Source organism: Ranitomeya imitator, chromosome 4 (genome assembly GCF_032444005.1).
Source record: "Ranitomeya imitator isolate aRanImi1 chromosome 4, aRanImi1.pri, whole genome shotgun sequence".
NCBI classification, from domain to species: Eukaryota; Metazoa; Chordata; class Amphibia; order Anura; family Dendrobatidae; genus Ranitomeya; species Ranitomeya imitator.
Window position 1 is genome coordinate 385619434 of NC_091285.1, and position 288358 is coordinate 385907791.

General features: G+C 44.7%; 2 protein-coding genes across 5 annotated transcripts; one reads left to right on the plus strand and one right to left on the minus strand.

The window, feature by feature from the left end:
* Positions 1–17388: 17388 nt before the first annotated feature.
* On the minus strand, positions 17389–77352 carry DHTKD1 (dehydrogenase E1 and transketolase domain containing 1). Its single transcript, XM_069765217.1, has 17 exons — positions 77096–77352; positions 69080–69235; positions 57798–58009; positions 49887–50081; positions 47638–47907; positions 39304–39475; positions 38729–38927; positions 35298–35610; positions 35109–35193; positions 34861–35000; positions 34311–34461; positions 32278–32384; positions 29704–29868; positions 25632–25714; positions 24441–24610; positions 22642–22727; positions 17389–19101 (listed from the first exon to the last, which is right to left on the minus strand). The coding sequence occupies exons 1-17, from the start codon at positions 77250–77252 to the stop codon at positions 19000–19002; spliced, it is 2763 nt and encodes a 920-aa protein (XP_069621318.1). The 5' UTR covers positions 77253–77352; the 3' UTR covers positions 17389–18999.
* Positions 77353–85003: 7651 nt separating this feature from the next.
* UPF2 (UPF2 regulator of nonsense mediated mRNA decay) lies at positions 85004–241582 on the plus strand. 4 transcript variants are annotated; one of them, XM_069765218.1, is made up of 22 exons: positions 85004–85127; positions 90855–91201; positions 91612–92391; positions 101747–101907; positions 108499–108696; positions 110081–110227; positions 147991–148094; positions 150432–150517; positions 154883–154991; positions 155085–155198; positions 156174–156290; positions 176503–176688; positions 178420–178623; positions 178773–179048; positions 192906–193089; positions 196470–196615; positions 202096–202200; positions 221229–221327; positions 227848–228015; positions 230164–230305; positions 234285–234405; positions 240440–241582. In XM_069765218.1, the coding sequence occupies exons 2-22, from the start codon at positions 90873–90875 to the stop codon at positions 240447–240449; spliced, it is 3786 nt and encodes a 1261-aa protein (XP_069621319.1). In that variant the 5' UTR covers positions 85004–85127; positions 90855–90872; the 3' UTR covers positions 240450–241582. The 4 variants fall into 4 exon arrangements, with proteins under 4 accessions (XP_069621319.1, XP_069621321.1, XP_069621322.1 ...); XM_069765220.1 differs by having other exon boundaries at positions 227851–228015; positions 240440–240969; XM_069765219.1 differs by having other exon boundaries at positions 85087–85746.
* Positions 241583–288358: the final 46776 nt, after the last annotated feature.

A 288358-nucleotide genomic window follows, 5' to 3' on the forward strand; every position in this document is an offset into this window, starting at 1 on the left:
ACAGTCAATATTTGTGGGGGGCTATCTATCCTTTGGGGATTTTCTCTGAGGCAAGATAGGTTTCCTGTTTCTGTCTTTAGGGGTAGTTAGATCTTAGGCTGTGCCGAGGGGTCTAGGGAGTGTTAGGTACCCCCCACGGCTACTTCTAGTTGCACTGCTAGGTTCAGGGTTTGCGGTCACTACAGGGACCACCTTCTCCAGAGTCCGTCTCATGCTGCTCCTAGGCCACCAGATCATAACATTATCGTTGAATTTTATTGTATATATTTCTGGTATGTCATCATTGTATTTATGTATATAATTTTTCTTTTGTTTTTTCATGATTGTTCTTATCTGTTTGTTCACATTCTATGTTGTAGGACCTTACATGTCATGTGATTTTTCACTATGTATTGATTGGTCTGGTTTGCATTTAAATATTTGCCATTTTGAGCATATAGCAGCTTTGATAAAGATCGCTGTTGCGATCGAAACGCGTCTTGCTGTTTCTGTGTGCATGTCTGGTGCGGTCTCGGAGCATGTCCTGTGATTTTTAATTCGTGAAATAAAATTGAAGATTGTACTAAAGGAGCTGGAACAAAGACCCCTTTTTTTCCCATCATGCCAAATATACTCACCCTGCGGGCTTGATTTTGACATATGTGGTTTAGTGAATACTGCATTGAGCAGGGGGGGTGGATACCATGACCTTGGATAATCCTTCCAACGCTAACATTCTATGATTGCTCCATATGTTGGCAGTTTATATTCCAGCAGTTATCAATGTTCTAACAGACAGGTTAAACAAAGACTTAAAAGTTCTGAGAGAATGGTTGCTGGATCCAGAGATATTTTCTTACATATTAAGGCTGCCGTCACACGAACAGTATTTGGTCAGTATTTTACATCAGTATTTGTAAGCCAAAACCAGGAGTGGAATAAATAAAGGAAAAGTATAATAGAAACATATGCACCACTTCTGCATTTATCACCCACTCCTGGTTTTGGCTTACAGCTACTGATGTAAAATACTGACCAAATACTGCTAGTGTGACGGCAGCCTAAGAGTCCTGGGCCAGCCAGTTGTGGACCAATTGGCATTTGAAAATGATTCAACTGTCCAGTATTTTGCTCCATTGAAAGAAGACAATACTGGCAGTGGATGGCATATCTAGATTTTAGAACTTCAGCCTAACTTATGTACTACCTCCAATCTCAGTAACTCAGAGGGTGTTTTATAAGATCTCACAGGGCCAGACATCGGCCATAGTGATGATATTGTACTGGTCCAAGAAGTTTCAGTTTTCACAACTCATGAAGGCCAGTTTTGGATACATTCATTATAAGGGCCCATAGTAGATACGAGTTGACCTCTGTTGCAGAAAGTAGTTCTGCATCTATTGAGCAGATATGTAGTGCAGAACCTGCTCCTCTACTACTGCCTTCATTACAGGCAGATATTCAGAAGAGATTTAGACGGTTAGTTTGGATGTCATGTATTTTCTCTTAGTCCTGTCAGCAGCACAAGTCTCCCCCTTATTCCTTTTTTTTTTTTTTTTTAATCAAACTACGTGAAAAATTATACAATGAGGGTGTTATATTAGGGTCCCTTTTTACAATATCTTTTTATTTGGTTTTAAGAAAATAACAAATATTGTATACAATACTTTAGATATGGAGTAAACCTACAGGAAATAAAATACAACATAACATACAGGGCTTGACAACAAGAAAAAGAAAGTCACTATAAGGTATGCACACCAACCAGGGATATCTATTTATATAAAACAGGATACTTTATTGGTAACAAGGTTTAAAAACAATTAAAAACAATGTAGTACAACACTCCACCACATAAAGTCTCACTCTGTGTAAGAAAAAGACAATAATACAAATAACACCAGATATAAAGTACTTAAACCGCCCACCAGCAAGTACAAAATGGTACGCAGCCCCCAATCAAAGAAAAAAAAAAAATAGCATCTGTATCACATAGACCTACTAGTATGTATAAGGTCAAAGAGGTGCTATGCGATGAACGCAAGGTCCAGTCTATCAAGTGGTACCAACCCTGTTAGACCGGAGCACATAACCTGAAAGGAGCTGAAGCTGGCGGCTGAACACAAGAGCGGATAGTGGCGGAGTGGACTCCCAACGCGTATCGCTGTTACCAGGACAGCTTCGTCAGGGGAAGTGAGCCACTGCTACCAATAGGTTCTATAAATACCTGTATCCTAATGAGTAAACCTCGCCCGGTGTATGCAGCCAAAGAACCGGAAGAAGGGGGCGGCGGTGAGGTGATGCAGACGTTTCTGCTGTGGTATGCCCAGTGCGCACGCGCTGTTCAGAAGATCAGCGTGCCGCACTGAACTGAAAGTAAGCGCATGCGCAGCTCCTGGGAGTCAGGATAATGAGGGTGCCAGTGTGCAGGGGGAACCCATACAAGCAAAGCTTATGCAGGAACAGCGTAAATGAGCATGCATGATGCCAGATGGTAACAATATAAATGAGGGCAGAAAAAAAAACAAAAAGGGAAAGAACTAATAAACAAAAGACCGGAGAAGTCCATAAAAAATATGTGTATATATATATATATATACACACACACACACACTAAACATGTACAGTGATAGAGTATACATGTCCATATTTGGTCATAAAATCTATAACCCCTTAATAGTAGGCAATAAGGCAAAAATAAATAAATTAAATTAATGTGCCCATAGGTAGGGCCCCACAAGGTAAAAAAAAACACTATATGATATACACACATATATATATATATATATATATATATATATATATATATATATATGTAATGGGGCCAAAAAGGAGATATATAAACAATCCCAAAGGCCATATAAGCTATAGGGAATATAGATACATAACACCCGGACATGTATGAAAACATCATGCCCAAAGATCATGTCTCTATATAGAGCACAGACAGGGCAAACGAATGGACATAGCCAATATAACAACATGCTCCAGAGTAAGGAGGGAAAAAAAAAAAAGGGGAAGGGGGGAATCTGTATTAAGGCCGGTTTCACACGTCAGTGGCTCCGGTACGTGAGGTGACAGTTTCCTCACGTACCGGAGACACTGACTCACGTAGACACATTAAAATCAATGTGTCTCTGCACATGTCAGCGTGTTTTCACGGACCGTGTGTCCGTTTGGAAAACACGGAGACATGTCAGTGTTCGTGGGAGCGCACGTATTACACGGACCCATTAAAGTCAATGGGTCCGTGTAAAACACGTACCGCACACGGATGTTGTCCATGTGCAGTCCGTGTGCCGTTCAGGAGACAGCGCTACTGTAAGCGCTGTCCCCCCTGCGTGGTGCTGAAGCCGCTAATCATTTCTTCTCTCCAGCATCGTTCGCTGAAGAGAAGATATGAAAACTCCTTGTGCAAGCATGTACTACGGAGGACATAGAATGAACTTCAATCCAATATTGCGGCCAGCATGCAGCCAGCGGGTAAGGAAAGGGTGAATCAAACATCCAAAAACTCCGCCCATATGACCGAAAACCGATCCCGCCAAATTCAGGTGACAGGTTCCCTTTAAATGTGAGATGGTCCCTAAAATAATGGTTTTGTACATTTTGTTGTAATTGCTGGTCAACTTTTAACCCTTATAACTTCCTAACAAAAAAAATCATTTCCAAAATTGTGCTGATGTAAAGTAGACGTGGGAAATGTTATTTATTAACTATTGTGTGACATATCTCTCTGATTTAAGGGCATAAAAATTCAAAGTTAGAAAACTGCAAAATTTTAAACATTTGTCATATTTCCATTTTTTTCATAAATAAACGCAAGTAATATCGAAGAAATGTTACCACTAACATGAAGTACAATATGTCACGAAAAAACAAAGTCAGAATCAGTGGGATCCGTTAAAGCTTTCCAGAGTTATAACCTCAAAGTGACAGTGGTCAGAATTGTATAAATTGGCCTGGTCATTAAGCTGCAAATTGGCTCCGTCACTAAGGGGTTAAAGAAACTTTTTGACAACAATTGTGCCAGCAGAGTTGAGTAGAAGAGGTGTACAGAGAACAGAGCCACACCGGGGTGTAATACCATCCTAAAACTGTTTTCATATAGGACTCAACATAAAAGGCACATTTGAAGGTGTGAGCGCAAAAACTAGTGAGCTTCTCCATTCACTGCTCGAGAATGTTTTATTCAATTCTTTTTCCCACGATAAAAAGGGAGTCGACATTTTTCATGTCTATTAAATTATATATAGAGGTTTTGGGCTCACTTTATTGGATGAAACATTTGAAAGAGTCAATATTAATCCTGAGTTAACCATTCCCTCTGATCCCATATAATGTAAGTCCGCAAGGACAGGGTCCTCTCCCCTCTGTACCAGTCTGTCACTGTAAATTAGTTTACTGTACACGATATCTATAACCCTGTATGTAACCCCTTTCTCATGTACAGCACCATGGAATTAATGGTGCTATATAAATAATAATAATATTGGAAAATATTGGAAAATATTGTAATGCGTGCAGAATTTGGAGATATATAGAACTCTTTATTGGGAATTTTGAAATGATTATGTAAAGAATCAAAAGAGGTGGTTAGAACCTTCATACAAATCTTTCACTAGTACAATGCCTCGTTTTGTCCAATCTTTAATATTAAGATCTGGCATTAAGATTTCTAAGGTTTCCAATGGAGTTAAGGACATAACAGGGGCTGAGGCGTTAGAACCTTTTTTTGTGGAATGCTTTCCAGCTGGAGATGGATGACACTGTCAGAGGAAGAGCATCTATGATTTAAGTAGGAGCAATCAAAGATGAACTAAATAGAGCTTTTAGGCCATACATTGTGATTCAATATGAACCCAATTACATGTTTTATTTCCATTCCACCATGCTCTAACTTGATCTAATTGGGTAGCTAGATAGTAATCATAGATATTAGGGAGTTTGAGCCCTCCAAATTTCTTAGGTCTTTTCATAAGGTGATTAGATAAGCAATGTTTTTTGTTCCTCTACACAAAATTGTTTAAGATTCTGTTTATCTGCCACAAAACAGATTTTGGGATGGAGATTGGAACAATGCGAAACAAGTATAATAATTTGGGCAATGAGAACATCGGAAAGGCTGCAACACGTCCCACCCATGAAATCTCGTATTGGCCTATTTTATTTAGCTCACATTCTAGAGTATGCAGTAAAGGAAGATAATTTGATTTATATAAGGTTGATGTAGATTTATAATTGACTTTCCTAAATATGTAAACCTCATCTGGGGTGTTTAAAGGCAGAATCTGGGATTTCTTTTCATTTATTTTATAGCATGACATGTTTCAAAAATGTTTGCTTGTCTCTAGGGCTTCCACAAGTGAATTCTCAGACTTCACTAAGGTTAAAATCACATCATCAGCATATAATGAAATGCCAAGTGAACGTCCAGAAATCTCCACCCCCTTTATTCTTTCATTTTGCCTAATGGCCTGTGCCAAAAGGTTCAATAGTGAGCACAAACATTAGGGAGTCACGGGCCATCCCTGTCTTGTTCCGTTTATTATTAAAAATTCTTTCAATAAGGTTCCATTAGCATAAAGTTTTGCTGAGGGTGTGGAGTAAAGGGTTTTAATGGCATTTAGTATTGAGCTCCCGAACCCCGTTCAGTCCAACACCGAGAAGGCAAACGACCAGTTAACCCGGTCGAACGCCTTCTCGGCATCCAAAGCCACCAGTACCGCTGGAGCCGGCCTTTTGTTCATGAAATCAAACAAGTCTATGACCCTCCTTGTGTTATCTGCCGCCTGTCTCCCTTTTATAAAGCCAGATTGATCTAATGATTTTACTGATGGGAGAATGGGGGCTAGGCGTGCCACTAGGCATTTAGCATAGCTCTTAAGGTCGATATTTAATAAGGATATGGGTATACAATTTTGCAGGAGGTCTGGCTGGTTGCCAGGTTTTGGTAATATTATTGTGGCTGATAACATCTTTTTGAGAAATGAACCCTGAAAAACCACATACTGAAGGGTCTCTGTCAGATATGGAGTTAACTAATCTATAAAGACTTTATAATACATGTTTGAAAAATCATCAGGGCCCGATGCTTTATGTGATGGTAGAGGTAAGATGGTTTTCTTTATTTCTGCATTAGTAAGAGGAAGACTCAACTATTCCAACTGATCCTTAGAAAGAGAAAGAAGACTAAGATTAAACAGGAAGGATTCAATGTTCAACAAATTGGGAGGAATATGGTCAGGAGCAGAGGATAAGTTATACAATGATGAATAATATTCCTTAAAATTTTTTACAATATATTTAAGGCTGTATAATTTCTGTTGTGAGGGCCATTTTTGAGATAGGAGATTTTTGCTTTAAATTTCTCTGGATTTTAGTCCATTCGCTAATAATGTTCCAGCTTTATTGTCTTGAGAATAATAATGTGCTTTTCTCTTTTTACAAGATTTCTCTCATATTTATACAATAAACATTATCTTAATGGAATTCAAATATTACATAGTTTACCAGTTCTTTCTCTATTGAAGGAACATTTGTTTAAGATTTCTAGATTTCAGAGAAAATTTCATTGAATTTTTTATCCCTTTCTCATTTAATTTTATGGACTAGTTTAATAAGAATCCCTCGCATGTATGTCTTGTGTGAGTTCCAAAAGGGCATTAATTTGAAAAAATTCTTGTAGAGTCTTTTGGAGGTACTCTACGTTTTGTGGAGAAGATAAAAGATACAAATTAGCTTTCCAAAGATAAGTGGGAGGGGACGAGTGTCTCTCCTCCCCATGTAACATTAACGGGGCATGGTCCGACCATGTACTGAGGCCTATGGACGAGAGTACAATATCATCTAGAAGCGATCTGCTCACCAAGAATAAATCTATGTGTGAGTATGTGTTATGGACACATGAGAAGAAGGAATAATCCCTTTCAGTCATATGATGTATTCTCCAAATATCATATAGATCTTCTTTGTTAATTAAAGATGCTAACTAGGGGGAGTGTCTTTTGGAAATTGATGAAGAGTCTAAGTCATGATCATGTGTTAAATTGAAATCTACACAGTAGATGCCATGGCCTTGTTTTACTTTGTTTACATTTTTAATTAACTTATGCAGAAAGTTTAACTGAGAAATATTAGGAGCATAAACTACTACAATGGTATATATTCCAGTATTAATGGAACATACTTGAATTACACTGGTCTACAAAAAAAATTTCTAGCATGGACTTTAACAACAGTTTTAGACTAATTTGAGGGTGCTGAATTCAAATCTGATGTTATAATTTCTCTATCACATCACGTTTTTGCGCTACAGGTATATAGCCAATTTTCAAGAATTCCGTGATAAATATAAGTAGTGTATGAAAAGTGCCTGTTTATACGGTTCACTAAGGTAAATTTAGTTTTCATTTAGTCTCCCAATAAATGTGAGAATATCTTTGTTTTCTTCGAAAATGCATAATTCCCATTTGTTATTATATCACCCTTGTTTTCTGTGCTACTGGGACAGTAGAGCTACAGCAGAGCATTGGGTGAAAACTGAATGGCCTCAGCGACAGAGTTTGGCATCTGGCGATAAGAATGTCATCCATGATCCTCTAGGAAGGGCATGGTCTTTCCTCCCTTACACATAAAACTTGGATTGATGAAGCAGTTCGTCAAAGCTCTCAATCACAGTGGAGAATGCTTTAACTATATATGTTCAACTTTTCCTGGTCTTAGTGAAGAGAAGAAAAAAGCTGGAATATTTGATGGACCTCAAATAAGAACACTTATGAGAGACCCAAATTTTATAACATCAATGAATGAGACAGAAGAAAGAGCTTGGAATGCATTTTGTAATGTGGTGCAGAATTTTCTAGGGAATAAGAAAGCAGACAACTATGAAGAGATTGTGGAAGAGCTACTAATGAGTCTGCGAAATCTTGGATGTAGAATGAGTATCAAGATTCACTATTTATCATTCAGCCATTTGGACTTTTTTCCAGAGAACCTTGGGGATGTGAGCAAGGAACAAGGGGAGCGTTTTCATCAGGACATTAAAACAATGGAAGAACGGTACCAAGGCCGGTGGGACTCACATATGATGGCTGACTATTGCTGGAGCTTGATGAGAGACACCCCAGAACCTGTACATCACAGATCAGCCAAGAAAAGAATGTTCAAATAACTGCCATTTGTCATTTATCTGTGTGCCATATATATGTGTTTTTATATTTTGTAGTTTAATTCTGTAAGTATATTTGATTTGCTGTACATAGACTTTGTAATCTTTGTTATTCCTTGATTAAAAATATACAAAATGTAGTACCGAAAATCATGTGCTTTTATCATAAAACATTAGATATGAGTAATTTTTATCAAAAATTGAAAATATCTCGAGATCCTGATGTGATAGTCAAAAACAGAGTTCATATTTGTAATCAGAAGCCAAAATTGACTTAAAATATGTTTTAAAACCTTTTGCCAGAAAAATTGCGTTGACCAGTGTTATATATCTCCCTCGTGAGTCAGAATCCAAGCATATTGGGGAGAAAGCCACAGAGTTGCTCACAGCTAGCATTACACCTCTCTGTTTTTTCTTATAATTGGCCTGTAACACATATGGAAAAAGGGGATGTCGCAGTCTACCAGCATCTTTATGGATAATAGGAGTTTCCTGGACACAAAACATGTCGAATTTAGAGGAAAACATCTCTTTCCACATAAAGGTATTTCTGTGGACTGTTAAGACCATGAACATTAATTGAACATATCTTAATCAACATTTGTATACTTAGGTAAATGTGGAAGCCACATAAAATCTGTGCCCAACCATATACAGATGTGCAACATCAACTCCATCTTTACCAAAATCCAACAAACTTTCAGAATTAGCCTGTATGTAAAAGAGAACATAAAAATACAAAACATTAATTTGACCAATATTAACAATTAAGTAGGAGATCAACTAAAAGATCTATTTATTCTGTGCGACTAACTAGTCAGTAACCCAGAAGAGGGGGAATAGTTCTGCTGAAAAAGGTACACAATTCCCTTTCTACACAGATGAAGATTCTATCATTCAGCGCTTAGACTTTTTTTTAGTTTAAAAAAGTTGCCAGCCGACTTCCACGAATTGTGTGTGGGGTCTGTGAGGGCGAGTGGGTTCTATTAGTGTAATGTTCCAATTAAGAAAGTAACCGTGTGCCACTCTCCTTCGTAATTTATTAGAAGCTTTAGCAGGAAACCACATCTACATGCTACTTCCTTTTCTCTCAGAGTGAAAGTGATGGGATTCAATAATTTGCGGAAAAGGAGAGTCGCTGCCAAAACATCTGCGAAGATTTTAATTTGTTGATAAGGGTGTGGGAATTCTCCCTTTTTTTCTAGAAAAGAGTAGTAGGTCTTTTATATTTTATATTATATTCTTTTATATGAAAGAAATGGATACGAGCCAAGACATCTCTGGGCATTGATTCAGGTATAAGCTTTGGGCGTTGTACCCTGTGGATTCTGTCAATGATAGTCTAATGGGGAGCAGTTAGGGATAGCTGCTTTAATCAAATCTTGAAGGAATCCCCTCAGTTCTTGAGGAGGCACATCTTCGGGTATCCCTCGCAATTTTACATTGTTTCGCCTAGAATGTTTTAGAGTTTATTTTGTATGGCTTCCAAATCATCTGAGAGTTCATTATGTGCATCTATCAGATTGCCATGTTATTTAGAAAAGTCTCCCATTTTATTTTCCATGTGAGATACACTCTTAGCTAGTTCCTTAGTTAGAGTTTGTATAGGCAATAATAACCCCTGGAGCTTTTTTCGGTATTGCTTTTTCATTTTTCGCTCCCCTTCTTCCCAGAGCCGTAACTTTTTTTTATTTTTCTGTCAATATGGCCATGTGAGGGCTTGTTTCTTGCGGGATGAGTTGTACTTTTGAACAACACCATTGGTTTTACCATGTCGGGTACTAGAAAACGGGAAAAAAATTCCAAGTGCGGTGAAATTGCAAAAACTAATCCCACACTTGTTTTTTGTTTGTCTTTTTTACTAGGTTCTCTAAATGCTAAACCTGACCTGCCATTATGATTCTCCAGGTCATCTTTAGCTCATAGACACCAAACATGTCTAGGTTCTTTTTTATCTAAGTGGTGACAAAAAATTCCAAACTTTGTAAAAGGAAAAAAAAAATTGCACCATTTTCCGATACCCATAGCATCTCCGTTTTTTCTGATCTCAGGTTGGGTGAGGGCTTATTTTTTGCATGCTGAGCTAACGTTTTTAATGATACCATTTTGGTGCAGATACAATCTTTTGACTGCCCGATATTGCATTTTAATGCAATGTCGCGACGACCAAAAAAATGTAATTCTGGCATTTTGACTTTTTCTCTCACTACGCCGTCTAGCGATCAGGTTAATCCTTTTTTTTTTATTGATAGAATGGGCGATTCTGAACTCGGCGATTCCAGATATGTGTAAGTTTGATTTTTTTTTATTGTTTTAATTTTGAATGGGGCGAAAGGGGGGTTGATTTGAACGTTTATATTTTTAAAAACATTTTTTTTTTTACTTTTTGCATGCTTCAATAGTCTCCATGGGTGACCAGAAGCTGCTACAACCCGATCGGCTCTGCTCCATAGAGGCGATAATAAGATCGCCTCTACAGTATATAGCAGAATTACTCACTTGCTATGAACGCTGACCACAGGGTGGCGCTCACAGCAAGCCGGCAATGACAACCATAGAGGTCTCCAGACCTCCGGTTATCATGCCAATACACCGATGATCTGTGATCACTTGATGCGGGTCACTGGCGGGTGGATTTCCAGCGCGATTGCTGGAAGCGCTTGTTAAATGCCCGTCATCATTTAACAGCGGCATTTAATGGGTTAATAGCTGCGGGTGGATCACGATTCCACCTGCAGCTATTCCGGTCACATGTCAGCTGTTTAAAACAGCTGAAAATGTGCCAGAAAAGATGTGGGCTCACCGCCAGAGCCCACATCAAAGGGAGGGAGTCCGACATTGGCGTACCATTACGCCCAATGTTGGAAAGCAGTTAAAGTGGCAAAGTCTTTTTGCATAGAACTGCTGAAAGCTACCAGCATGTCTCTAAGTAAGTTGCCTGATGTTGGTTCATCTGATGTGGTGAACTGTGCCAATGCTATTGAAGTGCTTGATGTAGCAGAGCTGGCTGATTCTCCTGCTGACATTTGCAGCTTCTCCCCCAGTCTCTGGCTGTGTGCAGCTGGGTTAACTGTGGGAGAGAAAATATCCCTCCGCTTCCCCGGTGGGACTATATCCTCCTCCATGTCTGCCAGGGAACTATATCTTGAACCCGGTGAGCAATTTTGCTGCAGGGAGGGACCCAGGGATCCTGTACTCACTGCGGGTGGGGGGCGCAACTCCAGAGGAGGTGTTCGGGTCACAGGAGGTAACACGCAGTCAGTGGAGACCAGGCTGTTAATGGAGGTCTCATTACCCTCTCTGCTCAGGTCATCTGTGAAACAAAACTCCAGCTTTCCTTGGTTCTTCTGATTTCTTCTACCTCCGGTTATCATGCTAGGTGTTAGATGAGAGGGATGAGACATAAAAAGTAGAATGAACGCTGCATACGTTGCTGAACTGGCTCTGGGTAAGGAGCTCAGTACTCACACAGCCATTTTAGTCAGCTGCCAGGCCACGTTCCATTTTAGGGTCCTTTTACAGACTGACAATCAAAAATCCCACCTGTCCTATGAGCTCACGAGGAGGAGTTTTCCCACAAATGTGCTGTTGCTGGGACTAGGGGAAAATAATTACTGTACATTCTAAAGTACTTCTAGAAACAGAGGTCAAGTGGGTCCTCCTAATAAATGACTGACAGCCTTCCTGATATGACCATGAGTACATAGCTTGCAGTCATTAAATGTAAAGTACAAGTTATATTTAATCTTTTGCCACAAAACTATATATCCATTGGGTCCACTCCTCTTGTACTGGAACATTTTGTTAATAGTTCAAACTGTTCGTTTCCATGTGAAATGCTCCCTTGCAAAAGACTGGAGGCACAGCTCTACTTAAGTACTCTAGGTACAGATTGTGTAGTATTAAGGTGCACCTAGCCAAATCAGTTCTCATGCTTCGCACTGACGAGGGCCAACATCCCGAAACACAGTGTCTGCGAATTGAGATTCTGATTTGGCATTTATCCGAAGTCATATTGCACGACTCGTTAAAGGATTGATTGTGACTTGTAGGATCGCTACTTCCAACAGGTGGCGCTATAGAGTTTAAGTCCTCTTTTTCTCAGAAGAGGCAATTTGCATATTTAATTTCCTAGAGGAGCATTGCACGGCGAATAAGCCTCCTTACCTTGACAAGCCAGAGATGGTATGTCACACTCCATAAGGAGAAACGTTACTCCTTAGACCCCAGTCCAGAGCCTCTCACCTAGCCAAATCAGTTCTCATGCTTCGCACTGACGAGGGCCAACAGCCCGAAACACCATGCCTGCGAATTGAGATTCTGATTTGGCTTTTATCCTAAGTCATATTGCACGACTCGTTAAAGGGTTAATTGTGACTTGTAGCATCGCTACTTCCAACAGGTGGCGCTATAGAGTTTAAGTCCTCTTTTTCTCAGAAGAGGCAATTTGCATATAAATTAAAGACATTATCAACTACTGGACGTCTTCTTAATGAACCTATGGAGGTGATCATATAAAATTGATATATCCCAGATCAGTGCAACTCCTCTGTAGTCAGTGCTTTCCCTCCTATGCTACTTCCGATACAGCCAAAATGAAAACAACTCAGCCATTAAGCAGTAGCTGACTGGCTGCAGAGATTCCTCTAGCAGATGTTAATCTCACCGGACTGACGTGGGATGCAGCAATGACTATGGAGTTGTGGTGCAAGTCTGGGAGGTGAATATCAATAGTTTTCTTTTTCATTTTTCCCACCTCACTGGGCCCATTAACAAGAGATTGCTCAGTAGGGAACAACCTCTAAGGAAATACAGCTGACTTTGCCAATGTTGGTAGGATTGGCAGACCAACCTGTGTGCACTTGGGTCACTCCACTATTTCCTATTGACAGGCCAGGACCGGGCATATTTAATTACAACATGCTCAATTTTCTTGCCTCAGTGAGAAACTGGCTGCAGATGGTCTTCCTTTCCCCATCTAGAAAGCTTGCTTAGAATTCGATTGAGCAGAGCATGCACGTTTATAAGAAAGTAGGGATTAACCCCTTCACCCCCGGAGCTTTTTCCGCTTTTTCATTTTCGTTTTTTGCTCCCCTCCTTCCCAGAGCCATAACTTTTTTGTTTTTCCGTCAATATGGCCATGTGAGGGCTTATTTTTTGCGGGACGAGATGTACTTTTGAACGATACCATTGATTTTACCATGCCATGTAACAGAAAACGGGAATAAAATTCCAAGTGTGATGAAATTGCAAAAAAAGTGCAATCTCACACTTGTTTTTTGTTTGGCTTTTTTGCTAGGTTCACTAAATGCTAAATCTAACCTGCCATTATGATTCTCCAGGTCATTACGAGTTCATAGACACCAAACATGTCTAGGTTATTTTTTATCTAAGTGGTGAAAAAAAATTCCAAATTTTGCTAAAATAAAAAAAAAAAAAAAAAAAAAAAAAAATGCGCGATTTTCCAATACCCGTAGCGTCTCCAATTTTCGTGATCTGGGGTCAGGTGAGGGCTTATTTTTTGCGTGCCGAGCTGGCGTTTTTAATGATACCATTTTGGTGTAGATACGTTCTTTTGATCGCCCGTTATTGCATTTTAATGCAATGTTGCGGCGACCAAAAAACCGTAATTTTGGAGTTTTGATTTTTTTTTCGCTACGTCATTTAGCGGTCAGGTTAATTCTTTGTTTTTATTGATAGATCGGGCGATTCTGAACGCGGCGATACCAAATATGTGTATGTTTGATTTTTTTTTAATTGTTTTATTTTGATTGGGGCGAAAGGGGGGTGATTTGAACTTTTATATATTTTTTTTTATATTTTTAATCACTTTTTTTTTTTTATTTTGGCATGCTTCAATTGCCTCCGTGGGAGGCTAGAAGCATGCATAACTCGATTGGCTCTGCTACATAGAGGTGAACTACAGATCACCTCTATGTAACAGAAATGCAGGGTTGCTTTGAACGCCGACCACAGGGTGGCGCTCAAAGCAATCGGCCATCAACAACCATAGAGGTCTCAAGGAGACCTCTGGTTGTTATGGCGATGCACTGCTGACCCCCGATCATGTGACGGGGGCCGCAGTGCGAGCACTTCTGGCCGCGCGGCCGGGAGCGCTAGTTAAATGCCGCTGTCAGCGCTTGACGGCGGCATTTAACTAGTTAATTGGCGCGGGCGGATCGCGATTCCGCTCGCGCTCATTGCGCGCACATGTCAGCTGTACAAAACAGCTGACATGTCGCGGCTTTGAGGTGGGCTCACCGCCGGAGCCCACCTCAAAGCAGGGGATCTGCCAGCTGACGTACTATTCAGTCAGCTGGCAGAAAGGGGTTAATAGCTGCCATCTGACTTCTATGTTAAATGATACGGACACTGTTGGGGGACATTTTGTTTTGCTTACAAGTGCTTCTCCCTAAATTAGAATACAATCAAAATGTTAATTTATTTCAGTTAATCAATACAAAAAGTGGAACTCACTATATAGATTTATTACAAACAGAGTGATCTATTTCAAGTGTTTACTTCTGTTAATGTTGATGATTATGGCTTACAGCCAATGAAAACCCAAAACTCATTATTTCAGTCAATTAGAATAACAAAAAAACACCTGCAAAGGCTTCCTAAGCGTTTAAAAAGATCCCTTAGTCCGCTTCAGTAGGCTCCACAATCATGGGGAAGACTGCTGACTTGACAGATGTCCAGAAGGCAGTCATTGACACTCCACAAGGAGGGTAAGCCACAAAAAGTGTGGAAGAAAAAGGTGCACAAGCAACCGGGATAACCGCAGCCTTGAAATATCGTTAAGAAAAGGCCATTCAAAGTTCTGAGGGAGATTCACAAGGAGTGGACTGCTGATGGAGTCATTGCCTCAAGAGCCACCACACAAACACGTATCTAGGACATGGGTTACAAGTTTTGCATTCCTTGTGTCAAGCCACTCATGACCAATAGACAATGCCAGAAGCGTCTTACCTGGGCCAAGGAGAAAATGAACTGGACTATTGCTCAATGGTCCAAGGTGTTTTCAGATGAAAGTAAATTTTGTAGTTTATTTGGAAATCAAGGTCCCAGAGTCTGGAGGAAGAGTGGAGAGGAACACAATCCAAGCTGCTTGAGGTCTAGTGTGAAGTTTCCTCAATCAGTGATGGTTTAGGAAGCCATGTCATCTGCTGGTGTAGGTCCACTGTGTTTTATCAAGACCAAAGTCAGCGCAGCCATCTACCAGGCCATTTTAGAGCACTGCATGCTTCCCTCTGAAGAAAAGTTTTTTGGAGATGGAAATTTTGCCATATATACTTGAGTATAAGCCGACCCGAGTATAAGCCTACACCCTTAATTTTGCCACAAAAAAACTGGGAAAACTTATTGACTCGAGTATAAGCCTAGGGTGGAAAATGCAGCAGCTACCGGTGAATTTCAAAAATAAAAATAGATGCTCCATACCGTTCATTATGGCCCCATAGCTGTGCCATATAGTGCTCTGCACCGTTCATTATTGCCCCATAGCTGTGCCATATAGTGCTCTGCACCGTTCATTATTGCCCCATAGCTGTGCCATATAGTGCTCTGCACCGTTCATTATTGCCCCATAGCTGTGCCATATAGTGCTCTGCACCGTTCATTATTGCCCCATAGCTGTGCCATATAGTGCTCTTCACCGTTCATTATTGCCCCATAGCTGTGCCATATAGTGCTCTGCACCGTTCATTATTGCTCCATAGCTGTGCCATATAGTGCTCTGCACCGTTCATTATTGCTCCATAGCTGTGCCATATAGTGCTCTGCACCGTTCATTGTTGCCCCATAGATGTACCATAGAAAGCTGTGCCATTGCTGCTGCTGCAGTAAAAAATGCCATACTCACCTCTCTTGCTTGCAGCTCCTCAGCGTCCCGTCTCGGCGTCTCTCCGCACTGACTGATCAGGCAGAGGGCGGCGCGCACACTATACGTCATCGCGCCCTCTGACCTGAACAGTCACTGCAAGAGGACGCGAAGACAGAGCGGCGCCCGGCGGGTGGAACGTGGACAGGTAAATATGTAATACTTACCTGCTCCAGGCGTCCCGCTCCTTCCTCCGGACAGCTGGTCTTCGGTGCCGCAGCCTCTTCCTCTATCAGCAGTCACCGTTACCGCTCATTAGAGAAATGAATATGCGGCTCCACCGCTATGGGTCTCACGTGACCGCTGAACAGGGGAAGAGCTGCGGCACTAAAGACCGTGGGACGGGCAGGGGGAGCGCCAGGAGCCCCGGAAGCAGGTAAGTATGCCTCAGCGCCCTCTCCCCCTCCGACCCTGCCGCCGACCGTGACTCGAGTATAAGCCGAGAGGGGCACTTTCAGCCCAAAAATTTGGGCTGAAAATCTCGGCTTATACTCGATTATATACGGTAATTCTCCAGCATGACTTGGAACCTGGTAACCAATATCTGGTTTAAAACAGTATCACTGTGCTTGATTGGCCAGCAAACTCACCAGACCTTAACCCCATAGAGAATCTATGGAGTATTGTCAAGAGGAAGATGAGACACACCAGACCCAACAATGCAGACGAGCTGAAGGCCGCTACCAAAGCAACCTGGGCTTCCATAACACCTCTGCTGTGCCACAGGCTGATCGCCTCCATGCCATGCCGCACTGATGCAGCAATTGATGCAAAAGGAGCCCTGAGCAAGTATTGAATGCATTTACAGAACATACATTTCAGTGGGGCCATCATTTTGGATTTTAAAATAATTTTTCAAGCTGGTGTTATAAAGGATTCTAGTTTACTGAGATAATGACTTTTGGGTTTTCATTGGCTGTAAGCCATAATCATCAACATTAACAAATACTTTAAATAGGTCACTCTGTTTGTAATGACTCTATATAATATATGAGTTTCACTTTTTGTATTGAAGAACTGAAATATATTAACTTTTTGATGATATTTTAATTTAGTGAGAAGCACTTGTAGATCCACAGATCTATCGCAGTAATGAGAAAGTCTGTGTTCCCTTAAAATATATTTTACCTCAGAATTGAGAATTGAGATAATGATTGATCAATTCTGGCAGAGAAAGAAGCAAATTTCTCTGATGAGATACATTACAAAGCTGCTTATTTTTATGTATACTATTGATTTATGAAATAAAAATTAAAACAACGGTTACACTAACCTTTCAGCTATGCATGACAGTATAAGGCTTAATGGCTTATTTTTCTCTTCTGAACTCACCGGTCAAATCAAAAACGAGCTGAACTTATATTTTTGAGACATTTATATTAGAATGTTTTTTTGTCCTACAGTCATGTATAATAAATAATAGAGGTAAAATTAGAAAACAGCACACTTAATAACACATTATGGTGGGGAAATTAACACATACATAATAATCAAGTTTAATTATATTCCAACTGCTTTGTAGAGACATCATATACAAAAAAGTAAGAATTTTTAATTCAAAACATATACTGTGAATTCTGAACAACAAAGTTTTACTATTATGTATTTAGCCCTCATAATTGTCGTTCTTCAGAAATTTTGCCAAAATCAACATAAAAGGAAAAAGAATAGTCCTTAATTTTGGTTACCACCATAAGGGGTCCAGTCATGTTCTGATTAAAAAAAATAAGTAAAACAAGGAGGATAATATGGAGTTAAAGGCTTTATTCTATCCTCTAACTAAATTCCAACTCTGTCCACTCGGGAATAATAAAAAAACAAAAAAGACATAAAAATGTGCTCATTTAAAGGAGCCCTTAATTACAGACATCACTGTCTAACATTCGGGTTGACTGCTGTGGTATAGTGCAAGAATCAGCTAAAACTGTATTTCCATTTTATTTTATGCTACTGTTAAAGAGATATCTGGGACTTTAAAAAAAAGAAAAGGCCTAATCTCCAACAGGCATGTAGTTGCTAACAGAGGCAACTATCTGCCTGATGTCCCTGAAGCCGGTCATTAACCGCTCCTGCTGGAGATTCAGCTGATCCCTGTCAATAGAGCAGCGGTTTCCCTTCCTGTTGGCATGGTGGGACTACTGGGAGTCATGCTGATTTACATGCCGGAAGCCTCCGGGTATGCTCACACGTAGCTTTTTTTCATGTTTTTTCTTCTATATGAAAAACACAAAACTATGGACAGAAAACCGGAATGGAAATTGTGTGAATTTTTGGAGCATTCTTTAATATGTTCTGGCATGTTGGTTTACAGCTAACCCATTTTGATTTCAATTTTGAAAATTGAACATTGAAAAACAAAAAAATTTGAACATGCTGTTTTTTTTTGTTTTGCTTTTTTAAACTGTCCTACAGATCACACAATGCTAGTAAAATAAATGTACTTAAATTTCATTTTAGGGTACTTTAAAATGAGTTTTTACTGTACAAAAAACATGCATCAAAAATGCATGTGAACAAGCAGTTTAAAAGTATTTGCACATACCACAATGACTGTGAAGCAGAAATCTGTACCAAACTGCACAAAAATAAATAGATTTTTTTCACCAGTTGCATTATTTAAATAAGGTATGGCTATTCAGCATCTTTAAAATTGGCATTATTTGTAAATGCCATATAATTCCTTCACCTAAAAAGATTGACCTTTTTTTGTAACCCTCAATAAAACGAGACAACCCTTTAATATATTGCAGTCATTGCAATCTTCTGACTGTCTTCATAAAATATAAAAGTTCCACCAACACTAGCAGGGGAAACAGTAGATTAGTACTTTGATCTCTGTCCCGAGAGGAATGAAGGTTTACAGGGCAGAATTGGCTTGTGTCATCCAATTGCCAAAATGTTCTTGAAAAGAGAAGTACAAAAACAATACAGTCCAAAACTAATGCAAGTAAAAAGTACTGTATCCTAGTTATATAAATGTTTTTCTAATGATATCTTCTTGTTGCTGGTGGTGTAGAGTCCCAATTCCCACTGCAGGCGCAGGAAGTGCAGGTCTGCTTACGAGCTGTAGCTAGAATGACAAAAAGTACCCATAATAACATTTTGTGTTGTTTCAGAAATCAGAACTAGCGCCAAAAATGAGATGTGTAGGTGATGGACACAACGCCCCTCCTGCCTCACCCTGCACAAATGTTTAGGTATTATGCGCACATCGTCTTTTGCAGGTGGATTCAGCCTGGATCCTGCCTGAAAAAGCGCTAAAAATGCCAAAAAGAGTCAACATATCCTCAGCAATGTAAAAATGACTTGCTGTGAATATGTTCAGTCTTTTTTAATTTATTTTAATCGTGAAGCGGGTGAAAGAAGTGAGCTGACCATTCTTCAGTAACTTCTGCTTGGAAGCAGCCACTAATGAAAAAATATTCATCAGAATCTCTATTTAGCTAGTAAAGAAAAGATTTATAGGCGATACATTCCTTAAAACAGCCATAAAAACAGACTGGACAGATTGTGAAAAGTAAACCAGACCTCTCAAATTCTGAGAGAAATTCATTAGAAAAGCTTATTAATTTTGCTTTTCTAACAATTAGTAGTTCCTATACAACAAGAGCAAACACCATTCCATTCAATATAAAAACTATTTCCTTTATTCACATACAAATACAGTGCAGACAACAATAGAGTGGATACATACACAGATTTTATTCTATTATTGTCTGTATTCTAAGCGTACAAATTAAGACATTTTTTTGTAGAACTTATGAAGAGGTGATTGCTCTTATTGTATAAAAATTGCTGGTAGTTTCGGGAGAGTCACACCCAATGATTACTAACTAGGCTGTATTGCAGGAAAGTTTGTTTAAAAATGTTTGGGAATATTTAAAAAAAAAAAAAAAAAAAAAAAATTCTCACCACATTACATATGACTCATTAAAAGCACCCTAGAGTCCTTTGTTTTAATTTAGTTACATTTTCTTAGGGATAGCTTGTAGCCTGCTTTGTTTTCATGTCACACTTCGGGTCAGAAGCATCTTCTAATCTTCACTGCCTACATATGTCACTTTGTCTAGGGCTGGCTTCGTAGCCAGTATCAGCAACTACTGTATATGACTTTGCTAGTCCCCACAGAGGCATCAAGTAAAATGGCAAAATCCATGCAATTCAACAGCAAGACAAATCAAAATGAACTGTTCAACTACTAATCACTTTTTTTTTGTGAGATTCTATTTATAAAGAACTATACACAGATGTGTCCTTCTTTAACTAGTTTCTAAGTCTGATATACAGTGATACGAATGCCATGAGATGTTAAAAGACAAAAAAAAAAGACAACAAAATGTATACATGAAACAGAATCTGTCAACAGGATCAGCCCTCTTAAGCACCATCTATATAGGCATGCAGATATCTGCTATATAATTGTCTAAGGGTCACTTCCGTCTTTCTGTCCTTCTGTCTGTCACGGATATTCATTGGTCACGGCCTCTGTCTGTCATAGAATCCAAGTCGCTGATTGGTCTCGCCAGCTGCCTGTCATCGCTGCCGCGACCAATGAGCGATGGGCACAGTCCGGCGGAAAAATGGCCGCTCCTTCCTCCCCGCAGTCAGTGCCCGCTCCGTACTCCCCTCCGGTCAGCGCTCACACTGGGTTAATGGAAGCGTTGACCGCGGTGTAACGCACTCGGTTAACCCTGCTATTAACCCTGTGTGACCAACTTTTTACTATTCATGCTGCCTATGCAGCATGAATAGTAAAAAGATCTAATGTTAAAAATAATAAAAAAAAAATTGTTACATACTTACCTTCCGGAGCCCCCGGATCGAAGAGTCCGGTTACCGATGCTCCTCGCGACGCCCCGGTGACCGCTCCATGCATTGCAGTCTCGCGAGATGATGACGTGCGGTTTCGCGAGACCGCTACGTCATCATCTCGCGAGACCGCAATGCACTCTTCTGACCGGAGCGCGTGATGAGCATTGGTAACCGGCCGCTTCGATCCGGAAGGGGAGTATGTAACTATTTTTTTATTTTAATTCTTTTTTTTTTTTTTAACAGGGATATAGTGCATACCACGTGACTGGCCAATATACTACGTGGCTCTGTGCTTCATACGTGGCTGGGCAATATACTACGTGGCTGGGCAATATACTACGTGGCTGGGCAATATACTACGTGGCTGGGCAATATACTACGTGGCTGGGCAATATACTATGTGGCTGGGCAATATACTACGTGACTGGGCAATATACTACGTGGCTGGGCAATATACTACGTGGGCTGTGCAATATACTACGTGGACATGCATATTCTAGAATACCCGATGCGTTAGAATCGGGCCACCATCTAGTATAGATATATATAGACTGTCTGTCAGGTGTAAGCTAAGAGAGATACTCTATATGTAACTAACAGCTTTAATTTGTTAGTTATATATGGAGTGGCTCTGTTCACTTGCACCTGTTCACATTTGCCTGTCTTTCTGTTTGGAATTGATGGTCAGTTTTTTTTTTATATTTGTAATACACACCTTCTGACTGAGCACTCCACCCATCAGCCTATGGTGGTTTTAAATAGAGCTCGATCCTACTTGCCGATATAATTGTAGGCTTTTCGCTTCAGAGAGGTATCATGTTTGGTCAGGGTTCCAAAAAAGGGGTACATCTTTACGCTAGATGTTGGACTCACATGAATTGGCCAATTTTTGCACTCAGTATCCTCATTTTTTACTTATCTTATTTAGTAGTAATGCAATTCCAATTTCATACATTCAATGTTTACACCCTATAGCGTTTCAGAGTGCAGCTTTAATTTGTTAATTATATATATATGGCCATGTAGGTCACAGAAAGTGGAACAAAACGATACCTCGATATTTGCTATCCTACATCTCATTCCAGACAAAGCCACATTTTTCTTATATGTAAATGAGCTGTTAAGATCTATGGGCCGGACACTGACCTGCATGAAAATCTGCCTCCTGAGTTTATATTGCATGAAAGAGGGCATTACCAGAGTGAGACCTGTAATGACTGACTCTTTGCCCTCATAATCACACACAGCGCTGCAGTGAGATCAGAGCTAACACAGTACAGCTACAGTACACTGTACTGTGTTAGTTCTGATAATCACACACAGCTCTGCAGTGAGATCAGAGCTAACACAGTACACCTACAGTACACTGTACTGTGTTCGTTTTGATCTCACTGCAGAGCTGTGTGTGATTATGAGGGCAAAGTGTCAGTCATTACAGGTCTCACTCTGGTAATGCCCCCTTTTTTCTCAGGGAGATCAGTGTCCGGCTCGTAGATATTAATAATTTAATTGCATATAAGAAAAATAGATTACTCTGGAATAAGACATTGGATAGTAGATATCAAGGTATCATCTTATTCAATTCTCTAGGATCTGAATGCCCATACAAACAGTTTAGGATTGTTGAGCCTATTGACAGATTACCTTTTACTGGATGGCGTGATAGTACTGAATTATCACAACCAATTGTGCATCTCAAGGCAATTCAAGAAATGTTAAGGGTGGACACATATGTTATAAGATATAGCCGTATGTAAGTTTAATAGTAAACTACATAAACATTATATAGAAACCTTACCTTTCGCCCCAACTGTTTCTCACACCTAGGTGCAACAAAAGACCAAGCACCCATATTTTGTGGCTCTTCTTGGCTCCAAATGAAATCTTTAAAAAGAAGAGTACAAGTAACTAACCTTGAATATAACTTTCTATTTATTGTAGCTAAAACACATCATTGACTGTGGTAAAAATCAATTAATAAAAATTGTAGACACATTGTGGATTCCAATAATCACTTTCCTTTAAAAAAAAAAAAAAAAAAGGACAGTATTCCATTTGAAATATCCATCCATTTGAATACATTAATCGTAAATCATGAAATGCTACTGAAAATTTAGCATGGTGAGATTTGGCTGTGGGTATACAAAACATCCCACAATATGTAAACACTAGATGGTGGCCCAATTCTAACGCATCGGGTATTCTAGAATATGTATGTATATAGCAGCCACATAGTATATAGCACAGGCCTTGACATATTCTTGAATACCCGATGCGTTAATACAGGCCACGCAGTATATAACACAGGCCAAACCGTATATAACACAGCCCACGCAGTATATAACATTGCCCACATAGTATATAACACTGGTCACGTAGTATATAGCAGCCATGCAGTATATAACGCAGCCCACGCAGTATATAACATTGCCCACATAGTATATAACACTGGTCACGTGGTATATAGCAGCCATGCAGTATATAACGCAGCCCACGCAGTATATAACATTGCCCACATAGTATATTACACTGCCCACGTAGTACATAGCAGCCATGTAGTATACAACGCAGCCCACGCAGTATGTAACAGAGCCCACGTAGTATATAGCAATGTGGGTACTATATGCGTGGTTAAAAAAGACTTAAAATGAAAAATAAACATATACTTAGCTTCCGAAGGACAATTGAAGTCCTGGCGCCTGTGTGCGGTGCACGCAGCAGATTCTGGTCCCAGGGTTGGTATGAGCGCAGGACCTGTGATGACATCACGGTCACATGACCGTGACGTCATGGAAGGTCCTTCTCGCATAGCATTCTTGGCACCGGAACCTGCCGCTTGCACTGCCAAGGACAGCGCGCCACGTCGGAGGGTGAGACTAACCTTTTTTTTTTATTATTATTATTTGTAACATTAGATCTTTTTACTATCGATGCTGCATACGCATCATCAATAATAAAAAGTTGGTCACACACGCGGCATAACGCGGTCCATTAACGCTGCCATTAACCCTGTGTGAGGGCTGACTGGAGGGGAGTATGGAGCGAGCACTGACTGCGGGGAGGAAGGAGCGGCCATTTTGCCGCCGGACTCTGCCCGTCGCTGATTGGTCGTGGCAATGGTCGTGGGTGTTTTACCACGACCAATCAGCGACTTGGATTTCCATGACAGACAGAGGCCGCGACCAAAGAATATCCGAGACAGACAGACAGACAGAAAGACAGAGACGGAAGTGACCCTTAGCCAATTATGTAGTAGATAAGGGTTAATAATTTGCCCTACATTCATATTAACAACTTAACCACAATTGTCTACAGGGGGCAAAACTTAAAATGTCACATTACTAAGTTTTGTATGTGTAAGTAATTGTGGTTTTAGATGCATTCAAATACAAAATTGTATTTTTTTAATCAAAAATTATTATAATGCCAAAATTTCTAGATATTAATAATTATACTTTTCACTTGTTTTAAGCAAAGTCCTCCTTCAGAACAAAAAAAGCAGATCCTTATTGTAGCATATATGATATAGGGTCCTAAAGGAAGCTTTATTAGATGCATTAACCACAGATAAGAACTTTTACAGAAACTTGAACCCACCTTTAGCCTTTGGATATTTGGCCATTTCATGCTGGAGGGATTCTAATGGAAATGGGCATAGTTCTTCTATCCTAATAATGGCATATTTGTGTCTTTGTTCTCCCAGTGTTTCTTTATGTTTAGCTAAAGCATAGTAGTGTTTCCCAGAACAGAAAATGACCGTGGTAACACTGAAGGGAAAAAAAAAACAAGTAGCAGCGATGTATTTGTGAAACTTTATAGAAGTCAAGATTTCATTTTATAAATGTAATTTTTAGTTAGGTCAAAGAAGTTTTATCTTCGCAACATTTGGCCCATTGTCTGGATATAGTAGATAGTAATACAATAATGTATCACTATGCTTTCAAGGCCTTTCAGATTCGTCTGATAGGTGAGAACTTGTACTGTTATAATATATACTAATTATCTGTGGACGTGAACCTGGGCAGTGAATCCTGCCCCCACTCCATTATCCTTGATCTTGAGTCACTTCTGAAGTCTTCTCATACAAGGTGACATCCTTGACAATGACAACATAAGGATGTGGCACATTCCATTGTGCATACAAAAGACTTCAGCAAATTAATCCCTTCACTACATGGCGGATTTCCATTTTTGCCGTTTGTGTTTTAGTTTTTTCCTCATCTCCTTCCAGAGTCATAATTTTTTTACTTTCTGTCCACATAGACTTCTGACTAGAGTTGAGTGAATTTGATCGGGCCAGGGCTTATTCGGCAAGCTATAGCACTTACCGAATAAGCTGCAGAGGGCACCTGGCTTGCTCAGGCTGATCAGCTGTTCGGCTCCGCAGCTGCATGTGTTACGGCTGTGTGACAAACGCTACACATGCATGGAGAGCCCAACAATTGTAGTGCATTCCCATGGCACACGTATGTTATACTACCAACAATGTGCTGCATGCTAGACTAGGATATCACAGAGTCCCTCAGGTCAAAATAAGACATACCAATATGCATTTTTCCTTTGAACCATGGTCTTAAATATTGCATGCTTATTTTTAGTCACAGACTCTCATGTAATGTACAGAAAAATGATCCCAAACATCTACGTCTCTGTGCAATATCAAAAGAACAGCGGAAACACAATATGAGTGCAAAATTAAGGCTCTGAACAGACCGTTCAGATGGATAGGTGAGTGAACCTTTTTGGAACTCTTTTTATATAATAAAGGGGTGTAATTAATCAATCTACCTTTTGGGGTCTGCAGCAAGGTCGCCTAGAACAGGTTTAAATGTACTTCCTGGTGCCATATCTTCAAAACTGGAAATTGCAGCCTGCAAAAGAAAAAGAAAAAAAAAGTGAAAGAAATAGAAGAAATTAAAACAGTCTAAACTCATACACATGGTCAAAATTCTTGGAACCCCTCGTTTAATGACTGAAAAACCCACAATGGTCACGGAAATAACTTGAATCTGACAAAAGTATTAATAAATAAAAGATCTGTGAAAATGAGCAAATGAAAGTCAGACATTGCTTTTCAGCCATGCTTCCACAGAAAGTAAAAAAAAATAAAACTCATGAAATAGGTCTGGACAGAAATGATGGTATCGTTAACTTAAAATTTTGTTGAACAACCTTGTGCGGCAATCACTGCAATCAAACGATTCCTGTAACTGTCAATGAGACTTCTGCACCTCTCGACATGTATTTTGACCCACTCATCAAGAGCAAACTGCTCCAGTTGAGTCGTGTTTGAAGGTTGCCTTTTCCAGATGGCATGATTAAGCTCTTTCCAAAGATGCTCAATAGGATTTAGGTCAGGGCTTAAAGAAGACCACTGCAGAATAGTCCAATGTTTTCCACTTTGCCTTTCTTGAGTATTTTTAGCTGTGAGTTTTGGGTAATTATCGTGCGCAGGACCCATGACCTGCGACTGAAACCAAGCTTTCCAACACTGAGCAGAACATTTCTCTCTAGAATCCCTTGATAGTCTTGAGATTTCATTGAACTCTGCACAGACTCTAGACACCCTGTGCCAGATGCAGTAAAGCAGCCCCAGAACATACTAGAGCCTCCTCCATGTTTTACAGTAGGGACAGTGTTCTTTTCTTGATATGCTTCATTTTTCCATCTATGAACATAGAGCTGATGTGCCTTGCCAAAAAGTTCCATTTTCGTCTCACTGTCCATACGACATTCTCCCAGAAACTTTGTGGCTTGTCAACATGTAGTTTGGCAAATTCAAGTCTGTCTTTTTTATGATTTTTTTTCTCAACAATGGTGTCCTCCTTGGATATCTCCCATGAAGTTCATTTTGGCTCATACAACGATGGATAGTGCGATCTGACACTTATGTTCCTTGAGCTTGAAGTTCACCTTTAATCTGTTTAGAAGTTTTTCTGGGCTCTTTTGTTACCATTCATATTATCCGTCTCTTTGATTTGTCATCAATTTTCCTCCTGCGGCCACGTCCAGGGAGGTTGGCTAAAGTCCCATGGATCTTAAATTTCTGAATAATATGTGCAGCTGTAGTCACAGCAACATCAAGCTGCTTAGAGATGGTTTTATAACTTTTACCTTTAACATGTTTGTCTATAATTTTCTTCCCATTCTCCAGAGACAACTCTTTCCTTCGCTTCCTCTGCTCCATGTTGAGTGTGATACATACCATGTGACCAAACAGCACAGTGAGTCTCTGTAGCCCTATATACAGGCCCACTCACTGAATCCAAGATTGTAGACAACTGTGATGTTAGTGGACACACCTCGATTTAACATGTCTCTTGTCACATTTTTAGGGGTACCATCATTTCTGTCCAGGCCTATTTCAAGAGTTTTTTTTTTTTTAAATTCTGTAGAAACATGGTTGAAAAGCAATGTCTGACTTTCATTTGTTCATTTTCACAGATCTTTTATTTATTATTATTTTTTTGTCAGATTCAAGTTATTTCTGTGATCATTGTGGGTTTTTCTGTCACTAAACAAAAGGTACCAACAATTTTGACCACATGTGTATATGGTAAATAACTTAAAAAATAAATAAATGATATACGATATATTATATGTGCCTATGTACATATGTAATGTTTTCTTTTTTGGAATTCAGACATTTCTTTTTTTAACTTTAGTGATATTCATAGAGAATATTGAATTGATGGAGAATAGTAAACCTCAGTTGTTATTATTATTACGCATTGCTTATAGTTCGCTATCATATTCCACAGCGCTTTACATACATCATCATCACTGTCCCCATTGAGGTTTACAATCTAAATTCCCTATCAGTGTGTCTTTGGCGCGTGGGAGGAAACCGGAGAACTCTGAGTGAGAAAACCCATGCAAACACAGGGAGAAGATACAAACTCCTTGCAGATGTTGTCCTTGGTGGGATTTGAACCCAGGACCACTGAGCCACCGTGCTGCCCAGTCATTGTGTCATGTCTTTCCTTGTTCAAGCAGCAGACAAATCTTTACATAAACTGTTCAGCAAAGATCTTGTATGGGAGAAATACTTTATTTTTTTTAATGGTGTAGAAGTACTTTGTTGGTGACAAGTCACAGTTTACACAGAATTTCATTCGCAAATTACCAGCATGGCTACCACAACCACAGCGACCTTTTATTTTATTTGAATAAATATTAGTTCAGCCATCACTTGTTTTTGGCTATAACCAAAACCAAACCTTGTAGCTGTGTAGCAGATGAGTGGAATATACGAAGATGGTTGCACTCAATTGTGTTAAAGCATGTCAATGTGAAATATATGTAATGTGAATAGCAAAAATGGCTTTTGAATATTAGGAAAAATACATGAAAAATACATGAGACGCTCTGCACAAAATTTGGACAAATAATGTCTGCCCATCAACCAACGTCAAGGTGGCCTCCTGAGTCTGATGGGTCCCTGACCAGTGTGAACACCTCCCTAATACTAATGTCTGAATGCATGGGTGAATGTGGACACCTCTCTCAGTAAAGCCTACATTTATGGGTTGGCAGGAACCAGCTGTGATTAAAATCATATGTTGAAGGGCAGCGTGCTCAGTCAGAAAGCTAGCATACAAATAATAGAAAAAGGACTTGCACATCAAAAACTAGTCTGAACAGGTTCATACCAAAAAACAGCTACTTACATGTACAATATACAAAGATGGTTGCACTCAATTGTGTTAAAGTATGTCAATGTGAAATATATGAAATGTGAATAGCAAAAATGGCTTTTGAATATTAGGAAAAATACATGAACGATACATGAGACGCTTTGCACAAAATTTGGCCAAAGTTCACACTGGTCAGGGACCCATCAGACTCATGAGGCCACCTTGTTGTTGGTTGATGGGCAGACATTATTTGGCCAAATTTTGTGCAAATTTTGTGGCTAAAACATGAAGTTGGTTAAGAATTTGTTAACAATGCCCCAAACTGTGATTATGGCAAAGAGGGCAAGTAAATAATCTAAAAGATAATATAGTTTTACATTTTATAATCCTTTTGGTGACTGTATAGCTCTACTTTTTACTATTTAATTTCCATTTCACGGTTTACTAATATTTTAAATTATGGGTTAAAAAACAAAAAAACAACAACAATACTTTGTGAAGTGGCATCCAAAACTTACTGGTACGCAATAACACTTTGCACAATATATAATGTCCCAGATTCATTAAAACTGATGTTTTGTACACCGGTCTTAATGAAGGCCATGCAAGAATAAGATGCACAGAATTCCTTTAGAGGTGAACAGCACTTAATGAGTTTGGTGCATCCTACTAGCGGCACATATTTCGCCAAAAATATTACTCTATTTAAAAATTCAAGTAACATTTCTGGTGTACAAAACGCAGGCACTTTGGCTGAATTTGAAGATCGGCGTAGCCACCCCCCATCCAGGCTCCTTCCCAGCCTTACCCATTTTGGAAGAGTTGTTTCAATGTAGCATGAAAAGTTCTAACACCAAAATGTCTATAGCTGTGCAGAACTCTGTGTTGTGCAAAAAATTTGCTAGACTTCAAAGTGTTTTACGCCAGTTTGTTGGCAAAAAACACTTTGACGAATCGCCTGTAATGTGTTTACTTATCAAAAAATGACCACAATCAAACTTGTTTGCCATGGTCTACAATTCTTCGTTGTGGACAGCAGTTTGTGTGATTGACATAAATGTGGAGGACGCAATTTAAAAACACTGGTTAAAATATGCTACCACATTCATCCAGCATCCCGAAATCCAAAATGTAAATGACTAGGCTAGTAGACAGTACTATGGTTTTGTTTTTATTCTTGGCATTATAGAATTACAAAAAGAGAAAGAAAAATAAATAGTTACCGGATATCTGAGTAACATTTTTGGAGAGGCAACAATTAGGGGTTTTCTAAAATTTCTTATCATTTGCCGGCGTAACAAATGAAAATATTGTGCTGGTGTTGTGGGATGAGCAACGCACATATTTACAGTATCACAGTCTACGCCTTCTTCTCTACTGTCACACATCTATGAACAAAAAGGAATAACACTGTTTCAAGTTAACGTGTTCCGGAACACTAAATAAAAAAACAATTGGAAAGAAATGTCCAGGGGAAATTTAAAATGAATATACATTTCTCCCATATAGTCACCCCACATGCTGCCCTCTGTTTGCCTGTTGCTGCTTCCTCTGCTGGCGTTCTTGACTTCCTACATTCAAGTTGCTATGGCAGTGACCTAAGGGGCACAGCGGTAAAACTAAACCTCACCTTCTCATCACAGGAAAGGTAGTGGAGGTGTAAGTCAACCTTAACACTGTGCTGCCATCATTTTATGCTGTAGGACTAGAAATGTAGACTCAGCAGAAAAGGCAGCAGTAGGCAAATGGAGGCAGCAGATATTGTGACTATACATGACAAATGTATTGTAACTTTTATGCAACAGGTTAAAAGGTTGAGATGTTCTATACACAAATCCATATCCCTTGCGAATATGCTTCAGTTTGCAGGGTTTTACCAATGCCTCCCCTTCGTAGTTGGTCCCAGGAATTTGACTTGAGGCTTGTGCCCAGCGATCAGAGAGGTGCGTGAACACAAAAACATTTTAGTGGTAAACATTTAATTATTCTCTTTTCAAATCCCAATGGTAGAAAATTATGTTAGGCACTATGGGGTCAACATCCTCACTGCATACCTAGATGAATTAAATGGGTGTAGCTTGTAAAATGGGGTCACGTATAAAGGGTTCTGCTATTTTGGCACCACAAGAGCTTTGCCAATGTGACACAACACACTCAAATCATTCTAGCAAAATCTGAACACCAACATGATGCTTCTTCCCTTCTGAACTTTGCGTTGTGGCTCAAAAGTAGTAGCTTTCAACCACATATAGAGTACTGGCGTAATCAGGAGAAATTGCACAAAAAAATTGTACCATTCATTTTCTCCTATTATCTGTATGGCTGTATGGTATGGCTGTTTACTCTAATAGCTAAGCCAGCCCCCTCCTCTGTTAGGGCCAATGAATAGTCAAGGAAAGGGGCTAACTTGGCTATTAAAGAGCAGCCAGCCCTCCCCCTTACACACAACACTGGTAAGGTGCTGGCACTGAAAAGGTTTCTCCTATGTTGAGCACAGGAACGAAAGTGGGGCTGGAGATGGTTAACGAAAAGCAATGATATACCGTACCTTTCAGACCACAAGACGCACTTTTTTCTCCAAAAAGTTTTTGGGGAAAATGAGGGTGCGCCTTAGGGCTCATTTCCATTTGCGAGACACACGTCCGTGTCTCGCATGTGAAAACCAAGCTGAGGCGCCGGCACTCCAGAGCGGAGCGTGCAGCCGCATAACAACACATGGAGCTGCACGCTCCGCTCCCAAGTGACGGCGCCAGAGCTAGGTTTTCACATGCGGACACGGACGTGTTTCTCACAAGTGGAAAGGAGCCCTTATGGTCGCAATACACTTACAAATCCTGCGGCTGTGGAGGTGCGGCGGGGCTCTGTGGTGTGGTGGTGGCGGACTGTGCTCTGGGACAGCGGCTCTCTGTGCTCTGTCGGGAATTCTGTCAAAGCCTGGAGGCCCCTGCAACTGCTGCCATGTTGCGTTGGTAGCCTCCGGGAAAATGGCCACTGGGAAGATGGCCACCGGGCCGGGGGCGGCGCATGCTCAGATTCAGATCTCGTGCCAAGGTCTCGGGAGACAAGATCTCGGGACGAGATCTCATTGCCGAGATTTGAATCTGAGCATGCGCCGTCCCTGGCCCGGGGCTTTGACGAAATGCCAGCGGAACCCCCCACGGAGCACAGAGAGCCGCTGCCACCACACCAGAGCTCGGCTCGGCGGCCATGTTCTCAGAGGCCACCACAATATGGCAGCAACGGATGTGCGAGGGCCTCCGGGCTTTGACAAAATGCCGGCGTTGCCCCCCACGGAGCATAGAGAGCCGCTGCCACTGCACCGGGGCACAGCACCGGCGCCGAAGCACAGCCCCCCTGCCCCAGCACAGCCCCCCTGCCCAGAGCCCCAGCACAGAGTCGCCACCCCTGCCCCTGTACAGAGCCGCCACCACCGCACCAGACTGGGATGGGATTTCCCGGAGGCCATTGCACCAGCCTGGACCACCGAACGACCCCTGTGACCACTCCTCCACCTGTGCCGATCCCTTCCCTGGTAAGCTGTATTCGGATTGTAAGACGGACCCCCAATTGACACTTTTTTTTCCTCCCTATTTTCCTTCTGAAAATTTGGGGTGCATCTTATGGTCCGATGCGTCTTATTGTCTGAAAAATACGGTAAGTGCGTTTACAGAAATACCAAATCTATCTCTCTAATTTATCAAGTGGACAACCAATATGAGTGGCTAATCTTTTATTTGCTTTGGAAGTTAGTGTTACATAGCAGAATAATAAAATCTGGCTTTTATATTTGCGACTACCTGTAAAAAGCGTTCAATGCGGCAGGAAGAATGTTCTGGACCAGCACCATCATAACCGTGTGGCAGAAGGATCACAATTCCACTCTGTAAAAGCCACTTTGCCTCACCTATTTGGGCAAAAAGAAATTTAGCCATGTAGTATGAAACTGATATATTTTGCAGAATTTGGCCACTGTCACAAATATATTTCCATAAAATCCCGAGTACAAGGGGGTAGATGCTAATGCATACTTACATCAGTTCCGGTCCAAAAAAGGACAATGAGATGACAGATCGCCGCAGGAGACAGATATGAAATCAGAATTTTCTATCCTTCCATTGGAAACTGACATTTTGCATTGCTGTGTCTTATTTTTACAATAACTAACTCAGTGATTGAAAATCTGACTAGCTGTCTAATATAGTATTAAAGAAAAAAAGATTTGTGATAAATTGCAGGTTTGGCATTTTACAATTTCAAAATTAAAATCCTTTTTTTTGAGTTTGAAGTGATATATTTCTTTTTAACTATGACCGCACAAAGCGTTTGACAAAACTGTACAATTACAACATATTTTATTGCAGTGTTTGCTGCAGTGATCCAAAAGTCAGAACTCAATGCAAATCTATGAGAGCCAGATCGAGGCCAGAACAAGGCTCTTATAAACTTACACAGAGCTTGTGACCGTTTCCTTTTGACCTCTGCTCACTCAAAAGTTGCGGTGACAATAAGGGAAGAGCTGAAGATGGTGGCTGGTAACCATAAGGCTATGTGCACACGTTCAGGATTTCTCGCAGAAAATTCCTGAGAATTCCGGACATTTTCTGCAAGAAATACGCAAGAAAATCACATGCGTTTTTGCCGCAATTTTGACGCGTTTTTGCCACGGTTTTTTCCGGACACTTCCCAATGCATTTTGGAGTGGGAAATCCGCAAAAAAAAACGGAAAATTAATGAACATGCTGCGTTTTTTTGCCGCAATGCATTTTTTTCGCGGAAAAAAACGCATCATGTGCACAAAACATGCGGAATTCATTCTAAATGATGGGATGCTTATTGTATGCGGTTTTTTTGCGGTTTTATAGCGTTTTTATTGGGAAAAAACGCGAAAAAACCGCAACGTGTGCACACAGCCTAAGGCAAAGGTCAGGGAACTTCGTTTAGTAGCACCACTCCAGCGCTGAACTAAAAAGTACACTGGACTGGTGCTTTGAATAGCAATTTCATAACACATTTGCCAAAAAAGTGTTATGTTTGGTAATCCTGAGCTTCTGTCTACTGACCATTAATTATCACCAAAGCTATTCTGATAAGAAATGGTCGGGGAGAGGGGCTGCTCACAGACCGGTACACATGTGATCTACTGGCAGGTAACAAGCACAAAACCCCCATTAATATATCATCTGCAGATACGTGAAAAACTGAGATTCATGACATTTTATCTTACCGATATCCACACTACAGTGTTAATAAAGGTCAAATCAAATGGTTGATGAGTAGTGGATGAGCAAACGTGCTCAGAAGTCTTTTCAGAGCATGCTCGGGTGTTATCTGAGAATCTAGGCGTGCTCGCATATTATGGTCGAGCCTCTGTGGCTGCAGGATTTGCAGGTGTTAGACAGCCTCAACACATGTGGGGATTGTGTAACAAACAAGCAATCCCCAAATGTGTTAGGCTGTCTAATAGCTGCAAACCATGCAGCCGCAGAGACTCAAACATAATATATGAGCACACCCAAGATGCTCTGATAATACCTCAGCGTGCTAGGATAAGATGATATTCAAGCACCTTCGCTCATCACTGCTGATGAGGCATTCATTCCATGCAAAACAACCTGGTAAAATACAGTGACTAAAGACAATGAAAAGTTATTACATTCAGTTTTCAATTTACTTTGGTAACAGCATTAAACTTTTTAAAAAGAAACAGCAAATACATCTGATTTAGGGTAAGAAAAAAAACATTACATAACTTTATTTATGTAGTCACTTTGATTGGTTTATTCTCAAATGCAGTCTTTTTTACTTTAAAAGTTATTTAATACTATCCTACCTCCAGAAATGAAGGTGTCAAATATTATCTGTGCTCCATTGAAAAAATCTCCAAACTGTGCCTCCCAAATTGGCAGCAACTTGGGACTTTCAATACTCATGCCGTATTCGAATCCAAGGACAGCTTCCTCTGATAACGCACTATTGCTTACCTGTAGTTAGAGGGGAAAAAAGGATAGCTATAGTAAATAGTGGAATGATAGCATGCAGCCTTTTCTTGTTAAAATAGAGCGTTGCTAGTGAGCAGCAATTGTATGATCAAAAGCAATTCCAGGATGAAGTAAACGACAAAATGATTTACATGTTGGAATTCGTATTAGCAGGTGTTTGTTGCTCTCCAATTGCTGGAAATGTTTAGTCTTTTCTCAAAATAAATCTGAAACTTGATCCATTATAATTGGATTTTTTTTACAATTGGATTTTTCTGGATCTATTACACAATGGAACTGCCAAGGTTTATGTTCTAATGGTCAGAAATAAAAGTCATGATGCCAATGTAAATACAATATGCAATATAGTAGTGCATTATTCATGGTTTTAGGGAAACAAACCTCCAAAAAGTCTTTTTGGTCCGATATTATATTGTTCAGCGGAATATAAGTGTCATTAGTCTCTTGACAAACCACCATGGCATGTCTTTGACTGAAGGTTCCTCGTCCTACATCTTGTCCACTTAGTCGAACATGAAACCCTTTAAATGGAAAGAAAAGTGTCATATATATATCCATCAAAAATTCACATACACATTATGAAAAAAAGTTTATTTATGAAAAGTATTAGTTTAGAAATGATACCTTACCTTGACAAAGCAAAGAGCCAAAAGCCAAAGCTTCAGCAGTAGCCCAATCTAACTTTGTACCTTCCTGGAGCTTCTGTATTCTAGACTAAATATAAATATACATAAAATTACATTCACTCATTTACTAAAACTGATAAATAGGTTGGATCCCACAAATGTATAAATGAGGGAACGGTCTTTAGACTCAACCTGTGCATGCATCTTTAGAAGATGGCTGTGCATCTGAATTTCCTCAGGAACTTCTACAGATTTGGCCCCGATAAATTGGAGTAAATTAACAGGAACGCCGGTGTCCCATGTTGTTAACCGATTACTTGGTTCAATCATCTCGCTCCAATTAGCCTGAAGGTTAGTTGGTGGCGGTGTGTATAAAGTCATGTTGTTGAGATGGTCACTTAATTTGGTGTAGTAAGTGGTCTTTATATCTCCAACTTCTTCTGTAGTTAACAGTCCAACAGATACTAAATTCTCAGCGTATACATCTGGGATACTTTTTCGCGACCTGCAAAAAAAATACTATAACTGTAATGTAATTGACATAATGAACTTTCTATCTATCTATCTATATATATTATATATAGTACATTGAACCAGGTATGGACTGGGACTGAAATTCAGCCCTGGCATCACACAGGCCCATACTATCCCAATCTCCAAGCACCCGATGGGATATATTACTAATCCATATAATGAGAAGAAAAATGATGCAGCACTCACCCTTGCGCTTCTTCCAAGTGTGCTCTTTATTCAGCAAAACATACTATACATAGTATGAACCGGCATACGCAGTGATCTATGAGGGAGCGGGAGTGAGGAGAGACCGGACGACAGCCGTTTCGCGCTACGGCGCTTCTACGGGTCCAAAGTACTGCAGTGCGCAGGCGCCGGGCCTCTGACCTTTCCGGCGCCTGCGCACTGCAGTACTATCCTCTGCCCTCAACAGGGCAGAGCAAAGTACGCCTGCGCCGGAGCCGTGGCTGTAGATCAGAAGAGGACGTCTTGTAATGAAGATGGGAGGCGCCGGAGCGGACCGGAGATGCCCGTTTGACCTGACCAGCAGCGGGACCGTCCATGGGTGAGTATAATATAACGTCTTTTTCTCCTCTTTCAGGTAACATCGGGGGCTTATCTACAGCATTACAGAATGCTGTAGATAAGCCCCTGATGCCGGTGGGCTTACCTCACCCGCGATTCTCGGGGTGACAGGTTCCCTTTAACCTGCATGGAGGAAAACAAGATTTACTACAAGACCAATATTTCTTATGATGCTTCTGTCACAACTCTTAACAGTATGGGAGTCTTGAGAACCCAACATATCAGACAAGGAGGCCCACAACAAGACAGGCCCTTCTGGCATTTGCCAGATGGTCGGTCCGGCCCTGCATTGAACTCTAAGACCCCTAGCCATTTGAGGGCTTGTTTTTTGTGGGATAAATTGTATTTTTGAATGGCATCATTCATCTTACCATAAAACTTACTGAAGATTGGGATGAAATGTTGAAAAATGAAAATGGAATTCCACCATCGTTTTTTTTACATTTTTTTTATTGTTATAGGATTTATTGTGTGGTAAAAATTACCTGGAAACTTGATTTTCCAGATAAGTACGATTACAGCAAAATCAAAGATGAACAGATTTTTTTTTTTTTTTTTTTTTTAAGCACCACTCCAGTGTTTTTTTTTCAGGGCTGGAGTGGCACTTTAAATGTAAGCCCCATGCTCCCGTACATGTACTCCCTTTCAGGCAGCTTCACCTTTTACTGACACCGCTCCAGTCCTGCGGCGTCATCATGTGCCCATAATTTCTGACTGTCCAAAAGTCAGAAGTTACGTCCCAAGAGCTCAATGCAACTCTATAAGAGTCAGAACGAGGCCCTCACAGACTTGTACTGAAAAGTGATTTCTGGCGCGCTCCATGAAACACTGGAGCTGCCGACAGGTCACTTTCACTGGAGACCGACGGGATCGACACTGGAAAAGGAAGAAGGTGGTGACAGTTGATTGTAAGACAGGGGAATTACATTTAAAGCATCACTCCAGCGGTGCAATAAAAAAAATAAAAACTATGGAGTGGTGCTTTAAGTGGTGAAAAAAAATTCATAAGTTATGTATTAAAAAAATAAAATAAAATTAGCCACTGTCCAAGACCCATAATGTTTGTTTCCTTTTACCATAAATGGAGCTGTGTGAGGGATTGTTTTTTGCATGCTGAGCTGAGGTTGACCAAAAATACAAAATGCGAAAATTTCAAGTTTTTTATCACTTTAGGTACAGTGGGTAAAATAAGTGATAACTGTTTATTTTACAACTTTTCCCACCTACAAAGAATGAAGAGGTTTGTTTTATCGTAGGGACACTTAGTGGGCTAAAATCCCTGCTGCAGTGTGTGCAAACTTAGTCAAGAACTACAAGAAAAGTCTGACCTCTGTAATTGGAAGCAAAGGTTTCTGTGCCAAATATTAAGTTCTGTTTTTCTATTGTATTAAATACTTATTTCCTGCAATAAAATGCAAATTAATTATGTAAAAATCATACAATGTGATTTTATGTTTTAAGATTCTGACTCTCACAGTTGAAGTGTACCTACGATAAAAACTACAGACCTTTCCATTATTTGTAGGTGGGAAAACTTGCAAAATGAAATACTTATTTTCCCCACTGCATTTACCATTTGGGATAATTGATAATTTTATACTTTGATAGATCTAGCTTAATTTTTAAAGGGAAAAAGAGAGGCACTTTAAGTTATCATTTTATAAAAATATATTTTTTATATTTTTAAAAACATTTATTTTTTTGGTCTGCCTGTAGAACTTGAAACGGTGATCGTTTGATATACTATATACTGCAATGCCTTACTATTGCAGTGTATATCATAAATCTCTATCTCCTATAGAGCTCAACCATGCTTTACAGAGTACCCATATGGCAGTGATGGAAGCCTTTAGCAGACCCCTGGCTGGTGTCCAACCATCACGTTGCAACAACGTACCGTAAATTAAAGTTTTGCTGTCAGAGACGGACAGTGGCATTTAATTGGCTCTAGATCCCACTGTTATAATGGCGGCTTTGTAACACAATCGGCATGTGCCGTAAAAGGACCCCAGGGTGAACAGACACCTACGCCCATATGCAAAGTATATACTAAAGTAGTTTTTCAGCTTCTTCAGGCTTTTTGCTTAAAAATTAAACACTACTTGCTCAGCCTCGCTGAGAATGCTCCCAGTGTCTGTTATTGTATGTAAAGCTGACGTCACATCGATAGCACAGTAGCAGTTCGCGCTGACTTCTTGGGCAGAGCTGCTGATCTCACCGATTGGCTGCAGTGCTGTCGATGTCACTTTTGAGCTGCAGACAATAACATGCACTGAGAGCAACAGCAGCAGCAGCAGCAGAGACTCAGCACTGGACTTGTTTTGTATTTTTTTTTAACAAATTGTGGACAGTTTTTAGTAACACAATTAATCCCTACAATGTTCTATCACTATAGATTCAACTAAATATACCAAAGGCTCAAGAGTGTTCCTGTGACAGGTTTACACCTGCATACAGCTGTCTGGACACAGACCCTTACCATTTGTCTAGATTGGTATGGCAAGTATAATAAAATGTGAACTCACCGGATAATTTTGTACATTCCAGGATTAGTAAAGAAGGGCTCATCGAGCTCATTGTGACCCCACTGTCGATAGCACAATAAATCCACAATCACGTCCTTTCTAAAAAGTCTTTGATATTCCACTGCTAATCGTGTTGCTCGCACAACTTCTTCAGGACAATCTCCATTCACATGAATTATTGCACAACCAACAATTTTACCTACATTCCAAGAAATCAGGAAATTATAATTATTACTGTAAACCATATTCTGTAACCATGCTCCGAGAAAGGACTCTGGAAGCGTACAGAATACATATGCTTCTTCATGTCCTGGTGAAATATGGTTTTACTGACACTGTGCATGGACCTCTTTGTTGCAAGATTTGGGTGTGGAATAAACATTGCCGAGTCACGTGGGGTGGTGTCAGTGGATTTGACAGCCATGTTCAATAACACCAGAAGCAAAGGTTGCACCAGTCCACTGACATGGACCAGCAAATCTCACTAACATCCATTCAACATTTTTATTTAGAAAGTTTTAAACAAAAGGCAAAATCAATACATTTTACACTATCTTAAAGGGTTGGACACTTACCAACATCACTGCTATACAATGATGATCTACCAAGGTCCGAAGGAGTGGTAAATCCTAATTGATTGTTAACAATTAAATGAATGCTTCCTCCTATTCGGTAATGAGGAAGGTTTGAAAGTGTAAACGTCTCAGGTACAATGCCTTGACCAGAAAAAGAAGCATCACCATGAACCTAATAAAGAAGAAAATGAATAGACAGTGTATCCACTGTACAAACAAACACTGAAGAAAAATGTATAACATATCATGAAGATAGAAATGTGCTGTTATTAACATGCAGTTGCCAACTACCTGCCTGAGCTGCCCTACGATAATCGCTCGCAGCACAACTGCTTCTGCCAGCGACTCTCCCTTCTCACGACGTCATGGCGACAGAGCAGTGCCTTTCTGTTCCATTCTGCTCTACTTACGAGGCGTCACTGACAAGTTAGTGAAATTAGTGATAACAGCCGTGCAGGCTGTCATTGAACATGATGTAGGCAGTGTTACCCTGTCAATAGAGCAGAAAAGAAAGAACTGCTCGGTCAACATGATGTCACAAAAAGCAGGAGATACAATGACAGCAGTGGTCTATGACCGCCCTGGACCAGGAGATATCATTGCAAGGCAGCATAGGCAGGTACTTAGCAACTACCTGCCAATAAGAACTTAGCCGCATTGGAAAAAAAAAATGTCCAAGATAACTCCTTTAACTACAGGTACTGGAAAAAACAGGATTTTTGGTTGCTTACCGTAAAATCTGTTTCTTGGAGCCTCCATTGGGGGACACAGGAACCATGGGGTGTATGCTGCTGCCACTAGGAGGCTGACACTATGCAAATAAAAAAGATAGCTCCTCCTCTGCAGTGTACACCCCACCGACTGGCATTATACTCTTCAGTTAGTGAGAAAGCAGTAGGAGATAAATAACAAGGTTGAAAACCATAACCACAAACTTGAGAACTGTAAATGTGAGAACAGTCATAGAACATAAAACAGAAACATTGGGAGGGTGCTGTGTCCCCCAATGGAGGCTCCAAGAAACAGATTTTAAGGTAAGCAACCAAAAATCCTGTTTTCTCTATCGCCTCTCATTGGGGGACACAGGAACCATGGGACGTCCCAAAGCAGTCCCTAGCGGCTGAAGCGTAGGTATGGACCTTGTAAAATTTGGCGAACGTGTGGATGGAAGACCAAGTTGCCGCTTTGCAAAGCTGTAAGGCGGAAGCCCTGTGGTGCACCGCCCAGGAGGCGCCGACTGCCCGGGTAGAGTGAGCCTTGATCCCAGGAGGGGGCACTCTGTTCTTGACCCGGTAAGCCTCCAGAATTGCCGTTCTGATCCAGCGAGCAATAGTTGCCTTAGAAGCCGGTTGGCCTCTGCGCGAGCCATCAGGAATGACGAAAAGATAATCCGTCTTCCGGAAGGTAGACGTTCTATCCAGGTAAATCCTCACTGCCCTGACGAGGCCCAGCTTGTTCAGCGATCGCCCCAGAGGATGAGTCGGAGTCAGACAAAAGGAAGGTAGAACGATGTCCTCGTTGAGGTGGAAACCACCTTAGGGAGAAAGGAAGGCGGAGGCCTGAGGATCACCTTGTCCTGGTGAATGACCAAGAACGGAGGGCGGCAAGACAGGGCCGCCAACTCGGAAACGCGGCGGATAGAAGTGATGGCCACAAGAAAGGCCACCTTCCAAGATAGAACTGACAGGGGGATCTCCCAGAGAGGCTCAAAGGGGGAAACCCTCAGAACGTCCAGTACCAGGTTTAAATCCCATGAGTCCATAGGGGCCCTGTACGGAGGGACAGCATGGGCTACTCCTTGAAGGAAGGTCTTAACCTGTGGTCGGGAAGCTAAAGTCTTCTGAAAAAGGATGGAAAGCGCAGAGACCTGGCCCTTCAGGGAACTAAGAGCCAGGCCCGAATCCAGTCCTGCCTGAAGAATGGCCAAAATGGAAGGCAGAAAAGGACATAGATGAAACGCGGTTGGACTAGCACCAACGGAAGTAAGCATTCCAGGTACGATAGCAGATCCTGGAAGACGAAGGCTTCCGAGCCTGGATCATGGTGTGAATCACCCGGTCCAAAAGGCTGGACGCTCTTAGAACTGCGGTCTCAACAGCCACTCTGTTAAACTGAGTGACCGAGAATTCGGGTGGCAGATCGGACCCTGAGACAGCAGATCGGGCCTGTCTGGAAGGCGCCAGGGAGCATCCGCGAGAAGATTGACAAGCTCCGCGAACCAAGCTCTCCTGGGCTAATTCGGGGCGATCAGAATGACCGGCACCCCTTCCGCTTTGATTTTTTTCAACAGTTTGGGAAGTAATGGAAGGGGTGGAAACAGGTAGGGCAGCACGAACTATGACCAAGGAATGGCCAGAGCGTAGACGCCCACTGCAAGAGGGTCGCGAGACCTGGAGACGAACTGTGGAACCTTTCTGTTAATTCGAGACGCCGTGAGATCCACGTCCGGAGTCCCCCATAGAAGACAAATCTGATGGAAGACCTCCGGATGCAAGGACCGTTCCCCTGCCGCGAGGCCCTCGCGGCTGAGGAAGCCGGCGGCCCAATTGTCCACGCCGGGGATATGCACTGCAACCGTTACCTCTGCCCAGAGAATAATCTTGGATACCTCGGCCAAGGAGCTCCGAGTCCCCCCTTGATGGTTGACATATGCCACCGCCGTGGCATTTTCCATCTGGATTCGGATTGGATGGCCCCTGAGAATCCTTTCCCAGTGACGAAGGGACAGAAAAATGGCCCGGATCTCAAGGACATTGATCGGCAACGTTGACTCCTGTGCCGACCAGCGGCCTGAAGAAAATGCCAGCGGATTAGGGGACAGTGGGGCAGAGGGAGGTGTCAGTCTGCAGTGCAGAGCTACTCACGGCAGACGAGAAAACGGATACCAGGTTGCTGCAGGCCTGGAGGAGATGTCCCGCTTGCGCTGGAGCTCCTGCCCTGTGGCCTCTGGTGCTGCAATCCGCGCAAATGAAGCTCCTGCCCTGTGTGCTGTGCCCCCAGAAATGAGCGCTCTGCGGAGTTCTATTGGTAAAAGTGCGGGCACAAAGTGTGAGCTCTGACAAGCAGCGGCATGGAGGAAGGGGCGGAGTCAGCCAAGATGGCGCCGGTGGGCGGAGAGAGAAGGACACAGCTTGTTGGGTGGGAGAAAGCCCGCCCGAAGAAAGCGGAAGTGGAGGAGCGCGGTACCGGAAGTACACCCCGGCAGAAGCCGTTGTCTAAATTAGAAGCCGGCGGCCGAGGAAAGGGCCGCAGCGCCGGAGTAGTGCGCCGCAGAAGAAAAGCGGTGCAGCAGCCTGCCAAGGCTGCCGCTGTAGAGCTTCGCAGACAAAAAACCCTTGGCACCAGAGCAGTGCGCCGCAAGGAGGAGTGGCGCGGCAGCCTGACAGGGCTGTCGCGCTGGGGAAAAAAAGTGCCCCATAAAACCGCGGCGCCGGAGCAGTGCGCCGCAGGGGGAGCGTAACGGCAGCCTGTCAGGGCTCTCGCGCTGGAGAAAAGTGCTCCATAAAACCGCGGCGCTGTGAGAGCGGCCCCCCCGTGAGCCACAGGGAGGAGCGGCACGGCAGCCTGTCTACAGCACAGGCGCCAGACTGGAGGTGACAGAAGGGCCGCAGCAAAAAGAAACGTGCCCCTGCTGCGCAATAAATAGAAAACCCGGGTCGTGCTGCTGCAGTCTGGGCGCAAGCGACGACCAGGTAATCTGGGAGCCCCTCATAAGACCCCCCCACCTCCTTGAGATATCTGGGATGGGGAAATACTTACCTCAAACCTCCCACGCCGATACTAACCTGAGAAGGGAATGAGACGTCCAGGGAGCTGATGGACGTCCTCGTCTCCGCAACCGACAGGCTCTGGTAGGCGAGTGGGTAGAGGACGGAGCCAGGACCGGACTTCTAAGCATGCTTGTGTGCTAGGCTCTTGGTCCTGGAGAGGGATCTATGAGGATACGGGGTGGCAGTACACGCCGTACTCATAGTCCGTATTGTGGGACTACAGGTGTGACTGTTCACCCTGTATCCCTCCGGAAAACCTGAAAGAAAACGACGCACATTGAGGTAGATAAGGGTCTAATGAAAGACCCATGTCCACCTCCTACTGAACCTAAGCTAAACTGAAGAGTATAATGCCAGTCGGTGGGGTGTACACTGTAGAGGAGTAGCTAACTTTTTTATTTGAATAGTGGCAGGAGCATATACCCCATGGTTCCTGTGTCCCCCAATGAGAGGCGATAAAGAAAGAACATTTCAAGAGCTTTTTGTGTGAGCTTTTTCTTATCAAATCATGTGTCAAATATTACAGCCAGCTGTTCGTTTTTTGTCAAACAGAACTCTGCTGCCCCTTATTGTCAATTATACAATTGACCCAAGGGCAGTTTCCACGAAGGCCGGTTACCACGAAGGCCGGTTACTGAAGAACTCACAGTGGGCATATAGTGCATACACCTCCAATTCCAAAGCATGGAACATGTATACCCCAGTACGGTCACTGCTAACTCCACAAAAATCCAAGATAGATTATTAGCTACCACCAATCGTTCATAGGCCGATATACGCCTGGTTTCAGGAAGTGTATGGCTTTCAGGATTGTGGCTTACAGAACAAAAGGAACAGGACTATTACATTCTAGATTTTATCCAGTGAACTACATCCAGTGTTTTTTTTTTTATTTTTTTACAGGACCTAAGTTACACCTATACATCTTCCCTAAACAACTCATAACAGGGCTGGTCATGGGATGTGACTTCAGTTTCAGAAAATTATGATATTCCCAACATTCACAATATCTTCACTCCTGGCGATCGCGGGCATTTGATATTCCCATCGTATTTTTTTATCAGGATTTTACCATTAATAGGAATCATGGCATGGATGATGTCATCAATTTGGCGACTATTGATTTGGGGCTTATAGGCATGCCTCATAGTGATGAAAAAATGTGCATATTCTTCCTCTAGTAATCCTGAAGTTGACAATGTACAGTAAAGACCAAAAGTTTGGACACACCTTCTCATTTATACCACAATATCCAGATTCATGGTGTGACCCTAACTAAATGTCTAGTCACTGCGTACACCTCCATAGACATCTACATGAATACATGAGAAACAAAAAAGGAGTTTGTTTAAAAAGTTCAAAACAGTCTTTATTAAATAACAATACAAACAATAAACAATCCCAAAACATAAAAACATATACAGACAAAGTAGACCGATGTGAACAATAGAGACACCAAAAATATGGTTAGTGCTGCAGGAAAAATATCGTAATATCCCTGCCGTATGGATAACTAGTGGTGAGGAAATACATGTCTCCCTCCTAGAATAAACAGGAGCCTCCCTCCAGCTGTAGCATGAGTCCCATAACATAAATAAGACATTGCCCTCTAAAGACACTGCGAATCCATGTGTGCAAGTGCACTAATAACCCATAAGGATGTGTCAGGTGGGCAATGTAAAGGGTGGTAAAGGAGATGACAATGAAAGTTATCCTCACCACAAGCAGCACCACACTCCGTACGTCCCCGACGCGCATTTCGCCGCTTCCCAGCTTAGCTTTATAAATAAACATATAGATGTGGAAAATCCACAGCAAAAAGTGCAGGTGTCTTTAGTGCATTTCCATCGCAGATACACTTTAAAAATGCATGTAATCCACACATAAGTGTAGTAGTAGAGTTTTTTAAAGTATCAAAAACATAGCAGCTTTATTTAAAGCATGACATACCAAAAAGACAAAAACTGTAGTGTCAAAAATGTGATAAAGATGTACAGTGGAGAAAATAAATATTTTGATACACTGACGAGTTTGCAAGTTTTCCCACCTAAAAAGAATGGAGAGGTCTGTCGTTTTTATCGTAGGTACACTTCAACTAAATCTAAAAATAAAAACAAGAAAATCACATTGTCTGATTTTCACATAATTGAATTGCATTTTATTGCATGAAATAAGTATTTGATCACCTACCAACCAGCAAGAATTCTGACTCTCACAGACCTGTTAGATTTACTTTAAGAAGCCCTCCTACTCTGCATTCATTACCTGCATTAATAGCATGTTTGAACTGGTTACCTGAATAAAAGACACCTGTCCACACACTCAATTGGGCATGCTCCAACCTCTCCACCATGGCCAAGACCAAAGAGCTGTCCAAGTACACCAAGGACAAAATTGTAGACCTGCACAAGGCTGGGATGGGCTACAGGACAATAGGCAAGCAGCTTGGTGAGGAGGCAACAACTGTTGGCTCAATTAATAGAAAATGGAAGAAACACAATGATAGTCAATCTTCGTCTGGGGTCCCATGCAAGTTCTCGCCTCATGGGGTAAGGATGGTTTTGAGAAAGTTCAGGAATCAGCCCAGAACCAGACTGGAAGGGCTTGCTCAATGGCCTGAAGAGAACTGGGATCACAGTCTCAAACATTACAGTTAGTAACACACTACGTAGTCATGGATTAAAATCCTGCAGGGCACGCATGTATCGCAAAATTTTGGCCAACAACTCCTTCCCTCAGTAAGAGCATTGAAGATGGGTCATGGCTGGGTCTTACAACATGACAATGACCCGAAACACAGCCAGGGCAACTAAGGAGTGGCTCCGTACGAAGGTCCTGGGAGTGGACTAGCCAGTCTCCAGACCTGAACCCAGAGGAAAATTAAAATTCAATGCTGCACAGCCCACAGTCCCTAAACCTGAAAAGATCTGGAGTAGATCTGTATGGAGATATAAGTCAAAATCCCTGCTGCAGTATGTGCAAACTTGGTCAAGAACTACAGGAAAAGTCTGACCCTTTGTAGGGTAATTGCAAAGGTTTCTGTACCAAATATTAAGTTCTGCTTTTCTACAGTATCAAATGCTTATTTCATGCAATGAAATGCAAATTATGTAAAAATCATACAATGTGATTTTCTGGATTTTTTTTTTTAAAGATTCAGTCTCTCACAGTTGAAGCGCAAAATCGGCACTGTATCAAACACTTATTTTCCTCACTGAAAGTTAAAAAACGCTCACAAAAACGTAGTGAAAAACCCAAGTGATCTAGTTTAAATAATAGGTGCAGAAATTCTGCAGCATCAAAAGCTTATTGTGGGAATGTAGCCTTATTGCCTGTGGGACTGCTGGAAATTGTGCAGTAAAGAGTGAAGGTCGAGTATGCGCGGTTAAACTCCATTCAAGAAGAGACCATGCAAAGCCCATTTCATGGGTTACAGGAACAACCATTTAATCCTAATTTTGTCCTTTTACTACAAAAATAAACTGAACCAGTTACTTATCCTAAGAGTAATTAACAAAAAAAATATTTTACAAAATAATTTATGTAAAAAAGGAATCGACATGATTATTGCATAATGTAGTTACCGTATTTTCCAGCGTATAAGACGACTTTTTGACCCCTAAAAAATGTCCCAAGAGTCGGGGGTCGTCTTATACGCCGGGTACGTCGTGTGCAGCGAGTGATCCTGCATTTCGGCGTGTGGTTCCCAGGGTCTGGAGGAGAGGAGACTCTCCTTCAGGCCCTGGGATCCATATTCATGTAAAAAATAAAAAATGTGACCGCGACGTCATCGAAGGTCCTTCACTCACCGCATTCTCAGGAACGGAGGGAGACGCTAGCAGCGCTGTGAGCCAGGGCCCGTCCGAGGGTGAGTATATCCATGTTTTTTATTTTTATTCTTTATTTTTTACATGAATATGGATCCCAGGGCCTGAAGGAGAGTCTCCTCTCCTCCAGACCCTGGGAACCACACGCCGTATAAGATCACTGGGCGTATAAGATGACCCCCGTCTTATACGGCGGGCATATCCCAAATTCCATATTTTACATGGAAAAGTTGGGGGTCGTCTTATACGCCAGAAAATACGGTATATCAAGTAACATGTAAATCAGAAACACTCCGTTATATGGGTATTTTGCAGTTTTGTGAATAAACACCAAAGAAACAGTGTGAACATGCAACTATGCACTGCACGTATAATCAAGGTGTGTTCGGGCTCATTTCTTTGGTGTTGCTTTAGTTTTTTGTACAAACAGGGGTGTAGCTCCCCCTTTTTGAGCTGGGCATTTTGTCTATGAAGCTTTCCATGGGCAGGTGTCTGAACAGTCAGGTCTGGGTCCTGCCCTATCTATTTTGAGGCTTGCTAACACAGAGAGCTTTAATACTAGAGATAGGACAGTCCCAATTGTCTAGATCTTGTCGAGTTGGGATGGCCTATGTTATGCACTTTTACCATTACTCTTAATTTATTTATTTACTACAGGGTACTTGCTTATTTTATTTTTATCATAGGTTTTCTAGATTTAGGAGTCAAACAAATACATTTTAAATGCAACTATTTACCTGAAGACACACAACTTTGTCACCAGGTTGTGCAGATCCATCTGAAGAATAGTCCCCATCTGACAAAGACTGTTGCCTTGCACGAGCTTTGCCGACAGCAACCGGGTTAATTGCTTCCAAGTGAGAAGGATTGGGCAACATTGTGACATGAAGAGCCTTATCTGATCCAAAATCCAAATCGACAGATGAAGTCAAATGGGAAAGGACATCACCTATTGCTGGAGAGTTTTCAGGGAACTCGCTTAAGCCTCGCATTTTACGAAACATCAACTAGAAATAGAAGGTAACAAAATATAATGTGGAAAGAAATAACAGGGATATGTATCAAAACTGTTGCAAAGGATAGGAAGAAGCGCTGTCAATAGCAACCAATCAAATCAATGAATATGAGAGATGGAAGCGGCTTCACTCCACCATTTTTGCTTTGCACCAGTAGTAAATGGGTAGTTCAAGTTACCGTAATTAAAAATCTTACCACAGGCAATAACGCTGCTAGAATAATGAAATTATTAATACTCTGTTCCAGCACAGGGTCTCTAATCCTCCCCCGCTGATATGTTTACATAGGCTGCAGACATCACAGCATGTATACCAACTGCTGTTCTCTGCAAAGTTGAGCCAAGTCGCCTATTACCAGAAAGTGGTCCAAATAAGGGACTATCAAAATGTCCTGTTCTCTCATGTGCGCCATTGCCTCCACCATTAAATTGGTAAATACCTGATCCACCCATATCATAAGGGATCAAGAGGTACAGGTAGCTGCTATAGCGGGCCTAAGGTTACCCCCAATTTTTCCCATGCCCCTTTAAGCAGAGCATCAGAATTTTTAACTTTCAAGGTTCCCATGTCTTCAAAGTGGAGGGTAGATTTTTTAGAGGCCTTAACAGAAACATCTAATTTGGGGGCTTTATCCCATGATGTTGATGCTGCATCCTTGAAGGAGTATTTTCTTTTAAGTGAAGACAATTATGAATTCTTCCTATTAGGTTTTTCCCACTCTTTTTTGATCAGAGCCTGAATGTTTTCATTCAAGGGAAATGCTTTTCGCTTCCTCTGGCCTAATACCGCAAACATTACATCCTGTACTGTTTTGTGGAGGCGAGGGCCCATCTATAACTAATGTGCTGCATGTCAATTCTCTGTGTGTTTTTCACCACTGACTTCACTCAAATCATGAAAAACGCGCGTTTTTCCTGCCAAGAGCTGCAGAAATTTTACTCAATGTGTGCACATAGCCTAAGACTGGGGTCACACTTGCGAACGCAATGCAAAAAACTCACACGAGTCTCTCGCATCAATACCCGGCACTGCCACCGGCACTCGGGACCGGAAGGGTTCAGCTGCATAGAAATACTAAACATAAGGTTCATAGCTTACCATTCTGATCAGACTATATGAAGTCCATTACTACATCATGTTGAAACTCTCAGTGGGTCCCTAATTCCTAACCTAAAAGCTACGATGCCTTGCACAGTCCACCACCTAAGCCACAGAACATTAGCAGGGAGAGCAACCTGACAGCCCACATGCCCATGGTGCAAGGCAAAGCCCCAGCTGCAGGCCACTCCACCACACAGGCACATCATCACAGCAGCAATGACCGGTGTCCTACTTGCAACTGCAATGTGAGAAACTCGCCTCAACACCCGGCACTGCCGCTGGCGGTTCGAACCAGAGCATTCAGTTGCATAGAAATACATGCAGCTGCACACTCCGGTCCCGAGTGCCGATGGCAGTGCCGGGTATTGAGGAGAGTTTCTCGCATTGCAGTTGCAAGTGGGACACCGGCCTAAATCGGTATTCTGGTTTCACAAGACCCCTGTTCCCAGGCGGTTTGTTTTAAAAATGAGACAAAAAACAAACAAACTGCTTTACTCCCCCTCCAAGGGTCGAACGCTTAGTCTTTGCCACTGCTCTTGATGACTACTGTCTGCAACACTGACGTCACATCAACAGCACTGCAGACAATCAGTGATCACAGCTGCTTTAAGCATCTCGCACTGTCAACTCGGGCAGAGCCGCCGAGCTCCCTTTTTGGCTGCAGCACTGATGATGTATCATCACCACTGCAGATACCTGGAGCAATGGTGGAAACTCATAGCTGGACCCAAGGAGGGGGAGTAATAAAAGGTTAATATTTTTTTTTTTAGAATAAAATTACAGCCGACAGGACAGGGTTTTTCTGAAAGCAGAAAACCCCATTAAAGTGTATTGCTTTGCATTATGGATTATTTTTGCTTAAATATTACCTCTGGTGGAAACTGGAGAAGTCCAGTGAGAAGGTTAAGTCGCCCTCTGTGCGGCATTCCTATAATCACATCTGTGACACCACTGAAGGAACACATTTTAAACATCTCAAGGAAGAAAGCCATCATGCTTTCTGCTCCCTCTCCTCCATATCGTTTTACAGTTGAAAATTTGGTAGCCAAAAAATGATCAAATTCCTATGTACAAGAAAAAGAGATAAGTAAACATTCTGACAAAGGACACTGGAGGACATTTATCAAAGTGTTTGCATCCAAAATGTTGTGCAAATTGAGACCCTTCCTGGTAAATGCCTAGACCAAATTTATGAATGTTTTACGTCATTTAAAGGGAACCTGTCACCTCCCCCAGGTGTTTTTAACTAAAAGAGCCACCTTGTGCTGCATTCTGTCAAGGTGGCTCTTTTAGTTCGGGTCCCTGCCAACGCTGAAAATAGAATTAGACTTACCGGTAATTCGGTTTCTAGGAACCTTCCACGACAGTCATCTTGGAGGATGTCTCCCCGCCCTAATGGGGGACAGGAACACAAAGAGGTTAAATAACCCTCCCCTTCCTGCTATGTCCAGTGTTTTTTCTGGCCATACTAGCGTGAATAGTTACCACTAAAGTGCAGGAATCATCCAGTGAACATCACATCAGGGAGGGAAATTAGTGCTGTCGTGGAAGGTTCCTAGAAACCGAATTACCGGTAAGTCTAATTCTATTTTCTCTAGTCACCTTACACGACAGTCACCTTGGAGTTATACCAACGTTAATTTTTTTAGGGAGGGACTACGGCCTGTACAACACGTCTGCCGAAAGTCAGATCCCTGTCGAAATTTAGCCTGTAGTGTCTGATGATAGTATGAACAGAAGACCAGGTGGCGGCTCTGCATATCTGCTCTGATGAGGTGTTCCCTTTTGCTGCCCATGACGTGGAAACCGACCGGGTAGGATGGGCCTTCAGCGAGATCAGCGGAGGGAGATCTTTTGCCGAATATGCAAGGCAGATGGCTCATTTTATCTAGCTTGCAATCGTGCTCTTAGCCGCTTTCTTCCCTTTATTCTGTCCCAAGAACTGGATAGATTCTGGTCGACCCTCCAAGCCTTGGACAGCTCTACGTAATGGAGGACTACCCTGCGGACATCCAGGGTATGGAAGTTTTCCTCCTTGTTGCAAGGGTTTGGACAAAATGAGGGCAAAACCACATCCTGACCCCTATGAAAATCCAAAACGACTTTGGGCATAAAGGCGGGGTCTAGTCGTAGGACTATGCTATCAGAGTTTATGGATAGGAAGGGCTCTTGTAATGACAAGGCTTGCAACTCCCCTATGCGCCTAGCTGTGGTGATTGCGACCAGGAACACTGTTTGAAGTGTTAGGATTTTAAGGGGCACAGAAGACAAGGGTTCAAAGGGTGGATGAGTTAAACTATTGAGTATTAAATTTAGGTCCGGGGGGGGGACCCAACTAGGGGGACTAGGACATAGTCTACTTGCTGAAGTTATGAATCTTTTGATCCAGCGATGGCCAGCTAGACCCTGGTCAAAAAAGGAACTAAGGGCCGATACCTGAACTTTTAGAGTACTCAGGGAGAGCCTAAGATCTAAACCCTTCTGGAGGAAGTCTACAATTTGAGAAATGTTGGGGTGGAAGGGATCAGGGACACTGGGAAGACACCAGGAAGAGAACTTCTTCCATACTTTGTTATAGATGGCATTGGTCACTGGTTTCCTACTCTTTTGGAGAGTTTGGATAACCCTGTCGGAGAGACCTCTGGCTTTTAGTATGTTGGTTTCAGTAGCCAGGCAGCTAGGTTCAACTTTTTGAGATCCGGATAAAGGAGGGGACTTTGAACAAGGAGGTCGGTTCCTTGAGGAAGAGGAATGGGACCTTCTTCGGTCATTCCCCTCAAGGCGCTGTACCAGCTCCGACCTGGCCACAATTGGGCAATCAGGATTGTTGTGACTTTGTCTGACCGGATTTTCTGCAGCGTCTTTGACAGCATCGGAATTGGTGGGAAGGCGTAAGCCAAGTTGAAGGTCCATGGATGAATGAAAGCATCTATTCCCAGAGGCCCATGCACAGGGCTGAGGGAGAAATATGTTTTTGACTTTGCATTTTCGGCATTCGCAAATAAGTTGACCTCCGGGGTCCCCCATCTCGAGGTTAAGGCCAAACATTTCATCCTGCACGGAATGTTTTTCCTCCACTTCCTCAACCCTCATGGTGCTTCTTACTATGGAGACCAGCTCATCCATATCCTCGGAGGAAAAGTAATGTTTCTTTCCATCAGCTTTAGGGGTGGATGTGGAGCCCTCATTCTCCCAATTATCGTCTGACTCAGAGGAATGGACCTCACCCGAGTCAGAATCATTATCAACTGGGGCAATTTTCCTCTTTTTAGGAGGAGGAGGATTCAACACTTGGGGTTGCGAGAAGGCCGCCATGGAGGATTGTACCTCCTGTTTAATCAAGGTTTTTATGCTGTCCAGGAGGGAGGGCTGTTACAGCACATAATATGTCATCTGTACAGGGTTGACACGGGGTCTTCTTGTAGACAGAAGTTAGCCGGGAGCCACAAAAACCACACTTGTGGCTAGGTTTATTCTTTGGGACAGAGACCTTTTCTCCCTAGAAGAGAGAGAGAGGTATACTAAGTGACCCATTTACACATGCTGAACAGAAAGGGGACCAGCCCAGCTATTCACGGCAGGAGGGTGAATGCTGGGATCTGCAGATGAAGCAGAGGGTTTGTCCATGGTCAAGCTGTATACAGTCACACAGAGACAGGGAGACAGCGTCTTACCTGGAGGCCCAGACAAGGATATGAAGGTATCGAGGTCCCCAGCGTTAATTACGTGCTCCTCCCCTTTTGGTCCCATAGGGTGGCCTGAGACGACCCTATTCTGCCAGCGATTCCTCCCGGTGGCCACCGACCTCATTGAACGCAAGAGACTGTGTGCGTTCCAGCGTGGAGCCCCAGGCCGTGAACAGGAAGTGCGCTGACGTCACATCCGGCGCGCGCGCGAACTTGGAACTCCACACGAACGCCAGAAAAGGAGGACGCCGGGGAGCTCAGCGAGGACCCTGGCAGCACGTCACTGCCCCACTTTGCCCCTGACAGAGGCACGGGAGGGGCGAGAAGGAGGGCCCGAGGCCACCGTTAGAGATGGAGACGGAGCGCAGCACGTGGAGGAGGAGAGGATCACCGCTTGACCTCGGCTGCCCGGCGGTACGAAAATTCAGGTGCTCCATTCACCGGCCACGACAGCACCTGCAGGACCTCTTCATGCCCCACTGGGGGACAGGAAAAACACTGGAGATAGCAGGAAGGGGAGGGTTATTTAGCCTCTTTGTGTTCCTGTCCCCAATTATGGCAGGGAGACATCCTCCAAGGTTACTGTCGAGGAAGGTGACTAGAGAAATAATCCCTTTCAGAATTTGCCCCTCATACCTGCAGTTTGTCAGGGGAACATGTCTTTTCCCCCCTGACACAAACGCCTCCCAGCCGTCACTCACGGCCTCTGTGCGCCGCCTCCATTTCCTTCCTGAACGTCTCCGGCGCTGTAAGTTTTTTTTTCTGGCATGTGCAGTTCGTGCTGCCCTTCGACTCCCATCACATGATGGGAACTTACAGCGCAGGCGCCAGGGAGGGATGTCCAGGAAGGAAATGGAGGCAACGCAAGGAGGCCGCGAGTGACGGCTGGGAGGCGTTTGCAGTTTGTTAGGGGGGGCATGTCTTTTTCCTCCCTGACACAGGTATGAGGGGCAAATTCTAAAAACGATTTTTAGCGTTGACAGGGACCCGAACTAAAAGCCACCTTGACAGAATGTAGGATTAGTGTGCACAAGATGGATCTTTTAGTTAAAACCGCTTGGGGGAGGGTGACATGTTCCCTTTAATGCACCATTTTTGTATGCATATCCAAACTTAAGTGACAAGAAAAGGGGGAATGACACCTTTTAGCATGAAGTACTTTATGTACTGTATGTATTTAGGATTACATTTCTAAGCAACAGTCTCCAAAAATTGCATATTCTAGACAGGTCCTAGCGGTTAAAAAAAAAAAAACGGTGTGGAATTAATACATTTGTTGTAATCAAGTCTAAAAAAAAACGTCTATTTGGGCACAATTCAGCATTAGCAAGCAAAATTGGACAAATTCGTCTCCAGCTCTCTTCTAATAGGCGGTCGGTGTCAAAGGTGCACCAAACACCTGCACTTGGCTTGACCCAGGGCTGTGTAGTCGGTAAGCCAAGCCTCCGACTCCTCAATTTCCATGATACCGACTCAGAGTCCACCAAAATGGGCTCCGACTCCACAGCCCTGGTTTGAACAGTCATTCTGTACTGAGACTCCCCCCTTAACGAAATGTCCCTGTCGTGTCCCTGCCTTTGATGTGGGCTCGATTTAATCACCTACCAAGTGCCTTTAACCTGCCGTGGGTGAAGCAGAGCTCCACCAGCAAATGTTAAAAATGTTATATACCGCACTCAAAACTCTGACAGAGGCATATAACATGCGCCGGTAGGGGGCCACATCATTTCACGAGCCCATGATGTGATCGCGGGTCAACTCCCTTTTACCTCATTGAATATAAAATTAAAAACATATACATATTTAGTATTGATGAATTCATAAAAGTCTGATCAAAATCTAAAATAAATTAATCCAATAGATAAAATGCGTAAATAAATAAAAAGGCCAGAATTGTGATTTCTGGGCCGCCACAATGTTGCAATAAAATGCAGTAATAGGCGATCAAAACATTGCATCTACCTCAAAATGGTATCAGTAAAAAATGTTAGCTCCTGGCATAAAAAAATAAGCCCTTACACAGCCCCATATCCCGAAAATTTAAAGCGTTCCGAATCTCAGAAAATGGAGAAAAAAGGTTTGTTTTTTTCTGAATTTCCAAATTCTTTTCCATCCCATAAATATAATTTTAAAAAAATTATATACAGACCAAAAGTTTGGACACACCTCATTTAAAGATTTTTCTGTATTTTCATGACTAAGAAAATGGTATGTTCACACTGGAGCCATCAAAACTATGAATTAACATGTGGAATTATATACTTAACAAAAAAGTGTGAAACAACTGAAAATATGTCTTATATGGTGCCCACATTGCTATATACTGCGTGGGCTGTGTTATATATTGCGCGGGCTGTGCAATGTACTGCGCGGGCTGTGCAATGTACTGCGCGGGCTGTGCAATATAGTATGCAGGCTGTGCAATGTACTACGCGGGCTGTGCAATGTATTACGTGGCCTGTGCTATACACTACGTGGCCTGTGCTATACACTACATGCGTGGTACTGCGCGGGCTGTGCAATATACTACGCGGGCTGTGCAATATACTACGCGGGCTGTGCAATATACTGTGTGGGCTGTGCTGTATACTACGTGGCTGTGCTATATACTACGTGGCTGTGCTATATACTACGTGGCTGTGCTATATACTACGTGGGCTGTTATATACTACGTGGCTGTGTTATATACGTGGCTGTGCTATATACTACGTGGCTGTGCTATATACTAAGTGGCCGGCCGCAAACAATCAGCGACAGGCGCAGTCCAGCCGCGAATTGGCACGGGATTTGAACCACACTTCGCTAAGTGGTCGCGGACGGCCGAATCCTGCGTATTCAATGTATTATTCTAAAATCTTCATAAATAAACTACATGCATATTCTAGAATACCCGTTGTGTTAGAATCGGGCTACCATCTAGTATAAAATATATAAATATCATATACACACACACTATTTTTGGGGGTATTTGAGTAAGCATACTGACCTGGAGAAATACATTGCCAAGTCAGTTTTAACGTATCGTGAACCTGGTTAATAATCACCCCACTCAAAAAAAGAAAGTTGCACTTTTTTTGCAATTTCAACGCACTTGGAATTTTTTCCCCCCACTTTCCAATGCATACCACGATAGAATAAATGAGGTCATTCAAAAGTACAACTTGACCCGCAAAAAAACAGCCTTTGTATATTGACAGAAATATTAAAAAAAACTTTTATGGCCCTAGGAAGAGGGGGAGAAAAAAAACAATAAAAAAGAAAATTGCACAGAGGTGAAAGAACTAAACAAAAGGGCAGCCCTAGACTGGTAACTATTATTTAACCCCTTCACGACCTTGCCCTTTTCAGTTTTTGCGTTCTCATTTTTCGCTTCCCTCCTTCCCAGAGCCATAACTTTTTTATTTTTCTGTCAATATGGCCATGTGAGGGCTTGTTTTTTGCGGGACAAGTTGCACTTTTCAACGACATCATTGGTTTTAGCATGTCGTGTACTAGAAAACGGGAAAAAAATTCCAAGTGCGGTGAAATTGCAAAAAATGCGCAATCCCACACTTGTTTTTTGATTGGCTTTTTTACTAGGTTCACTAAATGCTATAACTGACCTGTCATTATGATTCTCCAGGTCATTACGAGTTCATAGACACCAAACATGTCTAGGTTACGTTTTATCTAAGTGGTACAAAAAAAATTCCAAACTTTGCTAAAAAAAAAAAAAAAATGCGCAATTTTCCGTTACCCGTGGCGTCTTCATTTTTCGTGATCTGGGTCGGGTGAGGACTTATTTTTTGCGTGCCGAGCTGGCGTTTTTAATGATACCATTTTGGTGCAGATATGTTCTTTTGATCGCCCGTTATTACATTTTAATGCAATGTCACGGCGACCAAAAAAATGTAATTCTGGCGTCTCAAATTTTTTTCTCGCTATGCCGTTTAGCGATCAGGTTAATACTTTTTTTTTATTGATAGATCGGGCGATTCTGAACGCGGCGATACCAAATATGTGTAGGTTTGATTTTTTATTGTTTTATTTTGAATGGGGCGAAAGGGGGTGATTTAAACTTTTATTTTTTCATAATTTTTAAAACTTTTTTTTTGTACTTTTGCCATACTTCAATAGCCTCCATGGGAGGCTAGAAGCTAGCACCACTCGATCGGCTCAGCTACAAATCAGCGATCATCAGATCGCTGCCATGTAGCTGAAATGCAGGCTTGCTATGAGCGCCGACCACAGGGGGGCGCTCACAGCAGGCCTGCATCAGTAACCATAGAGGTCTCAAGGACCTCTATGGTTACCATCCTGACGCATCGCCGACCCCCGATCATGTGACGGGTGTCGGCGATGAGATCATTTCCGGCCGCGCGGCCGGAAGCGACGGTTAAATGCCGCTGTCCGCGTTTGACAGGGGCATTTAACTTGTTAATAGCGGCGGGTGAATTGCGATTTCACCCGCCGCTATTGCGGGCACGTCAGCTGTTCAAAACTGCTGACATGTCCCGACTTTGAGGTGGGCTCAGCGCCGGAGCCCACATCAAAGCAGGGGACCCGACCTCCGCAGTAATAGCATGGCGGAGGTCGGGAAGGAGTTAAGGTCAAAATCTACTTCAACATTGCCTATAAGTGAGATCACTGATAAATACTATGCATATGTTCTCGTATATGAGAGAATCGGGCCAATTATGCAAATGACACTGGGCTCAAACCCTGTCAGAGTGTCAGTGCAGTGTGCTCCGATCCTCTTGCATGAGAGAATCACGGAACAGGTGTGGACAAGTCGGAGATAGAAATTTCTATATCTATTCCATTGCCTGTGTCCGCAGTAATCTGACTGCACTGGGATGACATCCGAGTGCAGTCCGATGTTTCACACGCACCCACAGACTTCTATGGGTGGGTGCGATCTAATTCTCAGATGCAGGATTGCTTTCTCCTCCCAAATGGACAGGAGAAAAAAAAAAAAAAGATTGCAGATCTGCCCTACCCCATAGGATAATACTGAGCTCAGTGCTATCTGATAAAACATCATATAGCACTCGGCCATATAATACGTGTGAGCGCGCCCCTTAGTGTGTCTTCTTAAGGTGTACATGGAGTTACCTGGCATTCAAGCATCAGCTTAGCCAAATGTTTTTTCTCTTCTGTAGAAAAGGTCTCCCGATTTAACTCTTCAAATCTTCTGGAAAACCATTCCCGTTCGTCTAAGTTTTGCAACTGGCTTGTTTCAACAGAAACCTGTCCACAGTACGTGTGATCAAGGTACGCCAAAACCTCTTCAAGAGTTGCCTCCTCTTTTCCTATATTTATTAAGCCTGTTTGCAGGAAGAGATTAAAAAAGCTTAAGTATACTGAAATTATTTTAGCAGAGCATTAAACACCACTGCCAGCGTAGTGCGCTGGAACACAACAGGGGTAAGTAGAGAGGATTTTGTTCTCTGTACGTGGAGCAAACCAATGGAATACAGAAAATTAAACCTCAAAAAACCTTTAGCCTCAGACATCTGTGTTGAACCTATGTGTTCAGTTTTTTTTTTTGTTTTTTTTTTACAGAACATGTAACCATTAATATCTATGGTGCTATTCACACGTCACAGTTTTTTTTTCATGGACCGTGTGTATGTAAACCTCACGGAAACATTTCCGATTTTCTCTATTATCATGTATGAAAAGTGCTAATAGTCTATTGGTCAGTGAAAAACACATACAGCACACGGATGGCAACCATGCTTGTCTATCTAATATATAATTGCCTAGAATACTACTTCCTGCAATTTGTGCCAACTTCCTGTCCGGAGCTAATGTCCGGAGCTAATGTCCGGAGCTAATGTCCGGAGATAAGTGACGTCAACAGTGTCCAGTGTCTGATTGGTTGCCGCCTGCTGCGAGCGACCAATCAGAAACGTGCCGTACTGTGACACACTCCGCCCGCCATTTTGGTGTGATTTTTGAATTTTTACCTCACAGCAAGTTTCTACTGCGTGGAGGCGGGCCCAGTGACGTTGCTCTTCAAGCTCCTGCCGAATTTCGTCAAAAAAATGATAATACCATTTACCAAAACTATATATATTTAGTTGTGAAGTGGTTCAGTGACATTTTCACACCAATTTTGAACTTTTGTTTGGTGTTTTCTCCATATACTGCCTATTATTCACTGACTGTTATACTGAGAGACTGCCGTTTATTAACCTCTTCTTTGCCACATTGGGTATATTGCTCTATTATTTGCCACATAAGGACATTGTCCATTATTGCCCAGCAATTTCTTAAATAACAAGAATTGTCAAGAGCTGGTAAGTGCAGCCATTTTTTGTTCTTTCTTACTATTATTTATTAATTGTATTATTCTTACATTTGAATAAATAAAGTATATATGGATTCTAGACTCCCGATTCTTTAGAATCGGGCTGCCATCTAGTTCTCTTTATAATCTCTCCTTATCTGTCTTTTGCTTATGTGTAGTGTGCTACACACCATGATACTAAACAGCACAGTGACTACTTTTCATCCTCTTAGACTGATTACAACTTTGTAGACCTATGATGCTAACTGCAGGACACACTTTTGTTTAACAAGCCCCTATGTTTAAATTATTTTCAATCTTTTCTAGGGGTACCATCATTTTTGTCCAGGCCATTGTCATTTTTAACCACAATTAAAAAGAGAAGTGTGATTTTCATTAGTTGATGTTCAGAAAATATAGATTGAAAATGACTTTTGTTTGTTTAAAGTTGTTTCGTTGGCGATTGAAGGTTATTCTTCATTTAACCAAGAAGTACCAACAATTTTGAGAACATCTGTAGGTGCAGAAATGCTGCAGAAAATATGGCATATCAAACACTCACCAAGTTGTCACCATGGGAATGTATCCTAAACCAACAGAAAATAAATACTATATACAGGGCAGCGATCTGAAGCATCTCTTGTGGCGGTACAATCTTCCTTCATTCTGCAGCATGTTGAATACTGTCCCCACCTTTTGTGCTTTTTGCTTGGACCAGCATTTCTACCAAATGTTTTTAAATTAGCAGGAGACTGCAAGAGGGGATCCTCCTATTTTTGTTCTCAGCTAATAGTTTAAGAACCTGTGGAAGGGGAGTTTTTAGCTATTTTCACAAGTATTGTTGCTGTGTGGCGGCCATTGCTGCTGTGATGATGTGCCTGTGTGGTGGAGTGGCCTGCAGCTGGGGCTTTACCTTGCACCATGGGCATGTGGGCTGTCAGGTTGCTCTCCCTGCTAGTGTTCTGTGGCTTAGGTGGTGGACTGAGCAAGGCCTCGTAGCTTTTAGGTTAGGAATTAGGGATCCACTGAGAGTTTCAACATGATGTAGTAATGGGCTTCATATAGTCTGATCAGAATGGTAAACTAAGAACCTTATGTTCAGTTTTGTAAATTTTCACCTAGTGGTATTAGATCAATCTATGATTTTTGAATGTGTTTTTCTATAGCTATGGCAAACGGAGTTAATGGGGTTGTCCAATTCATGGTCTCCGGCAGCTTCTTCCTCTGTTCAGCGGTCACTGGTACCGCTCATTACAGTAATGAATATGCAGCTCCACCCCTATGGGAGTGGAGTCCATATTCATTACTTTAATGAGCGGTACCAGTGACCACTGAACAGGGGAAGAAGCTGCCGGCGCCGGAGACCGTGGGACATGCAGGGACCGCGCCAGGAGCAGGTGAGTATGTGACCGTCGTCGCTCCCACTCACACGATGACCCCCCCCCCCGCTGACCATGACTTGAGTATAAGCCGAGAGGGGCACTTGCAGCCCATTTTTGGGGGCTGAAAATCTAGGCTTATACTAGAGTAAATACAGTAATTTCCTCACGGCAGCGGTGCTCTCGGTGCAGGCGCCTTCAAAATGCTACAGGTTAACCTCATATCTGCATCATAATAGAGTATTTTATGACAGGTTCCCTTTAAGGGAGTGCATTATAATGCAACCACATTACTTTATTTTTCTTTTTACATGTGAAAAGATTTCAGTTTGTTTTTCAATGGATTTCTTCAGATTATTGATGGCATTAACCCCATTACCCCCAAGCCTGTTTTCTCCTTCATGACCAGGCCAAATTTCGCAGTGCAAATGATCTGATTAACTCGCTAGAGCCTGGTAACCCAGATGTCGTCATGACGACATCGGGTCACCATTGCAACGATCGGCCAGTCAGAATGACGCCACAGGGGCGCCGATTGGCACTAAGTGCCGGGTGTCAGCTGTCATATCAGCTGAACATTTGGCGGTGATCGCACATGAACAGCTCAGGTGTGTGCAAAATCGCCTGGACGTGTCCATACGTCCAAGGTTGCTAGGCGATTACCAACCTGGACGTGTGAATATATGTCCAAGGTCGTAAGGGGTTGAAGGTGGAAAAGGTTCTGGAATGATAGTTCCTGCTCTGATGTGTTTAAATGATAAAAACCTGGCATTTAATAGGGGTATGTAGACTTTTTAGATCTACTGTATACATAAGGGTATGTGTAAGGAAAGAACCCTGGGATTTTCTTATTTAATGTAGCATTTACTCTAGGCACTAAGGTTTGTCAAGCTTGGTTGAATGCATTTAGTGGCATGAACTATATAGACGGACGACGTATGTGTCAGTAAAATTATGGGAGGTCCATGAATTTTGTCCCAGTTGTCAGCTAAACGAAGTTGGCAACCTTGCCACTTGGTGCTAGGTAGCAGGATCACAGTGATAGATGCAGGGGTCCACGTTACCTTGCATGCTGGGCATGCCATACCCTGTCTGTGAGGCTAGTGTATGCACATTGCTGCCTGAGGACGCATCGCCACCATTACAGATGAATGGGGGTGATTACTGTCTGCAAATCAGACAAGCAGAGCTATAGGTTTCATGATAAGATTAATGCGAGGAATGGAAAATAATGTATCCAAGAAAAACAAAAAAGCACCTCAGCACAGCTGCAACAACTTAGACCGCCATGTCAGATAACCAGAAAAACAAGATTTTTGGTTGCTTACCGTAAAATCTGTTTCTTGAAGCCTCCATTGGGGGACACAGGAACCATGGGTGTATGCTGCTGCCACTAGGAGGCTGACACTATGCAAATAAAAAAGTTAGCTCCTCCTCTGCAGTGTACACCCCACCGACTGGCATTATACTCTTCAGTTAGTGAGAAAGCAGTAGGAGATAATGAAACAAGGTTGGAAAACCATAACCACAAACTTGAGAACTGTAACGTGAGAACAGTCATAGAACAGATAACAACAGAAAACATTGGGAGGGAGCTGTGTCCCCCAATGGAGGCTTCAAGAAACAGATTTTACGGTAAGCAACCAAAAATCATGTTTTCTTTATCGCCTCTCATTGGGGGACACAGGAACCATGGGACGTCCCAAAGCAGTCCCAAGGGCGGGAAAAAACAGACTTCCATCAGGTCAGAGGACTCACCACTGCCGCCTGCAGGATCCTTCTGCCTAGGCTGGCGTCCGCCGATGCATAGGTATGGACCTTGTAAAATTTGGCGAACGTGTGGATGGAAGACCAAGTTGCCGCTTTGCAAAGCTGTAGGGCGGAAGCCCTGTGGTGCACCGCCCAGGAGGCGCCGACTGCCCGGGTAGAGTGAGCCTTAATCCCAGGAGGGGGCACTCTGTTCTTGACCCAGTAAGCCTCCAAAATTGCCATTCTGATCCATCGAGCAATAGTCGCTTTAGAAGCCAACTGGCCTCTGCGCGTGCCATCAGGAATGACGAAAAACGAATCCGTCTTCCGGAAAGAGGATGTTCTATACAGATAAATCCTCGCTGCCCTGACGAGGTCCAGCTTGTTCAACGATCGCTCCAGAGGATGAGTCGGAGCTGGACAAAAGGAAGGTAGAACGATGTCCTCGTTGAGGTGGAAGGTGGAAACCACCTTAGGAAGAAAAGAAGGTGGGGGTCGGAAAACCACCTTGTCCTGGTGAATGACCAAAAACGGAGGGCGGCAAGACAGTGCCGCCAGCTCGGAAACGCGGCGAATGGACGTGATGGCCACCAGAAAGGCCACCTTCCAAGATAACACTGATAGAGGAATCTCCCTAAGAGGCTCAAAGGGAGAAACCTTCAAAACGTCCAGTACTAGGTTTAGGTCCCATGCCTCCACAGGGGCCCTGTACGGCGGGACGGCGTGGGCTACCCCCTGAAAGAAGGTCTTAACCTGTGGCCGAGAGGCCAAGGACTTCTGAAAGAGGATGGAAAGCGCAGAGACCTGGCCCTTCAGGGAACTAAGAGCCAGGCCCGAATCCAGCCCTGCCTGAAGGAAGGCCAAAAGAGAAGGCAGGGAAAAAACCATAGGCGGAACGCGGTTGGACTCGCACCAACGGAAGTAGGCCTTCCAGGTGCGGTAGTAGATCCTGGAAGACGAAGGCTTCCGAGCCTGAATCATGGTGTGAATCACCCGGTCCGAAAGGCCGGACGCTCTTAGAACCGCGGTCTCAACAGCCACGCCGTTAAACTGAGCGACCGAGAATTCGGGTGGCAGATCGGACCCTGGGACAGCAGATCGGGCCTGTCTGGAAGGCGCCAGGGAGCGTCCGCGAGAAGGTTGACGAGCTCCGCGAACCAAGCTCTCCTGGGCCAATCCGGGACGATCAGGATGACCGGCACCCCTTCCGCTTTGATCTTCTTCAACAGCTTGGGCAGTAATGGAAGAGGTGGGAACAGGTAGGGCAGCTCGAACTGTGACCAAGGAATGGCCAGAGCATCGACGCCCACTGCGAGAGGATCGCGTGACCTGGAGACGAATTGCGGAACCTTCCTGTTGATTCGAGATGCCGTGAGATCCACATCCGGAGTTCCCCATCGAAGACAAATCTGATGGAAGACCTCCGGATGCAGGGACCATTCCCCTGCCGCGAGACCCTCGCGGCTGAGGAAGTCGGCGGCCCAGTTTTCCACGCCGGGGATATGCACCGCGGATATCACCGGAACCGTTGCCTCTGCCCAAAGGAGGATCTTGGATACCTCGGCAAGGGCCAGGGAGCTCCGAGTCCCCCCCTGATGGTTGACATATGCCACAGCCGTGGCGTTGTCCGTCTGGATCCGGACTGGAAGGCCCCTGAGGATCCTTTCCCAATGACGGAGGGACAGAAAGATGGCCCGAATTTCGAGGACGTTGATCGGCAGAGCAGACTCCTGCGGCGACCAACGGCCCTGAACCGTCAGGTGGCGAAAAACCGCACCCCAGCCGATCAAGCTGGCATCCGTTGTCACCACCTGCCAGTGAACCGGAAGGAAGGACCTGCCCTGGGAGATGAGAGGAGACGTCAGCCACCAGTTGAGAGACCGCTTGACCCGAAAGGAGAGTCTGATCGGCCGATCCAGGGAGAAGACCGACCTGTCCCACTGAGACAGAATGGCTTGCTGAAGGGGTCGAGAATGGAATTGGGCGAAGGGAATCGCTTCCAAGGTAGCTACCATCCTCCCCAGAACCTTCATGGCCGATCGGAGGGAGGGAGGCCGAGGACCCTGGAGCAAGAGTATGTCCCGACAAAGGGTGGATCTCTTGTCCTTGGGAAGGAAGACTCTGGACTGACGAGTGTCGAAGAGCATGCCCAGAAAGATGATGCGCTGAGAAGGAATAAGGCAGGACTTCTTCCGGTTGACCAGCCATCCGAAACGGGAAAAGGTGTCGAGGACAATGGACAAGCTTTCGCGGGCCTGAGCAAAGGACGGAGCCTTGATGAGGATGTCGTCGAGGTATGGAAACAGGACCAAGCCTCTGACTCTCAAAATGGCCATCAGCGCCGCCATGATTTTCGTGAACACCCTTGGCGCGGTTGCGAGACCGAACAGCAGGGCGACGAACTGAAAATGATCTTGTTGCACTGCGAAGCGCAGGAAACGGTGATGTCCGGGAAATATTGGAACATGTAGGTAGGCGTCCTGGATATCTATAGAGCATAGAAATTCCTGAGCCTCCATGGAAGCAATTACTGAACGAAGGGATTCCATCCTGAAGTGTCTCAGGCGGACCCTCCTGTTCAGCAATTTGAGGTCCAGAATGGGACGAACCTTGCCGTCTTTTTTCGGTACCACAAAGAGGTTCGAGTAGAAACCAGTGTACCGTTCCTTTTCTGGGACGGGAACAATTACCCCGGATTTGAGCAGAGAAGCGATGGCTGCGAAGAAGCCCGGAACCAGAGCGGGATCTTTTGGAGGACGAGATTGGAAGAAACGATCTCTGGGTCGGGAGGCGAACTCTATTTTGTATCCCGAGGATACAACTTCCCTGACCCATGCATCCTCTACTGCGGAAATCCAGACGTCCCTGAAACGGAGAAGACGGCCCCCCAACCTGGGAGTTGGGCTGGAGTCTTGCCGAGAGTCATGCGGAAGTGGATCTTCCAGTCCTGGGCCTGGACGATCTACCCTGGGAATAGCGAGGACGCCAGGACGGAGTGGGCCTGAAGGACACCGCCTTCTTCTCTTGACGTGTCTGTGGCCTCTGTTGCTGCTGGGAAAAAGAGTTTGATGCAGCGAAGCGACGAAAAGGCCGAAACGAGCGAAACTGCCGTCTAGGAGGAGGGCGACGAGGCTTAGCCTGGGGGAGAAGGGAACTTGTGCCCCCAGTGGCGTCCTTAATGATCTGGTCCAGCTGGGAACCAAAGAGACGAGAGCCCTGGAAGGGCAGACTAGTGAGGGACTTTTTGGAGGACAAGTCCGCCTGCCAGGCCTTGAGCCAAACGGTCCGGCGGATGGCAACGGCATTGCTGGAAGCCTGAGCCGCACAGGACGCGACATCCAGGGAGGCAGAAACCAGGTATTCGCCAGCGTGGGAAATCTGGTTGGCAAGTTCCGCTAATTGCGCGGGAGGAGCCCCGTCCAGGATACCTCGCCGTAGATCCTTGGCCCATTTTGAGATGGATTTTGAAGCCCAAGTGGAAGCAAAGGCTGGGCATAGCGCTGCTGAGGCCGCTTCAAAGGCAGATTTCGCGAAGGATTCTATAACTCTGTCGTTAGAATCCTTCAGAGACGCTCTGCCGGACAGTGGAAGCACCGTGTTGGTGGACAGCCTGGAAACAGGGGGATCCACCGAGGGAGAGACCGTCCAATTGGCGGTAAGATCTGGTGAAAAAGGATATAACACCCCCAGGCGTTTTCTCCTCTGAAAACGTCTGGTCGGATTCTCTCTCTCTCTGGCCAGGATTTCCTCGAATTCAGGATGAGGAGCGAAAAATTTTGAAGGTGGTTTGGCACGTCTAAACGAAACCGCCTGATCTGCGGGTTCCGTAGAGGGATCCTTAATGCCACAGGTTTGGTTTATAGCCCGAATGAGGTTCTGGACCGACTCACTCATGGTGGCGATTTGGCTAGGATCCAGCTCCGAAATCTCCTCTGAGGGCGCATCAGATAAAGCCTCGCCTGACTCAGGGGAGGAGGATCGGTGCGACACCAACCGCGGGGGGGGGGGGGGGGGGCCGGGCGGCGAGATGGAACACGAAGAGGACTCAGACCGACGTTCCTGTCTGGACCTTTTGTAGCTTGGCAAGGAGGTCTCGGGTGGCGGTTCCTGCGACCCGCTGGCCACGGCAGGGGTCTGCAGGGGTAACCGATCCAGCTCGGACACCAAGGTTAGCTACTCACGGACCCGGTCCTGGAAGATGTCCCACTTGTCCTCGGTGGAGAAATCCCCTGAGGTGCTGTATACTGCAATGCTGAGCCCACAGAGGATGCGGGCGAAGGAGCGTGGCGCGCTGCGTGAGGCACATCAAGGGCTGCTGCTGCTGCTGTGGTGTGAAGCGATGCTCACACCAGACAAGTGTCCCACGAGGAAGGGGGCGGAGCCAGACGCAGAGGCGCCGGTGGGCAGGACACAGTATGTCGGGCGGGAAAAAAAGCCCGCCCGCAGAAGCGGAAGTGAGGGATCCGACGACCGGAAGTAGGCCCCGGCCGAAGCCGGGGTCTAAATTAGGGACCGGCGGCCGGGAAAACGAGTCGCGGCGCCGGTACAGAGTGCCGGAGCAATGCGCCGCGCCGGGAGGCTGGTGGCACAGGCGCCGCAGCCTGTCAGGCTGCGTCGCTGAAGGGCACCGCAGATAAGCACCTCCTGCGGCGCCGGAGCAATGCACCGCAGCGATAAGCGGCGCGATAAGCGGCGCGATAGACTGCAGGGCTGCCGCGCTGAGGACTGTGCCCAGTGAAAAACCGCAGCGCTGGTAGTGCGCCGCGGAATGGAGCGTACGGCAGCCAAGGGCTGTCTAGAAAGAAGGTGCTGGTCACGGGAAAAGAGCGCTGCGGCCAGAAGGGGCCCTGCGCTGGAGCAGAAAGGCCCTTGTATTATAGGGAAAAATGCTGGAACTCCAGGATCACTGATAAAATATCGGCCGCGCCGCAAAGGATACGGGCGATGACCGGGTAAGAGAGGGTCATCGTCTGGGAGCCCTTAACAAGAACCCCCCCCCCCAATAAGGATCTGGGACGGGATAGGGGAAATACTCACCTAAACGTCCCACGCCGGTACTAACCTTAAAAGGGGGTGAGACGTCCAGGGAGCTGATGGACGTCCTCGTCTCCTCCAACCGACAGGCTCTGGTGGGCGAGTGGGTGGGGGACGGAGCCAGGACCGGACTTCTGAGCACGCTTGTGTGCCAGGATCTTGGTTCTGGAGAGGGATCTATGAGGATACGGGGTGGCAGTACACACCGTACTCATAGTCCGCTTGTGGGAATACAGGTGTGACTGCTCACCCTGTATCCCTTCCGGAAAAACCTGAAAGAAAACGACGCACATTGAGGTAGATAAGGGTCTATTGAAAGACCCGTGTCCACCTCCTACTGACACTAAGCTAAACTGAAGAGTATAATGCCAGTCGGTGGGGTGTACACTGCAGAGGAGGAGCTAACTTTTTTATTTGCATAGTGTCAGCCTCCTAGTGGCAGCAGCATACACCCATGGTTCCTGTGTCCCCCAATGAGAGGCGATAAAGAAATACTGAAGGTCCCTTCCGACAAACTCGGTGGTGCAGTGTCCAAAGAAAACAAGACGATAAATATCCAAATGCAGAAGAAGAGAGCGGAACGCACTCACCGATCAGGTAAAATCCAATCCTTTATTCAAGCATGGACAGACTTAGCAGGGAGGGGAGTGGAGGATGACGGACGACGGCCGTTTCGCGCTGACGAGCGCTTCTACGGGTCCTGGTGGACCCGTAGAAGCGCTCGTCAGCGCGAAACGGCCGTCGTCCGTCATCCTCCACTCCCCTCCCTGCTAAGTCTGTCCATGCTTGAATAAAGGATTGGATTTTACCTGATCGGTGAGTGCGTTCCTCTCTCTTCTTCTGCATTTGAATGGCAAATAATGGATGACTACTGTCTGAAAATCATAATTACTGCCATAATAAAAGATGCGGCGTTTGATTGCGGATTACTAAAAATCATGTATATTCTCATAATAAATAAGGGGGTGGAGTGGAAATGGCATATGTTGAATGATACCCTAATAAAAAAAAAAGGAGGGACTGGCTTGAGGTAGGGGAAAACAGCTAATGTTTCACTACTGGAATCAGAAGAAAGAACAGCTCATAGGAATGTCTGATTTAAAGGGAAGCTGTCACATTGTATATGCAAACCAACCTATGGACAGCATAGTATAGAGAAGGAGAAGGTGAACAGAATGTCATTCAGTTTGCTGGAGAAGATTCACTATAACTATTCTATTAACTGAAATCCCTGGTGTGTGTATGCATAGGAGTCCAGTGGGTGGTCCTAATAGTGATTGCCAGCTATCTCTACACACAGTCATACACGGAGCACTGTCACTCACTAGTACTGCTTTATAACATCATGCCTCCAGATCAGATACCATTTTCAACATAAGTTACCTTTAAGCTATAAGAAAAGCAATGTACAAAATTCACCAGCTCCCGTAGGTTGGCTGTGAAGATCATCAGCAGGTAAAGTAAAATATAAAACTTCACAAGTTATTAGTACAGCTTAAAAGGACCCAGGTACTTTAGAAATATTGCATCAAGAAAAAAACTGGCATGTTTCAGGCATAAAGCTGACCTTAGTCATGGTATGATACTATGATACTCTCTCTTTAGGCTATGGGCACACTGGTTTTTTTAAGCGATTTAGGAAGAAAAACGTAAGCGAAAACTTTCCAAATCCTTTTTAAAAATGCACAACACCTCAAAAGCTTGGGAGGTTCTGCTCAGTTACTGCTACAAAACTCTGCAAAAAAAGAATCAGTGCGTACATAGCTCTAAGTTAGAGAAGGAAGTTCTTATATTTTATTTTTGTTTTGCTTTTTAATATTTTTTTCTAGGAGAGGGAGATGCAATTCAAGCAGCAGGGAAGCTACAATTATCCCCGTCCACATACTAGCAAATTCTAACATAAGGTCACAATTTAATCCATGAAATCATCTTAGCTTTACCTGCTGCACGAAAAGGTCCATGGAGAATCTCGGAAAGTACCTGTATTTCTGGCACCATATCCATCACTGCTTGACCAGTAAACAATGGATTAATTTTTGCAGCTTTGTGACCATGCTCACGGTAAGCTGTAATTAGTCTTGCAAGGCCATGATCCACTACAAAAAAAGCATACAAAAAGAGTAAATCATAAAAACTTTTGATTTGTTTGTATGCTTAATTTTAATGCACAATGCTTACTTAAAGAGGCTGTACACTACTAGAACCACCTTTTCTCAATCTAAATGTTTGCCCCGTTACAATAAAAACACCTATACTCCCCTCCTGCGGTGGCGCCATTCCAGTGGTGTAACCACTCGTCTTTAAAGAGTAACTGCTTTTAGATGTTATTGCTGGTGGGAGCGTATTTCTTTTATTGGTTGTCTGCTGAAAATGTTGACTTCCCTATTAAACTCAATGGGGCAAAATGCACAACATAAAATGACAGATTTAAATATCCACACTGCAGGTCAAGCTCAGTGCAGAAAATTCCAACAGTGAGGATGAGAATTTTTCATGACTGTAAACTATCCTGCACATTGCAGCCACAGGATCGTTTCCCAGTGCCAACCGATAAATTGCACTTGCAATTACTGGGAAATGTAGTACTACATGGTTGCCATTCAGACAACTGTCCGTCTAGTCAATACATAGACAGCTCGAGTCCACACTGGCTCATATAGGGGGAACGGTTACATTATCAATAACATCTAAATACCCCTATAGGAATATGGACAAAGGTTATCATTACAGAGGTAAAGCACAAATGCCAAAAGTGCAGCTTCGGCCCAACAACATACATACAGAGCGTATTAGAGAGGCTACTGTTTAGCTGTGTAAAGTCCAAATTCCACTAAATACTGCTGGTCATATATCATGAAGGCTACAGCCTGAACCTTGAAAGGAAAACTGATCTCATGTGACATGTCACAAAATCCACTCTATGGCAAGAGGACAAAATGGCCACAGCTGTCACAAGCTTCAAGTACAGCTGTCAAAAAAAATTATATTCCTCGTGTTATTTTTACTTACTGCGCTACTACTGGGTTCTAAGGGGTAATATTTCTCCTTGTGGAGAGTGACATGCCTAGCTTGGCATGTCAATATCTACTATATAATTGTCTAAGGGTCACTTCCGTCTGTCTGTCTGTCACGGATATTCATTGGTCGCGGCCTCTGTCATGGAAATCCAAGTCACTGATTGGTCGTGGCAAAACGCCCACGACCATTGCCACGACCAATCAGCGATGGGCACAGTCCGGCGGCAAAATGGCCGCTCCTTCCTCCCCACAGTCAGTGCCCGCTCCATACTCCCCTCCAGTCAGCCCTCCCTCACACAGGGTTAATGGCAGCGTTAATGGACCGCGTTATGCCGCGGTGTAACGCACTCCATTAACGCAGCTATTAATCCTGTGTGACCAACTTTTTACTATTGATGCTGCGTATGCAGCATCAATAGTAAAACGATCTAATGTTAAAAATAATAATATATAAAAAAAGTTATTCTCACCCTCCGACGTGGCGCTGTCCTCGGCAGTGCAAGCGGCAGGTTCCAGTGCCAAGGATGCTATGCGAGAAGGACCTTCCATGACATCACGGTCATGTGACCGCGACGTCATCACAGGTCCTGCGCTCATACCAACCCTGGGACCGGAAGCTGTCACGTGCACCGCACACAGGCGCCAGGACTACAAGGGGCCCTCGGAAGGTGAGTATATGTTTATTTTTTATTTTAATTAAGTAAACAGGGCAGCACACTGCAGCGCCAAAACATGCAAACTTGAAAACACGAAATTTGAACTGCATTACTGCACTAGAAATATGAAAAATGAGAGCTTTTAGCGCATAAAAATGGCCAATTTTATGTGTACCTCGTAGCCACTTTACGGCATCTCTCTTATACGAGGTCCTACGCTTGACCTACCTCGCTGAGAATAAACGTCTCCATCTAGAGAATCTAGCCTTCTGATCGTGCACTCCCCGCCTCCTAGCTTCAGGTGTTTTAATTATAGTAGGTCCAATACCCCTCCACAGTGAGAGAGAATTTGAGTCCAAGAAGAGGTTTCACATGTACCCATTCAGATGGAGACGTTTATTCTCAGCGAGGTAGGTCAAGCGTAGGACCTCGTATAAGAGAGATGCCGTAAAGTGGCTACGAGGTACACATAAAATTGGCCATTTTTATGCGCTAAAAGCTCTCATTTTTCATATTTCTAGTGCAGTAATGCAGTTCAAATTTCGTGTTTTCAAGTTTGCATGTTTTGGCGCTGCAGTGTGCTGCCCTGTTTACTTAACTATATACGAGTTGGCGACTCTGGGTTCAGCACCTGTTCACACTCAGTCTATGTTTGGATGTGCAGGTCAGGTTTTTGAAAAATATTTTTTATTTTAAGTCTTTTTTAACCACGTATATAGTACACACATTGCTATATACTACGTGGACTGTGTTACATACTGCGTGGGCTGCGTTATATACTACATGGCTGCTATATACTACATGAGCAGTGTTATATACTTTGTGGGCTGCGTTATATACTGCATAGCTGCTATATACTACGTGGCCAGTGTTATATACTAGGTGGGCAATGTTTTATACTGCGTGGGCTGTGTTATATACGGTTTGGGCTGTGTTATATACTGCGTGGCCACTGTTATATACTGCGTGGCCTGTATTAACGCATTGGGTATTCAAGAATATGTCGTGGCCTGTGCTATATACTATGTGGCTGCTATATACATACATATTCTAGAATACCCAATACGTTAGAATCGGGCCACCATCTAGTCTACTATATAATTGTCTAAGGGTCACTTCCATCTGTCTGTCTGTCACGGATATTCATTGGTCGCGGCCTCTGTCTGTCATGGAAATCCAAGTCGCTGATTGGTCATGGCAAAACGCCCACGACCATTCAGCGACGGCCAGAGTCTGGCAGCGAAATGGCCGCTGCTTTACTGCCCTGCAGTAAACGTTGAGCGCTCACACAGGGTTAATGCCAGTGTTAACGGACCGCGGTGTAACGCACTCCATTAACCCTGTGTGACCAACTTTTTACTACTGATGCTGCATATGCAGCATCAATAGTAAAACAATCCAATGTTAAAAATAATAATAATAAAAGAAATAAAAAAGAGGTTATTCGCACCCTCCGAAGTCGCGCGCTGTCCTCGGCAGTGCAAGCGGTAGGTTCCGGTGCCAAGGATGCTATGCGAGAAGGACCTGCCATGATGCCACGGTCATGTGACCGCGACATCATCACAGGTCCTGCGGTCATACCAACCCTGGGATCGGAAGCTACCGCGTGCACTGCACACAGGCGCCAGGACTACAAGAGGCCTTCGGAAGGTGAGTATATGTTTATTTTTTATTTTAAGTCTTTTTTAACCACGCATATAGTGCCCACTTTGCTATATACTACGTGGGTTGTGTTACATACTGCGTGGGCTATGTTATATACTACATCTCTGTGCTATACACTATGTAGCTGGGCAATATACAATGTGACTGTGCAATATACGTGTCTCTGCTATATACTACGTGGCTGACCAATATACTACATACCTGTGCAATATACTACGTGGCCTGTGTTATATACTACGTGGCTGTGTTATATACTACGTAGCTCTGCTATATACTATGTACGCTGTGCTATATATGCTGCTCTATATAACACCACAATAGCTGTAGCTCTGGAATCTGCTGCCCCACTTACACATACCAAAGCTCGCAAAATCAACAGACAGCCCTGGCACACCAGCCTGACTAAAGAACTGAGGCGAGCTTCCAGGGCTGCTGAGCGCAGATGGAAAAGATCCCACTCCAACGAGCACTTCAACGCATTCAAACAGTCCCTCACTACTTTCAAGACCACACTCGCCACAGCTAAACAAACCTACTTCTCATCTCTCATATCCGCTCTCTCACAACCCTAAACAGTTATTCAACACCTTAAATTCTCTCCTCCGTCCCCCAGCACCTCCTCCCTCCCCACTTATCTCCACTGAAGACTTTGCCTCATTTTTCAAGCAGAAGATTGATAGCATTAGAGACAGTTTTGATCAACAACCCCCAGAGCCCTTCCTCCCGATTTCCCAGCCCTCCACCTCCAAAACCAACTTCTCCACCATTACAGAAGATCAACTCTCCACTCTACTCTCAAGATCGCATCTCACCACCTGTGCACTTGACCCACTCCCATCCCACCTCATCCCAAACCTCACCACAATCTTCATCCCAACCCTAACCCATCTCTTCAACCTATCACTAACAACTGGTGTCTTCCCCTCAAGCTTTAAACATGCCTCCATCACACCTATCCTCAAAAAGCCCTCTCTTGACCCATCCTCTGTATCTAGCTATCGCCCTATATCACTTCTCCCCTATGCCTCCAAACTACTGGAACAACACGTCTACCTTGAACTGTCCTCCCATCTCTCTTCTTGCTCCCTCTTTGACCGCCTACAATCTGGCTTCCGGTCACACCATTCCACCGAAACTGCCCTAACTAAAGTCACCAATGACCTCTTAACCGTCAAGAGCAAGCGACACTACTCTGTCCTCCTCCTCCTTGACCTGTCGGCTGCCTTTGACACAGTGGACCATTCCCTATTATTACAAACCCTCTCATCCCTTGGCATCGCAGACTTGGCCTTATCCTGGATCTCATCATACCTAACAGACCGGACATTCAGCGTCTCCCACTCACACACCACCTCCTCACCTCGCCCCCTATCTGTCGGAGTCCCACAAGGTTCAGTCCTTGGGCCCTTGCTCTTCTCCATTTACACCTTTGGCCTGGGACAGCTCATAGAATCTCATGGCTTTCAGTATCACCTCTATGCTCACGACACACAGATCTACATCTCTGGACCAGATATCACCTCCCTTCTAACCAGAATCCCTCAATGTCTGTCCACTATTTCATCCTTCTTCTCCGCTAGATTTCTGAAACTTAACATGGACAAAACAGAATTCATCATCTTTCCCCCATCTCACGCGACCCCCCCAATGAACCTATCCATTACAGTAAATGGCTGCCCACTCTCCCCAGTCCCACAAGCTCGCTGCCTCGGGGTAATCCTTGACGCTGATCTCTCCTTCAAACCCCATATCCAAGCCCTTTCCACTTCCTGCCGACTTCAACTCAAAAATATTTCACGAATCCGTTCATTCCTCAACCATAAATCTGCAAAAACCCTAGTCCATGCCCTCATCATCTCTCGCCTTGACTACTGCAACCTCCTGCTCTGTGGCCTCCCCTCTAACACTCTCGCACCCCTCCAATCTATTCTAAACTCTGCTGCCCGACTAATCCACCTGTCCCCCCGCTATTCCCCGGCCTCTCCCCTCTGTCAATCCCTTCACTGGCTCCCCATCGCCCAGAGACTCCACTACAAAACCCTAACCATGACGTACAAAGCCATCCACAACCTGTCTCCTCCATATATCTGCGACCTCGTCTCCCGGTACTTACCTACCCGCAACCTCCGATCCTCACAAGATCTCCTACTCTACTCCCCCCTTATCTCCTCTTCCCACAATCGTATACAAGATTTCTCTCGCGTATCACCCCTACTCTGGAACCCTCTACCACAACACATCAGACTCTCGCCTACCATCGAAACCTTCAAAAAGAACCTGAAGACCCACCTCTTCAGACAAGCCTACAACCTGCAGTTACCACCGATCGACCAAACCGCTGCATGACCAGCTCTACCCTCACCTACTGTATTCTCACCCATCCCTTGTAGATTGTGAGCCTTCGCGGGCAGGGTCCTCATTCCTCCTGTACCAGTTATGACTTGTATTGTTTAAGATTATTGTACTTGTTTTTATTATGTATACCCCTCCTCACATGTAAAGCGCCATGGAATAAATGGCGCTATAACAATAAATAATAATAATAATAATATACTACGTTGGTTGTTATATACTACGTCACTGTGCAATATAGTACGTAGCCTGTGCTATATACTACCTACATATTCTAGAATACCCGATACGTTAGAATCGGGCCACCATCATAACCCTTGCAATGCTCCTCTGGGAAATTAGAAATGCAAACTGGCTCTTCAAAGCAGAAGAGAACTTGAACTATAGCGCCACCTACTGGAAGTAGCAATCCTTAAAGGGTCAATAATGACTTTTAGGATCGCTATTTCCAATGGGTGGCACGAGGGTTCAAGTAGACTTCCTCTCTGAAGAGGCAACTTGCAAAGTTACTGGGTCTGACATTTTTCTGCATTGCCAAGTGGCTGGGGACTTTTCCCAAACCTGAAAGAAAGCGAAGTGATGTGCCTCTTAGGCAGGGTTCATATTGTGTTAGTGCAGTCCGTTCAACGCATGCGTTAAACAGACTGTGTTAACGCTAGTGCCGAAAAAGATTGCGTTATGCGATCGCGCAGATGCTCTATCTGCGCTAGCGGTGACGGACCCCGAAACTCTGCAGACCACGTCCGAGGGTCCGTCACAGAATGACGGCAGATCGCTAATGCATGCCGATTATGACATGCCTTAGCGATGCGCTACATAATTGCAGTCAATGGGTGCGCTAACGCATCCGTTACATAGTGTTAGTGCCGCTATGTAACGGATGCCGTTAGCGCATTGCCATAAACGCAGTGTGAACCTAGCCTTACAATGCTTTTCTCTGCATAGTGGTATCCTCAGGATCAGTGGAGATTCCAGAGGTCAGATCACCTCTAAGATGCAGCCATACTATGACACGGTAAGCTAGATTTCATTGGTATAACCTATTTAAAACTGTGCATGCTACAGCAATACACGGAGTCCCGATGCCAGCTGCACAGTGCAGGGGTGTCACCCTCCAGACTGCCCGGCCCCTGCTATACGCATGAGACCTCAAACCGTAAATTTGGCATATTACGGTCTTCACGCCATGCCACGGAATAAATGAGCGCTTCACAGCTTTCACATCGTGAAAAAACTCTACCTGGTTCTAAAAACCTGTGTGGCCGAGAATCTTTATGCCACTGCCAATATTTTATTATATACCAGACTTCTTATTATTTTGTGACACATCCTGTAAACACTGTGATAATAGTGGGTGAATTTGGCTGTGATCAAAGGGTGTGGGCCCCAAGGGGCAGCCGTTTGCCAGGCGTCCATGAACAGTGCAGCGCATCTCCGCGTCATTTATCGCAAAGGTTCACATTTGCGTTGTGCAGTCCGTCTAGCGCATACGCTAACGGACTGCGTTAACGCAATGTCTAAAAAGGGATCGCGTTTAGCGATTGCGCTAGCGCAGATACCCGATCTGCGCTAGCGAGAACGGACCCAAAAACGCTGCAGACAGCGTTCGAGGTCCGCCACAAATTAACGGAACATCGCTAACGCATGCCAAAAATGGCATGCGTTAGTTACATTGCGGTCAATGGGTGCGCTAACGGGTCCGTTACATTGCGTTAGTGGCGCTGTGTAACGGATTCCGTTAGCGGATACCCACTAACGCAATATGAACCTAAACTGCTGCAGATGAGAAGCAAATACAGATACCGCACTTCACATGTAACTAGGTCCCAGTTTTGCTCCTGTTTTACGCTTCTCCACGCTGTATTCCGCCATACGCTGCAGAGATCTAGGACTTTTTATCATCTTACAAGAGGCGTTGAGGGTCCCCATGAGGCGAGTCTTTAGGCTGATCTGAAAAATGACCGTGAGCCAGGCCCCATAGCAAAAGCCATACAAATTAGCACGAAGCGGGCCCATATCTGTGGAAAAGTATGGCAGATTAAAAGGAGATCATTACACAGCGGAGCAGGGGTAAGAAAATAAGAGCAAACACCGTCCATGGATCATCTGGAGACAGGTTCTCTATCATGGCCACCACTGCAGGGCCTGGGCACATCCTCCTGCATGGCCAGCAGTCCTGCCCAGCACTGAGGAGGCTTCTGCGGCCATTCTTCATCCTGGCACCAGCGGTGCCCAGTCCTCCCCTGCACCGGCACCACATACACACCTGCACGGACCCCCGCCGCCTCCTTCACACGGCTGCCTGCAGCCTCACTCTTCTTCGGTCGGTAGCCGTACACCCCGCGTTCAGTGCGGTAGAACCTGGGCAGCGCTGGTCGCCACAGGCCGCCACCCCGTGCACAGACACTAAGCCAGGCCGACATACTATAGTCAGTGATGGGGGCACCAGTAGCCGGCACTGCAGCAACCAAACAGTTAAAAAAAATTACAGCCTTGTGCGCAATCTCAATACAAGAAAACGTGGTAATCGCTGACCGGAGACTCCCCCTGCTGGGGATTGGTTGGCTCTGGGGGCGCGATACTACGGAGCACGGGTTCATCCATTAGGTCCGTGCAGGGGGAGGTGCTATACTATAGTATAGTTTGTTGTGGATAGCATAAGTTTCTCACTTTGGGTTGTGGGATTCCTACTGCGCCTGAGGCCAGTGCGGGGCTCCCATGGGCCTGCTAAGGCCGGCCGTCACACTTGGCGTAAGACAATACGGTCCGTATATTACGGCCGTAATACGCTGAAAAGTCTCCAAAATAGTGGTCCGTAGCTCCTCCGTAGGCAGGGTGTGTCAGCGTATTTTGCGCATGGCATCCTCCGTATGTAATCCGTATGTCATCCGTACTGCGTGTTTTTCTCGCAGGCTTGCAAAACCACCACACGGCTATACAAGGGATCCATGTGTAAAAAAAAAAAATTATATATATAAATACTGTCTATATATATATATATATATATATATATATATATATATATATATATATATGTGTCATTAGACACATAAAATAAATAAAATAATACATATATGTATATATATTATTTCTTCATACAGCGCTAGATAGCTTGATAGCCGGTAATTCAATTACCGGCTTTTGCTTTCTCCTTCCTAAACCCGACATGATATGAGACCTGGTTTACATACAGTAAACCATCTCATATCACCTTTTTTTTTGCAGATTCCACACTACTAATGTTAGTAGTGTGTATGTGCAAAATTTGGGCGTTCTATCTACTAAATTAAAGGGTTAAATGGCGGAAACAATTGGCGTGGGCTCCCGCGCAATTTTCTCCGCCAGAGTAGTAAAGCCAGTGACTGAGGGCAGATATTAATAGCCTGGAGAGGGTCCATGGTTATTGGCCCCCCCTGGCTAAAAACACCTGCCCCCAGCCACCCCAGAAAAGGCACATCTGGAAGATGCGCCTATTCTGGCACTTGGCCACTCTCTTCCCATTCCCGTGTAGCGGTGGGATATGGGGTAATGAAGGGTTAATGCCACCTTGCTATTGTAAGGTGACATTAAGCCAAATTAATAATGGAGAGGCGTCAATTATGACACCTATCCATTATTAATCCAATAGTAATAAAGGGTTAAAAAAACACACACACATTATTAAAAATTATTTTAATGAAAAAATAACAAAGGTTGTTGTAATAATTTATTCTACGCTCAATCCACTCACTGAAGACCCTCGATCTGTAACAAAGTCAAAATAATAAACCAACAATATCCATACCTTCCGAAGATCTGTAATGTCCAACGATGTAAATCCATCTGAAGGGGTTAAAATATTTTGCAGCCACGAGCTTTGATAATGCAACGTTGTTCGTGGCTGCAAAACCCCGGGGAATGAAGGTAAAGTAGGTCAATGACCTATATTTACCTGCATTTGCGGTGAGGCGCCCTCTGCTGGTTGTCCCTAGATCATGGGAACTTTCCTAGAAAGCTCCCAGGCTCGAGTTCATAAGAGGCGCCCTCTGCTGGTTGTCCTCATATGAACTCGAGCCTGGGAGCTTTCTAGGAAAGTTCCCACGCTCCAGGAACAGCCAGCAGAGGGCGCCTCGCCGCAAATGAAGGTAAATATAGGTCATTGACCTACTTTACCTTCATTCCCCGGGGTTTTGCAGCCACAAACAATGTTGCATTAGCAAAGCTCGTGGCTGCAAAATATTTTAACCCCTTCAGATGGATTTACATCGTTGGACATTACAGATCTTCGGAAGGTATGGATATTGTTGGTTTATTATTTTGACTTTGTTACAGATCGAGGGTCTTCAGTGAGTGGATTGAGCGTAGAATAAATTATTACAACATCCTTTGTGATTTTTTCATTAAAGTAATTTTTAATAACGTGTGTGTGTTTTTTTTAATCCTTTACTACTATTGGATTAATAATGGATAGGTGTCATAATTGACGCCTCTCCATTATTAATTTGGCTTAATGTCACCTTACAATAGCAAGGTGGCATTAACCCTTCATTACCCCATATCCCACCGCTACACGGGAATGGGAAGAGAGTGGCCAAGTGCCAGAATAGGCGCATCTTCCAGATGTGCCTTTTCTGGGGTGGCTGGGGGCAGGTGTTTTTAGCCAGGGGGGGGGGGGGGCAATAACCATGGACCCTCTCCAGGCTATTAATATCTGCCCTCAGTCACTGGCTTTACTACTCTGGTGGAGAAAATTGCGCGGGAGCCCACGCAAATTTTTTCCGCCATTTAACCCTTTAATTTAGTAGATAGAACGGCCAAATTTTGCAGATACACACCACTAATATTAGTAGTGTGGAATATGCAAAAAAAAGGGGATATGACATGGTTTACTGTATGTAAACCATGTCTCAAATCATGTCGGGTTTAGGAAGGAGATAGCAAAAGCCGGTAATTGAATTACCGGCTTTAAAGCTGTCTAGCGCTGTATGAAGTAATAATATAAATACATATATGTGTCTCACTGACATATATATATATACCTATACTATGTGTACACATTTATTCCACCTATTCTATTGTAAGCTCTCAGTGTGATTTTACTGTACACCGCACTGAATTACCGGCTTTTCTCTCTAACAGCGCTGCGTATTTCTCGCAAGTCACACTGCTGGTCCGTGTGTGATCCGTATTTTTCTGGCTTCCATAGACTTTCATTGGCGTTTTTTTTGCGCAATACGGTGACAAACGCAGCATGCTGTGATTTTCTACGGCCGTAGAAAGCCGTATAATACGGATCAGTAAAATACGGCAGATAGGAGCAGGGGCATAGAGAATAATTGTGCCGTTTGTTTTGCGAGTTTTACGGACGTATTTGCTGCGCTCTTACGTCAGTAAAACTCGCAAGTGTGACGGCGGCCTAAGGCCGGCCTCACACTCAGCGTATAAAAATACAGTCCGTAATTTACGGCCGTAATACGCATAAGGCTGCCATCACACTCGCAGTATTTGGTCAGTATTTTACATCAGTACTTGTAAGCCAAAACCAGGAGTGGGTGATAAATGCAGAAGTGGTGCATATGTTTCTATTATACTTTTCCTCTAATTGTTCCACTCCTGGTTTTGGCTTACAAATACTGATGTAAAATACTGACCAAATACTGCTAGTGTGACGGCAGCCTAAAAGTCCCCAAAATAGTGGTCCGTATCTCATCCGTAGGCAGGGTGTGTCAGCGTATTTTGTGCATGGCATCCTCCGTATGGGATCCGTACTACGAGATTTTCTCGCAGGCTTGCAAAACCGACATACGGACATAGGCCGGCGTCACACTAGCGTGTTTTACGGACGTAAGAGCGGTGCTGAAAATACGGATTGCATACGGTACAATGCTTCTCTATGGCCCAGCTCCTATCAGCCGTATTTTACTGATCCGTATTATACGGTCTTCTACGGCCGTAGAAAATCGCAGCATGCTGCGTTTGTCACCGTATTGCGCAAAAAATACGCCAATGAAAGTCTATGGAGGCGAGAAAAATACGGATTACACATGGACCAACAGTGTGACTTGCGAGAAATACGCAGCGGTGTTCTATAGAAAAGCCGGCAATTCAGCGCGGTGTACAGTAAAATCACACTGACAGGTTAGAATAGAACAGCTAAAATAAATGTGTACACATAGAATAGGTATATATATATATATATATATATATATGTTAGTGAGACACATATATGTATATATTAATATTTCATACAGCGCTAGATAGCTTAAAAGCCGGTAATTCAATTACTGGCTTTTGCTATCTCCTTCACAAACCCGACATGATATGAGACCTGGTTTACATACAGTAAACCATCTCATATCCCTTTTTTTTGCATATTCCACACTACTAATGTTAGTAGTGTGTATGTGCAAAATTTGGGCGCTCTAGCTATTAATTTAAAGGGTTAAATCGCGGAAACAATTGGCGCTCCCTTTCTGTCATGTGCGGATCCTGTGCACACGCTACATGATTCCTTTCCGCCGCCATTTTCTTGGTCCTCCTGCTGCCAGAATCGGGGCCTGCGCAGTCCGCGCTTTCCAGCGCCATTTTTTTGAAGACACACTGCAGCAGGAGGACCAAGAAAATGGCGGTGGAAAGAAATCAGGTGGCGTAAGTAACAAATTGCTGTGGCATGAACTGCCACAGCATCATCAGGGCGCAATCATGTCCACAGTGTCCCCACGTCCGGGTTACGGATCATAAATGTCCCCCTGCTCCTGGCAGTCCGCACTTTCCGGCGCCATTTTTTTTTCCTGACACTGGCTATAATGTAACGCTAGGAGCGTCGCGCCTGCGCAGTCTATACAGGCTTCGGACATAGTGATGCTCCCAGCGTTATATTATAGATATTCACTGGTTTGGGGAACCTATCTTGTGCACAACACAGCTGTGCCACGCTATACTTCATTACGGGCTCTACATTATAAACTTCTGTGAAGCAGTTGGGGGTTCATAGTGCTCACCACACATCTAGATATGCTCTTTGGGGGGTCTACTTTCCAAAATGGGGTCACTTGTGGGGGGTTTCTACTGTTTAGGTACATCAGGAGCTCTGCAAATGCAACATGACGCCCGCAGACCATCCCATCAAAGTCTGCATTCCAAACGGCGCTCCATCCCTTCCGAGCCCCGATGGGTGCCCAAACAGTGCCCCCCCACATATGGGGTATCAGCATAATCAAGACAAACTGGTCAACAGATTTTGGTGTCCAATGTCTCCTGTTACCCTTGAGAAAATAAAAAATTGCAGGCTAAAAAAATCATTTTTGAGGAAAAAAAAAAGGATTTTTTTTATTTTCACGGCTCTACTTTATAAATTTCTGTGAAGCACTTGGGGGTTTAAAGTTTTCACCACACATCTAGATAAGTTCCTTATGGGGTCTAGTTTCCAAAATGGTGTCACTTGTGGGGGATTTCTACTGTTTAGGCACATCAGGGGCTCTCCAAACGCAACGTGACGTCCGATCTCAATTCCAGCCAATCCTACATTGAAAAAGTAAAACGGCACTCCTTCTCTTCCAAGCTCTGCGGTGCCCAAAAAGTGGTTTATCCCCACATATTGGGTATCGACCACTGGCGGACACAGTCAGAAACGGGCCCCTGTGCAAGAACAATATATGGGCCCTTTGCAGCTCGAGAACTCCTAAAAATGCAAAATTGCACTTGCTTTGGAGCAAGAAATGGGCCCCCTTACCTCTTGGGCCCCTGTGCGGCTGCACAGGTTGCACCAATGGTATGTCCGCCCCTGGTATCGACGTACTCAGGAGAAATTGCACAACTTTTGTGGTCTAATTTCTCCTGTTACCCTTTTGAAAATAAGAATTTGTGGGCAAAAAGATCATTTTTGTGTAAACAAATGCGATTTTTTATTTTCACGGCTCTACGTTATAAACTTCTGTGAAGCTCTTGGGGGTTCAAAGTGCTCACTACACATCTAGATAAGTTCCTTAAGGGGTCTAGTTTCCAAAATGGTGTCACTTGTGGGGGGTTTCCACTGTTTAGGCACATCAGGGGCTCTCTAAGGGTATGTGCACACGTCAGGATTTCTGGCAGAAATTTTCCTGACAAAAAACGGACATTTCTGCCAGAAATCCGTATGCGTTTTTTCGGGGTTTTTTTCGCGTTTTTGATGCGTTTTTTGCATCTTTTTGCGTTTTTTCCAAATGCATTGAATAGCGGGAAAACGTGAAAAAAATGCAAAATTAATGAACATGCTGCTTTTTTTACCGCGATATGTTTTTTTCATGGAAAAAACGCATCACGTGCACAAAAATTGCAGAATGCATTCTAAATGATAGGATGCATAATGCGTGCATTTTTAATGAGTTTTTATCGCGAAAAAATGCGAAAAAACCTGAACGTGTGCACATTAGCTAAACGTGACATGGCGTCCGATCTCAATTCCAGCCAATTCTGCATTGAAAAAGTCAAATGGCGCTCGTTCTATTCCAAGCTCTGCGGTGCGCCCAAACAGTGGTTTTCCCCCACATATGGGGTATCGGCGTATTCAGGAGAAATTGCACAACAACATTTATGGTTAAATTTCTGTTTTTACACTTGTGAAAATAAAAAAAATGGTTCTGAATTAAAATGTTTGCAAAAAAAAGTTAAATGTTCATTTTTTCCTTCCACATTGTTTCAGTTCCTGTGAAGCACGTAAAGGGTTAATAAACTTCTTGAATGTGGTTTTGAGCACCTTGAGGGGTGCAGTTTTTAGAATGGTGTCACACTTGGTTATTTTCTATCATATAGACCCCTCAAAATGACTTCAAATGTGATGTGGTCCCTAAAAAAAAATGGTGTTGTAAAAATGAGAAATTGCTGGTCAACTTTTAACCCTTATAACTCCCTAACCAAAAAAAATGTGTTTCCAAAATTGTGCTGATGTAAAGTAGACATGTGGGAAATGTTATTTATTAACTATTTTTCATGACATATCTCTCTGATTTAAAGGGAACCTGTCACCCCGTTTTTTGAGATTGAGCTATAAATACTGTTAAATAGGGCCTGCGCTGTGCGTTACTATAGTGTATGTAGTGTACCCTGATTCCCCATGTATGCTGAGAAATACATTACCAAAGTCGCCTTTTTCGCCTGTCAATCAGGCTGGTCTGGTCAGGTGGGCGTGTTCACAGCGCTCTTTTCTTCCCCAGCTTTCCGTTGGTGGCGTAGTGGTGTGCGCATGTCCAGAGTTCCGACTTCCCTGCGCCCACGTGAAGACACAGCGGGCGATCTGCGCTGTAATCCCTTGCATCGGTGGGGGCGGCCATCTTCCTGGGGCCGCGCGTGCGCAGATGGAGTGCTCTGCTGCACGGGGCTTCAGGAAAATGGCCGCTGGATGCCGCGCGTGGGCAGATGGAGATCGCGGCGGCCATTTTCCTGAAGCCGAGATGCAAATTCTGCTTTGGGAAAATGGCCGCCGCGATCTCCATCTGCGCACGCGTGGCATCCCGCGGCCATTTTCCTGAAGCCCCGTGCAGCAGAGGACTCCATCTGCGCACGCGCGGCCCCAGGAAGATGGCCGCCCCCACCGATGACAGGAGTAATAGCGCAGATCGCGCGCTGTTTCTTCACGTGCGCGCAGTGGATTCGGCACTTGGACATGCACACACCACTACGCCACCAACGGAAAGCTGGGGAAGAAAAGAGCGATGTCACCACGCCCACCCGACCTGACCAGCCTGATTGACAGGCGAAAACGGCGACTTTGGTAATGTATTTCGCAGCATAGGTGGGGAATCAGGGTACACTACATACACTATAGTAACGCACAGCGCAGGCCCTATTTAACAGTATTTATATCTCAATCTGAAAAAACGAGGTGACAGGTTCCCTTTAAATCTGTAAACCAGCTCATTAGTAGCAGGACTGTAGTAGGAGAGATGAAGATGCTTCACTTTAGAGCTGACGAGCTAGTCCTGCAGCCAGTGTCTCCCCCTGGAGGAGCAGCCTGGCACAGCACACAGCGCCACACTCGGTGACTTCCGCGTCCTTCACATTGCGGCCACCCACAAGCACATACAGTGCAGGGGTCCTTCAGATAGCCGGCTGCGTCACTGCCTGTCCACAAGCAGGCACCTGATAAATGTAGCTGCTTCTACGTGCAGCTCGGTAAGCATTGTACTGCAACCCGTTCAGGCGGCAGAAGAGTGCCGCCGGGTTATGGTGCTCAGGAGCGCCGTGCTGTGTGCGGGCTGCTGGCCGGCGCCCCTGCAGACAGCTGTGTGGCGGGGTCCTAGTGCTGGAGTCGTGCTAGGAGCGGAGTGTTTACAAATTCAAAGGTAAACGGCTCGGTGGCCGCTCCGGTGCTCCCGTTACCGCCCGCCGCGGTGCCTCCTCGCCCAGTACGAGGCGTTACTAGTGGGAGTGTCTGTGGTTCTCGCGTAGTGTCTTCCTTGTCACAGCCTGGGCCGCACATGGGCTACTGCGACGTGCCCGGGGGTGTGACAGGTGTGTGACCGCTGCGTGTCGGTAGTGCTTGCCAGCACCCAGCACTGGTGGCCCCTGCTGTGCACGGGCCCTAGGTGAGGGGCCTCCTGCGCCATTGTTAGAGATGGCCTGTGTACAGACCTGTAAGCAGTCGGCATTTCTCCTCCATCACTAGAGTGCTGGTATTCAGAGGTACAGACCCTATTGACCAACCGCTAACCCTCTGATCGGACCGCCCAACATTGCACAAGATGGTGGCCTAGTAGGGTGGTGGTGCAGTCCAAGGGAATGGCCAGTGTGTATAATATATGGCCAACCCTGCGTTGTGGTCTGGATGACGGGACGGTCTTTTGGACTTTTCACAGTAAAATGGTCGTTTTGTGGTCAAGATTTCTGTTAAATGGGACCTGTCGCTGGATCTGTGCTGCCTGACCCACGGGCAATGTGAATCGGAACCCCGATATCAAACAGGTATGTCTATGGATAACCTAGTTTGAGAATCTGGTCAGTGACTATAGGGAGAGATCCGACTCCTGTGGTGCAGCCCCGGCCGGCTCCCCTGCCCCGCTCCAGGTGACTGACCGGTCTCTCCCTGTGTGCACACATGAGAAACACCTGTTGATCAATCATAGCCGGGCAGGGAGAAGCCGGCCGGGGCTGCGTCAGACTAGTCGGATCTCACTATAGTCCTCAGTTGGCAAGTCGCACTGCTTTCCCGGAGATGCCATGTTTCAGAGTAAAACATACTTGGCTGCAGTCTCTGATGCATACTGTCCATAGCAGCATGATTCCAGTGACTGGTTCCCTTTGATAGACGCACTCCCATTACCGTAGATTTTTTTCATTTAGTGTGTGTATATGCAAGTAGCGTGCGAGTGTTAAAGGGAACCTGTCACCTCCAAAATGAAAGGTGAGCTAAGCCAACCAGCATCAGGGGCTTATCTACAGCATTCTGTAATGTTGTAGATAAGCCGCCGATGTTAAGGTACCTTCACACTGAACGATATCGCTAGCGATCCGTGACGTTGCAGCGTCCTGGCTAGCGATATCGTTCAGTTTGACACGCAGCAGCGATCAGGATCCTGCTGTGATGTCGTTGGTCGCTGCAGAAAGGCCAGGACTTTATTTAGTCGCTGGACTCCCTGCAGACATCGCTGAATCGGCGTGTGTGACGCCGATTCAGCGATGTCTTCACTGGTAACAAGGGTAAACATCGGGTTACTAAGCGCAGGGCCGTGCTTAGTAACCTGATGTTTACCCTGGTTACCAGCGTAAAAGTAAAAAAAAACAAACACTACATACTTACCTTCCGCTGTCTGTCCCCGGTGCTGTGCTTCTGTGTACTGGTTGTGAGCGCCGGCCAGCCGGAAAGCACAGCGGTGACGTCACCGCTCTGCTTTCCGGCCGCTGTGCTCACAGTCAGTGCAGGAAAGCACAGTGCCGGGGACAGACAGCGGAAGGTAAGTATGTAGTGTTTGTTTTTTTTAACTTTTACGCTGGTAACCAGGGTAAACATCGGGTTACTAAGCGCGGCCCTGCGCTTAGTAACCCGATGTTTACCCTGGTTACCGGCATCGTTGGTCGCTGGAGAGCTGTCTGTGTGACAGCTCTCCAGCGACCAAACAGCGACGCTGCAGCGATCGACATCATTGTCGGTATCGCTGCAGCGTCGCTGAGTGTGAAGGTACCTTAACCTGAAAGATGAGAACAAGAGGTTAGATTATACTCACCCAGGGGCGGTCACGCTGCGGTCCGGTCCGGTCAAAAACAATGTCTTAGGCTGGCTTCACACTAGCGTTTGGCAGGGCTGCGGACGAAAGCCTTCCTCCATGAAGCCCCGCCCACTGATGCGCCTCTTCCTTCAGCTCCGCCTACGTTTGCATGTGTCCTGTATAACCTATCTTTAACATTGGGTACGCAGGCCATGCGGATGTATGCTGATGCCTCCGCATGCGTCGTTTTGAAGCTGCGCCGACCGCAACAAAATGCAACATGTTGCGTTTGACGCAGGTCAGCGCAGCGTCAAGACGACGCATGCGGAGGCATCCGCATACATCCGTATGGCCTGCGTACCCAATGTTAAAGATAGGGTATGCAGGACGCATGCAGACGTAGGCGGAGCTGAAGGAAGAGGCGAGGCTTCACGGAGGAAGAAGGCTTTCGTCCACAGCCCTGCCGAACGCAAGTCTGAAACCAGCCTTACGGTTCCTAAAAAAAGGATGGGATTTATAGTAATCGTATTCCCAATGTAATTCTATAATGCAGTGTAATTGGGGCTGTGGAGTCAGAGTCCTGGGGTCGGGGTCCATTTTGGTGGTGTTGGTATAAAATAGACCACCTCTGATTCCTAAAATATATACTACATTGGGTACAGTAGTACATTGCAGCAGGATGTGCTGTAAATATTTTCATAATTATGTAAAGTTATGAAATGTCTGCTCTGTTTCTGATCTCAGGATCTCTGCTTTTAGCTGAGATGAATCTGTGCTGCACTTTATGTACATGCTCAGTAGTGACTAGTGCTGGGGAGTCGGAGTCAGGCAAAGTGAGGAGTCAAAGGTTTGGCTTAGGCTACTTTCATATTTGCGTCGGTACTCACACGTCACAAAGCGTCGGTGCAATGTACCGACGGTAGTTTGTCCTTTCACATTTCCGTCTGTAGTCCCGTGGAGGAAAGAGAGTGAGTGCGAGATTTCCTGCTGGGCATGCGCAGTCAGAAACACTGGATACAACGTACAGAAAAACGTTCCCTTGAATGTTTTTTGCAAAAGGCGGGCCGTCACGTTTCGCAGGATCCAGTGCCCGGCAGACAAAACCTGAGTGCATACGTCGCTAATGCAAGTCTATGGGAAAATGCAGGATTTCATGCTAGATTTCATGGAGTGATCATTACTATGATATTGATGACATATCTGTCTGATGGGTCATGAATATCAGATTGGTTGGGTCTTATCCCAGGTACCCACGCCTATAGGCTGTTCTCCACTCTTCATACAGTTGGTGTAAATTGTTGTGCAGCTGATCACCTTAGTATTGTGAACTGTTTAGTGGCCGCTGCTAGGTGCTACAGACCGGCATTTATTCACCCGAACATGCGCTCTCTGCAGTGCCCGACAGCGGCCACTTATCCGACGATGAATGGTGCTGTGTTCCACAACTATTTATTGCCGGTTGCTGCCAGAGCTGATGGGGTACCAGATGTCAGACCTCCACCGATCTGATATTGATGACTCATCAGGCGGATAGGTCATCATGATCATAGTAATGAAACACTCCATTAAATCCAGTATACAAAGTTCCCTTTTCCCAGCAGATCTCAAGGCACGCCACCAAGAACATTAAAGATATACCCTTCAGTTCTCCTTCAATTAAACATCGAGTTAAACTACAAAATCATATTGAGATGGTATAAAACCGCAGGTATTCTCAACAAAGTCAATAATTCCTACTCGCCTAACTGCTGGAGATGCAATCTGACAGGGTGGATAAAAATCAATGTTTTTTTTAAAAAAAAAATCAAAAAATTGGATTTTTTTTTATTTAAATTGGATTTTTTTGATTTAAATCGGATTTTTTTCAATAAACTGCTTTTTGAGGAAAATTTTACCATCCAAAGGTTCTTCCATCATGAGATAAAGCTGAGTTGTTTAACTCAGTAGAATAAAGGCTGTATATGTGTAACATTCACAATGCCATGCTCTTCCAGAGGTTTCTGTAGGATTAGTGGGCAGTTTCTCTCCTATATTATCACAGACACTCGCTTTACTTACGCAGTTCTCAAAACTGAATTTGACTCCGCAGAGGTCCCAGCCTCTTCTTCACGGCAAAAATGTTACAACATGAACAGAGTTGAGAAAAATACCTTAATCCTATTGTTCTACAAACCTATGAATACAGAATCAACCCCTTCAGTGCCAAGTCCAAGAAGTTAGACAATGTTTCTGATTGTTTGGAGTGGAATAGATCTGCACAACACAAGAAGAATGTGAATCTAAGTGTGAGGAGGAGGAAGGGCAAGCAGACAAGAAAATGAAAGGGAAACTTTGAGCACAATACTGCAGCATAGCCACAGACAGACAAGTCTGGATCTGTTTGTGTGTACGATCTGAGGTTTATTACATTCTTTCCTTATAATGGCAGCAGGCCGTAAAAGAGACCCAGTTTGGGAATATTTTAATGAAGCTCCTTCGCCTGTCGGTAAGGCAGGCATGCGTGCAAAATGCAAACGATGCAACAAAGAGATGCAAGGCCTGGTGGCGCGAATGACGCAACATCATGAGAAGTGCGGTGATGAAGATGACTCATCTCATGATGTTGCCTCATTCGCGCCACCAGGCCTTGCATCTCTTTGTTGCATCGTTTGCATTTTGCACGCATGCCTGCCTTACCGACAGGCGAAGGAGCTTCATTAAAATATTCCCAAACTGGGTCTCTTTTACGGCCTGCTGCCATTATAAGGAAAGAATGTAATAAACCTCAGATCGTACACACAAACAGATCCAGACTTGTCTGTCTGTGGCTATGCTGCAGTATTGTGCTCAAAGTTTCCCTTTCATTTTCTTGTCTGCTTGCCCTTCCTCCTCCTCACACTTAGATTCACATTCTTCTTGTGTTGTGCAGATCTATTCCACTCCAAACAATCAGAAACATATTGTCTAACTTCTTGGACTTGGCACTGAAGGGGTTGATTCTGTATTCATAGGTTTGTAGAACAATAGGATTAAGGTCTTTTTCTCAACTCTGTTCATGTTGTAACATTTTTGCCGTGAAGAAGAGGCTGAGACCTCTGCGGAGTCAAATTCAGTTAGGTAGAAACTTTGATTTAAATCACTGATTTAAATCAAGCCTTACTGACTAGTGATTTAAATCGTGATTTAAATCAGTTAGAGTTAAATCAAATCCACCCTGCAATCTGATATCTGGAACACCCTCCCATATTTGGTTAAATTGTTGTTCTAAAATTGCATCTTTTGGGGAAACTATACATAAACATATAGAGAAACCTCTGAAAATATTATTCTCTTTAACACCCCCAATTAATCCTTCTTAGCATTAATTCTCAACATCAACATAATAGTACCTGTATTATAATAGCCCATCTCCTTAATGCAACTAAAAGTCTCATAACAAGACATTGGAAAGACACTGACCCTCCCTCCCGTTCAGAATGGATCAACAATTCCATGGTCTGTAGGAGCCAGAACTCTTGATGGTTGGTAGGGGATCAAATACTGTTATTTCTCACTGCAAAATTCAAATACATTTACGGTATATAATTTATACAATCTGATTTTCTGGATTTTATCTTTGATATTCTATCTCTCAATGTTAAAATTAACCTACCGTACTCTTAAAATTATAGACTTCATGTCTTTGTCAGTGGGCAAACTTACAAAAGCAGCAAGGGATCAAATACTTTTATGTTGTACACACTTTTTTGGGAGGAATACAGTAAATCACTCGTTTATTTGGGTAAACATTATATTGTCTTTATGCCGCAGCGTGAAATTTACAGGATTTTTGTTATTTTTCCAAATCGATTTTATTTCAGAAATGTGTCTTTCACTTTTTCTTCAAAGGTTTGCATTGTTCAGATAATGCCAGCAGAACGTAAGAATCCATCAAACATGGAAGAGAAAGATTCTGCAGGTGTTTCCAAAGACTCTTCTGATAAGCGGGCAGCAGGTGTTAGAGAGAGGGCGAAAGATGAGCTAAAGGTGGGAAGCAAGAAAGACTCATCAAGGGTCACAGAAGAGAAGAAGAAAAAAACGGAAGATGACAAACGCAAGAAGGAGGACAAGGATGGTAGGAAGAAGGAGGAGGATTCAGGAAAAGCTGTGGAGGAGGAAAAACGTGATCAAGAGGAGGAAAGAAAAAAGCGGGAAGAAGAACTGAGTCATCAAGAAGAAGCTGCTGCTCTAGTAAAGTAAGTAGATAGGGGTCAAATATTCTAGATTGGGGTTTCCTCCTATGCCTTTTCTTAATGTGCTAAATTCAGTTTAATAGGTACGACTCGGTGCACTGTATACATCTGGTCGCCGCCAGAGCTGATAGCAGCTGTCTAGTGTGGGACTGCCCCGCCAATCAGATATTGATGTCCTCTGGAAAGGTCATCCATATCAAAGTAGCAGACAAATCCTTTAAATATAGTCATGTATTTTTTTTAATTTTTTATAGGGAATGTATTTATTTAGAAAGGTTCACCCTCGTTTTTGTGAAGTTTCAGGGTGCAGGCCAGCGAGCAGCTAAATTATTTTTTCATTAATGGAGTAGTATTATAGTTTTTATCACTTTAACATAGAATAAAATGTGATATATAAATCTTTTTTGATGCAGGGAGAAAGAAGAAGCACATCAATTGCACCAGGAAGCCTGGGAAAGACATCAGGCCAGAAAAGAGCTGCGGAGCAAAAATCAAAATGCTTCTGAGCATCGTCCTGAAGAACACTTTTTCAGCCGTCTGGATTCCAGTCTCAAGAAAAACACTGCCTTTGTGAAGAAACTAAGAACCATAACTGAGCAGCAGAGAGATTCTTTGTCCCATGATTTCAATGGCCTTAACCTAAGCAAGTACATTGCAGAAGCCGCAGCTTCAATAGTCGAAGCAAAGCTAAAAATCTCTGATGTTAACTGCGCAGTGCACTTGTGTTCTCTCTTCCACCAGCGATATGCCGATTTCGCCCAGTCTCTACTTCAGGTTTGGAAGAAGCACTTTGAAGCTCGCAAAGAAGATAAAACCCCAAACATTACTAAACTGAGAACAGATTTGCGCTTCATTGCAGAACTAACCATAATTGGTATTTTCACTGATAAAGAAGGTCTCTCATTGATCTATGAACAACTGAAGAACATCATAAATGCTGATCGGGAGTCCCACACTCATGTTTCTGTGGTCATAAGCTTCTGTCGTCACTGTGGTGATGACATTGCTGGCTTGGTTCCAAGAAAAGTCAAGTGTGCATCTGATAAATTTAATCTAAACTTCCCACCTAGTGAGATTATCAGTCCAGAGAAGCAGCAGCCTTTTCAGAACTTGCTGAAGGAGTACTTCACTTCCTTAACAAAGCATCTGAAGAGGGACCACCGGGAGCTGCAGAACATAGAACGGCAGAACAGGTATGGCTTGGGTACATCTGTGAAGCCAAGGGCCAAAGCTGGTTTCACATGTGCAACATTTACACTCCAAGGAAAGGACCACGATGTCTGGACCCTCCATGGTTCTCCTCACCAGAATTTAACAGCTTAAGTATGCCTACGCTTGGGTCAGGAGAACTGTGGCCGGTGGCAAGTTGATGCCAGGATTAACCCCTTAAAGACCAGGCATATTTCTGTTTTTGCATTTCCGTTGTTTTGCTCCCTTTTTTCCCAATTCCAAGTGCGATGAAATTGCAATAAAAGTGGAATTCCACAATTTTTTAATTTTTTTACCATGTTCACTAAATGCTAGAACTGACCTGCCATTATGATTCCTTCGGCTCTTTATGAGTTCTTAGATACCAAACATATATAGGTTCTTTTTTATTTAAAGGGAACCTGTCACCCCCAAAATCGAAGGTGAGCTAAGCCCACCAGCATCAGTGGCTTATCTACAGCATTCTGGAATGCTGTAGATAAGCCCCGATGTATCCTAAAAGATGAGAAAGAGGTTAGATTATACTCACCTACGCGGGCGGTCCGATCGGCGTCGCGGTCCGCGGCCTCCCATCTTCTTACGATGACGTTCTCTTGTCTTCACACTGCGGCTCCAGCGCAGGCGTACTACGCTGCCCTCAACAGGGCAGACTAAGTACGCCAGCACCGGAGCCACAGCGTGAAGACAAGAAGAGGACGTCATCTGATGAAGATAGGAGGCGCAGGACCCGCGACACCCATCAGACCGTACCAGGACCGCCCCTGGGTGAGTATAATCTAACCTCTTTTTCTCATCTTTTAGGATACATCGGGGGCTTATCTACAGCATTCCAGAATGCTGTAGATAAGCCCCTGATGCCGGTGGGCTTAGCTCACCTTCGATTTTGGGGGTGACAGGTTCCCTTTAAGTGCTGGAAAAAGAAAATCCAAAGTTTGTAAAAAAAAAAAAAAAAAACTATTTTCTGAGACCCGTAGCATCTCCATTTTTTGGGATCTGGGTCTGAGTGAGGACTTATTTTTTGCGTTCCAAGCTGACGTTTTTTACAATACCATATTGGGGTAGATCCCATCTTTTGATCGCCTGTCATCTGCATTTTATTGCAATTCGTAGCGACCACAAAAAACATAATTCTAACATTTTAATTTTTTTTTCTCATTTCGACGTTTACTGATCGGATTAATTGTTTTTATATCTTGATAGATCGGGTGTTTGTGAATACAGCGATACCAAATATATGTATTTATTTAAATTGTTTTAATTTGAATGGGGCGAAAAGGGGGTGATCTGAACGTTTATATTTCTCCTTCGCCTCATTGGGGGACACAGGACCATGGGTTATGCTGCTGTCACTAGGAGGCTGACACTAAGCTGAGACAAAAAAGGGTTAGCTCCTCCCCTGCAGTATACACCCTCATGCTGGCATGCAGAGACCCAGTTTAAGCTTAGTGTCCGTAGGAGGCACACTGATTTTTTTCTCTCTTTTTTCATCTATTCCGGACGAAGGGGGCGACGGATTCTTCTAAGGTCCGATCTCCCCCGAACCAACAACAGGCAAGCACGGGAGTTTCACCTCACCGTATCCTCTCCTGCGACGTGGGAGCCACTGCCTGAGCTGTCCTTTTTTTTGGGCGACGGTTTCTCCCCTAATGGGCCCCGATCTCCCCTTATACAGACGAGCACTGGTGTTCCTACCTCCAGTATCCTCCTCTGCAGCCAGGCCTTTTTATTGCCGGACATCTGCCCTGTCCACCAGGTTCTACCCTCGGCTGTACAGTGGCTTTATCCCAGTGGCGTCCGTGCAGACCACACTGCATCACCAATGTGACTTGTGACTCAGGTGGTGGACGGTTCCTCTCCACCCCCCATGTGGGGTAGGTGGATAGAAGGCTTCCCAACCCCTGCACCGTTCCTATATATGGCACCATGGTTCCCTCTCACCTCCATCTTCAGGGTAAGTGCCCGGTGGGGGGACTGGAGGGGTGTCGCCGGCGGTCAGGAGGGCTCCTCATCCCTGGGCTCCATCTGCAGGCTTTTTGGGCGGTCCCTGTCCCTTTCCGGCGCTCGCGACCGCGCGCCGGGCCGAGGACGCAAATTTAGTCCCCGGCTTCGGCCTAGCCGCTGGTCGCCGCCGCTAAGCTCCGCCCACTCCAGCCAGTGTCTGTGGCGCCGCCCCCCGCTCCTGGCGCTTCTCACAGCCGCCGAGATTTCTCTTCCTGATCTCGGCGGCCATCTTGGTCCCTCTCCTCAGCGCCGCAGCTCCTGCCTGTCGCATCTCTGGCGCGTCAGTGGCCCACGTGCAGCCGGCTTCCTCCTCTCAGAGTGAACACCCCAGCAGTTCGTCTCTCCTGGATAGCGGGACACAGGACCGGGGTAAGGAGACATCGTTAGCTCCCCTCTGCAGCGCCCTCTCAGTCACTGGTCACCTCTATATAGACCCTGTAATTTTGTCTGCATTAGCATCATGTCGCAGTCAAGGTCTAAAAAATCTTCTAAGGTGCATACAACCTTCTTTTCTGCGTGTACCACCTGCCAGGCCCCTCTTCCCAGGCCTCAAAGCTCTCCCCTCTGCTCTGCCTGCGATGCCCCGTGTGCCCAGGAGCCCTCCACCGCCGCCGACCCTGGAGTACCTAGCCCCCCCCCGTGGGTCGCCTCGCTTTCTCAGTCCGTGGATTTTTTAGCTAACGCCATCAAGTCCATTCAAAATCCTCCCGGGGAACGGGGCAATCCGCTACAGGTGCTAAGGGATCCCTCCATAGCAGGGGAATCGTCGGCCAGCAGGGGCCGCTCGCCTCTTAAAGAGGCACGGTCGTCCAGAAAACGGACCCGTACTACCTCTCCGGAGCGTTCTCCTCGTCACTCAGACTCTGGCAGCTCCACCTCTCGCTCACCCTCTTTGGGGGCTCGAAGCGTTCAGGACTCTGAACATGAGTCTGAAATTTCTTTGGATCCGGAGGCTCCGGAGTTCAGAGCCACGGTTGACTCCCTCATCGTAGCAGTCAATCACGCACTAAAGGTGGATGACGATTCTAATTCCGCTCCGGAACATGCGGTCTCCTTTTCCAGAACCAAGCGTTCTCACAACGCTTTTGCCTCTCATCCAGCCTTCCTGGACATAGTCAGGCGTCACAGGGAACACCCAGACAAGCGCTTCACGGGTAAGAAGGTCTTGGTTTCCAAGTATCCCTTCTCAGCTGATCTTGTGAAAGACTGGACGGATCCCCCCACGGTAGATCCGCCGGTCTCGCGCCTGGCTTCTAAGACTCTTCTCTCAGTCCCGGAGGGCGCTTCAATTAAGAGTCCCACCGAACGCCAGATAGACTCTCTAGCTCGCTCGGTGTACGAAGCCTCTGGCTCGTCCCTGTCTCCCTCCTTCGCCGCGGCCTGGGTGTCCAAGGCTATGGTTTCCTGGGCGGATGCCCTAGCGAAATCCATTAATGAGCAGGACCTCCCCTCGGAGATGGCGGACCTGGCTAAGCAGCTAGCCATGGCCAGCGATTATGTTATGTTCGCATCTCTCGACGCGGCAAATTGCGCTGCTTCGGCGGCTTCCAACGCCATCGCTATTAGAAGGGCCCTTTGGCTCAGAGATTGGCGCGCAGACTCTTCCTCTAAAAAATCCCTGATTTCTCTCCCTTTTCAAAGCGGGCGTCTTTTCGGCAAAAAGCTTGACCAGCTTATTTCCGACGCCACAGGGGGAAAGAGCAAGTTTCTTCCCCAACAGAGGCCCAAGGCGGCTTTCCAGCGCCAGCCTTACTTTCGTTTTCGGCCTTTTCGTACCAACTCTGCCTGGTCCAATCCCTCTGGCCTTCCCAGATCGGACCGCTCCGCCCGCGCAGACAGAGACGTTCGTCCATCCTTCAGACCTAATCCCTCCTGGCGCGGGAAACCGAGGCAGCCCCGAACCAGAGGTTCCAGACCTCCCAGATTCCCTTCTCAATGACTCGGGAACAGCGCCAGTCGATCCCAGAAGAGTAGGCGGTCGTCTACTCCTTTTTCAACAAGCCTGGCTCTCCGTCGTTCACGACGAATGGGTCAGAGATCTGGTATCGTCTGGCTACAAGATAGAGTTCTCCTCTCCCCCTCCCACTCGGTTCTTCCCCTCTCGTCTTCCCAGTTCGGGAGCTCAGTCTCGCGCCCTTCTTTGCGCCATCCACTCCCTCCGCCAGAGCGGGGTCATCGTGCCGGTCCCGGAACACGAGAGGTTCAGAGGCTTCTACTCAAACCTCTTCGTCGTGCCAAAGAAGGACGGGACCGTTCGTCCCATTTTGGATCTGAAGCTTCTGAACAGGTGCGTGAGAGTCCGGCACTTCAGGATGGAATCGCTCAGATCAGTCATCTCCTCCATGGAAAGAGGGGAATTTTTGGCCTCGATAGACATCAAGGATGCCTATCTTCACATCCCGATCTTCCCGCCTCATCAGAGGTTCCTTCGCTTTGCCATTCGAGAGGACCATTTTCAGTTCACAGCCTTGCCCTTCGGTCTCGCCACGGCGCCCAGGGTGTTCACCAAGGTCATGGCGGCTGTCATGGCCATTCTTCACTCTCGAGGAGTCGTCGTATTACCTTACTTAGACGATCTCCTCATAAAGGGCCCGTCGTTTCAGGCCTGCGAGTCAAGCGTCCACATTACCCTGGATTCGCTTTCTCGCCTGGGCTGGCTGATCAACTTAGACAAGTCATCTCCCGTTCCTTCCCGTCGGATCTCCTTTCTGGGAATGATCCTGGACACTTCAAGGGGGCTGGTTTTGCTTCCTCGGTCCAAGGTCCAAGCGCTCCAGCAGGGAGTCCGTACACTCTGCCATCCTCGCCCGCGAACCATTCGGTTCGCCATGAAGATCCTGGGAAAGATGGTTGCGGCAATCGAAGCTGTTCCCTTCGCTCAACTCCATCTCCGCCCCTTACAACAGGCTCTGCTGGACAACTGGGACAGGAGTCTCTTTTCTCTCGACCTCCCTTGTCCCCTGTCTCCTCGGGTCAGACATTCTCTCATTTGGTGGACCCTGGGACCATCTCTTCTCCAGGGGAAGTCCTTCCTCCCGTTCCGCTGGTTAGTGGTAACCACCGACGCCAGTCTTCTTGGCTGGGGGGCGGTGTTTCTTCACCACTCGGCCCAGGGTCGTTGGACTGCTCGGGAATCCAGCCTCCCCATCAACATTCTGGAGATTCGTGCTATCAGACTTGCTCTGATTCACTTCCACGCTCTGCTTGCGGGTCACCCAATAAGAGTCCAATCGGACAACGTCACGGCGGTGGCTTACATCAACCACCAGGGGGGTACCCGCAGCAGGGCGGCGATGAGGGAAGTCTCTCTCATCCTTCGTTGGGCCGAGACCAACCACTCCATCATCTCGGCGGTGCACATTCCGGGAGTCGAGAACTGGGCAGCGGACTTCCTGAGCCGCCAGGGCCTTGCCTCGGGGGAATGGGAACTTCACCCAGAAGTTTTTCTCCAGATCTGTCTTCGCTGGGGGACCCCGGACGTGGATCTGATGGCATCCAGATGGAACGCCAAGGTCCACAACTTCATCGCTCGATCTCGGGATCCCCAGGCCATTGGAGTGGACGCGCTAATTTCTCCGTGGCATCATTTTCAACTCCCATACGTGTTTCCTCCTCTTCCCTTACTGCCGAAGGTCATCCGAAAGATCAGGACGGAGGGAGGACCGGTCATTCTGGTCGCCCCAGACTGGCCTCGTCGCGCTTGGTACGCGGAGCTCGTTCAGCTCGTAGCCGACGTCCCCTTGCGGTTGCCAGACCGCCCAGACCTACTTCGCCAAAGACCGATCTACCATCAGAGCTCAGGGGCCCTACGTTTGACGGCGTGGCTGTTGAAACCTGGATTCTAGCTCGTGCTGGTTTCTCTCAGCAGGTCATTCCTACCATGCTAAGTGCTCGCAAGGCGTCCTCTGCCTCTATCTACCACCGCGTCTGGAAGACCTTCTTTTCTTGGTGCAGGCTCCGAGGGCTCCCTCCGCTCAGCTTCTCCATCCCTTGTATCCTGAATTTCCTTCAGTCCGGTCTGGATTCCGGTTTGGCCCTGAGCTCTCTTAAAGGTCAGATCTCAGCCTTATCCGTGCTGTTCCAGCGTAGGATCGCCACCAACCTTCAGGTCAAGACTTTCATTCAGGGAGTCTTCCATGTTGTTCCTCCTTACAGGATGCCTTTGGAGACCTGGGATCTCAATTTGGTCCTGGGGGCTCTCCAGGAACCGCCGTTCGAACCCCTTCAAGACGTTCCGCTCTCTGTTCTCTCTTGGAAGGTTGCCTTCCTGGTAGCGGTGACGTCCATCAGAAGGGTTTCAGAGCTCGCCGCTCTATCCTGTCGGGCACCTTTCCTTGCCTTTCATCAGGACAAGGTAGTCCTACGTCCTTCTCCCGCGTTTCTTCCAAAGGTGGTCTCATCTTTCCACCTTAACGAGGACATCATCCTTCCCTCCTTTTGTCCGCAGCCTAAACATAGGGTCGAGAAGGCTCTCCATACTCTGGACGTGGTACGGGCTCTCAGGAGGTACATTTCCAGAACGGCACACTTCAGAAAATCGGACGCCCTTTTCGTGCTCCCGGAGGGTCACAGAAAGGGTTTGGCGGCGTCTAAATCCACGATAGCTAGATGGATCCGATCTGCTATCCAGGAATCCTATCGGGTCAGGGGCAGTCCTATCCCGGCGGGGATTAGAGCTCACTCCACTCGGTCGATGGGTGCTTCCTGGGCCATCCGGCACCAGGCATCAGCGGAGCAGGTTTGCAAGGCCGCAACGTGGTCCAGCCTGCATACCTTCACAAAGCATTACAATGTGCATATCCAATCCTCTGCGGACGCGGCCCTTGGCAGGCGTATCCTGCAGGCGGCCGTTGCGCATTGGTAGTCAGATGGTACATGAAGTTACGTGGTTGTATTGTTTCCCTCCCAGGGACTGCTTTGGGACGTCCCATGGTCCTGTGTCCCCCAATGAGGCGAAGGAGAAATAGGGATTTTTGTGTGTACTCACCGTAAAATCCTTTTCTCCGAGCCACTCATTGGGGGACACAGCACCCACCCTGGTAGCCTTACGGCTAGTTATCTTTTTTAGTCTTTGACTGTTGTTTGACATGTTATGTTCCAATGTTTTTTGATATATTGTTCTCATTATCCTACTGCTTTTGCACTTAACTGGGTCTCTGCATGCCAGCATGAGGGTGTATACTGCAGGGGAGGAGCTAACCCTTTTTTGTCTCAGCTTAGTGTCAGCCTCCTAGTGGCAGCAGCATAACCCATGGTCCTGTGTCCCCCAATGAGTGGCTCGGAGAAAAGGATTTTACGGTGAGTACACACAAAAATCCCTATTTTTACATTTTTTTTTTTTTTTTTTTTTTAATACTCTTAATCCCTTTCTGACCTCGGACGGGAAAGTATGTCCGAGGTCCGATCCCCTGCTTTGATGCGGGCTCCAACGGCGAGCCCACATTAAAGCCGCGACATGTCCGCTGTTTTGAACAGCTGACATGTGAGTGGAATCACGATCCACCCGCCACTATTAACTAGTTAAATGCTGCTGTCAAACGCTGACAGCGGCATTTAACTACCGCTTCCGGCCGCGTGGCTGGAAATGCGCTCATCGTCGACCCCTGATCGGGGTCAGCGATGCGTCTGCATAGTAACCAGAGGTCTCCTTGAGACCTCTATGGTTGCTGATGCCGGCTTGTTGTAAGCGCCACCCTGTGGTCAGCATTCATAGCCAGCCTGTAATTCAGCTACATAGGAGCGATCTGATGATCACTCCTATGTAGCAGAGCCGATCCAGTTGTGCCAGCTTCTAGCCTCCCATGAAGGCTATTGAAGCATGGCAAAAGTAAAAAAATAAATAAATAAATATATATATATATATATATATATATATATATATATATATATATATATATATATATATATATATATATATATATATATATATATAATGAATAAAAAAATAAAAGTTAAATCACCCCTCTTTCGCCCCATTCAAAATACAACAATAAAAATAAAATCAAACCTACACATATTTGGTATCGCCATGTTCAGAATCGACCGATCTATGAATAAAGAAAAGTATTAACCTGATCGCTAAATGGCGTAGCGAGAAAAAAAATTGAAACGCCAAATTAAGTTTTTTTTTGGTCGTCGCGATATTGCATTTTAATGCAATAACGGGCGATCAAAAGAACGTATCTGCACCAAAATGGTATCACTAAAAACGTCAGCTCGGCACGCAAATAAGCCCTCACCCAAACCCAGGTCACGAAAAATGGAGACGCTACAGGTATCGGAAAATGGCGCAATTTTTTTTTTTTTTAGCAAAGTTTGGAATTTTTTTTCACCACTTAGATAAAAAATAACCTAGTCATGTTAGGTGTCTATGAACTGGTACTGACCTGGAGAATCATAATGTCAGGTCAGTTTTTGCATTTAGTGAAACTAGCAAAAAAGCCAAACAAAAGACACGCATGGGATTGCACTTTTTTTGCAATTTCACCGCACTTGGAATTTTTTTCCCATTCTCTAGTACACGACATGGTAAAACCAATGATGTCGTTCAAAGTACAGCTCGTCCCGCAAAAAATAAGCCCTCACATGGCCATATTGACGGAAAAATAAAAAAGTTATGGCTCTGGGAAGGAGGGGAGCAAAAAACGAACACGGAAAATCCCAAGGTAATGAAGGGGTTAAAACTTTTTTTTTTTTTTTTTTACTTGTTTCAATAGTTTCCATGGGAGACTTGAAGCTGCGATCTTCTGATAGCTTGTGTTACACATAGCATGACTGTAGTGGGCGACGCTCTTAGCAGTTTGGCAATGACAACCACAGGGGTCCTGCAGACCTGGTTGTCATGCCAACCCATCAGCACCCAGCGATCATGTAACTGGGGTGCCAATGAGCAGAGCTAAGACGCGCATCCGGTTTGCTAGAGTTAAATACCACTGTCAGAGATTGACAGCAGCATTTAACTAGTTAACAGCTGTGGGTAGATCGCGATTCCACCCACGGCTGTTAGGGGCACATATCATCTGTCATGTGCCACAAAAGGTGCAGGCTCAGCGTCGGAGCCCGCACCAAAGAGCAGGAGGCAACCTATGACAGATATACATGTTATATAAACGTCATAGGTCATTAAGGGGTTAAGGTTGCTTGGATCTGAAAGTTGTTGTTTTTTCTACTTTTTTTTTTTTTTTTTTTTACTTGTATTGTGAAGTTTTAATTATATCAATAAAGAGCATTATTTTAAGTTTTTATGGATTAACAGTGCATTATTTTTATTTTTTTTTTGCTTCAGTATCTAGTTAAGTTTATAAATAATGCAGGCTTTTTTTTTTTTTCCTTTGGCAGACGTATACTTCACACAAAGGGGGAATTGAGTGAAGACCGACACAAGCAATATGAGGAGTTTGCTACATCTTATCAGAAATTATTGGCAAACTCGCAATCCCTTGCTGATCTTCTAGATGAAAATATGCCTGAGCTTCCTCAAGACAAACCAATGCCAGAAGGTATCAGGGCATACCTATAGAAAAATACTTCTATCGTGTACAGTGTGTTTGTATAGCAGAGTAGATCTGTAAAGTTCAAGTCTTTCCACTATTTTTACTCTGTTGCCTCATTGGGGGACACAGGACCATGGGTGTTATGCTGCTGTCCACTAGGAGGCGACACTATGCATAATCTGAAACAGATTAACCGTGGCTCCTCCTCTGCAGTATACACCCCTGGACGGCGTCAGCCTTCTCCAGTTTTTGCTTGGTGTCGCATAGGAGGCACACCTAAAAAATTTTTACTCCGTTTTTTTCCGAAGGATTACAGATGAAGAAAAGTGGGTCTCCTGTGAGACTCCCAGCATGGCTCCTTCCTCGGCCCCCTATTACGGGGTGCCCGGTTGAAGTTGAGATGGCTATTCCCCATGTAGCTCCTTCCCCAGTCCCTCGGGTACTGGTTCGAAGTCGAGACCCCCCTCCTTCCCCAATTCCTTTTGGTTTCTGGGTCGAGGTGAGGATAAAGGCCCCTGAAGGAAGGTGACCGCAGCACCCTCCCTAATCCCCCTCTGGGGGCATTAGGTTGAGACGCCTCAGGTAGGGCCTGTACAGGCAGCACTCTGCAGCTCCCAGCAATGGGCCAGCACACTGCACCTGCATCCAGGGACCCCAGCCCAGCTTGCGGGCTCCTGTCGGGGCAGGTTGGAGTGCAGGCAGGCATGGCACAATAGAGACACAGGGCTCCCTGCGCCCCGGTCTCTGCGGCAGCACCAGCTCTATACTGCCTCAGGGGGACCCCTCAGAGGCCCCCCCCTTCCGCTTATAGCCCCACCGCTATCCTGCCTTAAATCCAGGGGGGTCCGGTTCAGATCCGACCCCCTCCCGGACTTTCGCGCCGGCCTGGAGCCTTTCTGGGCATCAGGCATCTAATTTAGGCCGTGGCTTCGGCCTAGCTGAAGCCGCTGCCTCCTCTCCGCCCCCCAGATGACAAATATGACACTCTACAGTGTCATAGTGGGGGTGGATCGAGACAGAAAGGGCGCGTTTTTACACAGCTTTGCCGCATTTTTTCTCAGCTCTCCGCCTCCTTCTCCCCCTTCCTCTTCTCCTCGGCGGCCATTTCTACTGCAACAAAGATTAACCCTGCATCTCCCGGTCAGCAGGACCAGGCCAGCCAGTCTCCTGGGGGCACAGGACTGTGGATCTTCGGCGCTTGACCTAGGGGCAAACTGGTGGGGCAAGATCACAGCTGGGTTGTTTTACTCGGCTGCGAATCTATATTCCCTATAAGGCTCCCCTATAGGTTCCTCTGCGTAGCTACCCCTGTAAGGTCCTCTGCATAACCAGCCCTTCTGCACTCTGTGCACTATGCCAGGCTCAAGGTCCAAGAGAACCAGTCAGGACTGCTATTATGCATTCTGCACAGCCTGCAGGACCGCTCTCCCCAGTGGCAGCACGTACCCGCACTGCCAGGACTGCACTCAGACTACTGTCAGAGCCCCAAGAAGCCCCTGCCAATGCTTCAGTGTCTAATGCCACGCCGGAATGGGTCACTCAGATGTCGCAATCTATGACGCAGCCTATAGATAACCTAAACTCCACATTGCTTCAGGATCTGCAGAGTCATGCCTCAGCTGTGACCGTTACATAGCAAAAGGAGAGCTTGACTCAGGGACAGAAAGACCCTGGCACATCCACGTCTAGGTCAGGACGCAAGCGGACCCATAGGTCAAGTCCATCTGCGTCATCCCATAGCACACAGTCATCCCCTTCTAAGGAAAGACACCGTAGTTCCAGGTCATCTAGACCATTCCCTTCCAGGGGCAGACAATGCAGATCTCAGCAATTCCTGACCAGAGAAGGCCTCCATCCCAGCTCACCCAGCAGGGGACGCCTCAGTGATAAACAGGATTCGGAAGGCATCTGTGACTCCGACTCAGACAAGGAAATGGAGGGGTCCCTGATCCCAATCCCCCTAGCAATACAGCGCTAGTTGAGGACTTAATCTCTTCCATCCATCGGGTGCTGGACATTTCTGATCCGCCACCAGAGGCCCCAGAACACAAGAAGTCCTTTGAAGGACCCCTGAAGCCCCCTAAGGTTTTCTCTAACCACCCAGAGTTTAAAGTGATCCTTAACCTTCGTCAGGCTGCATAATTTTACAACATTAACAGGATGCAGAGGTACAATTGTACCTTCATATATATTTTATTGAAATTTGGCCAATATATTCTGGACCAAAACTGCAGAGATGTCACGAAATTTCAGCCCTGTACGGCTTTTCGAAAAAAAAAAGTTATTGCAATTTTAAAACGGAATAGTTACAATTGTACCTACTCAGCCGGACGAAGGTTAAAAGCAGCTCACAGCCTGAGAAAAAATTTGCTAATCGCATATATCTGGAGGCGAGGTACTTCTTCCTGCAGAAGGATACCAAGGAATGGACAGACCCACCCGAACTGGACCCCCCAGTCTCTAGACTAGCAGCACAGACCCTCCTTTCACTGCCAGATAGCTCAACCCTCAGGGACGCAGCAGACCGGCAGGTAGAATGCATGGCTCGTTCAATTTTCGAGGCTGCTGGGGCATGCCTGGCTCCCGCGTTCGCTTCAGTTTGGGCTGCCAAGGCCATTCTGGCCTGGGCCAAAAATTTACAAGCTGGCCTCCAAGCATCCGCTTCTGAGCTGTCGGACCAAGCGGTTCAAATAGCAGTTGTAGCAGATTACATGCTTCATGCAGCTCTGGATTCAGCAAGGGGTGTAGCGGGGATAGCATTAAACGCCATCATAATTCGGTTAATCCTCTGGCTGCGGGAATTGAAAGCGGACGCAGCCTCAAAGAAGTCCCTCATGCACCTCCCCTACCTCAGTGGGCGACTTTTCGGTGAACAGTTGGACACAATGATATCCAACGCCATCGGGGGTAAGAGTACCTCTCTTCCCCAACTGAAACCTAAAACTCACTTAGAAGAAGCGTAACCAAACTCGATTCCGATCCTTTCTGAACTCCTCGGGCTGGTCGGTCTCGTGTCCAGCACAAAATCATAACGGGCCCTCAACGTTCCCCACACGGACAACTCATGATCGACCCAAAGGTCGGACAAGACCTGGCAATCAAAAGCAGGCCAGTCAAAGCCCAGAGGAGGAAAATCTGACTTTCTCCTCATCATGACTCACGGACTCCGGAAGACACCACACCCGTAGGCAGCCGACTTTTGCTCTTTCATCAAGTCTGGCTGCCTATTACAAAAGACAGGTGGGTCAGGGAACTAGTGTCTTCTGGATACGAGAGTTTTTTTTTACCTCCAACCCACCGGACCGATTCTTCCACTCTGTCCCCCCAAAACCACCAGCCACGCCTCGTGCCTTCCGACAAGCGGTCTCCTCGCTTTTTCAAGCAGGAGTCATAGTACCGATCCCCACGGCTGAGCGCTTCTGAGGGTTCTACTCCAATCTATTCGTAGTCCCCAAGAAAGGAGGCAGCGTGCGGCCCATACTGGACCTAAAACAACTCAACAAATATGTACGGGTCCGTGACTTCCGCATGAAGTCCCTTCGGTCCATCATTGCGTCCATGGAGAAGGGAGAATATCTCGCCTCCATAGACATACAAGACGCATACCTGCATATATAATGATTGCACCTGCCCATCAGAGGTTCCTCATGTTCGCAATCGACCAGGACCACTTCCAGTTCGTGGCTCTCCCGTTCGGACTCGCCATGGCTCCCAGAGTGTTTACCAAAGTCATGGCAGCCACCATGGACGTCCTGCATTCCAGAGGCATAGTAGTCGTTCCATACTTGGACGATCTACTCATCCCACCTTCAAGGACTGCGAGCTCAGCATCTGAATCACAGCCGACACTCGCATGGGCTGATTAGTCAACCTACAAAAGTCATCACCAACCCCGAGTCAGTCTCTGACATTTCTGGGAATGCTATTCAACACCTCCAGGGGTCTAGTTCTCCTTCCCAAGGACAAGGCACTGGCTCTCCGCCTAAGAGTTTGCACCCTCCTCCGCAAACCCCCTAGATCTCTCCGGTTTGCCATGAGAGTCCTCGGCAGGATGGGGGCAGCAATAGAAACGGTCCCATTTGCCCAGTTTCACCTCAGGCCTCTCCAACTAGCCATCCTCCAGTCCTGGGACAAGAACCCTTTCTCTCTTGACAGGGAGTTCCGCCTAACGTCAACCAGGAGGTCCCTGCAGTGGTGGCTCAAGCCAACCTCGCTAGCAAAGGGGGAATCCTTTCTCACAGGTCAATGGAAGGTTCTGACCACCGATGCGAGCCTGATGGGTTGGGGTGCAGTGCACCTACACCACAGGGCAAGTGATCCCCAGTGGATGCAACCATGCCCATCAACCTCCTGGAAATTCGTGCCAGCCTCCTGGCATTGAGGGCCTTCCATGACTTACTGGCAGCCTCTCACATCAGAATAGTCGGACAATGTGTGAATCAGCAAGGGGGGACCCGCAGTGCCCAGGCGATGCGAGAAGTGTCACACATCCTCCACTGGGCGGAGGACACAGAGTCGGTTCTCTCGGCGGTCCACATTCTGGGTGTGGACAACTGGGAAGCAGACTTCCTCAGCCGACAAGGAATAGACTCGGGAGAGTAATCTCTCCATCCCGAAATTTTTCGCCAGTTCTGCCATCGCTGGGGGACCTCGGATGTGGACTTAATGGCATCCCACTTCAATGCCATGGTCTCCAACTTCATGGCCAGAGCACACGATCCGCGGTCGCTTGGAGCAGACGCTCTAGTTCAGGACTGGACCCAGTTCCAGCTCCTGTAAATTTTTCCACCTCTCCCCCTGATATCCAGAGTGGTGAGGAAGATCTAGAGGGAGTCCCAACCATCCTAATCGCACCGGACTGGCCCAGACGTACATGGTACGCCGACATCGTACAACTTACAGTAGACGCCCCCTGGCGCCTCCCCGACCACCCGGATCATCTATCACAAGGCCCGTTCTACCACCAGAACTCAGGGGCCCTCAATATGATGGCGTGGCCCTTGAAACCTGGATTTTAACTCGGGCAGGGCTCTCGCCGGACGTCATTAGGACCATGATCAGGGCACGGAAGCCAGCCTCCGCCAAGATTTATTACTGTACCTGGAAAGCTTTCTTTACCTGGTGCGAATCTCGTAGCCAGACCCCATTCCCTTATTCCCTCCCCAAACTACTTGGTTTTCTCCAATCGGGTCTGGAGGCCAGGCTGTCCCTGGGCTCGATAAGAGCCAGGTGTCAGCCCTCTCAGTGCTTTTTCAACGGCGCATTTCTACAAGCCGCAAGTAAGGACTTTTCTTCAGAGGATTTCCCGATTTGGTTCCCCCCTACAGACGACCACTAGAAACGTGGGACCTCAACCTGGTCCTGACAACATTGCAGGAACCACCCTCCGAACCCCTTAAGGAGGTGGTTTTTCTGGTGGCAACGCAGGGTGTCTGAACTGACAGCACTGCAGACGGCCCTTCCTGGTTTTTCACCAGGACAAGGTAGTTCGCCGTACGGTCCCATCATTCCTTCCGAAGGTTGTGTCCAACTTCCACCTCAATGAGGAAATTTCACTGCCATCCCTTTGTCCAGTCCCGGTTCATAGAGTGGAGAAGGCTCTGCATACGCTTGACCTTGTCAGGGCATTGCGTATATGTGTCTAGGACTGCGTCCTTCCGGAGGTCTGATTCTCTTTTCCTTCTTCCGGAAGGCGGCCGCATGGGTCTGCCAGCTTCCAAAGCTACCCTTGCCAGGTGGATCAAATCCACCATACAAGAGGCCTATCGCCTTAAGAATTTTCCTCTTCCAGCCGGTATTACGGCACACTGTACACGGGCGGTAGGGGCCTCCTGGGCCATTCGGCACAACAAGTGTGTAAGGCGGCCACTTGGACTAGCCTACACACGTTTACTAAAAACTACAGGGTTCATACCCAGTCCTCAGCGGACGCGAGCCTGGGTAGATGTGTTCTGCAGGCGGCGGTACCTCAAGTGTAGGGGCCTGTCTGCACAATATTCGTCCATTGCTTCCCACCCAGGGACTGCTTTGGGACATCCCATGGTCCTGTGTCCCCCAATGAGGCAACAGAATAAAGGAGATTTTTGTGTACTCACCATAAAATCTTTCTCTTAGCCTCTAATTGGGGGACACCGCTCCCACCCTGTTGCCCTTTCCGGGCCGTTGTTACTGTTGAGTTCTCATATTGTTTTCTTGAGCTCGTACATAGTTGCCTTCTTATAGGCATGGTTATGTTATTCATGTTACGTTCCTCCTACTGCTTTTGCACAAAACTGGAGAAGACTGACGCCGTCCAGGGGTGTACACTTCAGAGAAGGAGCCACGGTTAATCTTTTTCAGATTATGCATAGTGTCGCCTCCTAGTGGACAGCAGCATTACACCCATGGTCCTGTGTCCCCCAATTAGAGGCTAAGAGAAAGAGATTTTACGGTGAGTACACAAAAATCTTCTTTTCTGTTTTTTTTTGTTTTTTTTTTTACTGAAGGACTAATGCCCAGTGGTCGTGTACTCAGAACAGCGCATCAATTGCGAATATCAGATTGACATTGTGTCTTTAAATTTTAATGTTTTGCACTTTGATATGCCCTGTTTTTCAGAACATGTACCTGGCATTGACATATTCACACCTGGGAAGCCTGGCGATTATGATTTAGAAGGTGGCATCTGGGAAGATGAAGATGCCCGAAACTTCTATGAGAACTTGATTGACCTGAAAGCTTTTGTCCCGGCTATATTATTTAAAGACAATGAAAAGAGTTTCCAATCCAAGGACGGCAGCAAAGATGATCTAAAAGGTAAATCAGTATGACGACAGCACTACTGGACTATTTGCAGGCAATAGCTGGGACTCTGTGTGCTTGGTTGTTGAAGATGTGCCATTGTAACCAATTCCATTTTTAATACCTTTTAACACTATGTTCATATACAGTACTAATTTAGAGTGTTCTGCATTTATATTATGACTGCCTGATTTATCACTTCAGTTGCACGTTTTTTCCCCCGTTGATATTTATAGAACTACAACATTGCTTTCAAATCTATTCTGTTCTCATCCTCAATAACACACCAAACCAGTGGCCTGGGATAGGAAACTATTGTCTTAGATGAGGACTAGTAACTTTTCTCCTAGCATACTCTTTGTTTCAGTAGATATATCAGACTTCAGGCGAATTTCCTACAAGACGGTCCCCAGATCTGCACAAACTGGGACTAGTACCAGACAATCAATTTTACATTTTCTCGAGTTTCTAGCACAATAGCAGCAAAAGCTTTTAAAATTTGCAAATGTCTGACTAAAATGTGCCAAATTGATATCTCCTCCATAAACCTTACTCGAGGCAGAGTTTAGAGTGACATGCGCTAAATAGAACGTGACATTTGGAAAGTTGCATTTCACCCATCTGTCTAAAACTTTCGGATAATTAAAGTTGTTAAGGGAAGAGAAAAAAAACAAAAAAACAACTTGGGGTCGCAAATGTATAAGATGTAATTTACTCCAGAAAAGTGGAGAAACAACAATGATGCTTGGGGACCATATCTGTAGGACAAAGGAAGGGTCTGGCTGGGATGATAGAAATTACTCTCTTTTCTAAAGCATTTGGTCCTCCAGGCAACCTGCTCATGAATGTCTAGACCTCTTTCACTCCTATTCCGGGGTCTTACCGTAAACTCACCACAGCATCCTCGTTTCTTGAAAATAAGGTTTCTGCTTTTTTCTTCTCAAAATTCACATTACTTGCCCAACCATTATACATCAGTGTCCTAAATCAATCCTCCTTGTCTTTTTGGAGCCTGTAGATAGTGCCTACAGTACAGAGTTGCTTTTTTATTGCCTTAACTCCATTATTGACTGGTTCAGTTGAGCAAATCTCTCATTTGCACTAGTCCTAAAACTGCCATATTCTCTTGTTTTTTTTTTGGTTTTTTTTCATACAACAAATTTAGTATTGGCAGGCACTAAATACACTGCTACAATTAGCAAATTTTTTTGTATGACAATAATCAAGAGAATTTAAAACTATAAAACTGCAGCATAGAGAACTTGGAGAAAGAGACCTTCTGGACACGTATAACCTATGGATTTTCTCTACTTGCCAAATATCCCCTACTTTTACCTGTACTTCTTGGACAGAACACATAATATGAAGAATACAAATATATGTATTTTTTAATTATCAGATTCCAAAGACTGTAAAGACAGAGAGGTCTCCACAACAGAAGAACTAGAATTGGAACTGGAGAACTTGGATATAACTGATGATGCCTTGGAGCTGGAAGGAGTTGAGGAAGCAGAAGATCTTACGAAAAAACTGCTTGATGAACAAGGTAATAAATATTTGGTGACTTTTCTGAGTGCATACAATCTGTGAAAATATTCATGTATAAAAATATAGCCCTCCTTCAGATTGCACAGAATTTGCTGAAGGTTGAGCCCTTATGTAGAAAGAAGGAGCCTTTGTCTGGTCCATGTAGAAGACAGGAGCTTCTATGCCCAGGGTGGAATAATAAAATAGTGGAGGTAGCTTGTCCTGGCACCAGTAGAGCAGTACAGTCCATGTAGAGAGGCGCTGCTATATAGACAGTGGGAGACATGCCTGCACTTTAGTAATCCACCATCCGCTTATCCATCCGCCCAGTGGGATGCACAGATTCATTGCAAATGCCACAGATTGATGCTGTCTGTAGATCTCTAAACTGTAGCTTCCTCTGGCCCATTATAACCCGAGGCAGCACTTTATGCAGTGTGAATTGTCGGCAAAAGAGAAATCTAAAAGTGGAGGCTTCCTTTTCTTACTGGTTTCCCAGTGACCTAGATTTCTCTTCGCAGTTATACTTGTGAAATGTATATGACAAACCCTCATGGGTACACTGTTCATGATTATTTCAGACTTTGGATTTCTGTGTTCTTATACTTGGCTGCTTGCATCATGTTTTGATTAAGGAACAAGAGATCAGTGTCTTTCTGAGAAATTAACCTCTTTTATGACTTCAACACCTTTTTAGGGTAACAAAATTGGAAAATCTCACTGAGTAATGAGGAAACATTTATTAGCCAAAGGAAAACTAATTTGAATTTGCAGTGTAAATATCTTGTAAGGTTCACTCTTTTATGCAAAGGTACCAACATGACTTTATGTTTACACCAGTATGTTTCCAGCCGCCGCAACATTAAGATTGCGCTGATGACAGTGATTTAATGGTCTGCATAAACTGTGTAATAACCGGACATTAGCTGCTCGCTGGCAAGCTGGCATCGGATCAGAAATATGGGTTCTAATGAATGCTCTTTTGCTGATCAGCCCGGTTTTGCTATAGTTAAAAATGTTAGTGTCTGTGTGTGATAACCAGGGCCAGACTGGCCATCTGGCAATTCTGGTAAATGCCAGAAGGGCCTGTCTGGTCGTGGGCCTCCTTGTCTGCCACCTTATCAGAATCTGTATCCTCAAGATGCCAATACTGTTAACAGTTGTGAAGAAGCACAAAGTTGCTGGCCCCATCACTTGCCCCAGCAGGCCGCTGTTGTCCTTTCTGGCTGTGACCTCCAGGAGGCCAGCACTAACAGGTAACATCGGCAGTGCAATAACGTCTCTGCATCGTGCCGCCAGCATCCACTGCGAGAATAGATAGAAGAGTCAGACGCTGCTGAGGATGAGATGTTTGAATTAGGTGATTATAGGGATTTTCTCCAGTCACCTTCCACGACAGTCACCTTGGAGGATGTCTCCCCGCCTTAATGGGGGACAGGAAACACAAAGAGGTTAAATAACCCTCCCCTTCCTGCTGTCTCCAGTGTTTTTTCCTGTCCCCCAGTGGGGCACGAAGAGGTCCATCCAGGTGCTACCGCGGCCATTGAAAGTGTTACTGTACAAGCCGGGCGGTCTGAGGTCTGAGTTTCCCCCTCTCCTCCAGATGACTGCTCTCTTCTCCACGCGGTGTGACTCGGGACCCCTTTCCCGCCCTTCCTGCGCCTCTTTGGGAGGTAAAGCGGGGCGGTAATGTGCAGTCGGGGTCCTCTCTGAGCTCCCCGGCGTCGTCCTCGTCTGCAGCTGCGCGCACGGAAGTGACGACGGCGCGCACCGGAAGTGTGGCTGTCATTCACTTCCGGGTTCACATTTCGGCGCCATGCTGATCGCGCGCGGTTTGCCGCCAGGGCTCGGCACCTCCAACTTCTGGGTTGTTACTATGAATCCTCCCTACGGATCATGGAAGGAGGAGCACACAACGAACGCTGGACCTCGATGTCTTGATATCCTGGTCGGGAGCCTCCAGGTAAGACTTGTGTGACTGGTGACAGGTCTGACCATGGACTGCGACAGGTCTGACCATGGACTGCGACAAACCTACTACTGCATCTGCAGATCCCAGCGTTCACCCTCCTACCGTGAGTAGCAGGGCTGGTCCCTTTCTATCCGGGCTATTACCTATGGGTCACTTAGTATACCTTCTCTCTCTTTTAGGGAGAAAAGGTCTCTGCCCCAAAGAGCAAACCCAGCCGAAAGTGTGGTGTTTGTGGTTCCAGGCTCCCTTCAGCTTATAAGACCTTATGCCAACCCTGCACGGATGATATACTACGTGCCGAACAGCCCTCTCTCCTGGATAGTATAAAAACTCTCATCAAGCAGGAGGTGCAAACCTCCATGGCAGTCCTTTCCCAACCCCCAGTGCCTCATCCCCCTCCCCTAAAAAGAGTAAATTGGCACCGGCTGAATTTGACTCAGGCGAGATTCATACTTCAGGGTCAGAGGACATTTGGGAAAATGAGGGCTCCACATCCACCCCTACGCCTGATAATAAAAAATACTATTTCTCTTCGGAGGATATGGAAGAACTAGTTTCCATAGTGAGGAATACCATGGGGGTGGAGGAAGTAGAGGTAAAACATTAAATTCAGGATGAGATGTTTGGGGGGCTGAAACCAAGGGGTAAAAAAGGGTTTCTGGTTCATGAGAATGTCCAGAACCTTATATTTCAGAAATGGTCTTCCCCCAGAAAAGGGACTTAGTATATCGTCGAAGTTGAAGAATTGCTTTCCCCTTGAAGGTGATAGTTCTATTTGGGAAATCCCTAGAGTGAAAAATTGAAAGTCACCTGAAAAAAAAACCTGGGAAACCTCTACTAACCTGATCAAAGCTAATATAGCTTCTACTTGTGTCGCCAGATCTCTTTCTCTGGCTTCGTAAATTAGAGGAACACCTCACCCAGGGGACCTCTAGAGAGGAGATCCTTCACTCCCTTCCCCTTCTCCAAAAGGCCACGGGCTTCTTAGCCGATGCGTCAGGAGAGTCAGTTAGGGTAGCAGCAAAATTGTTAGTCCTCTCTAATTCTGTTAGAAGGGCCCTTTGGTTAAAATCGTGGGGGGGGGGGGGCGACATTACCTCCTAAAGGTACCTTCACACTGAACAACTTTCCAACGATCACGACCAGCGATACGACCTGGCCGTGATCGTTGGTAAGTCGTTGTGTGGTCGCTGGGGAGCTGTCACACAGACAGCTCTCTCCAGCGACCAACGATCAGGGGAACGACTTCGGCATCGTTGAAACGGTCTTCAACGATGCCGGTGTCCCCCTGCAGCACCCGGGTAACCAGGGTAAACATCGGGTTACTAAGTGCAGGGCCGCTCTTAGTAACCCGATATTTACCCTGGTTGCCATTGTAAAAGTTAAAAAAAACAAAAAACTCACATTCTGATGTCTGTCATGTCCCCCGCCGGCGTCCACAGGGTTAAAACTGCTTTCGGCAGGAGCGCCCCCAGTGTCTGAGGATTACCCCGTCAGTCTCCAGACGTCCAAAACTCCTTCCTCCTACAGATACAAGACCTCTTGCGAGAAAAAGTAATTTCTCGAGTACCCCATCAGGAGATAGGCAGAGGCCATTACTCTTACCTATTTGTCATAAGAAAACCCTCCGGGAAATGCATGGTCATCGTAAACTTATAACCCCTAAACCAGTTCATCAAATACCGGAGGTTCGAGATGGAGTCGATCAAGACAGCAATCCCTCTAATTGGGAAAAACTGGGTGATGGCTACAATAGACCTGAGGGACGCTTACTACCACGTTCCGATCCATCCGGATCACAGGAAGTTCCTCAGGTTCGCAGTCGCCCACAACCAAGAGATCACCCATTTCCAACAAAGAGATGCAAGGCCTGGTGGTGCGAATGAGGCAACATCCGGAGAAGTGCGGTGATGAAGATGACTCATCTTCATCACCGCACTTCTCATGATGTTGTCTCATTCGCGCCACCAAGCCTTGCATCTCTTTGTTGCATCGTTTGCATTTTGCACGCATGCCTTACCGATAGGCGAAGGAGCTTCATTAAAATATTCCCAAACTGGGTCTCTTTTACGGCCTGCTGCCATTATAAGGAAAGAATGTAATAAACCTCAGATCGTACACACAAACAGATCCAGACTTGTCTGTCTGTGGCTATGCTGCAGTATTGTGCTCAAAGTTTCCCTTTCATTTTCTTGTCTGCTTGCCCTTCCTCCTCCTCACACTTAGATTCACATTCTTCTTGTGTTGTGCAGATCTATTCCACTCCAAACAATCAGAAACATATTGTCTAACTTCTTGGACTTGGCACTGAAGGGGTTGATTCTGTGTTCATAGGTTTGTAGAACAATAGGATTAAGGTCTTTTTCTCAACTCTGTTCATGTTGTAACTTTTTTGCCGTGAAGAAGAGGCTGGGACCTCTGCGGAGTCAAATTCAGTTAGGTAGAAACTTTGATTTAAATCACTGATTTAAATCAAGCCTTACTGACTAGTGATTTAAGTCGTGATTTAAATCAGTTAGATTTAAATCAAATCCACCCTGCCGACAACGGAACGACAGTAGCCTACCTTCAACATTAAGGGGGGGTCGAAGTATGCCAGCCTAAAACTAATTGCGGAGAGAATATTTTTCTGGGCAGAAAAACACCTGTTGTCTATCTCGGCAAGATGCAGACAATGCCCAGGCAGACTTCCTGAGCAGGAGCGATGTCCATCCAGGAGAATGGTGCCTGAACCAAGCACTCTTCCTATCCCTGACTGCGAGATGGGGGAGCCCGGACGTAGATTTGTTTGCAAATGCGCAGAATGCAAAAACAAAAACTTTTTTTTTCTGTCTGGCCTACGGGGGTGGGGGGTGGGGGGGTAGATGCTTTCGCCCATCCATGGAACTTCAACCTGGCCTATGCCTTCCCGCCTATCCCTATGTTGGTGAAGAAGATTGCAGAAGATTCGATTGGACCAGGTCACAACGATCCTAATTGCTCCAATGTGGGCAGGGCGCAGCTGGTACAGCGCACTGATGGACATGGCATTAGAGGGTCCCTTACTTCTACCCCAGACCTCCAACCTCCTTTACCAGGGTCCCCTACGTTACTCAGACTTGAACAGACTGAACCTTGCGGCTTGGCTACTGAAGCCAGCATCCTAAAAGCCAGAGGTCTCTCGGACAGGGTAATCCAAACTCTCCAAAAGAGCAGGAAACCAGTGACGAATGCCATCTATGGCAAAGTATGGAAAAAATTTTCTTCCTGGTGCCTTCCCAATGCCCCTGATCCATTCCGCTCCAACATTGCTCAGATCCTGGACTTCCTCCAGAACGGGTTGGAGCTAGGTCTTTCCCCCAGCACGCTGAAAGTTCAGATTTCTGCTCTTAGTTCTTTTTTTTGACCAAGACCTGGCGGGCTACCGCTGGATTAAACGATTTTATAACCTCGGCAAGTAAAATACGTCCTAGGCTCCCTAACCGGGTCCCTCCCTGGGACTTAAATTTAGTACTCAACAGTCTAACCCAGGCTCCCTTCGAGCCCTTGTCCTCAATATCTTTTAAAACCCTGACTCTTAAGACAGTTTTTCTGGTGACGATTACTACGGCTAGACGTATAGGAGAATTGCAGGCCCTGTCAATACAGGAACCCCACCTAACTATAAATTCTGATAGTATAGTTCTGCGTTTAGATCCCTCCTTTATCCCCAAGGTTGCCTCAGACTCCCATAGGGGTCAAGATATTGTGCTGCCCTCATTTTGCCCAAATCCTTCTAATGCGAAGGAAGAAAATTTCCACACTCTGGATGTCCGCAGAGTAGTGCTCCATTACCTGGAACAATCCAGGGATTGGAGGGATTACCAGAATCTTTTTATGCAGTTTTCAGGCCAAAATAAAGGTAAAAAGGCATCTAAAGGCACGATTGCAAACTGGATCCACCAGGCCATTTGTCTAGTGTACTCGATAAAAGATCTTCCTCCTCCTTCTTCACTAAAGGCTCACTCCACCCGGTCGGTCTCTACATCCTGGGCAGCAAGAGGGAACGCTTCATCTGAGCAGATATGCAGAGCGGCTACATAGTCTTATAATAATAATAATCTTTATTTTTATATAGCGATAACATATTCCGCTGCGCTTTACAGTTTGCTCACATTATCATCACTGTCCCCGTTGGGGCTCACAATCTGGAATCCCTATCAGTATGTCTTTGGAATGTGGGAGGAAACCGGAGTGCCCGGAGGAAACCCAGGCAAACACGGAGAGAACATACAAACTCTTTGCAGATCTTCTGTACATACCTTCACCAGACATTCTAGACTGAGCTTTAACAGGGATCTAATATTCGGCAGACGTGTTCTGCAAGCTGTGATCCCTTCCTAAAGAAATCAGTGTTGGTATTTCTCCAAGGTGACTGTCGTGGAAGGTGACTGGAGAAACTAGAATTAGTCTTTACCGGTAATTCAGTTTATGGGAACCTTCCACGACCGCACTAATTTCCCTCCCTATCTGATATTCCTATTGGATGATTCCTGCTTTTTTGTGGTAACTATACATGCTTGTGTGTCCAGAAAAAAACACTGGAGACAGCAGGAGGGGAGGGTTATTTAACCTTTGTGTTTCCTGTCCCCCATTAGGGCGGGGAGACATCCTCCAAGGTGACTGTCATGGAAGGTTCCTAGAAACCGAATTACCGGTAAGACTTCAGGTATGTGCACACGTCAGGATCTCTTGCAGAAATTTTCCTGACAAAAACCGGACATTTCTGCCAGAAATCCGTATGCGTTTCTACCGCGATTTTGGTGCGTTTTTTTGTGCGTTTTTTCCCAAATGCATAGAATTGCGGGGAAAACGCAGAAAATCCGCAAAAATAATGAACATGCTCATTTTTTTTTACTGCAATGCGGTTTTTTTTTCGCAGAAAAAAACGCATCCATGTGCACAAAACATGCAGAATGCATTCTAAATGATAGAATGCATAAGGTATGCGTTTTTAATGAGTTTTTATAGCGTTTTTAGCGCGAAAAAACCTGTACGTGTGCACATAGCCTAATTCTATTTTTTTAAATCTTTGGGTGGTTGTGGGGGACCATCACACTATATATAGGGCACTGTGAGTTGGACTATCATAGTATATAAGGGACTGTGGGGAGGGGTCTGTGAGGTGGACCATCATACTACATATAAGCTGTGAGGCATACCATCATAATATATAAGGAGCTGTGGGTTGTACTATCATACTATATAGGAGGTGTTGTTAAGGGGCCCATCATACTATATAGGCGGCTGTGATGTGGATCATCATACTATATAGGGGGCTATGAGATGAAACATAATATATGGGGATTGTTGATGGTACCATCATACTATATAGGAACTGTGAGGTGTACCATCATAATATATAATGAGCTGTACCATCATACTATATGGGGTGTTGGAGTACCATAATACTAAATAGGGGGCTGTTGGAGGGCCCATCATACTATATGGGGGACTGTGAGGTGGACCATCATACTATACAGGGAGCTGTTACTAGACCATCATACTATATGGGGGACTGTGAGGTGGACCATCATACTATGTGAACATGATACCTTCTGGAGGTCTATGGGATACATTATACTGTGTTGGGGGCTGTGGTGACCATCATACTGTATGAGATGGTTATGGAGAACATCATACTGTATATGTGCTGTGGGGTCCTCATACTGTCTGTGGGCTTTGGTAGACATCAGACTTCTTATAGGGACAAGAGGTGGACATCATACTGTGTGGGGGTCTGTGGTGCATCTCATACTGTATATTGGGGGCTGCGGTGGATATCATACTGTATAGAAGGCTGTGGTGACAATCTTAACGTGTGGTGTGCTGTGGAGCATCATACTTTGTGTAAGGTTTGTGGGAAAATCATACTGTGTGGGCTCATCATACTTTGTGGGGGCATAATATAATATTCTACGAGATCAATGTGAAAAAGACATTAGCACAACTGGAAGATGGTGCTCAAGTAGTTTCCCAAACTGTACAGATTTATGTAGAGAACTTGGCAAACACCAGATGCTGAAGTATAGTATTTAATTCAAAATGTAGATGCATACAAAACCAGACGTTTCGGTCATATAGACCTTCCTCAATGTACCGAGTGGTAATTGGTGAGATATAGGTGATTCCCCTGCAAGAAAAAGTAACTCAGTATAGATATCACTGGTATAGATTATTCCCCACATAATCCCCACATAACTAACTAGGACAGTGCCCACATAGCCACTCTGTATTGGCAGCACTCTATACCAGTGATATCTATACTGAGTTACTTTTTCTTGCAGGTGGATCACCTATATCTCACCAATTACCACTCGGTACATTGAGGAAGGTCTATATGACCGAAACGTCTTGTTTTGTATGTATCTACATTATGAATTAAATACTATACTTCAGCATCTGGTGTGTACCAAGTTCCCTACAATAATATTCTATGGGGGTCATGAATGGGGTATCATAGTGAGTGAGACCACTCAGGGGCTTCAGTAGGAGTAAAATAACTGTCTAAATGCTGCAATACACTTTCTTCTACGTTTCTTAAAATGTTGGGAGATATACTCTTCTTTTACTGTGACGTGATAGGACTTTTTATAAGGGGCGCCTCTTATTTATGTACGCCCCTGCTCGGGAGCATTATTACAATATAGAGGCACTGAGCGTCATTATTACAAGGAGGCACAATGGGGGAATCATTCTCATTATGGGGAAGCAAGGAGTCATTTTTAGTAATATAAGAAAGCACAGGGGATATTTTTATTATTATAGGGAGGTACATTACTATAAGAGTTCCAGGGGGGCATTATTAAAGGAGGTACAGGGGAAGTATTATAAGGTATCACAAGTTGTGGTTTGTGTAAAGGTGGTAGAAGGTGGAGGGTCCTGGAAAATCCGTAAAGTCAAGATATTTGTGTTTTACATTTTGCAGGGACGAATTATATATGAAATAAGAGGTCATGGTGGTCTGGACCGAATGCAGAGGAAAAGGGAAAATGATTGACAACAAAGAGCGAGAACCTGCACAATATACACATATTTGCTCTGCAGAGCACTGGTGTAAAATGGATATTACCATTATATGGTCACTGTATGGTGGTAATATCAGTCTTAGTGCAGTGTTTTGGTTAGATTTGTTGCCCAAGCTTGAAGCTAAAGCCTGCAGTGACTGTGTGACTCTATGTGACTGCAGACTTCTGAATCCTCTGAGCTCGCTCGCTGTGAGAATTCTCCGGAGCTGCACTGGGAGTTGGTGATCATGTGCAGTGTTGTAAATTGAACAGCATGGGCTCCAAAGCAAAAGCTCTAATGGGGCCCTCAATTACTTCAAGTCTTTAACCCCTTCACCCCCAGAGCTTTTTTCATTTTTTCATTTTCGTTTTTCGCTTCCCTTATTTCCAGAGCCATAACTTTTTTTTATTTTTCCATCAATTTGGCCATGTGAGGGCTTATGTTTTGCGGGACGAGTTGTACTTTTGAACGATACCATTGGTTTTACCATGTCGTGTAACAGAAAACGGGGAAAATAATTCCAAGTGCGATGAAATTGCAAAAAAAGTGCAATCTCACACTTGTTTTTTGTTTGGCTTTTTTGCTAGGTTCACTAAATGCTAAAACTGACCTGCCATTATGATTCTCCAGGTCATTACGAGTTCATAGACACCAAACATGTCTTGGTTCTCTTTTATCCAAGTGGTGAAAAAAAAATCCAAAGTTTGCTTTAACAAAAAAAAAAAAAAAAAATTGCGCAAATTTCCGATAACGGTAGCGTCTCCATTTTTTGTGATCTGGGGTCGGGTGAGGGCTTATTTTTTGCGTGCCGAGCTGACGTTTTCAATTATGCCATTTTAGTGCAGATACATTCTTTTGATCATCCGTTATTGCATTTTAATGCAATTTTGCGGCGACCAAAAAACGTAATTTTGGCGTTTTGATTTTTTTTCTCGTTACGCCATTTAGCGATCAGGTTAATCCTTTCTTTTTATTGATAGATCGGGCGATTCTGAACACGGCGATACCAAATATGTGTAGGTTTTATTTATTTTTTTTATTTTGATTGGGGCGAAAGGGGGGTGATTTGAACTTTTATATATTTTTTTTTTATTATTTTTTATATTTTTAAACACTTTTTTTTTTTTTAAATTTTGGCATGCTTCAATAGCCTCCATAGGATGCTAGAAGCATGCACAACTCGATCGCCTCTGCTACATAGAGGTGAAGCACAGATCACCTCTATGTAGCAGAAATGCAGGGTTGCTTTGAACGCTGACCACAGTGTGGCGCTCAAAGCAATCGGCCATCTACAACCATAGAGGTCTGAAGGAGACCTCTGGTTGTTATGGCAATGCACCGATGACCCCCGATCATGTGACGGGGGTCAGCAGTGCGAGCACGTGCGGCTGGGAGCGCTAGTTAAATGCCGCTGTCAAAGTTTGACAGTGGCATTTAACTAGTTAATGGGCGCGGGCGGATCGTGATTCCGCTCGCGCTCATTGCGCGCACATGTCAGCTGTACAAAACAGCTGACATGTCGCGGCTTTGAGGTGGGCTCACCGCCGGAGCCCACCTCAAAGCGGGGGTTCTGCCAGCTGACGTACTATTCCTTCAGCTGGCAGAAAGGGGTTAATAGCACTGGTCTTTTTATATAGGCCAAATGTACTTTTGGGGTCCTCTAGGCTCCAGGGCTGGGTGCGATTGCAACCCTTGCAACTCCTGTAATTATGCGATTTGCATACATGTGGTCACATGCTGACTAGACGTGCCCGGCCTCGCTCAGCACAAGTGAAACACAGAAAGCCGAGTACAATTAGTCAGAATGTGGCCGGAGGAGTGAAAATCGTATACTTGCCCTCACATGTTGGCCGCTCCCAATGTCGGCACCTGATAATCCTTACAGTGTGAGGTATGAGGATTCCGAAGTTACATAGATTTTAACCTCAACCACTATAACAATCAGTACGGAGGTGTTATCAATATTGTATATGCTGGTAATATTTACCGTAGTTATGGTTTGTTGGAATTTGTAATATTGCACTATTATTATTTTTATGCTATAGTTATTTAATCTTATATAGCAATCTTATTGGCATTATTAGAAATATTAATCTTGCAGTAAATCTTGCTTTCTCCAGGCAGGGTAATATTAGTAATATATCACCATCTGGTGCTCGGGGGCAGGAACACTATGGACCTGTGTGATTTCAAATGCCAGGGCTGAATTTCAGTTCCCAATGTGCCCCTGCTGGCAAGTGTGGGGTGCATCATATTCGCCCGTAGACCGCAGGTCTCTGCTTTGTCTAGGTCTCCCTCCTCAGGAGACGCCGCACATAAACAAACATTTATTGGGCAGTTCAAGTTCATCAGACTGTAACATGAAGTTTCGGGCACTTCATATTCCTTGTTTCTTTAGTACAGTATGTCTCCAGCATCGCTGTCCGTTCCTCCTGGACTATCCTCACGTTACAGGGAACCTGTCGCCCCCCCCAGCACTAAGGCTGCATTCTGTGAAGGTGGCTCTTATGTTTATTATCCCTAGGAACGCTGAAATAGTATGTTTTATAAATTTCCCGTCATACCTCTGAGTCAGGGAGGTATGTTTTCTCCCCCTGACTCAACCACCTCGCAGCCGTCCATCATCCCTCTCTGGCCTCCGGGTGACGCCTCCTCTCTTTCTCGTGACGTCACTGGCGCCTGCGCTCTGCAATCCGTTCTTGGTCGTGCGCTCTGCCTGGGAACTTACATCACGTGATGTAAGGATATTGCGCCTGTGTGTCTCGGAGGCCCCAGATCCCTCCCAAAGTGTGTTATGATGTATTCACACTGCGGGGCTGGGAATCTGGCGCCTGCGCAGTGGAGTGGGTCACTGTTGTCCTTGACAGAAGTGCCGAAGTCTAGCGAGACATCGGCACTATCTTCAATGGAGCACGGTGACCCGCTCCACTGCCCAGGCGCCAGATTCCCAGCCCTGCAGTGTGAATACACCATAACTAGTGATGAGCGAATATACTCGTTGCACAGGTTTTGCCGAGCACACTCGGGTGTCCTCCGAGTATTTGTGACTGCACAGAGATTTAGTTTTCCTACATGATTTGCAGCTATTAGCCAGCTTGATTACATGTGGGGATTTCCTAGCAACTAGGCACATGTACTCAGGCTGGCTAGTAGCTGTAAATCATTCAGCTGCGGCAAGGAAAACTAAATCTCCGAACAGTCACAAAAACTCGGAGACCACTCGAGCGTGCTCGGGGAAACCCGAGCAACGAGTATATTCGCTCCTCACTAATCATAAAACACTATGGGGCGGGATCTGGGGCCTCCGCTGCATGCAAGCGCGATATCCTTACATCACCTGATGTAAGTTCCCAGGCAGCGCGCACGACCGAGAACAGGAAAATCCTCTGGTGAGCCACTACCCTCTTATATGAGCGCTACTTGGCAATAGATACTTGAATCACTATGTACAGATAAAGGTGACATCTTATTCATGTAACAACCTACCCAGTTTATTGTTATATAAATTTGTGATTGAGGACAATGTCACATCATCAGATAAGTGGGGCCCTGGGGTTGGTAACTGGTGGGCACTTGGCACCCCAGTCCTACACTACTTGAGTCTCTTGTATTCTGCAGCTCTGTGTCCTTGTCTTCAGTCTTCTAGTTAGTTTGTTGTGTAGGACATATACTACTTTAGGGTACTGCCTCCATAACACTTTTAACCCCTTAATGACTGCCAATATGTCTTTTAACTGACCTGAGATATAAGAGAATAGCCGCCCCATACAGATGACAATCCAGCAGCTGTCTGTATCTGCAACCATCAGTGTTTGCACCTTCCAAATCTGTTTAACCCCTTATATGCTGCTGTCAATAGTGACTACACCATATAAATGGTTGAGTGTGGGGGCTTCTTTTTTAACCCCGTCGGCACCCTGAGATCATGATTGTGTGGTCCTGTTTGCCATGGCAATTCATGACCAAATAGCGGCCTTACAGCTGTTGTGATGTGTTCAGACGTTACTGGCATTTAGGTGGTAAAAATACACATTTTCATTTCTGTCATGCCACTTTGCATTCCTGAAAATTACCTGAAGGGTTAATATACTACCTGACTGCAGTGTTCATTATGTCAGGAGGTGCTGTTTTTAAAATGGTATCACTTTTGAGGGTTTTCCAATATATGGGACCCCTGAAGGCACTTCAAACCTGGATAGGTCCCTAAAAAAATAAATTTTGTAAATTTCCTTGAAAAAATGAAAAATTGCTGCTACATTTTTAAACCTCCTAAAATGCTAATAAAATAACATTTTACAAATGGTGCTGATGTAAAGCAGACATGTGGGAAATTTTATTTATTAATATTTTGCTATGGTATGACTATCTGGATTAAAGGGATAATCAAAGTTTGAAAATTGCCAGTATTTAAACATTGTTCTCAAATTTCTGATATTTTTTATAAATAAACACAAAACATTGACCAAAATTTACCATTAACATAAAGTATAATGTGTCACAAAAAACAGTCTCAAAATCACTGGGATTTGTTGAAGCGTTCCAGAGTTATTACCACAAATTGACACTGGTCAGATTTTAAAAACTTGGCTCTGTTACTAAGGGACATGAGTTGACATTATGATACCACAATGGATGGAGATATGTGGTCTGCCTTCTGTAAATGGCACCCCCCTATAATTCCTGGTTCAACTTGTAGAGTATTGAGGGTAGTAATCACTCCTATCATTGTAACTGTGTAAAAGGAAACTGAATGCAAAAAAACTCCATGACACTTTTTTATTTTTTTCTTTAAATTTTTTTTTATTGGAATAGCAATAAGCAACACTGTAATAAAAATATTACCGGCCCTTTAAGAAATTAAAGGGAACCTGTCACCCCCAAAATTGCGGGTGAGGTAAGCCCACCGGCATCAGGGGCTTAGCTACAGCATTCTGTAATGCTGTAGATAAGCCCCGATGTATCCTAAAAGATGAGAAAAAGACGTTGGATTATACTCACCCAGGGGCGTTCCCGCTGCAGGTACGGCGCCTCCCATCTTCATCAGATGACGCCCTCTTCTGGTCTTCACGCTGCGGCTCCTGCGCAGGAGTACTTTGTCTGCCCTGCAGTGCGCAGGTGCTGGGAAAGGTCAGAGAGGCCCACACCTGCGCACTGCAGTACTTTGCTCTGCCCTCAACAGGGCAGACAAAGTACGCCTGCTCAGGAGCTGCAGCATAAAGACCAGAAAAGGACGTCATCTGATGAAGATGGGAGGCGGCGGACCCGGACCTGCTGCGGGACCACCCCTGGGTGAGTATAATCTAACGTCTTTTTCTCATTTTTTAGGATACATCGGGGGCTTATCTACAGCATTACAGAATGCTGTAGATAAGCCCCTGATGCCGGTGGGCTTAGCTCACCCGCGATTTTGAGGGTGACAGGTTCCCTTTAAACCATGATCACAATGACTCTCAGGTCAGGCCCTATACAGAACACAGAACTAGCTGTGGGCATTGAGGACCGGCTGAGAGCCACTGGATCTAAAGATCCAGAGGAAGGCGAAGAAACCCCCCGGAAAGTTCTGCCTCAGTGGGGAAAAAAATTCCTTCCTGACCCCAGTTATGGCGATCGGATATTTCCCTGGATCACTTCTGTCCTGCTGCATATTGCTCTATATCTACATGTTTTAAGATCAGGAGAGTTGATTTGGAAGGGAAAAGATAAATACACCTTGTAAAATCTAATATACAATATACACCCTGCTGCTAAGAGCTTACAGTCTATTATACAATATACATTGCTCCTAGGAGCTTACAATCTAATATACAGTATACACCCTGCTCCTAGGAGCTTACAATCTAATATAAATATACACCCTGCTCCTAGGAGCTTACAGTCTAATATAAAGTATACACCCTTCTCCTAGGAGCTTACAATCTAATATACAGTATACATCCTGCTCCTAGGAGCTTACAATCTAATATACAGTATACACCCTGCTCCTAGGAGCTTACAATCTAATATACAATATACATCCAGATGAGAGCATACAGAATAAGGTACAGGTAAATGAGGGAGGGGGGAGTATAGGAGCTCACCACGTTGACAGCTTGCGATCTTCAGTTCAGGCTGGAGACATGCTGGTGGGTGCCGCACCCGCTGGTCATTACAGTGATACTGAAATGATGAGAGGGCATGTGTCGGCACATCCAACCAGGAAATAAAAGTTGAAATATTTATTCGTGTAACATTTAAGAGCTTGCAATCTAATATGTAATATACAGGCTGCCCCTGAGAGTTTATAGACTAATCTACACCCTGCTCCTAGTTTACAATCTAATGTCATGACTACTTTGCTAATATAATTAGCAGTAGATATTCTGCTGCCAAAGGTGCATTTACACTGCACGATTACTGCGAACAAGAGTTTCTTAGGGACGCTCGTTCACAATAATTGTACCATCTAAACAGGCTGCAGATCATCCAATGAATGAGCAAAACGCTTGTTCATCAGGTGAAATGATCTTTTCTGCCTCACAAAAAGATCGTTCTTGGTGGCACATCCTCCTGTGTAAATAGGACTTGTGCTGGCGAGAATATTGCACACTGAATGATTTATTACAGATCGCTCATTGATTATATGAAGTTGCGTCTATGTGGGAATAAGCCAAACATTGGGAAATTTAATGCACCACAAGGCTTCTAAACATCTATGCAAGGCCAGCGTTAAGGATGCATACTTGACCATACACAAAGCAACTCCCTGCTTCTGCAGGCATACCAAATTTTTCAAATTATGAAACGCACTTTTTCTCCCTCCAAATTTTGGAGGAAAATGAGTGCATTTTATAATCTGAAGGTAGCTTACCGAAGTGGCAACTGTGGTGGAGCGAGGTCACAGGAGGCAGGGACGTTGCTTCAGGAGGCTGGCGGAGGCGGCAGGAGTGGGCCGATGCTGCTGGCCCTAGGCTCTCATATGATGACGGTGCTAGTGAGTAGAGTCTCCTTTTCCATTGATTTCTCTGCAATGAGCTTCGAAAAAATGGCTGCTGAAGGTGGCGCATGCGCAGATTGAGATCTCGGGAGACAAGCTCTCATCTTCCAAGATCTCGTGTCCCAAGATCTCAATCCGAGCATGCACGGCCTCCGGCAGCGATTTTCCCAAAGTCCACCACAGGAAAATCTGGGAAAAGGGACTTCGCTCACCGGCGCAAACATCTTGTGAGAGCCCCGGGCCAGCAGCATCAGCCCACGCCTGCCACCACCACCAGCCTGCTGAAGCAGTGACCCTGCCTCCTGTGATGCTGCCCCCCGGCAAGCTACCATTAAACCAGACTAGAAGATGCATCCATATGTTAATTAAAAATGTTTTTATCCTATTTTGCACCCCAAAACTTGGTGTTCATCTTATGGTCAGGTGCATCTGAGGGTATGCTCCCACAGTCAGTAAACACTGCAGATTGGACGCTGCATACATCCGCAGTGTCCAACTCGCAGCGGCCAGATATTACAGCATAGTGGATGGGATTTCAAGAAATGCCATCTCCACTATGTGTGTACAGACACCTGCGGAGACGTACATGCGGCGTGTCTTTCCAGACCGCAGCATGTCTATTTATCTTGTGGAGACGCTCAGTCTCTGCAAGATAAATATCACCCGTACAATGTATTGGACTCTGTGATTCTGCACAGTTCAAAAATAATAATAATAATAAAAAAAAATATATATATATACACACACACACACACACACACACACACACACACACACACACACACACACACACACACACACACACTAGATTGTGGCCCGATTCTAACGCATCGGGTATTCTAGAATATGCATGTCCCCGTAGTATATGGACAATGATGATTCCAGAATTCGCGGCAGACTGTGTCCGTCGCTGATTGATCGAGGCAACCTTTATGACATCATCGTCGCCATGGCAACCATTATGACATCATCGTCACTGTGCCCGTTGCTGATTGGTCGAGGCCTGGCGGCCTCGACCAGTCAGAGACGCGGGATGTCTACGTCCTTTATGACATCATCGTCGCTGTGCCCGTCGCTGATTGGTCGAGGGACCAATCAGAGACGCGGGATTTCCAGGACAGACAGACAGACGGAAAAACCCTTAGACAATGATATATATATAGATGTATGTATGTATATATGTATGTATATATGTATATATATGTATATATATATATATATATATATATATATACATATATATATATATATATATATATATATTTTAGAGTTGCAGACTTCGATCATGCTTTGATGAGCGTGCGATCAAAGTGGCATCTGTTTCTCTCACAGGTGGAGAGGGGGGAAAAAAGTTTCTCCATTTTGACGGTCTGTGAAAATTGGAGAGTATATAAATTTATTTGTTTATATATAGTATGTATACATAGTGCTGTAAAATTAATGGTGCTATGTAAGCGAGTAAAATAAATATCTATTTGTTTGTGTGTATTTGTGCAATTCTATAAGTCTGTGCACAGAGTAGAATACAGACTAATAGACGTTCTATCAAGCCTGTACATAGATTTGAGCCCGCTCAGGCAGAGCTCTGTGCTTCTGTCTGTTGAGCAGCATGCTATAGAGCAGCTGTTTGGAGTGCTCAGTGCGTTTCTCAGGACCTAGTCGCCCACTGATGAACTCCACATAAGGGCTCGTGCACACGACCAATTTTGTCATCTGAATGCCATCCGTGGTTTTGATGGATATCAATCGTACCTATGATATTCTATGGGGCTGTGCAAATGTCAGATTTTTTTCCTCGGACCCAGTGGTCCACGGAAAAAAATCGGAGACAAGTCCAAATCTGCAATGTAAGTCTATGGGCCCGTGAAAAATTGGACCCCACTTGGATGACGTCTGAGTGCGAGCCGATTTTCACAGACTGACATAACAGAAAAGGTGGAGAAACCTTTTTTTTTTATCCCCTCTCCACGTCTGGGAAAGACTGATGCCACTCTGATCAACCTGTGATCTGAGTCTGTAACTCTATTGCGCCAGTTGCCCTTTAATCAATTCTGCTCATTATATCCTGTGGTTCCAGTTCTGGTCCTCCTGCTGCCATCAAGCTACTATGTTGTCCATTGTTTCTGCTCAGCCTTCCTGCTGCACCGCCGTCATCTGTCCGTACTTCATTACAGCTGCTCATCTGCATTAGATGAGACATAACACCTATCATTACAAAAAGGAGGATTAAATGGTAGGTCCTATTTAACAAATCATTTTTAGACACAAGAGACAACACATCACTCAGAGATATTTGCTGACATTTTTTAGGGGTAAATGGTGGAGTTCTAAACATCATCAGGAACAACCCAAAGGCAGACAATGTGTGAATGGGGCCTTAGTGTTAAGTGAGCAGCTACCTACCAGGACTTGTTTTCCTCAAGCTGCTCCCTCTGGGGACACAAGGTGGTTCAGGATAATAACTTTATACATTCTCTACCAATTGTGAGGTCATGTGATATCTATGATGTTATGTGCCCTGTGATGTCGTGTCTTCTGTCGTAACAACGGCCACTAGTGTGTTAGGGATCAAGGCTTGATCAAGGCATCACGAGGAGAATTAATGAAACAAAATCACAGGCTGCAAATAACCACCAGCCTCATTTTTTTAATAATAATCTTTATTTTTATATAGCGCTAACATATATAGCGCTTTACAGTTTGCACACATTGCCATCGCTGTCCCCGTTGGGGCTCACAATCTAAATTCCCTATCAGTATGTCTTTAGAATGTGGGAGGAAACCGCAGGAAACCCACGCAAACACGGAGAGAACATACAAACTCTTTGCAGATGTCGTTCTTGGTGGGGTTTGAACCCAGGACTCCAGCGCTGCACCACCGTGCTGCCCCATGACGCACGTTAAAACCTAAACATTTCCAACCCTTTAATTCTAATCCATATCACCTACTGTTCTATGAACTAAAGGAAAACACAAGATGCCATAGTGCAATTCCTGATCATAATAAACTGTCATCTCCCGGTCACCCCTGATCCGACAGGACCAAGGCAGCTGACCATGGAGAACTGTAGCAGTCTGCAATTAAATTTGTTATAACATTTTCACAACACTAATGGCAAAGCTACCCAAAAATGGAACCAAATGGAGTTGTCTCACCTGGCCCACCCCTTTCTATATGCTTTTATTAGAGTACATGGGTGTCACAGAGGGCAAAACCAGACAATTGCTGAGAGTCTTCAAGACCAGTGACACACGATGAGTTGATTGCCAGCAAGTCCTCATTTAGGGAAGGGGTTGTTCAGATTGGTAACCCCAGTTGGGCAGGGCTCACAGTGGCTTAATAGAGAACCAATGTTTTCATATTTTCCTTGGAATTTAGTCAATCACATTTTTTTTAAATCATAGAATCATTATAACAATCACAGGACACATGATACAGTGGGTTTTGCTAAGATTTTCTTGTGAATGATGTAGTTTTGAATCCCACTACTAACCCCCCATCTATACAATTTGTGAATGAGGTCGTAAGTGAAGAGTTCCCTACCTGGACTTGTTTCCTTCAAGCTGTCCGGCTCTAATGAAACAAGATGGCTCAGGTGTTACACTTTGCACATTCTATGCCAATTGTGATGTCATATGATGATCATGTGCTTTGTGATGTCATCCAAACTGCGTGTTTAACTCCTTCCCATCCAATGACATACTTTGAATTTTTGAACAGATTATTTGGAAGCAACGAGGGACAATGGTAATCATCCAAAACTATTCATCTACCACTGAAAGGAAATCTAACTATAGGAATGCACATATATACAGCTCTGGCAAAAATTAAGAGACCACTGCAAAATTTTCAGTTTGTCTGATTTTTCTTTTTATAGGTATATTTTTGCGTAAAATGTAAATTGTTCTTTTATTCTGTAAACTACTGAGAACTTGTCTCTGAAGTTCCAAGCAATAAATTTTGTATTTTCTGAAAATGAGAAATATTCAAAATAACAAAAAAATGCATTGCTTGCAGACCTCAAATAATGCAAAAAAAAATAAAAAGTTCATAATCATTTAGAAGCAACAATACTAATGTTTTAACTTAGGAAGAGTTCAGAAATCAATATTTTGTGGAATAATCATGATTTTTAATCACCGCTTTCATGCATCTTGGCATGCTTTCCACGAGTCTTTCACACTGCTTTTGAGTGACCTTATGCCACTCCTGGTACAAAAATGTAAGCAGTTCTTCTTTGTTTGATGGCTTGTGACTATCCATCTTCCTCTTGATTGCATTCCAGAGGTTTTCAATGGGGTTCAGGTCTGGAGATTGGGCTGCCCATGACAGGGATTTGATGTGGTGGTCCTTTATCCACACCTTGATTGACCTAGCTGTGTGGCATGGCGCATTGTCCTGCTGGATAAACCATTCCTCAGAGTTGGGGAACATTGCCTGAGCAGAAGGAATACACTGTTTTTCCAGGATAACCTTGTATGCAGCTTGATTCATATGTCCTTCGCAAAGAACAACTTGCCCAATTCCAGCCTTGCTGAAGCATCCCTAGATCATTACCGATCCGCCACCAAATTTCACTGTGGGTGCAAGACACTGTGGCTTGTACGCTTCTCCAGGTCTCGGTCTAACCATTGGACGACCAGGTGTTGATTGCTGGTTTTATAATTATTTAAATAAATATTTTTTTTGATAACCAGCCATGCAAAAGATGACAGTTGGGGGCTGGTATTCTCAGTCTGGTAAGGGGCCATGAATATTAACCCCACCAGCATAAAAATTGCAGCCCACAGTTGCCCAGAAAAGGCACATTTATTAGATGCGCCTATTCTGGCTCTTTGCCCGGCTCTTCCCACTTGCTCTGTAGCTGTGACAAGTGGGGTTCATATTTTGGGGGTTGATGTTACCTTTGTATTGTCAGGTGACATCAAGCCCATGGCTTAGTAATGGAGAGGCGTCTATAAGGCGTCTATATGGTAAATAAAGACACAGCAAGCATAAAGATCTTTATTTGAACTAAAACAAAGCACACTTTTCCATTTTTATTAAAAATTAGCTGAAGAGCCCGGCGTTGCCCGGGCATAGTAACCAACTGTGGTTATAGCATGTCTCTCAATTTTCCCCCTCACACTTTTTCCCCCCTCACACCTCTCATAATCCCCCCTCACACCTCTCATTTCCCCCCTCACTTCTTCTTTTCCCCTCACTCCTCTCCTCTCATTTTTCCCCTCACTCCTCTCATTTTCCCCTCACACCTCTTTTTCCCCTCAGCATATACCTGTGTCATCTCCTGTATAAAGTATATACCTGTATGTCATCTCCTCCTGTATATAGTATATAGTTGTGCATCATCTATTCCTGCATATAGTATGTCCTGCTCTGTGGTTTGTATCGCGTCTCACAGGTTTATTGGTGCCATTTTGTTGAAGCAAGTTTTTTTTAAATACAATATTAACCCCTTAAAGACTGCCGATAAGACTTTTAACGGCGGCAGTTAAGGGACTTTATTCCTCCTGCACCTCACGCTCCTCCTTTATACACTGCATTTTTCTGTAGCACAGTTTTTCTCCTTTAGGCTATGTGCACACGTAGGAAGGGTCCCTGCGGGTTCTCCCGCAGCAGATTTGATAAATCTGCAGGGCAAAACCGCTGCGGTTATCCCTGCAGATTTATCACGGTTTGTCTTGCGGTTTCCACTTCGGGTTTTACTCCTGCACTTGTTTTACTGTTGATGCTGCATATGCAGCATCAATAGTAATGTTAAAAATAATTTAAAAAATGATTGTACTCACCCTCGGACATCCCGATCTCCTCGGGGCTGCACGCGGCGGTCCGCTTCCAAAGATGCTATGCAAGAAGGACCTTCGTGACGTCACGGTCATGTGACCGCGACGTCATCGCAGGCCCTGCTCAGCTCGCATAGCAACCCTGAGACCGGACGGCCGCGTGCAGCGCTGAGAGGTGAGTATATCATTTTTATTTTAATTATTTTTTATTTTTTTTACACAAATATGTTTCCCGGGGCCTGGAGGAGAGTCTCCTTTCCTCCACCCCGGGTAGCAACCGCACATTATCCGCTTACTTCCCGCATGGTGGGCATAGCCCCATGCGGGAAGTGAGCGGATCAATGCATTTCTATGTGTGCAGAAACGCTGCGATTCTGCACAAAAGAAGTGACATGCTGCGGATTGTAAACCACTGCATTTCTGCGCGGTTTTTCCCGCGTCATGTGCACAGCGGTTTCCCATAGGTTTAGGCTAGGTTCACATTGCGTCAAGTACATGGCGTTAAACGGATCCGTTAAACGCATGTACAGAAAAGGAGCCAAATTTGTGTAAAAATCGTCGTCACGGTAACTCTTGCGTGTGATCACGTTTTTCTCATTTGGATGTCCGTTAGCGAAGTATCCGTTTGTCTGCGTTTGTCACTGAAAACACCGCAGACACGCTTCTGCTGCTTACATCAGTATCCGACATCTGCGTGCAACAAAGCAATACATTTTTAGTACACACACATCCGACGGACAATACAGACTCCCATGATGTATACAGAGATATATAATATATAGAAATGTACTTACATTTCCTGTGATCTCTTGCAAGACTCTGTCACGTGCAGTAGGCCTCAGGAGAAATGTGTGGGTGGGATATTCCTCCTTTAATGGCCGAAATCAGATTTCCTGTCACATGACCACATGGACCACCCTCAAACGCTAATAAAATGTGTGGTTCTATTTGGAAATTTTTCATGATTTGCGTCTGGCTGCGTTTGCCATAGCCTTCTATGGCAGAATGAACGCTTCCGTTAGTCTTGCGTTAGCTTGGCCGGACCTGAAAACGCTGCAAGCCGCGTTCCAAGGTCCGTCAGAAAAAAACGTTATGTGACAAACGCATGCTAATTTTGGCATGCGTCACAATGCGTCAGACAATGCAAGTCTATGGGCGCGTTAGTATGTGCGTTATATTGCGTTTTCAGTACTTAAAAACGTGTCCATTAGACGGACTCACCTAGCGCAATGTAACATAGTAACATAGTAACATAGTTAGTAAGGCCGAAAAAAGACATTTGTCCATCCAGTTCAGCCTATATTCCATCATAATAAATACCCAGATCTACGTCCTTCTACAGAACCTAATAATTGTATGATACAATATTGTTCTGCTCCAGGAAGACATCCAGGCCTCTCTTGAACCCCTCGACTGAGTTCGCCATCACCACCTCCTCAGGCAAGCAATTCCAGATTCTCACTGCCCTAACAGTAAAGAATCCTCTTCTGTGTTGGTGGAAAAACCTTCTCTCCTCCAGACGCAAAGAATGCCCCCTTGTGCCCGTCACCTTCCTTGGTATAAACAGATCCTCAGCGAGATATTTGTATTGTCCCCTTATATACTTATACATGGTTATTAGATCGCCCCTCAGTCGTCTTTTTTCTAGACTAAATAATCCTAATTTCGCTAATCTATCTGGGTATTGTAGTTCTCCCATCCCCTTTATTAATTTTGTTGCCCTCCTTTGTACTCTCTCTAGTTCCATTATATCCTTCCTGAGCACCGGTGCCCAAAACTGGACACAGTACTCCATGTGCGGTCTAACTAGGGATTTGTACAGAGGCAGTATAATGCTCTCATCATGTGTATCCAGACCTCTTTTAATGCACCCCATGATCCTGTTTGCCTTGGCAGCTGCTGCCTGGCACTGGCTGCTCCAGGTAAGTTTATCATTAACTAGGATCCCCAAGTCCTTCTCCCTGTCAGATTTACCCAGTGGTTTCCCGTTCAGTGTGTAATGTGAACCTAGCCTTACATGTTTACTGTAAACGCAATGGAAACTGCTGTGGACCCGCAGCATCAAAATCGCTGCGGTTCCGCTGTAAAAACCGCAACGTGTGCACATAGCCTTATAGTCGCCTCCTCCAGCAGCACCTCACACTCCTCTTCCATATACAATTGGAAACGCTTGATCCCGAGAGAAATTGCACTAATTGCAATAAAGCTTATCGTATACACAGCCTACTTCTTTTGCAGCACCAAACTTTTCTCCTTTAGGCTGTGTGCACACGTTGCTGATTTTTTGCGTTTTTTCGCGATAAAAACGCTATAAAGCCGCAAAAAAAAAGCATACAATATGCATCCCATCATTTAGAATGAATTCCGCATGTTTTGTGCACATGATGAAAAAAACGCATCGCGGTAAAAAAAAAAACACAGCATGTTCATTAATTTTGCGTTTTTTTTTTTGCGGATTTCCCACTATAACATGCATTGGGAAATGTCCGGAAAAAAAAATGCACCAAAAACGCGCAAAAAACGCATGCAGATTTCTTGCAGAAAATGTCAGGTTTTTCTCAGGAATTTTCTGCAAGAAATCCTGAACGTGTGCACATAGCCTTAGGGTATGTGCACAAGATGCAGATTTAGTGCAGTTCTGCAGCAGATTTTTCTGCTGCAGAAACACTGCAGAACTGCACTGTGATGTACAGTACAATGTAAATCAATGTGAAAAAAAAAACAACTGTGCACATAGTGCAGAAAAATCCGCGCAGAAACCCTGCAGATTTCAAAGTGCATGTCACTTGTGTTGTGCGTTTCTGCACCCCTCCATTAATAGAAATCTGCAGTGGTAAAAACTGCACAAAATCCGCATCAATTCCGCACAAAAAACGCACCTGCGGATTCTGCCAGGAGAAGCAGATTTAGTGCAGAAAATTCTGCACCACATTTCCTACGTGTGCACATAGCCTAAAGGTCTAAGACAAGTTATTTGGTTAGTATTTTTTACCTCCGTTTTTGTAAACTAAAACAATCAGAGGAGAAGTTTATTAGAAACATGTCACCACTTCTGTATTTTTCTCCCACTCATGGTTTTGGCTTTTAACTACGGAGGTAAACTGACCAAATACTGAACGTGTGAATGTGGCCTTATACACAGCCTCCACCTGCAGCGCCTCACTCTTCTCGATACACAGCCTCATACTGCAGCAGCACCTCACTTCTCTCATTTTCCCCCTGACATCTTTATTCGTGATGAGCGAGTGTGCTCGTTGCTCGGGTTTTCCAGAGCACGCTCGGGTGATCTCCGAGTATTTGTTAGTGTTAGGAGATTTAGTTTCATCGCCGCAGCTGAATGATTTACAGCTATTAGCCTGCTTGATTATATGTGGGGATTCCCTAGCAATGAGGAAACCCCCACATGTACTCAGGCTGGCTAATAGCTGTAAATCATTCAGCTGCGGCGATGAAAACTTAATCTCCAAACACTAACAAATACTCTGAGATCACCCGAGCAACGAGTATACTCGCTCATCACTAATCTGTATCCATGCAGCTTCTCCCTTTCCGTTGACGTCATACCTCACAGGAGCAAGGAGCAACTCGGTGCCTGCTATGTGGAGTGGGCATGGCTCGATACACACACACACACACACACACACACACACACAATAAAATATATATATATATATATATATATATAAAACAAACATACCATGTAAGCAGAGACCCCTAATTTTGCTGCAAAATACTGGGAAAACTTATTGACTTGAGTATAAGCCTAGGGTGGGAAATGCAGCAGCTACTGGTAAATTTAAAAAATAAAAATAGATTCCAATAAAAGTAAAATTGAGACATCAGTAGGTTGTGTTTTTGAATATCCATATTGAATAAGGAGCCGCATATAATGCTCCATACAGTTCATGATGGGCCCCATAAGATGCTCCATATTAAAATATGCCCCATATAATGCTGCACAAAGGTTAATAATGGCCCCATAAAATGCTCCATATTAAAATATGCCCCATATAATGCGGAATAACAGGTTAATGATGGCCCCATAAGATGCTCTATAGAATAATATGCCCCATATGCTGCTCCATAAAGTTGATGGCCCCATAAGATGCTCTATAGAATAATATGCCCCATATGCTGCTCCATAAAGTTGATGGCCCCATAAGATGCTCCATAGAATAATATAACCCCATATGCTGCTCCATAAAGTTGATGGCCCCATAAGATGCTCCATAGCATAATATAACCACATATGCTGCTGCGATAAAAAATTAAATAAATTACATACTCTCCTCTCGTCGCTGGGAGCCAGGTACCGGTGTCCTGAGCAGGTGGGGACACCGGCGCGCTATAGCGGCCAGGTGTCTGTGTTGCCACTGGCTCAGGCCCCCGGTACTTGCGATATTCACCTATCCCCTTTCCACACGTCATCGCGCCCTTTATCTGAACGACACAGCCAGAGGACGCAGAAGACACAGCGTGGCGGTGGAACGAGGACAGGTGAATATCGCATGGCTCACCCTCCCCCATCATACTCTCCCCCTCCTAGCGCGGTCTCTGCACGTCCCAGCTTCTCCGATGGTCTCCGGCGCCGGCAGCTTCTTCCTGTGTTCAGCGGTCACATGGTACGGCTCATTAGAGTAATGAATATGCACTCCACGCCTATGGGAGTGGAGGCACGTCCATATTCATTATTTTAATGAACGGTTCCACATGACCGCTGAACACAGGAAGAGCTGCTGGCGCCAAAACCATCTGAGAAGCTGGGACATGCAGAGACCTCTGTTATGAACAGGTAATTCAGAACCACAATGGACCTTGAAGTTCAGAGCACACAAAGTGACCTGACAATTACCAAAAACATAGGACGAGCTCTGAGACGTGGGAACTCTGCTGACCGCAATCCCTAATCCTATCCAACCACACTAAAGGTAGCCGTGGAGCGCTCCTGACCAGTCCTATGCGCCTCGAGCACAGCCTGAGAAACTAGCTAGCCCTAAGAAAGAAAAATAAGCCTACCTTGCCTCAGAGAAATACCCCAAAGGAAAAGGCAGCCCCCCACATATAATGACTGTGAGTTGAGATGAAAATACAAACGCAGAGATGAAATAGATTTAGCAAAGTGAGGCCCCACTTACTGAACAGACCGAAGATAGGAAAGATTGCTTTGCGGTCATCACAAAACCCTACAAACAACCACGCAGAGGGGGCAAAAAGACCCTCGGCACCGACTAACGGTACGGAGGTGCTCCCTCTGCGTCCCAGAGCTTCCAGCAAGCAAGAAAAACCAATATAGCAAGCTGGACAGAAAAAATAGCAAACAAAAATAACACAAGCAAAACTTAGCTTATGCAGGATAGACAGGCCACAGGAACGATCCAGGAGGAAGCAAGACCAATACTAGAACATTGACTGGAGGCCAGGATCAAAGCACTAGGTGGAGTTAAATAGAGCAGCACCTAACGACTTAACCTCCCACCTGAGGAAGGAAACTCAGAAGCCGCAGTACCACTCTCATCCACCAAAGGAAGCTCATAGACAGAACCAGCAGAAGTACCACTCACGACCACAGGAGGGAGCTTGGTCACAGAATTCACAACAGTACCCCCCCCTTGAGGAGGGGTCACCGAACCCTCACCAGAGCCCCCAGGCCGACCAGGATGAGCCACATGAAAGGCACGAACCAGATCGGCAGCATGGACATCAGAGGCAAAGACCCAGGAATTATCTTCCTGACCATAACCTTTCCACTTAACCAGATACTGGAGTTTCCGTCTTGAAACACGAGAATCCAAAATCTTCTCCACTATATACTCCAATTCCCCTTCAACCAAAACTGGAGCAGGAGGATCAATAGATGGAACCACAGGTGCCACGTATCTCCGCAACAATGACCTATGGAACACGTTATGGATGGAAAAAGAAGCTGGAAGAGTCAAACGAAAAGACACAGGATTAAGAACCTCAGAAATCCTATACGGACCAATGAAACGAGGCTTAAACTTAGGAGAGGAAACCTTCATAGGAATATAACGAGATAACAACCAAACCAAATCCCCAACACGAAGTCAGGGACCAACACAGCATCGGCGGTTAGCGAAACGTTGAGCCTTCTCCTGGGACAAAGTCAAATTGTCCACTACATGAGTCCAAATCTGCTGCAACCTATCCACCACAGTATCCACACCAGGACAGTCCGAAGACTCAACCTGCCCTGAAGAGAAACGAGGGTGGAACCCAGAATTGCAGAAAAACGGCGAAACCAAAGTAGCCGAGCTGGCCCGATTATTGAGGGCGAACTCAGCCAAAGGCAAAAAGGACACCCAGTCATCCTGATCGGCAGAAACAAAACATCTCAGGTATGTTTCCAAGGTCTGATTGGTTCGTTCAGTCTGGCCATTTGTCTGAGGATGGAAAGCCGAGGAAAAAGACAAATCAATGCCCATCCTAGCACAAAAGGCTCGCCAAAACCTCGAAACAAACTGGGAACCTCTGTCAGAAACGATGTTCTCTGGAATGCCATGTAAACGAACCACATGCTGGAAAAACAATGGCACCAAATCAGAGGAGGAAGGCAATTTAGACAAGGGCACCAAATGGACCATCTTAGAGAAGCGATCACAAACCACCCAAATGACCGACATTCTTTGAGATGGGGAGATCCGAAACAAAATCCATAGAGATATGTGTCCAAGGCCTCTTCGGGACCGGCAAGGGCAAAAGCAACCCACTGGCACGAGAACAGCAGGGCTTAGCCCGAGCACAAATCCCACAGGACTGCACAAAAGAACGCACATCCCGCAACAGAGACGGCCACCAAAAGGATCTAGCCACCAAATCTCTGGTACCAAAGATTCCAGGATGACCAGCCAACACCGAACAATGAACCTCAGAGATAACTTTATTCGTCCACCTATCAGGGACAAACAGTTTCTCCGCTGGGCAACGGTCAGGTCTATTAGCCTGAAATTTTTGCAGCACCCGCCGCAAATCAGGGGAGATGGCAGACAAAATTACCCCCTCTTTGAGAACACCCGCCGGCTCAGGCAAACCCGGAGAATCGGGCACAAAACTCCTAGACAGGGCATCCGCCTCCACATTTTTAGAGCCTGGAAGGTACGAAACCACAAAGTCAAAACGGGAGAAAAACAGCGACCAACGAGCCTGTCTAGGATTCAACCGTTTGGCAGACTCGAGATAAGTCAAGTTCTTGTGATCAGTCAAGACCACCACGCGATGCTTAGCTCCTTCAAGCCAATGACGCCACTCCTCGAATGCCCACTTCATGGCTAGCAACTCTCGATTGCCAACATCATAATTTCGCTCAGCAGGCGAAAATTTCCTGGAAAAGAAGGCGCATGGTTTCATCACCGAGCAATCAGAACTTCTCTGCGACAAAACAGCCCCTGCTCCAATCTCAGAAGCATCAACCTCGACCTGGAACGGAAGCGAAACATCTGGTTGGCACAACACAGGGGCAGAAGAAAAACGACGCTTCAACTCCTGAAAAGCTTCCACAGCAGCAGAAGACCAATTGACCACATCAGCACCCTTCTTGGTTAAATAAGTCAACGGTTTAGAAATACTAGAAAAATTATTGATGAAGCGACGATAAAAATTAGCGAAGCCCAGGAACTTCTGCAGACTCTTCAGAGATGTTGGCTGAGTCCAATCATAAATGGCCTGAACTTTAACAGGGTCCATCTCGATAGTAGAAGGAGAAAAAATGAACCCCAAAAATGAAACCTTCTGAACACCAAAGAGACACTTAGATCCCTTCACAAACAAAGAATTAGCACGCAGGACCTGGAACACCATTCTGACCTGCTTCACATGAGACTCCCAATCATCCGAGAAGACCAAAATATCATCCAAGTATACAATCAGGAATTTATCCAGGTACTCTCGGAAGATGTCATGCATAAAGGACTGAAACACTGATGGAGCATTAGAAAGCCCGAATGGCATAACCAGGTACTCAAAATGGCCTTCGGGCGTATTAAATGCTGTTTTCCATTCATCGCCCCGTTTAATACGCACAAGATTATATGCACCACGAAGATCTATCTTGGTGAACCAACTAGCCCCCTTAATCCGAGCAAACAAATCAGAAAGCAGCGGCAAGGGGTACTGAAATTTGACCGTAATTTTATTTAGAAGGCGGTAATCAATACAAGGTCTCAAAGAACCATCCTTCTTGGCCACAAAAAAGAACCCCGCTCCCAATGGCGACGATGACGGGGGCGAATATGACCCTTCTCCAAAGACTCCTTCACGTAACTCCGCATAGCGGCGTGCTCAGGTACAGATAAATTAAACAGTCGACCCTTAGGAAACTTACTACCAGGAATCAAATCGATAGCACAATCACAATCCCTATGCGGAGGTAGGGCATTGGACTTGGGCTCATCGAATACATCCCGGTAATCAGACAAGAACTCTGGGACCTCAGAAGGGGTGGATGATGAGATAGACAGAGATGGAACATCACCATGTACCCCCTGACAACCCCAGCTGGACACAGACATTGATTTCCAATCTAATACTGGGTTATGGACTTGTAGCCATGGCAACCCCAACACGACCACATCATGCAGATTATGCAACACCAGAAAGCGAATATCCTCCTGGTGCGCAGGAGCCATGCACATGGTCAGCTGGGTCCAATACTGAGGCCTATTCTTGGCCAAAGGCGTAGCATCAATTCCTCTCAATGGAATAGGACACTGCAAGGGCTCCAAGACAAACCCACAGCACCTAGCAAACTCCAAGTCCATCAAATTCAGGGCAGCGCCTGAATCCATAAATGCCATGACAGAATAGGGAGACAAAGAGCAGATCAAACTAACGGACAAAAGAAATTTCGACTGTACCGTACCAATGGTGGCAGACCTAGCGAACCGCTTAGTGCGCTTAGGACAATCGGAGATAGCATGAGTGGAATCACCACAGTAGAAACACAGCCCATTCTGACGTTTGTGTTCTTGCCTTTCAGCTCTGGTCAAAGTCCTATCGCACTGCATAGGCTCAGGTTTATGCTCAGATAATACCGCCAAATGGTGCACAGATTTACGCTCACGCAAGCGTCGACCGATCTGAATGGCCAAAGACATAGACTCATTCAGACCAGCAGGCATAGGAAATCCCACCATGACATCCTTAAGGGCTTCAGAGAGACCCTTTCTGAAAATAGCTGCCAGCGCACATTCATTCCATTGAGTGAGCATGGACCACTTTCTAAACTTCTGACAATAAATCTCTATCTCATCCTGACCCTGACACAGAGCCAGCAATTTTTTCTGTGCCTGATCCACTGAATTAGGTTCATCATACAGCAATCCGAGCGCCAGAAAAAACGCATCAATATTACATAATGTAGGATCTCCTGGCGCAAGGGAAAATGCCCAGTCTTGAGGGTCGCCACGTAATAAAGAAATAATGATCTTAACTTGTTGAACTGGGTCACCAGAGGAGCGGGGTTTCAAAGCCAGAAATAGTTTACAATTATTTTTAAAATTCAAAAACTTAGCTCTATCTCCAGAAAATAACTCAGGAATAGGAATTTTAGGTTCTAACATAGGATTCTGAACCACTAAATCTTGAATATTCTGTACATTTATAGCGAGATTATCCATCAAAGAGAACAGACCCTGAATGTCCATGTCCACACCTGTGTTCTGAACCACCCTGATATAAAGGGGAAAAGAAAGACAGAACACAGTGCAAAGAAAAAAAAATGGTCTCAGAACTTCTCTTTTCCCTCTATTGAGAAGCAATAGTACTTTGGGCCTCCAGTACTGTTATGAACAGGTAATTCAGAACCACAATGGACCTTGAAGTTCAGAGCACACAAAGTGACCTGACAATTACCAAAAACATAGGACGAGCTCTGAGACGTGGGAACTCTGCTGACCGCAATCCCTAATCCTATCCAACCACACTAAAGGTAGCCGTGGAGCGCTCCTGACCAGTCCTATGCGCCTCGAGCACAGCCTGAGAAACTAGCTAGCCCTAAGAAAGAAAAATAAGCCTACCTTGCCTCGGAGAAATACCCCAAAGGAAAAGGCAGCCCCCCACATATAATGACTGTGAGTTGAGATGAAAATACAAACGCAGAGATGAAATAGATTTAGCAGAGTGAGGCCCCACTAACTGAACAGACCGAAGATAGGAAAGATTGCTTTGTGGTCAACACAAAACCCTACAAACAACCACGCAGAGGGGGCAAAAAGACCCTCGGCACCGACTAACGGTACGGAGGTGCTCCCTCTGCGTCCCAGAGCTTCCAGCAAGCAAGAAAAACCAATATAGCAAGCTGGACAGAAAAAATAGCAAACAAAAATAACACAAGCAAAACTTAGCTTATGCAGGATAGACAGGCCACAGGAACGATCCAGGAGGAAGCAAGACCAATACTAGAACATTGACTGGAGGCCAGGATCAAAGCACTAGGTGGAGTTAAATAGAGCAGCACCTAACGACTTAACCTCCCACCTGAGGAAGGAAACTCAGAAGCCGCAGTACCACTCTCGTCCACCAAAGGAAGCTCATAGACAGAACCAGCAGAAGTACCACTCACGACCACAGGAGGGAGCTTGGTCACAGAATTCACAACAGTACCCCCCCCCCTTGAGGAGGGGTCACCGAACCCTCACCAGAGCCCCCAGGCCGACCAGGATGAGCCACATGAAAGGCACGAACCAGATCGGCAGCATGGACATCAGCTTGGTCACAGAATTCACAACAGACCTCTCCGGGAGGGTGAGTATGATACAGCTGCCGCTCCCCCTTCCCCGCCGACCCCCTGGGACAATGACTCGAGTTTATACGGTAGTTAAACAAACCTAAGGCCCATTTCATTGAATCCCTCGTCTCCTGTATAACAAGAATAAAAAAACAACAATATCCCTCACCTGTCCATCATTCAGTCCCACACTGTAATTCATGTCTGGGGGATAAATAGTTTTCAACCCGGCACTACACATGGAGAGCAGGTAGAGAGTGACAGACCCCCGCATTACAGATGGAGGGCAGGTAGCTAGTGACAGAAACCTGCATTACACATGGAGGGCAGGTAGGGAGTGACAGAAAATGCTGGACTGGCTATCTGGCAAATGCCAGAAGGTCTGGTCTTGGTCCACCTTGGCTGCTACATTATCGGGATCTGCATCCTCAAGACGCTCACACTGTTAGCATTTGTGACACAGCACAAAGTCGCTGGCTTCAGCACTTACCCCAGCAGGTCATAGGTATCCCTTTTGTCTGCGACCTGCTGAGGCTAGCACCAACACGGTAACATGAAAAAACTGTAAAGGTTGCACAATGAATTACCAAGAATGATAACTCTAGAACAGGCCTGGGCAAAGTGCGGCCCATGGGCCGGACTGAAACAGCCGTGGGGCTGGAAATCGGAGTTCCACGGTGCCTGCCCGCTCGCTGTCTCCATGTGCGGCTCTGCTCTGTGCCCGCCGCTGACTCCTTTGGTGGAGGAGGAACCTCCTGCCACTTCCTCCACCAATCAGCTTGTGAGCGGAGGCAGGGAGAGAAGCAGAGCGCCAAGGGACGGGACCGATGTGAGTATGTTTTTTTTTTTTTTTTTCTTATGTGTATGGGCTGTTTCGGTGGGCATGGGGAGGCTATGGGGGTGTGATATGGTGCTGCACACATGAGGCGACATGCTGCACATGGTGCTGCATATGGAGGCGACATGTAGTGTATGTATAGGGAGGCTGTGTGGGGCTCATGCAGTATATATAGGGAGACTGTGGGGATCATGCAGTGTGTGTGTGTATGTATATTTGTGTGTATATGTATGTGTGTGTGTGTATATATGTATATGTGTATATATATATATATATATATATATATATATATATATATATATATATATATATATATATATATATATATATATATAAAATATTGGGGCAAAAAAGTATTTAGTCAGTCAGCAATAGTGATATAAAATATTGGGGCAAAAAAGTATTTAGTCAGTCAGCAATAGTGCAAGTTCTAAAAAGATGAGAGGCGTCTGTAATTTACATCATAGGTAGACCTCAACTATGGGAGACAAACTGAGAAAAAAAAATCCAGAAAGTCACATTGTCTGTTTTTTTTAACATTTTATTTGCATATTATGGTGGAACATAAGAATTGGGTCAGAAACAAACAATCAAGATTTCTGGCTCTCACAGACCTGTAACTTCTTCTTTAAGAGTCTCCTCTTTCCTCCACTCATTACCTGTAGTAATGGCACCTGTTTAAACTTGTTATCAGTATAAAAAGACACCTGTGCACACCCTCAAACAGTCTGACTCCAAACTCCACTATTTTGAAGACCAAAGAGCTGTCAAAGGACACCAGAAACAAAATTGTAGCCCTGCACCAGGCTGGGAAGACTGAATCTGCAATAGCCAACCAGCTTGGAGTGAAGAAATCAACAGTGGGAGCAATAATTAGAAAATGGAAGACATACAAGACCACTGATAATCTCCCTCGATCTGGGGCTCCACGCAAAATCCCACCCCGTGGGGTCAGAATGATCACAAGAACGGTGAGCAAAAATCCCAGAACCACGCGGGGGGACCTAGTGAATGAACTGCAGAGAGCTGGGACCAATGTAACAAAGCCTACCATAAGTAACACACTACGCCACCATGGACTCAGATCCTGCAGTGCCAGACGTGTCCCACTGCTTAAGCCAGTACATGTCCGGGCCCGTCTGAAGTTTGCTAGAGAGCATTTGGATGATCCAGAGGAGTTTTGGGAGAATGTCCTATGGTCTGATGAAACCAAACTGTTACTGTTTTGTAGAAACACAACTTGTCGTGTTTGATGGATGCAACTCAGTATTATTTTTCCTCCAAACACCATACCTACTGTAAAGCATGGTGGTGGAAACATCATGCTTTGGGGCTGTTTCTCTGCAAAGGGGCCAGGACGACTGATCCGGGTACATGAAAGAATGAATGGGGCCATGTATCGTGAGATTTTGAGTGCAAATCTCCTTCCATCAGCAAGGGCATTGAAGATGAAACGTGGATGGGTCTTTCAACATGACAATGATCCAAAGCACACCGCCAGGGCAACGAAGGAGTGGCTTCGTAAGAAGCATTTCAAGGTCCTGGAGTGGCCTAGCCAGTCTCCAGATCTCAACCCTATAGAAAACCTTTGGAGGGAGTTGAAAGTCCGTGTTGCCAAGCGAAAAGCCAAAAACATCACTGCTCTAGAGGAGATCTGCATGGAGGAATGGGCCAACATACCAACAACAGTGTGTGGCAACCTTGTGAAGACTTACAGAAAACGTTTGACCTCTGTCATTGCCAACAAAGGATATATTACAAAGTATTGAGATGAAATTTTGTTTCTGACCAAATACTTATTTTCCACCATAATATGCAAATAAAATGTTAAAAAAACAGACAATGTGATTTTCTGGATTTTTTTTTTCTCAGTTTGTCTCCCATAGTTGAGGTCTACCTATGATGTAAATTACAGACGCCTCTCATCTTTTTAAGTGGTGGAACTTGCACTATTGCTGACTGACTAAATACTTTTTTGCCCCACTGTAGGCTGTGTGGGGCTCATGCAGTGTACAGGGAGACTGGGGCTCATGCTGTATATGGGGAGGCTGTGTGGGGCTCATGCAGTGTATAAATGGGAGGCTGTTTGGGGCTCATTCCACATATGGGGGAGGCTGTGTGGGCTCATGCAGTGTATATGGGGGAGGCTGTGTGGGGCTCATGCCGTATATGGGGAAGACTGTGTGGGGCTCATGCCGTATATGGGGGAGACTGTGGGGCTCATGCCACATATAAGGGGCTGTTGTGGGGCTCATACGATATTCAGAAGGTTCAAATGATATATAGGGGGATGTCAGCATTCTTATCTCTGCTCAGTGTTAAGTTATACAATTAATATTATTACAATTATCAATAATATAATTTGTATTATATTGATATTAACGTTAGCAGAATTAATGTTGGCCTTTTGGTTCAGCCCTCCACAATGGTCACGATCTCTCATGTGGCCCCTCGGGAAAATTAATTGCCCACCCCTGCTCTAGAATATTGAAACTGCATTACTGCCATATAAAATGGGGAAAAAAGGAAAAAAGGCGCTATATAGCAACCCTCAACCTACTGTCTCCTTCCCCATAATCCTGTAGAATGTAAGCCTGCAAGGGCAGGGTCCTCACCCCTCTGTATCAGTCCGTCATTGTTAGTTTGTTTACCGTATGTGATATCTGTAACTTGTATGTAACCCCTTCTCATGTACAGCACCATGGAATTAATGGTGCTATATAAATGAATAATAATAATATATGTGAAATATTCATCTGCAAAATTGCTATGAAAAATACAGTAAAAAAGGTACTTAGTGCATAGATTGGCCAATATATGTGAACCCAACTGCCATGTCAAGGCGTCCTTTAAAGTTTGGTCCCTATCATGATATGTCATCTTTCCTGGGCAAAAAAAAGCAAAAGCTGTAATGGGGACCTCAATTATTGCAACTCTTTAATCGCATTAGTCTTTCTATATTTGCTAAAGGGACTTTTGGGGCCCCGTAGGCTCCAGGGCCCGAGTGCGGTTGCAACCCTTGCACCTTCTGTAGTTTCGTCCCTTATCATTTTACCGCAATTATGCGATTTGTATAAATGCGGTCGCGCGCTGACTGGATGTGCACGGCCTCGCTCAATACAAGTGAAATTGGCAAAATCCATGTTGACTGCTCCCTATGTCGGCACCGGAGATTCCTCCACAGTGTGCGCTGTGAGGATTCAGAAGTATAAAGTCACATAGACTTTACCCCTAACCCCTTTAACGATCAGTACGGTGGTGTTATCAATATTGTATATGCTGGTTATATTTGGTTATGGTTTGTTGGTATTTGTAATATTGCTGTATTTGTAATCTTGATCTCCTCCAGGCAGGGTAATATAATATACTCCACCTAGTGCTTGGATATCGGGACATCATGCGCCTCTGTGATTTCAAATGCCAGAGCAGAATTTCAGTCCCATTCCGTCCCTGGTGGCAACAGTTTATTGATGAAACTGAATGGGAGTTCTTTTAAAAAGATGACTCTGCCAGGATACCTTGCCACCGGGATGACTTACGGAAATGACCACAAGTCATTGCAGTGGTATGGGATCCTAGCCGAGTCATCTAGTTAAAAGAACGCCTTTGATCGCTCCAGTCTGGTGAAGTCGGCACAGATTTCTTTGACATCTAGTACACAGTTGCATGATCCGGACTCTGAACGCCTCTTTCTTTTGCGACTGTATGTGCTGGCTTTCAAAAGTCTACGCTGACATCACCAGAATGGGCTTTTTTTTTTTCTTCAAAAAATTACTCTGGCTATTTACTAATTTTCTATGACTCGGGATAACAAGTTTTACACACATGGAGGTAATTTTTAATTTCTAACTATAGCAAAACTAGTGTATAGTTTAACTCCAAACACCATTATTATTATCATGTAAGTGCCTGCAGGAGAATGAGGTCAGGTTAAAGGGGGTAGCCCCATACTTTTACATTGTTGGCCTAGCCATAAGGTAAGTCATCAATATCTGATTAATGGGAGTGAAACACTTGGCACCCCCGCCAATCAGCTGTTGGATGTGGTGAGTTGCGGAGCTGCACTGCACAACTCTGTCAATGGAATATTAGTCATGGCTGGGTACTGCACACCAACCCCCTATTGGAATCACTATTGGGTGGATGGGCAATATCCAGCAGCAGCCACTATGCAGTTGATTGAGCTGTGCAGCACCGCAGCTCAGCGCATCAAGCCGGTACCAAGAACAGCTAATCAGCGGGGGTGCCGGGTGTCTCACCCTCACCGATAAGATATTGACGACTTATCCTGTGGATAGGCCATCAATGTAAAAGTCCCAGACAACCCTATTAATGATTTTTCGATGTTGGGTTCTCTTTAAAAGTCCCTCTGCTGTATAGTGACAGGTCCTCTTTAAAACTTGGCTGCAGATAATGAAATTAAAGTTTATATATTGTTACTATTACAGAACAGGAAGATGAAGAAGCAAGCACTGGGTCTCATTTGAAGCTCATAGTTGACGCTTTCATTCAGCAGTTACCAAACTGTGTCAATCGTGATCTGATAGACAAGGTACTCAATGACGTGTTCAATGGGGATAAAATGAAAATATGTATAATATATGTATGCATAATATAAAAGTGTGTTTTATTAATTCAGGCAGGCATTATTCTCAGTAGTATAAATGGCTAGTACACTGTGTGCAGAATTATTAGGCAAGTTGTATTTTAGAGGATTATTTTTATTATTGATCAAGAACTATGTTCTCAATCAACCCAAAAGACTCATAAATATCAAAGCTTAATATTTTTGGAAGTTGGAGTGTTTTTTTTTTTTTTAGATTTGGCTATCTTAGGAGGATATCTGTTTGTGCAGGTAACTAATACTGTGCAGAATTATTAGGGTACGTGTCCACGTTCAGTATGGCCGGCGCTTTGGACGGAGCGGATAACTCACTCCGCCCAAAGCTCCGCTCCCTTGCTCCGCTCCCTTCTGGAGACGCGATTATGCCGGATGTGTTCATTGCACCCCACACATAGGGCCCTGTATTTTACGTTGCGGCGGTGCAGCGTCGCCGCAAGGTAAACGGACATTCTGAGATCTAAAAAGACGTGCCGCATGTCCGGAATCGCAGGGCCGCCGGATGCGTGTTACCACGCATAGTGGAGACGGAATTTCATAAAATCCCCTCCACTATGCTGTAACATCTGGATGCTGCGGATTGAACGCTGCAGCTCCACGCAGCGTTCAATCCGCCGCTAGTCCGGATGTAAAACGGCCCGTGGACACATACCCCAAGGCAACTTAATGAAAAGCAAATATATTCCCATCTCACTTGTTTATTTTCACCAGGTAAACCAATATAACTGCACAAAATTTAGAAATAAACATTTCTGACATGCAAAAACAAAACCCCAAAAAATTAGTGACCAATATAGCCACCTTTCTTTATGATGACACTCAACAGCCTTCCATCCATAGATTGTCAGTTGCTTGATCTGTTTACAATCAACATCAGCAGCCACCACCGCCTCCCAGACACTGCTCCGAGAGGTAGACTGTTTTCCCTCCCTGTAGATCTCACATTTCATGAGGGACCACAGGTTTTCTATGGGGTTCAGATCAGGTGAACAAGGGGGCCATGTCATTATTTTTTATTCTTTGAGACCTTTATTGGCCAGCCACGCTGTGGAGTAGTTGGAGGCATGTGATGGAGCATTGTCCTGCATGAAAATCATGTTTTTCTTGAACGATACCGACTTCTTCCTGTACCACTGATTGAAGAAGTTGTCTTCCAGAAACTGGCAGTAGGTCTGGGAGTTGAGCTTCACTCCATCCTCAACCCGAAAAGGCCCCACAATTTCATCTTTGATGATGCCAGCCCATACTAGTACCCCACCTCCATCTTTCTGGCGTCTGAGTCGGAGTGGAGCTCTCTGCCCTTTACTGATCCAGCCTCTGGCCCATCAAGAGTCACTCTCATTTCATCATTCCATAAAACCTTTGAAAAGTCAGTCTTAAGATACTTCTTGGCCCAGTCTTGACGTTTTATCTTATGTTTCTTGTTCAAAGGTGGTCGTTTTTCAGCCTTCCTTACCTTGGCCATGTCCCTGAGTATCGCACACCTTCTGCTTTTTGTTACTCCAGTAACGTTGCAGCTCTGAAATATGGTAAAACTGGTCGCAAATGGCATCTTGGCAGCTTCACGCTTGATTTTCCTCAATTCATGGGCAGTTATTTTGCACCTTTTTTGCCCAGCACGCTTCTTGTGACCCTGTTGGCTATTTGCCATGAAACGCTTGATTGTTCGGTGATCACGCTTCAAAAGTTTGGCAATTTCAAGACTGCTGCATCCCTCTGCAAGACATCTCACAATTTGGACTTTTCAGAGCCCGTCAAATCTCTCTTCTGACCCATTTTTGCCAAAGGAAAGGAAGCTGCCTAATAATTAAGCACACCTTATATAAGGTTTTGATGTCTTTAGACAACACCCCTCCTCATTACAGAGATGCACATCACCTGATTTAGTTAATTGGTAGTTGGCTCTCAAGCCTGAACAGCTTGGAGTAGGACAACATGTATAAAAAGTATCATGCAATCAAAAAACAACTTGCCTAATAATTCTGCACACAGTGTAGTGTGTGGTTTTTGAATCAGATATTTTTTTTATTAAACAAAACAACTTTAGATACAATTTTTCGTTTTCTTTTTCCAAACAGGATGAGGAAATAATAATATAAGATATTGAAAAAGTTACAGATTAGTTCAAAGGCAATCATCGTATTTTGGTATATATAAATGTCAATTAATCAAAAATAACAATATAGCAGCAGCAATTGGTATTGGCTTAGTATGGGGTTTTTAGTGTTTTTGTATTTACTTTTTTTGTGTATTTGTGTGAAACTTTAGGCTGCAATGGATTTTTGCATGAATATGAACACAAAAGCAAACAGAAGAAAACTAGTGAGAGCACTATTCATTGTTCCTAGACAAAGGTAACTAAAGCAAATCAAATATTTATTAAAATGTCTCTTAAGGTACCGTCACACATAACGATTTCTTTAACGATATCGTTGCTTTTTGTGACGTAGCAACGATATCGTTAACAAAATCGTTATGTGTGACCGCGACCAACGATCAGGCCCCTGCTGGTCGCTGGGAATGATCAGGACCTTTTTTTTGTCGCTGATCACCCGCTGTCATCGCTGAATTGGCGTGTGTGACGCCGATCCAGCGATGTGTTTACTGGTAACCAGGGTAAATATCAGGTTACTAAGCGCAGGGCTGCACTTAGTAACCCGATATTTACCCTGGTTACCATTGTAAAAGTTAAAATAAAAGTACATACTCACATACCGGTGTCTGTCACGTCCCCTGCCTTCAGCTTCCTGCTCTGAGTGTGAGCGCCGGCCGTAAAGCACAGCGGTGACGTCACCGCTGTGCTCTGCTTTACAGCCGGCCGGCGCTGACACAGTGAGTGCGGAAATCTGACGCCGGGGGACGTGACAGACACCGGAATGTGAGTATGTACCGTTTTTTTTTTTTGTTTTTTGTTTTTTTTACATTTACATTGGTAACCAGGGTAAACATCGGGTTACTAAGTGCGGCCCTGCGCTTAGTAACCCGATGTTTACCCTGGTTACCCGGGGACTTCGGCATCGTTGGTCGCTGGAGAGCTGTCTGTGTGACAGCTCTCCAGCGACCACACAACGACTTACCAACGATCACGGCCAGGTCGTATCGCTGTTCGTGATCGTTGGTAAATCGTTTAGTGTAACGGTACCTTTAGGCAAATGTTCCTATGTGACATTTGTGAGAAGCAAGATACATAAAGCGAACAAAGAAGATCTAGTCAAATGTCCCAGACGGGACAACCCCTTTTGTGGCATGTTTCACCTCTGGGACCCGTCTCCAGAACACTGCACTCTCAGGAGTATAGAGATGGCCATGCTTGCAGCACCAGGTACACCCTGTATGGACTGCGACTGTGTAATCAATGATGGAGACGCCACACTTATAGTGATCAAACATTGATATCCTGTCCTAAAATCTTGAAACACAGTCATGGACGAAAGTGTTGGCATCCTTGAAATTGTTACAGAAAATGATGTATTTCTCCCAGAAAATTATTGCCTTTACTGTTTTGTCATATGCATGTTTATTTCCTTTGTGTGTATTGGAACAACACATAAAAAAGTCAAATTTGACACACGACTCCAAAAATGGGCCTGACAAAATTGTTGGTTCCTTTCCAGAATTGTGGTGAAACAACTTTTTCAAGCATGTGAGGCTCGTTTAAATTCACCTGTGGCAAGTAACAGGTGTGGACAATATTGAAAGTCACACCTGAAACCAGATAAAGGGAGACGTTGAGTCAATCTTTGTATTGGGTGTGTGTGTGAGACAATAGGCATGGAGAAGATAAAAAGGAACAGAGCACTGTTTGAGGACTTAAGAACCAAAATTGTTGAACAATATCAACAATCTCAAGGTTACAAGTTCATCTCCAGAGATCTTGATGTTACTTTGTTCACGGTGCCTAACATAATTAAGAAGTTTTCAACCCATGGCACTGTAGCTACTCACTGGATGTGGACACCAGAGAAAATTTGATGAAAGGTTGCAACGAGAATGGTCCGGATGGTGGATGAGTAACCCCAATCAAGTTTTAATGAAATTCAAGCTGTCCTTCAGGCTCAGGGTGCATCAGTCAGCACAAACTATCCGTTGACATTTGAGTGAAATAAAATGCTACGGCAGGAGACCCAGGAGAATCCCACTGCTGAAAGATCTAAAAAAAAGCTAGACTGCAGTTTGCCAAAATGTACATGAGTAAGTCAAAATTCTTCCGGGAAAGCATCTAGTAGATAGAAGAGACCAAGATAGAGCTTTTTGGTAAAGCACATCATTCTATTGTATACTGAAAACAGAGTGATGCCTACAAAGAAAAGAACACCGTACCGACATTCAAATGTGGAGTTTCAAGGATGTTTGGCGGTTGCTTTTTCATCCTCTGTCACTGGGTGCCTTGACTGTGTGCATGGCATCATAAAATCTGAAGATTAAAAAAGGATTTGGGGTCGCAATGTGGTGCCCAGTGTCAGAAACCTTGGTTTGCATCCTAGTTCATGGGTCTTCCAGCAGGACAATAACCCCAAACATACTTCAAGAAGCAACATAAAATGGATGGAAACAAAGCACTGGAGAGGTCTGAAGTCGCCAGCAATGAGTCTGGATCTATCCCATTGAACACCTGTGTAGAGAGCTTAAAATTGCTGGTGGGAGAAGGCACCTTGTAAATGAGACCTGGAGTAGTTTGCAAAAGCAGAGGTCCAGAATTCCAGTTAAGAAGTGTAAGAAGCTTGTTTAGGGGTATAGGAAGCGATTGCTTGCAGTAATTTATTCCAAAGAGTTAGCAACCAAATATTAATTTGAGTGCCAACAATTTTGTCCGGCCCATTTTGTGAGTTTTGTGTGAAATTATGTACAGTTTGCCTGTTTGTCCTCTTTTTTTATTTTTTTTATGTTTTTTTATTTTGTGGTGTTCCAATACACAAAAAGGAAATACGTGTGTGTGTGTGTGTGTAACAAAATATGTGTAATTGCAATAATTTTCAGGGGAAATACTTTAATTTTCTGGATCAATTTCAAGGATGCCAACACTTTTGCCATGACTATATTATGCACTTCATGTACTCTGTCACAATCTATAAAACATCGATGTCTGGTTTCCTTTTGAAAAACTTTCTTCTTGTTAATACTGCAATATTGATAACAGCATTTTTGTGGAACTGCTCATAAGGGAAGTTGCTAAATAAAATTTGATCAGTGAAGGTTAGTTGATAATGGTGTTGATACAGGTTCACTTAAAGGGGTTGTCTCTTGAAGACAGCCTTTGTTTATATTCAATTTTCCACTTTCAACCAGGTGGATCCCAATCACTGCTGGTCACTGAGCTCAGCGTCTCGTGCCATCACTTATTTCTTCCAGCTTTTCTAAGTTAGGTCCCCACCATATACCGTATATACTTGAGTATAAGCTGACCCGAGTATAAGCCGAGACCCCTAACTTTGCCACAAACAACTGGGAAAACTTAATGACTCGAGTATAATCCTAGGGTGGAAAATGCAGCAGCTACCAGTAAATTTCAAAAATAAAAATAGATACCAATAAAAGTAAAATTGAGACATCAGTAGGTTGTGTTTTTGAATATCCATATTGAATCAGGAGCCCCATATAATTTTCCGTACAGTTCATGATGGGCCCTATAAGATGCTCCATATTAATATACGCCCCATATATTGCTGCACAAAGGTTAGTAATGACCCCATAAGATGCTCCATAGACACATTTGCCCCATACAGTGCTGCATAAAGGTTAATAAGGGCCCCATAAGATGCTCCATAGAGATATTTGCCCCATATAATGCTGCACAAATGTTGATTATGGCCCCATAAAATGCCCCATAGAGATATTTGCCACTTATGCTGTTGCTACGATAAAAAAAGAAAAAAATGATATACTCGCCTCTCGTTGCTCAGGCCCCCAGCACTTGCAATATTCACCTGTCCTCGTTCCACCGTCGGGCGCCGCTCCATCTTCCGCGTCCTCTGCACTGACGTTCAGGCAGAGGGCGAGCACTAACCACGTCATCGCGCCCTGTGACCTGAGGGTCACAGCAGAGGACTCGGAAGACGGAGCGGCGCCCGATGGTGGAACGAGGACAGGTGAATATCGCGCAATGCTGCTCACCTTCCCCATTATACTCACCTGCTCCCGGTGTGGTCCCTGGCAGCTTCCCTGATGGTCTTCTCCGGGCACTGACAGCTTCTTCCAGCGTTGAGCAGTCACCGGTACCGCTCATTACAGTAATGAAAATGCGGCTCACCCATATGGGAGTGGAGTCGCGTCCATATTCATTACTGTAATGAGCGGTAGCATGTGACCACTCAACGCTGGAAGAAGCTGTCAGCGCCCGGAAACCATCGGAGATGCAGGGACCTCGCCAGGAGCAGGTGAGTATGTCACAGCCGCCGCACCCTCTCCCCTGCCGACGACCCCCCCCCCCCCCCCTTCCTTCCCGGGACAATGACTCGAGTATAAGCCGAGAGGGGCACTTTCAGCCTAAAAAAAATGGGCTGAAAATCTCGGCTTATACTCGAGTATATACGGTAGTTTAGATAGTTGGGTCAACCGGTCTTGGGGGAACAAAAAGATTGCCAGTCTGAAATCGGACATGCTGGTTCCCGATCTCCCCTGAAAATCATCTTTCAGGGGCCCTTATAAACTTTAGACTGTCGGCAGAACCCGATATTCGTTTAATTTATATGGAGGCTTTAACTTTTCTGTTTTGTTTTCAGATTGGATTTGTTGCCATTTTACGCCAGATTGGTTGCTACCTTGCATCCATGTATGTCAGATGTTGCAGAAGATCTTTGTTCCATGCTAAAGGGGGATTTCAGATTCCATGTAAGTGTTTAATACAGATAGAAATACATTTGTTTTTGGGGGGTTTGTATTGTATTAGGTAAAACAAATTAATATGATATTGTAATTATTTAGGTCAGAAAGAAGGATCAGATCAATATTGAAACCAAGAACAAGACTGTGAGGTTTATCGGTGAACTTGCCAAGTTTAAAATGTTTAGCCGAACAGACACCCTTCACTGTCTAAAGGTTTGCTATTTCATTGTATTTTTACCTTATCTCCTATCAAACTGTTATCACAACCGGATTATATTACTATCTATTTATACAGACATTTCCCATAGACAGTTAATTAGAATAACTGTATCTGTACTGCCTTGCCAGGCTGCAGCTGCCAAGGCAAACCGGATCATGGGGTGCATTAAAAGAGGTCTGGATACACATGATGAGAGCATTATACTGCCTCTGCACAAATCCCTAGTTAGACCGCACATGGAGTACTGTGTCCAGTTTTGGGCACCAGTGCTCAGGAAGGATATAATGGAACTAGAGAGAGTACAAAGGAGGGCAACAAAATTAATAAAGGGGATGGGAGAACTACAATACCCAGATAGATTAGCGAAATTAGGATTATTTAGTCTAGAAAAAAGACGACTGAGGGGCGATCTAATAACCATGTATAAGTGTATAAGGGGACACTACAAATATCTCGCTGAGGATCTGTTTATACCAAGGAAGGTGACGGGCACAAGGGGGCATTCTTGGGTCTGGAGGAGAGAAGGTTTTTCCACCAACATGGAAGAGGTTTCTTTACTGTTAGGGCAGTGAGAATCTGGAATTGCTTGCCTGAGAAGGTGGTGATGGCGAACTCAGTCGAGGGGTTCAAGAGAGGCCTGGATGTCTTCCTGGAGCAGAACAATATTGTATCATACAATTATTAGGTTCTGTAGAAGGACGTAGATCTGGGGATTTATTATGATGGAATATAGGCTGAACTGGATGGACAAATGTCTTTTTTCGGCCTTACTAACTATGTTACTATGTAATAAGACATTTCTGATAAATATGATATTCAGAGAAGACCATTTTGTTATGCAAAGAGTGACTGACCTGCTTCTGAAATATTGCTGTATCTACATAGCTTGGTTGCGCATGTTTACTACATTAGAACCTTTTGCTATCACAAGCTTTTTTTCCCATCACCTGTACCATTTATTTCCACAGATGCTGCTGTCAGACTTCTCACATCACCACATTGAGATGGCATGTACACTTCTTGAAACCTGTGGCAGATTTCTTTTCCTTTCTCCAGATTCTCACTTAAGAACTAGTGTACTTTTGGTAAGACTGATCTTTCTTGCTGATCTTCAGGGCATTTGGTACAGCACCATGTGTTAACTGACAATTTTCTATCTCTTCATTGGGGGACAGCGGAAACCATGGGTGTATGCTGCTGACGCAAGGAGGCTGACACTAAGCAGAAAAAAGTTAACTTCTCCCCTGCAGTATATACCCACTGCCTGGCATGGTGCTAATCAGATAACAAGTTTTAGCTTAAGGTACCTTCACACATAACGATATCGTTAACGATATCGTTGCTTTTTGTGACGTTAAGGAAATCGTTATGTGTGACAGCGACCAACGATCAGGCCCCTGCTGGGAGATCGTTGGTCGCTGAACAAAGTCCAGAACTTTATTTCGTCGCTGGATCTCCCGCTGACATCGCTGGATCGGCGTGTGTGACACCGATCCAGCGATGTCTTCACTGGTAACCAGGGTAAACATCGGGTTACTAAGCGCAGGGCCGCGCTTAGTAACCCGATGTTTACCCTGGTTACCAGCGTAAAAGTAAAAAAAAAAAAACACTACATACTTACCTACTGCTGTCTGTCCCCCGGCGCTGTGCTCTGCACTCCTCCTGTACTGGCTGTGAGTGTCGGTCAGCCGGAAAGCAGAGCAGTGACGTCACCGCTCTGCTTTCCAGCCGCTGTGCTCACAGCCAGTACAGGAGGAGTGCAGAGAAGCAGAGCGCCGGGGACAGACAGCGTTAGGTAAGTATGTAGTGTTTGTTTTTTTTACTTTTACGCTGGTAACCAGGGTAAACATCGGGTTGCTAAGCGCGGCCCTGCGCTTAGTAACCTGATGTTTACCCTGGTTACCGGCATCGTTGGTCGCTGGAGAGCTGTCTGTGTGACAGCTCTCCAGCGACCAAACAGCGACGCTGCAGCGATCCGGATCGTTGTCGGTATCGCTGCAGCGTCGCTTAATGTGAAGGGGCCTTTTGTTCAGCGACCAACGATTAGTGTCAGTAGGAGGTGGACACTGGGCTGCTCTCAGCACTGCTTCTATCTTAGGTTAGTTTTTATTAATGATTTTCTTTGTGTGTTCAGCTTGTGATATGGACAATAGAGGGAATTCTCACTCTGTTCTCCCCCTAAAGACCGAGAGAACAGTGTGGTATTGTCACTACTGTTGTCTCCCCATTCCATTTCGCAGGACCCTATGTACCTAACACATCAAGAGTGTTCAGGCCCAAGGCATCCGCACTGAGGACAGGCGGACTGTTCCTTGCCATCACTCCTGGTCCGCTCGCCCCCTCAGAGCCAGATGTGCACTGTGGGAAAATGTACCAGTTCCCGGCGACAGCCCTTCCGATGACAGCCCGAAGAGCTGCGTCCATCCGTCTCATGTTTTGCACCCAGGTCTTCGACGTCCATCTCCTGTATCAAGTCTGCGAGTAAGGATTTTGGATCTTCAGGACAGGTAGCCGACCTTACCAAGGTATCCCAGACCTTGGTTTCGATCTTAGAACGAATGCCCAACCCTGCCTCCCCCACAGGACCACCCATTCCTTCCCATGTTGTTCCGGACCCCGTGGCCCTTCAACCACAAAAGTTAACACCACGCAGGCGTTCCAGAGGTTTTAGAAAACGTACCTGCACTAGCTCATTGTCTGGGTACTCATCGTCCTCTCCATACTTTTGGATTTCATCTCCCTCCCCCTCCCTCCTCTCCGATGTTCTAGTTCCGCAGGAGTCAGAACCTCAATCTGAGTCAGATTCTGATCTAGACTCCGAACAGATCTCTAAACCACGGGACATGGTAAATAGTCTAATTGTAGTTGTCACTCAGACCCTTGGCATAGAGGATCCAGAAATCTCTTCCTCTGAGCAAACCGTATCAGAAAGACTAAGCATCCTCCCAGAACCTTCGACAACCACAAGGTGTTCATCTTCACTAGGGAATAGTAGCATCCAGACAAGCGTTTCCAGAGAAGAAAACGCATGGACTTCTTGTATCTTTTTACATCTGATCTGCTTCAGAAATGGGCAGTGTCTCGCTCAGTGGACCCCCCTGTCTACCGACTTTCCACTAGCACTATTCTTCCTCTCTGACACAGCCTCCTTAATGGAGCCCTTTGACAGACACACTGAAGCCCTCGCCAAATCGGCCTTCTAGGCCGCGGGCTCAGCCCTCTGCCCATCCATTTGAAGCAACATGGGTAGCCAAGGCTGTGTCTGCCTGGGCAAAACATCTCCGGCAGGGTATCCTGTCAGTCACCCCCACTTCAGGGCTCACAGGTCTTGTGGACCAAATCGGTCATGCAGGGAAGTATCTCCTCACAGCCTCTCTCAACGCAGCCGCTTGCTCTGCTCTGGCAGCCGGCAACATAATCGCCACAATCCGGCTCTTTTGGTTGAAGGCATGACACGCAGACACAGCTTCCAAAAGTAGAGGAGCTGGGTAAAATAATTTCCAGTGCCACGGGTGTAAGAGTACTTCACTCCCTAAACAGAGACCTAAACGTCTGTCTCCCAAGCGTCGCACAGAGCAGTTTAATTTTTTACAGTGATTCCCAGTTCAGACCAGTAACCGACAAGGCAAATCTCCAGCCCATCAGGAGAGGAAGAGACCTGCCTTCAACCAAGCCCCCTCCTGGCGCCCCTTGATCCCACCAGCGCTGGTCTACCAGATTTGAATCCAAGAGATTATCCTCGGCATAACGGGCCTCTCTCACCTGAGAAGCCTCTCTTGGTGGGTGGATGTCTCATTTTATTTCCAAGACAGGCTCTCGGCAATCGACGATGCCTGGGTCCTAGCCGTCACCTCCAGGTACCCTCATCTGCATCCAGGCCTATCCCACCCTTTTATATGCCGGACCAACAGCCCTGTCCCTTCCTTGGGGAGTTAACTCCTTGGATGTCCAGAGGCAGTTACGGCGTCCATGCGGCCCTCACTCCATCGCCCTGATGAACAGCGGCGATGGAAGGTAGGCAGACGGTCTCTCTCCTTCTTTCTGATCACGGCGTGATGGAAGGAGGATTCCTGCACCATCCACTCTGAAGCAGCTGACCTGGAAGCGGAGGCAGCCTGGGTTCCGTGCTTCATCTTTCATCTGCGGTGGCTCCATGCCAGGACTCACACAGCTGGTAAGATGGGCTGGGTGTGAGTCTGGGCCACAAATGGGTCAAAGACTCTGGCGGAGGGCTCCCGCTAAAGCGCTTTGAGCGCTATTCCCCATGGCATCCCCTCTCCCTCCGGGTGCCGCTCCAGCCGGCTGCACAAATCTAGTCCCCGGCTTGGGCCTATTCTCGGCTACAATCTTGACGCTTCACCCACTTCATGACGTCGCGGCAGTAGTTTCGTACACTTGTGCCCACGATTTGGAGATTCTCGCAGATTGCAAGACTTTTCTCCCTAAACGTCAGGCACATATCACGCCCTTCTGCAAATCCTGGCGGCTATCTTTATTCTCCCGGCCGGCTCTTATACACATGCTGAAGAAGTAAGCAGGCTCCTTGCATCTTCTCGCCCGACCATTTGCACCAGTGACCCCATTCCGTCACATCTCCTCCAGTCTCTTTCTCCGGCTGTCACCTCTCACCTAACAAAAATATTCAACCTTTCCCTCACTTCCGGTATTTTTCCCTCCTCATTTAAGCATGCCATCATACATCCATTACTTAAAAAACCATCCCTCGATCAAAATTGTGCCGCAAATTATAGACCTGTCTCTAATCTTCCCTTCATCTCTAAACTCCTCGAACGCCTGGTCCACTCCCGTCTTACCCGCTATCTCTCAGATAACTCTCTTCTCGACCCTCTTCAATCTGGCTTCCGCTCTTTACACTCTACTGAAACTGCCCTCACTAAAGTCTCTAATGACCTACTAACAGCTATATCTAATGGTCACTACTCCATGCTAATTCTCTTGGATCTCTCTGCAGCATTCGATACTGTGGATCATCAGCTCCTCCTCACTATGCTCCGCTCCATCGGCCTCAAGGACACCGTTCTCTCCTGGTTCTCCTCCTATCTCTCTGACCGATCCTTCACTGTATGTTTTGCTGGTTCCTCCTCCTCTCACCTTCCCCTTACTGTTGGGGTTCCTCAAGGATCAGTCCTAGGCCCCCTCCTCTTCTCGTTGTATACTGCCCCTATTGGACAAACAATCAGTAGATTTGGTTTCCAGTACCATCTCTATGCTGACGACACCCAATTATACACTTCTTCTCCTGATATCACACCGACCTTTTTAGAAAACACCAGTGATTGTCTTACCGCTGTCTCTAACATCATGTCCTCCCTCTATCTGAAACTAAACCTGTCAAAAACTGAACTCCTCGTGTTCTCTCCCTCTACTAACCTACCTTTGCCTGACATTGCCATCTCCGTGTGCGGTTCCACCATTACTCCAAAGCAACATGCCCGCTGCCTTGGGGTCATCCTTGATTCTGACCTTTCATTCACCCCCTACATCCGATCATTGGCTCGCTCTTCTTACCTGCATCTCAAAAACATTTCTAGAATTCGCCCTTTTCTTACTTTCGACTCTGCAAAAACTCTTACTGTTTCACTTATTCATTCTCGTCTGGACTATTGTAACTCTCTACTAATCGGCCTCCCTCTTGCAAAACTCTCCCCGCTCCAATCTGTCCTGAATGCTGCAGCCAGGATCATATTCCTCACCAACCGTTACACCGATGCCTCTACCCTGTGCCAGTCATTACACTGGCTACCCATCCACTCCAGAATCCAGTACAAAACTACTACCCTCATCCACAAAGCACTCCATGGCTCAGCACCCCCCTACATCTCCTCCCTGGTATCAGTCTACCACCCTACCCGTGCCCTCCGCTCCGCTGATGACCTCAGGTTAGCATCCTCAATAATCAGAACCTCCCACTCCCGTCTCCAAGACTTTACACGTGCTGCGCCGATTCTTTGGAATTCACTACCTAGGTTAATACGATTAATCCCCAATCCCCACAGTTTTAAGCGTACCCTAAAAACTCATTTGTTCAGACTGGCCTACCGCCTCAATGCATTAACCTAACGATCCCTGTGTGGCCTATTTATAAAAAAAAAAAAAAAAAAGGTTCCTCGCATCATGTTCTCATACACTTTATGCAGTATTAGCCCTCTGTGTCTGTACTGCTACATACTTAGGCAGATAACTGGTTCATGCAGCTTTACATGAACACCTGAGCCTTACACTATAGCTGGTCCGAATAACTAAAGCAATTGTTATCATCCACCTCTCGTGTCTCCCCTTTTCCTCATAGTTTGTAAGCTTGCGAGCAGGGCCCTCACTCCTCCTGGTATCTGTATTGAACTATATTTCTGTTATGCTGTAATGTCTATTGTCTGTACAATTCCCGTCTATAATTTGTAAAGCGCTGCGGAATATGTTGGCGCTATATAAATAAAAATTATTATTATGCTGGCGGGGGCGTTCAGCACTTCAGAGGAGGGGAGGACTGCTATTGGGCACAGGACCTGAGTAAGATCACTGAACCTTCAGCAGATACTCATTAGCCTTTCTCTGCAGTATTCACCGGGGCTTACAAGCCACTGCACTCCCTATTGGAGCATATCAGCAGAAGCAGAGACATATTGTGGTACATCCTGTCACTCCCTAAGACATCCAAGAAGGCTAACGAGGCACATAGTGGTTTTCACCTCATATACCACCTGCCAGACTTAGTTACCATGGGAACAGAGTATGCCACTCTGCATAGCCTGTGAGCTCGAATGTGTTCAAGAGCCCTCCGCCACTACCGAACTCAGTGTACTTAGTCCCCCTTAGTGGGCTTAATCACTTTTTCTATGACGTCACTAGCCAAAGTGATAGTCCCTCCCAAAATTCCTCCTCTACCGGTCGGGGTCTTCGTTTGCCTGTCTTGGAGGGTTCCTCTACCTCACGAGAACTCTGGCCAATAGGGGCCATTCTCAGACAAAGACTCCATAGGCATCCAGGAAACTGGCTCATAGCATTCCGTCACCTGGGCCTTCTCGCACCTCGGCATCCGTGTGCTCTGTCTCCCTTTCCCCCTCGCCTGGAGCTTGCAGTGCCCAGAACTTTTGAGTCCGATTCTGTGATTCCCCTTGAGCTATACTCGCCAGATTATCAGGCGACGGTGGGCAGTCTCATTGAGGTCATCAACCAAACTTTATAGGTTGACAAGGACCCTAATTCTGTCCTGGATCACGCAGTGTCCTTCAAGAGGATCAAACGTCCTCAAAAGGTTTTCTCCAACCGCCCCGAGTTCCAGGACATAGTTTGACGGCATAGAGAGCGACCAGACAAACGCTTTTCAGGTCAGAAGCATATTGAGGCGAGATACCCATTTTTCTCGGATCTGCGGAAGGAATGGGCCGAATCCCCTTCAGTTGATCCACCTGTCTTCCACCTGGCCACCAGAACCCTTCGGTCCTTACCATATGGGTCCTCGATTTAAAGACCCCACGGACCATCAGAAAATCTTGCCCGTTCGGTTTTTGAAACCTCAGGCTCGGCACTCTCTCCCTCTTTTGCCGTGGGTAGCTAAACCTATGGTCTCTTGGGCACATACCCTGACAAGAACCATTCAGGATAGTGACCTTCCCCCAGAAGCAGCAGATCTGGCCAATCAGATCTCCTTGGCCAAGAAATATTAGTTCCATGCATCCGTAGACTCTGCTAACTGTGCAGTGCTTGCAGCCTCAAACGCCATCACCATCCGACGAGCACTGTGACTCAGGGAATGGCGTGCGGCTCTGCATCTAATAGTCTCTGACGTCTCTGCTCTACCAGAGCGGTCGTTTATTTTGAGAGAAGCTGGATCAGCTTATCTCGGACGCCACAGGAGGAAAGAGTAAATTCCTTCCCCAGCAGAAGACTAGGCAACCTTTCCGTCATCAACAAGATGCGTTTCCAGCCTTTTTGTAACAATCCCGGTTGGTCCAATGCGGCCACCTCTTTTCCGGATCGGGGTGTTTCACTCAAGGGGACAGGGGCCCTCAGGTTTCATACAAGGCCAACCAGTCGTGGAAGGGCCGACCCAAGCAATCTAGATCTAAAGGATCCAGGTCCCATAGAATATCGGCCCAATGACTCAGGGCATTATCTGGTCTACACCAGCAGAGTAGGCGATCATCTACTGCTTTTGTCATATCTGGCTCTGTCGTCCACGACGAATGGATCAGAGACCTGGTGTCTTCCGGATACAAGATAGTGTTTTGCTTGTTTTTTTTTTTTTTTTTTTTTTTCCCTCGTCCTCCAGCACGGTTCTTCCCCTCTCACACCCCCAAAACAGTCGCCTGGGCCTAGCCTTTCCAACGAGCCATCGTTTCATTACGTCAGGTGGATTCGAGTCTTACCATGTCAGGGGCAAGCCTATCCCAACAGGGATTAAGGCACACTCCACTCATTCGGTGGGTGCCTCCTGGACCATTCGGCACCAGGCGTCGGTGAAACAGGTTTGCAAGGCTGCGACTTGGTCCAGTCTGCACACCTTCTCGAAGCGCTACATAATTTACACTCAGGCTTCCACAGATGCAGGCCTGCGAATAAGGGTCTTGCAGGCGGCGGTAGCTCCATCTCTCGACAGCTGGTGCATGGGATTTGTTCTGTTTTGTCGTTTCCCCACCTAGGGACTGCTTTAGGATGTCCTTTGGTCTTGTGTCCCCCAATGAGGCGATGGAGAAACAGGGATTTTTGTGTACTCACCATAAAATCCTTTTCTCTGAGCCACTCATTGGGGTACACGGCGCCCACCCTGATGGCTGGTGTATGTTCTTTGATTTGACGTTTTATACCCTCATATGATGATCTTGATCTCCTACTGCTTTGTCATCGAACTAATTCAGCTGGACGCGGTGTGTGGGTACATACTGTAGAGCAGAGGTCCCCAACTCCAGTCCTCAAGGCCCACCAACATGTCATGTTTTCAGGATTTCCTTAGTCTTGCCCAGGTAATAATTGCATCACCTGTGCAATGCAAAGGAAATCCTGAAAACATGACCTGTTGGTGGGCCTTGAGGACTGGAGTTGGGGACCTCTGCTGTAGAGGACCTATTCTTCTTGTATTTACTTAGTGTCTGCTTCCTAGTGGCAGCAGCATATCACCCATGGTCCTGTGTCCCACAATGAGTGACTCGGATAAAAGGATTTTACGCTGAGTACACTAAAATCCCTGTTTATGTTCCTTTAATTACTTTTTTAATGTAACTATTTTAATACACTAGTCGTTAGTCTAGTACATGTCCTAATGCTAACCTTTAAACTGGTGTTCTTAAATTGCTTTAATTAGTTAGCATGAAAATAAGGCAGTTTTCTGTTGACTTATTTTTTCAATCTGCTGTCATTCTCCTGCTATGAGAGATTTTATAGTGTATAGCTGGTTTCCATGGAGCCTGGCAAAGGGTTCACAGTAGTTATTTTCCAGGAGTTAACTCTTTACACCCCAGTCAGCTCTCTCCAGTCTATTGGTTTCTATAGAGCAGCTATCTTCTCACCTACCTCTTCTACCTCTCATCTTCTTCTGAAGAGATGTAGTTATAAAATCATCAGCCCAGCAAGTCTCCTAATCAGACTTCTCTGCTCTCCCTCTCCAGACCTATGTGTTTATTTAAATGCCTTGTCTCTATGTAAATTCAGTTATACTAATTTAGACTCGTAACAAACCACTGATGGCTAAACATGTTATAGCAGAGCATGTGCTGGGCTTTATAGTTCTGCTAATGCTACAGTTCTATTCATTAGAGCTGTTTCTCAAGAACGAGAACCTGCCCTGCCAGAAACTATGGAAAAGAGAAAACTCCAGCAATGGGCGTCGGTGAACTAAAAAATAACTTTTATTCCATATTATTAAAAAATCGTTCCAAGTATATAATTTGTCCGGCACATGACTTCATATGAACAGATCAACGTGTTTCGACGTTGGTCTTTTTCAAGATCTGAAAAAGGCTAACATCAAAACGCGTTGATCTGTTCATATGAAGTCATGTGCCCGACAAATTATTTAATTGGAACGATTTTTTAACATGGAATAAAAGCGATTTTTTTTTTTTTTTTTTTTTTTTCCTAGTTCACCCACGCCCATTGCTGGATTTTTCTCTTTTTCCGCTGTGCAATATTTGGCTACTCCACCAGATCCGTGCAAAGGCGTTGGCTGACTTAGAGGAGTCGATTTGAAGGCTTGGTAAGCAGACTAAATATTTTTTGTATGCTGCCAGAAACTATGACGTAAGGAAAATAAGGGCAATGCGCTGCTCTGAAGTGCTGAAGAGACCATTTGAGAATACATCTTTAACCCCTTAACGACCGCCGATACGCCTTTTAACGGCGGCCGCTAAGGGTACTTAAACCGCAGAAAAAGTAAATAGCGCCCCCCAGAGTCGGATTTTCTCCGGGGTCTCGGCTGCCGGGGGTAGCCGAGACCCCAGAGAACATGATTCAGGGTTTTTTTTTTTTACCGACCCCGCTTTTGCGATCTCCGGTAATTAACCGTTTACCGGCGATCGCAAAAATTTACCGGCGATTTCCCTTTTAATTTCTTTGTCCTCCGATGTGATCGCACATCAGAGGACAGAGAAATGGGGTCCCCAATAGCCCCCCGATACTCACCTGTCTCCCCCGGTGCTCCTCGTGGCTCCCGATGGGCGCCGCCGTCTTCTTCCGGCAAAAAAATGGCGGGCGCAGTGCGCCGGCCGGCATCGGGAGGATTTTTGGGGTCTCTGCTGCCAGGGGTAGCCGAGACCCCAAAGAACATGATCGGGGTCGGTTTTACCGACCCCTGTTTTGCGATCGCCGGTAATTAACGGTTTACCGGCGACCGCAAAAAAAGAAAAAAAAGCAAAGTGTAATTCTCTGTCCTCTGATGTGATCGCACCACATCAGAGGACAGAGAAATAGGGGGATTCGGGGACCCTATCATACTTACCGGTGTCCCTGGCTCCTCCTGCTGCTTCTCCTGGCCGCCGGGGAAAAGAAAATGGCGGGCACATGCGCAGTGCGCTCGCCATCTATCGCCATCGGCCGGCCGGCAGGAGAAGAGCAGTTGGGGCTAAAATTAGGGTTAGGGTTGGGGCTAAATTTAGGGTTAGGGTTGGGGCTAAATTTAGGGTTAGGCTTCTTTCACACTTACGTCAGTACGGGGCCGTCGCAATGCGTCGGCCCGACATACTGACGCACGTTGTGAAAATTGTGCACAACGTGGGCAGCGGATGTAGTTTTTCAACGCATCCGCTGCCCAATCTATGTCCTGGGGAGGAGGGGGCGGAGTTACGGCCATGCATGTGCGGTCAGAAATGGCGGACGCGACGTACAAAAAAAAGTTACAGTGAACGTTTTTTTGTGCCGACGGTCCGCCAAAACACAACTGATCCAGTGCACGACGGACGCGACGTGTGGCCATCCATCGCGATCAGTCGGCAATACAAGTCTATGGGCAAAAAACGCATCCTGCGGGCACATTTGCAGGATCCGTTTTTTGTCCAAAACGACAGATGGCGACGGATGCCAAACGCAAGTGTGAAAGTAGCCTTAGGGTTGGGGCTAAATTTAGAGTTATAGTTGGGATTAGGGTTAGGGTTTGGATTAGGGTTGGTATTAGGGTTAGGGTTGGCATTAGGGTTAGGCTTGGGATTCGGGGTTAGGTTTGGGATTAGGGTTAAGGTTAGGGTTGTGATTAGGGGTGTATTGGGATTAGGGTTAGGTTTGAGGTTAGGGTTGAGATTAGGATTAGGGGTGTGTTGGATTTAGGGTTTTGATTAGGGTTATGGTTAGGGTTGACATTAGGGTTGTTTTGGGGTAAGGGTTGTGATTATCGTTGGGGTTAGTGATTAGGATTATGGATCGGGTTGGAATTAGGGTTAGGGGTGTGTTGGGGTTAGGGTTGGAGCTAGAATTGAGCGGTTTCCACTGTTTAGGTACATCAGGGGGTCTCCAAACACGACAGCCAATTTTGCGCTCAAAAAGTCAAATGGTGCTCCCTCCCTTCTGAGCTCTGCCGTCCGCCCAAATAGTGGTTTACCCCCACATATGGGGCATCAGCTTACTCGGGATAAATTGGACAACAACTATTGCGGTCCAATTTCTCCTGTTACCCTTGTGAAAATAAAAACTTGGGGGCTAAAAAATCTTTTTTGTGGAAAAAATATATATTATTTTATTTTCACGACTCTGCATTATAAACCTCTGTGAAGCACTTGGGCATTCCAAGTTCTCACCACACATCTAGATAAGTTCCTTGGGGGGTCTAGTTTCCAAAATGGGGTCACTTGTGGAGGGTTTCTACTGTTTAGGTACATCAGGGGCTCTGCAAACGCAACATAACGCCCGCAGACCATTCTATCAAAGTCTGCATTCCAAAACGGCGCTCCTTCCTTCCGAGCTCTGCCGTGCGCCCAAACAGTGGTTTACCCCCACATATGGGGTACCAGCATACTCAGGACGAATTGGACAACAACTTTTGGGGTCCGATTTATCTTGTTACCCTTGTGAAAATAAAAACTTGGTGGCTAAAAAATCTTTTTTGTGGAAAAAAAATATATTTTTTTTATTTTCACGGCTCTACGTTATAAACTTTTGTGAAGCACCTGGGGGTTTAAAGTGCTCACCATACATCTAAATAAGTTCCTTAAGGGGTCTAGTTTCCAAAATGGTGTCACTTGTGGGGGGTTTCCACTGTTTAGGCACATCAGGGGCTCTCCAAACGCGACATGGCGTCCAATCTCAATTCCAGCCAATTCTACAATGAAAAAGTAAAACGGCACTCCTTCACTTCCAAGTTCTGCTGTGCGCCCAAAAAGTGGTTTACCCCCACATATGGGGTATTAGCGTATTCAGGAGAAATTGCATAACAAAATTTATGGTTACATTTCTGTTTTTACACATGTGAAAATAAAAAAAATGGTTCTGAATTAAAATGTTTGCAAAAAAAAGTTAAATGTTCATTTTTTCCTTCCACATTGTTTCAGTTCCTGTGAAGCACATAAAGGGTTAATAAACTTCTTGAATGTGGTTTTGAGAACCTTGAGGGGTGTAGTTTTTAGAATGGTGTCACACTTCGTTATTTTCTATCATATAGACCCCTAAAAATGACTTCAAATGTGATGTGGTCCCTAAAAAAAAATGGTGTTGTAAAAATGAGACATTGCTGGTCAACTTTTAACCCTTATAACTCCCTAACAAAAAAAAATTTTGTTTCCAAAATTGTGCTGATGTAAAGTAGACATGTGGGAAATGTTATTTATTAACTATTTTTCATGACATATCTCTCTGATTTAAGGGCATAAAAATACAAAGTTTGAAAATTGCAAAATCTTAATAATTTTCGCCATATTTACGTTTTTTTCATAAATAATCGCAAGTAATATCGAAGAAATGTTACCACTAACATGAAGTACAATATGTGACGAAAAAACATTCTCAGAATCAGCGGGATCTGTTGAAGCGTTCCAGAGTTATAACCTCATAAAGTGACAGTGGTCAGAATTGTAAAAATTGGCTCGGTCATTAAGTACCAAATTGGCTCTGTCACTAAGGGGTTAAAATTAATCCTAGCCATAAGACTAACCCTATTTAGTCTTAGAAAGAATGTAAAAACACAAAAGCAGCTTCAAATAATGAATAAAAACAGCATTGAATCGTCAACTGCACATAATTCAATGCTGTCTTTATTAGCTTTTAACCCCTTACCGACCGCCAATACGCCTTTTAACAGCGGCAGTTAAGGGTACTTAAACCACAGCCCCGCTTTTTAATAATGACCGGGCCAATTTGACAATCTTCCAACTTTAAATTTTTATGCAATTAAATCACAGAGATATGTCACACAAAATACTTACTAAGTAACATTTCCCAGATGTCTACTTTACATCAGCACAATTTTGGAACCAAAATTTTTTTGTTAGGGAGTTATAAGGGTTAAAAGTTGACCAGCAATTTCTCATTTTTACAACACCATTTTTGGGGGGACCACATCTCATTTGAAGTCATTTTGAGGGGTATATATGATAGAAAATAACCAAGTGTGACACCATTCTAAAAACTGCACCCCTCAAGGTGCTCAAAATCACATTCAAGAAGTTTATTAACCCTTCAGGTGTTTCACAGGAATTTTGGGAATGTTTAAATAAAAATGAACATTTAACTTTTTCACAAAAAATTTACTTCAGCTCCCGTTTGTTTTATTTTACCAAGGGTAACAGGAGAAAATGGACCCCAAAAGTTGTTGTACAATTTGTCCTGAGTACGCCGATACCCCATATGTGGGGGTAAACCATTGTTTGGGCGCATGGCAGAGCTCGGAAGGGAAGGAGCACGATTTGACTTTTCAATGCAAAATTGACTGGAATTGAGATGGGACGCCATGTTGCGTTTGGAGAGCCACTGATGTGCCTAAACATTGAAACCCCCCACAAGTGACACCATTTTGAAAAGTAGACCCCCTAAGGAACTCATCTAGATGTGTTGTGAGAGCTTTGAACCCCCAAGGGTATCACTACAGTTAATAACCCAGAACCGTGAAAATAAAAATTCCTTTTTTTTCCCCCAAAAAATTATTTTTTAGCCCCCAGTTTTGTATTTTCCCAAGGGTAACCAGAGAAATTGGACCCCAAAAGTTGTTGTGCAATTTATCCTGAGTACGCTGATACCCAATATGAGGGGGGGGGACACCACCGTTTGGGCGCATGGGAGAGCTCAGAAGGGAAGGAGCGCCATTTGGAATGTAGACTTGAATGGAATGGTCTGCAGGCGTTACATTGTGTTTGCAGATCCCCTAATGTACCTAAACAGTAGAAACCATCCACAAGTGAACCCATATTGGAAACTATACCCTCCAAGGAACTTATCTAGATGCGTTGTGAGAACTTTGAACCCCCAAGTATTTCACTACAGTTTATAACGCAGAGCCGTGAAAATAAAAGATCTTTTTTTTTTCCACAAATATTATTTTTTAGCCCCCAGTTTTGTATTTTCCCAAGGGTAACAGGAAAAATTGGACCCCAAAAGTTGTTTTCCAATGTGTCTTGAGTATGCTGATACCCCATATGTTGGGGTAAACCCCTGTTTGGGCGCACGGGAGAGCTCGGAAGGGAAGGAGCACTGTTTTACCTTTTCAACGCAGAATTGGCTGGAATTGAGATCGGACACCATGTCGCGTTTGGAGAGCCCCTGATGTGCCTAAACAGTGGAAACCCCCCAATTATAACTGAAACCCTAATACAAACACACCCCTAACCCTAATCCCAACGGTAACCCTAACCACACCCCTAACCCTAATCCCAACCCTATTCCCAAATGTAATCCAAACCCTAACTTTAGCCCCAACCCTAACTTTAGCCCCAACCCTAGCCCCAACCCTAATGGGAAAATAGAAATAAATACATTTTTTTAAGTTTTCCCTAACTAAGGGGGTGATGGAGGGGGGTTTGATTTACTATTTATAGCGGGTGTTCTAGCGGATTTTTATGATTGGCAGCCGTCACACACTAAAAGACGCTTTTTATTGCAAGGAATAATTTTTTGCGTTACCACATTTTGAGAGCTATAATTTTTCCATATTTTGGTCCACAGAGTCATGAGGTCTTGTTTTTTGCGGGACGAGTTGCCATTTTTATTGATAACATTTTCGGGCACGTGACATTTTTTGATCGCTTTTTATTCCGATTTTTGTGAGGCAGAATGACCAAAAACCAGCTATTCATGGGGAGGGGGGGGGGGGGGGGGGGAGAGGGAGAGATTATCATGTTATAGTGTAAGATCGCTGATCTGACACTTTGCTGTGCATTGTGTCAGATCAGTGATCTGATGTGCACTCCTGGAGGCTTCCCGGCGCCTGCTCTGAGTAGGCGCTGGTAAGTCACCTCCCTGCAGGACCCGGATGCAGCCACGCGGCCATTTTGGATCTGGGCCTGCAGAGAGGAGGAGGTAAGAGACCCTCGGAGCAACGCGATCACATCGCGTTGCTCCGAGGGTCTCAGGGAAGTACGCAGGGAGCCCCCTCCCTGCGTGATGCATCCCTATACTGCCAGAACACTGCGATCATGTTTGATCGCAGTGTGCCGGGGGTTAATGTGCTGGGGACGGTCCGTGACCGCTCCTGGCACATAGTGCCGGATGTCTGCTGCGATAGTCAGCTGACAATCGGCCGCGCTCCCCCCGTGAGCGCGGCCGATTGCTATGACGTACTATCCCGTCGGTGGCATACGGGCCCACCTCGACGGGATAGTACGTCTGTCAGAAAGGGGTTAATGGTATAACGGCGACCGCAAAATAAAGTCAGATTCTCCATTTACTTTCTCTCTCCTCTGATGTGCTCACACATCGTCCTAAGATCCCTTCCCCCCTCCCCCCCCCCCCCCGATACCTGTGATGTCCAGGAATCCTCCCATGAAGTCCCCCTGGCAGCGTCTTCCTGGAGAAAATGTGGGGCGCATGCGCAGTGCACTCGCCGAGATCTGCCGCCCGGCACCCAGCAACAATAGGAAATTTTTCCTATTTGTTCATTTTGATCACTGTGATAGACTCTCACAGTGATCAAACAATAGTAAATAGAACCCCCTTTTATCACCCCCTTAGTTAGGGAAAAATAATAAAATGAAAAATATATATTTCCATTTTTCCATTAGGGTTAGAGTTGGGCTAAAGTGAGTTGGGCTAAAGTGAGTTGGGATTAGGGTTGTGGTTAGAATTGGGGGGTTTCCACTGTTTAGGTACATCAGGGGGTCTCCAAAAGCGACATAGCGCCACCATTGATTCCAGCCAATTTTGCGTTCAAAAAGTCAAACTGTGCTCCCTCCCTTCTGAGCACCTAAACAGTGGTTTACCCCCACATATGGGGTATCTGCATGCTCAGGACAAATTGTACAACAATATTGGGGGTCTAGTTTTTCCTGTTACGATTGGGAAAAGAAAAATTTGGGGGCGAAAAGATAAATTTTGTGAAAAAAAAAAATGATTTTTTATTTTCACGGCTCTACGTTATAATCTTCTGTGAAGTACTTGGGGGTTCAAAGTGCTCACCACACATCTAGATAAGTTACTAAAGGGGTCTAGTTTCCAAAATGGTGTCACTTGTGGGGGTTTTCCACTGTTTAGGCACATCAGGGACACTCCAAACGTGACATGGCGTCCGATCTCAATTCCAGCAAATTCTACATTGAAAAAGTAAAACGGCACTCCTTCCCTTCCGAGCTCTCCCGTGCGCCCAAACAGTGGTTTACCCCCACATATGGGGTATTGGCGTATTCAGGAGAAATTGCACAAAATCTTTTGTGGTTCAATTTTTTTTTTACACTTGTGAAAATAAAAAAAAATTGGTTCTGAATTAAAATGTTTGTGAAAAATAGTTAAATGTTCATTTTTTCCTTCCACATTGCTTCAGTTCCTGTGAAGCACGTAAAGGGTTACTAAACTTCTTGAATGTGATTTTGAGCATATTGAGGGGTGCAGTTTTTAGAATGGTGTAACTTTTGGGTATTTTCTGTCATGTACACCCCTCAAAGTGACTTTAAATATGATGTGGTTTTGTAAATTTTGTTGTAAAAATGAGAAATCACTGGTCAACTATTAACCCTTATAACTTCTTAACAAAAAATTTTTGTTTCCAAAATTGTGCTGATGTAAAGTAGGCATGTGGGAAATGTTGTTTAAATATTTTGCATGACCTATCTCTGATTTAAGGGCATAAAAATTAAAAGTTTGAAAATTGCAAAATGTTAAAAATTTTCGCGAGAGAGAGATATGACTGGAAAATGCATGATTTGTGTAAAAAAAAAAACCTGGATACGGTCGCCGGATTCGGTCATTTCACCTCACGTTTCATACGTTTTTCGCCAGATCAGTCACTGTGCGGTTTTCTCCGGCCCCTGGAAAACTAATTTTTGACGGATCTGGCAAAAAAACGGATGAAACGTTAGGCCATCAGGTGCAGTCCGGCGCTAATACAACTCAATGACAAAAAACGGATTCGTTTTTTTTTTTAATTTGCCGGATTGTGCCTGATGGCAAAAAACCTGATGTGTGAAAGTAGCCTTAGAAAGTTTGGTTCTGGTATCGGAACAGTACCCGAAAATAATGGATACCCAAAGTGATTAAAAAAAAAAAATGTGCGCTCTCTCATGCGTCTTTCGCCCGCGCTCTGTGCCATCACCGACTTAGCCCAAATACTTCACCGGACTTCAGCTGAAAGTCTGTGTTTGGCGTCTATATCCTAACAGTGACTGCCCAATATGGATGCCAAACATTTCTGTTCGGGTTCGCCCATCTCTAATCCTGACTGCTGTAGATATACGGCACTGCTGTAAATGTGGTGCTCAAGAAGGGTTCGACTTCATTATCAATATAATAAAGTACTTGGCACTCCAAGGACAATATATGCAGATTGTTATTTTATTGTAGGCAATGCAGAAATTCTATAATGTTTTGGTCCCACAACTGGGCCTGTCATCAGTTACAGATTTTCGCGAGAAATAGATAAGCTGCAGTATGGGTTGCAAGAGAAAGTCTATGTAGGAGAGGCACATTTCTCTTGCACTTCAGCTTGGATGTCTCTGGCCACAATCCGATTGTGGGACAAAACCGTTAAATAACTTCTGGGTTGCCTACAATAAAATCACAATCTGCAGATATTCTTCTTGACATTCAAAGTACTTTGTGTCCTTGCCTCAGACAATGTAATAAAGACCGCAAGGATCCAAGCAGTCATGTGACCACTGTGGCGTTTGGTTGACTACATTTCTCACCTCTCAATAAGACGTTATTGCTTTAAAGCAGGGGTGGGGAACCTCAGGCCCCCGGGCCATTTACGGCCCTCGATGACCTTTTATCCTGCCCTCGGGCTGATTCTCGGGAACCGCAGTGCGTGGACAGGCAGCAGTATTTTGATTGCCACCAGCTCATTAATTTCTTCTTGCTCTGTTAGCACACACAGTATTCACAACGGAACACTGAAGGGCATGCAATGAAAGATTACATCCTGAAAGCATTGCCAGAATCAGGATGTACTTTGTGGGCGGAGTTTGTATGGCCCCCGAAGGATGGTACAAATATCCACATGGCCCTTGGCAGCAAAAAGATTCCTCACCACTGCTTTAAGGGAACCTGTCATGTCCTTTGTAGCATGCGAAGTGTTTCCAGTGCATTGTTAGTCATGCAGTGTGCATCACGAAAACGTTTTTTTTTTTTTTTTAGATTAAAATTGCCACTGTACTCCTTATCAAAAAGCACTTTATATAGTTATCTTACCAGCTCACTTAGTCATAGGTGTGTGCTTCATTGCGTTCAGTCAGGGTTGTCCCCCGCTCATTCAATTTGAATTCTGTCCGGTGATTTTCCTTGACATTGTTTATTGTGTTGCTGCGCTTGCGCAGTGTGTATTAGGAAGCCGCGCTTGCGCACTGAAGCTGTTTGTAGTTCCCAGCTTCACTGTGACGTTCAGCTGCTCTGGCGTTTCTGCACAGTCAGGGCATCACTGCCCACGTTCAGGGAGCCGCTCGTCATGCCGCATGCGTGGCTCGCTGGTAGACAATGTGCAAGCGCGGCAACACAAACACTGCATAAGCGCTGGATATACCTAGATGTCGGCAAAAACAACGGAACATAATTCAAATTACATGGGTGAGACAGCACTGACTAAAATGCAATGAAGTACACCCCTATGACTAAACGAGAAGGTAAGACATCACTATATAAAGTGCTTATTGATATGGATTACAGCGGCCATTTTAATGGAAAAAAACGTATTATCGCAACGCACTGGGGACACTTTAGATTCTACAAATTACGTGACGGGTTCCCTTTAAGGCTGCTGTTCAGAAAACAACGGGATGTGTTACCATGGGGCATCATGGGATTGTTGAGTCTACTTTATTACAAAATCTGCAGCTGTGGATCCACTGCTAATCTGCAATATCAATAGCACCAGGATTTGGTTATGGAGTTTGTCTTTTGAATAAATGCCACAAATACATTAAATTCTACAAATAGATGCTCATTTGTTTCTTAAATTGCCATGCATATTTAAAATAAGAAAAACTCTGCAGGCATGAAAACTTTTGCAGCATTTGGATTAGATTTATTAAAGGGAATCTGTCACCCCAAAATTGGCTTATAAATAAGGCCACCGGCATCAGGGGCTTTTCTACAGCATTCTGTAATGCTGTAGATAAGCCCCCGATGTCTCATGAAAGATCAGAAAAACATGTTATATTATACTCACCCAGGGGCAGTCCCGTGCGGTCCGGTCCGATGGGCGTCCGGGTCCAGCACCTCCCATCTTCATAGGATGACGTCCTCTTCTTCTCTTGACGCTGCGGCTCCGGTGCAGGTGTACTTTGTCTGCCCTGTTGAGGGCAGAGCAAAGTACTGCAGTGCGCAGGCGCCGGGCCTCTCTGACCTTTCCCGGCGCCTGCGCACTGCAGTACTTTGCTCTGCCCTCAACAGAGCAGACAAAGTACGCCGGAGCCACAGTGTGAAGACAAGAAGAGGACGTCATCATATGAAGATGGGAGGTGCCGGACCCGGACCGCGACCCCCATCGGATTGGGACCGCCCCTGGGTGAGTATAATATAATTTGGTTTTCTTTCAGGATACATCGGGGGCTTATCTACAGCATTACAGAATGCTGTAGATAAGCCCCTGATGGCGGTGGGCTTAGTTTATAGGCCAATTTTTGATGACAGATTCCCTTTAAGATCTCATCCACTTGTCTGCAACTGTATTCTGCTGTGAATTTTCTAACAGATGTATTTGAGGCTCAGGCGTCAAATACAGTGTTACAATCCTCAAGACAGACAATAGAACATAATCCAATGAAAAGTAGAGGCGGTACAAATCGATTCACATCACCCTGTCCAACAATCGGGTCAGTAATTTGTCCCCTTGGAACATGAACTGTCTCTTACCTGACCGTCCCGGGCTCCTCTTTTGGTTAGCAGCATTGGCACTACATCATTGTTGTGGCATGATGCACATGTGACATGCCAGGCTAGCGAATCAAAAGAAGAGCCGTGGGTAACGGGAGTAACGAAGTGATTGTCAGGGCTCCCATTCTACAGCCGCAAATTGAAGTGGCAGGTAGCCTGGGTTCTGAAAATTAATTCACACCTTGTCTAGTAAAAACCTATTTTTAATTTTGCTTTTACTTTTCTTAGATTGCTGTATGTGCATTATTACAGAAAGTTTAACTTGTCAAGAAGCTTCGCATCTTGACATTGAAATATTTGCACATACATCTTTGTTACATAGATGTTATACAATCTTTATTTTACTTTCTTTAGGAACAAATGATGCGCAAAAAGCAAGCCATGCATTTGGATGCCCGATATGTAACCATGGTGGAGAATGCCTACTATTACTGCAATCCACCTCCAGCTGAGAAGACTGTGAAAAAGAAGAGGCCCCCTCTGCAGGAATACATAAGGAAACTGCTGTATAAGGATCTTTCCAAAGTTACAACAGAAAAGGTCTGCCAATTCATTGAGCTTCTTTAGATTCAGGACAGCATTTCCAAGTAGACAAGGTGAAGGGGTTTTCCAGAATGACGCTGACGGTCTTTCCTACTATATAAGCCATCAATATCTGTTGACTCTGATCCCTGCAAGTCAGTAGAACTAAAGTGCCAAGAAAGGTACCAGTCTCCCAAACTGAAAGCATGGCTTCAGGGTATTTCTTCCGGGGAGAGTTAAAGGGACACTGTCACCTGAATTTGGAGGGAACAATCTTCAGCCATGGAAGCGGGGTTTTTGGGTGTTTGATTCACCCTTTCCTTACCCGCTGGCTGCAATATTGGATTGAAGTTCATTCTCTGTCCTCCGTAGTACATGCCTGCACAAGGCAAGATTGCCTTGCGCAGTCGTGTACTATGGAGGGCAGAGAATGAACTTCAATCCAATATTGCAGCCAGCATGCAGCCAGCGGGTAAGGAAAGGGTGAATCAAACACCCAAAAACCCCGCCTCCATGGCTGAAGATTGTTCCCTCCAAATTCAGGTGACAGTGTCCCTTTAAAGATGTCACTATGCTGATAGTCACTGCTCAGTACGTAGAGAGTGGCGGCTGTAAGCACTCCTCAGCACTTTGGTACATTGCTCTGCAGTGCATAAGTACAGAGCCGGTTGTCAGTCAGTTTTGGGTCATGCTTAGGGTGTTTTCATATTGTCTTCTTCCCCCATCAGTGGTTCATTCGAGGCTTACATCTGAACTCCTCGCAAAACGGGATTTGGGCGTATGCGCCGATGGGGCCATTGACTATAATGGTGCCAACTGAGTCAACGTGTGCCCTAATGTTCATGCATTCTTTTCGGGCATATACGCCTACTGGAGGCGGATATTCAAACCTAGTAGACAGCGTCTGGGTGTCTGTATCCAGTAGGCATATACGCTCAAAATGGATGCATGAACATTAGGGCACACGTTGACTCTGACACCATTATAGTCAATGGCCCCATCGGCGCATACGCCCAAATTCTGTTTTGCGAGGGGTTCGGACGTAAGCCCCGACTGGACCACTGAACGTGGGGGAAAAATGCAGTGTCAAAGCACCTTTACCGTGGTTGCTCACTGCTGTGAGTGATGACTGTAGCCGCGTTGGCACATCTGTATAGCTTGTGGCTCCTGGGAGAAGTTCTGTTCATTTTCTCCCAGTAGCTGTACTTTCAATACGGCTGACACTCTCTCATGCATCAACCTTCAGATTAATTTAGCATTATCCAACATGACATGTTCCCTTTAACATTGCAGTTGGAGAATTTTTGTAGTGTTTTTTTTTTACCATACATGAAAATCACTGATGAAACACTGATCATAAAAACTGACACACCGAAGACATTTGACCTTTTTTTTTGTGTACGTGAAAAGTCTGAATGAGGCTCTAGATCAGTGTTTCCCAAACTCCAGTCCTCACGGACCCCACGGGTCATGTTTTCAGGATTTCCTTAGTATTGCGCAAGTAGTGGAAGTATCATCACGGCATCAGGAATTGTCTCACCTGTGCAACACTATGTAAATCCTGAAAACATGACCCGTGGGGTCCATGAGGACTGGAGTTTGGGAAATACTGCTCTAGATGGATGGAGTAAAAGAATAAAGACTCTCATGTTCACTCTTTCTGGAATTCACACTATGCGCCTGAAGGATTTTTAATACTGCACTGTGTAGAAAAGGCCTTGCTCACTCTTAGTTATGGATTTCTTTCAGGTTTTGCGGCAGATGAGGAAGCTGTCTTGGCACGACTCAGAAGTGAAAGATTACGTCATTTGCTGCATGATCAACATTTGGAATGTGAAGTACAACAGTATCCACTGTGTCGCCAACCTGCTCGCTGGCCTGGTCCTCTACCAAGAGGATGTTGGCATTCATGTGGTTGATGGCGTATTAGAAGACATTCGTCTAGGGATGGAGGTATTAAACATGCTGACATTAATTTAGCTATGACAAAGTGAACCTGGAGGAACACACTTTAGAATGAAATAATATCTAACAAAATGCTAATGAGAATAAACCAGGTGACTTTTGCTAAAATGTTGTCTTTTTTTTTCCTTTTTCAAAAGGTTAATCAGCCAAAGTTTAACCAACGCCGTATAAGCAGTGCTAAGTTTCTTGGGGAACTGTACAACTACAGAATGGTTGAATCTGCAGTTATATTCCGTACGCTCTATTCCTTTATATCCTTTGGTGTAAACTCTGATGGCAGCTCCAGTCTCCTTGATCCCCCAGAGCACTTGTTTCGTATCAGATTAGTATGCACCATTCTTGATACCTGTGGACAGTATTTTGACCGAGGATCTAGTAAACGCAAGCTTGATTGTTTCCTTGTGTATTTCCAGGTATGACACATTGTTGTGCTTGTTTTCTTTCTTGAATAGCTAATTGATATAAAAACATTTGTTAAAGGGATTTTCCGAGCTTATAAACACTGATTACGGTAATTACTCATGTCTGAATGCTCATCAGATCATGACGCTATCGCTTAAATGTACTAATTTTTTTTTTTCCTTTATTTTACCCAACACTGTATAGCACCTATGTTTCCCCGACCCCCCCCCCCCTAACAGACTTGGCATTCACTGCATGCCTCTCTATTAATTACTGACTGTCTTTACATACAACACCGTTCTGCTACTGAGAGACTGCTGTGCTGCTTTCTGGACATTGCACAGTCAGCTGCTCAGCATGAGAAACATGATCCCACCAAAGAAAGGCACTGTCACTGTGCGTTGGTTTTCTGGATGCACACGTTGAAAACGGCAGTGAAACAAACATTCTAGTTGTGGTGTTTACAGTATTTATTTTAATACATGAATTGTTTCCAAATTATGTGCTTTACCATGTTAGGCTTAAAGGTTTGTATATATATATTATATTATATTATATTATATATATATATATATATATATATATATATATATATATATATATATATATATATATATATATATATATATATATATTTCTCTATCGCCTTTCATTGGGGGACACAGGAACCATGGGTGTATGCTGCTGCCACTAGGAGGCTGACACTATGCAAATAAAAAGTTAGCTCCTCCTCTGCAGTGTACACCCTACCGACAGGAAGTAGGATATTCAGTTTAGCTTAGTGTCAGTAGGAGGTGGACACGGGTCTTTCATTAGACCCTTATCTACCTCAATGTGCGTCGTTTCTTTTCAGGTTTTTCTGGAGGGATACAGGGTGAACAGTCACACCTGTAGTCCCACAATGCGGACTATGAGTACGGCGTGTACTGCCACCCCGTATCCTCATAGATCCCTCTCCAGGACCAAGATCCTAGCACACAAGCGTGCTCAGAAGTCCGGTCCTGGCTCCGTCCCCCACCCACTCGCCCACCAGAGCCTGTCGGTTGCGGAGACGAGGACGTCCATCAGCTCCCTGGACGTCTCATTCCCCTTCAGGTTAGTAACGGCGTGGGATGTTTAAGGTGAGTATTTTCCCCATTCCATCCCATCCCATACAGATCTTCAAAGGGGGGATCCCACTGGTCGTCTCCCGTTGCACGGGCAGCTGCACACAGTTGCAGGGGCCTTTTTTTCTGTGCGCACGGGCCGAGATCCCTTTAACCGCGCGGCGGCCGTGCTCTTTCTGTCTGCCGCGCTGCTTCCATAGCTGCGGCCGTTCTGCCTCCTGTTCCGGCGCGGTGGCCTTTCCAGGCTACCGCGCCGCTTCTGGCCCCTGCGACCGCACGATTCCGGCCGCCCTTAGCGGCTCCCCTGCCATCTGTGCCAGCGCGGCGGCTTCGGGCCCCTGCAGCCGCGCTGCTCCGGCCGCTCTCTGCGGCCACGATGCCTTTGTCCCAGGCTGCCGCGCCGCTTCCTACCCGCGGCGCACAGCTCCGGCGCCGCGGTCTTGCACCGGTGGACGCCGGCCTCTAATTTAGGCCCCGGCTTCACCCGGGGCCTACTTCCGGCCGCGACTCCGCCACTACCTCCTTATATCGGGCGGGCTTTTCTCCCGCCCGACTGGTTCAAGTCGGTGAGCTCCGCCCACCAGCGCCATCCTGGCGGTTAGCCTTGCCCACTTTCTCCTGCGCCCCTGAAGTGGTTTTTCGGCACCAGGACCGCCTTGCCCTGGCTCCTCAAAGCGCATAGCCTGGCGTCCTCATCCCTTGCGGCTCAGCATTGCAGCCGGTTCCGGACAGAAGAGTGTCCCAGAAGTCTGCTCTGTCTGCCTGCACCCCTGCGTTAAGGACCATCGACATCATGAGGTGCAGCTTTCCATCCATCACCTGTCGTGAGTAGCTCTGCTGCAGCCTGACACTCTCCTCTGCTTTCCTGTCCCCTAACCTTCTGGCTTCTTCAGGGGTCCTTCACCATGTCTAATCTTAAGGGAAGTCGCTTTTGTCCTCCCTCTTCTGCCTTAGTCTATCACTTTGCGTGTTCGCCTTATGCCCACCGCAGCGTCTGCCGTGAGTAGCTCTGTACCGCAGACTGATACTCTCCCCTTCTGATTTTTTCCTCGGACCCGTTCGGTCTAATTTTAAGGGAGGTCGCTTCCGGCCTCCTACCTTTTCTCAGGCAGGCCTGCAGCAACCCACATTATGTTCACCGCCCAGGAACCCCCTGCTGCTCCACCTCAGAGCAAAGTCCCCATCCTCTCTGTCTTTTATCAGTAGCGGATCTCACACGGGTGTCCCAGACCCTTGTGTCCATGCCTGATCGGTTGCCCCTGCAGACTTCCGTAGTAGCCAGCGGGTCGCAAGAAGCTCCGTCCGAGACTTCTAATACAGGCCGCGAAAGATCCAGACAGGAACGCCGGTCTGAGTTCTCTTCTCGGTCCATTTCGCCCCACGGTCCTTCTCTGTGGTCGACTTCCCCCTGGTCTTTTCCCTCTGAGTCAGGCGAGGCTTTCTCTGATGCGCCTTCGGAGGATAATTTGGGGCCGGATTCTAACCAAATCGCTAACGAGGGATATGGTTCAAAGCCTCATTGGAGCGACCAATCAGACCTGTGGCATCAAAGATTCCTCTACAAAACCCGCAGATCAGGCGGTTTCGTTTAGACGGTCTAAACTACCTCCCAAGGTATTTGCTCCTCATCCTGAATTCGAGAAGCTTCTGGCCAGAGAAAGAGCGAATTCGACCAGACGTTCTCAAAGAGACAAGCGTCTTGGAGTCTCATATCTCTTTCCTCCGGATCTCATTGCCAACCGGAATGAGAGGCGTTAGAGAACGAACTCTCTCCCTGTGGATCCGTCGGCTGCTAGACTTGCCACCAACACAGTCCTTACGCTGTCCGGTGGGGCGGCTCTGAAAGATTCCATCGATAGGTTCATGGAATCCTTCATGAAGTCGGCTTTTGAAACTGCCGCATCATCCCAATGCCCGGCTTTGTCTTCCACTTGGGTTTCGAAGTCTGTATCCAAGGGGCTAAACAACTCCGTTGGGGCATTCAAGCTGGAGCTCCATCAGGCCGGCTGGCGGAACTTGCCACCCAGATTACTCACGCCAGAGAATAATTTGTTCCCTGGACGTCGCGTCTTCTGCCGCACAGGCGCCCAGTAATGTTGTTGCCAGCCGTCGCACTGTTTTGGCTCAAGAGTCATCAAAGAAGTCCCTTACGAGCCTGCCTTTTCAAGGTTCACGTCCTTTCAGTTCCAAGCTGGACCAAATTATTAAGGACGCCACTGGCGGCACCAGTCCCCTTCTCCAGACCTCGCCTACTTCCCCTTAGGCGGCTACTTCGGTCTTTTCGACCTTTTTCGTAGTTTCGCGGCATCAGATTCCTCTTCGCAACAGCAGAGGCCACAGGCACGTTAAGAGAAGAAGGTATTCTTCCACTCACTCTTTCCTGGCGTGCCCGCTACTCCTAAGGTGGATTCTCCAGGTCCTGGACTGGAAGTTCCACCTAGGCATGACCCACGACTAGACCCCAGCCTGTTTCTCAGGCTGGGCAACCGTCTCCTGTTCCTCAGGGACGTCTGGGTCTCCTCAGTAGAGGACGCATGGGCCAGGGCACTTGTATCCTCTAGATACAAAATCTTCATTTCACGGTCCTGGGATCGTGTTCTTCGAATCCCAACCTCCAAGAGACCCCGCTCTGGTCCCAGGTTTCTTTACAGCCATTGTTTCCCTCCTTAAATCCGGGGTAATCGTTCCCGTCCCAGAACAGGAACGGTTCACAGGCTTCTCTTCGAATCTTTTTGTACTGACAGAGGACGACAAGGTTCGTCCCAGTCTGGATCTCAATTTACTGAACAGGAAGTTTCGTCGGAGACACTTCAGGATGATATTCCCTCGTTCAGTAATCGCTTCCATGGAGGCTCAGGAATTTCGGTTTCAGGCTCCCGAAAGTCTATCCATCTTTCCTGACATTCTAGCCGTTGCGGGTGGCTCGTCAACAGGAAGAAGTTCCGTTTTGTTCAGCGCCTCGTATCTCCGGGCATGTTCGACACTTGTCGGACCAGAGTCTTCCTTCCCGAAGACAGGATATCCCTCCTTTGTCAGGAAGTTCGCTTGCTCCAGGGTTTTCGGCTCCCCTCCTTTCCGATGGGCCTTAAAGGCCCTAAGGAGGCTTCGCCCGTTTCATTCAAGACTTCTTCAGCAGGCTATTCTATCACAGGAGACAGGTCTTTCTTCTCCCTGCATCGTCCGATCCGGCTTTCTCCCGGGTCATACGGTTCCTCGACTGGTGGCCGAGGTCACTTCTCTTATCCCAGAGTAGATCCTTCACAGCATATCCTTCCTTCCAGTTCCCTGGCAGGTGGTGACGACGGACGCCAGCCCGCTCGGCGGAGGCGCGGGGCTTTGTCTCTTGTTCTTTCAGGGTTGTTGGTCGGCGCAGGAGTCCTCTTTGCCGATCAATGTCCTCGAGTTCCGGATTATCTTTCTGTCTTTCCTTCACTGGGTAAGGATTCTCAGCAGCCTGCCAATTCGAATCCAGACAGACAATGACACAGCAGTGGCATATGTCTACCACCAGGGGTGGACTCGGCATTCTCTGGCCTCGGCCGAGATTCCAGGATCCTCCTTTGGACAGAGACAACGGTCCTGGTGAGCTCCGCAGTGCATGTCCCCGGCGTGGACATTTAGGCCGCCGACTTCCTCGGCCACGAGAGCCTCGCGGCAGGGGAATGGTACTTCAGGAGGTTTCCTATCGGATTGCTCTTCGATGGGGGACTCCAGAGGTGGACCTCATGGCGTCCCGATTGAACAGGAAGGTCCCTCGGGTCGGCCCAGGGTCCCGTGATCCTCTCACAGTGGTGTTGACACTTTGGCCATTCCTTGGTCGCAGTTCGTGCTCCCCTATCGGTTCCCACACCTTCCCTTGCTTTCCAAGCTGTCGAAAAAGATCAAGGCTGGATGGGTGCTGGTCATTCTGATTGTCCCGGATTGGCCCAGGAGGTCTTGCTTTGCAGACATCGTCAATCTTCTCGCGGACACCCCTGGTGCCTTCCCAACGGACCCGATCTGCTGTCTCGGGGTCCGATCTGCCACCCGAATTATCGGTTGCTCAGTTTAACGGCGTGGCTGTGGACTCCACAGTTCTAAGAGCGTCCGTCCTTTCGGCCCAGATGAGTCACTCTATAATCCAGGCTGGGAAGCCTTCGTCTTCTTCCAGGATCTACTATCGTACCTGGAAGGCTTACTTTCGTTGATGCGAGTCCAACTGCTTTTCACCTGTGTCCTTTTTCCCTGCCTTCCATTTCGTTTTCCTTCAGGCAGGCCTGGATTTGGGCTTCGCTCTCAGTTCCCTAAAGGGCCAGGTTCCTGCGCTCTTCTTCCCTTTAAGAAGACGTTATCTTCTCAGCCACAGGTTAAGACCTTCCTTCAAGGAGTAGCCCACGCTGTCCCTCCGTACAGGGCCTCTGTGGATTCATGGGATTTAAAGGTTGTGTTGGTTGTTCTTAGGGGTTCCCCCCTTTGAGCCTCTCAGGGAGTTTTCCCTGTCAGTTCTATCTCGGAAGGTGGCTTTTCTCATGTCCATCTCTTCGATCCGCCGCGTTTTTTTTTTTTTTTAAACAATAAATTTTTATTGAAAGTTTTCGGTTTACATTTACGTGATAATCAAGATAATCAAAAAAAAAATCAGGATAAGTCTTTACATACAATCTGAACAATAGTGCATGTGGTTAACTGACATGCAATCATACAACCTAACCAAAGTAAGGGAAAGGGGGAGTGGGGGAGGGGAGCCCGAGTAAAGAGGTGTATAACGTCTAAAGGGTTTGGTAGGTTATTCTGAATCCGACTGAATGTAGTTAGTTGGGTATAGTACCGGTGTGGCAAAAGGGGTATGGTTGGTGTATTCCGCCCAGGGGAGCCATATTTTCTCGAATTTTCCAACTTTGTCCATTAGTATAGCCGACAATTTCTCATTGATCATGTACCAGGTGAGGCGTGTTTTGACTGCGGAAAAGTCTAAGTTTGGTTTTTTCCATGCCAAAGCAATGATTTGTTTCGCTGCTAAAAATATAAATGAGATAAGGGATCGGGTATGATTAGGGATGTTGGGGATGCGCTTGTTAAGTAGTGCCTCCCATGGGTTTTTTTTAAGGTTAATGTTCGCTATGGAAAAAACCAAATGGTATATCCTAATCCAGAACCTTCTGACAATCGGGCAAAGCCACCATATATGGAACATGTCTCCTGTTGAATTGCAACCTCTGAAGCAATTTGGGGAGTGGTTAGCCACAGCTTTAGCTACTCTAGCGGGGGTCAGATACCATCGGGTTAACACTTTGTAGTTGGTTTCTAACATAAGTGTGTTTAACATTCCTCCAGTAGATGAGGACCAAATTTGGGACCATTCCGAGTCTGTCAGGGTAGATCCGATGTCCGACTCCCAACGAACGGTATATTTCAAACAATGCCTATGGGAAGGGGCATTAATGTATGAGTAGAGGAGAGAAATAATCCCCGAGGCATGTGGGTTTTGACGACACTTTTGTTCAAAAGGGGTCATGGAGTAAGGAGGGGTAGAATTTTTTAATAAGGAGTTGGCAAAGTTTTTTAATTGTAAGTATCGAAAGATTTCTCCGGAGGGGAAGTGGTACTTTTCCTGTAGAGCCGCGAATGGGATTATCCCATCAATATTGAACAGCTGGTGAACCCTGGTTATGCCGGCTTCGACCCATCTATAAAAACTTTTGATAGATCCCACGCCTGGGGGGAATAGGGTATTACCCCAAATGGGAGCGAGGGGTAAAAAGGGTGAGATCAGTTGTGAGGAATATTTTAAAGTGTCCCAGATTGTAAGAGAATGCTTTATAATGGGGTTCGAGATATGTTTGCGTTGAGTTGGGAGGATCCATAGTACTGTGTCTAGAGTACTGGGTTGCATTTCGAATGCTTCCAGGGATAGCCATAATGGGGGTTCGTTATAAGCATGGTATAAAGTCAGTTGGCCTAATTGAGCTGCGCGGTAATATTTCAAGAGGTTGGGGACTCCCAAACCCCCTTTTAGGCGATGGCGGTATAAAGTAGCCTTGTTAACTCTCGGGATGCCTCCTCTCCATACGAAGGTGTCTATAGACCTTTGGGCCATTTTAAGGAAGTGTGAGGGGATAGGTATAGGCAGAACGCGAAATAGATAGAGCAATTTAGGGAGGATTGTCATTTTTAGCGCACGTACTCGGCCCAACCAAGAGAGATGTAGTTTCTCCCATGATTGGAGCAGAAGGCGAAGTTTCCGGAGCATAGGAGGATAATTAGCCGCATAAAGGGAGTCTAGGTTAGCTGTTAGTTTAATCCCCAAATAGTCCAAATGGTCAGTGGCCCATTGGAACGGAAAGTTGTGCTGAAGTAGTGAAACAGTAGGTCGCGAAAGGGATATGTTCATAGCGTAGGATTTGCTGGTGTTTAAGTGGAGGCCGGATATAGTTTCGAAGCTTTCTAGGGTATGTAAGAGGGCCGGCAAGGAAGTCTTAGGGGACGACAAAAGCAAAAGCATGTCGTCAGCAAATAAAAGAAGTTTATGAGAAACTGACGCCACTTCCACTCCCTGAACTTCAGAATTAAGGCGCATATGAATAGCTAAAGGTTCAAGCGCCAAAAGAAACAACAGGGGTGAAAGGGGACATCCCTGCCTGGTTCCCCTACTAATAGGGAAATACGTGGAGGAAAAGCCATTATAACGTACGTAGGCCGAAGGGGAGCTATAGAGAGCGTAAATCCAAGAGAGAAAGTGGTCGGGAAACTTCCATCTCCGCAGCACCGCAAACAAATATGGCCATGAGATAGAGTCAAAGGCTTTCTTGAAGTCTAATGACAGTAGCATACTTGGTATGTCACGGTGTTTGCAGAGGTGCAACAGATGGGAGACCCTCCGTATATTGTCTGAAGCTTGTCTCCGAGGGACAAAACCCACTTGATCTTTGTGGATTAGGGTACCCAGGCCAGAGTTCAGTCTTTGGGATAATATTTTGGCTAAAATTTTGAGATCTATGTTGATAAGGGATATTGGTCTATAATTAGACCAGAGTAGGTGGTCTGTGTTGGGTTTAGGTATCATAGATATTGCAGCAATTAGAGAGGCTGCACCTGGCTTATTGCCTTCTCTCAAAGAGTTAAAGTAATTAGTGAGGTGGGGGATCAGAATTGGAGCATATTTCTTATAGTAGAGGGCCGTAAAACCATCGGGGCCTGGTTTTTTATTGGTTTTCAAGTGTTGAATGGCTAGTTCGATTTCACTTGGCGTTACGGCTTGGTTGAGGAGTTCAATCAAATCGGAGCTAAGAGCTGGAAGGGGAATAGAGTCTAAAAATGTCTCTATCGTTTCTGAATTCGAGGTAATTGGGGCCTTGTACAGCTGCCTAAGTTTTTGTTGGAAAAAGTGGGAAATTTGTTGTGGATTAGATGTGATACCAGCAGGTGTGCGTATTCGAATAGGGGGCCTGGGTAAGGGTAGGCATTTTAAGCGTCGAGCTAAATTAGAGTTATTTTTATTATTGAGAGCGTAGAAGCGTTGCTGTGACCATCGTATGGCCCGGTCTGCGATCTCAGTGAGACTAAGATCTAATTCAGTGCGAGCATGGAGAAAGTCGCGATACGTAGTTGGTGAAGGAGTGCTTTTCATCTGAGACTCTAAGGCTGACACCCTGCCCTCCAGTTCAGCTATCCTCGCGTTCCTGTCTTTTTTCTTGCGGGAGGCCTCTTGAATGCAGAGACCTCTAAGCACTGCTTTATGTGCTTCCCAAAGGGAGATTGGCGATGTAGCTGAATGTTGATTCAAGGAGAAATAATCATCAATGTGATTTTTCAGCCTTTGAGAAATATCGGGATAAGAGAGCAGTGAGTCATTCAGAGCCCAGTTGAATGAACGGGGCCGTGGGTGGAGCGTCGAGCATGTGAGGAGATTTGGGGAGTGATCCGACCAGGGTGTAGAAAGAATGGATATATTAGAGATGTTTGGGAGGAAGGATGGGTTAGCGAATATGTGGTCGATTCTAGTGTGCACTAAGTGGCGTGCGGAGAAGTACGTGTAGTCTCTATTGGAGGGGTGGATCTCCCTCCATAAGTCCACCCAGTGGTGTTGGGCGAGAATCTTATTAAGAGCGGTTGAATCCGCAGAAGGGTAAGGCTGCGGGGGATTAGAGGAATGGGGACTTGAGGATTTATCGAGGCTAGCTTTCAGTATGCAATTGGAGTCTCCACATAGTATTGTGGTGCCTTGGGCATGTTCGGAGACTAATTCCAATAACTGGGAAAAGAAGGCAGCTTGGTGGGAGTTGGGAGCATAATAGGAGACTAAAGTGACCAGTTCATCTGATATCAAACCTGTCACCATGATATAGCGTCCTTCCTTATCAGCCACTGACGACTTAAAAACGAAGGGGACAGATTTTTTAAAACAGACCGCGACTCCTTTGGTTTTATTTGGGGCGTTCGCCATGTAGAAAAGTGGATACGAAGTGGACATAAATTTGGGGTAGGAGCTGGTTGAGAAGTGCGTCTCTTGGAGGCAAACCACATCTGCCTGTTGGGATCTATAATAACGAAAGGCCTTAGTGCGTTTGTGAGGGGAATTTAGGCCCCTCACATTGTGTGATAGGATCGTTAATGGCATGATAGATGGTTGTTGAATTTGCTTATGTTGGCAGTAAGTTTTGGGTCGTTGGCGGAGTTAGAGAAATTATTGTTAGGTGGACCAAATTGGTAGAGTGTACTCGGGCGAGTAGTAGGGATGGAAGGGAGGGCAGGTTGAACAATAACTATGATTAGGAAAGGGTAGGAAGAACTCGTTGGGAAGGGGGGGGTGGGACTGTTGTTGGCTAAGCACATAGTGCGAAGCATCAGTGTACAAGGACACTGTGGGGTCATGAGGGTCCGCTAGGGGGCACAATGAAACATATTTAAATGTCGTGAAGAACGGGAGTGAGAACGAGATAGTGGGTTAAGTTAAACTGGAAATTCAATTTCACAGGCTAGGAGTGGGCTTTTCATAGTGCCGGGGGAATTAGGGATAGAGGGCGTAGTGCGAGACCTGAAAATAACCATTATATTAAACATAGTTAATTAACGCCTTAATATGGTCTAGTGAAATATTTGAAACCTGGCTGCCCATTTAAAAGGCCTGACAGAATTCTACAACTTAACACGCTATAAAGAGGAGAAAAGAGAAAAAAAAAAAAAAAAAAAAAAAACACTATGAAAACTCGTGTAATAAACATAGTCACTTGTCTGAAGTGAAGAGCAAGTCAAATGGCGTTGTCAGTCTGGAAGTTCGGTTGAAGCGAAAGCTGTAACGGCTTCTGTAGGGTAGGTAGTGGAGCTGTACGCTCCAAGAACGCCTGTAACAATAAACTGAAAAAGAACACATATGAACTATTTGTTCCATTGAACATTATAAAGTATAGGCTAGCGTGTTGTATCCGGGACTACGCTATGAGGTTGTCCTGAAGAGAAGCCTATGGAGTAGTATAGGCACGAACTAAAGTTAGTGGATATCCAGCACGTCATGGGGGAGCCGGAGGATCACGTGGTCTGGGACGGAGGGTCGCAGGTTGGGGCCTCGAGGAAGAAGGTGGGGGGGATGATGGGAGGTCCATGAGTTGTAGTTTAGACAAGCAACGGCTCGCTCCTTCAGGGGAGAGAACTGTATGGACCATATCGAGATGAGAGAAGATCAGTTTAAATGGGAAGCCCCAGCGGTACTTGATGTTGTTGGAGCGTAGGACCTCCAGGTATGGTTTCATAGCACGTCTTTTGGCGATGGTAGTAGGGGCCAAGTCGGAGAACAGTTCATATGAGTGGCCTTGGAATACCAGCGGTGACGAATTTCTTGCTGCCTGTAAGAGCTGTTCCTTGGTTTTGTAATGATGTAATTTAAGGATGATATCCCTTGGTGGACCTTCCGGTTTGCGTTTGCTCAGGGCTCTATGAATTCGGTCCATTTCTAGGCGCTCTATAGGGATTCCTGGTATTAGTTCTTGAAAGAGAGCCGTCGCCGTGGACTGGAGATCGGTGATTGTTTCGGGTATGCCCCTGATTCTGATGTTGCACCTGCGGGCTCGATTTTCGAAATCCTCCAGTCTGTTGTTGAGGGTGTGAATTTCGTCGTGTAGCATCTCGATGTCTTTCTCGTGAGTAGCAAGGGTTGTGTGGGTAGCGTCCATTTTGTCCTCCAGGTCAGAGGTACGGGAACCGAGTTCTCTGATCTCCTTGGTTAAATCCTTGGTCAATTTTTCTGACATTTTGAGTAGTTCTGAGTGTAAAATTGATTGAAACTGTGATAGTAAGGCAGATTGATCTGAGGTTGAGGTATTAGGGGTCTTGGTTGTTAAAGCTGGAATCATTTCAGAGTCCGCACCCTCAGGTATAGACGAGTTAGAGGATTCTGACTGGGAGAAGGGGCCAGAAGACATATCGCCGTCCAGATCTGTTAAAGCGGCAAATCTGTTGCTGGGTTGTTTTGAGCTGGCTCTGCGTGCTTTAGGCATGAGGGCGAGTTGAGTAGGAAAGGGCCTCCGTGGTGCTTATCCCGTTCAAGGAAAGAGGGTCAGTAGGAGGGCATATTGCAGTGCGACCCCTAGCGGATATAGGGGGGGCACTTTAAGGCATTACAAAAGTCTTAAGGTGTATTATAAGCTGGGCTTATTTGGGGTGGAGACTGCGATGGGAGGGTTGGTATGATGGTATATAGCCGAGAGGATGATTTTTAAAGTAATCCTCATAATGTGCACGGAATTAGAGCTCAACATGGACACTAGGTGTCGCTATTGTATCAGTGAAGACGGTTGGTGACCAGCTGAGTCTTTTTTGTGTATTATAGAATGTATCACCAGTTCTTAGATTGAGCACTAGGTGTCACCAAACGTCTTTCTTCTAGGGCACCCTCTTTATCCCACTGTATATGACACTTTAGTGGAATGCAGACAGAATTAGCCTAGCGTGCCAGAGTATACTTGTATAGCTCAATGTAGCTATGGAGCCTGCAGGCTCAGCAAAACAGTGCACTGTAAAGTCAGTAAATTGTTGCAATTATGACCCCAGGGGAGAGGAGGGTCAGGGAAGCAAGGCTGAGAACCAAAAGAGTCCAGCATACAGTATACAGTATCTCTGTTCAATGCACTCCCTTCCTCTCTGCAGCGTAATGAGAGATAACAGTAGCCCCAGCGATAGGAGACAACAGAAACTCAGCAGGGTGAAAGATAAGTTGGATCTCTAGCAGGTTTATCCTCAGTGCAGGCTGAGGGAGCAGAGGGGAGGAGCACAGACAATAATGCAGACTAATGCAGACGCTGGGAGCCGGCCAGTGTTTATGTAGTTAATGAGGGAGCAAGGGTCCCCGTCTCTCAGGGCACTCAGGGCACACACTGCACATTCCCCCTCTCATACCTCCAGGATTTCCAGCTAGTCCGTCCAGAGCCAAGTACCAGCACTCCGAGTCCCTCTCCTTCCAGGTGCACTGTTAGAAAATGGCTGCCGCCTCATGCAGACACTGCTCTCCACCAAGGTATCTCTGAATTAAATCCAGCTGCGGCCGTGATACCGACCTCCTCAGAAGCCGGATGCCTCCAGGTGCCCAGGGGAGCCCAGCGATACCGGTACCAGAACTCTCTGGGTAATATAGCTGCGGGTTATGGTTCAGGGTAATCAGAGCTCCAGCCAGGCACGTCTTTCCTGCTCCACTACAAAGCCGATCCGCCGCGTTTTTGAGTTGGCGGCCATTTCTTGCCGACCTCCTTTCTTGATTTTTCCACCAGGACAAGGTGGTCCCAGGCCTCCGCCTTCCTTCCTTTTTCGAGGTGGTTTTCATCTTTCCACCTCAACGAGGATATCGTTCTACCTTTTCCTTTTGTCCAGCTCCGACTTATCCTCTGGAGCGATTGTTGAACAGGCTGGTCCTCGTCAGGGCAGTGAGGATCTCCCTGGCTAGCACGGCCGCTTTCCGAAAGATGGATTCTTTTTTCGCCATCCCTGATGGCGTGCGTAGAGGCCTGCCGGCTTCCAAGGCGACTATTGCTCGCTCTATCAGAACGGCAATTTTGGAAGCTTACCGGGTCAAGAACAAGAGTGCCCCCTCCTGAGATAAAGGCTCACTCTACCCGGGCAGTCGGCGCTTCCAGTGCGGTACGTCACTGGGCTTTCGCCGACGGCTTTGCAAAGCGGCAACCTGGTCTTCCATCCACACGTTTCGCCGAACTACGGCGGACTCCAGCCTGGGCAGAAGGATCCTGCAGGCGGCAGTGGTGAGTCCTCGGACCTGATGGAAGTCTGTTTTTCCCACCCCATGGACTGCTTTGGGACGTCCCATGGTTCCTGTGTCCCCCAATGAAAGGCGATAGAGAAAACAGGATTTTTGGTTGCTTACCGTAAAATCTGTTTCTCGGAGCCTTCATTGGGGGACACAGCACCCTCCCAAGTTGAACAGCTCTGTTTACTGTATACGTTTGAGTTGTTTGAACACTCTTTGAGTGTTTGAAACTGTTAATCTATGGAGCGGCATGGAATTTGTTGGCGCCATGTAGATAAAGTTTATTATTATTATATTATTATTATTCTTTCTCTTTTACACGTTGCTTCTCCTACTGCTTTCTCACTAACTGAATATCCTACTTCCTGTCGGTAGGGTGTACACTGCAGAGGAGGAGCTAACTTTTTTTTATTTGCATAGTGTCAGCCTCCTAGTGGCAGCAGCATACACCCATGGTTCCTGTGTCCCCCAATGAAGGCTCCGAGAAACAGATTTTACGGTAAGCAACCAAAAATCCTGTTTTTTTACATTTCTAGCGCTACGTGTGGTGGAAAAAAAGCCTGGATGTATGGACAAAAGATCACCCATTTCCTATAGACATTGACTATATGATAACTGATACTCTGGAGCTGCTGAGGCCAAAGATGAAACTGTGCAACTCCTTGACCGAAGCTGTTCGACAAGTTCAAGATCTGGAACGAGAGTTTCTTGTAAAGCTAGGTGAGCAGCTTCAGTTAAGGAATATATATACTTTAATGCTGTATATCTGCTGATGGCTCTCTGATGATCTGCAGATGGCTCCCTCTAGCCATTCGCTAGCAGTCATGGGGGCAGTGCAGGGAGTGATTAGTGACTGCTCACTACACAGAAAGTGTGGCCGTAATCACTCCCCAGAATTTTGAGTGACGGCTTCTCAGAGTATCAAAGTGTCAGGGAGTGATTACAGCCGCACTCGCCGTTTAGCAAGCGGTAACTGTAACCACTCCCTGGACTGCTCCCAAGGTTGATAGCGAATGGCTGCTGGGAGGATATACAGTTGTTGGACTCATTGACATGTATGACATAGTGCAATCTGAATATCCGATCAAACTCTGCCATGCTGGAATTATATGTATTTTTTTTTTTGTAAGACAGACTCTATCCGAGGAAAAAAATCCGACATTTGCACAGCCTCATAGCATAACATTGGTCTGAGTACAATTCGATGTTTTGTCGGATTTCACTCTGACCGATAATCCGATCGTCTGCACCTGCCCTTGTTCCAAGTTATCTATTGATGAACTTAGAAAAATAAGGAGACTGTTTTCAGTACAGTGGTCTACTGTTGACAGACCTGTACATCTTCTCACAATTTGCTTTTCCTTGTTCGTGGTAGCATTTCTTTTAGGTTCTTTGCCCTTATTGAACTTCACTGTATCTGTTCCTGGTAGTCTATCTTTGTATGTATTATCTAAATTTTTGTCACCACAAGAAATAGAAGTAAACACATTCAGGATTATTACACTAGCAATTACATAGAGGTTTACGTGGCAAGAGTAATTACTTGCAGCCCTTCCCACCCGTTTCCCACGATTCTTGGTAATTGCTGTGTTTATTTTAGCTATACTTGTCCTCTTTTCCCGGATTGTTGTATTTAGAGATCGTTCCATTATTAGGTTTAAAAAAATGAACCAATATCTTTATCTGATGCAAATGTAAGTATCCCTTAAAGGGAACCTTTCATGTCCCCAAAGGCACACTCCGCTTTGACACATCGCTCTGTACACTTGCGCTGCAGAGCAAATTGTCAATCAAAATGCTGGTGCTTGCTAACCGCTGCCTCTCATTGTACTGAGGGTATCTAAAGCCGCTTCAGGCACTTCTCTAAAGCCAGCAGCTCCCAGAGGAATACAACATTCATTTCCTCGCCTGTACGGCCAGTAAGGCAGCTGGACAACCTTGGAAAGCTATTAAACCTATATCTGCAGTTTTTTTTTTTTTTTTGCGTAAGTCTATTGTACAAAAATCATCTTTGTATTTGTGTTTCATTAAACATTTAGCATCGATTTCCTTCTATAGCCTTATTACATTGTCTATTCCTGGCTGGAGAATGTGTTAACTGAGAGTCCATTAGTGAGTTCATTCTGACAATCAAATGGAAGAGTTGGTAACTCTTTTATCTGCTTTTTTTTTTTTTCTTTTTTTTTTATTAAAGCTTTGGAAGTCATCTACATATGCATGCAGATCATAAAAAGCGGGATAAAATTTATATCTTGATATCTGTGTTCCAATGTCTTATTTCAGAGAAATCCACATTTTTTTTTTTTATTTGTAAATAAGCTGTTAAAATCTATGGACCAGACACTGATCTCCCTGAGGCCATGTTCACACGTTCCTGATTCCCTGCTGTTTTTTCTGCACTAAAAACCGCAGCTCTTGGCAGAAAACGCAGGTGCGTTTTTTGGTGCGTTTTTTGATGTGTTTTTTTAGTGCAGTTTTTTATGCAGTTTTCTCTGCAGAGTCTGTGTGTTTTCTAGGAAGTTTTTTTTAGGGTTAAAATGGCTGAAAATACCCTACCCTTAACCCTAGTTCTAACTGTAGTGGGGGGAAAAAAAAAAAAAAAAATTCTTTATTTTATTATTGTTACTACATATGGGGGTGATAAAGGAGGGGGGGCATTTACCTTTTTTTTATTTTGATCACTGTGAGGTTATCACAGTGATCAAAATGTGCCTGGAACGAATCTGCCGGCCGGCAGATTCGGCGGGCGCACTGCGTATGCGCCCGCTATTTTGGAAGATGGCGGCGCCCAGGGAGAAGACGGCCGGACGGACACCGGGAGGCCCGGTAAGTATAAGGGGGGAGATTAGGGCACGGGGGGGCGTCGGAGCACGGGGGGGTGGCATCGGAGCACGGGGGGTTGCATCGGAGCATGGGGGGGTGGGATTGGGGCACGGGGGGGCAGCCACACTCCGCCCACGCACTTCCTGCTGCAGCGGTTCTGCACCACAAACCGCAGAAAACCCGCAGATATTTTTTTCGTCTGCGGGTTTTACTGCGGGTTTGACCTCACAATGGAGGTCTATGGGTGCAGAACCGCTGCAGTTCCGCAAAAAGAAGTGACATGGTACTTCTTTTTTACCGCAGCTATTCAGCGCGGCTTTTTTCGCGATTTTCCGCAATGTGGGCACAGCAGTTCCTGTTTTCCATAGGGTACATTGTAATGTACCCTGCATGGAAAACAGCTGCGGACCCGCAGCGGGAAAATCGCGGCGGTTCCGCATTAAAAAAAGGATGGTGTGAACATGGCCTGAGAATCTGCCTCTAGAGGTTATATTACATGAAGGGAAGTTACCAGTGTGAGTGATGTAATAACACAGAACAGGAGACCTGAAACTTGTCTCATTACAAACACATTTGTAGCTGCAGCTCTCACAGCTCTGCTGTATTATAATACTGGCTGTCTGTGAGATGGAAGCTGAAGCACTGAGAGGGATCTGCAGATGTCAGTTATAATCACACACAGCTCTACAGTGAGATCAGAAGAGCAGCCCGTCAGTCATTACATGTCTCACACTGGTAACACCACCTTTCATTTAAAATGAGCTATGGGGGCAGATTCTCGTGCAGATCAGTGTCTGGCTCACAGATCTTATTAGTTTATTTACATATTCCAGAAAAAGCAATGTTTTTCTGAGAAGACATTGGATCATAGATATCAAGGCATCATTTTATTCCACTTCCTATGGCTTCCTATTGTCGGATAACCTTTGAGGTGGTTCTACTTGTATTGATGTACTTTTTAAATTAACAACCTTTTTGATAAAAGAAAGACAAATCTATACTTCCCATTGGAGTCCTCTCTCCACTCCATTGCTCCAAGCAATGACACCTGAACCACCAGTCACCTGACTCTGCAGCGAATAAGTGACTTCTGTGGTCTGGTGACTGGTGGTTGTGACATTGGTGCTGGAATGAGGAGCAGATTCTAGTTGTAATAATGCTGCACATTAAAAAGCTTTACCCAGCTCTGATCTTCTCTCATTAATATATTCTGTATTTTCTTTTATTGTTGCCTGTTCTGACAACCGCTTCATTATTTATTTATTTTTCATCCAAAGGCCTGGTGAATGACAAAGATTCAAAGCACACTATTGCTGAAGGAGAAGCTCTAGAGTATGAAGATGATGAAGAGGAGGAGGAAACTGGGGCAGAGACTGAGGAGCAATCTGGAAATGAGAGTGAAATGAACGAGCCAGAAGAAGACGTCAGTACATTTTCTAATTTGTTTTAATCAATTATGATCTAAATACGCTCAATATAAAACCCATTATATAGCGTAATTCTCCATTGATTTAGGAAATTCCAGTGTTTCAGTAATGACAACCTTATATAATTCTTGTTGGAGCATAAGATGATTTTAGTTTCCGGCAAGTAATCGCTCTTGTCATGTCTGTACATGACGTATATACTCGAGTATAAGCCGAGATTTTCAGCCCACTTTTTGGGGCTGAAAGTGACCCTCTCGGCTGATACTCGATTCAGTGTCAGTGAGGGGGAGTGGCGGCTGTCACATACTCACCTGCTCCTGGCGCTGTCCCTGCATGTCCCATGGTCTCTGGGCAGCGCTTCCTGTGTTCAGCGGTCACGTGGTACCGCTCATTACAGTAATGAATATGCATGCATATTCATTACTGTAATGAGCGCTACGTGACCGCTGAACACAGGAAGATGCCGCCGGCTCCCGGAGACCATCTGACAGTGAGACGCTGCCAGGGACCGCGCCGGGAGCAGGTGAGTATATCAGGGGAGGGGGAGCATTGCGTGATGGTCACCTTCCACGTTCCATCGCTGCGCGCTGCTCTGTCTTCCGTCCTCTGGCTGTGACTGTTCAGGTCAGAGGGCGCGATGACGCGATTAGTGTGCGTGCCGCCCTCTGCCTGAACAGTCAGTTGCGAGGATGGAAGACAAAGCAGCATGCAGCGATGGAACGTGGAAGATGACAATCGCAAGTGCTGGGGGCCTGAGTGAAGAGAGGTGAGTATGTGATTATTTTTTTTTTTTTTTTTTTAATCGCAGCAACAGCAAATGGAGCAAATGTATGGAGCATCTTAAGGAGCATATATGAGGAGCATCTTATGGGGCATATATGAGGAGCATCTTATGGGGCATATATGAGGAGCATCTTATGGGGCATATATGAGGAGCATCTTATGGGGCATACATGAGGAGCATCTTATGGGGCATAATGTGTGGAGCATCTCATGGGGCCCCTAATGTGTGGAGCATCTCATGGGGCCACAATGTATGGAGCATCGTATGGGGCCACAATGTATGGAGCATCTCATGGGGCCACAATGTATGGGGCCATAATGTATGGAGCATCTCATGGGGCCATAATGTGTGGAGCATTTTATGGGGCCATAATGTGTGGAGCATCTTATGGGGCCATAATGTGTGGAGCATCTTATGGGGTCATAATGTATGGAGCATGTCATGGGGCCATAATGTATGGAGCATCTCATGAGGCCCCTAATGTGTGGAGCATCTCATGGGGCCATAATGTGTGGAGCATCTCATGGGGCCATAATGTGTGGAGCATCTTATGGGGTCATAATGTGTGGAGCATCTCATGGGGCAATAATGTATGGAGCATCTCATGGGGCCCCTAATGTGTGGAGCATCTTATGGGGCCATAATGTGTGGAGCATCTTATGGGGCCATCAACCTTTTATGTAGCATTGTACGGGGCAAATGTTTCTATGGAGCATCTTATGGGGCCATTATTAACCTTTGTGCAGCATTATATGGGGTATATTTTAATATGGAGTATCTTATGGGGCCATCATGAACTGTATGGAGCATTATATGGGGCTCCTGATTCAATATGGATATTCAAAAACACTTAACCTACTGATGTCTCAATTAATTTTACTTTTATTGGTATCTATTTTTATTTTTGACATTAACCGGTAGCTGCTGCATTTCACACCCTAGGCTTCTACTCGAGTCAATAAGTTTTCCCAGTTTTTTGTGGCAAAATTAGGGGGGTCGGCTTAAACTCTGGTCGGCTTATACTCGAGTATATACAGTACTTATATTTTGTGACTCCTTTTCCTGGAAATGTATGAATTAATTGACAACTGAGTGTTTCCCTTCACCTAGTAAAAAGGGTCATCACTAGTTATGAGCGAATATACTCGTTACTCGAGATTTCTCGAGCACACTCGGGTGTCCTCTGAGTATTTTTAAGTGCTCGGAGATTGTTTTTCTTGCCGCAGCTGAATGATTTACATCTGATATCCAGCATAAGTACATGTGAGGATTCCCTAGCAACCAGGCAACCCCCACATGTACTTATACTGGCTAACAGATGTAAATCATTCAGCTGCGGCAAGAAAAACTAAATCTCCGAGCACTAAAAATACTCGGAGGACACCCGAGCATGCCCAAGAAATCTCGAGTAACGAGTATATTCGCTCATCACTAGTCATCATAGTCTAACACTGACCATGTCAGAGGATTTAAGCATACATATTAGATTAATATAGGCCTAACCCACAGATTACACTGGGACCAGCCACTCATCCAATGAGCCCCTACTTCTCTATAACTGCAAATGTCAGGGACAGGAGAAGGCTGTTGACTCCATCTGGCAAGGGCTTACTCCTCTGTATTCATTCATGACATGGGCACCTTCCACTTGTACATCAGTGGTATAAGAAGGGGGGATGGCTGTCTGCTTAATGAGCATTTGGTATCTAAACCATTCTGCCTGCTTGCAGGTCACAATAACCCTAAATTCTTTTGCTGACTATGCACTTATTGTCTAATCCCATCAGTAAGTTTCCATTTTTAATTGTATAGTGTATAAAATATATAGGCACCCTGACTGCCATCAGTATACAAAAGAATCAAGCATGTTAGATTTTAGTCATTACTTTCTTTCTTCAGAAGCATCTCCGCTTTTTGTATTGAAAAAAATGGGACAGATCAGAGCGTGCAGATATTACGAGATGCAGTCACTCAGTCAGCATTACAATGAGGTTTTGCAAGGCCCAACCCTTCTAACAACTATCCTCCACACTTCTCTTAGCAAGGGCTAAAGATCAAAGTTGTCAGATTAGTAGTAATATTTTCAAGTTCTAATCTCCATAGGAACAAGAACTGTTGTAATGTCTTGGGGCATAAATTCATGCATTGTGCAGAGTAAATGGAAGATTTCAGCAAAAAGTATATAAATAAATAGAGGTGGAATAATAATTTGGTTACTAAATCTGCACAAAATTACTTGATATTACTTTTGCATCAGTTCTAGTTCAGAAAACCATGTAACAGCCATTTTCAGATATTTAATATATACCGTATATACTCGAGTATAAGCCGACCCGAGTATAAGCCGACCCCCCTAATTTTGCCACAAAAAACTGGGAAAACCTATTGACTCGAGTATAAGCCTAGGGTGGAAATGCAGCATTTACCGGTGAATTTCAAAAATAAAATAGATCATTATTTCCCCATAGCTGTGCCATATAGTGCTCTGCACCGTTCATTATTGCCCCATAGCTGTGCCATATAGTGCTCTGCACCGTTCATATTTCCCCATAGCTCTGCCATATAGTGCTCTGCACCGTTCATATTTCCCCATATCTGTGCCATATAGTGCTCTGCACCGTTCATATTGCCCCATATCTGTGCCCTGTATGCTCTGCACCGTTCATATTGCCCCCATATCTGTGCCCCATATAGTGCTCTGCACCGTTCATACTGCCCCCATATCTGTGCCCCATATAGTGCTCTGCACCGTTCATACTGCCCCCATATCTGTGCCCCATATATGCTCTGCACCGTTCATACTGCCCCCATATCTGTGCCCCATATATGCTCTGCACCGTTCATACTGCCCCCATATCTGTGCCCCATATATGCTCTGCACCGTTCATACTGCCCCCATATCTGTGCCCCATATATGCTCTGCACCGTTCATACTGCCCCCATATCTGTGCCCCATATATGCTCTGCACCGTTCATACTGCCCCCATATCTGTGCCCCATATATGCTCTGCACCGTTCATACTGCCCACATATCTGTGCCCCATATAGTGCTCTGCACCGGTCATACTGCCCCCATATCTGTTCCCCATATAGTGCTCTGCACCGTTCATACTGCCCCCATATCTGTGCCCCATATAGTGCTCTGCACCGTTCATACTGCCCCATAGATGCTCGACATAAATCTGTGCCGCTGCTGCAATAAAAAAAAAAAAAAGCCATACTCACCTCTCTTGATTGCAGCTCCCGGCGTCTCGTTCCGGCGTCCGGTTCCGGCATCTCTCTGCGCTGACTAATCAGGCAGAGGGCGCCGCGCACACTATATGCGTCATCGCGCCCTCTGACCTGAACAGTCAGAGCGCAGACGCCGGGAAGATGGAGCGGCGCCGGGAAGATGGAGCGACGCCCGGCGGCTGGAACGGGGACAGGTAAATATGACATACTTACCTGGTCCCGACGTCCGGCTCCCTCTGCCTGTCCCACGGTCTTCGGTGCCGCAGCTTCTTTCTCTATCAGTGGTCACCGTTACCGCTGATTAGAGAAATGAATAGGCGGCTCCACCCCTATGGGAGGTGGAGCCGCCTATTCATTTCTCTAATGAGCGGTCCCACGTGACCGCTGAAGAGGGGAAGAAGCTGCAGCACAGAAGACCGTGGGACGGCAGGGACAGCGCCAGGATCGCTGGGACTAGGTAAGTATACCTCAGCGCCCTCAGCCCCTCACCCGCCGACCCTGCCACCCACCTTGACTCGAGTATAAGCCGAAAGGGGCACTTTCAGCCCAAAAATTTGGGCTGAAAATCTCGGCTTATACTCGAGTATATACGGTACCTAAAGATGTTCCCTGGGTGCCTGGCACCTGGCGGTGCGGGCCACTCTGCGTGTGCCGGGCAGCTGGGGGTGCGGGCCACTCTGCGTGTGCCGGGCAGCTGGGGGTGCGGGCCACTCTGCGTGTGCCGGGCAGCTGGGGGTGCGGGCCACTCTGCGTGTGCCGGGCAGCTGGGGGTGCGGGCCACTCTGCGTGTGCCGGGCAGCTGGGGGTGCGGGCCACTCTGCGTGTGCCGGGCAGCTGGGGGTGCGGGCCACTCTGCGTGTGCCGGGCAGCTGGGGGTGCGGGCCACTCTGCGTGTGCCGGGCAGCTGGGGGTGCGGGCCACTCTGCGTGTGCCGGGCAGCCGGGGGTGCGGGCCACTCTGCGTGTGCCGGGCAGCCGGAGGTGCGGGCCACTCTGCGTGTGCTGGGCAGCTGAGGGTGCGGGCCACTCTGCGTGTGCCGGGCAGCTGAGGGTGCGGGCCACTCTGCGTGTGCCGGGCAGCTGAGGGTGCGGGCCACTCTGCGTGTGCCGGGCAGCTGGGGATGCGGGCCACTCTGCGTGTGCCGGGCAGCCGGAGGTGCGGGCCACTCTGCGTGTGCTGGGCAGCTGGGGATGCGGGCCACTCTGCGTGTGCCGGGCAGCCGGGGGTGCGGGCCACTCTTCGTGTGCTGGGCAGCTGGAGGTGCGGACCACTCTGCGTGTGCCGGGGGGTGTGGGTCACTCTGCGTGTGGCAGGATATTTAGATGCAAAGTGTGGGCGCCAATCTGAACCTATACTCCCTAACAGCCTAGCTACTACTTACTTGCTAATGATTGTTTTGGTAATTACTCTTATGATATCGATCACCTTAAATAACATTAACATCTACATTTTACATTTTAGGATGCTTCAGAAAATGAAGAAGAAGAAAGAGAGGAAGAAGAGGAGGAAAATACCGATTACATGACTGATTCTAACAAGGAAAATGAGACTGATGAAGAAAACACTGTATGTAGCCATGTTCTTATTGCTCTGCACTATCTCTGTGTGTGAAGCATTTAAAAATGATTGTGATCTAGGATAATCTATTAGCCCCTCTATTTTCTGATTCCCTCTTTATGATACTTGGATTCCTGAACTAGTTTTGTTTCTCCACTTTCAGGGAAGTTTGGAAAAAACTGTGTAAAATACCTGAAATAACCGGCTCAGTAAGTACTTGCCCTTCCATGGTCCAGTGTCGACTTCTTGCCGCTGCTCCAGTCCCGCTGTTTACAGTGGTGATGTCACGTCAGCAGCGAGCTTCACCGTTCTAGCCAGTCACTGAGCTCAGCATCGCGTGCAGCCATCTTGTGTGCGTGAGTGCTGATGCTTAGTGACTGACAGGAGGGGGTGCTGCACCCAGAGAGGGCGAGTACCTGCTGAGTTTAGTTTATGCAATTTACAGTTTGGGGCCCACTTTTCTGAAAGTGGACAACCCCAACCTTTTTAACCCCTTCACGACCTCTGGATTTTCCGTTTTCATATTTTTCAGTCAATATGGCCATGTGAGGGCTTATTTTTTGCGGGACGAGTTGTACTTTTGAACTACACCATTGGTTTTATCATGTCGTGTACTCGAAAATGGGAAAAAAATTCAAGTTGAAATTGTTTTTTGGATTTTTTTTTTTTTAACATGTTCACCAAATGCTAAAACTGACCTGCTATTATGATTATCCAGGTCATTACGAGTTCATAGATACCAAACCTGTATAGGTTGTTTTTTATTTAAATGGTGAAAAAAAAAAAAATCCAAATTTTGTTTAAAAAGAAAAAAAAATGCGTCATTTTCCGAGACCCATAGCGTCTCCACTTTTTGTGATCTGAGGCTAGGTGAGGGCTTATTTTTTTGCGCACTGTTCTGACATTTTTAGTGATACACATTTTGGTGTGGATAAGATCTTTTGATCACCCGTTATTGCATTTTAATGCAATGTTGCTGTGCCAAAAAAATGTGTAATTCTGGCATTTAAACTTTTCGCTACGTCACAGAAATGCTCACTTGCTACGAGTTCTGACCATTGGGCGGCGCTCATAGCAATCCTGCAGTGATAACTATAGAGGTCCGCTGGAGACCTCTGGTTGTCATGCGGATCCATCTGTGACCTGCGATCATGTGATGGAGTCTCCGATGGGCGGGGTTAGTGACACGAATCTGGTATGATCACATTAAATGCCGCTGTCAGTGATTGACAGCGGCATTTAAAGCGTTAACTGCCGCCGGTGGATCACCATTCCACCCGCGGCTGTTATGGGCACATGCTGTTCTAAACTGCTGACATGTGCCGGGAAAGATGTAGGCTTAGCATCGGAGCCCACATCAAAGGGAGGGACACGACATGCACTGTACTAGTACGGTCCTTGGTGTGAAGGGGTTAAAAAAAATCCAACGTTTGTCGGGGAAAAAAGTTGCCTTTTCCAAGACCCGTAGCGTCTCCATTTTTCGGGATATGGGACATGAATAGGTGAAGGCTTATTTTTTTGCACGCCGAACTGATGTTTCCATAAATACCATTTTCAGGTAGATACTTTGTTTTGATTGCCTGTTATTGCATTTTATTGCTATGTTGCGGTGACCAAAAAACGTAATTCTGACGTTTTTGATTTTTTTCACATTGCGCCAATCTGAATAATTATTTTGATCAGACATTTCTGACAGTAGCGATACCAAATGTGTATTTTTTTTCTATTTCTTTTTTAATGAGGCAGAAAGGGGGCAATTTGAACTTTTTATATTTTTTTCAATATTTAAAAAAAAAAAAGTTTTCTTTTTATTTTTGATTTAATAGTCTCCTTAGGAGACTTGAAGCTGCAATCATCCGATCAGCCCTGCTATGTGTATCAGAAATCATCTCCTATGAACACTGACCATGGGCCCATGTTCATAGGAGATATGCAATGACCAGCTTGGGGGTCTTTGCAGATCCCCGACTGTCATGCCAACCCATCGGCGCCTCGCAATCATGTGACAGGGGCAACGATGAGCGGGGTTTGTAACGTGCATCCGGTTTCCGCTAGTTAAATGTTGCTGTCAGAAATTGACAGCGGCATTTAACATGTTACCAGCCATGGGTGATAAAATCAGCTGTCATGTGCCAAGAAAGATGCAGGCTTAGTCCTGGAGCCCGCATCAAAGAGAGAGACACGACCTATGACGTACCTAAATATTATACGTCTTGAAGGGTTAATACTGCAGGCTTTTTTTGTGTGTGTGTGGTTTTTTATTTCTTCCCCTTTCTCCAAGAGCAAGTTGTAGTTTTGATTAACACTATTCATTTTCTCATTTTAATATACCAAAAACAAAATTATTAAAAAAAATCTCTGGTGTAATGGCATTAAAAAAAAACACAATTTTGCCATTGCTTTTTGGGGGTTTAGTTTTTACTGTGATCATTGTGCAATAAAAAATGCCTGGACACGGTTCTCCAGGTAAGTACATTTATACCAATTCCAAACTTGTTTATTTCAACTGTTCTAATGGCTACATTTTTTCCACCTTTTTACAAAAGTTGAGAATTTTTTTATTGTTGTTGCGATTTTCTATGATGCATAGTTTTATTTTTCCACCGGTGAATCTGTATAAGGTCTTGTTTTTGTGTGCTGGGCTGTGCCCTAATGTACTGTTCTTGGCATACATACAGTATGACATTTGGATAGCTTATTGTAACAATTTTTGTTTGGTCGCCACTAGGGTTGGTTGAATAGCTTCAGATAACGCTTTATCTAAATGGCTATAGAGCTTAGCGAATAGCTGTCTCGGTAACCCGGATCCCAGGAGCGCTTCCGATAATCAGCTGTTTGGCACCGCAGCTGCATGTGTCGCAGCTCTTTCATTGGCACAACATATGCATAAACAGCCCAAAAAACATTTTACATTACCAACATGGCAGCAACTGAGAGGTTCATCAAGCCACTGGCTGGCATCGCAACCCATCAGCACCCCACAATCATGTTGCAGGTGGACTGATGAGTGGCCGAAATGGCATGGCACCAGGGCCAGCGTCAGCACCCGGGCAAGTGCCGGGGCCCTGAGCAGGCAGGGGGCCCACTCACCGTCAGGGACACTGGCGTGCTATAGTGCCAGCCCCCGCGAGTGGACCCCCCCCCTGCTCCGGGCCCCGGTTCCAGCGCTGCAGTGTCTTCCATCCTCTGACTGTGACGTTCAGGTCAGAGGGCGTGAGACATCACCAGTGCGCGCCCTCTGCCTGAGCAGTCGCAGCACAGAGAGCAGGAAGACGCTGAGGAGTCAGAGCAGAGCAGAGACTAGCAACAAGAGGTGAGTATTTCATTTTTTCTTTTTTTTATATATATATTTGGAGCAATATATGGGGACCATCAGAAGGGGCCCATATATGGAGCATTATATGGGGGTAATTCTATATGAAGCATCTTATGGGGCCAATAATATAGGGAGCATTATATGGGGCCAATTTAATATGGAGCATCTTATGGGGCCAATTCAATATGGAGCAGTATATGGGGCCAATAACATATGGAGCAGTATATGGGGCCAATAATATATGAAGCATCATATGGGACTAATATTATATATGGAGCATTTTATATGGCCAATTATATATGGAGCATTATATGGGGCCCATTATACATGGAGCATCTTATGGGGCCAATTATTTTTGGAGCATTATATGGGACCCATTCTGCAAGGAGTATTATATGGGGCCCATTCTGTATGGAGCATCATATGGGGCCCATTCTGTATGGAGCAATATATGGGACTCAGTATACTGTATTGGGCCAGTCACATACTGTATGTAGAATTATATGTGGCTCGCTATACTGTATGGAGCATTATATGGGGTCAATTCCGTATGGAGCAATATATGCGGCTCATTCTGTATGGAGCACTCTGTGGTGCCCATTATACTGTATGGGGCTCATTCTGTTTAGAGCAATATATGGGGCTCATTCTGTATAGAAGACTATACTGTCCGGTTTCTGAGCTAATGTAGAATGCACAATAGATATCACTCATGTAATGTAAGAAGTAAGTGAAATCTTTGGCATTGTACTATACCTATATATCTCAGCCGTATCCGTGCATTATGAATTGCACCCGGTGGTCCGCCACAACACGGCGCAACCGTCGCAATGCCTCGCTAATGTTAATCTATGGGGCAAAAACGCATCCTGCAAACAACTTTGCAGGATGCGTTTTTTGCCATAAACGACGCATAAAGTTAGCTCCTCCCCTGCAGTATACACCCTCCTGCTGGCTGTCAGCTAACCAGTTCTTGCTTAGTGTCCGTAGGAGGCACACGGACTGGTCTGCTGTTCAGACCCAAAACTCTTTATTTTATTTTTACATTTTTGATTTTACCTTTTTACAACTGACGAAGAGGCGACGGATCCTTTCAAGGTTCCGATCTCCCCCAACCATCAACAGGTGAGCACATAGTGTCGCCTCTCCGTATCCTCTCCTGCGACATGGGATGCCACACCTGAGCTGATTCTTAGGGGCGACGCGTCCCTTCAACGGCACCGATCTCCCCACAACCTGTACGGACAAGCACATGGAGTGTTGCCTCCACGTATCCTCTTCCCCAGCCAGGCCTATTGCCGGACATTCAGCCCTGTCCCATCCTAGGTGATTACCCTCTGGATGTACAGAGGCCTACCTCGTGGCTTCCGAGCAGCCCCCACTGCACCACCACTATTGAAAGCGGATGGTACAAGGAGGCGGACGGCTCCTCTCCACCTCCCTGCTAAAGGGACGATGGATTGAGGGCTTTTCTTTATCCCTGCACCGTCCAAATAGCAGCAACAGCAGAGGATCTCTTCTACTTTTCTGACCTGCTGAACAAAGCTGCATACTCTGCCTTCGGCAGCCACCGTGGTAGGTGACGGGACTCAAGCGGCTGGAGGACTCTGCGCAACCGGCATTTTTTTCTCTTTGTTTTGCAGCTGCGGGTCGTTTTTCCCGTCCGGCTGGCTCCAAAAATGTTGCCCCTGGCTTCGGGTTTGTGTAGGCCGCAACCCAGAACCTCCACCCATGCTAGGCCGCGCTTCATGGCTCTGCCCCCCTATTCAAGCGCTTCTCACTCAGGACGAGAACTCTCGCAGCATATTCTTGGCGGTCATCTTCATCCTCCTGCTTTTTCCAGACACGAGCTGTAAACATCCGGAAGCGGCTGCTGCATCGCATCGGCGGTATTTAGCGCTGAAGTCAGCGCTATTCCAACACTGACAGCGGACTCAGGATCCGGGTAAGGAGACACCGCTCCATCCCTCACTCCTCCCCCCGCTCGCACCCCAGCAGCATAAATGCTATGAGCAGTATTCCCTGGTCTTTAAAGGCACACGACCAGCGTTCCTTGTCTTTAAGTCACATCACCAGCAAGCTCTGGTCTTAAAGGCACATGACCAGCAAGCTCTGGTCTTAAAGGCACATGACTAGCAATCCCTGGTCTAAAAGGCACATGTCCAGCATTCCCTGGTTTTAAAGGTACATGACCGCATTCCCTGGTCTTAAAGGTTCCCTCGGTTTTTTTTAACTCAAATGTTTTTTATTAAATATAAGAGTACAATAAAACATTTCACATTAAGGTATACATTTCCATTTTTCCCACTCTTAACCCTCCCTTACCCATCTTGCCCCTCTCCTTCCCTTTTAGACAGCTCACACCTTCCTCTTAACATATCCTGTAGTATTATATACGTTATCCATATACAATAACTTTTTTTTTTGTACACGAGTACACCATAAATATATAGGCGACCCCTTCTCAGGCCTAACTTCTCTTAGCCTTCCCTAGCCAAGATCCAGCCAGGGCATCCACAATTTATCAAACAGGCCCATCTTCCCTCTTTTCTGATATACACCCTTTTCCAGGGTAATGACCTGCTTCACATATTTAAGATATTCTCCCCTCGAGCGAGGTTCCTCTTTGATCCAATTTTTGGCTATGGCCTTTCGAGCCATGTATAGTAGTCTAGCGATTGCTATTTTCAGCTTGTTATCCACAGTTATCTCTTCCACGTACCCCAGCACGCACACCAAAGGTTCTCTTGGAATTACACATCTGTATGCCCCTTCTATCCGGCTTACAACCACCAACCAAAAAGCAGTCAATCTCGGACACGACCATAACATATGAAACATTCCAGCACTATCATTCCTACATCTAGGGCATTCCGAGTCAGATCTCAGCCCAGCTCTATACAGGACATCCTGAGATCTATACACTCTGTGTACAATATAAAGCTGGGAGAGCCTATACGGCTCATTTAGTGATAGTTTCGGTATCCATTCTAATACAGACTCCCATGTTTCATCCTCTAAATGACCCAGCTCTTTCCCATTTAGCCCTCGCACCAATCAGATATTCTAATAGGTGAGTGTGAAGCAGATCCTTATATAGAGATGAAATAGCACCCCTCGTTGTCCCCACTCCACAGATGTAGTCTAATACGAAGTCGTTTTGAATTTGGAAACGATCCCCCTTATTCTGGGCCACCAACGCATGCCGTACTTGTGCATATTGGAACCCCCCAGATGCCTTAAGACCATATTCCGACTGTAGCTGGAAAAAGGATTTCAACTCCCGTCGCTCTAAAATGTGACATACCGGATCCCCCTGGCTTGCCATTCTGGTATTTGTCCCATCGCCAAAAACTCCGGTAGATTATTATTAAACCACAGCGGAGAAAACTGGTCAGACAAGCAACCCCGCGAATTTGTTTCACTCTCCCCCATACTTTATATATCAGAAATAATGTTGGGTATTACTTCTCTTCACCACCCTTTCTATCAAAAGTTGTGCTATATTGGTAGACGACTCATGTTCCCAGCCCTTTAAATGCTGACATTGGGCCGCCAAGAAATATATTTCAGGGTTAGGTAAAGCCAAGCCTCCCGCGTCCTTAGGGCGGTGAAGCGTCTCCAATCTAATTCGCGGGTGTTGCCTCCCCCACATCAGGCCTCTAAATAAAGAGTTAATCAATTTGAATTTTACACGTGGTATCCAGATAGGTGAGTTATGGAGAACATACAGTATTTTAGGCATCAGAATCATCTTAATGAGATTAATTCGGCCTACAACAGATAAATGCAACTTACACCAAGCTCCTACCTTTGCCTTAAGAGTTCCCAGCACCGGTGTAAGACTCATATGTAAGTAATTCCTGATCGGCAAAGAGATTAGTATCCCCAAATATTTGAATTGATCTGCTACTTTAAGTCTACCCCCCTCCATAGAATCTCCCAGCTCACCCTCTGCATCATCCACCATAAACAGAGTTGACTTAATTCCAATTTATTTTAAGCCCCAAATCCCTCGATGAGCCAAATTGCATTACTCAATGAATCATGTGGATCACTCGAAAACAGCAGTATATCATCCGCATAAAGCGCAATCTTTTCCTCTATCAATCCATATATAAACCCAGAGACCTCAGCGGACTGTCGGATCTTGGCGGCCAGCGGCTCCACGGCTAAAGCAAACAAAAGAGGGGAGAGCGGGCACCCCAGTCTCATGATGGTTGCGCGTACAATAGCTGAACCCAGGACACAAATTGTGGGCCGAAGCCAAAGAATTGATTGTAATACCTGCCACAAGTATTCCCATTCCACACTGTCAAATGCCTTATGGGCATCTAAAGAAGCAATAACTCTATGCCCACCATTATCAGCTCCCAATTGTAAATTCAAAAAAAAGCCTTCTAAGATTGACTGCCGTGGACCTGCCTGGCATAAAGCCAGATTGATCTGGATGAATCAATCCAGAAATAACACCTGATAATCAGGCCGCCAACACCCCAGCCAGAAGTTTAACATCCGTTGTGAGCAAAGAATTCGGGTGATATGATTCAGGCAGTCATAAATCTTTATCTTCCTTCGGGATTACAACTATTATGGCCTCCCTCATAGAGGCTGGGAGAATCCCCCCATTCCTAGCCTCCTCCAAAACTACTTGTAATCTGGGTAGCAACACCTCCTCCATTTCCTTATAAATTTCAGCTGGCAATCCATCTGCTCCTGGGGCCTTACCTCTTGCCATGGCTCTTAAAGCTCGACTTAGTTCTTCGTCCGTGATAGGTCCCTCCAAACTTTTCCTATCCTCCTCACTCAGTCTAGGTAGGACAATACCTTCTAGAAATGCCACGTTGTCAGTCCCCGATGGGTCCACGCCAGAGGAATATACAGTACAGACCAAAAGTTTGGACACACCTTCTCATTTAAAGATTGTTCTGTATTTTCAGAACTATGAAAATTGTAAATTCACACTGAAGGCATCAAAACTATGAATTAACACATGTGGAATTATATACTTAACAAAAAAGTGTGAAACAACTGAAAATACGTCTTATATTCTAGGTTCTTCAAAGTAGCCACCTTTTGCTTTGATGACTGCTTTACACACTCTTGGCATTCTCTTGATGAGCTTCCAAGAGGTAGTCACCGGAAATGGTCTGCCAACAATCTTGAAGGAGTTCCCAGAGATGCTTAGCACTTGTTGGCCCTTTTGCCTTCACTCTGCGGTCCAGCTCACCCCAAACCATCTCGATGGGGTTCAGGTCTGGTGATCATCTGGCATAGCATCCCATCACTCTCCTTCTTGGTCAAATAGCCCTTACACAGCCTGGAGGTGTGATTGGGGTCATTGTCCTGTTGAAAAATAAATGATGGTTCAACTAAATGCAAACCGGATGGAATAGCATGCCGCTGCAAGATGCTGTGGTAGCCATGCTGGTTTAGTATGCCTTCAATTTTGAATAAATCCCAAACAGTGTCACCAGCAAAGCACCCCCACAGCATCACACCTCCTCCTCCATGCTTCACGGTGGGAACCAGGCATGTAGAGTCCATTCGTTCACCTTTTCTGCATTGCACAAAGACACGGTGGTTGGAACCAAAGATATCAAATGTGGACTCAGACCAAAGCACAGATTTCCACTGGTCTAATGTCCACTCCTTGTGTTCTTTAGCCCAAACAAGTCTCTTCTGCTTGTTGCCTGTCCTTTGCAGTGGTTTCCTAGCAGCTATTTTACTATGAAGGCCTGCTGCACAAAGTCTCCTCTTAACAGTTGTTGTAGAGATGTGTCTGCTGCTAGAACTCTGTGTGGCATTGACCTGGTCTCTAATTTGAGCTGCAGTTAACCTGCGATTGTAAATGTAAAAAAAAACCAAACACTACATACTTACATTCCGGTGTCTGGTCACGTCCCTCGCCTTCAGCTTCCCGCACTGACTGTGAGCGCCGGCCGGCCGTAAAGCACAGCGGTGACCACTGTGCTGTGCTTTAAGGCCGGCCGGCGCTCACAATCAGTGCGGGAAGCTGAAGGCGAGGGACGTGACCAGACACCGGAATGTAAGTATGTAGTGTTTGTTTTTTTTACATTTACACTGGTAACCAGGGTAAACATCGGGTTACTAAGCGCGGCCCTGCGCTTAGTAACCCGATGTTTACCCTGGTTACCAGTGAAGACATCGCTGAATTGGCGTCACACACGCCGATTCAGCGATGTCAGCGGGTGATCCAGCGACGAAATAAAGTCCTGGACTTTCCCCAGCGACCAGCGATCTCCCAGCAGGGGCCTGATTGTTGGTCGCTGTCAAGCATAACGATTTCGTTAACGATATCGTTGCTACGTCACAAAAAGCAACGATATCGTTAACGATATCGTTGTGTGACGGTACTTTAACTGGCGTAATAGTTAAGCCCAGTCATATTCCACTCCTCCAAAAGTGAAAGAGACACAGATATTAAATGAGTACAAATAGCAACCCAGTTCTCTTATCCCAAACATCTTGGTAACAATAACGGCTCACGCCTCCGCTGAAAGTCAGTCTCCCGCTGCTTGTAGTTGATTCATTGATGTCGATCCATTGTGTAGCATCCTCTGGTGTCGTGAAGAAATGAGCTTTATTAAAGGGAACCGGTCACCCCTCTCTGGCATTTGTAACTAAAAGAGCCACCTTGTGCAGCAGAAATGATGCATTCTGACAGGGTGACTCTTTAGTTACAAATGCCTGCACATGCTGAAATAAACACTTATAAAATTTACCCCCACATACCCTAAATCCATCCCGGAGGCGGGACTTTACTTTCTAATGAGACGCAGCACAGCCGTCATTCCTGGCTTGTGCACGCCGGGCGCCGCCTCCTCTTCCTGCATTATAGTTCCTGGCGCCTGCGCTGTAAGTACGAAGGGCAGCGCAACTGCACATGCCTGGAAATAAAAACTTACAGAGCAGGCGCCAGGAACGATAATGCAGGAAGAGGAGGCGGCGCCCGGCGCGCACAAGCCAGGAGTAATGGCTGTGCTGCGTCTCATTAGAAAGGAAAGTCCCGCCTGCCCGGGGCTTCAGGAAAATGGCCGCGGGATGCCGCGCATGCGCAGATGGAGATTGCGGCGGCCATTTTCCTGAAGCCCCGGGCAGCAGAGGACTCCATATGCGCACGCGTGGCCTCAGGAAGATGGTCGCTCCCACAGATCACCAGGGAAATAGCGCAGGTCGCGCGTTTTTTCTTCTGCTGCCCAGTGGATTCAGAAGATGGGCATGCGCAAACCACTACGCCACCAACGGAAAGATATGCAAGATCTGGGGGAAGAAACAGCGATGTCGCCACGCCCATATGACCTGACCAGCCTGATTGACAGGCGAAAACGGCGACTTTGGTAAGTTATTTCGGCAGCATAGGTGGGGAATCGGGGTACACAAAATACACTTTAGTAACGCACAGCTCAGGCCCTATTTAACAGTATTTTTATCTCGTACTGAAAAAACAGGGTGACAGGTTCCCTTTAAATTTCAAAAACCTGACCTGCACATCCAAACATAGACTAAGTGTGAACAGGTGCTGAACCTAGAGTCGCCAACTCGTATATAGTTAAATAAATAAGGCAGCACACTGCAGCGCTAGAACATACAAACTTGAAATACGAAATTTGAACTGCATTACTGCACTAGAAATATGAAAAATGAGAGCGTTTAGCGCAGAAAAATGGCCAATTTTATGTGTACCTGGTAGCCACTTTACGGCATCTCTCTTATACCAGGTCATACGCTTGCCTTACCTCGCTGAGAATAAACGTCTCCATCTGAATGGGTACATGTGAAACCTCTTCCTAGACTAAAATTCTCTCTCTCTATGGAGGGGTATTGGACCTGCTGTAATTAAAACACCTGTGGCTAGAAGGCGGAGTGCAGGATCAGAAGGCTAGAGAATACATTTCAAAAACCTGACCTGCACATCCAAACATAGAAAGTGTGAACACCTTCTAGCCACAGGTGTTTTAATTACAGCAGGTCCAATACCCCTCCATAGAGAGAGAGAATTTTAGTCTAGGAAGAGGTTTCACATGTACCCATTCAGATGGAGACGTTTATTCTCAGCGAGGTAAGGCAAGCGTAGGACCTGGTATAAGAGAGATGCCGTAAAGTGGCTACCAGGTACACATAAAATTGGCCATTTTTCTGCGCTAAACGCTCTCATTTTTCATATTTCTAGTGCAGTAATGCAGTTCAAATTTCGTATTTCAAGTTTGTAGGTTCCCTTTAAAGGCATGACCAGCCTGAAGCCGGTCACCTTTCCTAGAGTACCTAGTTCAAATGAGCTCAGGAGCCCGCCGCCGATCCCAGCTCTTCCAGGGTACCTAGTTCCCCTCAAGGGGCTTCGCCACTGGTGCAATCCATGGCTTCTCTGACCACGAGATTGAACCCTCTGTGGTTTGAAGTGCTCGCAAGACCAATATACATGGATCCTCCTCTGCATGGGAGCCTTAGGCTAGCAGGGGCCACATGTATTCTAGAAACGGAACAAGACTCCACATATGAATCAGACGTTGCCTTGGATCTGGACTCGCCAGAGCCTCAGAACAAGATGGATTCGCCTATTTAGGCCATCAACCAATCTCTGTAGATTAACAAGGACTACGGTTCTGCTCTAGATCACACAGGGTCCCTCAAAACGGAAGCTAAACCCTTAGTAGTGCATTTGCCATTTTCCTGGACAGCGAGCGTCCGGATAAGCAATTCACTGGGGAGCACCATGGCAGCACAGTGGAAAACGCTGGAGTTTTTTCTTTTTTTTTTTTGCAGCATGGGAGTCCATGGTTCCAGTCCCACCATGAGCATTTGCAAATGGGCTTGCTCTAGAAGCAGAACCCTCCTCAGGCGCGGTATCAGCAATACGCAAACACTGCGACATGAAATGTCTTGCCTGGTCTGATTTTTTTTTTTTTTTTTTTTTTTTAAAGGTGACGGGTCCTTCAAAGGACACCGATCTCCTCACACCCTTATCATACGAGCACATGGAGTGTCGCCTCCATGTATACTCTTCTACTGCTGGGCCTAATGCCAACCCGGTCCACCCGGGACTTGACCTCCGTGGATGTACAGATGCCGTCCTTTTTGACGTCCGAGCAGTCCACCTCTGCATCCCCACTATGAGGATGATTGATAGAGGGTTCATTCTTTTATCTCTGCACCGTTCAAAGATGGCAGCGACTCAAGAGATTGTTTTTTCCTCACCTGCTGGTTGCAGGCACGCACTAAGCCACCTGACAGCTTAACTCCTGTGGTATACCTGCCAGTATCCCTGCCCGATGGATCACCTTTTTTTAAAAATACCTTGGACTGTCAGACAATCTGACTCGTTCTGTCTTGTGGCCTCAATTTCAGCGCTCTACCATTCCTTAGCCGCCGCATGGGTTGCCAGCACAATGGTCTCCTGGCCGGAGACCCTAGCTTCTTTGATTCAGAACAATAACAGAAAAAAATGGAGTAGTGTCCGCAACACATAGGAGTCTTCTATGTAAATGTGCTATAGACCTCACCACAAGGTGTTTGGTCTATGTACCGTTTGTTACAGATGTTTACAATGTTGGTCTATATTTGTTGGACTCAGAACATTAACCTTCTTTTTCTGCAGCGAATGCCATTTTACTCAGAAGCGCTTCATGGCTCAGAGAACGGAAGCATACTCCGTGGTTAAAAAAAAATAAATAAATCTGGCATCACTCCCTTAGAGTGGTCGCTAATTCCGTGAGAAGCTGGGGGCGTTCCCCAAGCAGGAACAAAGGATTGCAGGTATCCTATAGACCCAACCAACAGTGTAAGGGTTGTCAAGGACAGTCTAGATCTGGGGGATCTTGGTCCCTGAAAAAGGGGACCGAAAAGTAAGACCTATCCTGGACCTCAAACTTCTAACAAGCTTCACAAGGTCCTCCTTCAGATGGAGTTCCTTCACTCGGCCATCACTTCAATGTGAAACGGGTGGAGTTTTCTGGCATCCATCGACATTCGGGCTGTTCACCCTCACATTACTAATTTCCTCTTTCCAAAAATTCCTTTGCCTTTCCATTCGCAAACAGCATTTTCAAGTTACGACCTTGCCCTTCGGCCTTGCATCCACTCCCAGAGTGTTCGCCATTATCATGGCGGCTGTCATGTCTCTCTTGCACTCTGGGTGCGTGGCCATCCTGCCTTACCTGGTCGACTTTCCAGCCGTTCTTCCAGGACTGCGCTGAGTCCATCGATATATACTTTGCGATACCTTTCCTCACCTGGGCTGGCGGATAGACTTAGATAGCTCTTCCTCATTTCCAGCCAGCAGATATCCTTTTTAAGGATGATCCTGGACACCTCCAGAGAGTTGCTATCCCTCCCTTGAAACAAGGCCGTGGCCCTTCAACAGGAAGCCTCCTCACTCCGGACAAGACTGGCCATTTGGCAACTCTGGAAAAGGCCAGAAGGGCCTTTCTGGTCATGGGCTGCCTTGTCTGCTATGTCGTTAAAAGAATCGGGTTCTCAAGACACAGCAGAATTTTAGCCCCAGTCCGTACTTGCCCTCATTCCATCCGATTTTCTTCGAGGGTCCTATAAAAAAAAAAATGGTGGCAACGGAGGCAGTTCTCTTCGCTCCACTTGTTTTCTGCAGGTCAAACAGATCCCCAGAGAGTAGCCTTTGAGCGTCTTTCTCGTCCGGGAGACATCCTTTCTCCCGGTTTAATGGTTACTAGTGACTACGGAGCGTTACCACACTGCTCAAGGCCTCTGGTTATCTCGGGAATCCAGTCTCCCAATCAGTTTTCTGGGGATCTTAACGATACCACTGTTCCTACAGCAGGTCCAAGGCCTTTTGGCAGGTGGTCTCCCCAACCGTATTCAGTCAGATTTAGTCACGGCTGTGCCATACGTCATCATCTAACAGGTACCCACGGTCAGGCGCCTTGACCTACGTGCCTCGCACTCTCTGATGGACCGAGATCTACCATTCGGTGATCTCTAATTTCCAAAATAAGGGCCACAAATGATAAGCTCATCCACAGAACAGTCAATATTCAACCAAAGAAAAAAAAGTGGACCCCCGTTTTTTCCACATCTGCATCCAGGTTGGTTTACCATGGGCATTTCTTTCCCCCTATTATCTTTGATGTTATTTATTGCATGTCATTTATGGACTTGTGCCTTAGTATAGCTCCTTTGGTATATGTTTTATATACTTAGCTTTAATATATGTATGTTGGTTTCCACTATTATTCCCTGTGTATTATTACTCTGATCCTGGTATTTATCTGCAGTATGCAATTATATTTTATACCCAGGGTCTTTGTTATCAACTTGTAAATAGGAATACTCAACGGGCATTATTATAGGTCTCTCCAGCATAATCAGCACGCTGGTTTTCCTTTGGAACTATACGTGCATATCCATATTATCATTCCCTTGACTGCAATTTTTCAATACTGTGTTGCGGACGTGGCACTATGATGTCATTACACCCTGTCTGTTTTTATATGTACTCGTTTTTATGATTAAAATATTGTCAGAATTTTGAATAAAAATTTATACATTCATTTCTTAAAGATTGCTCTAAGGTCCACTTTTTTTCTTTGGTTGAATACATTCAGTGATCTCTGCAGCACTCATCACAGGGATGGAAATCTGGGCGGCAGTTTTTTCCTCAGCCGCCAGGGTCTCGCCTCAAGTGAGTGAGAGCTTCATCCGGAAGTCTTCCATCAGATCTGCCTTCACTGGAGCACTCCAGATGTAGATCGGATGGCGTCCAGAGTGAACGCCAATGTACTCCAGTTCACGGTTCCGCCTCAAGATTCAAAAGCCACGCATGGCATGTTCTGGTTCTTCCGTCATACCAGCTCTATCACGCCTCTTCCGCTAATTCTGAGAGTCTTTAGGAAGCAGGAAGGCCCCAGTGATCCTGGGACATCCGCATTGACCAAGTCAGGTGTTAGATTTTTTGTTTGTGGAACTAGTATTTTTCCATCTTATTGCAACAAAACTGCAAGTAGGGACTTTCTCGCAGAGAGTTTTTCACATGTGGTTCCTCTCTATCGCTTATTGTTACACGTTGGGACTTTAATAGTCTGGGGGGCCTACCAGTAGACTCCTTGTGATCGGGATAGACTTTCCTATCCTGCAAGGTCCCCCCTCTTTTCTCTGCAATCATGCCATCCAGAAGAGTCTTCGGAGCTGGCCTCTCTGTTCCTTCAGACTTTTTTCCTTATTACCATCAAGGTAAGGTTGTCCTCAGGCTGTCCCCATCCCTTGTTTCCAAGGCGGTATCGTACAGTTATGAGGGCATCGTTCTTTCTTCATATCTTCGGCACCAGTCCACAAAATGAAAGGGGTTCCCCATACCCTGGACAATGAGTGTCCTGAGTAGGTACGTGTCGAGGACGGCGTCCTTCCGGAGAAGGGACACTCCATTTGGGCTTCCTGACGGTTACAGGAAGGGCTTAGCCCTTTTTTCAGCCATGCTAGCCTGGTGGATTCTTTACACCATCCAGAAGTCCTTCCGTGTTAGACGTCCGTCTATGTTCACTCCTCTGTCGATCAAGATTTTTCTTGGGTTCCAGACACCAGGCGTCGGCAAAGCACGTCTGTCAACTTTGCAGGTTCGTCCAGTCCGCATGCACCCTTGAAGCACTATATTTCCCAGACTTCCGCTGACGTGAGTCTGGGCAGGCGAACTCTGCAAGCCGCGGTGGCATACTTGTAAGTAGTGTTACACAGGGCCTGACTTGATGTTGTTCCCACCCAGGGACTGCTTTGGGACTTCCCACGGTCTGTGTCCCCCCCAATGAGGCGAAGGAGAAATGGGGATTTTGTGTCCTCATCGTAAAATCCTTTTCTCCGAGCCATTCATTGGGGGACACAGCTCCCACCCTGTTATTAGCTTGTGCTTGTTTTTTATAATTTGACATGCTATACTGTCATATGTAATTAGACATGCTATACTCTCATGTTGTTATTGATCTCCTACTGCTTTTGCACCAAGCTGGTTAGCTGAGAGCCAGCAGGAGGGTGTATACTGCAGGGGAGGCGCTAACTTTCTTTGCATCACTTAGTGTCAGCCTCCTAATGGCAGCAGCATACACTCACAGTCTGTGTCCCCCAATGAATGGCTCGGAGAAAAGCATTTTACGGTGAGCACACAAAAATCCCTATTTTGTGGGGAGAAAAAATGATTTTTTATTTTCACGACTCTGCGTTATATATATGTAGTGAAACACTCGGAGGTTCAAAGTTCTCACAACACATCTAGGTAAGTTCCTTGCGGGGTCTAGTTTCCAAAATGGGGTCACTTGTGGGGGGTTTCTACTGTTTAGGTACATCAGGGGCTCTGCAAACGCAACGTGACCCCGCAGACCATTCCATCAAAGTCTGCATTTCAAAACGTCACTACTTCACACTGACGTGTGCCAAACAGTGGTTTCCCCCCCCCTTCATATGGGGTATCAGCGTACTCAGGACAAACTGGACAACAACTTTTGGGGTCCAATTTCTCCTATTACTCATGTGAAAATAAAAAATTGCGGGCTAAAAAATAATTTTTGAGGAAAGAAAAATGATTTTTTATTTTCACGGCTCTATATAAACTTCTGTGAAGCACTTGGGGGTTCAAAGTGCTCATCGCACATCTAGATTAGTTCCTTGGGAGGTATAGTTTCCAAAATGTGGTCGCTTGTGGGGGAGCTCCAATGTTTAGGCACACAGGGGCTCTCCAAACGCTACCTGGTATCCGCTAACGATTGGAGCTAATTTTTCATTCAAAAAGTCAAATGGCTCTCCTTTCCTTCCGAGCTCTACCGTGCGCCTAAACAGTGGTTTGTGACCACATATGAGGTATCGGTGTATTCAGGAGAAATTGCCCAACAAATTTTAGGATCCATTTTATCCTGTTGCCCATGTAGAAATGAACAAATTGAGGCTAAAAGACATTTTTTGTGAAAATAAAGTACTTTTTCATTTTTACGGATCAAATTGTGAAGCACCTGAGGGTTCAAAATGCTCACTATGCATCTAGATAAGCTCCTTGGGGGTCTAGTTTCCAAAATGTGGTCACTTGTGGTGGAGCTCCAATATTTAGGCACACAGGGGCTCTCCAAACGCGACATGGTGTCCGCTAAAGATTGGAGCCAATTTTTCATTCAAAAAGTCAAATGACGCTCCTTCCCTTCCGAGCCCTGTCGTGCACCCAAACAGTGGTTCCGCCCCTCATATGGGGTATCGGCGTACTCAGGACTAATTGTACAATAACTTACGGCGTTCACTTTCTCCTTTTACCCTTTGAAAAATTAAAAAAAATTGTTGCTAAAAGATCATTTTAGTGACTAAAAAGTTAAATGTTCATTTTTTCCTTCCATGTTGCTTCTGCTGCTGTGAAGCACCTGAAGGGTTAATAAGTTAATAAACTTCTTGAATGTGGTTTTGAGCACCTTGAGGGGTGCAGTTTTTAGAATGGTGTCACTTTTGGGTATTTTAAGCCATATAGACCCCTCAAACTAACTTCAAATGTGAAATGATCCCTAAAAAAAAAAATGGTTTTGTAAATTTTGTTGTAAAAATGAGAAATCGCTGGTCAAATTTTAACCCTCATCACTTCCTAGCAAAAAATAAATTTTGGTTCCAAAATTGTGCTGATGTAATGTAGACATGTGAGTAATGTTATTTATTAACTATTTTGTGTCACATAACTCTCTGGTTTAACAAAATAAAATTTCAAAATTTGAAAATTGCGAAATTTTCAAAATTTTACCCAAATTTCAGATTTTTTTTCACAAAACGCAAAAATTATCGACCTAAATTTACTACTAGCATGAAGCCCAATATGTTACGAAAAAAACAATCTCAGAATCGCTAGGATCCGTTGAAGCGTTCCTCAGTTATAACTTCATAAAGGGACACTGGTCAGAATTGCAAAAAATGGCCAGGTCATTAAGGTCAAAATAGGCTGGGTCACAAAGGGGTTCAAAGCACCACTCCAGCGGGGGTTTTTTTTTTTTTTTCTTTTTTTTCCTTTTATTGTACCGCTGGGGTGGTGCTTTAAATGTAATTCCCCTTCCCCCGTCTCATACTCTCCTTCCAGAATTTTCATCAGTTTTTGCCACTGCTCCTGTTGGTCTCTGGCGAAAAGTAACCTGCCGGCAGCTCAAGTGTTTCATGGATCTGTGCGGAGGTCATATTTCAATACAAGTCTATGAGCGCCTCATTATGGCTCTCATAGACTTGCATTGCGCTCTTGTGACGTAGCTTCGGACTTACGGCCAGTCAGAATCTGCGCTCACAAGATGAGGCGAGCGGGCACCGAAAAAAAGGTGAAGATGCCGGAGGGTGAGTATATGAGTGGGAGGAAGGTGACTTCGATTTAAAGCTCCACTCCAGTACTGAAACACCATGCTCACCCGCTAGAGTGGCTCTTTAAGGGGTTAACGTCAGCGAGCAGAGCTCTCTGTTTGCTGCTGTTAGACGGGCCACGCTGTATAACGCAGCCAACACCTGCCCTATATGGAGCGGGCTCGGCTCCATATACCTCATCTTCTTCTGTGACATAACCCCTTCCTGCTTCATGACAGATTTATATTTGCACATTGGATTAAATCTTGATAAAACTTTCATCAGATTTCGCATACCTTCTCTAGAAATTTCTTCTTCACTGAAGTCATTTTGCATTTTGAAATGTTTTATCTAAATTCCAATCTTTTTGGCGTTGAGAGAGTTGCGTCTGTTTCAGGAGGTGATGATTAAAGGAGGTGGGATCAAACATGTGCCTTGTGCAGAGGATGAAGACTTTATTCAGGCTCTTGATAAGATGATGCTGGAAAATCTTCAGGTATGTGGTCATGTGCCAAAAACTTACTCCATCTTTGGCCATTTATAAAATCTTTCAGAATACTATCCTGATGAAAATCTGTTCGCTTTGATGTTTCAGAAATTGTAGTCGTTTTTTTTTGTCTATATATATGTCTGCTTTTTTATGTTGCTTTTTGAATTTCCAGTTTTTCTTTTCGCTATGTTAACCCTGGATTGGCACAGCTCTTGTCCATGATGGTGTCAGGCACTCCCATATGTGCCTCATTCATTTGAATAGGTCTTGGCTGCAACTCAAGACACTGCACATAGACAAAAGTAGTGCTTTTCTGGGAAGAGTCTTATACAACGCCTTTTGCTAATATAGGGTTATCTTGACATCTGCTTCTGTCATTTGTATATAAATGTATGAATGCTTTCACAAGGTCTCAGAACTTAAAATATAGAAAATATTGTAGTTACGCATTATTCTGCACTTAATGTCACTTATACCAGTGGGAAACTCTGAGTCTCTCCCTGAACAAAAAAATGGCTGTTTCTGTCCATCAACAGAAAACATTCAACTGCAAACTAATCGGAGACTAAGGGTATGTGCACACGATGCGGAAAACGCTGCGGATCCGCAGCTGCAGGTCCGCAGCAGTTTCCCATGAGTTTACATTACAATGTAAACAAAAAACGCTGTGCACATGCTGCAGAAAAAAACACGCGGAAACGCAGCGGTTTACATTCCGCAGCATGTCACTTCTTTCTACAGATTCCACAGCGGTTTTACACCTGCTCCTATAAAAAACCGCAGTTGTAAAACCGCAGTGAAATCCACAGAAAAACCACAGTAAATCCGCGATAAATCTGCAGTAAAAACGCAGCGTTTTTGCTGCAGATTTATCAAATCCACTGTGGAAAAATCCGCAGTGGACCATTCTACGTGTGCACAATACCCTAAGTCGTTTCCTGAATTAGTTCTTTATCAAGGGGAATGTATCGCTTATAGGGGTTTTCCACTGTAAAGAAAGTGCCCCCCAAAACGCTCTTATACACATAAAATAATCAGATCAGTAATTGACCACCCTGAGCCCAGCTCTGGCTTCCTGATGCTGCTAGGATCTCTGTGTTTTGGATGCAATGGTGATGTCATGTGAACTCAGTGATTGGCAGATTGACATAGCTTCTGAATTGATTATCTGCAACAGTGATATCAACGTAATGTTACCGCTGCAGCCAAGACAGAGACCCAAACAGCACTGGACCAAAGGAGTTCAAGTTAATGCTCTGTTATTTTAAGTATATAAGAGCATTTCTGATAACCTTTCTTTTAAAAAGTGTTTAAACCTTTCAAGGTGCCCATACATTCTAGCTGTTAGCTGCATCTTAATCTCTCCCACAGCTCAGCTGAGTGTTTGTTTTTGCATTGGGGAGAGGGGAGTAAACCAGTGTTAAACACTTGTGATGAGTGAGCGTGCTCGGATAGCGAGCTATCAGAGTATATTGGGCATGCTCGGATAATATGTTCGAGTCTGCGCCTGCATGTTTTGTGGATGTTAGGCTATGTGCGCACGTTGAGTATTTGCTTGCAGAATTTTCTGCAAGGTTTCTGCATCTCTTGGCAGGAAAACCGCTGCAGAAAACGTGCGTTTTTACTGCATTTTTGTATGCGTGTTTTTGTACAGCAATGAATGCTTTTTTGAGCAAAATAAAGATATTAAAAAAAAAAGTTTTGTGATGTCATTTCTTGGTTCAGCACCACCTTTATCATGTTGATGCAGTAGTAGGGCTTGGTGTCAGCAGCTGTCATTGCTACCTAGCTCTAGGCTTAATAAAGAAAAGTTGGCAGCCCAACACCCTCATTACTAAGCCGATAAGTACACACAAACACACCCATTGTCACCCGCTTATGTAGGAGCGTTAACAGAATGAACATACATAGGCTGTAACTAGACAGCAACTGTTAGTTTTAAATGAAAAAAAAAAATTTGCTTGGGTAATTTTAATAAACCAGCAGAGGAAAAGCTGAGGGCTGATGTTACGGTAATAATCTGGGAAGGAGCCAATAGCCATAAAGGTTCCTAGGCTATTTATATCAGCTCACAGTTGTTTGCTTGGCCTTTACTGGATAGTTTGCAGGATAACCCCAGGAAAAAACGGACATAGGGTCCCTCTATAAAATCTAACCAGCAAAGGCTAGGCAGACGGTTGCGGGCTGATATTAATAGCCTAGTAAGGGGCCATGGATATTGGCCCCTCCTAGACTAAAAACATCAGCTCTCAGCCGCCCCAGAAAAGGCGCATCTATAAGATGCGGCAAATCTGACGCTTACCCTCGCTCTTCCCACTTGCCCTGTAGTAGTGGCATGTGGGGTTCATATTTGTGAGTTTGATGACACGTTTGTACTTTGTATTGTCAGGTAACATCAAGCCCACAGGTTAGTAATGAAGAGGCGTCTATAAGACCCATATCCATTACCAACCCCACAGTGATAGTGTATAAAAACAGACACCCAGAATGACTTTTATTTGAAATAATGACACAGATTCCTTTAGTAATCATAATTAAATCATACTCACCGAACGCCTAGTCCACCGAAGCTAACGTCTCCTGCAACAAAAATAAAATAATAAACTACAATATTCCTCACCTGTCCGCCAAGAAGGTAATCCATAATGCCCCATGACGATCCTGATCACTTTGACAGCAGTCATGGATGTGTCTGCTCTGAAAGACGGCTGGCGATACACTGACAGGAGGTAATCACTCCCACAGTGAATCACTGAGCTGCTGTGAGTTCACCAGAGTTAATCAGCTGATGAGCTCCGCTGATTTCCCTTACGGCACCACTGCTGAGTGTGAAAGTTCTCATGCAGCGGTGCCGTAAGTGAGAGCACTGGAGCTGATGAACTCCGGTGAACTCTCATGGCAGCTCAGTGATACACTGCGGGAGCGATTACCTCCTGTCAGTGTATCGTCGGCAGCTGGGTAGAGCGGTCACATCTCCCGATGTGACTGTTCTACACGTAAGATCGTAGGACACTCTGGATTACGTGGACTATGGTGGACAGGTGAGTACATGTTGGTTTATTATTTTACGTTATTTCTAGGAGATGAGGGCATCGGGGTTTGGGTGTTAAGGTGAGTATAATGTTTTTTTTTATTTTTGTGACTATGTAATTTTTCCTTTTTTTTTATTTTTCTTTTTTAACTGTCAGCACAGACACTGGCAGATGAAACTACGTTTCCCATCAACTGCACCTGCTGTCACTGTTATCAGTGACAACAGATGTAGCCCGATGGGAGTGGTAGTCTCATTTGTCTACGCCTGCGGGTCACAGCTGCGGTGTCACGCTGACATCTGCCAGCATGATCCCGCAGCGCTCTGACCGATGGTCTTACCGGCGGTAGCATTACCACCGATAAAAACCACCACGCTGGTGTTTCCCACAATGTCACACAGATGACAGCATGGGAAACCCCACAGGAAGCCAGTAAGACGCAAAACAAAAACATTTTTATACCTGCTTTTGCTGTGGATTTGACTGACTCATTTAAATTCAATGGGTGCAGAAACTCAAAAAGAATTGACATGCTGCAGAAAAAAAACGCACTTCAAATGCGCATGGAAATTTACTTATCATGTGCACAACACTTCAGGATTGTCATTAAATAAGCTTGCATAAGGATTCCATTACGTTTTTGGCCCATTTCCACTCGGAGAAAACGCACCAAAAATCACTGTGTGCACATAGCCTTACACAGCCGCACCACATGCGGGGATTGCCTACCTAGCAAATAGAGAATCCCCACATGTGTTGTCCCCGTATGTGTTGCAACTGTCCAAGAGCCACAAAACATGCATGCGGGTACTCGAACATATTATCTGGGTGTACCCAAGATACTCGGATAACACGTTATCCGAGCACCTTTACTTATCATTATGGATCTGGTTTATTAATTAAAAACTTCTTGATCCTTCGCTCCCCTGACATAATCTCTCAGGAAGAGACGGCAAGACCGCATACACAATAGATGGTCGGCTGACATCTGCGCACATGGTTGATCTTACGGTTTGTGTGTGTGTATACAATGGGGAAAATAAGTATTTGATACACTGTCGATTTTGGCAAGTTTTCCCACCTACAAAGAATGGAAAGATCTGTATTTTTTTTATTGTAGGTACACTTCAACTGTAACAGAATCTGAAAATCAAAGATTTTAAAAAATAAATAAATAAATAAATTGCATTTTATTGCATGAAATAAGTATTTGATCACCTACCAACCAGCAAGAATTCTGGCTCACAGACCTGTTAGTTTTTCTTTACAAAGCCCTCCTACTCTGCACTCATTACCTGTATTAATTGAACCTGTTTGAACTTGTTACCTGTATAAAAAGACATGTAATATTTATATTCTCAAATCATAGGACAAGATTACACATAGGTGTACACCACCACTAGACTGTAGATACAAGAAAAGGAATATTCTTACATTTATATGGAATAAAAGTTAGATTTTAATTAGACATTCCCTTTCTTTTCCTTTTCAAAAATCTACTGTATAAAATACACCTGTCCACAATCAATCTCACTCCAACCTCTCCACCATGGCCAAGACCATAGAGCTGTCTAAGGACACCAGGGACAAAATTTTAGACCTGTACAAGGCTGGGATATGTTACAGGACAATAGGCAAGCAGCTTGGTGAAAAGGCAACAACTGTTGTCACAATTATTAGACAATGGAAGAAACCCGAGATGACTGTCAATCTTCCTCTGTCTGGAGCTCCATGCAACATCTCTCCTTGTGCGGTAAGGATGATTCTGAGAAAAGTCCAGATTCAGCCCAGAACTGGGACCACAGTCTCAAACATTACCATTAGTAATGCACTACTCCGTGTTTGGAGGAAGAAGGATGAGTACAACCCCAAGAACACAGTCCCAACTGTGAAGCATGGTTGGGGGGAATATCATACTTTGGGGTGCTTTTCTTCAAATGGGATAGGACAACTTCACCGTATTGAAAGGAGGATGTATGGGGTTATGTATCGTGAGATTTTGGCCAACAAGCTTCTTCCCTCAATAAGCGCATTGAAGAGGACTCAAAACACGCAGCCAGGGCAACTAAGGAGTGGCTCCATAAGAAGCATTTCAAGATACTGGAGAGGCTTAGCCAGTCTCCCAACCTGAACCCAATAGAAAATCTTTGGAGGAAGCTGAAATTCAGTGTTACCCAGCGACAGCCCCGAAACCTGAAAGATCTGGAGAAGATCTGTATGGAGGAGTGGGTCAAAAAGCCCAGCTGCACTGTGTGCAACCTTGTTCAAGAACTACAGGAAATGTCTGACCTCTAAGTAAGACGTTGCGTGAGAAGGAGACAACTGTTGGTGCTTTAGTAAGAAAATGGAAGAAATACAAAATCACTGTCAATCGACATCAATATGGGGCACCATGCAAAATCTCATCTCGTGGGGTATCCTTGATCACGAGGAAGGTGAGAGATCAGCCTAAAACTGCACTGGGGAACTTGTTAATGATCTCAAAGCAGCTGGGACCACAGTCACCAAGAAAACCATTGGTAACACATTATGCCGTAAGGGTTTAAAATTCTGCAGTGCCCGTAAGGTCCCCCTGCTGAAGAAGGCACTTGTGCTGGTCTGTCTGTAGTTTGCCAATGAACACCTGGATGATTCTGTGAGTGATTGGGAGAAGGTGTTGTGGTCAGATGAGACAAAAATTGAGCCCTTTGGCATTAATTTAACTTGCTGTGTTAGGAGGAAGTAAAATGCTGCCTCTGTCTCCAAGAATATTGTCCCCACTGTCAAGCATGGAGGTGGAAACATTGTTTTGGGGGTGTTCCTCTGCTAAGGACACAGGACTGCTTCACCGCATCAATGGGAGAATGGATGGAGCCATGTACCGTAAAATCCTGAGTGACAACCTCCTTCCCTCTGCCAGGACATTAAAACTGGTTCGTGGCTGGGTCTTCCAGCAAGACAATGGCCCAAAACATACAGCCAAGGCAACAAAAGAGTGTCTCAAATATAAGCACATTAAGGTCATGGAGTGGCCTAGCCAGTCTCCAGCCCTTAATCCCATAGAAAACTTATGGAGGGAGTTGAAGCTCCGAGTTGCCAAACGACAGCCTCAGAATCCTAATTATTTAGAGATGATGTGCAAAGAGGAGTGGATCAAAATTCCTCCTGACGTGTACAAACCTCATCAACTACAAAAAAAAGTCTGCTGTGCTTGCCAACAAGGGTTTTGCCAACGAGTATTAAGTCTTTCTTGCCACAGGTATCAAATACTTATTTCTCACTGCAAATTGCAAATAAATTTATATAATTTCTACTTTTCTGGATTTTATTTTTGATATTTTATCTCTCCATGTGAAAATTAACCTACCCTTAAAATTATAAACTGTTCATGTCTTTATCAATGGGCAAACTTACAAAATCAGCAAGGGATCAAATACTTATTTCCCCTACTGTATATATCCTCCAGGTATTCGGTAAAATTATGATATGCTTTGGTTTTCTCCCCATAATTTTAGCAGCGCACTGGAGAATCTGTTAAAGTGCATCAATTGGATGTTGCCATTCCCCTTCATCTGAAAAGTCAGCTAAAGAAAGGACCTACATTGTTGAGTGGAGACGGAGACAGTGAGTGCGGAGACACAATGCCATTTGTAATGCTGACAAGAAGGGGTAACAAGCGCCAGGTAAGTGTTATGTCAAGATTCATAGAGGTTGGCATTCAAGGTGGAAATTGAGCAAATGGGTACTGCAGCTCCTCTCACTTCTGCATTTGGAGGTGAACAGGGCTTGTGACATGTCTACGGATACCTGCCGAGGTGTGTGTAATCAGCAGGTATTATGCATCTTCCCTATTCTAGCAAATAGTCCTGTTCTGTTGCACGATAGCTGCTGCTCACTCACGAGGCCTGACATTTATCCATAGACGTCTCTGATCTTTAACACAAGCAGAATTTGAAGGGGGGGGGACTAATGACGAAACATGTCAGAAACCTGTGGGTATAAGTTAAGGAGGGATACTCAGGGGAGATTAAAAAAAACATTTTGTACTGTCCTTGCCCTCATAAACTATAAATATGAGATGCCCAGTGCACTTAAATTATCTTTATAACCATTGTAATTCAGTGGGACAGCAGCTTCTCCTCACTGCTCCCCCTCCCATCTGGAAAAATGTGTCACACAGCAGGGTGTAGCTCCCTTTGTTATGGAAATTTGGTTTGGATAAATCTATCCCTGTGTGTGCTGTGGCCGTTCCCATTAAGACTGAGTATTTTGAGCGCTCATCAAGAATGGACTGTACACCATTGTGACAGAAAAACATTCCATCAATACTGACGATTTATTGTACATACATAGTTTTATAATTGCATATAGAAAGGAGGTGGTTAGGGGTGGTTAGTTAATTACCATATTGTCTAGCTCCTCTGTTATTGGTTATCTAAATATATATGGAATATTGTGATTAATGCACATATGGATGCTGATTAAGCAACTAAAATGTAGCTCTCTGCATCTAGGACAAAGTTGAGACATCTGATCATCACTTAATACATCTGGTGGTGTTCTTCTTTTGCCTGGAAAACCCCATACAGTCTGTCTGGCTTATATCAGTTTGTCAGCCATTTTAAGCCAGTGATTATAATGTATATATTAGCTGTGAGTATATATGAGTATACATGCAAGTGAGATCTACATGATATATATATTTCCATCACACCTGCTGTAACAGCCAGCCTGAGGAGAGGGGGCGTAGCTTGCTCCTGGCTTTTCGCAGCTGCCAGCCTCCTGTTAATGTCTCCTTCACTGCAGGGCTACTAGCAGGGAGCAGGCCACTCCCCCTCACCCCAGACTGCAGACAAGGAGACATTATCAGGGGCTTGGGGGACAGCCGTGTACAGTTCCAGGCTGTTACTGTCAGTGTCCTGATAATAGCTGTTTCTCTGCAGAAAACGGGGTGTGGCCACGCCCCCTCTTCTGGGATTGGCTGTTACTTACAGCGGGGGTGACACATTGTCCCAGAAGGCACTGGAAGCAGTGAGGAGCAGCTCCTGTCACATGGAATTACACGTGTTATAAATATAATTAACGTGCACTGGGCATCTAATTTTTTATAGTTTTGAGGGAAAGGACAGTACAAAAATGTTTTATCGCCCTGGAGTATCCCTTTTAATGTCTTTGTGTATGTCTAAAAATAGTATTTAATCAGTTTTACCCATCCTTTTCCATTTTCATCAAATAAGTCATTGAGGTAATCAAGCTGGGAGCTATGTTAGTAAATGAGTTGTACATTGGAGGGCAATAGACATTGAAATACTATAAAGAAATTGTGCAGAAAATCAGACTGAAGAATAGAGGAGGTTTCATTTCCTTACTCCTGCTCCAATGGTGGGTAAGAGCCTTGCAGTATTGTTACCCAGAAAGAAACCAGAATCCTGTATCTGCAGTCCTGCCATATAAAGACTCTGCACATCAAAGCTAATCTCCTCTGCCAACTGTGCCAAGTATTATTTGCTAAATCGGAAACATTACTCAGATAGTAAAGTCAATGGAAGGCATTACAGAATCCCCGCACTTCTGTGTTCTCCGGTACAAAATAGATTGTCTGCACCCTCCTGTCTACAATAGTGATGTTAGGAGAACTGGGATAACTCCCCATGTCGTTTTAATAATTGATCAGAAGTAATATTCGGGAAGTGCTCCAGCCATAGCGAACTTTAGGTAAAAGCTTATACATAGTGCATATGTACAGTTGAATGCAATGTGAATTTTTTCCAGCCAATAAGAAATGCGGTGTGGTTCATATAGCCATCTGTTCTGGGTTTGTGTCTCCACAGTTCAAGATTCTCAATGTGCCCATGTCTTCACAATTGGCTGCAAATCACTGGAATCAGCAGCAAGCAGAGCAAGAAGAAAGAATGAGGATGAAGAAACTCACTCTAGACATTAATGAACGCCAGGAGCAGGAGGATTATCAAGGTACGGATTAAATAATTGCTCTTGGCTAGTTGGTCATAGTAGAACATCCATCACGCGCATGGGGCTGTCGCGACTTTCCCATAAAAAGCTTATAGCGACATTTACTCCACCAGATCTGTGATTCTTCAACCATTTTAGTGTTTTCAAAAAAATCTTGGATTGCTTTCTAGACTTGCAGTCATCGTATTAGTACACTGGTAATTGCCAATGGACTGAAAAGTCATGTAATGTATGGGTTACACTGATATCCTAAAAATTTGTGGCCATAATCCATAGTGCACCTGCTGTAGTTCACTTCATGGCTAATATCCATGAAAAATGCAGAGGGTTAAAAAACCTCACTAGGTGTCTGTGCTTGACGTTAACAAGAATAGCATCCATTATTTTCCTTGTGATAAATTACACGTAGGGTAACTTTTTTTCTTGCGACCTTAGTGAAACAGGCTCCTCGTGATGATTCTCCTTAAATTCATGAATTCAACCAAAATCGATGTAAGAAAAGCTGTTTGACAAATGCTTCACAGGGGATTTTAACATACCGTATATACTCGAGTATAAGCCGAGATTTTCAGCCCAAATTTTTGGGCTGAAAGTGCCCCTCTCGGCTTATACTCGAGTCACGGTGGGTGGCAGGGTCGGCGGGTGAGGGGGAGAGGGCGCTGAGGCATACTCACCTAGTCCCGGCGCTCCTGACGTTCCCCCTGCCCGTCCCACTGTCTCCGGGTGCTGCAGCTCTTCCCCTCTTCAGCGGTCACGTGGGACCGCTCATTAAACTCATGAATATGGACTCCACTCCCATAGGGGTGGAGCCACATATTCATTCCTCTGAGCGGTGCCAGTGACCGCTGACAGGAAGAGCTGTGGCACCCGGGGACAGTGTGACAGGCAGGGGCAGCGTCAGGAGCGCCAGGACTAGGTGAGTATTATATTCACCTGTCCCCGTTCCAGCCGCCGGGCGCCGCTCGATCTTCCCGGCGTCTTCCCGGCGTCGCTCCGTCTTCCTGGCGTCTCTGCGCTCTGACTGTGCAGGTCAGAGGGCGCGATGACGCATATAGTATGCGCGGCGCCCTCTGCCTGATCAGTCAGTGCGAAGAGACGCCGGGACCGGACGCCGGAACGAGACGCCGGGAGCTGCAATCAAGAGAGGTGAGTATGGCTTTTTTTTTTTTATTATTATTGCAGCAGCAGCAATGGCACAGATTTATATGGAGCATCTATGGGGCAAAAATGAACGGTGCAGAGCACTATATGGCACAGCTATGGGGCAAAAATGAACGGTGCAGAGCACTATATGGCACAGCTATGGGGCAATAATGAACGGTGCAGAGCACTATATGGCACAGCTATGGGGCAAGAAAGAACGGTGCAGAGCACTATATGGCACAGCTATGGGGCAAGAATGAACGGTGCAGAGCACTATATGGCACAGCTATGGGGCAATAATGAATGGTGCAGAGCACTATATGGCACAGCTATGGGGCAAGAAAGAACGGTGCAGAGCACTATATGGCACAGCTATGGGGCAAGAAAGAACGGTGCAGAGCACTATATGGCACAGTTATGGGGCAAAAATGAACGGTGCAGAGCACTATATGGCACAGTTATGGGGCAAGAATGAACGGTGCAGAGCACTATATGACACAGCTATGGGGCAATAATGAACGGTATGGAGCATCTATTTTTATTTTTGAAATTCACCGGTAGCTGCTGCATTTTCCACCCTAGGCTTATACTCGAGTCAATAAGTTTTCCCAGTTTTTTGTGGCAAAATTAGGGGGGTCGGCTTAAACTCGGGTCGGCTTATACTCTAGTATATACGGTAATCCCAAAGCTGATGTAAGCTGACAGATCCTCTAAACTTTGTTTTACAATTTGCTACCTGCTCTGATAATGTATGCTGTAAGAGATCACTGTTAAAAAAAGAAAAAAAAAAGTATGAAGATGCACATTAAAGGGGTTGTCCAGTGGAAACAAGTTATCATCAATTATCATCTTATTGATCAGTGGGGTCTGGCCGCTGGCACTCATGTAGAGCATCAGAATGAGGCACTTTTATCTCCATTAGAAGTGGCAGTGCACTTGTTCAACTGCTGCTCAAGTCAGCCCCTTTTGAGGCTGCGCTCGGCTTTTTTCCGGCAGCCCCATAGGGAATGAATGGATTGGAGATCCTGAGCACCACAACGAAAATAAATATTCCCCATTCTGCCAATTGGTGTCAGTCCCAGCAGTAGGACAACACTGATCAGCAAGGTATTGCCTGCCTTGTGCATTTTGTTGTAAATGGACAAACGTCTTAATCAGCATTTATTGACATTAATTCTTATCGTATCCCAGCTCCATAGAAGTAGTGATTGAAAATAGCACCTGGCTGGTTCTGTAACTCTTTCATCACCTTTCCTCATTGTGCCAGGACCCCTGTTCTCTATATCGGTCAGGGTCCCATAACCTACCAGACTTTTCTTGCCTATCCTATGCATATGCCAAGAAATTCTATGCACAGAATACCCTTCAGTGATTGTATTTTCTGTAATTCACAATTGATGTATGGTTAGTAGCCACTAGGACACATTATGGCTATCATGCCGGCATTGCTTATGTTAGATAATTGAGAGATGTAAGAAGGCTAACTTATAAGAGTCTGTAGAACAAGTAATAATAATAATAATAATTTTATTTATATAGCGCCAACATATTCCGCAGCGCTTTACAAATTATAGAGGGGACTTGTACAGACAATAGACATTACAGCATAACAGAAATACAGTTCAAAACAGATACCAGGAGGAGTGAGGGCCCTGCTCGCAAGCTTACAAACTATGGGGAAAAGGGGAGACACGAGAGGTGGATGGTAACAATTGCTTTAGTTATTCGGACCAGCTATAGTGTAAGGCTCAGGTGTTCATGTAAAGCTGCATGAACCAGTTACCTGCCTAAGTATGTAGCAGTACAGACACAGAGGGCTAATACTGCATAAAGTGTATGAGAACATGATGCGAGGAACCTTTTTTTTTTTTTTTTTTTTTTTTTATTATAAATAGGCCACACAGGGATCGTTAGGTTAATGCATTGAGGCGGTAGGCCAGTCTGAACAAATGAGTTTTTAGGGCACGCTTAAAACTGTGGGGATTGGGGATTAATCGTATTAACCTAGGTAGTGCATTCCAAAGAATCGGCGCAGCACGTGTAAAGTCTTGGAGACGGGAGTGGGAGGTTCTGATTATTGAGGATGCTAACCTGAGGTCATTAGCGGAGCGGAGGGCACGGGTAGGGTGGTAGACTGATACCAGGGAGGAGATGTAGGGTGGTGCTGAGCCATGGAGTGCTTTGTGGATGAGGGTAGTAGTTTTGTACTGGATTCTGGAGTGGATGGGTAGCCAGTGTAATGACTGGCACAGGGTAGAGGCATCGGTGTAACGGTTGGTGAGGAATATGATCCTGGCTGCAGCATTCAGGACAGATTGGAGCGGGGAGAGTTTTGCAAGAGGGAGACCGATTAGTAGAGAGTTACAATAGTCCAGACGAGAATGAATAAGTGAAACAGTCAGAGTTTTTGCAGAGTCGAAATTAAGAAAAGGGCGAATTCTAGAAATGTCATGTCAAGTCATGATGGGTAAATGTGGCTGATTGTGAGTTGTCAGACTTGCCACGTGGCGACCACCTTGTACATTTCATATATGCTGCTTGTCTCTTGACATTGGTTAGTTGTCTCCCTCATTTATCACCTTTAAAATTTGCCCTAAATTTGCTCTCCACCCTTCAGTGTATACTTCTTGTGCAGCACATCTGTCCTGTATCCAGGACTGTTTAGTTCTTATTGCTGATCCAAACCACAGCGTCTGAGCTGCAAACAGCAGACACAGAGGTTTATCATGGGTAAATGAAACCCTAAATGTCTCATTCTCCAAGTAAAAGGCTTTGTATATTGGGTAACTAAAGAATTCGACAAACTGTGATTTTATCCCATTGGCTTAATTTTCAGAAATGCTTCAGGCTCTGGCACAACGTCCAGCTCCAGCAAATACTAACAGGGACCGCCGACCTCGGTACCAGCATCCTAAAGGGGCACCAAATGCAGATCTCATCTTTAAGACCGGTGGCAGGTGAGACTAGATATTGAGGGCTATCTGCAAAAATTCTCATTCCTTATCTTCCATTTAATTGTCCTTTTAACTAGAATATTTGTCTCCATTTCCTGGAAGAGTTCTTGCCTGTAGTTAAAAACGCTACATGGTATTTTACAGACTTGACAGTTGACCCCCCACCACCAACACCCTTGGGAGGTTAGTGTTTGCATTCAGAGATCTTCACCCATTAATTTCTAGTTCACTTCACATAGATCTGCAATCTGTCAGTAGCGCACTACAGACCCTGGCTCAGATGTAGGGTAATCAGCAGGGGTGAAGACTCAACTAAGCAACCCATCCCCCACCAAAGGTTGCTTCCGAAATGTCTTTTTGGCATGTCAGAAGAAATATTTCAGCCTTTGAAAATCTATGCACACTGGAAAACTCAATGAAAGTTTCTAATTCTGCTACTCTGGCTTACCATTAGTGTATAAATGACTGTAGGACAAAGTCTCGCCATCCCCACCATCTCCATTATTTACCTGTTCACCACTTCACTTTACTGTACTGCCGCTCAATTCAAAATGCTCTTGTCATAGTCATGTGGCAAGAGAGGGGTCAAGTATGGATCCCCCAATCTGACACTTATCTTCTCCTGAATAGATAGGTTATAAATGTTTTAGATGGTAATTCCCCTTTAGTCGTGTAAGCCACGATATTTATTTAAAGTGATCTAGTTTTATTATATTATTTTTAAAAAATGTGTGAGTTTGTGATACATGATCATAAATTGCTGCTGTAGTTTATCAATCATCTGAAAATAGTATTATTTTATTATTTCCTCAGTCCATTTCCCTATTTATATATTTGTAGAACTTCATAAATTTTTTTCCTAATTTATATTCAATACATGAATATTTGTCCACTAGGGGACACTACCTGTATATCTTAGCCAGTTCAAGTACTGTCCTTAGATGGTAAGGATTTCTCAGGCTAATTTATTTGATACATATTTTTTTTAGGTTCATCCTTTTTTTTTGTTAGAAAAGTCACCTGACCGGGCAGGGGACCGGGCAGAAGTGGTTAAAGGCCCCTTCACATTTAGCGACGCTGCAGCGATACCGACAACGATCCGAATCGCTGCAGCGTCGCTGTTTGGTCGCTGGAGAGCTGTCACACAGACCGCTCTCCAGCGACCAACGATGCCGGTAACCAGGGTAAACATCGGGTAACTAAGCGCAGGGCTGCTCTTAGTAACCCGATGTTTACCCTGGTTACCATGCTAAAAGTAAAAAAAAAACAAACAGTACATACTTACCTACAGCTGTCTGTCCTCCAGCGCTGCGCTCTGCTTCTCTGCTCTCCTCCTGTACTGTCTGTGAGCCGGAAAGCAGAGCGGTGACGTCACCGCTCTGCTTTCCGGCTCACAGCCAGTACAGGAGGAGTGCAGAGCGCAGCGCTGGAGGACAGACAGCGGTAGGTAAGTATGTACTGTTTGTTTTTTTTTACTTTTAGCATGGTAACCAGGGTAAACATCGGGTTACTAAGTGCGGCCCTGCGCTTAGTTACCCGATGTTTACCCTGGTTACCAGTGAAGACATCGCTGGATCGGTGTCACACACGCCGATCCAGCGATGTCTCCAGGGAGTCCAGCGACTAAATAAAGTTCTGGACTTTATTCAGCGACCAACGATCTCCCAGCAGGGGCCTGATCGTTGGTCGCTGTCACACAGAACGATTTCATTAACGATATCGTTGCTACGTCACAAATAGCAACGATATCGTTAACAATATCGTTATGTGTGAAGGTACCTTAAGTTCAGCCAACTCTACTGCTTGGAAACTGAAGTGTGACCTTTAACACTAGAAGTCCCATAGATGGGTCATTTGACATTTCTACCTTTGAAACCCAGAGAAGGGTCAAATGACCTAAAGGATTTTATCTATAGCTTATCTTATCTCTATTCACTGTCTTTTGTTCTGTAATTAAGGCCATTACTGTTGCACCACAGGAGGTTGTTTGCTGTTTTCCATCCAGTTTACCCATGTAGTTTCAAGTTAGTTCTGTTCAGTTTATTGTATTTGATAATATAAAGACTATACATATTGTATTTAGTTTAGTATTATTTGTGCAAAAAAGCGCTGAAACAATGAATCATTTTTTATATATTTTAAATCGAGAATTAGAAATTTTAGAGCAAGGTACAGCTGTGAGTAATGACCAGAAGCATTTGTGTCTAAGGCTATGTGCACACTTTGCGGATTCCACTGCGGATTTTTCCGCAGCGGAATTCCAAAATCCGCAGTGAAAACCCGTTGCGGTTTTTACTGCGGATTTATCGCGTTTTTTACTGCAGTTTCTTCTGCGGATTTTCATCTGCAGTTTCCTATTGGAGGAGGTGAAAATCCGCAGAAAAGAAGTGACATGCTGCGGAATGTAATCCGCAGCGTTTCCGCGCGGATTTTTCCGCAGCATGTGCACAGCGTTTTTTGTTTCCCATAAGTTTACATTGTACTGTAAACTCAGGGGAAACTGCTGCGGATCCGCAGCGGTCAAAGGTACCGTTATATGTTACGATCTCGTCGACGATATAGTTAAAAATGTCATGTGATCACATCGTTCGTGCAATCAGTTTGACATCGTCCAAGAGGCGTCACATGCAACTATCTTGTTAACGATGTAAATTTTGGCTCCGCGTTAGCCTCATTGCAAACGTTTGCAGAACGATTTTTCACAATGGCAGGAATAGGAGAATTTAGACCAAAATTGTTCATCTCAGCGTTACACTGAACGATGCTGCACATCTTCTGACACATAATTGGACGAGGATCGTCAGATTTGAGATCCTGACCTCAAATCTGCGATCAGCGATCCAACGATGTGTTCGTCCGATATCTTCACGTTACACGCAACGATGTGAAAACGACATTGCATGAACGACGTGATCACGTGACGTTTTCAAACGATATCGTCAATGAGATCGTAACGTGTAACTGTACCTTTAGGCCTCAATCACACTAGCGAAAAAAAATCGCAGCATGTTCATTCTTGTGCAAATTTGGCGTGAAAAAAATTCGCACGAGGACTGAAATTTTAGTGTGAAAAATATACAAAAGAACAACTGTTATTTGTTTTGATGCTTTTTATTTGTTTTTAAAAACCAATAAGATTTTTTTTTTCACTAAAGGGTTATTTCACACCAACATCAAACAAATAGTCACATTTTCAAGATGAGCAGTGTATAAGCGGCATGGCCAAACAAATGCAATAAAACAGTGAACAAGAAAACAATATAATCAAATTATACAACAGGGAGGGATGTTGGTGGAGGAGTGGGAAGAGGGGAGGGGGAAAGGGTAAAGACAAATACATGGGGGTAGGGGAGTAAAGGAGCATGCATCAAAGGATGCTTTTTATTTTTGTTATAAAAATGTTAAAAAAAATACAAGGAATAAAACAATTCCACACACATTTTCAATAGGCTGCAGTGGGGGGCTGTGTGTGTGTGAGTGGCATGTCCTTGTGTGACTAGCATTTCAGCACTCACTCAGCAGTCTGTCTGAACATGTCGGAACATACCTGGCACTGCCTGGGTATGTCCCTGGTACACTTGCCACACGTGTATTTGTAGCAGTCAACACATCTCTCAGTTGCACAATGGTTTGTGCATCAATGGTTGACCTGACACTTCACCCTTTTGCCAGGGCTGGGTGTGGAAGGAAGTTGCCAAAGGAGTTTCTCCTTGCGTGCCTTCTTTTCAGTCACATGACGGCCACCTAACTCTTTTGCAAGCTCAACCAGGAAGTCCACCCGTCTCTCCTGCACCCCAGTGCATGCCTGATAAAGAACATGAGCATTGAGTGCTGCCATGTCAATCATGTTGTAGAACACGGCGACTGGCCATCTCCGTGTTCCTGCACGCACGCTGTACTCCCGCACCATTTGGTCCATTACATCCACACCGCACTTTGTGTAGTTGTATTGTGTGACCGTGTTTGGCTTCCTTTTGTTGGTATCCTCAGTCTCAACCACGCTTTGCATGATGCTGAGAATGTAGACGGCCTTCTTTCGTTTGGGTGCATACACTGTCAGTGTGGCACCAGTGGTTGAAAACACCTGAGTGGTGAATTCAGTGCAGTCCATCTGTCTAGCGGATTGAGGAATTTCCCGGCGACTCTTGTTGACTGTGCCGAGGATAGTGGTTTCCCGGCTAAGCAGTCGTTGTGCAAGTGACAATGATGTAAAGAAATTGTCCGTGGTTACAGTTCTGCGGTTTCGGGTCATAGTGGCAATGATCCTTGGGTTTCCCAGGTTTGCTGACCAGCTGTCATGTAGTGATGGAACCTTGGTCACCCCCCGCAAGATAATGACTGAAATAAATGCCATTAGTTACGGGAGACCCATGAACCAATCCACCTGCTCCGTGTGACGTGCATGTTGAGTAGTCCATTCTTCAATGCTACGAAGCATGTCAAGACTGATTAAAACAGATGAAGCTCTGAAGACGACTCTGGACACTTCGTCTGGCCTTAGCACTTGGCTCTCCATCTGTAGGTTACGGTTCTATTGGGGTCAAATGGAGATGTTTCCCCACTTGTACTTCATGCCACACTGTGCCATCTTTTGCGGTCTCTGTCGGCTCACTTGCCAACCGAGCTCTCTTTTTTGGTAGAGGCGGAGTCTCCTCATCTGCAAGATAAATAATTTCAAATAAGCATTTTGTTTTGGTTCAAAATAAAAAAGATAGTCAGGAAATAAAATAGGTAACTCACACTGCCTTTTTTGGCATCCTGTTCTGTCCGTATTTGAAACAAGCAGAACAAGATCCCTTTGGGCCCCCATGCACCGTGGGTGATGTCCGTGTGCTATCCGTGAATCCACAGATAGCGCTGTCTGCTGTCACCACATACTCACCTCCCTCCAGCGCCTCTTCTCCTCTCACTTCCGGTTCACTCTTGGGCTCAGTGAAGTGAATATTCATAGCCTAAGGAGCGGCACCGGAAGTGAGAGGAACTGTCAGCACTGGACTGAGGTGAATATGAAATTCTTTATTTTTAGGCTTTTCACTTTCCTCCGTGGTCCGTGCACACGGAAGTCACACGGATGTGCATGGACGTTTTCGGCAAAAAGCGGTCTGTGCTTCCGCAAAACAACGGACATGTCTCTGTGTGGAGCAGACGGACACGCATGTGCTCCACACAGAGACACAGTTCGTGCGGAATGGGGCCATAGGGGAACATGTGTCCCGTATGTCCGTGCCTACGGCATGTCAGCACAGACCCCACATGTGCCGGTTGAAGGACTATGTCTTCTCCATCTGAGTCTGAAGGGTTTGTGTTGCTCAGAATCAGTTCCAATGCCTCTTCAATGGTGTGCCTTCTCTCCATTTTCTTTCCTGTTAACAAAATAGGTTTCTCCCCCACACTCAGGGAGAAACCAAAATAGGTTTTTCTTGTGAGCAGCAACACCCACACTCAGGAATAGCTTGCATTCTTCTGTTTACACACACTTATCTTAGATAATCCCCCTGCAGATTCCTCAGGCAAGAGCATATTTACAAATGAAAGGATGCTAATTAAGGTGTCAATATGGACTGAGGGTCATTTGACCCTCTCTGAGGACTTCAGGGGGGATCTTGAAATTCCCGGGACTTCTAGTGTTAAACCAATGGTTCATCCACGTAATGCACAAACCTGTCGTGGCTGTTTACAGAGCCAGTGGTCTTTCAGCCTATTGATGGAGATCTGAAACAGTGTCTCTCCTCCCCCCACCTAATACCTAAATGATCTATTGTAAACAGATTGTTTGATCCTAATCCGAAAATGGATCCCTCTGGAAGGAAACACATTAGCACTTCATTTATATTTTCCGTTCCTTTTCCTCCAGACTTGTAGCTAAAAAATAAAGCCCTAATGATTTTCCTAGAAATACTGTGGAAGCTCCCTAAATAGTGGCAGCGTTTCCAAATCCCAGTTTACATACAGTATTGAGTATGGTATGTCTAATTCATGATTACTGTTTAACTCTTGTTTCCTGTTGATTCAAAAACTATTTTTTGTGTGTAAACAGGAGACGTTGATCCAGTGTTGTTCTATCGGGCCCTACATCTGACACCATGGCCAGTGGAGTCCTACAGATATTGCGTCAGATCAGCAGCACATCGCAGCATGTTCAGAAGAGAAGCGTGTTCAGGAGAGAAACCTGGAACCGGGCTGGTAATGAGGAGAGGCAGGAATTCCCACTTCTGCTTCCATCTGATCAGAAGAAGCTTCCAGCCTAGAAATAATCGATCCACACGTAGGAGAGCACTATTTGCTGATGAGACATCACAGTGGCCTTACACTGCAGGGGATAGAGTGAAATGGATTACGTAGCAAGCACCTCCGTCATTGTAGAAAGTCTTGTTTTCATGACTTGCAAATGAATTTCTAAATTTGCAAAAATGGGCGATTATCGACAAGAAGTTGTCCTCTGCAGCAGAACAGGCAAAGAACTTCAAATGGCAGCTGACGAAACACCGATGGGGTGATACGATGAAAACTTTGTCGCACGTCATGTTATGGTGAACGTTAAAAGTGGAAAAGAGCTAATCCTCCTTTAAAATTAAAAAAAAAAAAAAAGCTTTTTTTGGTTAACACCTTCCAGCAGTTTTGTGGTTAGGGATACGTTGCATTTGTAGGTAAGAGGCTTAGTTTATTACTTTTCTAGTGAAATCCAGCTCTAAAAAGGCAGAGTTACCTAGTGTTGTACCGACAAAGAAGAAATGCACTTGTCTCCCAGTCTAATACCAGGAAGGGCACTATGGTTGCGTGAAATTCCTAGCACTCTGCTGGCATGTTATGCCATACAACATATTAAGAAAGGAAGCTAATGGGTAAAGCAGATGGTTATGCCTGGGTGCACAAATATTGTGTGGCAATGGAACACTTATTTCCTTTGGAGTAGCAAAAATGTATTGTTTTCTTTTCCTCTTTATTTATGGGAACTTTTTTTCTTTTCTTTTTATTTTGTATTTACAAAAGATAAAGCACATTTCTCCTTTTCCTAATAGTTTTTCGCTTTTCTTTTGCCACTTTCTGGTCATACTGCATGTTGGAAAATCAGATTGAAACTTGTAAAGTTGTAACATTTGCAACAGAAATGCTGCACGATCTTCACCAGCTTAAGAAAACTTTGCCAGCGCTGCAATAAAGAATTGTAAATCTAAATTGTCTTCATTTTCACCTGTTTCTGTATTGTTTATCATATGTAATGGTATTTATTGTTGCACACAGTTGAATATGGCTGACCATGGTTATATATACTGATGTCCCTGGAATGTAAGCCATAGACCTACAGAGTACATTGTAGAGTAAAATGCTTGCTGGACTCCTTTTCTAGTGGCCACATCTAGTGGCTTCACTTACTTGCCAGCATGCCCCGGCGCCTCTTCTGATTTGTAGGGCTTGTGCATGATGCCCCCGACTTACTAATCAGTAGAGTTGTTGGAGATGCTGACCGGTAGGTGCATGTTCACAGGGCTCTAGTGGCTGTGGACTACTCAACTGTGGTTTGCCACAGAGTTTTCCCAGGTGAATCCACTTCAGGAAAATACCGGCATTATGTTTTTAGAGGCTGATATACCATCATTATTGTGGCTTTGATTGTTCATCCGCCAGCGGCCTGAAGAATGATCATGTACGTCACTTTTTTTTTTTTTTTTTTTTTTAACAACTTCAGGCTTTTCGAATCTGCCAATTTAAATTTTCCCTGTATGAGTCATAAGTCACTGCAAAAGTCCTTGTCAGGTGGAGGAGGGGATAGCTGGATCAGGAAGAAGAGCGGGGTGATAAATGCAGAGACAAGAGACTGTTTTTATATAGAGCAGATAAAAGAACTAACTGGGTAGAAAGGAAAAATGAGCAATTGTAAGTGCACAGTGCTATATAATATGATGATTGCAATATAATAAGTGGATAAAAACTTCGATGGCGGTGATTCTTTCATGTCACATCAGTCTTCTCAATTACTTTGTTAAAAGTCATGTTGTTGACTTTCCTGGTCGGATTTGTGTCTGGATCTGTGGAGGTGGACCACTCCAGAGCTCCTCGGAGGGGAACTTGCATTACCACGGGGGACGGGACGGGAAGAAAAACATTAGACTTGAACAAAGAAGATCCAGGAAAACATACTCAGAAGGGAGGTAAGAACATTTCTAAAACAATCCACAGCGAGGAGATTGGAACAAAACAAAATCCTCTAAACTGCATGCTCGCAAACTCCAGAAGCCTGACAAACAAGATGGAAGAACTAGAAGCAGAAATATCTACAGGTAACTTTGACATAGTGGGAATAACCGAGACATGGTTAGATGAAAGCTATGACTGGGCAGTTAACTTACAGGGTTACAGTCTGTTTAGAAAGGATCGTAAAAATCGGAGAGGAGGAGGGGTTTGTCTCTATGTAAAGTCTTGTCTAAAGTCCACTTTAAGGGAGGATATTAGCGAAGGAAATGAGGATGTCGAGTCCATATGGGTCGAAATTCATGGAGGGAAAAATGGTAACAAAATTCTCATTGGGGTCTGTTACAAACCCCCAAATATAACAGAAACCATGGAAAGTCTACTTCTAAAGCAGATAGATGAAGCTGCAACCCATAATGAGGTCCTGGTTATGGGGGACTTTAACTACCCGGATATTAACTGGGAAACAGAAACCTGTGAAACCCATAAAGGCAACAGGTTTCTGCTAATAACCAAGAAAAATTATCTTTCACAATTGGTGCAGAATCCAACCAGAGGAGCAGCACTTTTAGACCTAATACTATCTAATAGACCTGACAGAATAACAAATCTGCAGGTGGTCGGGCATCTAGGAAATAGCGACCACAATATTGTACAGTTTCACCTGTCTTTCACTAGGGGGACTTGTCAGGGAGTCACAAAAACACTGAACTTTAGGAAGGCAAAGTTTGACCAGCTTAGAGATGCCCTTAATCTGGTAGACTGGGACAATATCCTCAGAAATAAGAATACAGATAATAAATGGGAAATGTTTAAGAACATCCTAAATAGGCAGTGTAAGCGGTTTATACCTTGTGGGAATAAAAGGACTAGAAATAGGAAAAACCCAATGTGGCTAAACAAAGAAGTAAGACAGGCAATTAACAGTAAAAAGAAAGCATTTGCACTACTAAAGCAGGATGGCACCATTGAAGCTCTAAAAAACTATAGGGAGAAAAATACTTTATCTAAAAAACTAATTAAAGCTGCCAAAAAGGAAACAGAGAAGCACATTGCTAAGGAGAGTAAAACTAATCCCAAACTGTTCTTCAACTATATCAATAGTAAAAGAATAAAAACTGAAAATGTAGGCCCCTTAAAAAATAGTGAGGAAAGAATGGTTGTAGATGACGAGGAAAAAGCTAACATATTAAACACTTTCTTCTCCACGGTATTCACGGTGGAAAATGAAATGCTAGGTGAAATCCCAAGAAACAATGAAAACCCTATATTAAGGGTGACCAATCTAACCCAAGAAGAGGTGCGAAACCGGCTAAATAAGATTAAAATAGATAAATCTCCGGGTCCGGATGGCATACACCCACGAGTACTAAGAGAACCAAGTAATGTAATAGATAAACCATTATTTCTTATTTTTAGGGACTCTATAGCGACAGGGTCTGTTCCGCAGGATTGGCGCATAGCAAATGTGCCAATATTCAAAAAGGGCTCTAAAAGTGAACCTGGAAATTATAGGCCAGTAAGTCTAACCTCTATTGTTGGTAAAATATTTGAAGGGTTTCTGAGGGATGTTATTCTGGATTATCTCAATGAGAATAACTGTTTAACTCCATATCAGCATGGGTTTATGAGAAATCGCTCCTGTCAAACCAATCTAATCAGTTTTTACGAAGAGGTAAGCTATAGGCTGGACCATGGAGAGTCATTGGACGTGGTATATCTCGATTTTTCCAAAGCGTTTGATACCGTGCCGCACAAGAGGTTGGTACACAAAATGAGAATGCTTGGTCTGGGGGAAATTGTGTGTAAATGGGTTAGTAACTGGCTTAGTGATAGAAAGCAGAGGGTGGTTATAAATGGTATAGTCTCTAACTGGGTCGCTGTGACCAGTGGGGTACCGCAGGGGTCAGTATTGGGACCTGTTCTCTTCAACATATTCATTAATGATCTGGTAGAAGGTTTACACAGTAAAATATCGATATTTGCAGATGATACAAAACTATGTAAAGCAGTTAATACAAGAGAAGATAGTATTCTGCTACAGATGGATCTGGATAAGTTGGAAACTTGGGCTGAAAGGTGGCAGATGAGGTTTAACAATGATAAATGTAAGGTTATACACATGGGAAGAAGGAATCAATGTCGCCATTACACACTGAATGGGAAACCACTGGGTAAATCTGACAGGGAGAAGGACTTGGGGATCCTAGTTAATGATAAACTTACCTGGAGCAGCCAGTGCCAGGCAGCAGCTGCCAAGGCAAACAGGATCATGGGGTGCATTAAAAGAGGTCTGGATACACATGATGAGAGCATTATACTGCCTCTGTACAAATCCCTAGTTAGACCGCACATGGAGTACTGTGTCCAGTTTTGGGCACCGGTGCTCAGGAAGGATATAATGGAACTAGAGAGAGTACAAAGGAGGGCAACAAAATTAATAAAGGGGATGGGAGAACTACAATATCCAGATAGATTAGCGAAATTAGGATTATTTAGTCTAGAAAAAAGACGACTGAGGGGCGATCTAATAACCATGTATAAGTATATAAGGGGACAATACAAATATCTCGCTGAGGATCTGTTTATACCAAGGAAGGTGACGGGCACAAGGGGGCATTCTTTGCGTCTGGAGGAGAGAAGGTTTTTCCACCAACATAGAAGAGGATTCTTTACTGTTAGGGCAGTGAGAATCTGGAATTGCTTGCCTGAGGAGGTGGTGATGGCGAACTCAGTCGAGGGGTTCAAGAGAGGCCTGGATGTCTTCCTGGAGCAGAACAATATTGTATCATACAATTAGGTTCTGTAGAAGGACGTAGATCTGGGGATTTATTATGATGGAATATAGGCTGAACTGGATGGACAAATGTCTTTTTTCGGCCTTACTAACTATGTTACCCTCTTCACTTGCATGCTTGCCAGCATTGACTTTAAATCTCTAAACCATGGGTGGGAAACCTATGGCTCACTGGTCATTTACGGTCTGCAATATAATTTTCTTAACCTTGGGCAGATTCCCAGGGAAATGCAGTGTTTGGGCCGGCAGCCCTGTTTTGCAAGCCGATGACCCTTTTTAGTTCCTCACACTGTGAGCACATGCATACAGCCTTTACAGGGGCGTCAGTAGTGATATTTTCAGCAGTCTGTGTCTCCTATGTTGTTTATACAGCAGACCTTCCATTGCTTGAGGTCTATCAATATTGGGGAGCAGTGATGAATTTCCTAGTGTGAGGAGACATGCAGAGTAACATACATCTGTGGCTTCTGCGAGCAGTTCTTTACATAAGTTATCACAAAGGTTTGACTTGGCTCTGGTGCAAACCTGGAAAAATGGCCATGAGCAACATCATCAATAATCCTAACGTTACACACCTCCTCGAAGAGGAGCAGTTCCTGCCATCACAATAGGGGTGGGTTATTTTTTGACCAAGTATAGCTGGCTCATTTATAAGTTGATAATTTTGTACATCCCATGACTGAAGTTATAAATATCTAAATTACTCTTGGTAGAAACGGTTCCTCATTCCCGGTCTAGGCCAACAGAAATGCCGACATTGATCTTTTCATTATATGCTGCAATTCACTCCTTCAGTAGCCTTAGGTTACGTTCCCACTATGAGCTTTTGGTGAATTTTTGACGCTGCTGTATTTCTGCACCTATTATTTAAATTAAGTTACTTGCAGTTTTTCATTGCATTTTTTTAACATGAGCTAGAAAACCACAACACTTGAATGAAATTAAATGTTAATATATGTTAAGATAAATTTATATGTTCACATGGCTACATACATACAGAGATGTGTGTGTGTATATATGTATATATATATATATATATATATATTTCATACACATATATACGCATATAATTAAACCAAGAGTGTGGCAAAAGGAAGTGGGGACCACTTAGTGATAGGAAAATAACCAAAACCAATGCATAGATAGCAGGAAGGAAATGCCAGACAAGAATAGGTATGGTATTAATTAATTTTTATTTTATCATCAGGTAATGAAGCAATAACAAAAAAATAGATAAAAAGTGTGCACACCACTGTATATAAAAGGTAACCCCCCTCTTTAAATAGATATCAATAATAGAGTACTGCTATATATGTGGGAGGGTATAGTAATTAATACTTATTATGCAACAAGACAAAAAGTATAAAAAGGCCAAAGACTTAATCCATATTGTGCAAATTGTGCCAAAGAAAGGGAAACTAAAAACAGTTGCTAATAAAAAAAAAAAGTGTTATAAAAACATCTGATGTCATAATACGCAAAATAAAGTGCAATGAAAGGCAGGCAATTGCAAATCGCCAATAAAGTGCTCAAAAGGAGTTGCAAAGGGTATATAACCTTACCACAATATGCAGGGTACCTTGGGGGTAGATAGAACCTATGTGTGCACGTGTGCCCCGACGTGCGTTTCGGTTTAGACTTCCTTTGTCAGGGAACGACAAATTGTATTAATTAATTTAATACCATACCTATTCTTGTCTGGCATATCCTTCCTGCTATCTATGCATTGGTTTTGATTTTGTAACATGCGGTTTAATCACATTTTTGACGCTGCAGTTTTTGTCTATCTTTGGCATATCATGCTTTAAATAAAGCTGCGTGGTTTTTGATACCTCTATGTATTTGGCTTTGACAAATCTTTAATGCTACACCTAGAAGCGGATTACATGTGATTTTGATGCATTTGAAATGTAATGTGCAGTTTTTACCTGTAGATGTGGATTTGAAATGCACATCACAGGTCAATTTACACTGATGTGAAACAGAGCACAATGAGCATGAGATTACTAGACATCCCATCCACTTTGCTGGAACTGAAAAATGATGCGTTTCTTGTATTTTTTTACTTTTTATACCGTCCCGCATACTAGAGCAAGAATTGTGACTTTTTAGAAAGTAACAAATCTTAAATCCAGCTTAGCCCGATTTGCCTAGTCAACCAGAGCCACTTTTAACAAATGGCTATAATGGCATGCAATTGCAAATTTTTGAACACAAATAGCATGTAACACAATTTTCAACTTTCAGATTTAAAAAAAAAAAAAAGGCCAAAAGCCTTGATAAACTCCTGTTTTCTGATTTAATAGATTAATATTCTGTAAGTGTCTCGTGGAAAATACTCTCTACTATTTTACTTTGGGAACTTATCAAGACTGGCGTTTCTTCACAGTGAACTTGATAGAAAAAAGTATTTGGGTGTTTACTGATTTGGGCAGAACTGACCAGGACAATAGATAGTATTGTATGAAACTAGTTTTAGAAGCAGTCGGGGATTAGCTGGCGAACATAAAAAGCCGAAATTGTTGTCTATCAAGAAACACATTCCTTTATGATAGATGTACAGAGACAAAGGTACTGTGACGTTTTCAAATGACTGCTATTAATATATGTCACTACACCCATGGCATTTCATCGAGTCCTCCCGGCACCGTTTCTTCTGTTTTTCATTATTCTTACATATGGGAAAAAATTTAAATTTTTATAAGATGTATAATGTTGTGCATGTTAGGCAATCCTCCTCCTCCTTATTTAATGGTTTGTAAGTGTCAATAATTCCAGATCTAAGCTCTATTGACTGACTTAGAAATCCAAATAACAGGAACATTGCAGTTCCACGATAATATACAATATATAATATTCGGAGGCTATGTATCAATAGTGTACAGAATGCCACAGCAACAGAGGTGAAAGGTAAATCATCAAGTATAACTTTTAATAGATAAAAGCTTATAAAAGGCGCCACGAAAGTCAGCACCTGTATGTACCACAATAAAACAAAAACGCTGGCTATATATTCCAGGGGCGGACACACTGGGACACAAAAGGAAAGGAGGCCCATTTCCAACTGTAAAGCAGGTGAAATTTTGCATTATGATGAAGTTTAGGACTGTAAAGGGCCCATATACTGTTCATGCACAAGGGCCCTTTTTGGTCTGTGACCGCCTGTGATATATTCTATATACAATTAACAAAGTTCAAAAGAAGTTTGTTGGAAAGTTAGAGGAGTGCAAGACAGAGACTGGTCATGTCACAGTCATAAGTCTTCATTAATAACTTTATTGCTGGGGAATTGTATCCTTCCCAGAAATAGAGCACTATTCGTAAGTCAAATGTAAAAGGAATTAGGTATGTCACCCATGTCTCCGAAGGAGCTGATGGTCGGAGTACGTCTGCGTTTGAATGGACTTCCGTACAAGTTGCAGGGGGTTATCGGGGATGCACATATGCCTTATTTTACCCTGTAGAAGCTACTTAGTCCCTCTTAAGCCCGATTGCTCCCACCCTAACAAGGGCAGTTTACAGCTTCCCTACTAATATCTTGCTCTAGGGGTCCCTAGTCAATAGTTCTGTAAGAACAAAACTTTGCAAACTTGGACACTGCTGTCGTATTTATCAAAATAGTAAACGTTATCTAATCAACTTGGTGCTGCTCATGTTACAGTAAGTTGTTACACTTCTTATATCACCTCAAGCTTGTTGCACATGTATGTCCGTATTTTGCACATCAGTAATTTTGGCACTCTCCACAAGGAGCAACGATACCGCTTAGCCCCCTTGTCAGAGTTCTCTCTCCCAGCCAAACCAAATCTCCTGCTTTGCACTGATGAGGGACAAACTCCCCCAAGCACTTGTCTAAAAATGGAGTTTCTTGTTTGGGATCTTATCCAAGGCCCTTTAAAGGGTTGGTATTGACTTTTAGGATTGCTACCCCCAATAGGTTGTACTAGAATTTATTTTTCCCTAAAGAGGCTATGTGACTATTTTGCACACAGTAATAGTAGCAGTTATTCCTATCACACCACATCATTGTTACATTTTGAGATCTGTCATACTTGTTTTAGAAGAAGGTTACGAATGGCACACCTTAACACTTCCCTGGTGCCATCAGATACGATATATAATACTGGTCCAAAGTTTAGTTATGCCTAACTTGAAGTATTTCAAACAAAAATGGCGGTAAGATACTTTAAGTAAGTTAGTGACATTTTGGATAGGAACATGTTTCTTTTTCAGATTTCCACTGAATGACCACTTCATTAGCATGTTGGACCTTCATTAGCCTTCAGAACAGCAGGATTTTACTATGTGCTAAAATCATTCCAATGTGGACAGGATAGCCTCTCATAGTTGCTGTTACTTAGACGGAAGAACTGACAATCGCTTAACAGCACGTTCTACCTCTACAGTCCGGGAAAGGAAAAGGGCAGGAAACCGAGGTCTACTATACCGTTGTTGATTTGTTCTTGTAGAGGGAAACTGTGGATGGTATCATACTGTGTGTGGGGGCATCATACTGTGTGCTTCGGGGCCATTATATTCTGTATGTGAGTAAAGAGTTTTTGGGGCGTATATGTTAAGGGAGCTGTGGAGGCATCATATTGTGTTGCAGGGTGGCTGTGAGATATCATACTGTGTATGGTGGGCCGGGTTTCCATAGTGTGAGGGAGCATCATATTGTGTATCTGTGAGGCTATCGGTTTGGGTTGTGAGACCTGTGGTCAATCCGGGAATTGTGATCTGTATACAGACCATGAAATACACCCGTCTGAACCTAGTGTTAGACAGCATTGTTGTTCAAACCAGTTATGTAGTGATATAACCCATCCGTGCTAAAGAACAAAGGGTTGCGTGTTTCAACATAATAGTTGCCGCACTGGCACTATATTCAGCACAGCTGTTTGCTTCACTGCAGGTTTTATGTGCCAGAATTTGTTCTGACATGCCTCTCTAAACATGTAAGTCAAGATCCCTATGTCCATGGGACCCCTATCCTCATTTTCCTCAATTACACATATGTACACTCCTGACAATGTTACATAAGGACCTGTTTTTCAAAAACTGGCCCTGGTAAGTCTAGCACCCATGTCTCATTCAAAGCTGCTCAGAATGCTCGGTTTTCCCTTTCTAACATGGATTCCCTCTGAAACCTATTAACAGAAATCCTGCTTATCAGAGTTTTTATTGATAGACCATGCTGGGTTGGGTTGTTTTAAATAAAGAAAAACAAGTACTTTCCACCCTTAATCTACTATATAAAGCTGAATGTGTGTATGTGTGTGTGAGTATGTCCGGGATTGGCATCTGCACCGTCGCAGCTACAGCCACAAACTTTTGCACAGTCATACGTCTGGACCCCAAGAGCGTCATAGGCTATATTGTGAGGCGAAATTTTAACCCCGCGCGTTCCAATTCACCAAACAATTTTGCCCCTATCTACATAATGGGGAAAAAAGTGAAAGGAAAAGTGCTGGAGGCGTCGCAGCTACAGCCACAAAATTTTGCACAGTCACACGTCTGGACCCCAATAGCGTCATAGCCTATGTTGTGAGGTGAAATTTTAACCCCGCGCTTACCAATTCACCAAACAATTTTGGCCCTATCTACATAATGGGGGAAAAGTGAAAGGAAAAGTGTTGGAGGCAAATTGACAGCTGCCAGATGTGAACAAGGGGGACTTAAAGAATGAGAGCGATGGCGCCAAAGAGTATATACCGTACAGTTGCTAAGGTGGGGCCCCGACATGGGATAATCACCACACACGGGGATATGAACACACACAAAATGCGTCACACACTACCACGTGCATGAACACATATTACCCTCAGCACACATTTCACCACACATACACCAACCTCGCCACATAAAAGTCGAAACACAAAAGTCGGCGCTCAAAACTCGCCACGCGCAGAACTCGCCACATGCAAAAACTAGGCTCACGCGGAAAATTTGCGACATGCACAAAAGTTGCAACACATGCAAAAGTTGCCTCACACAAAACTTGCACATACTCAAAAGGCACCACACATAAAACTCGCCACGCGCAAAACTCGCCATGCGCAAAACTTGCTGCACACAACTTGCTACACTAACCTGTCACATGCAACTCGACACACAAAAAGTTGCTACACGCATGTTGCCACACAAAACTCATCTCACAAAAGTCGCTACATGCATGTCGCCTCACACAACTCAACACACACAACTTGACAAATGAAACTCACCCTAAAACACACACAAGTCTGGTATCCTTCAAAAATAAAAATCTGGTTAATAAGCAGACAAACTATAAGAGCAACAAATGTACCATATAGGAAATACGGCATCTGTCAGTCATATGACCTGTCTATTATGTGTATGTGTGAGCTAATATATACTGCCAGGGGGGAGGGCTTCCTGTTGGCTGGGGATTTATCAGGCTGCCAATTTAGCTTACAAATACTGAGGTAAAAATACTGAGCAAATAAAGTGTGAATGCGGTCTAATACAGGAGGAGATGACACACAGGTACATACTACATACAGGAGAGATGGCACACAGGTATATACTATATACAGGAGGAGATGACACACAGGTATATACTATATACAGGAGGAGATGACACGTATATACTATATACAGGAGGAGATGACACACAGGTATATACTATATACAGGAGGAGATGACACACAGATATATACTATATACAGGAGAGATGACACACAGGTATATACTATATAGAGGTGGAGATGACATACAGGTACATACTATATACAGGAGGAGATGACATACAGGTATAAACTATATACAGGAGGAGATGACACACAGGTATATACTATATACAGGAGCAGATGACATACAGGTATATGCTATATATAGAAGAGGACATACAGGTATATACTATATACAGGAGGAGATGACACAGATATATACTATATACAGGAGGAGATGACATACAGGTATATATTATATATAGAAGGAGATGACATACAGGTATATACTATATATAGAAGATGACATACAGGTATATACTATATAAAGGGGAGATGACACAGCAGGTATATACTACATACAGGGGAGATGACATACAGGTATATACTATATACAGGAGATGACATACAGGTGTATACTATATATAAGGGAGATGCAAACATGTATATACTGAGGTGAAAATGAGGGGTGTGAGGTGAAAATGAAAAGGTGTGAGTGCAAAATGAGAGGAGCGAGTGAAAATAGTGGAGTGATCGGAAAATGACAGATGTGAGGTCGAAATGACAAGTGTTAGGGGGGAATGAGAGGTGTGAGGGAGAAAATGAGAGATGTGAGGGGGAAAATGAAAGATGTGATTGGGAAAATGAGAGGTGTGATGGGAAAATAAGAGAAGTGAGGTGTTATAACTAACCACAGATATTTACTATGCCCAGGCAACGCCGGGCTCTTCAGCTAGTCTAATATATAAAGCTGAATGTGTGTGTGTGTGTGTATATGTCCGGGATTGGCATCTGCACTGTCGCAGCTACAGCCACAAAATTTTGCACAGTCACACGTCTGGAGCCCGAGAGCGTCATAGGCTATGTTGTGAGGCGAAATTTTAACCCCGCGCTTTCCAATTCACCAAACAATTTTGCCCCTATCTACATAATGGGGAAAAAAGTGAAAGGAAAAGTGTTGGAGGCGTCGCAGCTACAGCTACAAAATTTTGCACAGTCACACGTCTGGACACTGAGAGCGTCATAGGCTATGTTGTGAGGTGAAATTTTAACCCCGCGCTTTCCAATTCACCAAACAATTTTGCTCCTATCTACATAATGCGAAAAAATGAAAGGAAAAGTGTAGGAGGCAAATTGACAGCTGCCAGATCTGAACAAGGGGGACTTAAAGAATGAGAGCGATGGCGCCAAAGAGTATATACCGTACAGTTGCTAAGGTGGGGCCCCGACATGGGATACTCACCACACACGGGGATATAAACACACACACAAAATGCGCCACACACTACCACATGCTTGAACACATATTACCCTCAGCACACATTTCACCACAAATACACCAACCTCGCCACATAAAAGTCGAAACACAAAAGTCTCCACTCAAAACTCGCCACGCGCAGAATTCGCCACATGCAAAAACTAGGCTCTTGCAAAACTTGCCACAAGTGCAAAACTCACCTCATGGAAAACTCGCCACACGCAAAACTTGCACACGCGGAAAATTTGCGACAAGCACAAAAGTTGCAACACATGCAAAAGTTGCCTCACGCAAAACTTTCACATACTCAAAAGGCACCACACATAAAACTCGCCACGCGCAAAACTCGCCATGCGCAAAACTTGCTGCACACAACTTGCTACACTAACCTGTCACATGCAACTCGACACACAAAAAGTTGCTACACGCATGTTGCCACACGCAACTCAACACACACAACTTGACAAACGAAACTCGCCCTAAAACACACACAAGTCTGGTATTATCCTTCAAAAATAAAAATCTGATTAATAAGCAGACAAACTACAACAAATGTACAATATAGGAAATACGGCAGCTGTCAGTCACATGACCTGTCTATTATGTGTATGTGTGAGCTAATATATACTGCCAGGGGGGAGGGCTTCCTGTTGGCTGGGGATTTATCAGGCTGCCAATTTAGCTTACAAATACTGAGGTAAAAATACTGAGCAAATAACGTGTGAACGAGGTCTAATACAGGAGGAGATGACACACAGGTATATACTATATACAGGGGAGATGACACACAGATATATACTGTATACAGGAGAGATGACACAGGTATATACTATATAGAAGAGGAGATGACATACAGGTACATATATATACAGGAGGAGATGACATACAGGTATATACTATATACAGGAGGAGATGACACACTGGTATATACTATATACAGGAGCAGATGACCTACAGGTATATACTATATACAGGAGGAGATGACATACAGGTATATGCTATATATAGAAGATGACATGCAGGTATATACTATATACAGGAGGAGATGACACACAGATATATACTATATACAGCGGAGATGACACACAGATATATACTATATACAGGAGGAGATGACATACAGGTATATACTATATATAGAAGGAGATGACATTCAGGTATATACTATATATAGTGGAGATGACACACAGCAGGTATATACTATATACAGGGGAGATGACATACAGGTATATACTATATACAGGAGATGACATACAGATGTATACTATATATAAGGGAGATGACAAACATGTATATACTGAGGTGATGAGGTGAAAATGAGAGGTGTGAGGTGAAAATGAAAAGGTGTGAGTGCAAAATGAGAGGAGTGAGGAAAAATAGTGGAGTGATCAGAAAATGACAGATGTGAGGTTGAAATGACAAGTGTTAGGGGGGAATGAGAGGAGTGAGGGAGAAAATGAGAGGTGTGAGGGGTAAAATGAAAGATGTGATTGGGAAAATGAGAGGCGTGATGGGAAAATAAGACAAGTGAGGTGCTATAACTAATCACAGATATTTACTATGCCCAGGCAACGCCGGGCTCTTCAGCTAGTTATACATATAGTTAAGTCTGCAAATCTTTGGACAGTGACTGAATCTTTGTGATTTGGACTCTGCAGGACACTATTTTGGATTGGAGGTGAAACAACTGAGATGCAACTGAAGTGTAAATTTTCATGTTTAATTAAAGGGGATGGAAAAAAATCTGTGAAATCTTTAAGAACTGCAACCATTTTTCTACAAAGCCTCCTCATTTCAGGGGCTCAAAACTGATTGGACAAATTAACTTTATCATAAATAAAATGTTCATTTTTAATACTTTGTAGAGAATCCTTTGCAGGCAATGACTGCCTGATGTCTGGAAGCCATAGACGTCGCCAAAACCTGAGTTTCCTCCTTTGTGAAGCTTTGCCAGGCTTTTACTGCAGCTGATTTCAGTTCCTTGTCTGTGAGTCTTTCTACCTTACGTTGTGTTTTAAGCATGTGAAATGCATGCTCGATGGGGTTGAGATCTGGTGACTGACTCTGCCATTACAAAATTTTCCACTTTTTTGCCTTACTCCTGGCTTGCTTTGGCAGTATGTTTTGGGTCATTGTCCATCTGTACTGTGAAGCATTGTCCAATCAACCTTGCTGCATTTCGTTCATTTTGAGCAGAAAGTATAGCACAATACACTTCAGAATTCATCTGGCTGCTTCTGCCTTCAGTCACATCACCAATAAACACTTGTGACCCAATGCCATTGGAAGCCATGCACGCCCATTCCATCACATTGCCTCCACCATGTTTTATAGCGGATGTGGTGTACTTTGGATCATGAGATGTTTCAAGCCTTCTCTATATTTTCTTCCCATCATTCTGGTACAGGTTGATCTTAGGTTCATCAGTCCAATGAATGCTTTTTCAGAACTGTGTGTGCTTATTGAGATGTTATGGCAAAGTCTAATCTGGCCTTTCTATTTTAAGGCTGATTAATGGTTTGCATCTTGTGGTGAACTCTGTATTTGCTCTCATGAAGTCTTCTCTTTATGGTAGACTTAGATACTGAAACAACAACTTCCTGGAGAGTGTTCTGCACTTAAGTGGATGTTGTGAAGGTGTTTTTCTTAACCATGGAAAGGATTCTGCGATCATCCCCCACTATTGTTTTTAGTGAACATCCAGGACTTCCCACGAATTCCCAAGCTCACCCTTTTATTTCCCAAAATGTACCAACCTGTTGATTTGACTACTCCTAACATTTCTGCGATCTCTCTGGTGGATTTCTTGTTTTTATTCTTTCAGCCGAATGATGATCTGTTTCTGTTCAATTGAGAGCTCCTTTGACCGCATGTTGTGAGTTCACAGCAACAGCTTCCAAATGCAAATGCCACACATGGAATCAGCTCCACACCTTTTACCTTAATTTATGATGGATTATTGAAGGAATAGCCAATACAGCTCATTAAAGAGCTTTTGAAATAATTGTTTAATTACTTTTCGCCCCTTTAGGCCGTGGTCACACTAGCGAGTTTTATGGACGTATGAGCGCATAAAATACGTCCGTAAAACACGCATTACACACGGCCCAATTATTCTCTATGCCCCAGCTCCTATCTGCCGTATTTTACTGATCCGTATTATACGGCTTTCTACGGACGTAGAAAATCGCAGCATGCTGCGTTTGTCACCGTATTTCGCAAAAAAATTGCCAATGAAAGTCTATGGAAGCCAGAAAAATACGGATTACACACGGACCAGCAGTGTGACTTGCGAGCAATACGCAGCGGTGTTAGAAAAGCCGGCAATTCAGTGCGGTGTACAGTAAAATCACACTGACCGCTTACAATAGAATAGGTAGAATAAATGTGTACACATATAATAGGTATATATATGTCAGTGAGACACATATACAGTGGGGCAAAAAAGTAGTCAGTCAGCAATAGTGCAAGTTCCACCACTTAAAAAGATGAGAGGCTTCGTCTGACGAAGGAAAGATATCCGAAACGCGCGTCGGGCGCACGCAGGTTCCGGACCCAGCTCCCCACTACAGGTAGTTTATAAGTTCATTTTCGGTGATGCTCTATTGCCCAATTATTAATTTGCCGGCCTATGGAAGTTCTTTTTGCGGTAATCTTTTGTATCTAGCCATTAACTAAATAAATAGGCATATATACATATGGTGAACTTTTAATATAGAGGGTTATTAACCTACGGGTTATCACTGCTACTGGGCACACTTATATACAAACATATAACCCTTATATATTTGGCTATTATGTCATTACTTTACGCACTCAGGACACTTTATATGTAGTTAGCTCATATAAACTCCATCTACCTCGCTGTGCCATCTACCTCGCTGTGCTATTAACACTTTATGCACTCAGACACTTTGTATAGAGTACGCTGCTATGACTTTATTATTATATATATGTTTTCACAACTTTTATATATATTTTTTCATATATTTTTATATTAATTAGCACCACGGTTGTCTACGAAGGATTTGATATATTTTTATTTGATTTTGACACTATTTTAAAAAAATCACATATATATAGTTTGTGCTGTGCTTGGTTTCACCATTTTTTTAACATATATAACCCCAGGATATATAATCTTGGGTATATCTTTTGTTCTGATAAAAAAAATTTTTGTGAAACACAGCGAGTAAAGGCATTATTTTCCTTAGGAGGCTGCTACCTGTATATTTGGGGATCCCTGGGTACCATATATTATTATTCCTGCGGTTTTGTTATTAATTTTTTATATATAGTTGAGAGTAATATGTTTTTTAAAATTATTCTTTGATATATGTATTGCCAATATATTTAACAAAGGCATATTATTGATCCTAATGTTGTGGTAATCTCTGGTGATTTCCTGTCTTGTGGTGGTTTGGTGATTTGGTTCTCCTTTATCAGTGGTTTCCACTGAAGCAATTATGACACCTATCCATTATTAATCCAATAGTCTGAAATTGTTAAAAAAACAAACACATTATTAAAAAGTCTTTTAATGAAATAAAAACACAGGTTGTTTGAATATTTTATTATTCTGGTAATCCACCTGAAGACCCTCGCTCTGTGACAAAGAAAAAATAATAAACCAACAATATACATACCTTCCGAGGATCTGTCACGTCCCACGATGTAAATCCATCTGAAGGGGTTAATTTTTTTTACAGCCAGGAGCTCTGCTATAATGCAGCTGTGCTCCTGACTGTAAAACCCTAGCGAATGCATGGAAACTAGGTCAATGACCTGTAGTTACCTTCATTCGCGGTGAGGCACATATATATATATATATATATACATACAGTACATATGTTTTTATTATTTTTTGAGCACATGGATCCCTTGTATATCCTTATGTCGGTTTTGCAAGCCTGCGAGAAAATCTCGCAGTACGGATGCCATACGGATTACATACGGAGGATGCCATGCGCAAAATACGCTGACACACCCTGCTTACCGAGGAGATACGGACCACTATTTTGTGGACTTTTCTGCGTATTACAGCCGTAAATTACGGACCGTGTTTTTATACGCTCGGTGTGACGCCGGCCTTAAAAAGAGGCATTTAGATATTAAAGGACTGTGATTCCAAAACCCTTACTCCAATTAAGATGTGAAAACACTCAAATTATAGCTGCGAGTCTGCACTTTAAGCCAATATTGATTATATAACTCTCTCTTGAATACATTTTGGTAAACAGCTAAAATGCCAAAGTTTGTATCACTGTCCAAATATTTCTGGACCTAACTGTATCTTGTCACAAGTTAGGACTTTAAAGGGAACCTACCAGTAGAGTCATGCTGCCAAAACCACAGGTAGCACGAATCAGACTCTTGCTACATTATTGCAGCTGTCTACATTTTATTTTTAAATGCTGCAAGGTTTCCGAGAAGGAATATTTTGAAAAAGCTGGCCAGGTGGGGACTATGTGTTTTAAATAACCACTACTCTAGACTGACAGGTTTCTTCCTATATACATGGAAATACATGTCAGTAATGAGGGAGAAGCTGCTGTGAAGCTGCATTAGTCTAGTCATCTGAGACACCTAGTATCCGGAAGGCTTTTCAAAGTATGCTTTCTCTGAAACATTTAAGAAAATTATAAGGTATGTTGCAGCCGCATTGCTTTTTTGCCACAGGTGGTTCCACCACAGAATTGGCTGAAAACTCCATGCCCCATGATAGCACATTGAAAAGAAAGCGGATTGGCACATACCGTCCCGTGCAACAAAATCCTTTATTGTGGCATCATCATACCAACAGCAGGCAGATAAAACAGTGGAGCAAATACAGACGACGATCGTTTCACGCTTACATTGCGCTTCTACAGTACCGCACGGAAGATCTACAGATCACGCTGAAGGACACATTGCTCTGGTTATTTCTATTTAAATAAAAATATTTTAACTTTGGATATATTTATCTACTTCATGTGTTTGAGTTCATGTGTCAAGTGTAGATACATAGACATGTAAGTTCATACCTGAAATAACAGGTTATACGTGGACACAGTGACAGCATTTATAAATACTGTACACATTAGATCATATTTATGTAACTGACCTAAAATACCATGTTCTGAGTGATTACCAGTACAAGTATTGGAAGCGTGAAAGCATTAAAGAAATAATAGACTCGCATTATATTTTATAGGAAGAGGAACATTATTATCAATATGTGTAATAGCATGGATAATTATAATAGCACTATAATCTAATGATCTGCCAATCGTGGCCAAAAGTTTTGAGACTGACACTAGTTTTGGTTTTCACAAAGTATGCTGCTTTAGTCTTCTAGCAGGTTACTTGTATGCAACAGCGCAGATCAGGGGTGGATGCAGACAGCTTGGGGCCCCTGTGCAGGAAATGTGTCTGGGCCCCCCTCCTTTTAAGGCGACAAAACTACTCCTTTATTATGCATATTGCCATCACTTATTATACAGTGCCCTCTCTTGTTATGTACAGCACTGTCCCTTACATGTTAGATTTTATAGAGCCCTGTTTTTTATTACATACCGTTCTATCTTGTTAGCTGTATAATGCAATGATTGCTGATGGGGCATAGGAAAGCTTCTATTGGAGGAGCTGATGGACTGGTAGTCTGGTGTTGTGAATTCAGCTTTTGGGCTCCCTCCGGTGGTTGTAGAGGGTAATGCAGTTGTGCCTGGACTGCAGGATTGGACAGGTGTATCTACTAATTGCAAAACTGACTAGGGTATATAGCTTTGCAGGACTCTTTAGTCCCTGCCAGTTGTCCATTGTTTTTGGAGGATTCACATCCCTTCTGGTCTCTCCTGTTTGCTGTGCTTTTCTTCAAAGATAAGTCCTGGCTTTGTTTTTGCTGTCCACCTGCTGTGGACCTTATAGTTCTGTGCATTTTCATGTTTTTGTCTTGTCCAGCTTAGTCTGTGAAGGATTTTTTGCAGCCTAGCTATTTCTCCGGAGATGCAGATATACCCTCCATGTCTTTAGTCAGATGTGGTGTTTAGTATTTTCTGTGGTGGATATTTTCTAGTGTTTTAATACTGACCGCATAGTACTCTGTTCTATTCTTTCTTTTTAGCTAGTATGGCCTCCTATGCTAAATCCTGATTTCATTTCTGCATATGTTATTTCCCTCTCCTCTCACAGTCAATATTTGTGGGGGGCTGTCTATTCTTTGGGGATTTTCTCTGAGGCAAGATAGGTTTCCTGTTTCTGTCTTTAGGGGTAGCTAGATCTTAGGCTGTGTCGAGGGGTCTAGGGAGTGTTAGGTACCCCCCACGGCTACTTCTAGTTGCGCTGCTAAGTTCAGGGTTTGCGGTCAGTACAGAGGCCACCTTCTCCAGAGTACGTCTCATGCTGCTCCAAGGCCACCAGATCATAACAGTCTGGTCACCGGCTCCTCCATCAGCAGTCATTTTATATATAACAAGAGAGGGGACTATATTAAAAGAGGGCACTGTGAATAACAAGAATACACTATGTAAGAGACAGCATTGTACATAACAGCAGAGGAAGCTAATAAGGGAGGGCATCATATAACTAAAGAGGATGGTTCGTAATAAGGCATAGTGTTATACATAACAAAAGAGGAAACTAAGGATGGTGTAATACATAATAAGTGAGTACACTACACTAAGGGACTGTGCTATACATAAGTACACTATATACTAAGGGACTGTGCTATACATAAAGAGTGAGTACACTTTATACTAAGGGACTGTGTTAGACAAAATGTCTTCCTCCACCTCGCTGTTCCTAAATCCATTATGAATCCCCCTTCATCCCAATCCCCCACACCACTCATTGTCATCCCCCGCACCCCTCATTTTTCTCCCCACCATTCCCATCATTGCCCTTTCCACCACCACCATCATTGTCTTTTCCTCCACCACCCCATCATTACCCATTCCATCACCTCCATAATTGCCTCCTCCCCACCACCCCATCATTGTCCTCTCTACTGCCATCATCATTGTCTTCTCCCACACCACCCCCATCATTACCCATTCCACTACCTCCATCATTTCCTCCTCCTCCACCATCCCCATCATTGCCCTTTCCACCACCATCATTGTCTTTCCCCCAACACCCCATCATTGCCCATTACACTGCCTCCATAATGTCTGTTATGATCCGGTGGTTTGGACAAATAATGGACCTGATAGTTACTGATAATAAGGACGAGCTCTGGGACGTGGGAACTCTGCTGACCGCAATCCCTAAACCTATCAAAACACACTAGAAATAGCCAACAATAGCAAACAAGCAAAATAGCACAGAGGAACTTAGCTTCTGCTGGAGCAACCGGAACTCAAAACGATCCAGGAGCGAACAAGAGCCATAGTACAACATTGACAGCTGGCATGGGGCAAAGATCTAAGTGGAGTTAAATAGAGCAGCCCACTAACGAATTAGCCTCGTCACCTGTGGAAGGAAACTTAGAAACACCCACAGGCACCAGAGAAAGTCCATGGACAGAACCAGCCGAAGTACCATTCATGACCACAGGAGGGAGCCTGACAACAGAATTCACAACAGTACCCCCCCCCCTTGAGGAGGGGTCACCGAACCCTCACGAGAGCCCCCAGGATGACCAGGATGAGCCAAATGAAAGGCACGAACCAGATCGGCCGCATGAACATCAGAGGCAAAAACCCAGGAATTATCCTCCTGACCATAACCCTTCCACTTGACCAAGTACTGGAGTTTCCGTCTCGAAATACGAGAATCCAAAATCTTCTCCACCACATACTCCAACTCCCCCTCAACCAACACCGGAGCAGGAGGGTCAACGGATGGAACCACAGGCGCCACGTATCTCCGCAATAACGACCTATGGAACACATTATGGATGGCAAAAGAATCTGGAAGGGCCAAACGAAATGACACAGGATTGATAACCTCAGAAATTTTATACGGACCAATGAAACGAGGCTTAAACATAGGAGAGGAAACCTTCATAGGAACATAACGAGACGACAACCAAACTAAATCCCCAACACGAAGTCGGGGACCCACACAGCGCCGGCGGTTAGCGAAACGTTGAGCCTTCTCCTGGGACAATGTCAAATTGTCCACCACATGAGTCCAAATCTGCTGCAACCTATCCACCACAGTATCTACACCAGGACAGTCCGAAGACTCAACCTGCCCTGAAGAGAAACGAGGATGGAAACCAGAATTGCAGAAAAACGGCGAAACCAAAGTAGCCGAGCTGGCCCGATTATTAAGGGCAAACTCAGCCAACGGCAAAAAGGACACCCAATCATCCTGATCAGCAGAAACAAAGCATCTAAGATATGTTTCCAACGTCTGATTAGTTCATTTGGTTTGGCCATTTGTCTGAGGATGGAAAGCCGAGCAAAAAGACAAATCAATGCCCATCCTAGCACAAAAGGATCGCCAAAACCTCGAAACAAACTGGGAACCTCTGTCCGAAACGATGTTCTCCGGGATGCCATGTAAACGAACCACATGCTGGAAAAACAATGGCACCAAATCAGAGGAGGAAGGCAATTTAGACAAGGGTACCAAATGGACCATCTTAGAAAAGCGATCACAAACCACCCAAATGACTGACATCTTTTGAGAGACGGGGAGATCCGAAATAAAATCCATAGAAATATGTGTCCAGGGCCTCTTCGGGACCGGCAAGGGCAAAAGCAACCCACTAGCACGAGAACAGCAGGGCTTAGCCCGAGCACAAGTCCCACAGGACTGCACAAAAGAACGCATATCCCGTGACAAAGACGGCCACCAGAAGGATCTAGCCACCAAATCTCTGGTACCAAAGATTCCAGGATGCCCAGCCAACACCGAACAATGAAGCTCAGAGATAACTCTACTAGTCCATTTATCAGGGACAAACAGTTTCTCTGCTGGGCAACGGTCAGGTCTATCAGCCTGAAATTTTTGCAGCACCCGCCGCAAATCAGGGGAGATGGCAGACAAAATTATCCCCTTTTTGAGAATACCTGTCGGCTCAGAAACACCCGGAGAGTCAGGCACAAAATTCCTTGACAGGGCATCAGCCTTCACATTCTTAGAGCCCGGAAGGTACGAAACCACAAAATCAAAACGGGAGAAAAACAACGCCCATCGAGCCTGTCTCGGATTCAACCGTTTGGCAGACTCAAGATAAGTCAAATTTTTGTGATCTGTCAAGACCACCACGCGATGCTTGGCTCCTTCAAGCCAATGACGCCACTCCTCGAATGCCCACTTCATGGCCAACAATTCTCGATTACCAACATCATAATTGCGCTCAGCAGGCGAAAACTTTCTAGAAAAGAAAGCACATGGCTTCATTCCCGAGCCATCAGAACTTTTTTGCGACAAAACAGCCCCTGCCCCAATCTCAGAGGCATCAACCTCAACCTGAAACGGGAGCGAAACATCCGGCTGGCACAACACAGGGGCAGAAGAAAAACGATGCTTCAATTCCTGAAAAGCATCCACGGCCGCAGAAGACCAATTGACCACATCAGCACCCTTCTTGGTCAAATCAGTCAACGGTTTAGCAACACTAGAAAAATTAGCGATGAAGCGACGATAAAAATTAGCAAAGCCCAGGAACTTTTGCAGGCTCTTCACAGATGTCGGCTGAGTCCAATCATGAATGGCCTGGACTTTAACAGGGTCCATCTCGACAGTAGAAGGGGAAAAAATGAAGCCCAAAAATGAAACCTTCTGAACACCAAAGAGACACTTTGTCCCCTTCACAAACAAGGAATTAGCACGAAGGACCTGGAACACCATTCTGACCTGCTTCACATGAGACTCCCAATCATCCGAAAAGACCAAAATATCATCCAAATACACAATCAGGAATTTATCCAGGTACTCTCGGAAGATGTCATGCATAAAAGACTGAAATACTGATGGAGCATTGGAAAGCCCGAATGGCATCACCAGGTACTCAAAATGGCCCTCGGGCGTATTAAATGCTGTTTTCCATTCATCGCCCCGTTTAATACGCACAAGATTATACGCCCCTCGAAGGTCTATCTTGGTAAACCAACTAGCCCCTTTAATACGAGCAAACAAGTCGGACAGCAACGGCAAAGGATACTGAAATTTGACAGTAATTTTATTAAGAAGGCGGTAATCAATACAAGGTCTCAAAGAACCATCCTTCTTGGCCACAAAAAAGAACCCTGCTCCCAACGGTGATGACGATGGGCGAATATGGCCTTTCTCCAAGGATTCCTTTATATAACTCCGCATAGCGGCGTGTTCTGGCACAGATAAATTGAACAATCGGCCCTTAGGAAACTTACTACCAGGAATCAAATTGATTGCACAATCGCAATCCCTATGAGGAGGTAGGGCACTGGCCTTGGGCTCATCAAACACATCCCGATAATCCGACAAAAACTCCGGAACTTCAGAAGGAGTAGAAGACGAAATTGACAAAAATGGAACATCACCATGTACCCCCTGGCAACCCCAGCTGGACACAGACATAGATTTCCAGTCCAATACTGGATTATGGACCTGTAGCCATGGTAACCCTAAAACGACCACATCATGCAGATTATGTAACACCAAAAAACGGATATCCTCCTGATGTGCAGGAGCCATGCACATGGTCAATTGGGTCCAGTACTGAGGCTTATTCTTGGCCAAAGGCGTAGCATCAATTCCTCTCAATGGAATAGGATGCTGCAAGGGCTCCAAGAAAAAACCACAGCGCCTAGCATACTCCAAGTCCATCAAATTCAGGGCAGCGCCTGAATCCACAAATGCCATAACAGAATAGGACGACAAAGAGCAAATTAGAGTAATGGACAAAAGAAATTTAGACTGTACCGTACCAATGGTGGCAGACCTAGCGAACCGCTTAGTGCGCTTAGGACAATCGGAGATAGCATGAGTGGAGTCACCACAGTAAAAACACAGTCCATTCTGACGTCTGTGTTCCTGCCGTTCAGCTCTGGTCAAAGTCCCATCACACTGCATAGGCTCAGGCCCATGCTCAGATAGTACCGCCAAATGGTGCACAGTTTTACGCTCACGCAAGCGCCGATCGATCTGAATAGCCAAAGACATAGACTCATTCAGACCAGCAGGCATGGGAAATCCCACCATGACATCTTTAAGGGCTTCAGAGAGACCCTTTCTGAAGATTGCTGCCAGGGCACATTCATTCCACTGAGTGAGCACAGACCACTTTCTAAACTTCTGACAATATATCTCTGCTTCATCCTGACCCTGACATAGAGCCAGCAAGATTTTCTCTGCCTGATCCACTGAATTAGGTTCGTCATAAAGCAATCCGAGCGCCAGGAAAAACGCATCTACATCACGCAATGCCGGGTCTCCTGGCGCAAGGGAAAATGCCCAGTCTTGAGGGTCGCCACGTAATAAGGAAATAATGATCCTTACCTGTTGCACAGGATCACCTGAGGAGCGAGGTTTCAAAGCTAGAAACAATTTACAATTATTTTTGAAATTCAAGAACTTAGATCTATCACCAAAAAATAAATCATGAATTGGAATCCTAGGCTCTGACATCGGATTCTGAACCACAAAATCTTGAATGTTTTGTACCCTTGTAGTGAGATTATCCATCCAAGAGGACAGACCTTGAATGTCCATGTCTACACCTGTGTTCTGAACCACCCAGAGGTAAAGGGGAAAATAGAGACAAAAAGACAAAACACACTGCAAAGAAAAAAAATGGTCTCAGAGCTTCACTTATCCCTCTATTGAGATGCATCAATACTTTTGGCCAGCTGTACTGTTATGATCTGGTGGTTTGGACAAATAATGGACCTGATAGTTACTGATAATAAGGACGAGCTCTGGGACGTGGGAACTCTGCTGACCGCAATCCCTAAACCTATCAAAACACACTAGAAATAGCCAACAATAGCAAACAAGCAAAATAGCACAGAGGAACTTAGCTTCTGCTGGAGCAACAGGAACTCAGAACGATCCAGGAGCGAACAAGAGCCATAGTACAACATTGACAGCTGGCATGGGGCAAAGATCTAAGTGGAGTTAAATAGAGCAGCCCACTAACGAATTAGCCTCGTCACCTGTGGAAGGAAACTTAGAAACACCCACAGGCACCAGAGAAAGTCCATGGACAGAACCAGCCGAAGTACCATTCATGACCACAGGAGGGAGCCTGACAACAGAATTCACAACAAATGTCCTCCTCCCCACCACCCCCATTATTGCCCATTCGCCACCTCCATCATTTCCTCCTCCCCACCACCCCATTATTGCCCTTTCCACCACTCCACCATTGCTTTCTCCACCAACCCAATCATTGCCTTCTGCCCCATCACTCCATCATTGCCCTCTTCGTCAACCCACTCATTGCCTTCTGCCCCATCATTACCCTCTCCTACACAAACACACAGCACCATTCACCTCTCTGCATGCACACATACACCTCACCTCTGTGCACGGTATCTGAAGCCGCACCATCGCTGGAAGCTTTCTGTCTCTCACATCCGTGGCGCTGAATGATGATGTAATTCAGCTGCTGCTGTGTGAGACAGGAAGCAGGACGGATCCATTCTTTGCAGCTCCGCTCCGCTGCCATTTTCTCTTGCAGGCAGCGGAGCTGCAGGAATTGCTCCCTGCCTGCCGCACATGAGGGCAGTCCGGCCATGGGCCCCCCGGATAAACTGGCCAGATTGCCCTCATTAGAAACCCTGTAGGGCCCCCCAGAGCCTCCGGGCCCCGGTGCAGCTGCATCGGTTGAACAGGCTGTATGTCCGCCCATGACGCAGACAATGAGGAGACAGTTGTACTTAACCAACATGATTTATTTGACTAACAGAGAATCTATCTTTCAGAATATACAAGTAAGCATTATATTATGGGTAACAGTAGCAAGGTCAATACAGTGTGTTATGACACTATCAGAACACAACTATGCGACTAAACATAATATCTAAGCTCTGTTATATACACTGTTATAACTGTACTGATTATCTAGCAAGCAAATGACTATTAATGCCTTTGTCTCAGGATAATGGTTGTCACTCTCAGTACTGGGCCTATCCCCGTCATAGTCTCTATAAGCTGCTCTGATCATTACACTGGGTCTTGCGGGGTTATTGGTATTTCCCTCTAGGCTGCAAGTCCTCACTATGCAAGTCCTCGGGTATTCAGTGTGCTCGTCAGACTGGCTATCTCCATTCCCTGAAGTATGGCCTCAGCTCACACCCTATACCACAGAGGTGTCAAACTGCATTCCTCGAGGGATGCAAACAGGTCATGTTTTCTGGATTTCCATGTGTTGCACAGGTGATAATTTAATCACCTGCACAGCATGATTCCAGCACCTTGTGCAATGCTAAGGAAATCTTGAAACACGCATAAGGAAATCTTAAAAACACACATGGTTTGAGGCCCTCAAGGAATGCAGTTTGACACCCCTGCATACCATATGTCTATGCTGGAAGTAATGCCCCATAGGAATGGTCCTCTGCTATAGCCAGATTGTCTCGTGAGTCTGCTTCAGATCTGGTCATGGTCTTCTACTGGCTCTGCTTACTGTCCTCACAGCTCAGGTGTTCTCTGGCAACTGACCGCTCTCGGACCCTTCTGTGACGATGGTGACTGTTAGCCCACTTTGCAGCCACACAACCTGCCTGGTGCATGTTCCGGTGCCAATTCCTGCTATCTTGGCCCGGCTAGGCCTTTTATAATTGGTAATTGCAACACAGGTGTCACCTGACCCGGCGTCGTCTTCAGTCTTTTCCTCGGTGTGAAGGAAATATATAACTGTAAGGGAACTGTAATGTCCGTAAAATAACTAGTAAGACTGTATCTGTATAATTGTCTCTAAAACGAAGGATGTAACATCTGTCCTACTATTATTGCAGGAACTCAGAACTACGTGGGGTATTTCCTGGGGGAATACTGAGAGGTATCAAACATGGGAGCTAGAAAGAAGGGAGGGGGGCACAGGTTATTTGAAATGCCACAACTTAGCCCCTCGTGGTGGCAGCATGTTAAGACTGTGTCGGGGTGTGATTTATGCTCACTGTATAGCCTAGAACAGAGGTTGAGTGCAGGGGTGGATTAAGGGTAGCCAGGGCCCTGGGCTGTTCAGACACTGTGGCCCCCCCCCCCCCGGTCATGTGATGGGGGTCATGTGACGGGGGTCATGTGACGGGGGTCATGTGACGGGGGTCATGTGACGGGGGTCATGATATACCCGAACCAGATTATTCCAGAAAAATGGCCGGGCCCTACTCTACTGTAACCTATTAAATATTTGTTAGAATCTGCAATACAATTTAGGTATATTTTGACCAATAATATCACATACAAGGAACAAATACCACCGCACCATGACCAGACCACAAATTACAACCACAGTGATCGAATAATATCACATACAAGGAACAAATACCACCGCACCATGTCAAGACCACATATTACCACCACTTGGTAACCAAATATCACATACAAGGGACAAATACCACAACACCATTTCCAGACCACATATTACCACTACATAGTGACTGAATACTACAATACTGATCAGTAAAAAACAACAACACAATACTATCACCATAAGTGCCAGTATTCACAGGAGATCTGTACTTAGTATGCAGTGTCTGTGTAGAGGTAATACAGAGATCACTGGTGGTATTATACACAGGAGCTCTATATAGTATACAGTGTATAGTGTCAGTGTATAGGTAACACTGACTCACCAGTGACGTCTCTAGGTGAAGCCAGCACAGACCGCCATCATTTCTTCCAGCCAGGACTCGTTTCTGCAGGAAATAACACAGTTATCTCGAGCTCCGCTTGCAGAACACATTACTTAATTTTTCACAACTTCTACATTATACCACATGAAGAAAAAAAGGCGATATAGTGTAACTCTGCACAGTAACAGGACCGACCCCCATTTAAAGCAGTATACTCAAAAAATAAAATAAATACATCACTGCAGTAATAATATCCCTTAATTAGCCCCTATGGTAATAATATTCCACATCCTGGCCCCGTGTGTCTCATTCCTGGCTCCAGCCATATGTTCTCGCATCCTGCCCTCATGAGTATCCATTCTACCCCATATGATCTCCACATCCTGCCCCATATGTCTCCATCGTATCCATCCTGCCCCATGATCCAATCCTGCCCCATGTCTTTAATTCTGCCCCGTGTCTCCAATCATGCCCCGTGTCTACATTCTGCCCATGCCTCCAGTCCTGCCCCCATTGTGTCCAGCAATCTGCCCCAGTATGTCCAGCATATTGCCCCAGTGTCCAGCAATCTGCCCCAGTGTCTCCAGCATATTGCCCCCAGTGTGTCCAGCATTGCCCCCAGACAGTGTGTCCAGCAATCTGCCCCAGTGTGTCCAGCAATCTGCCCCAGTGTGTCCAGCATATTACCCCCAGTGTGTCCAGCATATTACCCCCAGTGTGTCCAGCATATTGCCCCCAGACAGTGTGTCCAGCAATCTGCCCCAGTGCGTCCAGCATTGCCCCCAGACAGTGTGTCCAGAATATTACCACCAGTGTGTCCAGCAATCTGCCCCAGTATGTCCAGCATTTCCCCCAGTATGTCCAGCATTTCCCCCAGTGTCTCCAGCATTGCCCCAGTGTCCTCCAGCAATCTGCCCCAGTGACCTCCAGCATTGCCCCAGTGTCCTCCAGCAATCTGCCCCAGTGTCATCCAGCAATCTGCCCCAGTGTCCTCCACACGCCCCCTTTTGTTAGGCCACGCCCCTTCCCCGTCGGTATGTTCCTGAGTCTTCCAGTGTGCCTCACAGTTCAGAAAAAGAGAGGACACCTGAGGTGAACATAACACAGCCGAACACAGCCTGGGTGCCGGCGGCAATGTAAGCAGCAGACCATGAGTGGACTGGAGGCTGCTAATGGGACAGATGCAGATCAGTGAGTAGTGGATGTCACAGAGATGACTGGACTCCGTCCAGTGGATTGTGGAGGAGGAGCAGCTGCAGCTCCCTGGGAGAGAGTGACAACACTAATCAATGTGGCTGCTTTATTTCCCCATGCATAAAAGGGCTAAGCCCCTATGACAGTCAGTCACTGTATCATCATGTGCTAATTACAAGCTGCAGCTCCGCTCGGTGCACACATGCGGATGAGGCTCCGCTCAGTACACTTCGTACACAGACACACGCGGCTCTGCTCAGTGCACCTCGTACACACACACGGCTCCGCTCGGTGCACCTCGTACACACACGCGGCTCCGCTCGGTGCACCTCGTACTGTGAAAGGTGTACGGAGCGGAGTCGTGTGTAAGAGGTGTACGGAGCCATGTGTACGAGGTGTACAGAGCACAGCCGCGTGTGTACGAGGTGTGCGGAGCAGCATGTGAAAGGCGTACGGAGCGGAGTCGTGTGTAAGAGGTGTACGGAGCCATGTCTACGAGGTGTACAGAGCACAGCCGCGTGTGTACGAGGTGTACGGAGCACAGCCGCGTGTGTACGGAGCGGAGCAGCATGTGAAAGGTGTACAGAGCCGTGTGTACGAGGTGTACGGAGCACAACCGCGTGTGTACGAGGTGTACGGAGCACAGCCGCGTGTTTACGAGGTGTACGGAGCTGAGCCGGGTGTGTACGAGATGTACGGAGCGGAGCAGCATGTGAAAGGTGTACGGAGTGGAGTCGTGTGTGTAAGAGGTGTGCGGATCAGAGCAGAGTGTGAAAGGTGTATGGAGCGGAGCCACGTGTGTACGAGGTGTACGGAGCACAGCCGCGTGTGTACGGAGCGGAGCAGCTTGTGAAAGGTGTACGGAGCTGAATCGTGTGTAAGAGGTGTACGGAGCCGTGTGTACGAGGTGTACGGAGCACAGCCGCGTGTGTACGAGGTGTACGGAGCACAGCCGCGTGTTTACGAGGTGTACGGAGCTGAGCCGGGTGTGTACGAGATGTACGGAGCGGAGCAGCATGTGAAAGGTGTACGGAGCGGAGTCGTGTGTGTAAAAGGTGTACGGAGCCGTGTGTACGAGCTGTACGGAGCACAGCCGCGTGTGTACGAGGTGTACGGAGCGAAGCAGCGTGTGAAAGGTGTATGGAGCGGAGCCACGTGTGAAAGGTGTATGGAGCGGAGCCACGTGTGTACGAGGTGTACGGAGCACAGCCGCGTGTGTACGGAGCGGAGCAGCATGTGAAAGGTGTACGGAGCTGAATCGTGTGTAAGAGGTGTACGGAGCACAGCCGCGTGTGTACGAGGTGTACGGAGCACAGCCGCGTGTTTACGAGGTGTACGGAGCTGAGCCGGGTGTGTACGAGATGTACGGAGCGGAGCAGCATGTGAAAGGTGTACGGAGCGGAGTCGTGTGTGTAAGAGGTGTACGGAGCCGTGTGTACGAGCTGTACGAAGCACAGCCGCGTGTGTACGAGGTGTACGGAGCGGAGCAGCGTGTGAAAGGTGTACGGAGCAGAGCCACGTGTGTACGAGGTGTACAGTGCAGAGCCACGTGTGTATGAGGTGTACAGAGCAGAGCCATGCGTGCTCAAAGTATACAGAGCGTGTGCAATGTGTATAGAGCGGAGCCGTGTGTGTACGAGGTGTACGGAGTAGTGCCGTGTGTGTACGAGATGTATGGAGCGGAGCCGTGTGTGTATGAGGTGTATGGAGCGGAGCCGTGTATGAGGTGTATGGAGCTGAGCTGAATGTGTACAAGATGTACGGAGCGGAGCCGTGTGTGTATGAGATGTATGGAGTGGAGCCGTGTGTGCAAAGTGTACGAAGCGCAGCCGCGTGTGTAGGAGTAGCTATGTGTGGCCATTATACGGTACAAAGTATCATGTGCGGCCAATATACAGTATGGAGCATCATGTGCGGTCATTATAAAGTATAGAGCATCATGTGCGGTCATTATACAGTATGAAGCATCATGTGCAGCCATTATACAGTATGGGGCATCATATGTGGCCATTATACAGTATGGAGCATCATGTGCGGTCATTATACAGTATGGAGCATCATGTGTGGCCATTATACAGTATGGAGCATCATGTGCGGTCATTATACAGTATGGAGCATCATGTGCGGTCATTATACAGTATGGAGCATCATGTGTGGCCATTCTACAGTATGGAGCATCATGTGCGGTCATTATACAGTATAGAGCATCATGTGTGGCCATTATACAGTATGGAGCATCATGTGCGGTCATTATACAGTATGGAGCATCATGTGCGGTCATTATACAGTATAGAGCATCATGTGCGGTCATTATACAGTATGAAGCATCATGTGCAGCCATTATACAGTATGGGGCATCATATGTGGCCATTATACAGTATGGAGCATCATGTGCGGTCATTATACAGTATGGAGCATCATGTGTGGCCATTATACAGTATGGAGCATCATGTGCGGTCATTATACAGTATAGAGCATCATGTGTGGCCATTATACAGTATAGAGCATCATGTGCGGTCATTATACAGTATGGAGCATCATGTGCGGTCATTATACAGTATAGAGCATCATGTGCGGTCATTATACAGTATGAAGCATCATGTGCAGCCATTATACAGTATGGGGCATCATATGTGGCCATTATACAGTATGGAGCATCATGTGCGGTCATTATACAGTATGGAGCATCATGTGCGGTCATTATACAGTATGGAGCATCATGTGTGGCCATTATACAGTATGGAGCATTATGTGCGGCCATTATACAGTATGGAGCATCATGTGTGGCCATATTTTTTTGTTTATAATTATTCTTTATGAACAGTGTGATCAGCAGTGCTAAATGGGTGTGGTTGAGACGTGGATATGGGTGTGACTAGTGAATGGGTGTGGTCAGAGGCGTGGCCTAAAATTTGTCCCTCTTTCCCATCTTCAAAAGTTGGGAGGTATGCTTTATATTCTGTTCCCCCTGTTGACATTTCCTGCTGGTGATAGTTTCATGTGGATGCTCAGCCATTTGGCTACAGCTTAAAGCCAGTCAGTGAAATCCCAGCTAGGGTTTATCCAGTTGCTGTTTCTGTTCTTTACTTTGCACCTATCTTCTGTTTCTCTTTACAAAGCAGGCAGCATGTAATCTAACAATACATATTTTATGCTTTATTTTGTATTTCGTAGTTTACGTTACTCACTCTTTCCCTTTTATAGATATTTTACACTCTGCACTGCACTCTGGTTGTTTATGAGGAACGTGAAGCCCTTGATGGCCTTTCAGGCAGTTTAGGTCAGAGCTGCCATCTTCTAGTCTGTGATTAGGGCTATCTCTGCTCATGTAGGTACCTTTAGGGACTGCTGGTCAGGATCTCTAGCCTATACAGGAAACGGCAGAGTCAGTTGCAGTTTTTAGTTTATCTATTTTCCAGGTGTTACACAATCATAACAACTGCAAGATGTAGGGGCCGAGAGTCTGATTTAAGCAATGTGTCATTTACAAGGCACATTTACATTTACAAAATCAGGGTTTTATCAGCAGGAGATTATCACTACAGGACTAGTTGTCATAACCTCTCCTCACCACTGATTAGCAGCTTTCTGTCAATGTACCATGTACACAGAAAGATGTCAATCAGTGGTGTGGGTGGGATTATACAAAGCTTAGCATTCTGAGAACTGCTAGATCTGCAGCAGAAAAAACTTTGCTTGTATTAAAACTGCTGCCCCAGTAAACTAAGTGACACATTGCTGAAATCATCCTCTTTTCCCCTACATTATGCTGCTCTCAGATTACATAGTAAAAACCTGGTGACAGGTTCTCTTTAAGAAGTAAGTTACATTTATACAGTATTTAATATTACAATAACAAATGGCCCTTTCATGGCAACCATATTGCTTTTGAGGCCCTTGGTGAAAATGAATTTGAATCCTATGGTCTAGGGGTCTGCCGGAGATAGTTGAGCATTGTCAGCTAAAATACCCTATAAGCCTCCGTCCATTATCAGGTGCTAGTGTAATGCTGTAAAAATACTGCACAACTGCGGCAAGGTTTCAAATGGCCCTATAGAATTAGCAAACATTTAGTGTAAAAGTAACTGGACCACTGAATTATTATTATACTGATACTGTTTGTGTAGAGTGAATGGTTCTCCAGGCAAAAAGATATGGCGAAGCGGAAGCGAAACGCACGTTGGAGTGATCTGAGGGGGTTGTGATGTGCCTTTCTGGTCAGTATCAAGGAATTCCCCCATGAAGGAACTTTAAAACTGTTTTGTCTCTGTGCAATAATTATTTATATGTTTATTATTGATCTTGTCACTTGACATTATACTTTATATTTATTTATTATATTATATAATCATTATTTTTTTATGCACAGTGCATTTTATGTATCTGAATTAATGATGCATTATACCATCTTTTTTCATCATGGCGCATCCTCTTATGGAAACTCCCCTTTTTTATCTTCTCTTTTGTGTTCTACATGTTTTTTTTTTAATTTATCATTCTTTTTTAATCAATAAAGTGACTTATTTGATATTTTTGCTTGGTTTTGAATATATTTTGTTTATTTAATTATCATTGGTATTCATAGGCTGTTATATATTTTGGTATTTCCTTCTTATGTAGGTTTTCGATTTAAAAAAAATATGAACTCAGAAATAAGAAGCGGACACTTCACTTATTCATTTGGGACACTCATGACAACATGATTCTTATGCTTGGTAGGTGAAATGATGTACACAGATTGTGCTATGCAGATTACTCATGCTCTGCAATTACTAATTATGTATAAATTACAAGCGGCCTGACAGTTTCTGTCCTGTACTATTCATTGCAGTCACATGACTAATATCATGCCTTTTGCATGATGGACAATGGACACAATAGGGACAATTTAATAGGAAACTGTGAAGAATATTGGAGATATAATTTAATGTCAATCATTTGTATCCTATTTGTCATGGGATTATAAAAATCCAGCTGTAAGAGGACACCTGGCTCAATAGGAAGGCTCAGCCTTCTCAGTTTCTGAAAATAAATTCACACCCCTACCAGCTAGCTAGTATCATGCTACTACAGGAATACTCCATGTAGATACAATGCAGTCTAATTGCTTTGTTGAGTAAGCTTTGGAATATGGACTTATCGTACATCCTGGTCAGTCACTGGTTACTTTTTTGAGATCTCTGGAATGGACCGAATGCCTTCCAGGATCACTATCCTTTTTAGCACCCCTGGGTGGGGAGGTATATAGAATGTGATTGCTCTACAGGGCCTCCAGTGACACACTGACAGGATGACAGGAGACAATGGTTCCTGCAGTGTTATCACTGAGGGTTCAATTTGTTAATGCTCTCACTTTTACGGCACTGCTGCGTGAGAATTTTCCCCGCATCGGTGCCGCAAGTGACAGTATGGACTCTGCTGCACTCACGGCGGCGGAGGGATACAGTGCGGAGGATTATCTCCTGTCATTGCATCACTGGAGCCCCTGGAGAGGTCACATCTGCCGATGAAACAGCTCTCCACGGGAGATCGTCGTGGGACACTCGTTATTAAATGGATTACGGCGGAACAGGGAGTATACTGTTGGTTTATTATTTTATTTTTTTACAGGTGATCGAGGGTGTCGGGGACTACGTGATTGGTGAATATGTACAGTATGTTTTTTTGTTGTTGTTTTTTTTTTTTTACACAGCCCGGATGATGGGATTACTACTCCCATCATCTGGCTAGCTGTCAATGTAGCAGGCATAGCCGGATGGGACTAGTAGACCCATCGGACGATGCCTGACTACATACAGACCCACACAGAGACACACACACAGCCCCGCAGACACACACAAAAACCCGCACACAGACACGCACATTTCCGCACACATACAAGTCTCCGCCCACACACGCAGTCTCCACCCATACACTCTTCCTCCTTCCGATCTGCAGCGTTTCCTGCACACAACTCCACAGGAAAACTGCAGATCTTTTTAAACCTGCGGTTTTGCTGTGTATTTGCCTGACTCAGTGGTAGTCAATGGGTGCAGAAACGCTGCAGATCCTCAAAAAGAATTGACATGTTGCGGATAATAAAACGCTGCAAACCGTAAGGATTTTTCCGCAGCACGTGCACAGCAATTCTCAATTTCCCATTGACTAACATTACTTGTGCACTACACTGTGGATTTGATGCAATTCCCCGTGTCCAGAAACACTGTAGAAACGCATCAAAATCTGCAACGTGTGCACATAGCCTAAGGGTAGGTTAATTTTATCAGTTAGAGATAGAATATCAAAAATAAAATCCAGAAAATCATATTGCATAAATTATATAAATTTATTTGCATTTTGCAGTGAGAAATAAGGATTTGATCCCCTACCAACCAGTAAGAGTTTGGGCTCCTACAGACCAGTTCAATGCTCCTAATAAACTCGATACCTGCATTAAAGACAGCTGTATTACATAGTCACCTTTATAAAAGACTCCTGTCCACAGACTCAATTAATTAGTCAGACTCTAACCTCTACAACATGGGCAAGACCAAAGAGCTTTATAAGGATGTCAGGGACAAGATCATAGACCTGCACAATGCTGGAATGGGCTGCAAAACCATACATAAAACACTGGGTGAGAAGGAGACAACCATAGGTGCAATAGTAAGAAAATGGAAAAAATACAAAATGACTGTCAATCGACATCGATCTGGGGCATCATGAAAATCTCACCTTGTGGGGTATCCTTGATCATGAGTAAGGTGAGAGATCAGCCTAAATCTACACGAGGTGAACTTGTTAATGATCTCAAGGCAGCTGGGACCACAGTCACCAAGAAAACCATTGGTAACACACTACACCGTAAGGGTTTAAAATTCTGCAGGCCCGTCTGAAGTTTGCCAATGAACTCCTGGATGATTCTGTGAGTGATTGGGAGAAGGTGTTGTGATCAGATGAGACAAAAATTGAGGAACTTGGCATTAACTCACCGTGTTTGGAGGAAGCAAAATGCTGCCTATGACCGAAAGAACACCGTCCCCACTGTCAAGCATGGAGGTGGAAACATTATGTTTTGGGGGTGTTTCTCTGCTAAGGGCACAGAGTTTTGGCCACCAAGTATTAAGTCTTGGCCAGAGGGATCAAATACTTATTTCTCACTATTTAGATAATTTATACAATGTAATTTTCTAGATTTTATTTTTGATATTCTATCTCGCAATGTTAAAATTAATCTACCCTTAACATTATAGACTGTTCTTGTCTTTGTCAGTGGACAAACTTACAAAATCAGCAAGGGATCAAATATTTATTTTCCCCACTGTATAAACTTGTCAATGATAACTTTTCAGATCATGAAATAGGAATTTTAATGTACTAAACTGGTCAAAGGTAAACGTTTTCTGGGTGAGAAGTTGCATATTTTGCTACGTCATGTTTATTGTGCAAAAATGTAACAACTTTTAGTAATTTTACACAACTCTTGCCACTTGTGGAAAGGGTATGTGGTTTGACTAGCCAGGTGAATAGTTGTACACCAGGTTTATGAATGGTGACTTTTTAAGTCACAGTTCTCACTCGCCCCCTACTAAATCTGGACAAACTAAAACTAGTGTAATACAGGACAAACATCTGTAGAAAGAAACGTCAATTTTATCAATGTTGTTGAAAGATAGGAGATAAAAAAAGCGCAAATAGGGTCTTATCCCCAGGATTGTTTCTGTTCAATTGTGAGAGAACTGCTCACCTGGTAGTACACAGTACAGGCGTGTAGTTTGTCAGCTGCTGCAGATCCACAGGTCGGCGCTGCGACCTCTCAGAACCGTTATAATAGATGAAATGTGGATTACATCTGCGCTGCTGCGACATGCCATGAGCTTCGAAACGCGTTGAATAAACCACCCGAACATCTTACAAGTATATCTGGATCTATTATTTGTCGCAGCAGCGCGGATGTAATCCACATTTCATCTATTATAACAATTTTATCAATGTGTAACACTTTGATAAGTTTGACAAGAAAAAGACAACACCGTCAAATACAAAACCGAATTCAAAAATGCCTCTCGTGATTAATCTCCTTTGAATTCTCTTTTATGCTCTTGCAAAATCACAAACTTTGGAGCTAATGGATTAACAGAAACTGATAAGAAACTCTCCAAATCATCCTCCAAAATTCAAAGCTCCTCAAAAACGTTAAGTTTCTGCTGTAAAAACTCAGCTTCACATGCACATAGCCTTCTGGATGTTCTATGGTGATTTCACATACAGTTTTCTGGGAAAATACCACAGCAGTTTTTGAGCCAAAGCAAAAAAGCAAACATTATATACAGATGCTTCTTACTAAATTAGAATATCATCAAAAAGTTAATTTATTTATGTTCTTCAATATAACATAGTAACATAGTTAGTAAGGCCGAAAAAAGACATTTGTCCATCCAGTTCAGCCTATATTCCATCATAATAAATCCCCAGATCTACGTCCTTCTACAGAACCTAATTGTATGATACAATATTGTTCTGCTCCAGGAAGACATCCAGGCCTCTCTTGAATCCCTCGACTGAGTTCGCCATCACCACCTCCTCAGGCAAGCAATTCCAGATTCTCACTGCCCTAACAGTAAAGAATCCTCTTCTATGTTGGTGGAAAAACCTTCTCTCCTCCAGACGCAAAGAATGCCCCCTTGTGCCCGTCACCTTCCTTGGTATAAACAGATCCTCAGCGAGATATTTGTATTGTCCCCTTATATACTTATACATGGTTATTAGATCGCCCCTCAGTCGTCTTTTTTCTAGACTAAATAATCCTAATTTCGCTAATCTATCTGGGTATTGTAGTTCTCCCATCCCCTTTATTAATTTTGTTGCCCTCCTTTGTACTCTCTCTAGTTCCATTATATCCTTCCTGAGCACCGGTGCCCAAAACTGGACACAGTACTCCATGTGCGGTCTAACTAGGGATTTGTACAGAGGCAGTATAATGCTCTCATCATGTGTATCCAGACCTCTTTTAATGCACCCCATGATCCTGTTTGCCTTGGCAGCTGCTGCCTGGCACTGGCTGCTCCAGGTAAGTTTATCATTAACTAGGATCCCCAAGTCCTTCTCCCTGTCAGATTTACCCAGTGGTTTCCCATTCAGTGTGTAATGGTGACATTGATTCCTTCTTCCCATGTGTATAACCTTACATTTATCATTGTTAAACCTCATCTGCCACCTTTCAGCCCAAGTTTCCAACTTATCCAGATCCATCTGTAGCAGAATACTATCTTCTCTTGTATTAACTGCTTTACATAGTTTTGTATCATCTGCAAATATCGATATTTTACTGTGTAAACCTTCTATCAGATCATTAATGAATATGTTGAAGAGAACAGGTCCCAATACTGACCCCTGCGGTACCCCACTGGTCACAGCGACCCAGTTAGAGACTATACCATTTATAACCAACCTCTGCTTTCTATCACTAAGCCAGTTAATATAAAATAATATAAAAAGTTAATGACTCAATATAATATGAGTTTACAAACAGAGTGATGTCTTACAAGTGTTTATTTCTATTAATGTTGATGATTATGGCTTACAGCCAATGAAAACCCAAGTCATTATCTCAGTAAATTAGAATACTTAATAACACCAGCTTGAAAAATGATTTTAAAATCCAAAATGTTGGCCTACTGAAATGTATGTTCAGCAAATGTACTCAATACTTGGTCGGGGCTCATTTTGCATCAATCACTGCCTTAATGTGGGTGGCATGGCATGGAGGCGATCAGCCTGTAGGTCTGCTGAGGTGTTATGGAAGCCAAGGTTGCTTTGATAGCAGCCTTCGGCTCATGTGTATAGTGGGGTCTGGTGTCTCTCATCTTTCTCTTGACAATACCCAATAGATTCTTAATGCTGTTAAGGTCAGGCGAGTTTGCTGGCCAATCAATCACAGAGATACCTTTGCTTTTAAACCAGGTATTGGTACTTTTGGCAGTGTGGACAGGTGCCAAGTCCTACTTGAGAATGAAATTTCCATCTCCAAAAAGCTTGTCGGCAGAGGGAAGCATGAAGAGCTCTAAAATATCCTGGTAGATGGCTGCACTGACTTTGGTCTTGATAAACCACAGTGGACTTACACCAGCAGATGAAATTGCTTCCCAAACCATCACTGATCGTGGAAATTTCACATTAGACCTCAAGCAGCTTGGATTCTGTGCCTCTCCACTCTTCCTCCAGACTCTGGGACCTTGATTTCCAAATGAAATTCAAAATTTACTTTCATCTGAAAACAACACTTTGGACAACTAAGCAACAGTCCAGTTCTTTTTTTCCTTGGCCCAGGTAAGATGCTTCTTGTGTTGTCTATTGGTCATGAGTGGCTTGACACAAAGAATGCGACACTTGTAGCCCATGTCCTCGATACGTCTGTGTGGTGGCACTTGAAGCAATTACTCCAGCAGCAGTCCACTCCTTGTGAATCTCCCCCCCAATTTTTGAATGGCCTTTTCTTAACAATCCTTTCAAGGCTGCTGTTATCCCGCTTGCTTATGCACCTTTTTCTACCACACTTTTTCCTTCTATTCAACTTTCCATTAATATGCTTGGATACAACACTCTGTGAACAGCCAGCTTCTTTAGCAATGACCTTTTGTGGCTTATCCTCCTTGTGGAGTGTGTCAATGACTGCCTTCTGGACATCTGTCAAGTCAGCAGTCTTCCCCATGTTTGTGGAGCCTACTGAAACAGACTAAGGGAACTTTTTAAATGCTTAGGAAGCCTTTGCAGGTGTTTTTGTTGATTATCCTAATCTACTGAGATAATTACTTTTGGGGTTTCATTGCCTGTAAGCCATAATCATTGATATTAACAGAAACAAACACTTGAAATAGATCACTCTGATTGTAATGACTCAATATAATGTAGGAGTTTCACTTTCTGTATTGGAGAACTGAAATAAATGAACTTTTTGATGATATTCTAATTTTATGAGAAGCACCTATATGTGTGAATATATATATATATATAGAGAGAGAGAGAGAGAGAGAGAGAGAGAAAGAAAATTATATTCAAAAGGAGTTTATTGGAGAATGAGTTTTGGGGTGAATTTTTGCCACAGTTTTTCTCCTCCTGAAGCTGTTATGAAGAGTTTTGGAAGAGATTTTTTTTCCCAAAGCCTGTTTTCACCTTCTTGACCAGGCCAATGTTTACAATTGTGATCACTGTCACTTTATGAGGTCATAACTCTGGAACGCTTTAATGGATCTCACTGATTCTGAGACTGTTTTATTGAAACATTTTGTACTTCATGATAGTGGTAACATTTATTCGCTATGACTTGTGTTTATTTGTGAAAAAAACAGAAATTTGGCCAAAATTGTGAAATTTTTGCAATTTTGCAATCTTTATGTCCTTAAATCAGAGAGTCATATTGCACAAAATAATTAATAAATAACATTTCCCACATGTCTACTTTAAATTAGCACAATTTTTGAAACATATTTTTTTTCTTAGGAAGTTATAAGGGTTAAAAGTTGAACAGTGATTTCTCATTTTTACCACAAAATTTGAAAAAACATTGTTTTAGAGACCACCTCACATTTGAGGTGACTTTCAAGGGCCTTTGTGAAAGGAAATACCCAAAAGTTACACCATTCTAGAGACTGCACACCTCGAGGTACCCAAAACCACATTCATGAAGTTTATTAACACTTCAGGTGCTTCACAAAAGGGTAACTGGAGAAAATTGACCATACAATTTGTTGTTCAATTTCTCCTGAGCATGCCAATACCCCGTATGTGCGGGAAATCTATTGTTTGGGCACATGGCATGGTTTGGAAGGGAAGGAGCATGTCATGTTTGGAGAGCCCCTGATGTGCTTAAACAGCGGAAACCCCCAACAAGTGACACCATTTTGGAAACTAGAACCCTTAGAGAACTTATCTAGATGTGTATTGATCACCTTGAACCCACAGGTGCTTCACAGAAGTTTATAACATTAAGCCGTGAAAATAAAAAAAATCACATTTTTCCCAGTTAAATCAGTTTTAGCTCCAAATTTTGCATTTTCAGAAGGGTAACAGGAGAAGTTGCTCCATACAGTTTCTTGTGCAATTTCTCCTAATTGTGCAGATACCCAATATGTGTAGGAAAACAACCGTTTGGGTGCACTGCAGGGCTTGGAAGGGAAGGAGTGCCATATGACTTTTTGAATGTAAAATTTGCTGGAATAATTAGCAGATGCACATTGCACGGTTCAGAAGGGAAAGAGCATGTCATGATTGGAGAGCCCCTGATGTGCCTAAACAGTGGAAACCCCCAACAAGTGATACCATTTAGGAAATTAGACCCCTTAGGGAACTTACCTATATAGATATTTATTGAGCACCTTGAACACACAAGTGCTTCACAGAAGTTTATAACGTAAAACGTAAAATGCGAACATTAAAAAAATCACATTTTTCCTGCAAAAATATTTTTTAGCTCCCAATTTTGTATTTTCGCAAGGGTAACAGGAGAAAATAGACCCCAAAATTTGTTGTGCAATTTCTCCTGAGTTCACCGATACCCCATATGTAGTCAAAAACTACTTTTGAGGCACAGTGCAAAGCTCAGAAGAAACAAAACGCCATATTACAGTGCAGATTTTGCACTTGTCTGAGGATGCCATGTTAGATTCACAGAGCCCCTGAGGTGCCAACACAGCAGAACCCCCATAAGTGACCCCATTTTACAAACTAAACCTCTCAATGAATTCATCTAGGGGTGCAGTGATTATATTGACACCCCAGGTGTGTCACAGAGCAGTGAAGATAAAATAATTTGCGGTACATTTTTACCACCAAGATTGTGTGTTAGCTCCAAGTTTTATATTTTCATACTGGGAAATGGGTAAAAATGGCACCAAAATTTGTCCTACAATTTCTAATGAATGTGGCAATACCCCATATGTGGCTGTACAGTACTACTTAACCATTCAGAGAGGCTCGGGAGGGATGGAGCACTATTTGCCTCCTGGAACGCAGATTTTCCTAGAATAGTTTGTGGATTCCATATAAAGAGCCCCTAAGTAGTTGAAAAGCAGAAAATCTCCCCTCAAGTGGCCCCATTTTGGAATTTATCTACAGATGTAGTGATGATTATGACTCCATGGGTGTTTTCCAGAAACAGGCAGCAGCGCATGTTGCTGAGTGAAAATTGAAAACTGCCGTTGTAGTGACCAGTATATTATGCCCAGCTCATGCTTCTGGAGACACACATCTGGCTCTCATCACTACAGAAATGCCAAACATGTGGGTGCTAAAAGTGGTTTAGGCACACTGGGGCTCAGAAGGAAGGAGGGCATTTGGATTTGGGAGTGGAGAATTTGCTGAATTTCTTTAGGGGGGCTAGAAGTCATTTAGCTTTTCTAGAGCCTTTGTGCTGCCAGTAACGTGGAGGCCCCCTATATTTCCGTTAACAGATGACAGACCTGAGTGGGAACTTGCTTTTATGTGGATTGAGTTGAAGCTCTTATTGGAAACATCTTACAAAACATTTATGATCACATTTATCCGGCGCTCTATGCTGAGCACTTACATCGAGGTTTCCATCTAAATCTCCGAATTACGTGACAGATGAAACCCCTGATGGATCCATTCACTATAATGAGGCAGCAGAGTTACTCTGGAGTCCTTCTGGCCTCTGTTCAGCGGTGTCCTTCTTTTCAGAAGTGCATAAAACTGTGGCCAACGGCACTTTTATGCAGTCCGAAAAAGACGGACACCGCTGGATCACAGGTCCTATTGGCATCCACAGTGCCTCTATCTGCCTCATTATAGGGACTCTTCCACCGGGGGTTCTGTTTGAATCACATATTTCAGAGATTTACATAGAAACCCTGGTGTAAGCGCTCAGCGTAGAGGGCAGGATAAATATGCGCCTAGTCTTACTGCGATCTTTGGGAGGCAGAATAAAATATCACAATAAAAACTATTTTATAGAAAAAATAATTAGTTTTGCATTTCTTAATTCTGAGAGCTATAACTTGTATTTTTCTGCTGATAGAGCTGTATGGTGGCTTGTTTTTTGCAAGACGAGATGGCATTTTCAGCGGTATCATTTTTATTTACATTTGTCTTTTTGATCGTGTTTTATTGCACTTTTTGTTCGGCAGTATAATGATAAAGATTTTTTTTTTGCCTCGTTTTTTTATTACTTTTTTACGGTATTCACTGAAGGAGTTAACTAGTGGGACAGTTTTATAGAGTGGGTTGTTATGGACGCAGTGATATCAAATATGTGTACTTTTATTGTTTATTTTTTGTTTACATAAATAAATGTGTTTATTGGAAAAGTATTTGTTTCTTTCTTTTTCTTTATTTGTGGATTTTTTAAAAAAATAGTTTTTACATTTTTTTATTTTTTTAAAAACTTTTTTACATTGTCCCAGGATGGGACATTACTGTATATCATCAGATCGCAGAGCTGATACTCTGCAATGCTTCTGCACTGCAGGGCATCAGACCAGCATCTGAAAGGCGGGGAAGGAGGGTCTCAGATCCTGCTCTCACCAGCATCTGACAGGCAGGGAAGGAGGGTCTCAGATCCTGCTCTCACCAGCATCTGACAGGCAGGATAGGAGGGTCTCAGGTCCTGCTCTCTGCAGGCACTGCGAAGCCACCTTCCCTGAAGGACACCTTCCCTGAAGGACACCGCTGTCATATTGCGTCCGGGGGTCTCCATGGAGACTATCAGGACAATGTGATCGCATCGTGTTGTCCTGATGGAAGCGTGCAGGGAACCTATTCCCTGCGCGATGCTCCTCTATGTTGCTGTCACTACTGACACTGACAGCGGCATCAGAGGGGTTAAATGCCCGTGATCGGTGCTAGCACTGATCGTGGCCGTTCCTGTCGGATGTCAGCTCTCACATGGAGGGTGAGGCTGCGAGATCATGCCGTCAAACATGTACTGCTGTTTGCGGGAATGCTGCTCCTGCTTTGCAGTACATGTACGGCGCATGTCGGGAAATGGTTAAAGGGGTTTTCCCATGAAAAAAGTTAATTTTAATCAATAGGTCTTGGAATAATAATAATAATTTCCACAACTGGATGTAATTAGATAAAATGCTCCTGTGCTGAGATAATCTTATAAAAGTGCCCCTGCTGTGTACTGTGTAATGGCCGTGTCTGACCGTGCTGGAACACAGTCTGATCATACCACAGCTCCTGGGCAGGGGAAGCAAAAGAGAGGATACAAACATTACAGCAAGGAATCAGGGTTGATTCTTTTTGTGAGGTAAAACATTTCCCTGCCAGTTTTTAAACAATATTTTACCTCAAAGAATGAATAATTTGTGACCCCCTGCTGTAAGGTCAGTATACTATTTTTCTCCCCACTCCACAGGAGCTGTGGTATGATCAGACCATGTTCCTGTACGGTCAGAAACAGCCATTACACAGTACACAGCAGGGGCACATTTATAAGATTTTCTCAGCACCAGAACATTTTATTTAATCATGCGAGACCGCGACTTCTCGCGAGATTTCGCAATGTATTACTAGGAAGTAACGCTAGCTGCCGGGAGCATCGCTGACGATGCGCAGGAACGCCGGTAGGTGAGAATAATGCGATTTTTTTTATTTTTTTTATTATTTTTCACATTCTATCTTGAAACTATTGATGCTGCATAGGCAGTATCAATAGTAAAAAGAGAAAGAGAGCAAGAGAGAATTTCCCTGACGGGAAATTCTTCCGCGCATGCTCTCTTTGAAAAGGCGGGATACGTCGCTGGATTCCTGTTTTTCACAGGCAGCAACGCATCCTGCGCCCATAGGCTTCCATTGTAGCCAGTTACGGGCAGCGCAGGATGCGTCGCTGAACGATTTTCCGATGTCCAGAAAAAACGTTCCTCTGAATGTTTTCTCTGCCCGACGGACCATTTTTTTTATGCAGGATCCAGTGAAAGACCAATGAAACGGATGGCCATCCGTCACAATCCGTCGCTAATACAAGTCTATGAGAAAATGCTGCATTCTCAAAAATCGACGGATTGTGACGGGAGCTGAAAGACAGAAGTGTGAAAGAGGCCTAACACACTCTGCTCAAGCTGCTAATTCAATCCAATATGAGAAGAGTGAACACCTCATCCTTCTTGAGCAACTCCATGTTTATTGTACCTTTGTTCCATATGTGCTAAAACCACTGAACACAAGCCAAACATCTGACCCGTTTTGGAAGTAAACTTCCTTATTAACCATCATTATTATTATTATTATTATTATCATCTCTTCAGCTTGGGTGCCATCTTTTTTTCTTCACTGTGCACCTGATGTTTTTATTCCATATTGGTATTTTTAAAATAGAATGTTCCACCCTAGTTACCGCATTTGTAAAGCATGACAGGCGTGATTTTCTCCTTCTTGAAGCCCAGAATTTTGCCCTTCACACTGGGGAGCCTTTTCACTGTGGGTAGGTGGAGTTCTTTTGCATTGTTTATGTCCTCAACTTCATACTAACAATGACTTTTCAGTTTTTGGTTATTTTGCGGGTTCATTTAACAGACAAGCTAAACATAGTTATTTTAGCATGCAGGAAGAAAGAACAACAGTTACGGTTCAACACACAGAATTTAGACAACTATCCGGTTCCACTGGTTGGATGTCTGTCTGTAGAGGAAGCTGAACTACAATGTCAAGAGGAACAAATGCTGAAAAAATACCATTTTTGAATGTAAATAATGCAGGAAAGAAGTACTTGAGCTTGTATATTCAGTCTGACATTATTGGACTCAAGGATTTTTGAGAAAATGAACAAATCATCACCTAAGAAACCATCTTTTTAGAATGTGTTGAAAAATCATGATAAACTACTTCAGTACTACAAAAACTTCCATTCTGTATTTTCAGGCCAGAAGTGCACATCTTTAAAACCCTATCAGAGCAACCTATCTCTATTCAATAGTAATTGTAAGGCCGGGTCACACGAGCATATGTTGTTTCGTGTGAGAGAATAGTCAATTATGCAAATGACACTCAGCTTAAACTCTGCTGCGAGCGGGCGCCGAGTGTCAGTGCACTGTCCTCAGATTCCCTCACATGAGAGAATCGGAGCATAGATGTGGAGAAGACGGAGAAAGTAATTTCTCCATCTCCTCTATTGCCGGCATCTGCGGTATTCGGACTGCACTCAGATGACATCCGAGAGCAGACGGTGTTTCACACTCAACCATAGACTTGTATAGGTGCGTGATGCTATTCTCAGATGCACTTGCCGCTTACTGCTATTATTTTCTCATGCTGAATTGGCATGAGAAAATAATCACCGATCTGCACTGCCCCATAATATAACTTCAGTCCGAGTGCTATCTGATAAAAAATTGCATAGCACTCGGCCGTGTTATACGCCAGTATCTAATTTGATTTTACTAGCTATTCATTTAGATCCGGAGCTGCCCTGGATGTCTAGGAAAAGTCAAAGAGATGTGGCCTGTGATAGAACTATTACTCCATATCTGCGTAATATGGCTGCTATTAGCTGCCATCTCCTAGACCTGGGTGCAAGATGAGAACCATGGGCTGACATTGGGAAAGCATCATGGAACAAGAAGCTGAGCTGTGATTTTTGATGAGTCTTTAGACTCATTTAATTACCATATTTTCCGGTGTACAAGACGACTTTTTAACCCCTAAAAATTGTCCCAAAAGTCGGGGGTCGTCTTATACGCCGGGTACGGGTGCACGGAGCGATCGTGGATGGATAGCAAACAAAAAGGGAAACGGCACAAAAAAATGTTAAAAAATGACTTTAATGCCCTGTGGCGTGGCAATATTTCGGATAAAACAAATCTTTTCTCAAGCCACAGGGCATTAAAGTCCTTTTTTTCTGTATTTTCATGACAAATGAAATGAATGAAAATTGTTCATTCACACTGAAGGCATCAAAACTGAATTAACACATGTGTAATTATATACTTAACAAAAAAGTGTGAAACAACTGAAAATATGTCTTATATTCTAGGTTCTTCAAAGTAGCCACCTTTAGCTTTGATGTCTGTTTTGCACACTCTTGGCATTCTCTTGATGAGCTTCAAGAGGTAGTCACCGATAATCAACTTCCAACAATCTTGAAGGAGTTCCCAGAGATGCTTAGCTCTTTTTGGCCCTTTTTCTT

Excerpts from the sequence above, each read along its gene's own strand:
- UPF2 (XM_069765218.1), top strand. The coding sequence starts at position 90,873 with ATGCCAGCAGAACGTAAGAATCCATCAAACATGGAAGAGAAAGATTCT. Across the intron at positions 156,291-176,502 it reads TAAGAACTAGTGTACTTTTG|GAACAAATGATGCGCAAAAA; the intron begins GTAAGACTGATC and ends TACTTTCTTTAG. Across the intron at positions 179,049-192,905 it reads GTTTCCTTGTGTATTTCCAG|CGCTACGTGTGGTGGAAAAA; the intron begins GTATGACACATT and ends TTACATTTCTAG.
- DHTKD1 (XM_069765217.1), bottom strand. The coding sequence starts at position 77,252 with ATGTCGGCCTGGCTTAGTGTCTGTGCACGGGGTGGCGGCCTGTGGCGA. Across the intron at positions 69,236-77,095 it reads GGCGGCGGGGGTCCGTGCAG|TGGATCATGGCCTTGCAAGA; the intron begins GTGTGTATGTGG and ends CTTTTTTTGTAG. Across the intron at positions 38,928-39,303 it reads ATTGTATAGCAGTGATGTTG|GTAAAATTGTTGGTTGTGCA; the intron begins GTAAGTGTCCAA and ends CTTGGAATGTAG.